At 42.3% G+C, this 233,244-nt stretch overlaps 7 protein-coding genes across 8 annotated transcripts; 2 read left to right on the plus strand and 5 right to left on the minus strand.

The window, feature by feature from the left end:
- Positions 1 to 321: 321 nt before the first annotated feature.
- Positions 322 to 30,122, minus strand: LOC101878396 (ubiquitin carboxyl-terminal hydrolase 12-like). The gene is made up of 9 exons (XM_034064205.1): positions 30,024 to 30,122; positions 17,976 to 18,056; positions 13,657 to 13,870; positions 12,484 to 12,710; positions 11,193 to 11,269; positions 10,221 to 10,304; positions 9,381 to 9,578; positions 7,585 to 7,663; positions 322 to 2,640 (listed from the first exon to the last, which is right to left on the minus strand). Exons 1-9 carry the CDS (start codon positions 30,069 to 30,071, stop codon positions 2,539 to 2,541), a joined length of 1,110 nt encoding a protein of 369 aa, XP_033920096.1. The 5' UTR covers positions 30,072 to 30,122; the 3' UTR covers positions 322 to 2,538.
- A 5,681-nt stretch (positions 30,123 to 35,803) lies between these two features.
- LOC101874855 (ras-like protein family member 11A-like) lies at positions 35,804 to 46,939 on the plus strand. Its single transcript, XM_005144856.3, has 4 exons — positions 35,804 to 36,363; positions 37,738 to 37,794; positions 40,118 to 40,200; positions 44,277 to 46,939. The coding sequence occupies exons 1-4, from the start codon at positions 36,219 to 36,221 to the stop codon at positions 44,742 to 44,744; spliced, it is 753 nt and encodes a 250-aa protein (XP_005144913.1). The 5' UTR covers positions 35,804 to 36,218; the 3' UTR covers positions 44,745 to 46,939.
- Positions 46,940 to 80,971: 34,032 nt separating this feature from the next.
- On the plus strand, positions 80,972 to 109,476 carry LOC101875027 (ligand of Numb protein X 2-like). Its single transcript, XM_005144857.3, has 10 exons — positions 80,972 to 81,151; positions 93,263 to 93,717; positions 96,218 to 96,444; positions 97,818 to 98,014; positions 99,358 to 99,726; positions 102,025 to 102,204; positions 103,273 to 103,447; positions 103,622 to 103,832; positions 106,647 to 106,805; positions 107,652 to 109,476. The coding sequence occupies exons 2-10, from the start codon at positions 93,317 to 93,319 to the stop codon at positions 107,785 to 107,787; spliced, it is 2,055 nt and encodes a 684-aa protein (XP_005144914.3). The 5' UTR covers positions 80,972 to 81,151; positions 93,263 to 93,316; the 3' UTR covers positions 107,788 to 109,476.
- A 454-nt stretch (positions 109,477 to 109,930) lies between these two features.
- Positions 109,931 to 134,695, minus strand: LOC101878560 (pre-mRNA 3'-end-processing factor FIP1-like). The gene is made up of 16 exons (XM_034063867.1): positions 134,315 to 134,695; positions 133,541 to 133,580; positions 130,493 to 130,577; positions 129,745 to 129,851; positions 128,642 to 128,700; positions 127,471 to 127,581; positions 124,812 to 124,942; positions 123,924 to 124,048; positions 122,247 to 122,352; positions 120,707 to 120,905; positions 120,331 to 120,357; positions 117,610 to 117,667; positions 117,041 to 117,096; positions 115,722 to 115,926; positions 113,753 to 113,911; positions 109,931 to 110,941 (listed from the first exon to the last, which is right to left on the minus strand). Exons 1-16 carry the CDS (start codon positions 134,406 to 134,408, stop codon positions 110,809 to 110,811), a joined length of 1,695 nt encoding a protein of 564 aa, XP_033919758.1. The 5' UTR covers positions 134,409 to 134,695; the 3' UTR covers positions 109,931 to 110,808.
- A 3,977-nt stretch (positions 134,696 to 138,672) lies between these two features.
- On the minus strand, positions 138,673 to 160,415 carry CHIC1 (cysteine rich hydrophobic domain 1). 2 transcript variants are annotated; one of them, XM_005144858.3, is made up of 6 exons: positions 160,239 to 160,415; positions 153,495 to 153,549; positions 146,752 to 146,907; positions 143,911 to 143,967; positions 143,623 to 143,682; positions 138,673 to 142,850 (listed from the first exon to the last, which is right to left on the minus strand). In XM_005144858.3, the coding sequence occupies exons 1-6, from the start codon at positions 160,412 to 160,414 to the stop codon at positions 142,800 to 142,802; spliced, it is 555 nt and encodes a 184-aa protein (XP_005144915.1). In that variant the 5' UTR covers position 160,415; the 3' UTR covers positions 138,673 to 142,799. The 2 variants fall into 2 exon arrangements, with proteins under 2 accessions (XP_005144915.1, XP_030901144.1); XM_031045284.2 differs by lacking the exon at positions 153,495 to 153,549 and having other exon boundaries at positions 160,265 to 160,415.
- A 6,831-nt stretch (positions 160,416 to 167,246) lies between these two features.
- LOC101875368 (homeobox protein CDX-4-like) lies at positions 167,247 to 176,009 on the minus strand. The gene is made up of 3 exons (XM_005144859.2): positions 175,493 to 176,009; positions 170,484 to 170,629; positions 167,247 to 167,457 (listed from the first exon to the last, which is right to left on the minus strand). The coding sequence occupies exons 1-3, from the start codon at positions 175,920 to 175,922 to the stop codon at positions 167,251 to 167,253; spliced, it is 783 nt and encodes a 260-aa protein (XP_005144916.2). The 5' UTR covers positions 175,923 to 176,009; the 3' UTR covers positions 167,247 to 167,250.
- Positions 176,010 to 184,469: 8,460 nt separating this feature from the next.
- On the minus strand, positions 184,470 to 198,002 carry LOC117436307 (homeobox protein CDX-1-like). The gene is made up of 3 exons (XM_034064218.1): positions 197,424 to 198,002; positions 187,822 to 187,967; positions 184,470 to 184,721 (listed from the first exon to the last, which is right to left on the minus strand). The coding sequence occupies exons 1-3, from the start codon at positions 197,854 to 197,856 to the stop codon at positions 184,470 to 184,472; spliced, it is 831 nt and encodes a 276-aa protein (XP_033920109.1). The 5' UTR covers positions 197,857 to 198,002.
- Positions 198,003 to 233,244: the final 35,242 nt, after the last annotated feature.

Here is a 233,244-nt window from a genome sequence, read left to right on the forward strand (position 1 = left end):
AGGGATGAAAGAGGGAGAAGGAAAAAGGAAATCCCAGGGAAGGACAATGGCAGAGCTATAGGGGATGAGGAGATGAAGGAATCCCAGCAGTGGGATGTGCCTGGGGTGACCTCTCCTCAGTTTACCTGCACATCAATTATCTACAACACTGAATTAGTAATTTCTCCTGGTTTAAACTAGTTACACACAGGTTATGAGCATGCAAATATAACAGGGTCCACATCTACCAGCCAGCATGGAGGGAGCTGAGAGCCAGCAGCTAACCAAGTACTTTCATTTCTGCCTCGGATGGAAAATGCAAGGAAAAGCCTTTGGGCCATGTGCATTTGATCATATATGATCTTTATTGGAGACAGGTGGGGTCATTTATTATACAGAAGTAACATCGCACCATTCTCTTCCAATTTAATTCCTTTTAAGTCTCCTTATAAATCTGTAGCAAAAGTGCACTTTGTTTTTAATCTATAGTATATATCTTTCAATATTCTCTCTCAGTCAGGTATTTTATCTGTAAAAATGTATCACCAGATATACAAAATACATGTCTAGTGTCCTACATTAAGGTCTGTATTTACCTTTTAGATTCTTTCGCTCAGTGCTCTCTTTTAGTTTCATTTTTTGCAAGACTTGGTGATGAGCCTTCTGGGAGTGGCATCAGGAGAGGACTCACAGCTTGTGAAGGGAGAAGACTCTTGGCCAGGAACTATTGTCACACAATAGGAACAAGATGACAGGGACATTTGCTGTTGGTGAACACATCTCTGACAATGACAGTACTCTGTATCATAAAAAACAATTAAAAAACCCAACATCCATATTCTAACTTCTGGAAGAGATGTGCCGGGAGAATGGAACCTGTACCCAGTTGGAATACACCAGTAATGGTTAATTTGCACTTTGAAGGCAGGAGTTACTTACTAACATTCTGGTCATGGGAAGAAGAAACAAGAAACACAGAACCACCACAAGAACCTGTTTGTGAAATGCTGGTTTCCTGAGGAGTGTTTTGGTAAAGTATTTTCTATCCTGTACAAGCCACAGAATTGCATAAGTTAAATGTCCTCAAGAACAAGCAGCACTGGTACACACCATGAACGGCTGTGCTGGGAACAACCACACGGAAGACAGCTCTTGTCACCTAACAAGATGGAGAAAGGAAAATACTCATTTCCACTGGTAGCTTAGAGCCAGCTGCAACAAGCTTTGGCACAGCAACAGCACTTGTCAAACAAAGGTACGGAAGATTTTCTGAGATTCCTTACAAACTGCCTCAGTCTCTTCTTTCTAGTTATCCTTGAGATTATAATATATACACACGTAACGGATAGTTACTTTTCATTTCAATCTTTAAAAGACTGACAATTTCCCCTGTTAAGCAAGGCCTAGAGAGGTAAAACAATCAGAAGCTTTTTAGGAGAGTGTTGGGATTCCCAGATCAACACAAACATTAACAACAGACGATGAGAACACTTAGCAAGGGAAGCTCTGGGTTGGTTGGTTGGTTTTCCTCCTTACATGTTCATTACCTTGAAGACTAAGAACAAGTGGATTAGTGACATAAATAATGCTTCCCTTGGTTAACCCTTCACAATTAGCGCTGTTTCTGTGTATTAGCATAGATTCAAAATGCTAGTTGCATCAGTTTACTGTGTACTGAAATGTTGAACAGATCCTGTGTTTCAGAATGAGGGCACTTTTGGTTTATGCAATAGCTTCAAGAAATGCTTTAACTTCAAGCTTTCTACAGCAACTGGTTGCCAGGCTTGCTCTTCAAAAGGTAGCTGCTTTTCTGCTCCCCTTAAATCTGCAGCAACGTGGCTTTGAGTCAAAACCTCTGCTTCAAAAGAAAAATGCACAATATGGATAAAGTTCTATACCTTCTGAAGAAGAAACAGAGCAGTAAAAACAATACAAGAAGCAGCAGCGCTGTTAGTGTTATCTAAACCCAACATAATGCATCATGGGGCAGTTTACAATGCTGCGGAGTGAGGTTTTTGTCTGCTTTTTGTATAAAACTTACAGACTTGACATTTCCAATACATCTTAGCTTTGTACTGCTTCTCAAGTCTGAGTCACCAAAAATATCCAGCAACCAGCTGCTGCTCATATCCTAAAATATGCCTTCAGCTGACACTGAATATGGAAATCATTCTGCTAAAATACAGAAAAACGATGGTAGAAACCAAGGTATAGCCTCAGGCCAACGTTACATGGTAAAAATCCTATAATGCTACTTTTAAATCTCTTTTTCAGTTCATGAACAAATAAGCAGCCAGGTTTCAAGTAGAGGTAACACAGATTTTGGAAGATAGCACGTAAAAAAAGCCCAGAAAGAAAACTGGAACAAAAGCTCTTCTTGTTAACGGCAGTCAGCACTAATCCTCCATGAAATGGCAGGGAGACACCTTCAGTCACCCCGCTGGATCTGTCCTGGTCCTACAGCAACAACGAGGAACTGCTTCTGCTGTCACAAATACGTTCCATTTGGACATATCTTGATCCCTTTTTTCTTTTCTTTGTATACAGGTATCTTTTGTCTTAGTCTCTTGACTGGTAGAAGAGAATATAGCCAGATTCCGAGTTTTTGGAAATGTCTGATGTTAACCCATAGAATTCTTCAATGGCCTGGGCATCAATTTTCTGGAAATCAATGAGAGTTAGAATTAGGCTCAGTTAAAACATCACCCGCAGAACCCCCTTCCCAGACAAAGCTTTATTTCCAGTTCTTGGAGGTGATGCTGGAAAGCCACACACTATTAATGCAGCGACATTTCAGTATCATTGAATACAACCAAGACATCTTTTCCATTTAATACCTTACTCACTATTGAAAAAAAGGGAATCAAGATGAAATAATAAACCTCTCTGAAGTGGTGCACTCTTAAGCTGGACTATAAAAAAGGGATCCATGAAAATGTATCCTTAAAAGAGTAAATGACATTTTTATATCTGCTTTCTCCTTTGGACTGGCATTATCCTTCCTGATTCAAGGTTTGTAGTGCAAACAAAAAATGCAGTCACTGATCATCAAAGATTTTTGTACAGTTGGAAGTATGTAAGGACCATCTTGAGCACTTAATATTCACCTAAAGTAACTCCAGATTTTAATGTTCTTGTGATCCTCTTACATAGAGAAGTCCTGAAAGTACCACTGGTAATTATACCACAAAATCTGTGGATCTCATCTGATTGTGATGATCTGGTCATACAAGAACTGTCCTTCCTCAGGATCTGCTGCTACAATGCCTACTGGGTATTACTACAAAGTTTGTGTTTTAAGAGAAATAAATTATTTGCCACATAAATAGAACTAAATGGTGTGTTTAAAGTTGTGAACTATGCACAGAAAAGCACTTTTTCACTTTACACTCCAACCAGCAAGGCCTGTAAATGATGCAAGTCCTACAGTCTTGATCCCACTCCCAAGAACTGGGTTCACATTACTAAATTTGATCCTGCAGTTGGAGGAGAGCAAGCATAGAGACCAAACCACTGAAATAATATACTCCCAATGACCTGTGTTGCTCAGCACTCCACTGTGTATTAGTACTTCAAAATACCTTTAGGATTCTAGATCCACAGAGATGAGGGGCTGAAGTAGCCCAAATTTGTTGTGGAAGACCAAAGGAAGACTAGCCTAAAGTCTCCCTTTATTCCCCAAGGTATAAAGTTGAGGAAGCAACGAAATGCTCAGAGAACAAGAAGCTCTGGGCTGAACACCTGCTTTGATCATGAGAGGGAACAGCAGAGACCAACTTGTGCTTACATCTTAAAAGAAAGGGAGCATGCTATGACTTCACCAAGAAGCCTCCTCAGCTACAGAGTCTATTTGGCAGTGAGCTAAATCATTGCTCACCAGACTTCAGCATCACCAGCAAACACAAAAGCCCTGGTTTCTCTACACAGCATTGCCAAATGTGCAAGTTAGGCCATCATTTCCCCAGCCTTTCTGAAGCACAAGAAAAACAGACTTAAGAAGTTTCCAAAAGGTGCATCTAACTACAGGACAGAGCTGCAGAGATTGTCCCTTGAATGGTTTTAACACCTTCTGCTAAACTAAAACTGGGGGCAAAACCCCCAAACAGATGTTTTGTCTTTCTCTGTCTTCTCAATTCAAGGACTTCAGAGAAGCTGAAGGGTTTTTGCATTTTCACACACTTTATTAACATAACGTCTACTGCAGACTTAGACACACATTTTAACAGAAAAATAGCAAAAGAACATTTTTCAGCCATTGTAATATATTTAGCAGACAACTCAAACATGTTTTATTCTAAGTGCCAACTGACTTGCCATGCAATCAAGCCTATTTCTAGGACTCATTTTGAATGCAACTCAACCATTTGATGTAGATTAATTCATCCCACAGATATTTTTAGCTTGATCACAGCAAAACTGACTTCCTCCTTTATTTTGCTATCCACAAAAAAACCACAGTGGAACAGGAAGAATGTGCATATGCACTTTATCCTTCCCATCCTTAGCTGGCCAGATACATTGTGGACAGCAAATTTTTAACCAGTTTAACCAGCTCTACAGTAACAACCAGTTGATGGTTACTTCTAGGATTCTCTAGCCTTACCTGGAAAGAAGACTATTCTTCCTGTTAACTGAGTTTAAACATCCTTTGCTCATCTTCAGACAACTATTCTGGTTCCCCAAATCAAATCCTTCTTTCCCATATGATTCATAGCATTTAACTGGATGCTGCAGATTTCTGACCAAGTATTTCAGCAAATACATACAATCAATCTCCCTCTTTCCTCAATGTGGAGAGCTCCCTAGATGGACATTTTTCCCTGTTTCAGATAAACATTGTCACTGTGATGTATCACTTAGCTGCTCTAATGACAACATGTCAAATTAGCCAGAGATCATTTACTCGGGTTTCTCAATTAATTTTCTTGGCACAGGATCCCATTTGGACTGATTTGCCTCCTGGATTTGATGCAGCTCCTTTTCACATATGCTGTAGTATGTTTGATTACCATCTATCTTCAATTTAATTGAAAGTTGGCTTTCCAACCAAATCCAAACAGATAAATAAACATGACTTCACTGCTTCTGACATTTACTGGGTAATAAGGATAAACTACTTCCTACTGACAGTTCAGAGCTATTAATTCACATCACTTGCCAAAAATGCAACAAAGCGTTTTAACAGTATTTAAGGGGAAAAAGCTTTCTCATGGGTTCTCTTTCAGTTGCAATATCTTTATATAGGTACAAGGGCTTTGGACTCATCTTCTGAAGTCTGCTACGTAATACCTGGTTTGCTATGGAGCCAGTTCACACCTAGAATGTTAAAGTGTCCAAGGATTTTAAAAAAGGTAAAAGATAACCTTTCAGGTTCTGAAGAGTCTCTGAAGAGTAGATGGCTCCTATGCTTGGCCCCCAAAGCAAAAACCTATGCTGAATTCACGTTTTAGGGGCTTTGGGAGGGTTTTACCACTCCATTTTTGAGGACAACCTCTGTAAGTCATACATAGCAATGTATTTCCCCTAGTGTCACCTTATGACTATCACAAGCAGCCTAAAAGTGGTACTTAGTCAAGTTCAGAATAGCTATTTCAAATATCTAGGCAGCAGATGAAGTGAACAAAAGTAGTTGTGGCTTCAGTTTGCCAGTGCATAGCCTGCAGCACTAGTAAGGAACTAACCCTCAAGAGTTGATGACTAAGTGGGATGAGAGAACAAATGAGTAAAACTGCAGCTACTTCATCCAGCAGCCTGTAGCATCAGGAAGGGAAGAGCAGTTTCTCTTATCCTGTTCTCCTTGCTCACTGAATCACCAGAAACTCAGGTGAGTTCTAGGTGGAGGAAAGAGTGGTATTTCTTTAAGAGAAGGAAGTCAGAGGTAAGCTTCACGCTCATCACACTTAGGAGGCTCTAGCAGCTACAAGGGACAGTCAGTGAAAAGGAAAACCCCAGGAGGAATCCTGGAGCTACACCCTCCAAAGCAAGTCAAGGAGCAGCTTGTTCATCAGAAAGGGACAATGAACTCAACTGAATCGTGCAAAATTCACATGCAATTTTTAATGCCCTCCTCTGGTAGGAAAAACAAAGCCTAAATTCCACAGAAAACAAACATATGCAAACACCAGCCAGGGAGAGAGAATCTTCTAGCAGGAAAAGGGATCTTAAGGTTCTGGATCCCACAGCCAGGGCAGAGGCAGTGCCACAGGACAGAACTTGCTGCTGATCATGATCAAGACAGTGAAGCCACGGAAAGCACAAATGTAGAAGTTTCAGATCAAAGAGCTTTATTTTTACAGCATTTACATAAATTCTGTAAAAGATGAACTTAAAGAAAGCCATGATTAAAGTCAGAAAAGCAACTTAAAGCAAAAAAGAAGGCATCCTCCAGAAGAGAGGAACTACATACTTGTGACAGCTCCTTGAATTTACGGTCCCATAACAGGCAGTGCATATTTAAACGCTATGTTTTGGCACATCTCTAAGTGACAGCAGTGTTTGCAGATAAAAAGAAACTCTGTTTTGACCTAAATACTAAGATACAACATAGATGCGACTGATAGAAAGCAAATATAGAACAATGAGATGGTTATTTTATATCTCCTTTTAAAATGTAAAGTTTATCTCCTGGCTGGAAAAAGACAGTCAATACTTGAATTTAAAATTATTGAGGTGAATGCTGCTTCCAAAATTGGCTGACACAATTACAGACTTTGTTCATGACAGACACAGAGGAAAATAACCCTCAAAGTATAATAAGGGGGGAAAGGCAACTGTTCATAGTCATACAAGCTGTCCAAATTATGAGGAAGTCACCTCTGATGCTCAAAGCTAAAAAGGAGACAAAAAAGGAGAACATACTACATCTTTATTTCAACACAAGCAAAGATTTTGCTGTGCCTATTTAGATCAGGCCTTAACTTTCCCCATGAGATCCAAGAGGCAAACAGTACATTTCTATCTCTACAAAAAGCAGTTCTACTGTGGTTTTGGTTCTACTGTTTGATATTTGCTTAATAATTACGTGAAAGACACAGATCTATAAATAGTTTGGGTATTGGTCTTTACAGTTATGTTAGCAGAAAAGTTGAGGAAAAATCTGCTTGAGCAGACTGTTAAAACATTATTGCTAACAGTAAAATGTCCTGGTATGCTCTCAGGACCTTACTAGTCTCCCACATCTTTTTCTAACTGTTTTTCTACACTTCAATTTCTTGGAGGAAAACTGCCTACAAAAAAAGATCAGAAGTTCTTAGACGCAGCAATGAAATGCAACTATCACACAGCAAGTTAGTGGCAAAAAGGATTCCCAAAGGTGGGTTGAAATTAAAGCATTCTACATCTTGAATAAGACAATTTCAGCCTGACGAGGTGCATACCACCCCATACCTGAGGTGTCAATGCAATCCTTGTGTTTGGTTGCCCTTCTCCATACTAGTTCTACAACAAAGATGCACAAGAATGGCCAAGTTTGCTTTTGAAATTGTCCAGAATTATTCTGTGCACAGGTTTCACTTAAATACTTCCAAAGGTGCAAAAGCTGATCCCAGACATAAAACCAGAGCTGGACATTGATGATAAAAACACTTGTTTTTACTATGTACCTACCTCTACAATGTCATCATCAAACAGCAACCAAAAGCCATGGCTCTTCACAATGGTGATATAATGTCCACGGTTTGGACCACTGCCAGAGAAAAGGATTGAAGACTTATTACTCTTGTGTTTACAAAGGCAGGACCACTGCTCCCACATGACTCCAGCTATTACTGGCAGTTAGATTCCCCAGCTCCTTGTGTTGTCTAACATTACTTGTAACATCACTTAGGTTCTTACACTTTGTCAAATTACTTGAAATAAAGTTTCTGTCTTGCCAAATGCAATACAGCCAAACTACACAATTTGTAAGCATTTCATATAGTCATTCATACATTAAAAAAGCAACGTTAAAGCCAGTTTTTCCATCACTGCTTTGTTACATTCACCACTGCTGAGTACTCTGACCACTTTGAAAATCTGAGCTATCAATCTACTAACCTCAAATTCTGAGAGAACAGCCCAGGGACACAATGGAAATGAATATATATATAATACCCCACCTTCCAGCTTTACTTTTTACTTAGGTTCTACATAAGCCTTTAAAATAACCTATATTCATATCAGCTTCAGGGAGAAGAAAGTACTTCTCTAGTCCTTCCAGAATTGTGTATAACATTACCTGTCACAGAATGAAACTTCTTTGTTTAGAGCAACTAAATGAAAAGTAGAACTATAAGAACAAAATATTTAAAAACAAGTTCTGAGAAGTCAAATATTTAGAAAATATAGTTCCTCTTAAGTCCTTGGTAAGTTCCTAGTGAGAACTGAAGCCTTCACAGGGCTCCTAAAAGATGGGCTTGAGAAGAAAAGGCAAAGCCATTTAATACATCTGAATCATTAATCACCACTGTTAAGATGTGTAAGTGTAGTTACAGGTACTGCAAATTAAGAATCTACAGAAGAAAATGAGCAAGCTGCTCCAGTGGAAGGTGTCCCTGCCCATGGCAGGGGCTGGAACTGGAGGAGCTTTAAGATCCCTTCCAACCCAAACCATTCTATGAAATTGCATAGGATGAAATCTTAAAATGATAAAAATAAATACACCCCAGCACAACTGTACCACAACAGGAATCACCTAGAATGTTATGTAGTTTATTTACACTGAAATCTGGGCAATATTAGCACACTGATTCTGTTGTCTTGCTCCTCACAAGCACAATTCAAAACATCTGGGTGCTGTAATAACTTATTACTTCAAAGCTCCCACTTCCAGAAGGCAGTTATAGTTTTTTTGCCTTCCATGACTGCTTTTTTTTCCTAAAAGTACTTAAAAAATTTTTCTTCTTTGCTTTTAAAAAGCAGAATTAAAGCCACAACAACAAAAGTAATAAATAGAACTAGAGTATTTCAAAACCTCCGCAGTACAGAGCTTATGCCACATGGTGGCACCAGCTGCTAAATAAAAAACCTTCAATGGTTTCCCAAGTAGCACCATGAGAACTATTTTAGTACGCGTTTGTCCAAGATTTGTTCTTATTTCGTTCAGTTTTCCTGGAAAATAGGGTTGGGAATGGTTTTTTTTTCTTATTGTTTTTGGTTTTTTTAAAGCCTGGTCTTACTTGTCTGAATTGCCACTGTATCTGAAAGCTGCTGAAAGAGCAAACCTTAAACTGTGTACTCAGAAGGCAACATTTAAACCAGTAAAAAGACTGAAGCACTGTTGGACAGCTAGCTCTGATGCTGCTCAGCATGCTCCTATACTGTCAGGCACCACACTGATAGTATAAAATGGCATACAGCTGACAGACTCCTTTGAAATTCCAAGGAAATACATTTAAGGTCCAGAAAGCACAAAACCAACGTACCTGCCACAGTGAACAACTACAGCCACGAGGTCATACATTCTGTCAGGATTTGTAGCATCTCCTGAAGTGTTGAAGAGCCGGAGCTCCAAGGGAAAGACTACCCGGTAGGAGAGTTTGGTGTATCGATGCAGCTGGTCCATGTACTTGAACCTTTTTAAGTGCAGAGCTAGAATCATGGGCAACTTTTTCACTCTCATTCTGAACCACAAAAATATGTTAGACAAAGAACAAGGTGTTAGCAGATCACCTAAAACAAAGCTTTGCTCAAAACCAGTTTCAAGATGAAAAAGCTTCTTAGAAGGCTTCTAAAATGTTGATGAAGATTTTCAAAAGGCTGCTTTGCTCATGTATATTCCAGTGAGAAAATGCACTATTTATTCTGAATGATTAACTACACAACTGGCATCTAAATGCAGGACAACTGTCTATGTTGAAAACACCAGGTTTTCATCACATGAGTGGTAAGAAACAGATAAACCTGTCCCGCTGTTCTGGCTGTGACCAAGTAAGAGTGAAAAGTAACATTTTTGTATATAGTATTCATAGTGAAAGCAGATGGGATGGTTTTCAGTGGCTCTAAGCTGATTAATGCTAACTGGGGAAAACACGAATGTCTGGAAGCACCAGATACAAGCTCTCCTGGGAGGAATACAAAATTAATCTCTTCATTTTTCTCTGGTGAGGTTGCCATAAAGTTATTTGGTGTCCCAGCTTTTCCTTACTCCTTTCCCTAACAAACACAGACTTAATGCTTCATTTCACTGAATTCACAAGGTGTATTTTTCCAATAGCTGCCCATTTTAAAGAGCATTTACATTAGCCTGAATATTTGAACCTTACCTCTTCTGTGCTTCCTGTTTACTGCGGCACTGCTCACAATAGTACTTATATTCACTGCAGAGAGTTTCAGTATTACTAAATCCTCTGTGGAAATGAAAGAAAAGTCAGATAAGCAGGGACAGTCACTCAGACCATCCAGTTCTAAGTTACTGCTAATAATGCTGAAAATAACCAAAGTACACACAGAAGATGAAATTCTTCTTCTTCATATCGCTCATACCTCCCAAACACATTTTAGGTGTAGCTGTCCCAGTCTTGGGATGTACTATCAATGTTCAGCTGGAAAAATTACACCCTCAAGTATTAACTGCATGCTTTTTGGGCAGGAATCAAACACAGTACATAGACAGCAATAATGTGATTGTGTGTCGTTTCCAAAGGTAGCCACTCCATGTTTTCCAGACATTAGATGTTAAGACCTATAGCCATTAGCCACTGACTGGACAAACCTGGATTATCTTTCAGCTCCTAGCAATTATACATCCATTATCAGCTATTAAAAAGCCGGATGCTACCAGCAACTTGCAGTATCCAAGCAGCTGATAAGCCTTGGAACTAGCAGTTAAATACATAAGGCAAATTTCTATCAGGAAAAAAAGCGTAAGTTTAACCACAAACATGAGGACCAGGCAACTGAAATGCAGTAACAATGTTAAAATAAACAGCAATTTATTATGAAACCAAACATACAATGTTTAGTTTTGATAAAACCTGATTACATGTAACTAAAATCCCCATAAAAGAAAGTGAAATCAATCTTATGTACCACTAAGAAACCACCATACTCATTAGCTACTAAACACCAGCAGCTTCAGAAACTCAGGATAAAAGTAAAATGAACATGCTTTAACATATGAACACGGTTTAGTGTAAGTCAAAGCATGGAGCTGTCACACAACAGGTCAGCTACACCACCTCTTTCCTTCTGACCAAGGGTAGGTATTTTTTCCATTCCCAAATACTTTCATTTACCTTAGACAGTGTGTAATTGATGTATTTTGTTCCACATCAACCGACAGATCCAGAAAGTCCTCATCTTTGCTACTAACCTTGAAAACAAAAAAGAAGAAATATTTCATAACAGTTTAGAACTGGCAGATTTCTTCTAACCAGCTGTGGAATGGTGCAATGTCCTCGTTGCAGGTAGAGAGCTTCATGATAAAAGTAAATACACACACACAGAGGCCCATACGTGAGGTGAACTAAAACTGAAGAAATAAGCTGTGTTGTTACAATCCAGAGAGGAATATTAAGGGAAAAAAGGAAAAACCAAGAATAAAACCAAAAACACAGGAAAAAAAAAGCCACAAAAAAACCCAAGCCCCAGACCCCTTCTTGGAAAGCATCTCTCCCCCTTGAGATGCCAAGACACATCTGTTTGCTTCACTGGCAAAACCAAGCTTTTAACCACTCAGAGCTGGAGAAGCTTTAAGTGTATCCCACTCCGCTCTGCAGACTGATAGAGCTTCCTGCTGCATTTCAGACTTGAACAGTAAATAGGAAGTGGAAAATCAGGCAGATGGGGTTTCAATTAAATGAGTTAGCAGTCAGGAAAAGCAGCTTTCCATTTGTGGAACAGTCACATTTCGCTTCAAAATTCTTGAGACAATCTTAATATCATTTTTAGAGCTTTTACTCACCACATAGCCCTAACTTAAGACTTTAAATGCCAAGAACAGTCATTTCAGTTGTAATCACTTCTCTCTTTTTTCTCTCCCCATCTGGGTTTTCATTTTTTTTAGAAATATTAAATCAGAGAACATGACTAACTACAATTTCCTGATCTGAAGGTGGTGTGGTTCTTCTAATTCTAGATGCTGCAGCACTTCATCTGCTCTCAAATAGAGTGGTGATGGACCAGCACCAAGAAGCACAGATTTCCAGTTTAAGAAATTCAGTTTAACCCAGAACTAAATAAATAGTGAGCAGCTCTTATGTAGAAACACAACATCAACTATCAATCACTGACACAGGAAATACATGAAGACAAAAAGGCAGCTTGTATCAGTCAGGTGCAGACTGCCTTGATGGAAACAGGGAGGAGGAACAGAAAAAACACTATGCTTTTTCTGAGAAACATACCTTAATGAGTATTGGTTTGAACATAGAGGTGATACAGTCATAAAATAGGCTATGCTCCATATTTTAATAGAGAGAGTGCAATCTCATCTATCCTAATAAATGAAAAAGTGTGCTTAGTATTAGGGAAAATGATCCAGAGCCTGTCAAAAATCTAAGAGGTTTGGGTTTGTTTTAAACGTACAGCCTCACAGTTAAGACATCTGGTTTCATTGGTTAGTGTTCCTTGGAAGATTTCATGGACCCACGTCAGATCAGTCTTGTCTCCTTCTTCACTCTCAATGCTGCCATTCTGCAGTTTGCCATTCTGCTTCTCCTGCTTCTTCTCTTCTTGCAGTAAGTCAGCAATAGTATTAAGTAGGTAGTTTAGGAATTCATGTGCATCTTGCTGCATATAATTATCAAATAATTCTGGAAAGAAAGAGATCAAAAAGAATGAAAATACACAGATACTTCATGATATCAAGTTACTGTGCTTTTAGCTATCAGTGCCTGCCCTTTCCCCTTCTCTACCCTATCATACAACTGTGGGTTACACACTCAAGAGTCTTTGAAGACTTGCACTTTGTTCTTGCAATAGACATGAGGTTACCCCCACCCACTCCTCAGCTGGCAAGAAATAGGTGGATGAAAAATCACAGAGGAAACTGAGTTTGGGCATTTCTTGGAACTGAAGCAAACCACAAGTGGTTTGAGGGGGTTGTTGTTGGGGTTTTTTTCCTCTGGGGAGGGAGAGAACTAAAGACATTCAGATGTGTTGCCTTGGGCTATTAGTTCATTAAGTCCAGTATCAAGGGGCAAAAATCCCCTACTCAGAGTCTATTATCTTTCAAGTTCAAGCAGGGATGATAAATCAACAGACAGAACTCTTCCTCAACAAAGCAGCCCTGGGAAATAACCACTAATTCCCATCATTAGGAATTTATCCCACCCCAAATGTAAGAGAGCAAGCTAAGAGTGGCTGAGTCTCCTTGGAGAGTTCAGCTCTGCCAAACTCCACGACATCTGTATAGCCCATGACAATTTCTAGCAATGGCTGAAGTGTGCTGACTTGCAGCAGACCTCCACAGAGCACCATACCAATGGGGAATACCTGGAGCACCAAGACCTGTGTACATGCTCTGTACTTGGTCTGTGCAAGCAGAGAAACAAAGATATCCAGATAATCCTCTTTGACACAGCACAGTTCTGAAACAATCTCTGTTCCTATGCTACAGAGGTGGTGAAAAATCACACCACAAACAGGAATTCAAAACTCTTCAAGGAATCTGTTAAAACCTGACAATTTGGACTCGTTAAGAAGGAAACTGTTTTTATATCCTAAAATCTACATAAAAAACTTCATTTATTCATTTACCATTTTCTTTCCTCAATCGGGAAATAAATTTCTTGGGTGGGATGACTCCCACCTTCTTCTTTTGCGTAGCAATACTGTTGAAGAGATCAGAGAGGCACGTCAGGAGGCTTTCCTTCTTTCGAGGCTGCACTTTGTATGCCAAAACCTTTTCCCGAAATGGACGACAGAAATAAAGTGCCTGTAAGACCGAGTTGCAGTAGCAGGTATTGCCGAACTGGTTGAAACAGAACAGAAAGGAAAACAAACGTTCTCAGGTTAGGTTTGTTGAACAGTTGTAACAAAAGAGGCTGCTCTTTAAGAAAGCCACATAGTGAAAATGGAAAAGGTGTCTGTCAGAGTTCATTTACTGGTGAAATACTAGGAGGCATGGTGTAAAAGGCTTATCTTTGTATTATCCCAACTGGTAACAGCAAGAAAGGGAAGAGAAGACACAGTCACAGTGATACTGGGTACACAAAAAAGCAGGAAACCAATGACAAAATAAATTCCAATTGAAGGCTCATCACAAAAATCAAAACTTCTGGAGACACAGAATGCTGCTAATGCTGCCTGGGGAGATGCTGCTGATGCTGACACGAGGGGTGCCAATGGCACAGCAGAAGAGAGGGATAAGAGAGAAAGAAGGGACAGCATCAGTCAGCTCAAGTGTGTCTCAACAAGTATTACAGCAACCAGAGGTCAGTGCATGACCTCCTAAGTTAGATTTGCCTGTGTCAGATACACAAAGTACTTTACAGAGACAGTTAGCAAGGTACATGTTAAATATTTCCTGTTTATAAGAAAATATGATGGGGAGTACACGATGCAGGCAAATTCAAAGAGCAGCTGGTTTACATATGCCATATCTGAAGGCAGTGTCATTTCAGAGAAAGGAGGACAGTGATAACTTCCAGAGGCAGTGTTCCACATTGCTCAACAAGAAGAAACACTCAGAGCACGGAGATACGAGTACATCACCCACAAGAAATACACCACGGGTTTTCCAGTTGTTTCGTTGCCATTTATTGTGCAACTGTATTGTACGATGATGCTGCTTTAAACATTGAAACAGATTCTTGGTTTGCCAGTCTGCAGATATTCTGGTGATGAGATTCTGCATCTCTATAGCACTGAGAGCTAAATGCTCTAAATAAACAAATTGATCTTAGAAACCTGACTGCAGAATATAATCTATGTTTTTAAGTGGTGCTCAGAGAATACTGCCACTACTGTCCACCAAAATTCGGGGTATCACTGTAGCCGAGTGATTTCAAGTTAATAATTAGAAACAGGAAATTAACACTTTAATTCATACAGCTAAAAAGGTCACAGCATTATTGTTACATTAATATACACCATAGGAAAAAAGCATGGAACAAGACTTAAAACTGACATGAGGAAAACAAGTATGCAAGCTGAACACATATGTGAATTAGGATAGTACCTAACCCATATGCTTGTTAGAGACTTAGGAAATAAACTAACCCCCAACTACACAAATTAACTAAAACTAAATGATAATTAAACTTGCATACAAGACAAAATAGGCAGGAGTGCTACCACAAGTCAGATCAACTGTTGTTTTCAATGAGGTATCTAATGAATTTATCTATAATAATCACAGGAAATTAAGAGAAGAAACTAGAAATTAGCCTTCTTAAAATACTACTAATAATAGAAAAGAAGGTCACTGTACATCTTAGGTCAAAAAAGTTTACAAAGCAAGCAGCTAATGAGACTTCAGGACTGTATTAATGAAGAAATCATGTCAAAAAGCATGAAGCCAACGGATTATACATGTCATGCTGTGATATCCAAACAGAGCTATTATTAAAACCAAACTAAACAGAAGACCCAAAGCAGATAAAGAATAAAAATTCCAGCCAAACAGCTTTGAAAATTCCTGACAGTAAGATGCAAGATGCTTTGGAGTAAAGGGATAAGGTGAAAATTCACTTCATGGCATGCCTTAGGTTTTACAAACATCCTTCTTTCAATTCTCTTTATTTGCTACTACCCTTACATAAAGTAATGTGGAAGACCTTTTATTCCTGCAATCAGTATCTTGCATCTTAGCATTTTAGCTATTGCACTGCATGCCAAATACTCTACAAAAAGACTGTGATGCATTTTATTTCAGCAATTCTGACTTTTCCTTGTGTTATATCAAAATCCTTCCAACTTTGAGCAATTTAGGGCATTGGGAAACTTCTGAATCTCTTGGTTATTGATCTACACTTCTCACTATTAGAGTTCTCCACACACAAACCGTATTACATAGTGTCATGGCTTTAAACTGCAATCAGTTTGCAATTAGAAGTACAAAGCTGTCAGCTCTTTCCAATCATGATTTTAACTTCAATAGAAATTCAGCCTGGAAAAAAAAGAGGGCTCTAATAACCCCCAAAACCAGCTTGGCAAGGCACTTCTCATAGGCTGATAAGCATTTCCAAACCTGAAGCTATTTGCACAGATCAAATACACAAATAACGTACAAAGTCCTTAAACACAAATGAAATACAGGTACAAACATGAAGGTTTTCAAATCTTTTTCTCATGGTTTCTCTGGTATAAATGTTTTAATTAGATGCCAAAACACAGTGGGCTTTGCTTCAAAGTGACTGTATTTAGAGTCAACATTATCTGACTCTGTGAGAACTTGTAGAATTGCACTCTGTCAATGTGAAAGTAAAGCCTGAAAAGCTTATTTTAAGATAGAAGCCTCTTGAAATGAAAATTGAGATGAAACTTGGGAATGAAACCATTGTTCCTTCCCTCTTGTGCTTCAGTTCACCATCACACATACCTTTTTTAACAGGCTGTCACAGAAGGAACAACCAGACCCTTCTCCCACATTGCAGTGGCTATAACAATAGCTTGACCGCAGGAAAAGCTGGTTCAGCTCACTGATCCAAAGGGACTATAACTGTTAAAGAAGAGAGCCTACGCTGTCCATGGGTTCAACACCTGATTCTATTTGCAGTGCAACCACATGTACTAGTATTGATGCTGAAACCATGACACTGCCCTTTTAAAAGTTGCATTGATTATGAAAGAACTCGAGATAACTTAGGACAACAGCGTGAAAACAGTCATCCTGAAGAAATCAGTTGCAAGGAATAAGGCACAACAGTATTAGTCATATTTTCTTCTTCAAACCAGAGAATGGATGTGGTTATAATAATTTTGGTTATTTTTAGAATGCTATTTTTCCCCTTCACACTATTCATTGCTCTGCTATTTCTGTTACAGTTGGAGATGCCTTCCATTTTTTCTCATTATGGTGCAAACCTCAGCAGCTTTGGAATGGCCATTAACACCATACTTAAAGAACATAACTCAATGTGTTTAGATAACCTGGTGTTTGAGAACACAAAGTGCTAGAAACCCACACAGAAGTCAATTAAATGAGTTGGTAATGAGCTGCAATATGTAACACATTAGTAGCTATGTTAACCTTCTTTGGGGTCAAAAGATAGGTCATCTGCCAGCTCTCAATGCAATGTACCTGGATGACCAGCAAACAGAAGTATACTTCTAGTTTCTAGTGACTTTCCCTGTATTTTCAGACCATAAACACGATGCCACAGAACCACTGTCACTGTTCCTGTTAACTGACTTCCTGCATTCATTGGTAAAAGATGTCACTGCACCAGCTGCTTTTTCCTCCAGAAGCACTGGCAACATCAGCACTCCCTTCTCTCCAGTTAATGTGGGTAGACAACTGCTATTGCCCAACAGATCCCAGTCAGGTCAGATCTATGCAAACCAACAGATACAAAAATATATCTTTTTAGAAGGTTTGTTACACAAGGTTGTCAAAACACACAAACAGGAGTATTACTACATGTAAGGAAATTATTGACCAAGTCCATGTCCTTCATTTCCTGGCTATGTCCTCATATACAGGAATTTCCACTAATCCCAGGAATAACTTGTCTTTAGAAAAGTAACACATTTTCATTTTACAACCTCAAGGCTCCCATACACGGCAGCATCAGTGTAAAATCAAATCTCGCTTCTCTCGAAGAGCCTATGAACAACCTATACACATTTTAATGTCTTTTCCAGCTAAATATTAAAATCCTGTAACTGGAAATGTGCCTGAGTAGGAAGGTTTCTCTCAAAGACTTTAAATACAGTAAAAATAAGTGTATTTATTATAAGATTAAATTGATATCTGGGATAATAAGAAGGCACAGCACCATACTGCAGGATGTGGTGTTCATGCAGTCCCATTTTAAGTTAGAAATACTCACAAAGTTCTAATAGGGAATCTTCTTCAATTCAAAATAAGGACATGAATTTAAAAACATGTCAACTATGGAAAATTCACTTACATTGACCAAGCCAAAATAATGCTCATTCACAGGGAACTGTTCAGGACCAATCTCTTTCTCCAAAGCAGAGGCATTGGCGCCCTACAAAGAAACAGAACATTAATGTCCCATGAAAAAAAAATCCCAACAGAATTCATACTATCCCTATAAACCCAAGGAAACTGAGAAAATAAGGTACCTCCATTAAGAATCAGCATCTCATGTTTCTTACGTTCTTCAACATGAAACTAATATGATGGTTCATTATAAAAGATACCATGGTTCCACTTCAAACCTCAACTTCAGCTGGACTTAGAGCTGTCTGATCTAACAGATGGGGGGTTGCATTTGAATTTATTTGACATTTGACAAGGAATTTGTCCTCACTGAAGACTCCAGGTCAGTCACAGTGACCTAGAATCACCCACTGAAATTCAGCCAAGAATGCACTGTAAAAATGAAAGAGACTAACACACAGAGAACTTCTATACCTAGAGGACAGAAACCATACAGGCGATAAAAGCCATGAAAGAAAAGATGTCTTTTTGTCCTGGGGACTGCACAAAAGCTTTGATGTGGCTGTTTATTACTGGCATCTCATAAAGAATTCTTGAAAAAACCTTGCCTTCACTGACACTTTACATGAGAAATACTGTAATTTTTCTAACTTCATTTCTGGAAAGGTCCATGGACAAATGAAACATTAATTACAAACCCCAGAAGAATTTTGTCAGACATTCCTCAAACTCAGATCACCTACAAGTGCTTTGGCTTTGCTACCCTTAATCTAAGGACTATGTATTAAGCTTAAGAGTATATTTTGATACACCCCTGAATCTCCAGCAGTACAAGGACTGCACTATTTTAGACACAACTGAAACATAGCACTACATATTGATATGGTCTTACCTGTCAAATGAAACAAGAACTAAAGCATAGCAACATTCTAGTTTCAATTTTAACTTTGTCCACTCCAAATTCAAAGCATTTTATGCATCTCTTTCCATTCTTTGCCTTCTTTAAATCTACCAATACCCTATAGCTGAGCTCCCACTTGGGATCTGGTATCTTCCCTCATACCACTCCATCTTGTCCTCTAACATTTATCTTCCAACAGTCCTCAGCTGCATCTGTGCTGTTATCTACGGAGTTACCATCATTCAATATGGAATCCAAGCACTTTGCATTCTTCACTTCTGTTTTAAACATCCAAGCCACTCCACCTATAACCTTCTGCAAACAATAAGCAGAAATCCGTCTGCAGAGGTAAGCCCTCTTAAAACACCTCAGAAAAGCACTAAACAAACACAAAAATCACAGCCCAGCAAAATTCCTCTGTTTCCCTGAAGCTCATAATGGTTTTAATTGCTGAGCAAATATTTTAATCATTTCCCTTAGCATTCTGCTACTGAGATAAACCACAGACAAGCAGAGACTATAGACAGTTCATCTGGATTGCCTTTAAGAAAGAAATAACTAAAAATGTTCTAAGAAACAGGAAAGAAAGCAAGAAATAATTCAGTTTATCCGAAGGAATGGAAACTCTGCAGTTGGGTCTCCCACACTGGCTTTACAGTGCATTGCATATATCAAAACAAGACAGAAAACGAGGATGGTTCAAAATTGGGTACTATAAAAAACACAAAAACATTCACTAGGTGCTGACAGATTTACAAGCAAGACTCTTTGCAAGCAGCAATTACACAGAGATTTTTCGAGGCAGCAGTGCCAGCTCAAGCAGCTCCTCTCATTTGTTTCCCAACAGTTATTCCCTGCTTCCAAGTACCTCTTTTTCTCTCTACTATCTCCCCACAAAAAGAAACCCAAAGCAAATCTAGACATAGGTATAGAGCTATGAGGAAGAACTGCTGATACAGGTCTCTTGACTTACATTGCTCCGAGCAGCACTGACTTTGGCTAACACCACAGCAGGCAACTATAATGTATATGCTTTGTAAAAGCCACAGGTTTTGAAAAGCTTCTGGTCTTGAAATCAGAGCTGAGTGCTACATAAGGTTCCTTTGCTCGGGCATTCCACATGCCTTGAGATTAAGGAAGGGATACATGTAAAATCTGCAGGCTTATGAGGCTCAGATTAAATTTCTCTGGACTCTTCTCACCTCCTCCCAGATATCTGATACTGTATTACAGAAACACCAGGGAAACAGACAGCTAAGGCAGGTACCACAACTTACAGAACCAGTGAAACTAGACAACCCTAATGTTCCATCCTGCAAGGCAACATATGGGATAAATACCTGAACAAACAAATAAAGGCATAAGAGTTTTAGTTTTTAATCAAACTATGATATAAAGAAATTAACAACCTCCCACAAACCAGTGCCATAACTTGGCTAAACCACCAGCCTATATTCCTCATGTATCTACCCATTACCTTCACAGCTTACATGAGTCTTTCTTTCAAGGGCTTCCTTGCATCTACTGCACAGACTTTGTAAATTTGGGAACTTAACTGCAGGGGCAGATAAAAATATGAAGGCTTCTTTTATAGATTAAATGCTAAAGTTAAAGTCAACCTGCCCCAGAAGCTGCATTAATTCAGTTGCAATGGTTCTGAAGTTTCTTGTCAGGAAATGTTTGAAATTAGCATCCCCAGATCATAAAAACCAAAACAAGACTCAAAGTGATTGTGGGAGGAATCAAAGCTCACAAACTACTCGAACAGTTGTGAGGATACAAACTTGCAAAGTAAATAACATATAACATACTGAAGAAGCTCTGGAATATGCACATGCCTGGCATACCATGATAAAGCAACTACACTGCAAACAGTACAGAGTGATTTATCATGGAGTAAACATCCAGGAGAACCACACTACAGCAGGCAACAAGGATGGAAGGGAAAAAAAGGGTGACAGCACAAATGGTTGTGTTTCAGGATGGAAATACACGATGAGCTTGTGAGTAAGGCTGCAGAAGTGGAGTCACATTCAGCTACTCACAACCGACAATCTTTGCACCTAAATTTGCAAATAAGAAGGTAATGTTCTCAAGAAACTGCTTTGCTACTCTGGCTCAGGAAGAGATGGTAGAACTGTCTGTCTGCAGCAATGTGAACAGGAACAAAACACAGATTTATACAGGCAACACAACTACCCATGGAGGAAACATCCCCCTGCTTTAACTACAGTGGTAATACTGGTTTGCTTATATAATTAGACTTGGAGAGATGAGAATTTATCACTTCCATGGTGGTGGAGGAGGTAACAACTCAAGTTTCAGCAACTGGTAATGAGGATTTCTAACCTTCTAGAGATTACTGGGACTTAGAATGTTCTTGTGGAGGTTGTCTGCACTTCCCAAGAGCTTCCCTGTTCCGCTCACACCCCCACCAGCAGAACCGATACTGAATCCAGGGCCAGCATGCTCAGCTCAGTGGGTTTCTGCAGCTCTGGCACTAGGAGTCAGACAAATGGAAAGATGCCTGGCACACCTGAGTTGCCACCAAAAAGACCCCAAAAGACTAACAGTAAAGTATTTGCTGACAGCTCCAGTGATTTTCTTTATGTATCTAGCTAACTAAAAGGGGACCTATCCAAGAATGCTTGTGCGCACCAATTCCCATCAGAAATGACAAAGAAAACCTTATTCAAACAAAAGCACAGGAAACTATCAATACTCAAATTTAAGGTTGGGCCAGATGGTCACTGAAGTCCCCTTCCAAATCCTATGCAGTTTTCCTTCATTTTGCATACCAACTCAGTGAGGTACCAACATTACATACAGGGAAGCTAGGGTAAATACCAGTTTTAATCAATCCTAACACCAACAAAACATCCCTAAGACAAGTTTTGGTGAGTTTGGTAAAGCAAAAAGGGATGCTAAAATAAAAAGGAATGCAAAAAGACCAGTTTCAAACTCCTTCCTGAGGTAGCTGCCTAACCAAGTCATTGCAGATGAAGTGATCCCACAGTACAGCTTAAGTTTTAACTGAGGAACCCATCAAAACCAGGGTTGAGATATATCAAGTCTTCCAACTTGTAAGCTATGAGTCTTTTTTGCTCAGTAGAAAAGCCTTAAAGATTTATTTCCATTTCGATACACTATGCAAGTGGAAAAAACAGCAGTAGACTTCTGTTTCTCAGCCAGATTACACTGCTAATTCATTGTATCACCAGAATGAGATAAATATGCTTCAGCATTATGGGCTCTCACAAATTCAGCAGTTTGTGGCTATTTCTGCAAAGATGATGAGTATTTTCCTGGTCTAAATTTAATTGATTTCAGAAACTGGAAATGTATCAACAGCTTCCAGGGCTCAAATACTTCTATGCCCTTGAAAGCATTTGAATTTGTAATTATTCTCACAGAAAAATAGCTTATAGATTATGTTCACTTATCTGACAAGAGTCATAAGAAGAAATTTTTGTTGGAAAATGAAGCTATCACTTCTCTACTCACTGTACATAAGTAGCTTTACAGATGAAATTCTATTAAAGCTCAGAGCTAAAGAGTTCTTCTGAAGCTGTCGATAAACAGAAGAAGAGCTGGGAGTTATTAATGACAACTACATAGCTCAGAGCACAAACTATGGTCAGCTAATGAGAGCAATCCACACTTCCATTTATAAGGATCACTTTTTGCTGCTACAAATGTAACTTTGCAGATGTTGGAATGGTTTTAAAAGCAATGTCATACTATCTTGATAAGCATGTGAGCAGACCTTATGAGCATGGAGCTGCTACAGCTTCAGTAAGAAAAGGACCAAAATTAGCACGACACTGGGTCAGTATTCTTGCTGTTATTGGGAGCTCTTGTCAAAAAGAATCAGGTCAATGCTGTCCTGCTGCCTGAGCCAACAGGGAGCAGAGGCACTGAAGCTGTAAAATGAGGGGAAAAAAACCCAAACCACAAAGTGGATGATGGGGAAAGGGTTACAAGTGGAAAGATCCCACTGTCCTGTCTGCAACAGCCTCGAAATCTGGTGAGGGGAAGCCAAGTAGTTCATGGCATTTACCACTGGGAAGCTGCAAGTCTCTCGAGGATTAGAGAGCACATGAGGAGGTCACTGGCAGCTGTCCCACACGGTTTGCAGGGTGCTAGTCTCATCTGCTTTCACTGATGGTGGAGTATCTCACATTAGCACAGTCACTACCTGTTAGCAACTGGGTGTACTATCTATGCTGTAAAGGTGGCTGTGTGACAGTTATGGGACAGGCTGGAAGACAAAAAGTAGTACAGTAAGAAAACAAGAAGAAACTACAATGAAAGAAGAGGGATAGTAAGTGAAGAGACAAAATAATATTACCATTAAATTAGTCATTAAAGAAGGCTACAACACAAGCAGCATTTCTGATGTGCTCTCATCACAGTGTTTTTGAAATCCATGCAACAGCAGATTGCCAATGGATTTTTAACCATTCATGACTAGCTCAACTTCATGAGACAAAACACTAGAGACTGGTTTGATTTCTTAGAAGGACATGGAAATTCAGACACACCTAAGCAGACAGTGCACTCCTCAGACAAATGCTACTGAGTTTTTTAAACACCAAGAAGATGAAGCAGTTGCTTGAAGTACACGAAGAGGAAATAACCAGAACCATGAAGCTCTTCTCATCTTTTCAAAATACACAACCACAAATTGGCACTTTCTTTTTTTAATACTAATGTTCCTGACAAAATCTACAAGAAGTCTGAGTAAGTCCTTGCTGTGCTTATTCTGGGATGCTCCAAGACGTGAGATGCTCTATTTACAGTTCATTTGTAGACAGCAGATTTTCAGAAGAGAACACTTAAAATCTGGATGTATATTACTGCTCTAGGAAAAGTCCTCTCTGTTCATTTATAATGTTTAAGCTGTGGTTTCCTATCCTTGTCTATATACTTCAGCTGCTTTACCCTAATCTAAAATACACACAAGACTAATCTCATAAGCAGACTACTCTTAACAAGCTAGAGAGAATCAGTTAACGTAAAACACTCTCCACACAATCCATAGAAATCTGAAGCTACAATAATTTATCCTTGAAGAAAGGCTGGGGGTTTTTTAGCTCAGTGCAAATATTAATTTCCCCATTACACGCTTTTTACACAAGTCTTTTATCCTTCTGCCATTGCAATTAATACCATTCAGTTCAAACACAGTAATTAAAGCATTGCAACTTAGGATCTCTCTCAACTTCCATTACAGCTGCAAGCTCAGAAGCTGCAGAGCATGTTGAGAGAACAGCCTGTTGAAATCAAAATCCCTTATGATATACTAGCTTGGGCTCAACACTAAGTCAGCCTTTGGATTGGAACCAGCTTCTTCTCACTGAGCACACACATGTACCTGCCTGCAAAAGACATTTCCCTTAGAGAAAGGCAAAAAAGGGAAAGATATCTAGGAGATGTATCAGTGCCCAGAACATATTTGGTATATGAAGTCTCTAATTATCCATTCAACTCTTTAACAAATTCAAAAAGGGTAAGATCTAGTGTTCCAAAAAAGCAGGGAAGCAGCTTTTAACTGGCACAGAAAGGCCCCAAAGGACACCATCATGTAGCCTTCAAGATGAGAAGAGCTGGTTAAATATACTGCATAACTGAAAACTGGTATTTAAAGAGTGCGCAAACAAACTAAACCAAAAACACCCAAAAAGGGGGAGGAAAAGAACAAGCTGGCCAAGCTAGAGCTACTTAAAACCTTTCAGGAAAGAGATCTGAATGAGATGATGCATTTCATAAAGTCTGCCTGCACTTACTTTGCTGTATTAACCGTGATAATAGTCCCAGCTTCAGGTCTGTGAAAATCACCATGTGGGGGAGTGCAGAAAGGAGCAGAGCTAGGGTTGTACTTCTGGAAGTACACAGCACATACCGTCGTGGTTTCCTAAACACAGAATTAGATGTTGCTTCCCCGCCTTTGAAAATGCCTTGTTGTGTAGCACTGAAGTGAGATACAGAGCTGGCAGCTCAGCTATCACTCACTATGATTTAGGGTATGAAATCAGCCTTTTCACCAGGCACCCAGCAAGGCTGCCATTCCAGGCATAACAAATTATGGTAAATTGAACTTTGGATTCTAGCACCTCCCATGCTTACGCAGGCAAAACAAACTGATAATCTTGAAAGGAGCAGGTATAACAGTGTCACAGGCTTCTCAAGACTCCACACTTCCAAATCGGAACCTTCTTTATCTGCACAGTCATTCCGTGCACACAGGAAAGGCTGGTGTTGCCTGCTCTGCAACAGGGAGTAAAGCTTACAGAGCACTCCAGCTCCTGGCAGTATCAGGGAGACCACAGGGAAAGTAGGAAATGCAGTATTTCACAGTCAGTTTACTACCATGAAGTGTGTAAAACCTGAAGCCTTAATTAGAGTGGGTTTAAACAAATTAATACAGAATGCTTTGTAAACTGTTTCACTAAATGTTTATTCAATCAGGAGCTGGTCTTGCAAGGTCCACAGGATCTGTGCCTCACAAAGGCAAAGCAGGTCATACACTTGTGAAATCCTGGAATTTTATGCCCTATAAAATTAGATAGTAAAGCTAGGCTCCAGTAAAGAGCACAGACAGAAAAGATGCTAGATTAAGGGAAGTACAGGCACTACCTGCTTTGAGTCTCAACCTTTGTAATGTGGTCCTGTAAGCAACCACTTCTTAGCCACCGTCTCAGAGATCACCAACGTGATCACAGCTGGTTCATCCACCTGAGAAGAGCTCAGCAAGATTTCTCCTGACCTTGGGTTTCTCTCAGGTGACCTAGTAACACACATAAGAGTGGAAGTCTTCCTAGTATAGCTCTCAGGTTATTTTATACAGGTTATCCTGTAAAATATCCAAAATATCCACGATTTTATCCTGAACTTCACACATCAAGTAGTGGAGGAACAACACTGTAAAAAGTGAGGAAGTGGATGCTGTAAAATCCTAAGCATCATTCAAAGGAAACCTGGGCACCCTCCACATGAGGCAGCAGTTAAGTGCAGGCTGGCTGCATTGCCCAGGCTCACATCTCCAAATTGCTACATGTCCAAAATCAGGGTAAGGCATCAGTAACTACCCATCACACACAAGTATTAAACTAGAGCACAAACAGCACATGGAAGAACCTAGCATGAAGTAACCTACTCAACTGTTTGCAAAGGGTTACGCATATTTTTCCCCCCTAAAACAAGGCAGGTTATTCTCTAGCTGGGTTTTAGGTGCAAAGATGAATATTTGTTTCCTTCAGCTTTACAAAACAACCAAGAAACAGAGCTGGAAACAGAAGTCTACTTAGCTAGCTCTACCTTTATCTATCTTTCCACTTCCTCAGTGATATCTTCCCAGCTATAAATACTATTTCTCAACAAAAGCTAAAACAAAGCTCTACAAACACAGGTGAAACAGCAGCAAGCCAAACACCATACCTCCCTGACAGGAAAGCTCTGCTTGGACTCAGCAGTGTAAGTTATTCAAGTGGGAAATGGAAATGTATTACTTACAAACAATTCAGTCATCTCTAGCACTGAAGTTAGTAATTATATCCAGGCCATTCTGATTCAGAGAGGTACAGTAAGACTGCCACCAATTTGTACCCTGGATTTGAGCTCTTTGGGCATGTCTTACTGGTTTAGCAAACAATGAGACATGAATCTAGGGGAAGTGTCCCTAATTAACCTACCAAGGAACACCAATGTTTCTGCTATCAGCTTACTACAGACTTTTCACAAAATAAGCTGTCAGAGAGGAAACAGTCAGATCCATGCTTCACACCTTACTCCATTCTAGTGCTCTGCTTTGCTTCTGCAACCACAAAAAGAAGTTATTGTTACAGCAACAAAAATCCTCTGACTCCTGCCTCAAACCTCAGTTCTACAACCGACTGCCTCAGCAGGCACATCCTGCATTAGATGATACAGTCAGACCATGGAAATTCAGCCCTCCTCACTCCCTCTCCTCAGTCAAGAGAGGATTTGCATCTGTCTGTGACCATGTGTACTCCACAGAACTACAAAGATATCACTTCCATATATTTTTGGAACAGGAGCTATGCATTTTTCATCAAGGGGAACAAAGTGCCTCAAGAGTGGTTTCTGTTTCAGTCCCCCAGTTAATTCTGCAGTTGCTTGCAAAAAGAAAACAAGAAAATCCTGGAGTCCACAATACAGATAAGGCCTGCGAACAAAATTAAGTCAAAGAACAGAGCAAAGAACCAAAGCTCTGGTTGGCAGCTCTTGGCTATGGATGTGTCTTGCCATATGGTGCCAGCAGCCTTACCAAGCAATGAATCACATGCAAGTGCACAAGCATCTTCCTGCGAGTTTCCACCCTTTGCAAGGCTGTAGTTGCCACATGAACGTTACACAATTGCTGAAACAGGATAGTGCTCCCATCAAGGAAACACAACGATCACGAGGCACAGAGAGCTGATCCACCCTATAAAACCCCAGAAGTTACTTCAAGGAGGGGGATGTCATTGAAATTATTATTCCATGACTGTCTAACTAATGAGTTCAGGCAGTGAATTTCATTTCTATAGAGATACCGCAGAAAAGTGGAATGTCAGAAACAGAGAAACACCCATCCCTGATGGTGCTGCTGACTGACTGAAGGGTTTGAGGATGTCAAACCTGTGCTTCTATTTCAGCCTGAGGCATAGATGATTACTTGGATTGCTGGTAAAAACCATGTATTTTACTAAAAAAAAAATTAAAGTGCCCTACAATCACTGCATATTAACATAATCCTGAAGAAAATAGTTTCTCAGAGGGAATTTGTTAATGTAATTTAATGTTTTCATAGAGAAGGTTTAGGTTTTTCATGTTTGCATTATGACAAAGCAAACAGCACTTTGACTTACTGGATATTCACTGAAGTAGATGCAAATAAACTGATTCAATTTTAAACTGTAACACCCAGACCTTAATTCTCCTGAGTTAGCTGAAGAAAATGGTAAGACTGACAGTAATTTTAGCTCTGTTATACATGCACCTAAAACACCAATGCTGAAAAACTCCACAACATTTGATTAAATAGCTATAGAAGAAATTAAGAGGCAAGTTTCCTACAGTTAGTGCAAGCAGAACTCTGTTTCCCTCAGAGAACTGAAGCAGTGAGGTCTCCACTTGGAACAAAACCAGCCAGGAGAGCCTGCTCCCCCAAAGCTGCAGCACTGTGGAAAGACTCCTCTTGAAAAGAACACTGTACTACAGAAGGGACATGAGGAGGGTGCAAGTGTCTGATTAGCTTTCATCTATCACCCCAACCAAAACTAAGGTAAGCACAGGACCAAAACTGAGTCCAAGACTGAGTCCATATAGCTCAGGCTCTAAAACCGTATCACAAGCAGCAGGATGGCTGCACTCAGGTTTGGCTATATGCTCAGAGGAAAATGCATTGCCTTATGTTTGCCCTATTAATCTGAGGCTCAGTCAGCTGATCTCAGGAACGCTTCCAAAATATTATATGTGATGGAGTCAATGACTTGCCTCTGGGGTGCAGAACTCCACAACGAAGTCATGATTCAGCCACCTTCTCATGACCTTAATTTCACCTGTGCTTGTGATGGGCAATGAAAAAATACAGATTATGTTAGGAAAAAAAGAGAAAATCTAGGGAAATTTGTGAAGTGTGGGGTTCTGGGAAGTCATCTGCAACACCAAGAGCTCTAAGATCAGGTGCCTATTGCCACATATTGAAAGATAAAATTAACCTCTCTTGTTAATAGTATTACTGTGAAACTCCAAACACGCAGCTTTGTACAGCACCACAGTGGTTCACTTCAGCTGGACCTCAAGTTAATCAAACCTAAACCAAGTTAATCAAACCCAGTCCCAAATGTGGGATAGAAACAGGAAAACCCTGTGCCCTTTACACACAGTGAAGGCAGTTTCAGCACACTGCTCCTCTGACACTGCAGCCTGCTTTTTGCCTGTTTCAGAGATGTGAAACTGAAGTTTGACCACTTGGAGCAACTGAGATGTGGGACTGTGAAAACCAAACTACTAAAACTGAATTCTATCCTGAATTGACGTTGGATTTCAGCAATTCCAACCCCTCTTACAGCCTGCACTGACTGAACTCCTTATAGTAGGAATCCCTGGGAAATGTTTGGATGGCACATTGTTAACAAGATGCCGTATTTTACTATGAGTCAGTGTTTCAGTGCCAGACAAACCACTCAACAGCCTCTACACAGCAATATACCTTCATTACAGATTCTGCATAATCATGCAATTATCAGTCTCCCTCTCACTAGATTTCCACTGCCAACATGGGCGATACCCTGTTACATGCAACCACACAAGACGATTGCAGAGCTTCTACAGACGCCTATAACCACCTCTAACCAGAGCCTGATCATCACAACTAACCACAGTGAGCTGAGCCAGGAAAAGCGATAATGCTCCACAACTCCCTCAGCTCCTCTCGCCCTGGAGGAAGGCACCCACCTGCCCCAGACACCCTTCTGCATGAGGCGGGCAGCTCACACACTATAAGTGGGCATTTATCCTGCCCGCAGAGCCCTGTGTGCCCCCAGCTGCCCTTCCCCACCGGGACTGGGGCCTCCTGACTGCCAATCCCTCCTCATTCCCAATCCCTCCTCATTCCCAATCCCTCCTCACTCCCAATCCCTCCTCATTCCCAATCCCTCCTGACTCCCAGTCCCTCCTCTCAATCCCTCCTCATTCCCAACCCCTCCTGACTCCCAATCCCTCCTCACTCATAATCCCTCCTCATTCCCAATCCCTCCCGACTCCGAACCCCTCAGCCCCGAGCAGCCGCTCCCTGCTCCAGCTACCACCCAGCACCTCCCTCCCGCTGCCCGGCACAGCCGCGCCGAGGCCGCCCCGTTCCCTTCAGCGGCCCGGCCGCCCCTTCCCGGTGGGGAGCCAGGGTGCTGGCAGCGGGGTTCCCCACCAGCTCCCTCAGCCCCCCGGTCCCGGTCGGGATGCGGTGCCTCCCATAAACCCGCTTTTTAACCACTTTTACGGGCTTTTGCTGCGCCCTGCCGCGCCGGGCCCTCCTCAGCACGGGGCCGGGGCAGCCGCGGCCGGCTGCGGACCCCTCTCCCGCTGTCCCCGGCGCTTCCCCCGTGTCCGGAGCGGCAGCAGCGGCCGTGCGGCCGCGGGGCTCACCATGGTACAGATGGAGGCGAGTCTCCGGACCGTCATCAGTATTTCCATCCGCCCGACGCCGCCGGCGCCATGTTGGGACGCGGCCGCCCAACTGACAGCGGCAGGTGGCGCAACCTCCAAATGGGGCCGGGCGCCGCCCGTGCGGCTCGCGAACGGCCCGGGGGGCGCGCTGCGCCGCGCTACAAGGGTTCCGGGGGTATTTCGGTCCCCCCCGCGTAGTGCTGTGCGTTCCCTGAGTGTCTCTCCTCGGATCCGGGCAGTCGGACCCTGCGAGGGGCACTCGCCCCAGAGGCCTCAGTGGGGATGTGCTGTCAAGGCCTCTCGCAGGGTTATTGCTGCTTTCCAGGACCCTGATCCGTGCAGCTATGGGGATGATGGGACCAGATGTACTCTGATTCGTGCTCCAGTTCCCTTGGCCCATGGAGGAGGGATGGTGCCTTGGTGGGATGGCTGCTGCATGTGAATCTGGAGGAAGGCATCGCCCTCACGGGCATGGAGCTGAGGGACATCACTAAACCATCCAGCAAGGCAAACTATGGCCACCCTGGAGCTCTGAGACACCTCGAAGTGAATGCTGGAGCTCTGCGTGTCCTGAGAGTCTTCTCAGTGGTTGTGAGCACCCACAAAAGGGTTATGATGACACCAAGGGCGATGATGGAGTGGGGCAGTGGTTTGGCACCAAGTAATCCTTTGTTGTTCTGCACCACGGCCCCTGTTTCAGCAGAATCACAAAAAAGGCTCTTTCAGAGCACAGCGCTACAAATGACAATAGCATCTATTGTAAACCCAGAGGAAAAGGGGTAAGAAATGTTGCTGAGTTGCCATATAGCACTTGACACAGTGCATACCAAAACACAGAGCATAGGAAAATATCCCTTGGGAAGCTAGGGATGGGTAGAAATGTTTGTCATCAGGAGGATCAGAGCTACTGAATAGTGTCAAACAGAGGGTTTTCATTTTAACTATAAATGGAGCAGTGCTGATGGAGGTGGCTGGACACCCTCTACTCATGCTGTGCACATGGTCAGCAGCAATGGGACTGTTTCCACATGCTGCTCCTTACTCCAGCCCTGACCTTGTGGGAATATCTGTGGGGAAAGGAGGATAGTTCAGTTTCCAAAGCACAAACTCTTTTTATGAGGCCAAGATGTTTCCATTCTATTTGAGTTGTTCGCCTGCAGCGATGTTCTCTTACACACATTGTACTTTCCACGTCATCTACTACAGGCTCCCGAGGGAGAGGATTCAGCAACCTCAAAAAGAAATCCTTACAGGGTTTCCATGAAGAGCAATGGGACAAAATTAGGGACAGGAAATCCAGAAATAGAGGAATTTGTGCCGAGTTTAACCAAAGTGAACTATGTATTTAAACGGTTGTCTCCCTTATATCCCAAAATAGGATCAAATATGATTTATCGCGGTTGTCGCAATAGCATCTGAGGACACTTCCTTTCCCTTTGGCCTCAGGAGCAGAGGAACTTTGTGCTGGGTACAATTATGGTGCTAAAACAGCAGTCTTGTCCCCAGGCAATATCTTCGGAGGTTGCTGCTGAAGCGTTTTTGACACATTATCCCCATGATGAAGCTCCACACAAGGTGAAATCCCAAGCCCACAGAGAAAAGCTGTCTCCCTGAGCACATCCCATTCCAGTCTGTTCCTTTATCTCCTGGAAAAAATGCTTTATATTTGCATTTCCAACCTACTTAGTTACTGGGAGCAAATGGGTGGTTAAAACACTACTTTTATTTACAAGGAGAGCTGGCCTTTGGGCCCCATGTTTGCAATGAGGAACAAAGATGGTCAGACAAAGCCTCAAAGATCAGTCTGGTGCTGCTGGGAAGATAATCAGGAGCAGGGATGTGTACATGAGCCACCAAGTGTGGGTTTAATCACAGCATCTGCCAAAGCAACCGGTGTTTCCCCAGCACCACATTTAGTGTTTCTGCTCAGAAATGAGCCATAGTGCTCCTGCCATGGCACCACAACCTCACTATGCTCTACAGAAACATCTGAGAGGTACTCAAGGCAAATGTCACTGGTACAAATAGACTTTTAGAGGCAAGATCACTTTTACCAGTGAGAAGGGGGAGTTTTGCCATCACTCTTTCCCCTAGGCAGAAAGGAATCACCATTTCCCAACCCACTGGCATCTCAGCAAGGTTGCTCATCTGTTACTCCTTGTGTAAAGTGGATGGGGAACAATTATATCCAGTTTTAAAGGCAATTTGACGTCCTTATATGAAAAGCACTATGGTAATGGCAAATATGTTTATTTTTAGAAAACTCCATCTCTGAAGATGTGCAGGGCTGCCAACAACAACAAAACCAGCAAATCTTATCAAAGCCATAGCCAAAAGCAACACAGGCCAGTAAAGAAATCTGTGCAAAATTTGGTGTGGAAATAGCATCATCTCTGTGCAACATGCAAAGGGGCAGATCTGTGCATGGAGCAACCCAAGGAGTGGGCAGTGAAATGTCCAGAATCTGCCAAATGTTTTCAGAGTTGCTCAGAGTTTTGCAAACACGGTCCCTCTAATTTAAGCTATTGTTTCTCCAAGAGGATTTGAATTTAAAACATGGGTTTCTTAGCTAAATATAAGTCCATTGTGCACAAACAATAAAAATCTCATCTCAAAACAGCTCTTTCTCTACATGCCAAGGGTTATACAATCTCAAATAGGGTGAATCCTGAGTGGTTTCGCTCAGTGCAAAGCCTGTTTTCACAACCTAGAAAATCAGATAAGGAAAACCTCTGGCTTTGATTCTGTATCTTACTCCAACTCTTTCAGGATTAGAGACTAAAAGTTGTGATTTGGGATGGAAGAGCTTGAGATTTTAAGATTTAAGAGTTTGAGATTTAAGATTTTGGAGAATATGCTGCTTTTTTTAGTGTCACTAAACCCCATTCTTCCTGGACAGAGATTGCTGCTCACAGTAGGAACAAGCTAACCCTGCGTTAGGGCATAAGGAATTTAGATTGAACCATATTAGTAAAAGAACTGGAAATGGATTGGTCTGCATCCAGGCTGCAGTCTAAAACTGCTTTCCCATTTGTTTTAAGCAACCAGAAGCCATCACAGCTGCCAAAAGAAGCAGTTCAACATTTCCTCCACCATTGGTCTTTCATTCCTGCCCCTGTACATCTCCCTTCTTGTGTCAGCACCAGCATCCATCCACACAGGCACATGGTAAACAGCTCCTCCAGCCTCTCCTCATACAGCAGCTGCTCCACAGCCATGACCAGTTTTGGTGCCCTACTTTGCACCTTCACAGCATCCGCCATGGTCCTGAGATGCAGAGAGCTGCAGGCCATGCTATGAGAGTTCATTTAAGCAGCAAAATCCAGCCTACATCTCCTCCATTCACTTCCCAAGGGTACCAAACAGTTTGTTGGCTCTCTCTGCTGCTGTTTCACACAGTGTGAACTGCCAGTGATGACTCTAAGGTCTCTTGCTCACCTGCTGACTTTATGTGCACTCACTCACTTTCGTGAGATCCTTCTGGAGTTCCTCAGCACCGGCACAACATCTGGTGACCCAAAAGGACTTTAACTTCTGTTTCTGTTGATTGTGTTGCTTCTCTTTTGGAGCCAGCCAGCGGATCTGTATTCTTCTAGGAATCATAGGATGGTTTGGGTTGAAGGAACCTTAAAGCTCATCTAGTTCCAACCCCCTGCCACAGGCAGGGACACCTTCCACTAGACCAGGTTGCTCCAAGCCCCTGTGTCCTTGAACACTGCCAGGGATGGGGCAGCCACAGCTTCTCTGGGCACCCTGTGCCAGCACCTCAGAACCCTCACAGGGAAGAGCTTCTTCCTGATGTCTAATCCAAACCTACTCTCTATGTCTTTGCTTATACAGAATATTCTCCATGATTTTGCTTAACTTATCTGGCTTTTTTCCCTGGGCTGAAACTCTTCTGGCCCCCTAGAAGCTGATGGATACTTTCCTGTTTGTTTTTATGGGACGACTATTGTGATGAATGCTTTTATATTACTAACATATGCTTTTAATAGCAAATGGTAACACAGGTTCCAACATCCTACACTGAGGTGGACAGTTACTGCTGCTAGCTAATCCCAAAATTTATGATGTGTCCAGCTCACAAAGTGCCCTGCTAACTGACCGCAAGTTCTTGAGCATTTTCCCATTCCTCCTCTCATTTTGCCTGCTCTTACAAAACTCGTATGAGATTAAAGCATCCTGGTAATGACATTTCCTGGAAAAGGCTTTTCAGTGTTTGGGCGTTTGACAAAATGGGGCAGCAAATTCACACTGGAAGGTTTGAAACCCATTCACATAGAAGCCGTGTCCCCAAAGACACATGATCTGGTGGCTCCCCCCACCAGTACATTGAGCTGCGTTGCCCTCCAGACATTTTGTTCCACCTCTTCATCAGCTGATTGTCATGGTGGTCAAAGTAATGACACTTCTTGCTTACACAGCAACTTCACACAAGTACTGCTTCAGAAGTAGTTCTAGAGGGGAAACAGAGCCTTAGAAAAGTGACATGTCCATAAATCTTCTGACTTTGTGCTTATTTCACTGGGCTGCTGTGCACCAAAGCTGGATTTTCCTAAAGCCAGTTCACACTCAACACATCCTCTGGGATGCTGGCATGGAAATTGAGGCTATTTGAGAGCCTGGCCCCCAGTGCTTTTGGAAGGGGCAGTGATCCAGAAACCTGACCTGGTTTCCCCTCCTCTTGTGCTAGTTCAGAACCATACCCCTGGCTATTAAAACCTGCTGGGGAGAACTCATGTGGATGCTGTGATCAAAAGCAGTAGTGTGAAAGCAGCTGGGCAGAAAAGGCCCTTTTGATGGCTTCAGCCTCTATGCAATGAGCTATGCCTATCTTCTGCCTACTAGACGCACCCAGAAGACAGGAAAACATGCATCCTTGGATCTCTATGTTTTGTGGATGGATTAGCTTGTGGTGCCACTTCCCATTAACACCAGGGCTCCCACACGGCACGACAGAGTCCACGTCTCAGAAGTTGCTGCCTGCTCCACACTTACCTCTTGCCACTGCTGCCTAAAGCTGCTCCTGCCCTTGACAAGCCTCTTGAGAGACATTTGTCAAAGATGAGTGCTCCATCTATATTTTCTGTAGTTGAATTTACATCTGGTTCATATTATTTGCAGTTTTGCTTTATCTGGGTCATTCCCTTCCCACTGCTCTTCCCTTTTTCTTCCCATTATCCTTGAGAACTGAGAGCTGATTTTAGCTAGTGTATGGTTACACACTGTCATCCCAACAGACCTTGCAGCCGCCAGCTGTCTTCAAACAACAAGGAGCTTTCCTATGGAAGTCATTCTTTCTTCATTCCCTCTGTCTGGCTCACCCCTCTGAAGGATACTGAGTCCTTCCTAACACTGTCGCCAGCTCTAAATTCACTTTTCCATGTTTGGAGAAACTGCAATGTCCCAACCCAATGCTAACCCACATTCCAGCAGGCCAGTAAGACCAACAATGTGTATAAACCAGCAGATCAAATGTATCCTGAAGGATACATATGTGAGCTGGTATTCTGGAATAACCCACAGCTGCCTGAAAACTCCGTGTGTGTGAGGGGAGGAAATGTGTTTGTTTTCCTGGAGTGTCCCATCAGCTTCAGCACTCCGAAGGGGCCCAACTTGCAGGACACAATAGGAAAGGGAGAACAACAGAGCACGGAGTTGGAGCCAATTGAAAATGCAAAGAAAGTAGACAGGCAGAACGGGATTATTCAGAGTGGGATTGGAGCAGGGCAGGGGGGGCTGTATCTCGCTGAAAACACCACCGTGGTGCCTGTGAAACACAAGAATCTCGTTTAGCAAAGAGCCAAGGGACAGCAGAGCAAACAGGCAGCGCAGAGAGATAAAGCAGGGAGCAGGGAGGTGGTGGATGGAGGCACACGCTGGTGCCCGGCTGGAGGAATGTCATGGCTTCACTTGTGATTGGCTGGGGAATGGAGGAGTCAGTTTTCACGGGGGCTGATCAAAAAGTTCCCTTTTGCTTTCCCAAGTTGCTGTCTGAGCAGAGGCATCGGGAAGAGGAGCCCAGTCGCGCTCGCATTCCTCAGGAAGGCTGCTTAAATGAAATGAGAAAGCTTCTCTGTCCAAGGATATACAGCCAAGAACAGACGCCGGGAAGCTGTTTTCCTTCTTTCCTCCCCCAAGTCCTGCAGGAGTTGAGCTGCTCTCCTTCCTGGCATGCGTCTCATCTCTCAGGATACTATGTCACAGTATTCTACTAACTTTCTCTTGCTCCCCATACCCGAGTATCCCGTGTTAGACTGCGTGCCCAACAAAATCATCAAGCTCGTGGTGCTGGGCGGCAGTAGCGTTGGCAAGACAGGTAAGTCTACAGGTGTAGCGCTGTGCTTCTCTTGCTGTTGTACTTACAAGCGCATTTGCAGCTCAGAGAGACCCAAGGCTGTGAATTAACTGTTGCAGCTTGAACACTGTAAGTGATTTGGGGTTTTATCTGAGTAACGGGTGAGGCAGATGTGCTGTAGGTCCGTGCGAGCAGCCAACTGCAGTTGGGAATTAGGAGGAGAGAGCACTGTTGGGAGCTCTGTGCTCACAAAGGATCCTACCTGGTCCTGTGCAAATTATTTAGCCATGTCTAAATTTATACACCCCCCAAAAGTGGTCTCTATTCTCCTGTTGTAAATGTTTTATGCTCCACAGACAAATAACAGCATACAAGATGTGTCTCCCTTATTATTCTCCAGAGGAGAAGAGGGTAACATGAGAATTATTGCCTTGGATATATGGTTAATGATTTCAGATGTTATTAAGGCTAATTCTGCTTTACTACATCTGAGGGTCTTCAGGACTAAGTAAAATGTTTGGTTGCTTTGGATTTGAAGCCGCATTTTGAGCTCATGTTTAAGTAGTGTGCTGAAGAGAGCTGCGAAGTCCATTCGATTTAAAGGTACTAAAGAGGTGAGCCGGTATCCACTGTGAGCAAAGTATTATTCTAGATTAAATCTGTAATAGCGTTGTTTGCACAACAACCTCTTTTATTTAGCTATTAACTAAATGGTTTTGCAAATGGTTAGGAATCCGCTGAGATGAAGCACTACAGGAATAAAAGTGACTGTTTCCACAACAGGATCTGAAGTGTTATAAATTGAGCAAGAAAAAGGAAACTCTTCCAATCCAACAGTGCAAGGAGGGTGAATAGGAAGGCCCAGGGCGCTGCAGCACAACCCATGTGTGCAGAGCACATGCAGTTTGTTTGCTGGATGTGATTAGCTTGCGCTAATGGGTTTCATGAGGAGGAGTGAGCAGTTTTAAGGCTGGGAAGAACCATTACATGCATCAGCCTCACTTTATATATGACGCAGAGGTCTCCAGTGCGGTATTTGGATTAGTTTCAGTTTCCTGGCTTGTTACTCTTTTTCCAAATCATGTCAAAACAGAGGTCAGACTTGTACCTGCAGTCACAACAAAGCAGCCTCCCAGCCCTACACTGAACAGTGACACTTAGTCTAAGGAGTCATTTCCAGTACAAGCTGTGAAAAACTGCATTAGGTATCAAAGCCTGGCCCCAAATACTCTTCTGTGAGTGTTGAGAGAAGCATTTGCCGAGTAATATGTGAGAAATGCAAAGATTAATGTGGTTTCATATTATCCTAACTCTTCCAGTAAGTTGTGACACGTGTTCTGCAAAGATTGATTTTGGTTCACATTAAAGACCCATCTTTTCTGCGTTGTTTTACAGCCCTGGTTGTGCGCTTTCTCACAAAGAGATTTATTGGAGACTATGAGGCCAACACTGGTGAGTCTGCTTTGCACTGCAGCACTGAAATCTGCTCTATTGTGTGACTGGTGCATATTACAGGAAAGCCAAGCAGTGTTACATGTCCATAAGATGCATATTTTCAGCTAATAGCCTCAAGCTATGAAAGCAATAAATCAAAGGCTCGTTATTTATGATCCTGTTAGCTGGGCTTTTTCCAGCTTGGTGGAAAAGGATCAGAGTAAAAGGTTTGCTTGGGGACATACCTATACTAAAATGCAGGCTCAAGGAACAACTTGCATAAGGACGAAACCATGGAACCCCAACACAGCTCTGTTTGAAAGCCAAGGAAACCAGAGGAATTCCGAAGTGTGTAAAAGGCACTTCAGATGTTTTCTGTGTACTCTCCTTCTCTTTTGGTGGCTTTTATGAAAAGGGAGACTTCCAAATTGAAGTTTTCTTTCTGTGAGATAAGTAAAACGACCATGCAGACTGATTCACTGCATTTTTTGTTTAATCTGACACCTCAGAGGAGGTGTAAATGTGAACTGTTTAATTCACAGCCTCTCTTCTAAGCCAGTGCCAAGTGTACTGGCCATGTTGTATGTACCCTGTACTCATACCTACTGGCACATTGCACACATACACCACCTCACATTTTTGGGCTTAAGGAGGACAGGAAACAAAGCGGTGATTGCTTCACTTTGGAGATATGTGCTGGACTTAGAATGATGAGTTAGGAAAGGAGATGGCAGTGAAAGATCCCTTTGATCTCTGCCTATCTGATAAAATACAACCTGAAAGCTCCTCCTTCCAGCTCCCTCTCACTGACCCTAGGTAACCTTGATGGTTGGCTGCACTATTGCTCTTTCTTCTCCTTCCTCTCTTCTATGGGAGATTGTACATCAAGTTAGGATTCTGAGCTTTACGATGGATTGCTGCCAGAGACATTGCTGGGAACCACATGCTTTTCTCATTAAGCTACCAGCCCAACAGCCATGCTGTAGAAGAAATAAATATGCCAGAAATAGGAAGCAGGTGGCAGTGTATTTGTGATCATTCAACCATGCTTCTCCTTCACTTGGCTATCAGGCAGAGCACACTCAGTGTCTGGAAGTACCTGCTCTGTTTGCTGCTGTGCATTACAGAGTAGGAATAGTATGTTGTCTGGTCTTGGCTCAGGAGTGCAGCATCTTCCCATAGATCAGTACCATCTTTTCAGCTGAAAATAGGGTTTAAAAATTACACCAGAATGGTTAGATCACCTCACAGAGTCAGTGTCAAACCCTAATGTGGTAATGTTGGATTCAGATGCAGCCATTTAGACTTCCTCATATTGCAAATGTTTCTCTGAGCTCGGACTCCTTTTCACTGGAATAAACCCACCTTTTTCCTTGAGCAAAAGATGATTTTCAGAGGCGATGGCATTATCATCACTAACTGACCTCCCTGTTACTCTGAATTTCCTGCTCTTCAAGAGACAGGATTTCTCTATACATTGTTTTAGATGCACCAGTAGCAATTGCACTTTGACAAGGCTGAAAGGCTGCACACAACAGCTGTGGCTGTAGCATTTCTTCACATATCCATGTGACTTGTATCAAGTTCTAAAGAAAATTGATGCTGACATCAATCTCTGAAGCTGTCCTTATCACAACCACAGATAGTTCATGAAGTTTTCATTGTCACTTAACCCACACTCCAGCAACAAACTAAAGTTCATGCCCAGAATAGTGATGGTTTTATTAGAGCTGGGACAGTCGTGGATGGTTTGAACTTGCACTTGGCTCTGAATATGTGCCATGCAGATTAATGAGATTCAAAGTGTCCAGCCTTTGGGGTTGTTAACCAAACTCTGACTGCTAAGGTTACGTATATCCCAAAAAAGCATCTGGGTGATTTGTATAGAGTCACTTATCCTGTGTCTATAACTAGAATGCTTCCCTGTCTTAAAAGCTTCCTGAAAAATGCACTAGGACACAGCTCACCCCTTTTACAGACAACCCCTGGATGTCTTGGTTTGAGATTAGAAATACAGGAAGTCCAGATTTCAAAAGCTAGCAATGTGGATTGAAAACCTGACTGGGATTTACACACCCACTTTTACTATCTGACTCTACACAAAGTGCCACATTCCCCAGCTGCTCTCCTAGGTATGCATTCAGAGCATCCACACAGCAGATACAAACCCACTTCACATAAGCAAACAGCCACACAACCACTCTGGTGCCATTCGCTTTTCCATAAGCACCTACAAATCATAAGCCTCAAATATGTGTGTTTCAACAGTTCTATTTTGCCTTTATGTATTCTTCCTTCTTTGTTACAGCCACTGACTCTAATGATGTTACTTTTCCACCAGGTGCTTTGTATTCAAGAAAGTTCACCATAGATGGGGAACAGATCTCTCTACAGGTGCAGGATACTCCCTTTGTTTCATTGGAGGTAAAACATCTGCTCAGTGCATTATACTTTACAACACAGTGCTTGTTGCCAGCACTTCCATCTGTAAGTAACTCCATTTAGCAGCAGAAAAATACCAGGGCTGAAACACAAATGAAGAGTAATGGATGAGCCTTAAATGCATCAAAATGAGCCTTGAAGAGTTTTAATCAGGCTTCTTTAAGTAAGTCAAAATTAAACCAAATCTATTTCAAACACATCACTGCATCCCAAGCCTAAAGAGCAGTAAAATCATAACCTGGCTCCCATCTGCCAACTTCTTGGCTGTTTTATTTCCTGTCAAATGGGTTCTAGCCCTGCATGGCAGAAAACTCACCTGCCTAGAGGCCTAGCTAGGGCCAGAACCTCTCTTCTCTAGAAAGGTGTTTCTTCCAAGGGGACAGGCCTTACAGCAGGGTGGCTTTTCAATGCTTTCCTTAGTCTTTCTTAAAAGCATTCCTTATTTTTAAGGTATTAGCATTGACCTACAACCCTCTTTCTATCAGTGTTCTACATATTCTAGATTTAATATTTAACTGGGAATCTCCTTCTAGAAATATTTTTCCAAGCAGGGTTTAAGATGTCTTTTCTGGAAGATTTGCTTCAAATGCAGAGTAAGAGGATGAAAATAGTATCCAAGCAGCAGGAAATAATGAAATCTGGGTTTATGTGAATGGTGGAAATCTCATGAGTAATAATTCTTCTAGAATAGCTGGGATTTCATGATAAAAATAGATACCCCTTGTCACCATCAAACCTAAACTTGCAAGTTTGGCCTTAACCTCAGTCTAAGCTCAGACTTGGCCAAATATATGCCTGAATGAGAACAACACCTTCTCTCAGGTTCTTTCAGGCTAACGCTAGACAACTTTATCTACCCTGTTTTGTCCACACAGACCCATGTGTGGATGGCTTCATTTCTGTGCTCTACAACTGTTCCACCCTGAGTTTACAGAACACGATAAGCAAAGCTCTCACAGCCTCTTTCCATTTCCATCTTCTCTGACGACTGGAAGTAGATTCAAGTGGGAAGCACTAAGAGCAGAGGAGAGGACCCCTCCTTTACTCTGGACACTAAAAGCAAACAAAAGCTGCTATGGAAGTCCTCCAAATATTCAAGTGGGACTTAACAGTACAAAGGCCCTATGCCAGCTTGCTTAGAGAGGACCTGCAAAGAGAAGCTGTGGGTGGTGATTAGGCACAATTGGGACTGCCTGATAAACACTTTGCAAAGGGAATCCCCTCTCTGGTCTATCCCATGGAGAAAGGAGGGAGTGAAAGAATTTAAATCCCTCTTTCACACCAGATACATGTTTATTTTCCTGTTCCAATTAAGACTGTACCCTAGAATTGTGTGACTGCAGCCAGAGCTCCACAATATTTAGTGATGCCAATAGATGAGGTTTCTCAGTCAGAAACACTTTTAGTTTAGTTAGGAAGGAGTTTCATTTTCTTTGTCCCAGTCAAAGGTCTGCACTGTTTCACCAGTTCCCAGACACACTTATCTTAGCCTGTATCTCCATTTGCATCAAATGATGCATCTGAAACATTCTGAAGGGACTGTTCCTGAACAGGGCTCGTTAAAGCTGGGAATAGTTTGGATTTTCTATTAAAATCCTTAAGAGAGTGTCTTGCACTTTGCAGCCTGAACACAGTGTTTTGGGAGGAAGTCATGCGGAATCGCTCAGGATTGTGGCCACACCGGAAATGTTAATGTTGAAGACAGAAACAGAAGCAACCAGATCACTGGTTTTGTTCAGTGAATCATTGCTGCTTGCTCTATACATTGCAAATGACTGTGTGTTTCAAAATTCATTCTGAAGCAGAGATTTCCATTTAAAAAGTAGCCCATTAGCCTTTGATTGTCCTGAATAAAGCATTCCATTTGGGATTATCCATCCATCTCACTCCTGGGTGGGCCTAGCTGGTAACTGAGAATTCCAGCTCATTAGGGCTCTCTGAATGTACACCTTCTCCAAACCTATTTTCCAACGCTTGCCAGAGCAATTAGTTCTTTTTCCCCATGAAAGGGGTTTGCTGGTGAAAAGAGCTTGAAGGATATGGAGGGTGGCTCATTATCCACAGCTTGGATACAGCACAGACACCACCAGTGCAAATTGCCCTTCTTCCCACAGCCTGCCCTGCCCTGGCTTGAGTTCACTGTTAGTAACCTTTTAAACAAGGCTGCTAGTGAGGAGCTCTCTTCACTCCTTGTGCAAACCTGATGGGGTTTGGGACATGAGGGTTTTAGAGGGAGAGAAGTGATAAGAACATCTGTTAAACGATTTACTGCTAACAGGATTTACAGTATAGAGCTACCAGGTAGTGTCTTTACAGGCAATACTAAAATATTTACAAAGGTCAGATAGATAAGGGGGGCATTTACTTAAGGGGGCTCATAAGAAACCTGGGCTTTGGACAAGGGCCTGTAGGGACAGGACAAGGGGAATGGCTTTAACCTGCCAGAGGGGAGACTGAGATGAGCTCTGAGGCAGAAGCTCTTCCCTGTGAGGGTGCTGAGGCGCTGGCACAGGGTGCCCAGAGAAGCTGTGGCTGCCCCATCCCTGGCAGTGCTCAAGGCCAGGTTGGACACAGGGGCTTGGAGCAGCTGTTCCAGTGGAAGGTGTCCCTGCCCCTGGCAGGGGTTGGAACTGGGTGAGCTTTGAGGTCCCTTCCAAGCCAAACCAGTCTGGGATTCTGTGATTCATTCAAATTAGCAGAATGCCTGTTGAAAGCTGTAACTCTAATTTATAATCATAGAATCAGAAGAGCCTTGTCACTAGCCTTTTTTTACAGTTTGATCTACCATAAAAGAACTGATCTGTTTTACTCATTCTTTTCCACCTCTGCTTCCTGAAATCAGGTTTTATAATTCATATTTAGTGCCTAAATAAAAGTAAGCTGTTTTGGGAGGTTGCTGAACACACACAGGTTCTGTTCACAATAATGTGAATCTATAGATAAATGGATGATGGAACTTATGTTCTAATAGTCTTACTGAACTTTATGAAGATTTATTGCATAGAGTTTAGCTGTAATGATAACAGTTTGGGCTCTGTATTCATGATGTTAAACTCCCCCTAAAATACACAAAAGGCTCTAATTCCTAGCAGCTTCATCCAGAGCTGAATATTGAAGATGCTTATTGCCTTGTTGGATATAAAAGAAATGACAAAGTTCCAGAAAGCTGTAATATTGACAGTCAGTTCTCACAAAGCAAGCACACAGGCAATAACTGCAGCAGGGATCTCAGTATCTGCTTGGGTTACATGCCAGCATGGATAACAAAGAGCAAAGGATTAGCTGAAAATAGCTTCATCTTGAAAAGTGAGCTGATCTCTTTGCAAGCCCCAACAGTATTGTGTTCACTTTTATATCCCCAAGGCTGGTGATCGTTATGGCTGTCTGATTAGGAGCGGTGATGGACTGAACAAACATGTGGCCAGCAAAACATAATATAAACCCATTGCTGTTGTGTAAATGAGCAGTGAGGTTTCACAGCATTTACAGTCCCAGCAGCTGGTTATTTGTAACAAATTGCTTTTTAGAAGTAACTTTGTCTTTGAATATCTGGTAGAAAAACCTGTTAGGCCTCATCAGCATCAGTGAGAATCTCTGTCTGTGGGGACATTGAATACAGACTTGGAAAAAGCCCCAAAACCCCCCTTGGGGGACAGCCATTCACTTGCAGTAGTGTTACTGGCCTGCTGAATCTAATAATGCTCTTATTGTGCCCATCACAGTTTTATCCACAAGAAAAATGTGGGTTTCTATCACACTGGTTTAGTGCAATAGAAGAGAGAACAGACTTTTCAATATCAGTGTTTTGGCTGTTCTCTTCTTTCCAACCAATTTTTCTGACACCTCTCCACTGCTTACGTTGTGATGTTACTGGCACAGTGGAAACTTCTCCTGTCCCTGGTATATTCCCTGGCAGTCAGAGAGGTTTCTGCCCATACATTTAGAAACAGCCATGCTTTGAAACACAGCTCTGAGTAGCTATAGCAGTGCTGTAGGACTGATTGCTCTGCTTCCTATTCCCAGTTTCCTAACCTCACACCTCTTGGTTTTGATGGCAGGATGACACTGACAGCATATGTTGCCAAGAGCAGATAAACAGATCAATCTACTGGGCAGATGGCTTCGTTTTTGTTTACTCCATCACAGACTATGACAGCTACAGAGTGATCCGTCCCCTGCACCAGCACATCCGCAAGATCCACCCAAATGCCAACATCCCCCTGCTCCTGATGGCAAACAAAGGAGACCTCCTGCGAGCCAGGCAGGTGTCCTCCAAAGAAGGGCTCCAGCTGGCCAGTGAACTGGGAGGTACTTACTATGAAGTCTCAGCCCGAGAGAACTGTGAGGGAGTGCATGAAGCCTTCCAGCAGCTCTGCCAGGAGGTCAGCAGGATGATTGGGAGCTGCAATGGAGAGAAGCGAAGAGGCCTCCACCTTGTGCGACCCAAGTCACCAAATATGCAGGACTTGAAGAGACGTTTGAAACAGGCTCTGACTTCCAAAGGGAAATCTGCCACTACACTTTGATGTAGCCGACAGGAATTGGTTTCTACAGCCCTGAAAAACAGGCAAGAAAATAAGCTGGTAATAAGGGGCATTGCTGCAATTCAGCAGTCAGGTTGTGTGAAGGGCTCTTCCAGTTTGACTTTACATCTTCTATACAAACCACACACACATTCAGCAAAGGAACTTACAGAATTTGCTCTTTGGGGCAAGAAACTGATTTAAAAACCAGATTGTCCCAAATTATTTCCTTTTTTAAAGGGACACAGTCAAATAGTTTAGGCTTAAAATGTGGATTTTATTAATAGAAACAATTAGATCCTGCTTTTAAGAGAAGTGACTACTCTGGGGGATGGTTGTATTCCCATAGGCAAGAAGCTACAGCAAGGCACGAGGAGAGTGACGTGACCTACACTGAGCAACCAAAATTGACCAGATTTGCTTAAGTCACAAGACTGGAAAATAAAGGCAAAAAGGAAATGAAGAGCATAAATAGTGAAAAGTAGTAACTGAAAGCTTTAAATTGCAGTTTAGGTGTTGTTAGCAAGGTGGGGAGAGGTTTGTGCAGATGCAAGCTTCAGCCTCACAGTGTCTCTTTAAAGGGATATGTTTAAAAATCACTGTGTTTTTCAGATTATTTTTCTTTAAGCACACATTGATTGTTTCTGAAAGGGGTTATATGGGTGAAATACTACTTGTAGCAGCATTTTGTAGTCAGTTTCTCAGTGTTGTACTTGTTTTTCTGTAGGTTTCCTACATGGCAACCAGAGAGGGACAGAGCAGGATGGTTTAACACCAGCAAAAAATGGACTGTATTAATCAAGAGCAAGGAGGTGATCTAAAACTGTTGAACTTTTTCTTTCCAAACTAGGCAGATTTCAAGCTCAAGATGCTGTTTTAGAGAAAGAAAACCTTCAAGTAAAGTATATTTAATTCATTAGATTCTTCCTTTTTGAAGGAAAAGAAGAAAAGGATTCATGATGCTAAAATCTCTGGCTTCAGGAATTCATCATTTTGTTGTTTGCCTTAAGATCAGACTTTACTCAATACCTCGCAGTGCATCCAAATAACTGGTCTATCCGTACATACTTCACTGGCAGCATCCCACTGCATTGTATCTCAGCATGTACAAAGGGATTTCAAGCTGCATCCTGTGAGCTGGCTGGTTTTATGGTAGCAATAACAACAACATGAAACATCCGTCATTCTGTGCTCAATGAGAGTAGAAAGAAACTGGGATGGACCATGTGAAAGTCATGATGCAACAACCTTTGCTTTAAACACACCATATGAGCAATTCACAGGCCTATGAAATGAAGTAAAGCTCCATGATTTACACTCAGGAACAGAGGGAAAACCCTTGTTTGATGGATACAGAAAGATCCTCGCAGCTGCAGTTACAGCTGGCAATACTGAGCTAAATCAACCTTTTACTCATTACAAGCAGTGAAAATGTAAATTGAGTCTGATGAGTATTTACACAGCTCAGGGCTTGAAAACGGGGTTTACATTTTCTTGTCCCTATATTAGACAGCTCTCATCATGATTACCGTCATCACCTGGATTTGCTCTATCTACAGCTCACTTTTGTGGTTTATTTATTGCTTTCTACAGCTAGTCAGCTGGGAATGGCTTGTGTTCTCATTGATGTAAACTGCTTTTCTTCCCACAAAAGGACTGCACCTTTTTTACCAGTTAGTTTCAATTGGTAGTAGGAGGGAAAAAGGAAAGTCAGATCATGCAAAGGAGGACTCAAACATATCAGATGATTTCTACTTTAGCTTAAAGCTATTTACCAGTTCAGTGTTTGAACAGTGCTATTATTCAGTGCAGGCACTGGGGTGGTGTTTATTAGCACTGAATTTCGATATTTGAAATGACTAATAGCAAATATTAAATCTAAAGATTGAGTAACATGAAATAGAGCAGTTTGTGAGCCACACACAAACTGCAAATGGTTTACATTGGAAAAGTGATGCCATATTTTGAATAGCAATTAAAAGTTTTACCGTCCCAGCGTGTGTGTCAAGGGCTAAATTTGCTAACAACATTTGTTCTCATGAGGGCCTAAGACAATTCAGTGCTCTCGCTGTTCAGTTTGGTTGTAGCTTACTCTTGCAGCTCTAATCCTTTCTTATTTGGGGAAAAAGGTTCAACAGATTTCAAACCTTTCAATGTCTCATTTTCAATAGTGATTAATAAAAACATTCAAAGCCTTTCCTGAGAGTGTACAAAATGTCTCACATCTTTAAATGTTCCTTGCTTAAACTACACTAACAATATACTTTTTTCCCTTCTACAATCTTCATGCTCTCTACATGTATTCCTGCATTTGTATTCCTACAGAAGTAAGTATTCCCACATTCCTGTGGCACTGGTGGGGAAAAAAAAAGCCTACATTTTAGCTAAGGCCAAGAAATACTGAAACATTTAAGTCTTCTCCTAACTACTAACATGTGGCAAACATTTCTTCTGCTACAGAAACTTTAGTGTTTCCTTTGTTCATTGACCAGCAATACAAATCCTGTAAGAGCTTTGATACTGGGTTTAAGCCAGGACATGCCATCTACAGAAGACAATAGAGCTCAGGCTTTTTATTAAGAGGCAGTATCCAAACACTAGAACACGTTATTGGGCCACTGGAGCTAGGCAAGGCTGAGGAAGGAGAATGGTAGCATGAAAAGCAGGGAGAAGGCTATAGAATTAAGTGCCTAAAAATAATCATATAAAATATCAAAGATTAGTCATGTAGAACCTGATCCTGAATTAGAATCTTGAGGCTGCCAAGGAAAAAACATGTATTCTACTGCAGGTTTAAAATTAAGCCTCTAGAGAGAAGGTACTTGGCATAAAGTCAAGAGAGGGGAGGAAAAAAAGACTGGAGAGTGGGTTTTTGGGGGGATATCAAGGCAAATTCTCTTCTCTGTTATATTAAGTCCAGATTAACTCCACTGGAAGCAAAACCATCAGCAATAAGCTATAAAACTCACTTTTCTTTTTAGCCCCATCTCTTTTCATTCTCCTGAGCCATTTAAATCTTGTGCACCATCTGGTTTTCAAGATGGTTTACAGCTGGGTTTACTTGGGCACAAAGCACTCCAGTGATTTGCCCCAAGGTTACACAGCTGAGCAAGTGCTTGAGAGGAACTCACAAACTGTGTCCTTTGTAATTAATTCTCAATGCTTCACAACAGCTACCAGACCATACCACCTCCCCCAAGGTATGCACAAAGCACAGTGAGTTGTGTTACAGAAGAATGTAATTAAAAGTTGGGAAAAGTTACTTCAATTATAAGCTGTGTTAGGAACTGCCTGAGCAAAGCATTGCTGACATCCTGGAACTGGGTGCAATTACAGTAATAGCAAGCCTGGCTTTGAGTTATTGAATTTATTTGTAAATGGCTATTTTCTGCAGTATCCCTGTCAGATGCATTTCTCACACGTTTCCAATGGTTCCCAATGGAAATACAGTGTGACTTGGGAAAATCAGGCTCCATTTTTAACTTTTCCTGTGACTTGATGATCTTGGCCAGGTCTCTTTATCAAAGTTGTGTGTCCATAAGGATGAGGAAGGATATTAACACACATTTGCTATGCAATTTAGCATCCACAGGAGAGACTCACCAATGAGAAACAAAGGACTTGCCTGCATTAGCAGTAGGGATGGCTTAATCTTAACATCTGAATTCAGATCTTGATTCTGGACTCCTTAAATTCAGAGTTGTTTGGATCCCATGTTTACACTCAAAACATAGGAACAAATGGAAAATTCAGATCTTGATTTCAAGGAAGAGCTCACACAGAAATATTTGTATCCAGGGTCCCTGTCTACACACAGGATTTATGCAGGTGCACGGATGAAGAGGAAAGAGTCACTTTCTGAGACATCAAAGAAACTCAGGCTGTACCAGAAAATGGTTGTCTGATTGTTTTACAAGGCAAACTGGAAGGTTGCCAGCTCATTGTTCCTGCATCATTTGCCTCTGCCCATTACAGGCTGGAAGACTTTGGGTCAGAATCACACTGACACTGCTGGAGCAGCAGAACATGATGACATAGTTGCCAGGATTCAATGTTTAGTGTATTGTCAGAGTTCTTATGAGCTGAACCCATCTCCTTTGGGGCTAGCACAGGAAAGCCATGCAACTGAAAGTGATAAAGCTCTCCAGTTTCACTCTAAAAGACCCCAAAACAGGAGCAATGGTGCTAGGAAAGATCTATCACCTCTGGAGACAAAGTTAGACTCTTCCTTTGATCATTTTTCACCCCTGTTCTCACTGGCTGTGCCCTTCCTCATCCCTCTCTGTTCATGCCTTTGTTCCCATTTAGCAAGCAAAACCTCCTGCAATTGTTCTTCCTTTGGCTTAGAAATATAATTTTTGCTGTTTAGTTTAAAATATATTTCCAAGTATTTTAACTCCAAACATGGTTCATAGCAAGTGTGTCTACTCAGCCTTTTGACCTTATTTACCTAAAGCATTTTAAAGCACATCTAAATGAAGTCACTCCAGCTGTGTATTTAGACAACCCTTTGAATTCCTGCCATTTCTCCCCAAGTGCTCTCACTGCCTTAGCCCAATATTTCCTTCCCTTGTTTTGTGCTTACAACGTTGAGCTCATTTGTGTTGTGCAGTCACTGCTTACTGCAAAGTTCTGCTGCTCTTCTCTGAAGTCTCTTTGGTTGCATTAAGCAAGTCCTCTTCTCTAAGCAGTGGTGCAAGTTGCACCTGAGCTCAGAGCAGCTGCTGATTTTCTGCTCTGTCAGGTTTTTCCCATTATTGAAGGTTTTGGAATAAACAGGAACACGGAAAATGATGCAGCAAACCCAGTTCTAGTCTCCCTTCATCTGTCAGCCTCCTCTGGTGGCAATCATTTGATCCATCACAAAGTGAGCAAAGTTTATCCTACATAACAGTGTTTCAGCATGGGTTCCTATGGATGGAAAAACACCAAATATGAAGCAGAGTTGGTAGGCTCTGCAAACCCAAGGATCTAATTCATTCAGGAGCTGTCAAACCAATCTTCTTTTCCTTAGAAGATACATTTCTTACATTTTCCTTTTTATCCAAATGGGTTTCAAGACCCAGGCTCTGGATCTCATCACACAGACACTTACTGTCTGCTCTGCAGCAGGACAAGGGGAAGCTGCACACTCTCCAAATGTGATGGGTGAAAGTATGTGAGCCTCATGTTGTTATTATGGATCATTGTGGAGACTGTTCCTAAGGAAAGCAGTTTTCCTGGGTACTAATGCAGAACACAAGCAACCAGTAACTGGTCATTTTGAAAAGGTATTAGCTCTGTTTGCTGAACCTGGAGACACATTGTACCTCGTCCTGGTTAGAAAGCTCCCCAGATAAGCAGGGGTTGGGCTTTTTCTGAGGTAGCCTTTGAATTCTCATGGAAAGAATTGAATTATGTCACTTGCTGACTGAGATCCAGGTTTCCAGATGCTCGCAGGAGCCACCACTCTCACGGTGTTCTGCACTGTATTTCACTTCGAAACTCAGTATTTTCCTATGCCATGATGAAAAAAGGAAACAATTTTGGAATATCACACCACAGTGCAACAGCCTATTCTGTTGCCTGACTGGTTTTGATGAAGATCGTGGGTGTCTGAGCTGCTTTTACATGTGTTGGGAACTGGAGCTCATAGTCATGTTCGACAAGACAAGGTGTTTATCATTTCAAATGAACAAGACTCTTCATTATTTAACCTGCAGGACAAGGTAATTGTCAGACACCTGACCAGTTCTGTGTCCTTATAGAGCAGTGGGATAGAGGAATGAAAGAGAAGCATAAAATCTCAAAATGGTGATCCTGTGTGCATTTGATTTCCAGTAAGAGAGACTGACTCCCCATCAAGCACTGAGGATGTAATGGACTGATGGCAGTGCTGGATATAGAGAAAGCACTGATGGCAATTCTGGTTCGACAGACTTCTCACATCCCTTCATTTGGGATGGTCAACATTTGTGAGAAGAGTGTCACAAGGGCACAAAAGGGTTACTGGGAAACCATGGGCTCTCCAAGGCAGAACCAACATGATGTTTTTGTGGGCTACAGATCTGGAGGTGCTCTGCTGAAATAGAAACCAGAAGGCAGACCTTGGAGACCATCAGTATTTCCCATCTACATCCCTTCAGAGTACTGCTGAAATCACCATGTCTGTCACAGCCCAGCCCATGTGGTTCCATTATGCCTATGTTTAAGTCACTTCTTCTCCTAAGGGAATATAGCAGTACTGTTGATCTCAGTGTAGACCATTCTTATCCACCCTTTTAACTGCCAAGACCACCTATGGAGTCCAGAGTCCAAGAGCTAGTACAAAATACCAAATATATCTGACTAGTGTTCATCAATCTGTGCTGGAGAGCAGTAACTGGCTTTCAGAAGAGCCAGAATCTGCCAAAATTGCAGCTTTTAAAACTCACAATACATATTTGTGTCAGGGCTGTGAAATGATCCATTTCTCTTCTGCTGGCATTATTTATTAGTCAGCTTTAAAGAAAGCAAGAAGTTTTGTTTCTAAATCCTGAGTACTAATCACTGAGATTCCTCTCTTTATCTATTTTTGTGTTCTTAATTTTAGCCATTTGCACTTCTGAACCTCGCACTGGGGAATGAAGAGAAACAAATGGAGCCAAATGTTCATCCCTTATTATATGTTTGGCAATGCACATTTCCCCACACTGCAAATACATCCCAACACTGGAAGAACCAAGAACCACGAAGAGGGCTGAGAGGATACACTCAGTTTGCAAATCCCTCAACCCCTGTGCTGTGGCTACTGGTAAGAGCCACTAGTAAGACATGAATATACCTCTAAAAATCATCAGTGCTGATCACCACCTATTTACACATGGTTTGCAAGGAGCTTCAAACCCAAGGCTTCCCAGGATGAGGGGAGAAGGCTGTCAAGGGGTTAAACATTTCCTGCCTTTAATCTAGAATCACGTAATGTGGAATGAATGTTTCAGCTCAAACTGCTTCCTTGCACTGACATTTGCATGGTGTGAGGTCAAAGTGTGGGAGAGTTGGGGAGAAAAGAGGGGAAGCATGGGGCAGTGAGCTAGTAAACCCAGAGAAACACATAGACATCCAGAGAGATGAAGAGGATGGTTTCTCAAGCAGCTCCAAGCCAGCTGGAATGGCTGTGGTGGAGCCATAGGCAAAGTGTGTATGACTTTAAGGACTTCCTGCTCCAGGCTGCCTCTGCTTCTCCCATGTGTTCGTGCTTCTGCTCTGGGCACAGTTCCCACGCTACATTGCAAAATGTGCCTTGAGTTTCTCACAGTGTCTCTGCCCAGACACAAACTGCAGCTTCAGTCCCTCCTCACCCTGCAAATGCAGGAGGTGGGACTCCTCTGGGGGTACTGCTGGCTATAGTTACCATTCCTGTGCTACCAGATCCCTTGCATACACCAAAGGGCTCCACCCAATATGTCAAACTTCAATGTAAGAACTCATCAGGTTGCAAATTAATGTGTTTTCTTGGACCAAACTGATGTCACATCACTCACACAAAGAGAGACTGGTCTGGTTTGAGCTCATTTTCAGGGCTTCCTACAACGAACCCTAACCCTAAAGCAATCACCTATTCATGACTATCACTGTGGCAAAATATGTTTCTACAGATTAGTTCATCACATATTTGTCTGTTGTCACCTCCTCTTCTGTGGGCAAAAGTTTCCATTTGGGAATTTTTACGTATTTAATGTCTGTCAATTGACATAAACTTCTAATCACTGATACAGGGATTGGGGAAAAGGAAACGTAAATAATTACACAAACATTGAAGTAAGCACATTTCGTTACCCTTCGTGCTTGAGCCAAACACAACAGTGTTGACCTCCCTTGGTTACACTCAGTCCACCCCAATTTCTTGCCTCTCTTTCTAAAACACATCTGAGAAAGGGCATCACATGTTCCTTTGGTGGGCTGATGTTTTGTCATTTAAGGGGGTGTTGTGTGGGTGTGAGAGCTGCTGGTGACAGGCACATGGCACTTCATGGCCATCTCCCCCATGGGTTACCTCTGCAGCCCTAACTGTGTGCTTACACATCAGTGTAGTAAACTCTACAGTTTATGCCCAATACACAACTCCAAGTAGCAAAGTAAAGGACATCCCCCTCCCCAAATGATGTCAGTAACACAAAGAGATTTGGTAGATCAGCCCACTGCTGAGAAGAGTAAATTCTACATCTTCCCACCAAATGATAACAAACGTCTGAAGGGAATCAGCTGACAAATCCTCTTGCTCAACACCACTCACCCCTAAGCTGTATGAAGAAAACAAACTCCTTTCATGGCAGGAAATCCTCAGGCCAGTTTGTCACCAGGGTTCCGAAAGATTTAAATAACAGAGCTGCTAACAGTAGATTCGGAGTGGTGAATGATACAGCCAGCAAAGCGGGTCAGTGAGCATTTCTGTGGGCTGAGGTACAAATCCTGTCTCAAGATGATCAGGCAAACGTGGGTTCTAATGCTTTCAGGATAAAGATGCAGGCTCCTGCAAGGAGGAGGACTCCAGAACTGCTCTTAGGAGTTCAACATGGAAACAATTTATGATTTGGGAAAAGGTCAAACTCCTGCCTGCAGCTCCAAACATTTTATTTCTAAACTAGGCCACAAGAAAATTCCCTAGGTCAGAGCTACTGGTACTCAGCATCCAGTTCCAGCCTTCAAGCTGAGCTGAAAGATCCTAATTTAAGTGTCTTCTTTAATGCTACTATATGTATTTTGGAACATCTTTTGTGGGACACTACCCATTCCTCTAGTCCCATACCTTCTCACTCCCTGTCTCAGGGGCATCTTTTCCTGCTAATGCAAGCCATGGTGTAATCTAAGGGACCAGGAACAGTGCAGGGTGTTGCTCAGGTTGTTCCACCCCTGTGCTTCAGTTCCAATGAAATGAAAATGCTACCTCCTTCCTTTCTAATGCGGTTTGAGCTCTATTGGTCAAAAGCCAGGTGTCACACTACTTTCAATATTCTATTGCTGCTCCCTTGTGTGGAGAAAAGCTGATGGTTTGTTATTAATAGAGCAGGAAGTGGGGATTAAACTTTGCTCTCTAATTACAAACAACAGCTACAAGAGCTCAGTAGCTTCTGGGTAAACCTAGGAATGAACTACTGTTTCTAAGGCAAGTGAATCCCAGAACTAGAAACCCAGATTGATGTCTCACAGGGAGCTGAATTACAGCAAGGTCAAGCTTGGCAGACTGCCTCCTCTTCACCTTGTGAATATTCTCCAAGGGATGGATCTGGAACATAACTGTTTTGACACAGGGCTTCCTGTTGCAAACGCTCTGTGCAGGCTCCACATCGAGCAGCTGGGATGTTTTCTTATATGTACACCAAAGCCACATTTTCAACTGGTGTACATTGCCACAGCACCCTGAGAGTTGTATGGATCAAGGGGAATGCAGCTGCCTGGTTTTATTAGCTGAGGATTCAACCCAGCCTCAAAATCACCCACAGTAAAACCACCTCTGAGCCTAGGAAGGTAGTTTCACACATGCAGACCAAGTAGGACAAGCATCTCTTCAAAGCCCAGCTTACCTCTGCAAGTGCAGAGAAAGCTTTGCAAGAGGTTACCTTTGTGTCTCCCAGTTGCCTCCATTAAGTCACATGGAAAACGTTTGGAGAGCTGTGTAAACAGAAGCTCTGCATGTTTAGCAGCCCTCTGATTTGCTTTAAAATCCTCATGCATATTTTGAATTCACGTTCCAGGAATAGCCCACTGAGATCCATCCTGGCACAGAGCTCCTACCTACCAGGATTGACGTCTCTGGGATATCAAGTACCCTGTTGTGCAGCATCAGACTACCATGATGCATGAGAGAGTGCTGTGGACTATCAGACTATTATAAAACAAGTATCATATTTGCAACAAACAAATTGATTATTTATAGATGCCCCAGTACCTTTGAGCATGGTACAGGAGGTTGTGAGCTATCATTGGCCATGCTGGTACATCCAAACAGCACAGCAATTGCTTCTGCAGGCATGCCAGACCCAGAGCTGAAAGCAGAGTAGCTCTTTTAGCACAAAGCTGCATTCTAGCTCATAATCCCTGCTTAACTGCAAAAATGTAGCCCTAACACAGCCCTACTGCTTCCAGTTTGGGAGCTGGTTTGGTCAGCATTAACTGAGGACTCACTGCCTCACATTCTATTGTGTGATGGGGACATGCCCTTAGTGTTATACAGCTGGGTATTTGTTCTGGAAATGCTTGTATGGCACTGGAACAATGCAGTGTGATGTTCTTCTAAATGGTCATAATGAATAAAGCACAACCCATATAATCATAGCGCACTGCTCAACATCATGAGAGAAATACAGAGAAGAATTACCACCCCGCTGCTCTTGAACAGCACAAGAAAGTAAATAATCTTACCACAAGTATTCAGTGAGCAAAACAAAGCCTAAGTTCATCAGCAGTGTCATCTCCCTGCCTTTAAAGTTCAAGCAGTGTTTAATAAATGCTCTATGGCATGAGCAGCCTTTCCAATTGCTGCACACTTACTGTGCTGTGAATTGGAGATGTGACAGACGTTGTTCTCTAAACATCTAAGCTCACCAAAGCATGTTCATGGATTGTAACATCAATGGTGGCAGTAGCATGTCCAGAACTCCAGGTCTAAGGAAGCTATCACATAAAAATAAACAGGACTCTCTGGTCTGGTTATTTAGCAGGGCATAAAAGCAATTAAAGAGATACTGAGGAAACCAGGCATGGAAAATTGAGGTCATACTTTTTAAATTCAGTTTATGGTTGTGTTCCTTCTTTGGTGTGTTTCCCTCTCTATGCTCTACTGTTGTTTCTAATGATGATGGCAGCTCCACAAGCATCAAGATCTTTGAGTGCTTGCCTGGCCATGCCCAATCTACCTTTCAATGCTCTAGTAAATCCAGTCGTCCCATTCCCAATGTTACCTGTAAAGTCAGGAGCAGGAAATTAAATGAGCTATAAGGAGCTACTCAGCCTAGGCCCATGATGTGAGTCTTATGTAGTCCAAATATTTCAAATACAAACCATCATTTTAACACCAGCATATTTCAAGCAAATATAGAGCAAAAAAAAGGAGCCTTGTCACTGTAAACCTGTTTTTCTGCTACTAACAGTCCTGTGGGCATGAGATATTTCGTTTGATTTCAGAGGAGCAGCTTGTTGAACAACTTTTTTCCTTGAAATTCCAGCCTCTTTTAAGGAAGGTATTTTAATCTCAATGCTAGGAAGCAGGAAAAAGGAGCTTGAACACTGTCTGGTGCTGCAGCTGTGGTTCCCAGATCACACCTCTTGGTTTACAAGGCCATGATAAAAGACCTGCAGTTGCTCTGCAGAACCACACTGCCTTTTCCAACCAAAAAATGCCGGGCAGGTGCATGGCACTGTGCAGGCATTTCCTTATGGATAAGAGCAATTTGCAGCCCTAAAAGTCTGTGAATTGGTATTCCTGATTAGATGAAACATTAAAGGAAGGATAACAGCAAGTTATTTGTGCATTGTATTACAGCAGTTAGTATATTACATACTAAATGATTATTCTCAGTTCTTCATTTGCAGCTCATTTCAACATCCCCCCTATTTACTCTATGGGGGCAGTTATGTGTCATTGACACTTCTGAGTGACAGAAGGGCTGTGTGGAGGGGTATACTTTATACCAGGCTTCAAGGGCAACATTTTCCACTACCGAAGTCCCAAACTATGTGCTTTAGCAGCCCCCACTCAGGCATCCAAATAAGCATCTGGGGATTTAATGAAAGAGGATGGCTCTTCACCAGATGTCTGTGGACATATAATTGAACTATATGGGCATCAGTATAGAATCTGGCAAAATATCAGCTGGAAAATTAGTAGCTAAACCACAGAAAACAATGAATGGCATAAGGATTTTGCATAGACAGAAAACTATTTAAAAGAATGGACCAAAAAGGATCAGGACCAAACACCAGAATTCCTGAGGAATCATACTTGGAGTCAATCTTGTTAAATATTTTTATGAATGACGCTGGCACAAACTGTCGGAACACACGAGTAAAACTTGCTGATGATGGAAAGCTGAGAGGCACCATCAACATATACGAGGGTCAGAGTGCCCTGCAGGAAGAATGGCATTCCTCTGGGGAACTGCATCATAGTAATAGGAGCCGAGAACAAGAATTTCTCTTCTAATTATGTAGAAGCAACACAGGAAGAGGAAGGGGGAAGTATACTACAGTAGCATGTATGGATATCAATGTGCTGCAGCTATCAAAAAGGAAATGTGATATGAGGATGTGTTGGGCTAAATAATTGCAGCAAAGACTGAGCACGAGTGGCTCTGTACATGCCTTCCTGTACCACAGCCTTGGTCACCCGTATTCCTTATAGGACAGGAACAGCCAGAGGAATTACTGAGGGTAGGAAACCTGTCATATCAGGGGAGACTGAAGCCGTAATGATAGTTTTGTATCTCTGACCTCCAAAGATCTTGGAGCAGGCTACAAATGTGGTTTTAGGTCCACAATACAGAGCACATTGCACACAGAAATATTAGCTCAGATGTGATTGAACATTACTTCTTGGAAGGACAAGTTCTAAAGTAAGTGTGAGAAGGGCATACCCTAATCTTCAATGCTGAACTGTTGCATCACATTCATCCCTATAGCATTCTTCACTTCAGTATTAAAGTTTTCTATCCTGGTCAGATTGACTGCAAGGGGTATACAGAAAAGAGGGGCTATTATGGCTAAAAAGAAATGGTTGTAATAAAGATGACTGATCCTAAACAGAGAAAAATTAAACTCAATATGATAGACGGGGGATTAAACATGATTTCCTTCTGCACCACCCTAAAGCTTGAAGCTGGGACAATGTGGAGGCTTCCACAGTGCATGCATCCAAGAAGCATGGCCATGGCCCGGTGCTGGGGCCTCAGTAAATTCCCCCTGTCCGCAAACCTGCAATGACACCTACTGGTAACCGAAGATGTTCCTGCTCACAAGCTGTGAGACTGCTTGCTTCCAAACTTAGAGGTCTAGGTTTTTTCATCATCAAGGCTCCCCACAGTGGTTTTGTACATCCGAGTTTGGGAAGCTGGGCTCTGTTTAGCCTGGCTGATTTGCAAACCACTCGTGTATGACTTTGGTCTTCTGTTCCAAGCTGGATAACCCATGCTGGAATACAGCAGTGTGAGTGCCTGATGTGTGTGGGCATTGGGACCTCTTTACTCCTGTCACTTTGGGCCAGGTCAATCAGGTGTGTATGGCATGGAGCTTTCATGGAGCACTCCGATACTTCCACACTAACAGTTCTGTATTCCTGCACCACAGTTGACCTTAAACCCAGCTCCTAATTACCTGCTCTCTGGAGGCCTTGGAAGGTGACCCTCTTTATCTGTGGTTGTCAGGAGTAACACCCAGATGATCACCTGTGAACTGGTGAAATGAAGCAAGTGTCACTTCAGATCAAATAGTCCCAGTGCAGACAACAGTGGAAACCAACAGTATTTGATAGAAGTCTTGGTTTAGAACCTAACACTGGAAAGTTTCAGAGCCAGTGATTGTACATTTCCTTCTAAACCTTTGTTTCCTTACCTGGAAATGAAGATTTGACAAAATATATCCACAAAATCTGTGGGGTTGATGGTGTGCTAAGCACTTCCCAAAGCAGAGGAAGGCAGGAGACCAAACTGTGAAAAGGCTCAATCCTCAGCTCAGAGTTACCATTAGACGTTCTAGTTTTGGAGAACTAACATGGAAAGAAAGGGAGGAATGGGGAGGGAGAAACCACATATATTATGGGAACTGATAGGGTTTAATATGTATTCTGTCACTGCAGCGTGATGAATGGTTGTACAGGCTGCTATAAATTACAGGAAAATGCAATCAAAGTGATTAGACTCAGGAATCCCACATGAGATTTTTCTGACTGAATTCCTAGGATTTGTCCCAGCTTTTAACTCGTTTCCTTTGTCTTTTTCTAACGTATTGCTGGATGGCACCACAGCCATCATGACAGGTCCCTAAATTATTCCTGAGACTGTAACAACTGAACTCAACTTGTTCATTTACATGAAAGCAAATCTGCAGTGAGAATGTTCTGTATGTGTAAATAGGAGAAGAGTTGGACACACAGATTGTCTGTTGGCATCCCTGAAGAGCACACAGCCTAAATTATCCTCAGTAACTTTGGATATCTACAGAGTGGACATAAATATCTGAGGGCAAGTTTTCCATCTTCTCCCTACAACTAAGAGAAATGAGTACTTGAAGGGCACACTTTGTCTTATCCTAGACATTTGGGGATATCTCTGCCAGGGTGAGATGAATTTGTGCTTCAAAGAACCTATTTTTCCCTTATATGGAGACACCATATTGTATGGAGACATCATATATATATCAACCTTATACAATAAAGACCTTGTTTAAAAGATCCTATAAAGAGAGTCTAGACAAATATCTGGTGTGGCAAATATCTAGTGTGGAGACATGAATTCTTTCCCCTCATGTTAAGAGAAAGACCTTCTTATCTTTTTCTATTGCAAAGGCATAATTGTTAACTCCTTTCGTGAAGGGATTGCAGCTTTGTAATTAAATATTCAACTAAAGTAGGTGTTACATACTGATATCTTGTATCAGATCATCATCGTTAGCCCACATATGTTAAAGGTTATCTTTACCTCTCTAATGGGACAAAGAATACCCTTAACAATGGATGGTCGAAGACTGGGCACCCAAAGACCCAAGCGTCTCTCACACTGGCACAAATCCATTTAATCAAGGGTGTACCAATGAGCCCATTCTCGTTACACCAGATTTGTCTTTCTTTTTCCTCTCAAATCACTTCATGGTTAAGGATTTCTCTTGTTTGGGACATGAGGAGCAAAGTCAACCACAGGTTTAACTTCATACAGCAGATCCTGTGATCTTTCCCTTGCACTGAGCACAGTCCTTTTGGGAGCTATATAACTACAGTCACTGAGGGGTGCAGGAAGCCATCACAGACTGCAGAGCATCATTTGAGCCCTTAATTTGGGCATAAGTATCATTTTGCTCATCCAAAACTTTGTGTGGTAAAATAACATAGAGAGCACAGTATCTTTTTATGTGTCTCCAGGAAGCAGTTTAGCTTTCAAATGGACTAATTTGTCCATGGCTATAACAGGCAGAGAGCTAATACAGTATTTACTTAATCTGGCAAATTTTGAAAGCTTCCTTTAATTAGAGCTAAATACAATCTGTTCTTGAAGTTCCTTTATTTATACCACTCCATGTCCCCACTGATAGGATCAATGAGAACTCTGCTGCAAATATGCTTTTCCTCCTGCATTTAGAGCTCAGGGCATTCCACCACACTTTGAGGCCAAAGTCTGTGACTTAAGAGAACCAGTTCTTTGACTGCAGTCACTTGTTGTGAAAGTGGTTTTGGCCCAGAATGACAAGGCCTGTGCAGTTCCCTATCACTAAAATACCACAAGCTATTCTGGAATGAAAAGGAGTCACGAGACTAAGCCAATGTCCTCTGGATCACTAAAATTCCAAGAGGCTGCTCCAATTTAAGTCTGTCCTAAGAAAAGATGGATTTCTTTGTTCCACAAAATCCTAGTATCATTAGAACTTCTCTAACCACATAAAACAGTAACATCTTGAAGAGTGGGAGAATAACACTGCCTGTTACCTCACGTGCATGAACTGCCAGAATTCAAATGCTTGTTTTCCCAGCAACAGTTAGCATCAAAATGAGCAGTCCATATCCAAACCCACTCCAATCCACAGCATGATTTGATTAGCTGCACATAAGTACTGGATTAGCAGTTGGTGAGCTATTACAACTTGAGCTGCTGCATCCCCACTGTGTGCAGACTCGGGTTTGAATTCCCTTCTCCAATAGCCTGGATGGTACAAACTTAAAGGACTAACGAGTTTGGATTACAGGGCAAGGGTTGGTACTACAGCCAGCTCAGGTACCTGCACAAGCCACCACTGCCAGGGATTGCTGAATAAGTGTGAATGACAAGAGTGTGACAGTGATTTGGCTGTGTCAGGGGGCTGGAAAGAAAGTGGTTTTGGTCCTAATGTCACTTCAGTGAGAGCTGAAGGTCTTGGAAAGGTTTTTCCAGGGATCTACTAGATGTGAACTGAGTATTCTCAGGGTTTAGGAGACATATCTGCTTCACACTAACCTCAGTAGGAACAGTCTTATAAAGGTTTAGGAACCTCGTGATTGCACAGGGTGTCTATGACAGTCTGCATGATTCAGGTATTAAAGTGGTCAGAAATCCTAATGAGATCTTTATGTTCTGGTGTGCTTTGTTCCTAGAGTTTGGTGTATGACACTTCAGACGTATGGTTGGAAGCAGCCTGAGATGGCCTGGCTATGGGACTGCATGGGCTGCTCTATATTGAATCCTACCAAGAAATAGCTTCAGCAGATTGATATATATTGTCCTTGCCCAGTTATACAGAATGGGCAGGGATTAGAAACTAATCATTGATTAGAAGCCTTTTAAGGGTACAAAACTGTTGTGTGATTTTTCCTTGTGAGTATTGTCTTCTGCCAAAATTTTCCCCTTCCCTATCTCCTGTAATTTGTCATGAAATTGTTATCCTAATCTTAGGGACATGGTGATAATTTCCATGACAACACAGAAAGATTCCAGAAACAGAGATTTCTGACTAAATATATGAAGGTTGTCAAAAGCACAAGTGCAATAATTCTGCCTACCCACTGTGAATAACAGGCAGGAAAGTTAAGGTTACATGATCTCATCTTTTGAAACAGAAATTTTCTTAACACCATGTTGATTTACTTCTTGCTGGATTATTTTAAATAGGGTGAATAAGCTTTTCTACAAACAAAAGCAATATGTCCTTAATATGCAGCTTCACAAAGCCACCTATGTGTCATAATCTTAAATTGGTTCTGAATGCACCTAAAAATACAGAGCAAACACCCACAGAGCTGAGGCTTCATGAAAAGGTGGCTGGAAATAATGGAAACATTTCTAAACCACCAGACTGGTACAAATCTGAAACTCTGCTTAGGTCTTAGTCTGCAGTTTAAACCTCTCCATAATAAGCCAAGTCCTAATGCATCACATTTGGAAACGTTCAAAAATAAAAGAGACTTTGACCCTGAGCTGTCATTTCCCATATTGGCTGATCTGTGTTTGAGGGAGTCAAAGACAAGACTTGGACCTGCTCAAGCGAGTCCAGTAGAGGCCATAGATCTCCATGTGAGGGCTGGAGCAGCTCTGCTCTGGAGCCAGGCTGAGAGAGCTGGGCTGGGGCAGCCTGGACAAGAGAAGGATCCTTAAGGTCTCCCCTTCAGGATCCTTAGAGCAGCTCCAGTGCCTAAAGGGCTACAGGAAACCTGGAGGGGGGCTTGGGACAAGGGCCTGCAGGGACAGGACAAGGGGAATGGCTTTAACCTGACAGAGAGGAGAGTGAGATGAGCTCTTAGGCAGAAGCTGTTCCCTGTGAGGGTGCTGAGGCGCTGGCACAGGGTGCCCAGAGAAGCTGTGGCTGCCCCATCCCTGGCAGTGTTCAAGGCCAGGTTGGACACAGGGGCTTGGAGCAACCTGCTCTAGTGGAAGGTGTCCCTGCCCATGGCAGGGGGTTGGAACTGGATGAGTTTTGAGGTCCCTTCCAAGCCAAACCAGTCTGGGATTCTATGAGTACGCAGTTGTCCTTGTGCAAAATGGGGTTTCCCTTATAGTAGGGTTTTTTTTATTTTAATAATCTTCATTATTATATTACACCAACACTGTGCTTGATGTGTCCTGAGGTGGGGACAAACCCTGGCTTCAGTAGCTACCTGCTTAAAAAGAGAACAAGTCCCTGTGCCTGTGCTTTGCCCAGGGTGGTATCATGGTCAATCACATGCAAAGCAGTTGGTATTTGCTCTGTAGCTCAAGTGCTGGGTAGGGAGGTAAGTTTTTAATATAGCTATTTATGGATTTAGGAAAGCTCTCACTGTGAGTGATCTTAGTTCTCTGTCCTGCACCCACACATAGCAGTGACTAACAGCTTCTAATTCATACTAATAGCTTCTTAGAGTAAAATGGAAATGGTTGGCTCTTCATACTGCATTGCTCTTTTATTGTGGTTCCTCTTTATATATATATCAACAAGCAATGCAATTTACCCTGCTGTGCCTTGCTCCTTGGAGAGAACTCTGTTCCTACCTTCCTGCTGCCTTGATAAATGCTCCATTTGCATGGAAAATAATGCAAATCAGTTGCTGAGCTTTTGCCTTATTTAATTGCAAAGCTGGTTCTGTGTAAACAGGCTGATGGTGTTTTGTTTGCTGACAGGAAATAAAAAGAATTGGGACAGTTGATACTTGCAATGTTTATTTTTGGGGGGTGGCTTCTGGTCTAATCCTGGTGGAGACATTTGGGGTTTATTGTGTGCTTGAAAATAAAAAGACTTTAGAAATAACCCCCTGAATCTTCTTGGTGCGAAGGGTTTGATTCAGCTCTGGTCCCCTGACTCTTCTTCTGTTATATTAGTAAAACCTGAAGTAGCAAATGAAAACAGATTAATTGTATATTGGCATCCAGCAGCTTTGAGTCTCTGTTTTCCACAATTCTCTGCTGCTACTTAGCATCACTAAAAGGCTGTAAATGCTGCGGTGCTGGATTGATGAAGTTCCATTTGTTTCACCTTTCTTTATAGAGGTATAAATCATTATGAAAGGTGGAGGAAAAGGCACTTTTGCATGTTAGGTTTTTCTGTGTCCAGTCTTGCACCCTGAGGAAGTCCAGAAACTGCTTATGTATGGCAGCATCCAGGGACACCACCCTTCTGTCTACAACAAAGCAGAAGAATAATGCTCAGGCTTGGGGCCTGAGGGGAAGAAATGCCTGGAAAGGGTTGAAGGCATGTGCTGCACTCTCTGCTTTGCCAAATAAAGTCCAGTTTTCCTGAATCAGTTCCAGGCCTTCCCTTGTTTGTTTCCATCGTGTGCCTCAGGATGAATTGCTGTATTACCTCTAATAAGACTTGTCACATAGTTTCTTTGGAGGTGTCTACCACATTCCAGGGCATTGTGCAATAAGAAACATCTTTGTTTTCCATGCAGCCTTTGTGTATGTGTAGGAATGTTGGTACCATGTGTCAATCCATGAGATTAGTATCTCCTGGTTATCCCAGTTATGATCAAGGATGGTAGCTGGACATTCCTCTGCTTAGGTGCTTCAGGAACTGATCCAGACACAAACACCTCTACAGCAGCTTTATAAAGAACTCATTTTTTTCCCTCGTCCAGGTGCTTTTACTCTTTGACAGCATTTATATGAAAACCATCTGAATGGCATCTAACATAGATTTGTAACAACAGGGGAAACCCTTACTACATACACAAAGGGATGGGAAAGCTGATTTTAGCAGAGAAGAGAAAGATGCTTTCTCCTCTATTGCTGTCGTATCAAGTTTGCAGAGGTGTCCAAGGCATCTGGCAAGTATAGAAGAAAGATCTTCTAGAAGGCAGAGACCTGTTGTTCCAGGCTCTATTCTAGGCCATATATGCTGCCCTGCTAGCTCTAAAGAGCCAAATGCAGGAGGATTCATCAAAGGGGAGTTTTCTCAAGGAGGGTGATTCCCCTGTATGAAGGAACCACGGGGACATGCAACTTCCAAAGCAGAGGGATTTGGGCAGGTTTTCAGGGGGTCATTTTGAGCTGCCAGGTCTACTACTACTGCTACTCCACAAATAAAGCAAGCTCCAGAAGTCAGAGCTGAAGACAACCTTTGCCTTCAGTAGACCTATGGGCTGTGAGAACCAAAAGATTGATCACAGTAAGGTTAAAGCCCAGACACTAAAGAATCGCTTTCTAACACGTCAATCCCACTGCCTTTCCCAGTTACCTGCACTCACTGACTAGAATGCTAAAGAATGCAAAATCTCTGCTACTTTCCATTTAGGGCATAACTAAATGACCTACAAACAAAAATAGCACTTTTTCTGTGCAGCTGTCTGGAACACAGAAATATCCAAGACAATTCCTCTAAACAGGACTGATATTGTTTACAATTTTTAAGTGGAAAACAAATGAGGGATAATGAAACTTAGAAAAATGGCCAGAATGGTTTTTTCTTTCTTTTTTTCTTTTTCCACCTTTTACTGGTTGCATTTAGCCAGAGCACATCTTTGTGTTGTATGCATTGGAACGCTATGCGAAGGGAAGTGGTGGAAGCATCATGCCTCAAGGTATTAAAGAGACAGTAGCTGTGGTACTTAGGAGCATGGTTTAATGGTTGGACTCAATCTTAAGGGTCTTTTCCAACCTAAATGATTCAATAATTCTATGTCTGAGCTGTGTTTAGTGCAGTTCTTGCAAAACCCATAAGAAGACTCGATTAATAAGATCATAGATAAAGAAAAGCTCTTAGCAATGAATTGAAAATATTTTGTTGTTGTTTTTTTCTAATATTGATATCCAAAACTGCAACTACATCAAGAATTTGGAGTTTCAACATTTGTTTTTCCTCCCTAATTTCTAATCAGCAAAATCACGTCTTTAATTCATAATATAAAAGATTATTCACATTAAGAGAGTTGACGAAGTGGGATGGTCCTAAAATAAGCCATAAAACATCCCGAGTGCTTTAGTTTTGCCTTTCCACACCATTTAGTGTCCAAGCAGCAATTTCGACCGTTTACCAGTAGAGGACAGACGCTGACAATAATTTGAGGCTGAAGCCCTAAAGCCACGGCAAGATTTTGGTTAATTAAAGTGCTAAAGCTGAGAAAAGGAGTAGGATGCAACATAAATCCATCACTTACTAATGTGTAAGTCTGCTAAAAGCTCTCCAAATGGCAATCATTGCAGCTGACATAAAAGGAAGCTCACTACTGAGGGACAAAACCTCCTGCTTGAAAAACAAACTAATTCCCTTGTGTTCTTCCTGTTGGACAGTAACTAATTTCAGTCCAATTATTTATTTCAAAAGAATAAAGAAACTTCCACGTCTGAAAACCACACAGAAAAGTGGTTCAACACAAAACATCCTAGTCCTGGTAATGGTGCCAGCTCCAAAGAAGCTGCACCGTTGGGGTTAGGGCAGCTTTGAAGATTCGAATGTCTGGTTAAAGGCCTGCACAGAAGGACCAGGGAAAGACAAACAAGCCTCAAAGGCACAATACCCCCTCCCCAGACCTGATAGCATCCTTTAGCCACTTCAAAAGAGCGCAGGTCTGTTTGATATTCACTTTTCCTCCTTGAATTTGGAAACATGTAAACAGAGCGCTGGGCCAGCAGCCTTGAGCTGAAAGCAGGATCCAAGGAGGGAAGTAGGAGGGGTCCATGGCACAGCTGGCCAGGCCTGGCTGTTGTCAAACGGGAAGGTCTATCTGGTGTTGGCCCCTGCAGATCAAACACAAGATACAGCCCCTTTGAGAGTATAGGACCAGATACATTTGGGAACTGGCACAAGGTTACTATATAGGGTTTCATGGCAGACCTACTGTACTTGATTGCAGTTTTTGAGAGCTGTCCAGCTTCTCTGAATGACCCCACTCCTGGGATTTGCTGTGCATGTGTACAGTCCTCAGCCTTCAGAATAAGGAATAGATGTTTAACAGTCAAAGAAGAAACCCCAAAACCTGCAACCCTAAAGGATGCAAATCCAGGAAGAAAGCAAAAATAACACAGTGTTTATTATTTTTAGGTTAGTGAGAATTTTATGAACCATCTCATACTTGGGTGACTGACTCATGATACTTTAAAGCCTGAGGATGTCAAACCTATAATTATTTACTACTGGAAAATCAAAGAGAAACACCAATTTTCATAAACCTCAAGCTTCAGAACAGAAGCCAATCTCTGCTTGCACCATGGGCCTCTTTTTGAAGTAGGCTATTTTAGAAAGGCTCTTTATGACAAGTCCTCTGAAACAGCCTGTCCTGCTGTCTGCTGGAGATGTCAAACAAGAGTGAATGAGCCACTGATCAGATGGATTAGCAGTTTCTTCAGCAGTGAGGTTCCTGCTGACCAAAATATGTGGTCAGCAAAGCATGTGAGTAATTCCTCCACAGGCTCCCTGTCAATCCTGTGGTGTCACCACTTTTGTGGCTACTCTGTTAGAAAATACAGGTTGGGGAAAACACTGTGCTTGAGCTTCTGGGAGTTAGTATTCCCCCCCAGAGCCCTTCACCAGCCTACCTTGCAAGTACCTTTGTACAGGTCCCACACAACTTTGTTTGTTTGTCCCAGACAAACTCCTGTTGCCCTCCTGCCCTTGCTCTGCTCTCCAATCAGATCCCAGTTCCTGCCTTCTTAAAACTGGGGTCACTTTGCCCATTTCCCAATACTGACATTGCAGAGGGGTGTTTGTAAATCCCATCACTGCTACCAAAATGACTCCAAAAAGAAAAGGAGAAGGGATCTTTGGTTTGTGATTTTCCCTTCAGAAATTCAGGTGGGATGAGCTGCCAGGCTCATTTCTGAATGCAGCACTTGTGCAAACAGGGCTCTACTGGAAGGCAAAGAAGGATAGAAACAAGAGATCTAAAGGCTCCAGTCTGTATGCGCTCAGGCTCCTTCTCTTTGCTCTATCGGGGTGCCTTGCATTAAAAGGAACCTCATGGTTTAAAGGTCACATCAGTCTGCAGCTGGCTATGAAAGCCTCACCATGAAAATGCTTCACCAGTGAGTGAGTGGCTGGGTGGAGATGGCCTATGCACAGCCCCTGCTCTGCTATTGTCTGGCAGTTTGTCTGAATGGGTTTGGAAGCCTCTTCCATGAAGAGCTGATCTTTTCTCCTCCTCTGCTACTTACTTCTCCCACTTTCATGTTTTGTACTTCAGAGCCATGCTGCTTTTCTAGCCAGGGTCAGCACAAGGTCATGACTTGTGACATGAGGTTAATGTAGTTGTTAAGTAACAACATGAGTCTTTTCAGTAGCATGAATATTCCACCCCACCCTCTCCCAGACACACACACGCTTTCTGTCTCTCAGCTGAAGCCTTCGTTGAATATAAAGAGGATCATGAGAGGCTCTTGGGCAATATCCAGAGCAGTTACACATATTTCAATTAACGGCAGCAAAATAAGCTATTGAATACATAGCACTGAAAGGTTTTTAATCACTTTAAAAAGATGGGCAAATAGTGGGACTGCCTTTTGATAGCTGGAAATGAATGATAAATACTGATGTAGTGTTGACACTGCATTGTGCACAAGAACAGAAAAGAGCAGGTTGATCCAAAGCTCTACATGTGCTGAGCAGCTGCAGTCTTTACTGTAAGGGTGGCTGCAGATGCTGAGGAAGCAGTTCAGGTGATCTGGATGAGAGTTTTGGAGATGGAAATGGGAAAATGATGGAATTGTATTTCAAGTTTGCAAATCTTTGCAGTCAGGCACTTTGAAGTGAGGGCTGTCTTTGGGAGGATGGGAAGGAAGAGGGAGATGAAAGAAGGTTCTAAAAAGTGTCAAGCCAAGATGCACCAAATTTTCTTCCTACCCTCTCCTGACAAACCACTAACAAAGGCATTACTGGACCAATATCTTAACAGACATTTCCCATGTCTATTTTCCATACTTCACATGAATATACTCCATGTAGTCTGCAATTGTCCAACATAAATGACAGCAGGATACTGGGTCAAATATTAGCATCATAATGTGGTACAAGGCCCCTGTTTGATAACCACATGCAAGTGTGAAAGGGGCCGTAGTTAGGGCTGGAGAAGAGAAATCCTACCAACTGTCTGCTTTGCTAATGACACAGCTTTGTCTGTGTCTCTGAATTCTGAGGGGGTCTCAGAATAGCTATTTACCTACCTCACTTAATCTGATGGCAACCTTTTGATCTCAGCTGGATCTGACCACTCAGTTTACAAAGCACAATTAAAGACAGATAAAACCTCTTGAAAACAAATCTTTCAAATCAGAAGACCCTAGCAAAGAAGCCCAATGATCTTAAAGTCAAAACTCTGCAACTTCAATGACTAAGAGTTTGAATCTAAGATTGCTCCTGAAAGAAGAAAGGGGCTGAGGCTAGCTATGCAGCATGGCTGTAAGTATGAATAAGAGAAGCAAGGCAAAGCAAACCAACAGTACAGGTTCCTTTCAAGAAAGAGAAACAAAAATCCAAATATCTTAATTTAACAGATTTTATCTGCAGTAACCACACAGCTTCAGACTTGCAAACTCTCATTGCTCTGTCTGATTTGTAAACCACCAGGTATTTCACATCTACTTTTCAGTTTGACATTGCTATCAGGAAAAGAAAGCAGATCTCATTTCTCCAGAGAAGAAGATGTCAAAGCATTTTGAAATGGTTATTATCATCAGAATTGGGAATACAATGCAGTTTTGGGCTGCGATATAAACTGCAAAACGATGGTTTCATGTTCATAGGAAACACCACACAGCAGAAGCACAGACATGGCACAAGTCCCTCTGGAGGGTGCTGTACTCAAGAACTGCTGCTTCATAAGGTGTCACATCTAACGAGGGCCATATTAGTTACCAGAGATTCCCTAGGTGTCAAGGACAGGAAAAGAAATCAAGCTGTTGTCTTTCTCTTCAGTTCAGTTGTCACCCAACTGGTGGGTGCAGTGGTGAAGCTATGGAATGAGTTGCAAAGGACCAGCACCTACCAGGCACCGCCTTCTTTTTGTTTCAGAACTCTAAAAGACTATTTGAAACACAGAAAATAAATGCATTCATTTACTCTTTTGTGTACAGCACAGAGTGTTATTTCAGGATCTCTGCTGTGTTGCTTGCTCAGTGATAGCTTTATTGTTCTAGATGTGTGCGATGTTTCACAGAAACCAGAGGTACCAGACTTTGCTTTAGGCATTTGTCACTAAAGTAGCTTTAAAAGCAACTGTCATGGTTTATATGTGTGTTTCTATGGACTTACAACAGCTGTCCAGTTATAAAGCAGCCTACAAAACATCTGTGAGAGGCCCCAGAGGGGGCAGCTGGTTCCTATATGCCAGAGATGCATAGACAGCAGGAGTTAAATAGGGCAGGACAGTTAGGGCTAGAGGGAACTTGGGCTCTTCTTTCATAAAGACGTAGTGAACTGTTTATGAGATGGAATGGTCAGAACCAGATATGGGGCAAACTGCAGCCAGCACCATCTCTGCTTCCTCTCTTGCCCTGCAGGGGATTTCTAATCTTGACTGACAGCTACTCCTTGCTTCCAGCCATGCTATCTTGCCATTGTATTAAAGAGTCACCAAAGGGCTCAGATCCCATGGTCTCCCTTCTGAATTCCAGCTAAGAGTGGCTGAATAGGGCCTGCATCCACCAGCCAAATAGTACCTCCAGCCCACGAGAAGTTTTTCTTCCAGTCTTTTCACCAGAACGTTTCTTTTTTGCTATTTACTTCCTTGGTAGAAAATAAGACAATGATGACAGAGCCCCTTCTATTTCTGTTGCCAGATTCCTCCTCAAGGCTCCCACCACTCATCTGTGATCCCTGCAGACTGTCAGCATCACATATAACATGCATCAAAGTGTATCAGCACTTACAACCAAGTGATAACATGTTTAGTCTAAATGCTGATTGTTGGGGAAAACATTTATGTCAAGGATCTAAAGACCAAGCAGGGAAAGAAATTACTTACAATGACCTGTGTGTGTCACACTGTGATGGAAAAAATGCATATTTAGAATAGTAAAACTTAAGTAAATTTCAAATAGTGAAACTTACTAAAGTACAGAACTGCCTCTGATGGAATACCTACCCCTAACAGTGTTCTGCTGGTATTTTGAATGGCATCTTTCCTAATGTAGTAAGGCACCCCAAGACTTTGAACTAATGCAATAAAATACCTTATAAATATCTAATGAGGAGAAATGAAGAAAGAAAATAGATTTTAATCACGAATACTTTAAATAAAGACAAAATTTTGTTACTTAAATGAATCCCCAAAATTAATATGTGGGGATAAGGGCAAGTGGGTCATGTGCTGTGCATTGATACAGCCACACTGGAGAGTTAGAAGACAGAGCCTGCTACAGAAACATGCCAGCAGAGGGTACTCATACTTTGAACATCCCAGCGCTGGGGTGCACTGCAATGCTCTTGAGGGCCAGAGGACAGTAGGGGACCTTCAGGAGTAAGCAAAGTACCAAAGTGAATGAAAAAATGTCCCTAGCTGCTCACCACTCACCTCTCACTAAAGACTTCATAGGAGCAGCTGTGAGTAATGTAGCAAGAAATAGAACATAAATCAAACTTTGAAACTGTTGCTGAAGACAATGATTTATAGGTATTTTCCAGAAGCTGAGAAGCAGAAGGTCAGAACTATTACAAAACAGCTAGATGGATGAAACTATCATAAACGTATTTGTCACACCTTTGCAGGTAAAATGTTATATTTAAGGGAGTACAACTGCAAATGTAAGTAATATTATCAGTATGTACATGCTCATACTAATACAGGATTGGAAAATAACAGAACAAAAGCATGTTTTACCTCTTAAACCCCCCCCACAAATCTCTTTGCTGAAGCAGTGACACCACTACAAAACCTGGGTTTGAGCAGGGCTCATTCTCCACAAGACCCTACCTCCTACCACATGGGCAGATGAAGAGCTAGGAGTAGGCAGGATATTCAGCAAATAACTCCAAAAGGCAGCTATTCCAGAGGGAAAAGGGAAATTAAGCTCTGCAATTTTTTTGTTATAAAGACAAAGTTTATGTTTCAACTATCACATATTCTGTGTCTTTAAGACCACCTTGGACTTTAGGTGCCATATTTAGAGTAACCTCATCTTAATTTGTTGTAGTCTGACCACACATTGTAAGAGCTCAGGGGCTCTTCTAATTTAGCTTGGTGTCATATAAGGACAGGTATCTAACCTGCTCCTTAACTTGCTGCACAGACTGACTTGCAATGTTATTTTAGTCAGGCAGAGAACACACCTGTTGCAGAAGTACTGCTGTACTGAACGATTTGGCAAATTCTAATTCTGGAGTAGCAGAACTGGAAAGTAGTAGCACTGGAAAGAAGAGCAGGGAAGTATGTTAGTATCAGCATTTTGGTTTGTGCATGCATCAATAAGCATGATTAATACAGCTGTCCCTTTTTTGATCTTATTGTTACCTTATTTAAACCACAATACTACTTGGATTCCTCCTCCCCACCTTTGTTTCTGCTTTGGATTGCTTTATGCTAAGTTACACAGAAGAAACATCTGGACACCAATAACTCCTAGAAAAAAGGAGTTTCCTTATGATGCATTTACGAGGTAGCCTTTCAAGAACTGAAATGTCATAACCAGTACTTAATAACACAAAATTACCAAATACCAAGTTGCCTTTTACCTGATTTTGAGCCCTAAGTACCAAATTAACTGCTACTGTAACATCACTACTGCAACTTAGAGCCATATCAGAGATAAATATAGCATGTCTCAGTTTGACTTGGGGCCTTATCCGGCAAACCCTTCAAAAACTTCCACCCAGAAGCCTTCCTCTCCCCAGCAGCAAATGAAAGGATTTGGGAAGTTCTCTTTTCTGTAGAAAGCAAGCCAACTGCTGGACCAGGTTTCACAACTATCAGAAGTATAAAGGTACAAGCTGATGTAAGTAAAAACAAGAGCAGCCTCTTGAGTTCTATCAAACACAGACTTGCTTTGTAGTGCTGTAGTGACTAAACTTCTGCGTGCCTCAGTTTCTAAATCTGTACCATGAGTTGTAAACTGGGAGACTGCCAGGAGGCAAATCTGCAAATTAATATCTGCAAACTGCTTTTTGATGATTAGGTAAAAAGAAATTAAGAAGGGCTGAGTGTTACAAGTAAAGAAGGTGAGCTTGCAAGTGGACTCAGCAGAGGGGAACTGCCATGGAAGATGAAGAATGTGGTTAGACCAGAAATCAAAAGATGCTATGCAAGATGCAAAACTGAGAGAAAAGCATCTTCAACTGCAGGAGGGGATCTGTGGGGTGGAGCAGACAGCTCAAAATACTGTTTCTGGTAATTCATGTTTTGAGATATATTTCAGTCCTACAGTTGAAGAAATTCTTCTTAACTAGCTAAACACTAATGTACAGATAAATAATTTACATAGAATGAGGTTTGGGTTGGAAAGGACCATAAGACCATCCAGTTCCAGCCCCCTGCCACAGGCAGGGACACCTTCCACCAGACCAGGTTGCTCAAAGCCCCCTCCAACCTGGCCTTCAACACTGCCAGGGATGGAGCAGCTGCAGCTTCTCTGGGCCAGTGCCTCAGCACCCTCACAGGGAAGGATTTCTTCCTTACAGCCAACCTAAATCTCTCCTGTTTAAATTTGAACCCATTAGCCCTTGTCACATCACTACAGTTCCTGATGAAGAGTCCCTCGCTCAAGCAGGGATGCAGCATTTATGGTTTGATTGGTTTGTTTTTAATGTAAAGATTATTACTCTGACCATTAAATTTTCTGGGAAAAAAAGTAGAAATAAAAGTTCTAGACGTGAGTGCCGATTTCTGGTCATGAGAGTTGAATAGATTTAATATCAATTTCCTTTATGTCAGAAAACACACTAGGATATATATGAGATTATATTCTCAGAGCAGGCAGTTCTTAATTACATCTTCTCTGAGAAGGACCAACAGTGCAGCTATTGCATTTCTTCTGAATTCAGAGCAGAGCTTCCTATTTCAAACAAAAGAAAATATTAAAATGACTATGACCAAAAAGATCCATTTCAATTAGAGTGCAAGATATGTACTTGAATGAATATTATATAATAAGTATGTGTTCCATTTCACCTGATATCTCCTGAGTTTTATTAAAAATATAATTAAAGGTACTTGTTGAATAGAAGCAGCAAGTTTTGTCTGTCTGTATGCACTAACAAATCTAATTCAGAAGAGAAGGACTGGCATCATCCACTGGCATGGAGTAGCTTCATATCAGAGTCAGATTCTTTCACTTTTCTGGTAGAATTATTTCTACTTCTTTCAGTATTCTGAAGCTCATGCAAGTACGGATGTCTGAGCTGGAGGGAGTCATGCCTTACCTACAACTCCTTTACTATGTTCACACTCATAGGTAGTCATGCCTTACCTACAACTCCTTTACTATGTTCACACTCCAGAGTCTTAGTAACTTAAGCCAATTCTTTGTAGTTTAAACTCCCTTAGTAATGCTTTTGCTAATGTTTTGTGGAAGACATGTGTTCTGTTATGTTAACTCACCACTGGAATGTGTTTAACAAGGTCCTTCTTCCTAAGTCATGCATAGCTTAAATTCAAGGCAGGCTGCTAAAACTGGTCAGAACAGTCTCTCAGGGCTGCTTACATTGTTTGACAAGACCAGCCTATAAATACAGGTAAATATTTTTGTGTAGAGAAACACAAAATGTTGGGGTTTATAGACAATGTGACTTGAGTGTTCAGGAAGAGAACTGGCTGGAAGAGAATGAGTTTTGCAATGTTCTGTGTTGAATGGAGGTACCTTTGTTTAACTGAACTTAGCACCATCTCCTGTATCAGAATTCAGCTTAAGGATGAAGCACAACAGAGGATTTTAATTACTGCCAACTATGGTCAAGAAACTCATTTACTAGTCCATTAAAACTCTCCAAAAATCTGAGGCATCTGGTCCAGAATTTAAGGTGACAACTCTTCAGAATTATATATCTCTAGAAAAGAGCCTAGAGATGTTACACAAACACACAGGACTGAATGCCTGTGTCTGCCAAAAAACAGCCTGCTAACAGTTCCAAGTTGTGTCAGGATTCTATTTAAAATTAAAGTATTCCCAGGAAAGATTTATTCTTTGTTCATAGCTGTATTATTGTTGTGACACTTTGGGTTTCTATTCTAGAGTTTACCTAAAGAAGTAATCTACAAGTACTGAAATGGGATGTGCTGACTGTAAGCTCTCCTCACATCTTCAGTGGCACTGCAACATGCAGAAGGAAACAGCAAGATCTGCAGGTCCCCTGGGATAAGCTGCAGAGTTCCTAACTGTCAGCTAAACAAATGTAACCTCATGATTTGGATATGGAGAAGCTTGGTCTAGGAATGTGAGAAATAACTCATACCAGATGCCACAATGGCATTTCCAGAGAAGTCACTTTAATGGTATAATCACACTTTAAAAAGCAGCTTTATTGCTTATTTCCCTGATCTCTTTCTCAGTGCTGTGGCAGAATGACTTTTTGCGGATTAATTTGTTAATAGGTAATCCCACTTAATGGGTATCTTTGCTGCAGGGCAGTCTTGGCTTCCCACCCGTTCACTTTGGAATGTTTATATTCAGCTATTTACTGGAAACACAGCTCCAGCTGCAGAACACAGCAATTACTTTGGATGGGTCTTGTTTTTCCTCAGGACGTGCCTTTTTCTTGGTGTAGACTGAACAGTCTTACTAGAAATATGTCAGTCACTTTGCCTGAAGAGAGTTTTGAAGGATAAGTATGTTTAACTAGTATGGGTCCAGATCTGTGTTAGATCTTGACGAGACTTGCAGCCATCCCATGTTGTTCTTTTAAACCCCTATGGGTGCATATTGATGTTATTAAAAATTGATTATTGTAAATATCAAAGGTATTCCAGGGCAATTTTAGTAACTAAAAGCTCCAGGGAGAAAAGATTCCAAGGTGTCTCAGTACATTCTGCCTTTCTAACATCCTGATGTTGAGATGCTTCTTCACTGTCTTTTAGGTTGGTGCTCTATACCATAGATGGACACTGAGTCTCATCTTCCATTCCAGTGGGTTCAGATCAGGCAACAACACAGTAATCCCTATGGAGATATTTTCTCCATATGTATTTCAATGGCTTTGACCCCTGCTGTGCTGAATGGCTTCCAGCAAGCTGTTGGTAGAGAACTGATGGATGGAACCTGCCTGTTTTTATGATCTTTATGAGGCTTATGATCTTCAGTTTTCCTCTTTAACATACTTTGCTCAGCTATCACAGTGCATCATCCCACTGATGATGGCTAGTTTGCCACCTAGGATTTGATGCAGTATTTTTTATGATCTAGGTGTAGGTTACATGTGTATAGCTGGATGAAATACAACTAAATATAGATGCTTCAGAAGATACTGCTCAGGCAAAATACTTGAAAGATGTTGTGGTGGCATAAACCAAAAAGATCGCTGGTTTGATTTTCCAAATGTAGATGTCTTCCTAGCAAAGAACATTGTATGACCAAGCAGAATACAAACAGCCTCTGTCCTAGAAGCAACCTTGCTGAAGCAGGCAGCGCACATCCCAAGACTGGAAGGCACCTGGCCCTGTGGTTTTCCAAAGAGTGCCCACTAACAAACAATTGAAAATGAAAGTTGGTTAAAATCCTCAAGCTTGTATCTACTGAGAATTTTACACTTATGCTGGAGAAATAAAAGTGCTCTGCCTGTAAGCTTGGAATAATGAACAAAACCTGAATGTACTCCAGAAATGGCACACTATGCTCTATAGTCCATAACCCAGACATACTCATTGCTGCTGCTACTAAACCCTTGTGACAGGGAGTTTATGTACACTAAGAGTAGTGCTGCAGACTTCCTGTGACTCCTGCTTCTCCAGGAAAACCATAGCAAGCTGTTGCAGTCTCACTTGGGACATCAAGGGGAAGAGTTTCCTGTTAGGGACAGGATAATACCCCCCAACATACGCAGCCTTTTCCTCTCACCCAAGTGTCCAAGAAGCAGAGCTCACAAACACAGACAGCAGAAAGTCAGCATTTGGTTTACAAAAGTTAACAGAACAAAAGTGGCTACAGGTCAAATTCTAAATCCTGCAGAAACAAGTTACCTAGTTAATACTTTGTATCAGAGAGCAGCAGTACCTCCCAGGCACAAAATTATACAGATAGTGTTCCTGAATTGGATCAAGTCTACTTATTATCTGTTATCAGTCCTAACTAAGAGAACAGTGTTGCAATTAGGTTCTATCAAGTAAATTGAACATCAGACTTGCTTTATAAAGATAATTGCTAGAAACTTGATGGTACCTTATCTCCTTTCTTCAAAAGGTTAACGTGGGAGGGGAGTCAAGGCATTTGTGCTGAGCGTTACAAAGATGAAATCCAACCCTGTAAAATAATAATGGAAAATTCAGTGGGACCTAAAATTGGCCTGATAAAATGTTGTTTTATCTATTGCTACAATATCTTTCTTGTAGGTGTTGTGTTTCTGAAGCCACATTTAAAATCCTGCAACAGAAGCAATGTGATAAAAAGAAATCTGTTTTGGTTACAAAGCAGCTGCAACGTTTCAACAGCATCATTTAAAAGTTATGAAATAGCCACTGATACTATTTGCAACAGCAAATCAGGGAAGCGATTTGCTTCATGTACCTTAATTTCTTTTCCTCGTTTTATCATATCTGCTCCAGTGCAGAAAGCCAGATGGGTTATTCCCCTCCTAAGAAAAGCCAGATGCCCTCTTTATATCTGCCAACACAAGCTTTGCCATAAGCATAAAATAAATGTGTTTACTGCTAATGAAAACATTCAACAGATCCACCAAATAAAGTACTCCAACACCATTAATAACTTACCACTGTTAATAAAACACGCCAAGGAAAGATAATATAAAATAATCCTAAGCTATTAATAACATGCACAAGATTCTTGTCCTGTATTTCTTAATGTTCTGTTTTCATTTATAAATGTCAAACACTGGGACTCTGACTACTTCTTATATATATACAGTATGAACCCATATGTAGCAATAATTTACAGCAAACATATCAAAATACTGCAAAAGAAACACCCAAATGTGCTGCAGAACCTGGCAGGATGAACCCAAACCATGTGCTTAGGGCCTTGGATTTACCAAGGCCTCTATACATGCAAACATCCATTGCTCTGCTTTCCTCAAAAGGGAGATTCCAGGCCATTTAATCATGAATTCCTGTGATGACTCTCTCTCCCTGTTTGTGGGATTTGTTTTTTAATTGTGTTTACATTCTTGTGTGTGGGTTGGGAATTTAGGTTTGTTTGTGATGAAACATCAAAGTTGAGTCCCAAATTAATACTGTGCACTTGTGTATTCTTCGCACCTTCTCACAAGAAACACACGTGGTGACCAAGCTTTATGCAACATTAATGGCATTCAACTAACCTGTAAACCTTTGTGTGATGTGATTTTTGTTTCCCCATTCAATTTTCCTACTGTTATTTTCCCTATTGCTTTCCTATCTTCTTTTTCAGATTTCACCAAAAAAGCTCTCTAAATCTTCATGTGAAAAAAAAACACCTTCAATGATTAATATTCTGTGAACATGCAAACAGGCTTAGTTGATATATCTAATTCTGTTTGTCAGAAAGTGGCATTTTAATCCTGACACATGCATTGCACAGGTATGTGACCCATAATCTTTCTCCACATAGCATCACAGTGGTGACTGTACAAATTACACCATCACACATGGGGAATTATCAGCAGCTAGAGCAGAGAAAAGCTCAAATTGAGGTTGCTGTATTTATTCATAAGAGTCTTCTCAGTTACCAAAAGTTACACAAGTAATTTAGAACTACAAAATAAGAAGTCCTCAAGTTCTGCAGAGCTTTGGTGTTTCAAAATCAATAGAGTGAAGACCAGATTGTGGGGGTTGTAGAGGTGCCAGTGAGCAGCTGAACAGAGTGAGATTCTCAGCACAAGGTTAACCAAAGTTATAATTTGAGTGTTACCAAAGAAACTATTTCTCTTCCAAATACCAGGATGTTTTTCAGGCAAAATGTTTACATCTGAAGCAGCAGAAGCTGCCATTCAGATTTACACAATGCATTAACTGCTAGCACAACAATCCAGTGGAGTAATCCATTTATGCTTTCAGACTGAATGTTCAGCTGTGGTTTGGGATCCTTCTTCACCAGGATCAGCTTCATATTTAGCCACTTTGCTCTTTTAACTGCTTGCTTCTGTACTAGTATGGAAGAATGCAATCCACACATAACCTCTGAATAACAAACTAGATCCAGGAACTCATCCATCTGTCTTAAAAAATGTATGCATTATTTTAAATATGGTCATATGTTTTTAATAAAATGTATTTATGGAGATTTTCACCTGGTTTATTTTTTCAGATGGCTCAGCATCCTGACCTGGTTCACAGTCCAGCCACACAAAGAGCTGCAGACATAGCTAAGGGTTGGTGTGCTGTGTTGCAAGCTCAGGAACAAGGTGCAGGTAGGAACCAGTAGTACAGCAAAGGCTTCATATCATCAAGCCACAGCCTTATTTACAATGTGGCTGCTTTTGCCTGGACTAGGATAGAAATTAATTTCAGTTCCTTACATTTGTGTTAGCTCTGCAGAAGAGACCTGTATCCTCCATGAGTCCATTTAATAACCATGACTCAGTGGGATCCCTTTATTGCAAAGCCAAACCAAAATTCCAGCACACTTATACAATAAACTTTCACCATATCTTAATTACATATGGGCACACTGTCCACTCAGAAAACAGGTCATCGTGCACGATAAAAATCTCCAGCGAGTGCTAACTAGACAGAATTCCTAATTTTAATGATTAGCATCCATTTGAAATTTCCCTGGGGTTTGTCTTCCTAATACCCCAAGTTCACCCACACATTTCCTGTCCTCACCGACTGAGCTGCAGGCTGCACGAAAGAGAGAGACTGGTTCTACGCTAAGGCTTAAACCTCTCCCTCAAGAGTGCTCCAGAGCTTAGCTTAAGCCTTTGCTTGTAAGTTCTGGCTCAATGAGTACAAGCTCTGGCGTGAGGCTGGCTGACAGCACAGGTACTGCCTGATATCTCTGCACCAAGGTCTAGTGCTTGTGTCTGAGCTCATTTCCAGCCATCACATAGCTCCAGCCTGTCACTGGTTGGACTTCATAATCCCCAAGGTCTTTTCCAACCTAGCTGATCCTGTGATTCTATAACTGTTCTTCGTTTCCCAAGCAAGAGCTTAATTGCACAGACTGAGACCAGTCAAACACTTTATTGCCAAAGTATTTAGTCCAGAGGGGTCTGAGGATGTGATGCCATCCATTCTTCCAACTGTCTCAGCCTTAGTGCTTCACAGGAAATCCTCTCAAACACGTATGGGACACATCCAAATGGTCAAATGTCAGGCACATGCTAGTTCCACCTGCACTGCATATTACCTACATTAATGTACAAACGTTTCCTTCCTAACGAATCCTTCTCTAAAATGATGGTTTAATGTTCTTTTTCTTAATAATTGGCAGAAATGTCCCCTTCTTTACTACTTCACAAGTCCCTTGCCTGCAGGAAGAGTATTTAGGGAGCTTGAACTAGACAACTTTTGAAGGTCCCTTCCAACCCCAACTATCCTATGACTCTACTTCCAAGGCTGGATAATGAATAAGAGAAGGGAATTATAACACAGAAAGTACTGTTGTTGGGGTCTGGGGGGGGGGGGGGGGGGGGGGGGGGGGGTGTTTGTTGGCCTGAAACAGTTCTAGTTCACTGCATGTACCCAAATGTGATCTGGCACAAAGAAAGGCATGATATGCATCACGATTTGACAGTTTGCTGGTTTCAAGCATGAGTGTTACAGGGAGCTGCCTCAATAGGAGCACTGGAAGCTGGACCTATTTACAGCTCCCAGTAACTGCACACAAATTAGCACCTCGATGCCTCCGGTGCCACCCCTTCTCTGGCTCATAGCGGGCACAAAGCAGTGTGAAGCGGCCCATTGCCACACAGCACCAGGGCACAGCATGGCGATGGGCTCCCCAGTTCCCTACACTTTGACAATTTGCCAACAAATTCAGCTCAAGCACAAGCTGAATACATCCAAACTGTTGCTGTTTCTGTTATCGCATGGAAGAGCAGCCAGAATATAAATGTGAAATGTAATTTACCTTCAAATTCTGGGTTTTTCTCAGCCAGGTGAACTACGCTTTGCTCTTTGCACTCAGAACAGCATCAGGTTTGGGGTTTTGTTCTATTTTACAAGGGGTTTTGGTCAGGCAGAAGTCTAAGGACACTGGTAGGCCAGGAATCACCCCCGGGGTGAGCAGAATCACCTCAGAGAGCAAACAGAGACGTCCCTAAAGGAGAGGAGCCACTGTTCCCCCACAGAACCAAGTTACCTGGGCTGACCAGCTGGGTCCTTCCCAGAGGGGACCCCCCAGCTCCCCTCCTCCGCGGCTCCCTCCCCTCACACCGCTGAGGTGACCGCGGGGGCTCGGCCGGGCCCTGAGGCGAGCGGGGAGCTCAGGGCGTGAACGTGCCCCTGGACACCGCGGCGCCCCCTAGCGGGCCGGGAGCCGCGCTCCGCGGTGTGGGCGGCCCGAGGAGGAGGAGGAGGAGGAGGAGGTGGAGGAGGGGAGCGCGGTGAGGGCAGGGCCGAGCCGAGCCGGGCCGGGCCCGGCGACACCTGAGCGGCTGCGCTGCCTCCTCCTCTCACGCAGGTTTCGACTTTCTTCCCCGCCCGGAAACTCGGTGGAAGGGAGCCGCGCTCGCCGCCGTCGCAGGCCGAGTTGGCGCTGGGCTTCCCTCGCCTCCTCCTTCCCCTCCCCGGGGGCCGGCAGGTGAGCGGGTGGTGTGAGGGGCCGCGGAGCGCTGAGGAGGCGGCTGAGGGCTGCAGCTGAGGGTTCCTCGGCTGTGACCGCTTGGGGCCGGGGAGCAAACGGACGTGTTGTGTGGTTGTACGGGGCAGTAAGAGCCGGGCAGCGCAGGGGGAGGCTGCCCGCCTGCGCCTGGCCTTTAACTCCTCAGGGGTCGGTCGTGGCCGGGCCTGCGCAGGGCACCCCGAGCTCGGTGGTTTGGCCGCGGAGAGAAGCTGTAGGGCAAAAGTGTGCTGTGAGGTGCGAAGTTGTCGAGTTTCTGGTGCCGTGCCGGTGATTAATGCAGGAGAGACCGTGTAAATGGAAGCTGAGATGACAGGCAAGGCAGAGGAATGCGACGATGTGGATGTTGTGGAAATGCCTTAAAGGTAAGAAAGACAGGTGATGTTAAACGTGAAGAGATCTGTAAGAGGCTCGGGAAGAGATGTTTAAGGGATACGATACAACTGGAATGCTCTCTGTTGAATGCAGAAGTTGTTCATAAGGGGTTTACAGCGGGTTGAGGTTGTGTGCAGCCTAGAGAACGATCCCACCCCGCTCTGCTGCTTAGTTGTGTGCACTTGACATCCCTCTGCTCCACACATTGGCCTCGCTCTCTGGTGGAAAGTGAACAGATCAGGCAGCAGCCAGATGATGCCAGCGCAGGAGGTGGCAGGGAGAGCCGGACAGCCCCTTTCGGTGGCAGTACAGGCTTACTTTGCTCTAAGCCATGCTTGAAAAGGCGGTTTTCAATTCCTTGAGCTATTTGTTTAGTCCTACTTTACCTTGGTAAGGTACGGAAAGGGAAGTGAGTATTCCCCTGTCGCTTACCGAACAAAAGAGTTATATTTTCAGCTTCTGCTCCAGATTCTTAGCCAAGGGGAAAGGACCAGAACTGTATAAATGCCCCATAGGAAACATTATTCCAGCTCAAGTGCAGGTAAGTGTTAGGAGGGATCTGTGCTGTGCAAAGGGTATGCTGGGCAGGGTCACACCAGACAAGCTCATGGAGATAACAGGCAGCCCAGGGAAGTATCTGTCACTGTCACACGACCCCAGTCTAATCCTTTAGGCTCTGGAGAGTCCGGAGCAGCCCAAGGTTTGGGTGGTGTGGGGTAGCTTAAAGAGCTGTAGTTATCCTCCTGCAGCATTGCCAGTTGTGTGCTGTGCCTTTGGGGGATGGCGCTGACGTTTGTCCTTGATGCTTGAAGGCCAGAGCTCTTTTGGCAGTTCTCCAGCAAAGAGAATGCAGATTGTGCACATGGCTCCTTCAAAACAAATCTTCCTCTTAAGTTACATACTCAAACTCTTTTACAACATAACTAAGCAGATGTAGCCTGTCTGTTGCTGAGAGGAGCTAAGGCAGTGGTAATGTTTATTCCCTCCCCCAAAGGGATTTGCTCCCTGAACCAGCTCATGAAATCAGAACAGCACCAGTGCTTGTGCAGGGGAAAACAAAGAGGTTGTATGGCTGAGGATGGAGCAGAGAAATGATAAACAGGAGGCCAGCCTTTCATGGGGTTTGCTAGCTGTTGGAAAACTCAGCTCTGCTTCATTCACCTCATTTATGTGTCTGCTCTAGTATGCAAGCTTGAAGCATATGCAACTAATTTAAATAACGGAGATGCACTAGCAAAAAACCCCAATGGAATGAAATGGAGAGAAGGAGCTGTGGTGAGCAGTAAGGAGGAACCTTATCTACTGAAAGGCAAGTTTCTGTTAAAGTTTATAACCAAATGAATAGTGAGGGAAGTGAGCAAGGGTTAAGAAACAAACCCAACCATAGGGGACCTGGCAGCTAAATGACCTCCAGAAAACCCCATGAAGTTCAAAGATATCTGATAAACAGGTTGAGGATTATTCTGGGGAACATTAGTGCTACCTGGATGGCGATTCCAGTAATTGCAGTTAGAAATTGTAATGAATGGTTTTGTAAACCATAGTCATGCTGTACTTCCCGAAGTATGGCTAATAGATGAATTCAAACACGTTTATGAGATCTTGGACTTAATAGGATAGTAAGAATAAACTTAAAAGTATAACTGCAGAATAAAATATCTGTTGTTTGCAAAGCATCTCCCTGCTGTAATTTCTTTTCCTTGCTCATTGCCATATATTTCTTATTTTCTGCATTAAACTGCAATATTGATTTAACATTGAAAATGAAGCTGCATCATTTCATTCTGCTCGTGTGTATCTTGCCAGAGTAGTCACAGCTGTTGTCTTACTCACAGGCCTGAGTATGTTTTGCTGGTTTAATACAAAACCCTCTTGTTTGGCTTTTCCTTCTCAGCTTACTTCAGTGGCGCTGTTCATACAGTTGTTAGGAATTGCATTTGACAGTCCTGTCCCTTATCGGTTTATGTTCCCTGATTTATAACACATAAAATGTTGCTCTTAGCATAGAAATGTCTCAACACAAATTGAATTTGAAAATATGGAAATATCTGGCAATTTCTTCTGATGTTTTGGGTAAGAAGTTGCCTGTGAGCCAGTGTCTCACAGACCATTTGAAGTGTTAGAGGGGATTTAGATGAACATGAGTAATAGGAATTACTATGCTGGTCCAGGAAAAAACACTTAAGGCTAGAAGGGGGGAAATGGAATAAAGCTGGAGGAATTTGAAGAGACAATCAGCATCTTACAGGCAAAGGCTGCTTTTACGTACATATAGTGGTCCCCTGAGTCTAGAGGGTCTGTGCAAATCTTGTTTGAAGACTGTAGTCTTCCTTATTTGGAATATTCTGGAAGGGAAACACTGGAAGGGATTATGGATTTAAAAAAACGTGTTGCCTGGCTTTGTCTATTCTGCCTGGGCCTTAACTTGTGCAAGTTTTGTAGGCAGCTGAGCAGATTCTCTTTAAAAGCTGATCTTCTGACAGTTAAAAAGGGGTTGAGATAAAACTTGACCTGCTCCTGTGAGAGTTTAAAGGGCTCCCCTGTGACATCAGTTGTACTGTGGTTGTTGAAATTCCAGTAAATCATGAACAGCCCTGTTTGTAAAGCTCCTGAACTTATTAACCTCCCACCCCTAGACTCAATAAATGACCGATTCTCACCCAGTAAGCACTATTGCAGGTCTCTGAACAGAAAAGAAATAAATAATTAGCACAGTTCCTGCCCTGGGAAACTTAGATCTGAGGATATCCTCTTTGACATGATCTCAATTGGTAGTGAACAAAAATTGCCCTATGATTATTTCGAGTAGGATACCTAAAAATAACCATAATGGGACTTTTGGGCCTTTTTGTACTTGGGATAAAAACGAGTTCCCTGTGAGGTTAACACCTGGGGCTACTTTACTCATAACCTCAGCAGGCTGAAAACTGAACAGAGAAAGGAGATTGCTTCCCCATTCCTGCTGAAACCAGGACCTATCACGGGTGGCTGAGGAAGAATGTGGTTGCTGCATTGATTTGTGGCTAGTGGAAGGACTTTGGTCAGTTGTTCCAGCTCTTTTAACTGGTGAGGCAGCCATACCCGTTTTAAGGTTATTTTTAGAACAAGAGAAAATATTAACTATCAATTTACACATACTGTAAATATGTGCCTAATAAGGTAAGATAACAATGGTTGTTAAAGACCTGTTTCTGACACCTGCTTGGACACAGGTTTAAATCAGGGTAAGGTTTGGTTTGGAAAGAAAAACACCAACCCACAAAACAAATAAGGAATGCCTCTTGCAGTTTTGTTCTCCCTTAGTTGTGAGAGTTCAGTCTAAAGTCAACAAGATACACCCAGAGAAACGGTATGATGAAAAGGTATCTTAAATTACATGTGCAACTGTTCTTAAGCCTATAAACCAGTAATACAGATGTCTTTAGCAGCAAAACGTGTCTCAGCTCTCTTAAAAATGAGCCATGTTACTGTTCTGTAAATGTCTGGGGGAATGTAATTCTTAATCCAGAGATTTTTTTGTTTTCTTTTAACTGCTTCTATAGTAGTCACAAGCTGCTCTCTGTGGTGAAGGGTATTTCAGCTACTGGTTGCAGCAGCTCTGCCTGCCCACAGGCACTGGTGGGAGTTTTAAGCTGACTTCAAACTTAGCTGCATGCCACCCTCAGGAGCTGCATAACGTAATTATATGAGAAGACGTGGGCTAAGGGATTAAGTGTTGGGTTTTTTTGTTTAAATAGAGGTAACTTGTTTTCTTTCCCCTTTACCATGATCTGATGGCAAGATGGAATGTAAAGGGGAATTACAGACTTAATTATCTTTTAATTGAGCTTTTTAGTTAGTGGGAACAAGCTTGGGCTGGAAAGTGCTCTGCCCTGGTTTTGATATAATGCCCTCTTACCTGTGAAAGGAAGTCTGGGGTGTTGTATCCTGAGCAGGGTGATAGGTCCTGCTCCTGCTGATGGCATGAAGCATGGGCTGGGGCTGTCTGGAGCCATTGGGAAAACAGGTTCAGGACTGGGGGAAATCTGATGGTCCCTCTAGGTTAACACTGAGCTGTGCTGCATTTTTGTCACTGACCACTGGTTTTATTTTGCAGAGTTTAGATCCAAGTGCCTATTGATATAAAGGGATGCTGACATAGATTGTGCTAAACTCAAACCAGACCACCGTTACAAAACATAGTGCTATTGTAACTGAGACCAGAATTTGCCTTGGTGTGGGTAATGAACAGTTCTGTGCTACTTTATCCAGCAGCAAAGCTCTGATCTGATGTTTCTGATGTTAGCAACTGTAAGTATCTGACTGTTGATAGGAAAGATTTCATCACCAGGTGCAAAACTCTGCTTTCATGCTGCTGGATTGCTTATGGTAAAGTTATGTAGAAAACAGTATTTGTAAAGGTGGTGTTTGTTTTGTCTTTTTTAAACTAACCTGGAAGATTAATTATTTCATGCTTAAGGTTGAGAATAGCCAAGGTTAGTTTCTTTAAACTGAAATTAGCTTTAATTTATCACACTCCATCAAGTGTTACTTTAAATTTGAGGGTAAAGCTTTGTAGAACTTTCTCACAAGAGAGGCAAGGCTTAGGGGATATAAATACCATATGTCTACCGAAAGCAGCAGTCTTTCTCTTCCCTTCTTCCCCCTTTCTCACATTAACATATATATGATGATGACTGCCTTGGTAAGGATATTCCAACAATGACTTTTAAAACCATACAGTCTGCTTCTTCCCTTGTGTGCTTCAGAAATTCTTTTATAAGAAAGAATCTGATTTATATTACAAATACAACACCCAGATCACAACAATGATTTACAGCTTTGCTTTCATCAGGCTACTGCAGGAGTAACAGCTATCAGGGCTGAGTAGTTATGGGGGCTTTTGCCCCAGACAAGCCTCTGCACATGCTTATTTCAGATTCTGTATATTGTGGTGCTACTTTTGTTGTAAAGAAAGAATTTGCAGCTAGACACAGACCATGATGTGCTAAGAGCGTCTAGTATTCGTGTATAGCCAGTGGACACATGATCTTTATCTCCTGTCCTCAAAAGCAAACCAGACTCTTTGGAAAGTAAGAGTGTTACCAGATATGTAGATGAACCTAGATCTGAACATCAAATCTCTTAATCCCTTTTTTCTTGTTTTTTAGCTTTTTGCTTTAATTGCAAGAGAAGCTTTTGTTAATTAGAGATTAGGTCATTTATCCTTAAATTATAGTATTGGATTCCTTCCTTCTTTGTCTGTAGAACACTTCTCCCACAAACATCAAACTGACTTTTAGGGGTGGAATTGCAGATAGTTGCCAAATTCAAGATGTAGGTGAGCCGAGGTGAGGGTGGAGGTGGGGGTATTTAATTTCCTAGAGAGAGATGATTAGACACAATAGAAAAATATAAGGAACACACAAAGAAAGTCAATGTGTGCTGCCAGGGGTGAACTTCTGTAGGAGTCTTTGAGTCAAAAATTGATTTGAGTAGTACAACAGAAGAATTCCTGTGAGCATTAAGTGGAGCAACTTGCACATTTGTGTGAAGACAGGGTGTGGAAAGGATGTAGCAGAAGTACCTAGCAAAGGTGAGAAAGCAGGGAGAAATATCAATAAACCAGCTTCTTCTGCAGCACTTTCTTCACTTCTATTTGATAGCACTTAATGCATCTGTTTTCAGAGCAGCATGTTAAAATACAGCCAATGCTTAATTCCCTTGGGAGAGAAGTGGAGGTGGAAAACATTTTACACCACTACTTAATTCCTTACAAAGGAGGGAGGAGAGAAGAAATTTATTGGTTCTTGTTAGCCTGATAATATTAATGGAAGGATAACACCAGAATCTCCTACTATGTGGAAAGAATTGGGATTAATGGTTGGAATTACATTTGTGTTGTCCTGCTACTTTAGCATGCTGGGTCCCTGGTGAGAGAGTTACTGTTCTGTGGTGTCATTAACAGAGATGAGAAGCAAATGCTCTGAGCATAGGGTAGGGAGAGAAATTAATTTTAAGTGCCAGCTTCTTAATTTTTCAAGTCAGCTCCTAAAATTAGGAGTATGTTTGCATTTTATCTGCTTTTATACTGACCTTTCAAATATACCACCAAAACAGGTTTCTTAAAGAACAAATCTATCTTGAAGTCTGTTCTGCTACACACAGAATGCAGGTATCATGCTGGAGAGCTGGTGTTGTAAGGGTTGCTCAGGAGAGGACTCCTTAGGCTAGTGTTGGTCAACTAAGCCTTTTAGCACATCTCTCAGCATAGGGATTTCTAGAATGATAAGTCTTTTCTAGTAGAACAGGAAAATGGTCCTGATTATAATGAACAAGAATATAAGTAGTTTTTCTGTTTTCTGCTTGAGAAAACAGATGTTTGCCCAGGAGTTCAAGCAGATCAAACACAAAACGGTCCAACGAGCACAGAAACACCAGGGAGTTAGAATAAAACTTATTTTCAGATATATAGTTAAAGAATGGGCATAAATAATAGGGATAATATAAAGTTATGGAATTTACATTCTTCCTTTATACTGAATACAGGAAAGCAGCTTTGATTTAGAGTTTCTCAATCAGTGTTCATCTAAGTACTGAGCAGTTACTCTTGGAGGTGGCTTATTAGAAACCCTTTGGCTTGTAGGCAAAGTAAATCAGGGGAAAGATTACTTCTTAATTTAGATATATAAATTTACCAGTTACAGAAGCTTTTATATTCAGTGGCCTGATCTTCAGTATCAGAAGATGAGAAAGATAATGGTACTACCTGAAATTCTCCTTCTATCACCACCTGAAACTGCTCGTGGGTTTGGTATCGTGGCTTTTGTAAAAGCTGACCTACTTGAAGATGCTTTTAGGCATCTTCTAATATTTCAACAATATTTTCTGTGCCACTGCTGTAAACTAAGGACAGGTTACTCGTGGTTGTGAAACACTGCAGTAGTAGTGCATTTGATTGGAACCCTGTCCCATTTCATGGGCTTGAAGCCCTCATTCAAAATAGCAATAAGACTCTGCAAAAAACCTGTTATGGAACACTTTCACAATGTACTTCTCTAGGATGATAAAATAATGCTATTCTGTGAAACATGAAACTTCTTAACTCAGTGAAAACTGTTTGAAGGCAGCTTAGCAGAAGTCCTGCCACTTCTTATGGTTTATTGTTAAAGCACTGGGTTTGCTGCATTAGAATCCATCTTCACCTTGTTTTTATGTAAGCAGATGGGGTTTGGGTTAATGCACTGCTGGTGTGTGCCCTTCGTCATCTTAATCCAGAATGGGCTGGCTTTGTCCACCCCAAAAAAAATGGAGGGATTGTTTAGCCTTTAGTTGGAATGTTGCGTTTCCAGTCTCCCAGCAAAATGCAGTTATAAATATAATAGCTGGCATAATTATTGCAGTGAACTATTACATAGCAGTAGATGTGGGGCACGCGCCCTGCTCCCAAAGCCAACTTTTCCAGTGGGGTTTTCAATAACATGGTGTATCAACATGCAAGTGTTAACCTACAGGTGCATAAAAGCATCAACCAGTTGTATTTCCAAAACATTTTCTGGGGTACAAGTAGCTTGTTAATATTAAGAAGTAGTTATTTGACAGATTTCTCCTTCTTTTAAATGATTTGTTTTAACTGAAGCAGTATGAGACACTCCTCTAGTCATCCTAACCTGTTGTGTTTTGTATCCGTACTGCAGACTGGCTGCATGTTTCTTTATTTGCAGTGTGGAATGTGCTCTGGATCACTCACCACACTTGTGGTTTTAGAAGTCAGTTGGTGAATAGAAACAGTCTTGGTTTTAATTTTTATCCCCAGGAGCTTCCTATGTGATCTTGAGTCACTTGAGATCGTATTTGAAGACATACTAAAGTATTCAATTCTCATGAATTGATGCCTCTGTGGGTCTGTATTTTAGCCTCTGGTGATGTTATTTCTGTCTTTAAATGGGAATAGCATCAATGTTAGAGCTCAAAGAGGTGTCATTAAGGTAAACATGCTCATGATTGAAGGTGATTCGTAACCAATACTGGCTTTGTATGAGCAGACAGGCATGGACTGAGGTGTGTTGTAATCTGTGCTCTCTACTAACAATGGCAGAGTGAAATGCCTTACAAAATGAGCAAGGGATGCTCCTTTCTTACAAGCAGCAAGAGGAATGCCAAGACTTCAAATGGTAAGTTTGAAACAGGGATGCTGCTCATAGGGTAGCCAGGCACCACAGTGTCTTCTAAGCCACTGTGGAGCACACAGAAGCACAATGTTGAAAAGATTTCTTAGATATTGATGCTATTTTAAAGGGAATTTTACAAATAGCTGTAGAAGTAATTAATTAGTTCCATTTATAAGGGTGCTCTGGAGAATGGGACAGAATTTGCCTGTCAGGAATGGTGCTGAAAGGCTTGCTGTCAGTGTGATTCTCAGCATGCCCCTTACTAGAGCTATTAACAGTGGTGTGGATGTGCAGAGGGGGTGTATATCTGAGGCTCTGTGCCCTACCAGAATTAAAACTAGAATAGGCAATGTGCTAATACTGTCAGGAATAGTCTTGCTTTGGCAGGAGAGTAGATTAGATAGCCTAGTAAGTCTTACTTTAAACAAAATGTTAAAGCCTTTTCTTGTTGCAGTATAAGGAATCCTACTTTAAAAAAGAAAAGCCAACAGTCTTTAATTTAAATACAGTAATGATAAAGGTGATCCCAAAGAAATGTTTCCTCCAGCCCACACAGGGTAAGAAGTAGGCAATTCTGCTGGTTTATTTCCTCCAATTCTTTGCCATGTGTAGGAATGGGGTGTGTTACTTTCTAAGTAATTCAGACTTCTTGCATTATGCTTTACAACATCAGAGTCCATTAAAGCAGTAACATACGTCTATGTCAGGCTTTAATGTTTTCATGTAGTAACTAAGGACCAAGGTAGATCTTGATGCTATGATTCTCTGGTAATATGTGTAGAAGCTGAAACATGTATGAGGCCTTGGGGGAGATCCCAATAGTATGGAGAAAGGCAGGAGCAGGGAATGTGCACTCGGGGTGGCATTGCTTGAAGGAAGCTGGAGAGGGGGAATGATGTGACAAGAAGAGCAACACAAAAGCATTAGTGGTTAAAACAAGTAATTGAAAACTGATGGAAACTGCATAAGATCAAGTATATATCAAACTTCCCCTTCAAAGCTAGAATCCCAAGGACTTTACATTGGTCTGCTTAAGCTGAGGGTGAACCATGCCTGTTAGGTTTAAACAATACATTTTTCTAGGCACTTCAGATCTCCCTTGTGCTGAAGTAGTCATCTTTGCTGAATAAGATGTTAGCAATTTTCCTCTTACAGAACATCTGCTTTCTGACTGAATCACCCAGCAAGCGGCAGGCTTGTTGGAGCCTGCTGCCTTCCCCAGTGCTCCCCAGCTCCTGCCTTGCCGAAGGGTGTGGGCTGGGTTTCATCACAGAGCTGCTGGGCTGAGGTTCCCTGGTGTCTGCAGGAGTGTCTGTCTTAGCAAAAGGACAAGGGTGGCGAAGTAAAATATACCTTGGTGCTTTGGAATGGCATCTTCACCCCTTGGTTTTGATGATGTAGAAGAGAGAGGGTAGAACAGCTTAGGGTTACAGGGAAGAAAAAAGCAACAAGATTGCGGTGATACTTTTATCTTCCATGGGGTTTGAAATGAGTCCTAAATGGGATTCATCTTGTATAACCTTTCAACACAGAGAGCAGAGAATGAATTTGGTAAATAATCTGAGAAAACCCCATATAAAAGTAGTTTATCAGCAAAATTACCGTGGGGTTTGTTTTTGCTGAGAAAGTGGATTTGTTTCATCCCCTGCCAAAGTTTTATGCAAATAACTACAACCCGAAGCACCAGTATTTCATACTGGGAGATGTTTGCCTTGGAAGCACCATGATTCCTTAACTGCTGGTGTTGAGCTGATTGATTAGAATTGGTAGGTGATATCACTCACTGTCTGATGTTGAAATTATTCCTTTTCACTGGTGAGAGAATTCAAGATCAAATGGAGACTTTTTATAAGGCAGACAGTAGGGATGCCTGTTTCAGGTGTGGAGCTAAGGACCAAGGAACAGGGCTATACCCCTGCATTGATTTGCTTGTGTGCTGGCTGTGAGCTGTGCTTTCTCTTTTGGGGAGCACCGGTCACTCATGCAAGAGTTATAGAGTAAGTGCAAACAGGAGAACTGGATATGTACATCCAGCCCAAGTGCTTTCCTGAAGGGGAAGATGCTTTCTGGCACTGCAGTAGCAGGAGGTGAAACAAACAACTCATGCCCTGTACCCACCTGGAACTGTGACAGTACTTTTGAAGTGAATAAGTTTCCATGGCTGGGTAAAACTTCGCCTGTAAATGGCTTGATTCTGTTGGTGATACGTTATCCCTTTAATTAAATAGCTGACTTGTGCTTGATGATTAATTGGAGTGATGTATGACTTTTATTAGAGACCCATGACTAATTTTTTCTTGCTGTTCTCGCTATCTTATTGTTCTTGCCTACCCTCCTCCGAAGGTGCTGCTGCCGTGTGCCAGCCATGTCCTCCAGGCACTGGTGCAGACCAGTGTTCACTCTTGCTTGGGCTTTACCTGTTCCAGATAAAGCAATTGTTTTCAGGTATTTTCCATGTCTGTCAGAAATTTTCCATTTCATCACCGTTCTGCAATTCTTTTCTGTTTTAAAAGACTCCAGGGCTATTTACATCGACTTAAACAATACCACCCCCAATTCCCCCCCCAAACCTCCCAACTGCTGGAATACAGAGCACTATCTAGTAGCAGATTTCCTACATCATTAAAATAACTGCTTGCTTAAAAACATCCTTCCTGCAGTAGTCTCTGTGCCTGTAGCAAACTCAAGTGAATTCTGTATTTAATTACAATAAGTGCGATTCAAAATGGATGTGACTGGACACGTATCTATTAGTTTTAATAGAGCAGCAGCTGTAAAGAACTTAGATATTGTTCTCCGTATCTATAAGAAGCTGAAACCTTCCTCTAATGTTACTGCAACAAGCCGATGTGGACAGTTCTTTGTGGTTTTTCCACTTAGGAAGCTTTAGTCTTTTTATAGGAAATTTGTTTCCATGAGTGAACTTAGGCATGGATGAGTGGGGAACAATGGATTGTTTGTTAAAATTAACTTGTTTGAAGGGAGTGGGCTTGAAAGGAAGGAAATGTGCTTTAGATTCAAGTTTCTTTTGAAATTTCTTCCCCTTCTTTTTCCTCATCCCTCCCCAAACCATGAAACAGAAACCCAACAACCAGAACTCCCCAGACTGATGTTTCACCATACATAGCTTGAAAATAATCACTATGATCTGGAAAGCCAGAGAGAGAAGCTGTCAGTTTAAAAACCACTGCCTGGGTTATCTTTTCTTTCCCTTCCCTTCTCTCCCTGGGCTGTTCTCCATCAAGAACATGCAGCTTTAGTCTCAGGTTTCTAGTTCGTACATTTGGCAGGGTTTTATACAGCCTGTGTCACTGGTCTGTGTAAAGTAATTTAAGCTTCAATTTATCCATGCGCTGAAGCATTTTACTGAATGATGTCCTCACGTTCTCAGATGCCTGGGTTGATCATTCACAGGGCTGCTCTGGAAGGAAGAACCTTAAGGGCATGAAGATACCAGGGGGAAGTTAAGGCAGGAATACAATTTAATGTTTAATTGGCTCTATGCAGAGAGGACAGTTGCTGGAACTCTTTCTCTCCCTTTCATTAGCTCCTCTGTCAGTGACTACGAGTCAAGTGTCCTTGCTGCTGGGCCCAGTGCCTCATGCTGGCTGTCATGGCTGATCCCACAGCAGAAGAACAAGTGTCCCAAGTCACTGAACTCTGCTGCGAATGTGGTCAGTGCCACCTCTTGCTGGACAATCACCTCTACAACTTCCAGGATGAAGTGGATGATGAACTCATCTGCCACATCTGCCTTCAGCCTCTGCTCCAGCCTATGGACACCCCCTGTGGACATACGTACTGTTTCAAGTGCCTTGAGAACTTCATGCAGGAGTATAACTTTTGTCCTATGGATCGGAAGAAGCTCTCCTTCCAGCAGTGCCACAAGTCCAGCCTTCTAGTACGAAACCTATTGGATAAGCTGATTGTCTTCTGCCCTTTCAAGGCTGAGTGTCAGCAAACAATGCAGCGGTGTGAACTAGAAGCTCATCTGCAAAACAGGTGTGTTCCCAATCACATTATCTTATCGCTTCTTGTATAATGCCAGCTGTCTGTTGTGCTCCTGACCAGACAGAGCCATTCACAGAACAGTTCTTAAACTGGGGCAAGGTGGGACACCAGAGATGACAGAGGGTGAGGCCAGAGAAGTGGGTGGGTGAAGACAGTGTAATTGTGCATGTGTGTGCTAGGGAGGCAAGCTCAAATGCACCACAGAGCAAAGGGCAAGGTTCTGGCCTCCAAGCTGTCCACAGACACAAACCCCATCAACTGGATATCCATTTGTGTGTCCTGATCTGGGGCACTTAACTCTAAAATTATTACAAACATGCTTCTTCTTGTTTCACTTGCACAGAGCAGAAAGACAGGCACAAAATCAACACTTTGGGAGCAGGGATCGTGCAGTGGTGCCAGTTTAATTGGGCCAATTAAGATGTGCAATACATAACTCTTTGATCCAAATAATGTAAGTCCCTCCAAGCTGCACATTATGCAGCTGCTGAATCACCTACTTACAATTCCATTATCTCCTCTTTTCCTGAGAAAGAGAAGCAAATGAAAAACACTATTTCTTTCTCCCTTGTGCAGGACACATCTTTCTTATAGCTTGCTGTTGGCAGCAGGGATGTGCTTTGGTGCTTCCACTGCTGGTTGGGCTGTTGGCAGGCAGAATATTGTTGCTTTAAAACAAGTGCAGGTGACAAAGAGCCCTTGCCATGGCGCTTGAAGAGCACTTGTTCCCACCTAGTTAATGATTGCAGAGAGGGAGCTAAGTACAAGCTGCACTGCAGGTGGAAGCAGACCTTCCTTGGCAGTGTGTATGTTGTCAGTGGGCAACCAGAAATGCAATGGGCTTGTTCCCCTTCAGCAACATCACAGCTTTTTGTGGCAACCACTGTGCAGGGAAGTTGCACATAGGATACCTTTGCAGTTCCAGCCAAGGATATAGCCTTGTGGTTCTTGCTTGTCTTCAGTACCTACAATATGAGAGCTTGTGTTAGAGCAAGGGGAAATGGCAGGAGATCACAGAATGGTTTGGGTTGGAAGGGACCTTAAAACTCATCCAGTTCCAACCCCCTACCAGGGACAGGGACACCTTCCACTAGAGCAGCTTGCTCAGAGATGCTCGTGTGCATCTGTGAGATCTGATAATCTCCTTTTTCTAGAACCATCTCTTGGCACTGCTGGCTTGTTATCAGTCAGGGCTGAATGCTCCAGGGACAGGGCTGCTCGGTTGTGTAGCTGGGGCCGTGACCCACACCAGGGCTGGGCCTTCCTCTCTGCTCTGTAAATCTCCCCTGCTATCAGTAAACTTCTGTCACTTGTTAATCCCTCTGGCACAGGAGTTAAAACACAGAAAAGGGAGGCACCTTTAAATGTTTATGTTAGAGACTTGTCTGGAAACTCTGTCATTCTCTTATACATTTCATGATTCTTAGTATCTTCCTCAGGGAGATACCTAAAAATCACCTCAGCTGTGGGCATAGTTGGACTGAAACATGGGGGAAATGAGAATATAGTTACAATGGGATTCTGGTGTTCCTGGATTTTAAGTGAGATTAACAAGTAACAGGAAATTTAAAGGAATAAGGAGCATTTAGAAACTTGTTTTCTTGGGAGATTTCTCTGCTCTTTGCAAAATGAATTTCTTTCTTGACATCTTCGAAGGGATGTGCCCAAGTGGATCAGTCAGATTCTGGCTTTAAGTTTCAGGGTCATCTTACTGCTTGGAGAATGAATGACTAGGAATAAGGCAGAGGAAGTAATACTGGGATGAGACTTGTTTAGCCAGAATGTAAATAGTTGGTTTTAATTTGAAAAGTGACTCTGGTTAACACCCAACACTACTCATGTCTCTGAAAGTGATGCTTTTGCATTCATCACCCTCCTCACCTTTTTTATATGTAAATACTCTTGATAAAGGGCTTGTTTTTGCTGAGCTACAACACAGCCAGACTGAGCACAGTTTGTTGAATGTAGAATTACTTCTTGGAGTAGTTAGTGGGATTGTAGCTCTAAATTGCTCCTGGTCAAGTAGAGCCATCACCTGGGTGGACAGGAGGTGGAGTGCCATCTGAGAGAACAAGCTTTGCTGCTCTTGCATGTTACTGGTTTGTTAAAAACAAAGCCTAATTCAAGGCTGAGCTTGAAACCTGAGCCACTTCCTTTGCATAAAGATACAATTCATAGGCATCTTTAAAAGGTCAGAGCTAAGTATTTGCTTGCATTTTGACAGGTGTTGCTTTCTTTGGTGAGTGTTTGCCAGGTAAATATTTAGTAGGGGAGACTCCCATTCCTACTACATTCTCCTTCTACAAATGATTTGCTTAATAGTTTTGGAAGTAGCAAAATACCAAACCCTCTGAAGCTGGTACAGGTGATACAAGCCTTGCAGCTGGTGAGATCTTGAACACACTTCTTCAAACCTTTGTCAGTCAGAGCTCACATGTGCAGGGTGAACCTCGCAGGCACAGACTCACTGTCACTGACAATCTCTCTCCAGGTGTCCTGGTTTCAAGAAATACAAATCTGAGCTACAGCGGAAAAAGAATCCCATTTCCAAAGGGAAGGAAGATCCTCCTGCCAGGGTGGAGACAAACACGCCCAAGGACCCAGAGGTACCAAGTGCAGCATCCTCACTTGTGGCAGAGAGCTCTGCAGCGGCTGTGGTATCACTGGGGACTGTGGAGCCTGGGCTGGTTAATCCAGCTTTTGAGGAGACTGAAGAAGGTGAGAGTTTGATACAGAAATGTAATGATATAATTACATTTTTTAACATAAAAATGAGGTAATTATTCAGATTTTAAAGTGTCCTCAGTGTACTTGGAGAGCCTCAGTGCTACTCAGCCATTGCTAGCCATCAGAGTATTCCCTTTCCTCAGCTTGTCCTTGAGCAGAGGGGAGATGTACTGGTGTGCATGAGGTGTGGCAGGATCTGCTCACAAGCACAGAGCTGCCTGTGCAAAACAGTTCAGAGAATCTCTGTTAGACTGCAGTGAATACTCGCAGTGTTCTTCACAGAAACAAAGGCAGTCCCTGTCAATGTGAACACGGAGCACTTAAAGCACTTGCAGAAGCCAGATAATAATTAGGAAAAGTTCCAGCTTCTTCTTAATCTTGTGAAGGAGGTCAAGAATACAGTCAGTGTCCTGGAGTGCTCAGTACCTCGCTGATGGTGTGCAGCAAGTGGGGGTTTTAAAGCACAGCTTAGTTTTGGGGGATTAATAGCCTTACAGATAAAAGTAACCATCTCCAGCAGAGAACTGCTTGTCCCAACCCCTGTTAGAAGGCAGCAGCATGGAAATCTCTGTGCCTTATCTCAAAGTTAGTCTGGGTTTCCAAGTGTGCAGATGCTGGAGCTGGCAACCTGTGCCAGGGTTAATACAGGGGTCAGTTGACTTCTCAGCTGGCTTTTTCCCCAAGTAAACCTGCGGCAGGTTTTGCATCTCCCATGTGACAATTGCACTTCACCTTGACAGGCTTCATTAGTGTTGGGCCACTAATGTTCCAGTGCTGGTAGATTTAATATAACTTGCTAACAACAACTTTCATCTTCAAAGTGGCTCAGAAGCATTGCCTAACCTTCAGTATGCTGTGAAATAGGTAAACATTGCTCCTGTTTGACAAGGGGGATGGGAAAAGAAGAGGAAAGGAAATTAGAGGAGGGAAGTTGCAGTGAGCTGCCTGTGGTAAAGTCACTGCAGTGGCAGAGCAGTAATTACAGCCCAGTAGTCTCCTTTGCTAATGGGCATCGTGGAAACTGGCGTTTGTCATGTGTATGCCTGTAGTAGGTCAGCTGTCACCACAGCAAAGTAAATCTCTCAATAGTAAATGAAACATAGTGAATGCCCTTTAATAAAACCCAAGAGTTAATAATGGAAGAGTTGCACTTCACTGTAAGCTAGGAGAAGGTGGAGAACATTCTAGAGAAGCTGTAAAGAAACAGAGGCCTTTTAAGCTTTGAATCTGACCTATTCTTTCTTCTCCCTGTAGCTGCTTTCCCTCCATCAGCTGCTTTGAACACACTGCTGCAAATCTCATGGTGCTACGTGAAGGGAAATTCTGTTAATGTGTTGTTTTTCCTCTTCAATTTCCCCAATCAGACCTTCCTCAGAGAACCAGTCTTGTGGCTGAAACAACCACAGTCGAAATTCACCGAGAAGACCCTGAAGAAGAGCTGGGGATGAGGATAGTTGGGGGTAAGGACACCCCACTAGGGAACATTGTTGTTCAGGAAGTCCTCCGGGATTCTGTCATCGCTGCAGATGGAAGAATAGCACCTGGAGACCACATATTGGAGGTCTGTAAAACCACACTGGTAGTCCCATTGCTTCTCTTGACTTAAGTGCTGGAGGAGCAGAGTTTCCTGGAAAAACGGGAATCTCTACAGCTGAGGGTTTTAGAGCACTGACAGACTTTATGTCAGCAGCATTGTGTACCCAGTGGGGGTGAGGAGCAGACCTTTGGAGGTTCCTTCCAGCCATACTCGCAGTTACCTTGCGTATGTGATAGCTTTCTGAAATCTAGAGCATTGTGAATAAACAAGATTTCTATCTGATCTATTTCACCCAGTAGCACCATTTCCCTTCAGAGCACTCTGCTCCAGTTAGGAAGCATTGTAATTGTTTGCTCTGCTGTGTTGCTTAAGCTGCATATTCTCAATGGGCAGGTCCAAAGTTTAAGACCTTACGATTTGAAGTAAGCATCAGATATATACTGTGAGTAATAAAGAGCACCAACCCCGTATGGTGCTGACCCAGGGTCAGGTTTAGTTTCCAGATTCATAATGCTACATGGCAGTGGGCTAAGCAAGGGGACAGAAGCTTGTGTGCAGCAGCAAAGCCTACACAGTGAGAACTGTTACCACCTCCTGGCTATGGCTATGGCTGCCCCATCATTTGACAAGCCATAAAGATCTAATTACCCTCCTGGGCTGTGGACTTCAGTGAGGATGGGCAGCCCCACGTGCACAAGAGGCCGATACACTCTCTGGTTTCTTACAATCTATGGTTTCTTACATAGACCAAGAGTAACTTCTCTTTTATCCAGTTGAATTGTACATGCCAAAGTCTTGTTTGGGCTGTAAACAGGGCAGGCCCCTACACTTAGTAGCCCAGTTAATATCCTGACAGAGAACTGCACAGTTTTCTCTGACAACAGACAAAGCAAAAAGTATCTTCTCAGAGTTACCTTGGTAAAAGCATGATTAAACTGATGATTCCATAAAACTGTACACTATGGATCACTCTTCAACTTTAAAGTGAGGATGGGTAGTCTCCAATTGGAGTCTTGCCTCCAAGTATGTATAGGAGGCTGGAAGTTAAGGGAAAGCAGTTCTGCATTGCCATGGGATGGTTGTAGTGGTTTAATGTTTTGCAATTTCAGATTCAATGGTTGAGTTGGCCTGTCTTGTCCCTCTCCTCAGCTATTCACCATCATTTATGGTCTCATTTCATCTGCTTTCTTCTGCATCCTGTTTTAGACAGCCCTGCTCAGTAAGGTGCACCAGAAGCAGCCGCTTCAGTCGCAGCATTGCACAGGGACTTGCGCATCCTGTCTCCAACTTTGTGATGTTCCCCACTGAGGACAGTGCCTAAATTAGGTAGGTTCTGATTAGTGACTCTGATTTGTTTGTCTTTCTAGGTGAATGGCGTCAACATCAGCAGCGTGACTCACTGCCAAGCTGTCTCCTTCCTGCGCCACCCAGGTCCTGTTCTCCACCTCATGGTCCTGCAGGAGAAGGGTTTTTCCAATAGGACTGCACAGCAGGATTCCTCTTCTACTGCAAACCGGGAAGTGATCCATGTGACCTTAATAAAGAGAGACCGATCCGAACCCTTGGGAATCAAACTGATCAGGAAGACAGATGAGCCAGGGATTTTTATTCTAGACTTGTTAGAGGGAGGTTTGGCAGCCAAAAATGGAAAGCTGAGTCGGAATGACAGAGTCCTGTCAATAAATGGCCAGGATTTGAGGCAAGGAACACCTGAGGCTGCTGCACAGATAATCCAGGTAATTTATTACATGGTAAGGCTGTATGGCTAATGACTGCAGCTGCCTGCGTTGATGGCAGGGCTCCTGTTCTGACCCAGGGGCTAACAGAAAGCACTAGAGCAAACTGCATTCCCTGAAATATCTCTTTGGGAAAGTGACCTCCCTGCGGATGTGTGGGAAGCGCCGCTTCCAAACGAAGATAAACATGGAGAGTGGGAATCCATCGTGAGTCACCTCTGACTCTGAAGCCAGGTAGTTGCCTGTGGCACCGCAGTTCAGCTGAGGCAATGGGATCTCCTCTGTGGGGTGGTGTTTGGAGCTGCTCTTGCGGAGTGGGTATTTGTATGCACTGTGTGGATGATGCATGCAGCAGAGACAGAATGGTTAGAACAGCTTCTCCTCTTCAAACAGTCAAACTGAAGGTGGTGTTGGGAGGTGTCATAGGCTGGCAGCACAGAGCAGAACCTTTCAACTGATTTGAAGCCCTCTCCCTATTTGCCCTGTATTTGGGAATGGAGTCTTGAAATAAGGCACCCCAGGCTAAAAACCTTCTAAAATACTAAATGGGTAGAAGAGAGGTGGTCTTTCCACAGGAATGTGCTCCTGCTCCAGCATGCCAAGTGTTTTGGTGAAAGGAGTGGGCAAGGAATTTTGGTTAAGGATTAAGGGTTGCTACGTGTGCAGCCGATATCATGTAGATCAGTTTAAATTCTTTATCTCCCTAGGCAGTGACCTCCAGTTTCTGTTTTTATCTAAAGAACCTGACACAATACATCTCATCACATACTGTTTATATCCCGGAAAGGATCTGAGGTCAGCAGCGAGGGAGAGCCAGTTCTCTTCCTGGTAATTAGCAGAGGAGTGCAGTGATATAGGAGAAAAGAGCAGAGTTTTAGTACTGAGATCCTTTTTTATGTTACACATGTGATTTCATTCTATGGAATTTTGTTTGCATCCCCCGAGTGCTGCTGTATTTCTTTTGTAATGTGCAGAGGCAACTCCCATATGAGGAATTCCTCCTTCATCCCACTGAAATTAGTAACCAGTCTCAGAATTGGCTTCAATGGGTTTGGGGATCGAACTCCTTTTGGAGTGTAAAACTTGTGACAGCCCTTCCAAGATCATCTGTTCCTCTGAGGGCTGATTCAAATTCTTGGTTAAGTGTGATTTTAACTTTGGTTGCAAACCATTTGCAGAAGAGAGTCCTTCTTCCTCTCTTGTAAAGTACCATTTACAGCTATATATATCTGCACAGCCATAAGCACTGTATGTAGTCTGGTACTCCTGGTTGAAAGGGAGGGCAAATCCCCATCGTAGGATGTGATGTTTACAGTATATGTTATGAAGACATGGATGTGTGCCAGCTTCTCTGGAAAAGATTTACTCTATCTGAAGTGATTTTGGAGGCAAGAGGCTTTCAAGTTCTGTTTCAGAAAACAAAACTCTACTAGATTTCAGAGGAAGAAAACCCAAACAGTTGATGTGGTCCCTTTTCCAAAGCCAGGGGATTCGCTGCTGCCAGGATGCTGTAGCACCAGGGAAACAGGGTCCTGTGTCAAGAAGAGAACGTGGCAACTGGGCTTCTCCCATCCATTGCAGGAAATGCCCCAAGCAAGCACACACACCTTACCCCAGTGGAGCCCTTCACAAAGAGGTTTTGTCTGATTATCTGAAAGAACAACCCAAATGAGAAGAGCAGTAACAATAGCAACTACTTTCCCTGCAGTTCAGCCAAGGCCAGACATGCAGCTGGTTAAGTGTTTAACTGGCAGCAATCATAGACAAAAGGTCATGTCTGCAGGTAATCTGGGAAAAAAATGGGTGGGAGATGTGGAACAATGGCTGTGGTACATAAACTGGGAGGTAAAGAGCTTTAACGAGGTTCTTTGTAATGAAAGAAAAAGCATCCTGTACTCACATCACATCATGGTCATCCATTGTGGGTCCAGTCAGCGTCCTGGCTCTGCTTGTTCTGCATTACACCACATGTGCTGGTTTGGTTATTTGTACTCAAGTGGAGGAATTACTCACCCCATTCCACTTTCTCTTGGTTGGCATTCGTGGGGGAGGGAGGCAGGAGCAAAGCCTCTGCTCCTGTTCCTTCTAACATCTGCTAATGCCTTTCTTCTTTTCACCACAGGATTCTGTGCCTCTTCACAGCAAGCACCGCATCACATCACATAGCCCCATTTCAGACCCTCCATAGAAACCATTGCCAACCCTCCTCTCTCCCCGAGAACACAACAGGAGCCATCCCTAATTTCTAACGTGTTTGTCATCCTAGTTTATTCACCCTCTCTTCGTTTCTCCTGGCAGAGCACTGAGTCAAGAGTGAACTTTGTGATCCTGAGGCAGGCAGGCATCCAGCTGCCAGAGCAGGTAGAAGATGGCAGCACATCAAACAGCAGCAGCAGCAGCAGCAATGGGGGAAGCCCCGTGCACCATCGGAGGCGAGTAGACCAGAATCACTACAGACGGAAATCCACCTACCAGAAGGTGAGGTTTGTAAGTAACAGCAAAAGCACTGGTCATTCTTGGTCTGACAGACCTATCGTGTTTGATCTGTGATGGCCATTTATCATAGAAGACTGATCAGTAGCTCCAGTTCTTCTTCAGCTATTAAAAAGCAGCAGGTTCGTGGCTTTTGGTACTGGAGAGCTGTGAATTTGTCACCTACTAGGAAACAGGGTCAAAATTTCTTCAAATGTCTCTGATGCCGATGCAGAACTGGTGTTTAATCCTTTCTTGTCTGGGAAGACAACAGGAATTTACCATCCATGAGAGGCTTGGGACTTGCTTCACAACATCCATCCAGTACACAACATTCAGGGTGTTGCATGATGACACTGAGTTACATGCTTCTGGTTTGGAGCTTCAGAGTGCAGAGATAGAAACTACACAAATTACACTGTGGTGCTTCTGTAACCTCAGTGTTATGTCTCCATCCCTTATTAAAAGGGATGGCATATTAAAAGAAACAGTATGAGCAAGAGGAGAATCATCAGTCTGTGGTACCAAGAGAGATTTGCTCTACAGCCTCCATTTGAGCAAGAAAACTCGCTTATAACTGCTTAGACTTCTGTGTTTAAATGTGTCTGAGCTTAGTAAGCAGCTGTCATAAATGGTTGGAATGTGGCTCTTTGAGATCCTACAATATCATATACATATTGCTTGTACAGCACATGCTAACGTGTTGCTTTCACAGCAACCTAAACGTTTAGTAGTAGTCATAGAGAGGTTGATTGCTTGAGGATGAATGGCCTCGAAATGAGTTCATAGCCTGTTCTTCAGTGCAAAATTGTTCTCAGAGGGAACATCTCTACTGCAAATGAATGTGGGATCATCAGGAGAGCAGTGCCTCAGTTGTGGTGGTGTCACTTTGGAAACACAGGGTAGCATTTCCACCCAGAGCAAGTACATGAGAAGCTGGCTTTGCAATCCAGCAGCACTGCTGGAATGTTCTGAATTAAAGACACACAATGGTCTGTTATTTTCTTCCAGATCCAGGCTTCTCATGTTAATTGTGTTAATGAAGCTGCATTTTGTACTGTCATTGCTTTGTAGGATTTACCTCAGGGATATGCAAGTCATGAAAAGACAGTTGCAATAAAGAAGGAACCAAAGGAATCTTTAGGAATAACAATTGGAGGTGGAAGGGATAACAAAAACAAGCTCCCTATATATGTGACGAGTGTGCAGCCCATTGGGTGCCTCTTCAGGGATGGCAGAATCAAGCGAGGTAAGGAGGTTCCTGGACCCTTTATCCTTTGGGAACTGGTTTGTTTGGGTTTTTTCAGTAAAGGTTGGACTTGGACACTAAAGCGAGGCTGGGAACAGGATTCCACATAAGCCTTGAGGGAGAAATGTGCTTCACAACCAAAGGTATGTAATAATCCTATCATTTAATCAACAGGAGATGTACTTCTGAGCATAAATGGCATTGATTTGACTCATCTGAACTACTATGAAGCTGTCTCAGCACTGAAATCTAACGCAGCTTCCCACTCAGTGGTACTGAAAGCCTTGGAAATCATTCCACTGAATGCACCAGAGCCCTCTCTGGACATCAAGGAGCAAGGATTCAGCTGGTCTCCCCTCTGGATCATGTGGCTGGGGTTGCCTAGGTATGTGGTTTTGGTGACTGTACAGAGACCTGTTCAGCCGCAGAGCTGACTTTCACCCAAACACTAGAAACTAATTGCTTTGTTGGTTGTCTTGGAAGCATTGCTGGTGTTCTCATTGAGCTCTAAGGCAGTGGAAAGCTTTCTTTGTTAATGAGATCACTGTATAATGGGATGCTTAAGAAACTTCTGGTGCCTTTCATGGTGTGACACGTCATTCCCTCACTTCTGTTGGGCAGGAATTGTACTTCAGAAGTTCCTGAAAACCATTTTTTCCTATGAGAGCACACAAAACATGAGAAGATTTTGGCATCTGTGGCACTGGGTTGATGTACAGTCAGTGTAGATACGGCTCCTGCTAAAATATCATTAACCAGAATTGCTCTGTGGCTCTTTCTCGACCACACAACAGAAGCCAGCAGATACCTGTACTAGTTTATAGTTTCTAATGTGATCAACTCCATTAGGGCAGGCATTCTTTCAGTCCCATTCTTTCTGGCTATCATAACTGTGTCACCTTGAGCATGAAGCAGAAATGATTCTGCATAGGTGAGTTTTCCTGCTGCTAAGCTTCGGACCACAGACTGAGCACAGATTTGACTAGCAATATGGACAGTTCCAGATGCAGGGCTGGGGCTTTGAAAGCTTGGATTTCTGTCTCCTTCCTGAGAGGTGAACCTCTGGTTTGCTCACTGCTGCAGTTTCATTAATACACATTCAGCTGTGAGAGGTAGAGCCTGTGTCATTCCAGCTGACTGGAGGAGGATCATGGAGATGCACGTGGAACAGTAAAGCCAAACCCTCCTGTGGGATACCTGGATTATTTACAGCTTTGTTTCTTGAGGCACCTGAAAGAAGAAACACTGACAAAGCCTCTCTTATGTGACTCCTGTGTTACGTAGCAGCCTGTAAATGCTAAACCAGCCCAAGGAAGGTCGATTTTTGTCTCGAGTGACTGTAACTTGGCTTGAACTCGGCACCCTCCTACCAGGCTCTCCCAGGGAAGCAGCCTGTCTGTTCTGTGAGGGCCTGGTACAAACCAGCCCTGAGTTGCACCGGGGCAGCCCAAACCAGAGTGTGAGCCCTCAGACTCTGGCTGGTGTTTGATCACTGATCACTGCCTTCATGTCAAGAGTATAGTGACATTATGTGCCATTTAATACACTGCTTGAAACACCTTTGCTGCTGGTATTAATGCTGCCCCCTTCATTTGGCTCTAGAAAAGGACAGTGTGTAGGAGTAATTTTCCATCTAACCTCAGGCAACTGGTACTGAACCAAGTGGCTAGTATCTTTCTTGCATTTTCTGGCTTGTAACGAACCTTTGGGTAGCTCTGCTGTCCTTGTAACTTACTCCTTCCCCATTCTTTGCTATGAATTGGTGGTGGTGAGTGTTGCAAGTTAATTGTATGCTATTGCTTATTGCTACTGAATGTTTGTCATCACTGTCTGTGGCACAGAAGACAGCACAGGAACTTTGATTTCTTCATAGGATTACATTAAATCAATACCAGCTACTGGTAGTATAACAAGATCTCAAAGTGCTGGTTTGGAAGAGAGGGGTTGTCCCAGTTCATTGCACACCAAGTCCTACAGGTACTAGAAATACCAAGTTTAGAGATGGACTTATCCTTTCTCTTTAAAAGCATTGACTTTTGAAGTGGTAACTGTGCACAGTGTGGCTGAGACTGTGTCTAATGGCTTTAGTTGTGTCCCGTGCTGACACAGCACTTACCACTTGTGATCTCTGGGCTATTTATGTGCACTACCTGCTACACACACCTCTCATAGCTGTGTTCTTACCCTTGTGTTGGTACCAGCAGAAGAAAACCATGGAGGCATCAGCAAGGTAGAGCTGGGTCTTGCAGCGTTCATGTGTGCAGAGCTCCCACAGGAGTAAATTACAGTTTGAAAGCAGATAATTGTATCTTTCTCCTACTGAGAAGTAACTGAGGCTGCTTTGAAATCTGAAACTCATCTGCAAACAGCTCAGGCAAAGCCCTGGAGGCCAAAACGTTTATTAGGAGAAGTTCAGTTGCTGGAACACCTCTATGGGGTGAGCAGCAGCAGTTTCACACAGCGGCAGCTCCTGGGTGCCAGAACACAACCTGACTGTGTGCCAGAGAACACGGGATGCCTGCCCAGGCTCCTGCCACACCTTTCCAGACGCCTCACAAGGGCTCTGTGTGTCTCTGTGCTCCAAGCTCAAGGACCAAGTGCTGTTGGCACTTACATACTGCATTCTCCAGGGTAGCCCCAGTGCTGCAGCAGCCCCAGGCTTGCTGAGAACATTCCTCAGTGGCTGGGGTTCAGAAGGTGGCCTGGGAGGTGTCCAGTGCCTGAACACTGCTGTGTGAGATCCTGCAGGGAAGACCTCTCCTATCCTGGTGTGGTAGTTAGAAGGAAAGCTACCATACCTCACCTTTGCTTTCCATCAGCAATGCATTGCTGCTGTGTGCCTTCACAGATAGAGTCCAGAATTGCATGGGTGTAACTGCTGTACATGATTCATTTGGTTTTGTCTCTACTACTGTGCATGTTCATCAGTAGAATTCATCAGTCTTCCAGGTCACAAACACCTTCAGAGGATGGCAATTTTCTGTTAACTCTTAAACCAGCACTGACAATACTGAGAGAGGATTTCCAAAGGACTGGCATCCTCAGGTTTGAAACATATCACTGCAAAGGGGTTGCCTTAAATCCTTAAAGCAATGAAATGGCCATGAGGCTGTTACACAGCTGTGCTTTCCACAAGGGAAAACCTACATACGCGGCCAGGCAGTTCTTGACACACACTTGTGCCTGTCTTTCTTTGCAGCTACCTTCACTGCTGTCAGGATATCGTCCTTAGCAAGGGTAACCTGGAGAGCTGGGGCTTCAGCATCGTTGGGGGCTTTGAGGAAAGCAAAGGAAACAAACCATTCTTCATCAAAACCATAGTGCCTGGGACGCCTGCCTTCCGAGATAGGAAGCTCAAGTACGTATGTCTGCATCAGAGATGCTGCTGCTTAGGTCAGTGCTTTACTGAGGGGCTAAAGGTTGATGACTTGTGACTCTTAGACACTCATCTGTGCAGTCAATGCTGTCACCAGCGTTGTACCAGAGTCCTAGCACCGTATTAATGACTTGGTTTCTTTATAAAGGTGCAACTAAAAGGAATGAACAGTTATATTTCAAATGTAATGGTTTTAACCACATAGTTGGATAGAAGTAGAAAGGGGATATTTGAGACAAGTGCAGCACTATAAAAACAGAAGCGAGGCTGCTGTCATCCAGGGGATGCGGTGTAGGGATGGGCTTTGCTCACCTGAATATGGTGTTGAAGACCAGAGCAGGGTTGGATCCTTGCTGGGAGGACTGAGGGCAGCTGGGTTCCTGTCCCCACTGGACACCAGGCAGGCAGTGGGCTGCCTTCAGCCCCTCACACCATCACAGCTGAGCAGTTGTACTGGGAGCCTGGTGCACCACAGAGGTGTGCAGAGCAAGCAGGATGCCAAAACCTCTGTGTATAGAGTTAGAGCCTCATGAGCACTTCACCTGAGTGACTGCACTCGTAGCTGTAGGAGGGACCTTGGCCATGAGTGTGTTTGTCAGCACTAACTTGTTTTCTACAACATCTTCCTCTGCTGAGCAGGGACAGTCACTTCTGTCCCTCAAGCAGCAGCAGTGTCCTTGTCCCTCACCCTCTCACTCAGAAGTGACAAGCTGCTCCTGCAAGGAGCTGATGATCTTGGCTGAGGGTGGGCTCGATGACCCTGGTGGTCCTTGGGCACAGTGTTAGCAATAACTAAGTCCTGACAAGCATTTTCCTGTCTCTCACTAGGTGTGGAGATGAAATCGTGGCAGTAAATGGGGTGCCTGCGATCGGAATGAGCAACTCGGAACTCATCCCCATGCTGAAGGAGCAAAGGAACAAAGTCACACTCACTGTGGTGTCCTGGCCAGGCAGCCTCGTGTGAAAGCTCAGCCACCCCACACCCCAGTTCCAGGTATCAGCTGCTGGCACACAAAGCTAAACACGACCCCAGGAAATGCTGAACTCTTGCTATTGCCATGGAAGACTTTTCAGCTTCCTCCTTGCAGGAAACATTTCTTTACTGTGCTGAGGTTATCTACGGATCTGGCTGTTGGATTCAAAGTCAAGGCCAGTCTGAACACAGTTGTAGCTCTTTAGGATTGGTGCAGAGGAAGCTCATTTTCCAGCATTTCTCTACAAATCACTTTGAGGTGTTTTCCTCAGTTTTAGAGCTCTGTTTCCCATTTACTATTTTGAACAGGTTTAGACAGGCACCACTGTCCCATTTCCCTGCTAGTTCAGTTCTGCTGCCTGATCTCGCTGCCATTCTTGAACATGAGTCATTTTCTACGTGTTTTTAAAGCCACAACTAAAGCTACGAGGATGGGGACCGAACTGAGCAGTTCCTGCAGCCCCCCCAGCCTTGATGGTTTTAGGTTACTGAAACCCAATGAATGTGTTTGTACATTAAAACCCCAATGGTAACGCATAGCTGAGGAGCTGCTAGGTCAGGGTGATGGAGCTGTCTGAAGGTCCTATTGCCAGGCAGCTGCTGTGAATACTGATGGTGAATCCTCCCTCCAGGCCAGTGTGCCTGCAGTGGATGCAATCCCATCCAGAATGCAGGCATGGAAGCCAAGGCAGGTTGGCTTGACCTGCACCCCCTGCCACATTCCTACCTGCAGACTCCAATGAAGCAATTCCCTTCTTTTTTAGAAGGCTGTTAATCACAAGTGACAGATCCTTCTCAAACCAGGTTGCACTGAGACATCTCTCACACACTTCCTGCTGTGACTTTCACAGGGCCAGCTCAGACCATAAGAATCAAAAGAGCTTTTCCCTCCCCTGCAAAAATGCTACCTAGGATGAATGTGTAATTCCTTGTAGTAAACTGACTGCAGGGAAGTGCCTGTCATTGTCTAAAGCAAGGTTTTTCTTAGGGCTGGCTACTGTGTAATTAGCAATTACTACAGAGTGGAACTGTTCCTCACTAGGTGACTGAGTTGTTTACACACAGGGTGACTTCACTTCCTTCAGCTCTTAGCTCAAGGCAGTGTATAGCAGCTCCTGTTATCAGAGCCCATTAGCCAGAAATAGCTCAGGATCCAGTCCTCAGAAGCATCCCCAGCACACAGCGTGGCCTCTTTGCTTGATAAATACCTCTGCAGCCTGACAGCAGAAGCATTGCTGGGCTCTGCAGCCTTTTGTGCCTGTTCTACTGAATGCTGACAGCAGAACAGTTCCAAACTCGGAAAGGTGCCTGTGGAAAACCAACCCTCAATCCTCACCTGCCACAGAGAAGAACCTGAAGTGATTTGTGTCTTTCCAGTCACCATGCAGAGCCTGTGCCTGGCATGGAACACTAAACACTGATGTAGATTCCTTCTGCATAACACCAAACCTCAGCTGTATGAAGCACAGCAGGAGGAAGCCGTGCAGCAGTCAGACAGTGTGAGGGAGGAGGATGCTGCAGAAGGCAGCACCGTTGTGACTCTGCTCCATCTCGTTTCAAGATGCCTTCAACATCACCAAACCATCCTGGTAATTTAAGTGGTGTTTCCAAAATCAGTTCATTGTTAATGGATGTTGAATTTGTTTTGATGCCTTTATAAATTATTGTAATATTACTGAACTACATGTATGATGGGTGGTTTTTTAACCTTTCTTTCCAGTGTATCACTGCTGCCCCCAGACCAGCTCACTCAACAACAGCCATGACACTGACCCTGGGAGGCAGTAAACTGTGGCACTGGCCTCTGCTTCTCCCAGTGAAGGAGCTGGACTCTCCTAAACTACACTGTAACTGAACAAAAGCACATCCCATCTCTTCTGCCACAACCCTTTAGTGCCTCCAGGGCCCAGCATTGCCTGGCATGAAAAGCAAACCCAGGGGGTAAATGAAGCTCTATTTAACAAGGCTAAGCTCCTGATTCAGCCTGCTGGGGCAGCTGCTGCTCCCTGTGTCCTGTCACACCAACAGCAGTGCAGGATGTACCAAAACTCCCCACCATCATCTCCCCACTTCCTCCCACCCAGACCCTCTCTGCTGCTGCTCCCTAAACCCAATACTAAGTGCAAACAAACTCTGGAATGTGAATTTATTTGGCAGTCCAGGGACAGGAATGTGTTGCACAGGAGTGTTGGGGATAACCAAAGAGAAGCCCTTGGGGGCAAACTGCAAGGTGGCACTTCAGTCACTCCATTATTCAGCTCAACTCCATAAAAACAAAAGTAGTGAAGTCAAAGCTAATTAAAAGAACCTCATGCTCTTTGTATGGGCCTTCTGTTGCTTTCCCACTTGTAGGTGTAAGACATGACCAACAGACCTATTTTTGCAATGGACAACAAAAAGCAACTGTGGGTTTGAAGTCTTTGCACATTGTGAGCACCACACAACTTGTTGAAGCCCTGGTCAGAGCAGATGGGGCCTCCTGCTCCACCAGGACACGTGGTTCACACAGAGAAACCAGGAGGTACTTTCGTAGCTATAAAGAGATTTATTTGGGGGTGGGACTCTGCACTACTCGAAGCCAGGCTCTAAGCTGGCTCTCGGGATCTAGGGCACACTCTTCTTTGGACAATAAAGTTCAAGTCGCACTCACTGTCCTATTCAAAAAGGAATGATGATGATGATGACAAAAGAACCACTATTACCTAAATGCGTTAGTTTCAGCTGAAGCCATCTTCCATCAGAAACCATAGGATCTGATACACCACAGTCCTCCCCAGGGATGGTCAGGAGTAGCTCAGTGCTCTATACTGGAACTGCAGGGTTTTGTTTTGTATCAAAAAAGCAGAACAAAAAGAAGAAAGCTGAGCTGCAGCTCTCACCTGCTGCAGCAGCAGCTCCGCTCGCCCAGAGTCTGCCTCTCCCCTTGGGAAACATGGAATATAAAATGAACCCCCAGCCCCACACATCCCAGTGCCACACTGGTTCAGAGATGTTCCTCCTGAGGGCTGGGGGTCACTCCTTGGTGTCCTGCTCCTCTCCCTCCTGGGCCCCATCCTCGCTAGTCTCCTTCTCCTCTTTGCTGCGCTTGTTCTTTTTGTGCTTGTGGCGCCGGTGACTCTCCCCCTCCTCGCTCTCGTGTTGCTTCCTGGGGGGGGAAGAAAGGGGAGAAGGAGGTCACAGCAGAGCCTGCATTGGCCACAGACACACATGCTGACTGCTGCTGTAGAACTGGAGACACAAGAAGTACCCAGGGCACTGTGGTGCCACTGCAGGGGTTGGGCAGCACAGACAAGTTGCTGCCAGGATTCAGTCTGTGGTAGTTTTTATAAGGAGCTTCTGTGTCTTTCCAGCTCCTGAGGGAGCTCAGACAGCTCTAGCACATCTAAAGCTTCAAGGTGAAGCACTGAGGCTGCTGAGAGCAAGAAGAGTCTTGAATCTGAGGTCTTTGAAACTTCTGCTGCTCTGAACATCCTATGGAATCCCAACCGGTTTGTATTGGAAGGGACCTTAAAACTCCCCCAGTTCCAACCCCTGCCACAGGCAGGGACACCTTCCACTGGAGCAGCTGCTCCAAGCCCCTGTGTCCAACCTGGCCTTGAACACTGCCAGGGATGGGGCAGCCACAGCTTCTCTGGGCACCCTGTGCCAGCGCCTCAGCACCCTCACAGGGAAGAGCTTCTGCCTAAGAGCTCATCTCAGTCTCCCCTCTGTCAGGTTCAAGCCATTCCCCTTGGCCTGTCCCTACAGGCCCTTGTCCCAAGCCCCTCTCCAGGTTTCCTGCAGCCCCTTTAGGCACTGGAGCTGCTTTCAGGTCTCCCCTTCAGGAGCCTTCTCTTGTCCAGGCTGACCCAGCCCAGCTCTCTCAGCCTGGCTCCAGAGCAGAGCTGCTCCAGCCCCCGCAGCACCTCCATGGCCTCCTCTGGAATCACTAAATCCCTGAACTAGAGGTAAGAGAGGGGTCAATGCAGGTAAACAGAGGTGTTTCCTAATGAAGTAGATCCTGTTCCTACCTCTACTTACTCATAAATGACCTGGCACTTCACTACCTTCATGCTTTAGAACTCCTCTGTCCCTCACCCAGACCTGCTGCCTGACAACACCCCCACAGTGAGATCAGCCTCCAGCTCCCATCAGGAAGCAGGAAGTGGGAGCTCTGGTTTTGCTCACTCTGGTTCTTGGCACCTCCTGAGAGGAGTTTTTCCTCTGTGTGCATCTCACAGATGCTTTGTTTCTCCTCAGAGCCTGCAAACCACATGAGCTCTCTGGAGCTGACCATGATGTGGAAGGGCAGAAGGAAAACACAGCACAGAGTACAGGAGAAAGAGATGAATGTATCACAGGATAAGTGACCACAGGACCGACAGTGCTGCACGAGTGGGGACACCATCAGGTGTAGACCAACTCTTGCCACAGCTGGAATACCAGTTCAGCAACTGGTGGAGCCACTGCAGCCCTGCCTGGAAAGCTCCTGCCTGAAGTGATTTTCTGCCTTGTTTAATAAATGGCTTCAGAGTCATTAAAGGGAAGAAGAAAGTTAACACAAAAGGCCCGTGCCTCTCCCCAGCACATCCTCAGCCACGGGTGGACAGTGGTTTAGGACTGAGCAATGCAACTGTCCTTTAATACTGGAACAAGTGATTTCCTTCAGCCAAACTGCAACAAAACCCTTTCATCTTCCTGCCAGTGCCTTCCCCAGGCTCAGATCTCAAAGCACTTCAAGCAGGGATCCAATACACACTCCGAGTGGCCAGAAACAACCATTCCTCCATTTGCTGTAGCTACAAACGCTTCCCATCCTACCCCTTTGAACAAGACAGGGAGCATCTGTGGTCTGAGGAGCCGAGGAAGTTGCCTTGCTCCCACCTTAGGCAGTGGCCCAGTCCTGTGAACGTAGCTCTCAAGCAGATTCTGACCCCTCTTTGTGAGCTCCATCCTGCTCATGCAGTCAGGTACCTAAGCTCAACTTCAGTTCTGAGTGGAGGAAGGGGAGAAATAACCCTTCAAACTATTGGCTTATTAGTCTGGTATCAGCTCAGCTTCCACTTGTTTTCTATTCAACTTTGATCATGGGCCTGGCCTTTCTTCCCACCCCTTTGTTTCCAGCCCTTCAGCAATCAATCCTTTCTTGAAATCTTATTCATCTCCTTTAGGGTGAGAGCAGCCTTTTACCTCCAGCCATTATGTAGGAGTTCTTCTGATACCCATTTCAAAACAAGGGTAATTACCTACAGAGCTGACAGAATTTCATCTAGAAGGAAGTAAGTTGAAGCACCAAAAACCAAGGAGCAAGTCAGCTCAAGTCATCACCAGGATGTAAACTGAGAGAGCAGCAGCATCGCCCTAGGCCAGGGGCCAGGCCTGTTACTTTGCTAGAACAACACTCACAGGAAGAGCACCTGGAGCAAATACATTCACTCAAGGAAAGCTGGGATTTTAGGACATCCTGCTCTGCTCCAAGTGAGGTTTGTCCAGATCATCACAATTGGAAGCACTGGGCACAGAGCTCTGAGAGCACAGCCCTCAGCCTCCTGCTCCAAGAGGACACTTCAGATTCCAGGCTGACAAAGGCTCTTCTTTTCTGGACAAGAACACGTATGACCTACAGCTGATGCTTCTGTTATGGTTTTACTTTTACTTTGTGTGTATTCTCTTAGCAGCGGGCCCCATGCTGCTCTGATGTGATGCTCAGCACAGGTTAACCTCTCCTCTGTCCACCAGTGCTGCAGTTTTGCACCTGCCAGCTGCCTTACTGAGAACACTGAAGCACCAAGAACCCCTCTGCCTGTACAGACAGCCCTATCACCTGCCTCAGAGCCCTTCCTCCTACCCGGGCACCATGTCTCAGGAACCCAGCAAGACCCAGGGTAACAGATCACCCAGGATGCCCAAGCTTCCTGCCTGCAGCCCCAGTGTGCTCCTGTGAGCAGCACGGTCCAACCCTAAGCCACGTTCTTACCGTCTTGAGGACTTATGCTTGCTGCTCTCGTCCTTGTCGCGGTGCCGGCGCTCCCGGTGCCGGTCCTCCCGCTCCCTGCTGCGGTCCCGGCTCCGGCGGTAGTCGCGCTCGAAGTCGTAGCTGCGCTCACGGCTGTAGTAGCGGTACCGCTCGTCGTCACTGGGGAGAGAGGGGAGAAGTGAGGTGGGAACACAGCCCTTGTGCAGCTGAGTGCTAGGAGCCGAGGCCCCAGCACTGCAGAACCCATCACCAACAGTCTGTCGCCATTCACTGTTACTCCATCAAGAGGCTGAGGTGTTTGTGATGCTCCTGGGACAATGGTCTGCTGCTGCTGATCAAATCCAAGCTGCAACCCATGCCCTGCCTCTAACCACAGTGAAGTAACATTCTCCATCTGCCTATTACACAGCTCTTAAGCCCCAACAATGATTATTATCACAGCTTTCTCCCAGCCTCTCAAGGCAAAGGGTTTACAAAATCTCTTCTCTGGGTTTGCCAAGAGGGTACCTCAGCAGCACCTGGCCAATCCCTCAGGCATTCTGCCCTCACAATCCTTCTGGAATATGACCAAGACCTCCAAGCCAACAGCAAGATGCTCTTCTTGACATCCTGCCTCCCCTGGTGCTGGATATTACTTCACAACACTGCTGTCCCAGATAATCTGCAGCACTTTTATGTGAATCTAAGGGACAATTTTCTTCCCCATGAGCTCAAAAACTCCAATTGTAAGTGTAGCTAACATGATCTTTCTGCCTGTGTCTGTTCACGGCACCTCACTCATTCAATCCATGTACACAGGGGCACGATGTACCATAAACTCAGGTACATCCCTCACTATACCTCACAGTCTCTATTCAGCTTCTGAAAGCCAAAATCTAAAGGGTTAAATCCCACTACAGGAAACAACATTCAGACTCTGCGAGAAAGGAAGCAGACTTCCTAATGCTCCTGGAAACAAAGAAATTCCAGTATCATCATCCCAGAGTGCTCCAAAGGACTCTGTGGAGGATGGCTGCTCACCCTGCCCTGGCAGGCATGAGCTGAGAGGTCAGCGTGCTGGAAACCACCCAGCAATGCTAACAATGTGCTCAGGGGTGCTCATCACAGGGGGAGCCTGTGCAGGAAGTGTGGGGCTCTGAGAAATTCAAACTGCAGCAGGTTTGTCTCCTGTCTTGTTCTGTCCTCCCCCTTCCACCCACAAGCTTGTGAGTTAAAACAAAAGGGGTTTAGGTAAAGGGTGTCCTATTTGCTCACCCCCAGGGCTGAGAAGCTCCAGGCAGGCAGCACCCCTCTGCTAGGAATGCACATTCTGATCATGTTTTGAATGACTACAGGTACTCCTGAGCCTGAAGCCTGCAAAACACTGACGCTGCCTGTGACAGAACAGGGAAGTGATGGGTTTAGAAAGCATCTTTGCAGGGTAACCTTCACTTCAGCTTCTCCAGATCAACACTGGGAGGCTGAAAGCCAGCAGGGTGGCTGTCTCAAACACTGCTTGCAGAAAGGCCTGGGTAAGGATATAGGTTTCATGGCTCACTCCTAGTGGATAGCACCCTTTGCCCTGAAAGCCTCTCTAGGCGAGCCCAGCAAAGCCTGATTGCTTTGTCCCTTCATTGACAGGTACACTTAGAACACAAGAAGCAGCAGTTTCTATGGCTGATGGTTCACACTGAGCTGTGAAATACCCAGTGCCCAGAGAAGGGCTATTTCATCTACTGGCCTCACATTACAGCTGGGGGAGCAAGTGTAACTGGTTCTGCTGGCTTCAAACGCAAACAGCCACAGGAAATCAGCCAGGGACACACAGGCTCCCAGTTTGTCCTGTGGTTATTGATCCAACGTATCACTTCCCGACTTGAACTGCTACAACTGTAACGCCATCCCTTGACCAAGCACCTTGTGCTCCAGGGCAAGGCCAGAGCTCCCTGCTGGGAGCTGTGGGGAGAAGCTGCTGGATTACAGCACTCACTTGTTGTATTCACTCGTGGTCGGGGTGCGGTCTCGGTCTCTCTCCCGTTCCCGTTCCCTTTCCCGTTCTCGCTCCCGCTCCCTCTCGCGCCTTGAGCCTGAGTATTCCCAATGGCTGCTGCTGGAACTGCTTGTGCCCTTGTCCACCGTCGTCACCCAGGGTGTGTGGGATGTGGAGATGGGTGGGTAGCTGATGAAACCTGAATCTGCAGCGAGAGCAGAATCCTTATTCCAGCATCCTCCCCTTCCCTCCCGTTCCAGAGACACCCTCTGAAGATACAGCTGAATCCAAGGAGACAGCAACAACCCAGCTCCCTCTTGTCCTCACTCCTCCTTTTGACTTCCAGCAGTTTGCTCTGGATGTGCAAACACCCATTCCCTGAGGAAGATACAAGCAAGACCTGCACAACCTCCTCAGCCCCTTACCCTGCACATTCCTACAAGGGCTGTGCACTCCCCTTGCTCCTGTCTAACACACATCCTGCTACAGAGGACACACTATAAGGTCTCCATGGAGAAGAGCTTAAATCCAGCCCTTCCAGACATCCTGGCTTGGCAGCAGAGGAGCCTCTCCCGCTGCTGAGCCATCACCCTTGGCTCTTGGCCATCCTTGCAAGGCCTCACTTCTCACCAGGCACCTTCTCACCTGAGGGGGCACCTGGAGAGGGCTGGGACACAGAGGGTGAAGCCTGATGGGCCCAGAGCCACCAGCATGGGTGCAAAGGAGACAGCTTGGTGCTGCCTGGGACTCCTCAGCACAGCAAGGAGGTGCTGCTCCAAGCGGTGGTCACTAAGGAAGTGGGAGAGAGCATGGGCATTCCCGACAGGGCTGCAACAGGGGAGGAAATGTGCTGGAATTCTGGCACTGCCTCTTCCATTACAAAAGGTGACAGATGCCTGCCTGTGCCTGCAGGCAAGGAAGAGGATACAGAGGGGGAGGAGGGCATTCAAAGCTCAGAGAGGAGATGCAAAGCTGACAGCTGTGCTTGTGGTGAGGGAAGAGGCAGAGTGTGAACAAGTACCTGTGCAAACAAGCACAAGAGCACATTGCTGAGGCACATGGGGAAGCTCCTCTTGTATCTACAGTGAGGAGTGATCCGAGGCTCAGCACTCAACCACAAAACTGCATTCAGCATTGCTGCAGAACATGCAGCCAACCAAACACTTCACACTGTGGTCACACTCAGGGTGTGCTTCTGGTGAGTGGGATAGTCTGGGGCACAAGCAAGACCCTAAGGTTAAAGCATCCACGATGTCCATCAGCTTAGGAAAAGCCTGAACTACCAAACACCAGAGAACAGAGGTATTTCCAGTGCTCACCTGCAGAGTTGTAGCCAAACGGAGGTGGCTGCCTGTTGTTGTAGCTGGCTGGCTGGCTTTGGAGAGAGAAAAGGATGTGAGTAACTGACACAGCAGGTATGTCTGTGCTGCAAGTGTAGCCCATGTTTTCCTGAAGGTCTGTGGGACATCCTCATGGGAAACCCACAGTGTCACTTTGCACTGCAACCATTAGAAATGCAGAGGTGCAGCTGCTTTGCCACAGCTTCTAACTCAATTGCTTGATGGGCTTTACCCATCCCTTGTCAATCAGGCAGCCCTCCGGCAAATAACAGTGCTTTATAAAGTACCTAAGGAATCCTCAGGGAAAACATCTACCAACTACTCTGTATTAGACCTAAGCTCACACCTAGATTTTATTGCTTCCTTTCTATGCCAAGAACATGACAAATGAAGGTGAACACACAGAGGATTCCCTATGGACTCTACTCTCACCCCTGCTCCAATCCAAGGCCCAACTGAGAATTCCCAGGCTTTATTTTCGATCTGCCCACCTCCCTTTCTCCCTACACAGGAGCTGTGCCCATGGTTTAGCCCAGGTGTGGTCTTACCCATCCAAGGTTGGGATGAGGAGAGCTGGTGGTGGTGCCAGAGGAGGTGGGAACAACCCTAGACAGAGAAGCAGAAGTCATCACAGAGATCTCCCAGCTTGCCATGAGGAACAAGATCTCATTGCTAGTTACAGTTAAAAGCAGTTTAAAGCATCCTTTTACTCTAAATAAGGCTGTTTGAAGTGCAATAGTCTTCCTTCAGAGTTGTATCTCCTACCAACATTAAAACCCTACAGCTATGTTGGCTCTGTGGGGGTAAGGAGAGAAAAAGAAAAGAACTACCCTCTGTTTTGGCTTACACATTTTAAGTGTAAGATTCATGAAAGAGTGAAGATTAACCCTGACAGCCCTGTGCAACACAGAGACTTCTGGTTCTTGGGATGGAGACACTGCATCTACAGCAGTTTTATTGCTCCATTGGTTAAAATGGGTACCTTTGTCCCTCACACAGCACGTAACAGAGTACACCTGGCTTGGGTTGGTTTTGAAGAAAGCCGGTTTTCTGAACACATACACACTCAGAAACCCTGAGAAGACACAGCCCCAGTGATGCAGAGCTGTCTGCAAGGGCTGACACTTTAAAATGGGCCCAATGTCACACACAGGAAGAGCTGTTCATCACAAGGCAGTATCTTCAACAAAGCAGAAGCTTATGAAGGCCACTTCCAGAAGCAGCTTAAGCCTTGGAAGCCAAAGTCCTCAACCTTGGACAGTCTGGAAGTGAGAAGCATGTGCTGACGGCTCCTAAGTTTCTAAAACTTGTACCTGTCACTATAAGCAACCATCAGGTCTATAGGCAGTTACCAATGCCAGCAAGAACAGACCAACCACCCCCTGGCCTGGCTTTGAATAAGAATTCCTCTGTTTATTATTAAACAAGAAAAGAAGAGGAAATTGTATTGCTGCAAAGGACAGAAGCCATTTACTGACTGCAGTCACCGAAGCCAGAAGCTCCAGGTTCTTCTTCAATTCAAAGGAGCCTGGGCCAGCACTGACAATGAAACCATGTCAATGAAATTCATCACCTCTTAGTGTGAACACTAAAATGGGACAGGAGAACCCCTTCCTACAAGGGTTCCACTGCAAAAAGAAGTGACCTCTAGCCCAGCTAGAGCTGGAAACAAGGTGGGGGCCACGTCTCACTCTTAGATGCTTCAGTTTTCCCCCTCCTTTTCCCAAGATCTTCCGATAAAATGCAATGCCTGAAGCATTTCCAACCCATCTGCTCACCACACATAAGCACTTCAAAGTGCTACTGTTAGAACACCTAATTCTAATGGAGGTGGATCATCCTCATAACCATAATTAGCAGGTATCCTCCCTCAACTCCCTTTCCAAGCCCTCACCTCAAGAGGAAGTTCCCTGACACAGCCTGGTCATTCTGTCCACCTCACCCCTCCCAAACAACTTTAAATGCACTTGACTAGCAACACCTAGACCAGTTTGCATCCAGTTTCACTACAATACAGTTCCTCTAAATCTAGTCTTACTATGAGCAAGTTCCTTCTAATACAGCACTGAAAACCAGCTTTGCAATGTTACTGTACACTGAGAGGCGTCTGGAAAGTGATGTTTTAACAAACAGGAATTTTCTGAGGGACAGCCCAGCCAGTGTAGGTTTTCCACATCTGGGAAGCCCAGGGCAGAACACGAATACAAAAGCATGGACACAAAAGCTGTGAATCAAGTCCAACATGTCTGACACACAGTGAGGACAAGCACAGCAGGTCCAAGGTGCTTTGGGTGCAGACCTTTTGCAAATACATGAATCAAGTAAGAGGGGAGACTGAGATGAGCTCTTAGGCAGAAGCTCTTCCCTGTGAGAGTGCTGAGGCGCTGGCACAGGGTGCCCAGAGAAGCTGTGGCTGCCCCATCCCTGGCAGTGTTCAAGGCCAGGTTGGACACAGGGGCTTGGAGCAGCTGCTCCAGTGGAAGGTGTCCCTGCCTGTGGCAGGGCTTGGAACTGGATGAACTTTAAGGTCCCTTCCAGCACAAACCATCCTCTGGTTCTACGATAAGTACACAGTACACCAAGGCAGTGCCTGACAGCACATCCAACAGTCACCATCAGCCTTGGATTTTCAGATCTGTAACATCTGCTCAGAACCATCACTTCAAAAGTGTGCTACACAAACAGCTAAATTTGTTTTCCTGGGATTAGGCAAAACCTCCATCTGAAAGAAATTACAGCCAGAGGAAACTCAGTTTCACAGCAGCTCTGAATTAGTGCAGACCTCATGCACAAGATTGGCTGTTACATTTCTTTATTAGTATTCACCATCTCTGCTGCACAGCAGGGAGCAAAGGCTTTGATGGAAATAACATTTATTCTGCTCAGTCTCACGCTCCAAATTCCTCCACAAAAGCACCAATCTGTCACTCAAACTTTTGCTGTGCAAATGTCATAACAAGAACTAAACCATTTCAGATCTCAGTAAGCGGCTTCAATGCCATCTGAAGTTCTCCATTTCACTTTCTAGATTGGTCTTCAGAGACACACTAAGCAAGTCTTCAGAAGTCCTACAGAACATTATTCAGTTCCAGAATACAAAATAAGCTGCTCAAGCTCAATTCTGCACTGGATTTTCTTAGCCTTAAACTAATTGTGCTCTAAAATGAGTCTTGGTGCCATCCCAGCTCATGTTTCTTAATCTAATGCTCTGACAGAGCCATCTGGGTGCTCAACATCACTGCTGTTATCAAGAACAAATCAGCACCTACCTGGAATAGGCCCGGGCGGTGGAAGACCTATGGAAACAAAGAAGCAGAACCAGTGAGGACAGTAGGTACAGCACCTCATTGCTCTCCCTCAAACTAAACTTAAAAGCACTCTTAAATTCACATATCTGAGCAAACAGAAAAAATGGTGCTATTAAGTGGTAATTAGCCATTAGCTGTCACTTCTTAAGTATTTAAGGGCAAATGTTAAAATAGGCTGACAGAGACACTGAACAAAGACTGGCCAGCTCTAAGGACCTGTTACTTGACTGCTCAACTGTCCTATAGCATTTAACAATTAACCCTTTGCTTTGCTCCAAGCCTGGGATGCCCTAACTCACAGCCTCAGACTACTGTATACTGCTGTGTGAACACATACCTGGAGGATGCAGGGGAGGTGGAACAGAAGTAACTGGTGGAGGAGGGTGGAGGAAGTGTGGTGGAGGTGGCCCAGCCAGTGGAGGAGGTGGTGGGCCTGCTGGTGGTGCAAACGGCTGCTGCTGAGGCGGTTGTTGGGGCTGTGATGGCTGCTGGGGCTGCTGGGGGGGTTGTGGCTTACTCCCGTGGTCTCCAAGCACCTGAGAAGGCAAAGGAATGAGAAGAGAGCGCTTAATCTTGCTCCTAAGTAGGACCTTGCTGTGCTGGCATAGAGTGTATCACCAAAACTGGCAGCTGTGTGATACCTGGGAAGACCAGGCTGTGCTATACCCAGCAGATAACATCTTTGGGGAGGAAGAAAGGTTGATCAAGGCAATCAACATGCTTAGCAAAGGATTTTCTACACAGAACAGCAGAGACTAGAGTCTAGCTGAATACACAACTGTGCAAAAGACAGCTGACAGGTATGAATGCCTTTCATTCACCTGAACTGCCACTGGTACAGGCTTCGAATTGAGAGCTGCCATATTTGAGGGGTTTATCCCAATTTACTTCTCTTGAGGGCAGTAAGAACCATTGAATCATAGAATGGTTTGGGTTAAGCCAAATTCTGCTCTACACTGGAAGTCAGTGGAAGACTGGATTCACATCTGTCTGACAAAAGGTCACACATGGAATGATCAATACACAGAGATACCAGAATGACCTGGAAGCAACAGGTATCCATGCTTGTAAGTGGCAACAACAACAACCTTTTCCCAGCAAATTCTCTCGGGCAAACTCTTTTTAGAGCCATTGCTGGCAAGATTCAGAAAAAACAAACTGACCACAAACCCACTGTAAAAACAAAACCAGGAATCGTGTCTAGACAGGGGAGAAGTTCGTATGTGGGACTTTTGGGGAGTTAGGAGTGGTTGGCAGGAGGAAAGTGGTTAAGAGTTCTCAATACATGGTCCTCAAATAATATACATAGCATCTTCCTACCTAGAAGCCAACCAGAACATTCTGGCCATATACAGGACATGCAAGCTTTAAATCCCAGGTTTTTATTTCTTACAAAGGACAATATCCAGTAACACAGGCTCACCCTAAATCTGAAGCATGGGTTGCAACTAATGATGCTCAGTTTTAACCCAAATGTTACTTCAAAGTCAAAAGAAACACAAGCCCCAAGCAGAAGTTGTACATTGCAGAACTGGAGATTCCAACCCAACAGTGAAAGAGAGTAATCCATGTAAGAGCCTCCCAGCTATGCACCCCAAGAAATAATTTGGGAGAGCTGATGGGAAAAGGAATTACTCTGGCATTACCATTCAGACTGGCAGGTGAGTCTTAAAGGACAATCCCTAGCTCCTAGTAAGATAAAGCTTTTAACACGGGAGTTAATTCAACCTGCAGAAGGGAATGATGCATGCATATGCCATGATATGGTTCATATACTACCTTCTGCTTTGCAGATGGCAACTGCAACAAGGGAGGTCAGGAATACACAGGCATTTGCTCAGTGTACATTAGAAGTGCAATAAAGCCAAGACATTTACCTGGATTGGGTTCTCCTCAGAGGCATGTTTATCACGGCGCCTTCCTTCTACTCTCCTGATTGTGCCAGCCTGGCCACCGATCACATCAATCGTCCCACCCAGCTTCCTGGTACAAAGCAGATGCATCTTTTTAGGCTCAAAGACATTAGAAAGAGCAATTTTCCCTACTATTGGATAGATTCATCTCCTACACTCTTTTCCACCAGGGAAGAACATGCAGAAGGAGCATTCAAATTGCACAAGTCCTTGTTCTCTCTTAGGGGAAGAACATTTTTGTAGGAGCTCGTTGCAAGGTCATTACAAGAAAAAGTTTGTGAGAGAGAGAAGCAACTGCACCTTAAGTTTAAATATCCTTAATCCTATATTTATGCAACAATTGATTTGTTCAAGTACAGCCTTAAGGCATTTTCCTGCAGTCAGGATAGAAAAATATCAGCACTTTTCCAAGTTAGACAGCAGACTTTTCTGTGTCACTAGGAAATTCAGCCAAAGTGGATATAAAAGTGCTGGCTGGTTGGAGAAAAGAGTTTTCTTACTGAAATCTACTCACTCTAAGGGAAAAAACCCAAGCCAACCAACTCATTGCTAAGCACATGGTTCTGGTTCTGCTGTGGTTTACAAAGATACTTGACCTTATCCTGACCAAAAGCTCTGCCGCAGGAGCAGAATCTTGTGTGTCAGTACTTTTAAAACCAGACTGCAAGCTAAAATGACAGAAACATTGTACAGTTACAACAGCAACAGCTTGTTCTGCAGTGGTCATTTCCAAAACCTCATGATATATATGTAACAGCTATAAAGAAATCTAACTGATTTTATGGCACTGTGAAGGGGGAAGAAATGCCAAAGTGCTTAGATGCAGAGACTAAGTACAGATTTAAAGCTTATACTTGAAACATAGAGTTGTTTCTCTTCTCTTCTCAAATTGGGACTTTGGAATACAAAATCATTTCTGCCAGACAGGTGTGCAAAACATATAATGTGAATAAAGCAACAGATGTAATGAAAATAAAGCAACAGCAACACCCAGATCTACTAAAGCTTTGCCTCTTCTGGTTTCACACAGCTTTGTTTTAACGAAGCTATGGATAAAACCCTACCAACCTCACCAGGTCAAAGAGGCTTCCCAGCAGAGGCTGACAGTCAAGTGACTCAATTGTTTTGTTTTGTCCAGCCTTGTGGCTCCTCTCTCTCATTGGAGAACATAATTAATCAGCATGCACCAAGCAGCATAGCACACAGGTTAGAAACCAATAGCTTCTCTCAGCAGCTGCCAAACACGTAATCCACTTCCACTTAAGGAAGCAAAGATTAACATCGTGGGAGTAAGAATAAGCCAAGTAAGCACAAACAGCAGCAACGTGAGCCCTCAAAGCTGAGGGATTTCCCTTGGCTTTTTGACTCCCAGAGATGTCCCTTCAGATGGGAAACAGGTTTCCCTCCCTGTGCAGCAGTACACTGAGAATATCATCAAGGAGAAGTAAATGGGAAGGTAGTTGTACAACCGTCAGGAGAGCACTGCTCAAGACCACAGTTCAGGAGTGACCACCATAGCTTCCTGTAGAATTTAAAAGCTTGTTTCAGGCTTGAAGAGATTCAGATATGGCCCAGGTAGATCCCAGCTACCTCTATGAAGAACACAGTGCACCCAGGCTTTAGGTCTGTACCATCTCTTACCTATTAGGAGGAGGCCCAGCCTTCATGCGTCCTCCCACCAGAGCCAAGAAGTCTGTTTTGAATTCTGTTTTGATGATGTTGTTTTCCACTTCTTTTTCAGCATTTCCTGTTCTTCCTTGCTGAACCTATGGAAGGCAACATGTAACACAGGTTTAATGTCCCTACTTTCAACTGAATGTAGCATCAGAGATTAATCTACAGCAAAGGAAAAGGGCTCCCCCAAGGAATAATTACAGGGCTCTTGAGAACAAGCAGCCCATTCTGCAGCCAAGGTTGCAGATACTGCTGTAACCTGGCTGGCTACTCCAGCCTCAGCCTGCTGTCCACTGTCTCCCATTTTAAGTCCAAAAGTTTAATAAGCTCACAGCCCCTTCCATTTAGTCCTTAATTCAAAATTGGAAACAGTAATATTCACTGTATGGAACAGCAAGTATGAACTCCTTGGCTGAAGTTCTGATTAACAGATGGCCACCTGATGGACTTCTGAAACGTTGATGGCCAAAGCAGTCCTGAAACACAAAAGGCAGTCACACAACTGCGACAAGTAAAACAGCCATGGATGCCCAGCATCCCTCTCTACGCTTCCCACACCTACGTCTGTCTTCCAACCAGACACCCCTATAGCAGGGTAGCCTCAAAGTCAACTGGAAATTCACTCAAGTCTTGCTCCTGCAGTGGTTCAAACCTGCCAAGCAGATGGAACTGTTTGTTCCATAAAGAGAAGACTTTTAGCAGAGAGATTTCAACTTTAAAGATACATTTGTGTACTTCTCATCAATGAAAAGGAACACAGAACACTTCAGGCATTTTCTGTTCCTACACTCTGTGATTACAATAAAAAAGACCCAGTTTTATTGCAGCCATATGCAGGAGTAACATGGCACCTACCGTGATCTTGTTTTCAGTGCTGATGGGAGGAGCAGGATCCAGTCCAAGCTGAAGCCGTCGTTGCTTTTCACAATATGCTTTCCATGTTTCTTCATTGAATCCATAATTAAAGTAATCAGAAAGATCAGCACCTGGCAAAGGGAGCAGAGGTTAACACAGGGATTTCAGTAGAGCTACATTGTCAAATTGTCCTTCAACTGCTTAAATTAAGCATTAAGAAAACAGAAATCTAGAGAGAAGAGCTTATTCTCTGCTTCATCCTGTTAGAAAGCTTCTGTGTGCCACAGTGGAGATGGCTGCATCTGTCAGTGGGAGGGGGAACACAGCCTGAACAGCAGCAGGACCATTTGGGACACAGAACACAGCACCTCTACACACTAGTAACAGCGACAACACTTGAAATAACTTATCCACCAACTGGATTTTTTAAGATTGGTTTCTTGCAATTGTCTGGATAGTTGAGTGCTGGGGAGAGCACGGGAATGATGGCTCCAGCCATCACCAGCAAAATGGGATGGTGCCACAGAACCTTTTATTGGTAGAGCTAAGTCAACAAATTCTGCTCCTGACTGTCACTGCCTGTGCTACTTTGACAAGAGGTTCTGGGACTCACCCATGCCATGACACAGGGCTGAAGTGGAAATTTGTTATGGATACCTGGCAGAGTATAGAACTATAGAACAGTCAGGATCCTGCCTCCAGCATTCCAACACTGTTATCTCACTCCTTCTAAGATTATTGTCTTTCCTTGACAGTCCTCTGTGAAATGTGCCAATTCAGCAGGAGCAATTCTGAGTAAGAGAGGTGGCCACAGACTGCTTGCCAGGAAAACATTGATGCAGAGGAAAACACATAGCTGCAGCTCCCCCTGTAAGGCACATCTCACAACAAGCAGCATTACAAAGCATCTAACTCTGCTCAGGTGTCCCTCAAACATCCCCTTCACAGAGGTATTCCCAGACAGACCAATCCTAAACCAAGGAGCTGTTAGGTAAGGGCTAAGCAAAACACTGCCCACACTGAACTTGGATCTGTACACAGAGGTTGAAGTTTATTTTCTAGGCAGGCCACTTGTTCCGTTGTACCACCCAAACATGCAAATTGCACGAACACAGACTCAGCAATGTGACATTTACATATCTATTTTAACACCCTATATTTCAACGCTGTATCATTTCTTCCACCCTTTTTCCTTTCCTCACTTTAAAGAGATACCAACTTACTGAACAATTAACTATGAAGGATATAAACCTGAAAGGCTGTTGAGTAACAAGCTACTTATCATCAAAAGTAAACTTACAAGCCACACACCTCTACAGACATCTTCCCTCTATTTGGACTTACATTGTTTTAAGGCTAGCTGCCTTCAGTTTGGTCCAAGGATGTCAGCATGACCATAATGATTTCCTTGCTTCATCTCTGAAGTTCCTGTCATTATTTTCCCTCTAACTTACTTTTTTCCTAGCCCCTTCTTTCTCACTTCATTCTCCATGGGAAATCCCCTGCAGAAGAAAGGCTACATTTCCTGTTATGTCTGTAGTCGCTACTAATCACCAGAGTGCTTCAGTGCTGGTCTGATACCATGATATGTCAATGCAGTTATTAGGACTGTTTCACACTCCAATGCCCTTCATTTCAGGTAGTCGAGAGATACCAAAACCACACCACAGCCTTACAAAAGCACTACTTAGTTAGCATAGCAGTATTTCTAAATGACAAAGTACAGGGGCTGGTTAGAAGACTTATTTTTGCAAAGGGGCAAGTGGAATTTTAGTTTCAGTTCACATTTCATCATAGCACGTTTTAGGAGAGTAGCACTGCAAAAATCTGCATCTCTTTGGTTCCTTCATTTACTTTTGTACCAAATTCAAATGAAAAGCAGGAGTTTACTTGTAGCACCCTACAGCTGTCATGCAACAGTCACTTCTGAGTAGGTATTTCCCTAACACAAATCAGGAAGACAAAAGAGACCCTGTACATATTAAAACCCACTGTGCAAAGCACTATTTGTCTGGACACAGTCTAAATAATACTGTCCAGAGGAAGCAAGTGAGAACTGCTCACTCACTCCTATGCACCTGGTGGCAGAATCTGGGAAGAATTAGGCAATGCTGGTTTTCCAAAAGAAAAATCCTAGCCTTTCATGTCAGAGCAGCATTTCCCTTCCTTTATTCAACTGTTTGCAGCAGAAGAATTCAGAACAGACAGCTTTCCTATCATGACGTGCTCACTGCGCTTGGCCACAGTGACACAGAACAACCAAGGTACTGCACATGAAAGGGAGACCACACATCATCAACAGCCAAATCCTGATCCCACTCGATTGACTTTCAGGCCCAACAAAAGTTATCCTATCGCTATCAGTGCAACATTTGCTGGAAGTAGGGAATTAATAAAACAGAACATTATAAAAAACAGTTCTTCCCTTTAGGGAAGTTAAATTAATAGAGCAAATAAACCAATTTTCAGTAGAAACACGGCTGGCTCAGCCAGCAAATGTCACTGACAGCCTTGACAGGCATCAGAGGCTAAGCAATGGCCACTGCTCCAATTTCTTTATTCCCTGGCAACAATAAATGGACAACAATTACATGTGAAATTCAACAGAGACCACTAAAACTGTAGAAAATATTTACCAACAGAAACTGTGAAGCCCCACCTGGTTTTCTCCATGGTTTGTCTTCAAATGAATCTAAATCCACTTCGATAACAGGCAATCCATTTATGTTCCCTGCAGCATCTAAGTCAATACCTTTGGGCTGCAACTTGGCTTTGGAGAGAGAGAGAAACTGTTACTGTTTTTAATGCAATGTCTTTAATCCACTCATTTGTTGAGCAAATTATTCCAGTCAAAAATAAAGCACTACTGTGAATTCATTGCTGGCTTCATAGCACGGAGGTAACCACAAGCAACTCTTTAATAACAATTACTTCAGTCACTTCATAAATAAAGAGCCAGGGTGTACAGCACTTGCAGCTGAGCAGCTGGGAAATAATTCAACCCAAATTGGTCCTACAGATGAATGCAGTGAATTATTAGAGCATCAAATGCACCAAATTTATCCCAAATGAGAATTAATTATTTTTGTCTCCAAGCAAAATATTTTTCTCTTCCCAAGATTTTCTCCTAACAACAGAATTTTTCAGGATCAGTCTGAAATGGATCCTGTACTAACTGGAGTCAGCAGAAATCTCTTAGGTACACAATCTTCAAGGGGAATTTGTTCTTATTTTCTCCATCAGACAGTAAGGTATTTGCATGAAGAAATTAATGGAAGGCAGTATGTGAAGCCCATGGAAGGCCAGTCTCACATGAGGAAGGATGGAACGCAAGTCTTGATATACAGTATAAACTTGACTGAATGGTGGGGATGATTTCATTTGCAGGGTTACATAGAGCTGATACTGAAGGCCAGAATCTGTTTCTTTTAGTATCTTACACTCACGTAGCTTCACACACTGACCACAATGACCAGGCCATTTAGAATGTTTGGCTCCAGTGCAACAATATAGCTCAGAAACACTCTGTCTTTCTACTACAAAAGTAATAATCAATGTATTTTTTCCTAGTTTAAATAGAATTCCAATCAGCCTGTTCAGTGATTAAATCACTGTAATTAAGGTAATTAAATCATTCCAGTGCTCCCTGCACCCTCAGACTGTCCCAGAAGTGCTTATCTCTAGGAAAAGCACTTACTATTGCTAATTTAAATAAGATGCACTAATTCTATACCCTTCCAAACAGAGATCAAGACTTGCAGCTGCTCCAGCTGTCAGTGCCAGGTAAGTAAAACATTGGAAGAGGTGAAGGATAAAAACAAGAGCAATACCTGAAGCAGATGCTCCATAGCCTCTACCCGTTTTTAAGTTTAGATTCATAGGAGTTCCCCTATATGGAAAAGAATCACTACATTGGTATTTGAATAAATTACTTGCTTGTTTTCATGCAAAGTATATGTGAGCCCTGACAACTTTTAGAAGACTCTTAGTACTAAATGCATGATAAACCCAAGTGAATAAGTCTCAACATGTTAAAAGTGAAATTCATTTTCCACGTAAGTTTCTCTAAGCCTACAGAAACCAGCAAATACTTTTACTAACGGACCAGAAAACATAAGAGGATTGTCTTGAACATGAAGTGAAAGGTTATTTCTAAGAGTTGCAGTTTCCATTCTGTCCAGGAATGTACTTAGTGTTTAAGTGAACAGCATGGAAATCACAGCTGCACACAGATCACAGAATGAGGAGAGAAAGATAGAAGCAGCAGATTTCAAAAGGGATGTCTGCAAAATCTAGTGAGCTGCTGAGATGGAGCACTGCTACTGAGAGCAACCTATCAGGCTGAAACCACTGCTCCAAGAGAAGGAAATTATCAATAAAGTGGAAAAGTCAGAATATGCTGCAAAGCACACGTATGCCATTTCCTTGAGAGGAAGGCTGCTAGCAGCAAGCAAAAGTGCTGTCCTATTATTTTTATTCAATGCAAGTGAGGCAGTTTTAAGTCAGTGACATCATTTCCTGGTTCACAAATCCAGCCTCACCATTTCTGAAGCATGAAAAACCAGACAGCTGAAAACCAGAAACTTCACAGCTTATGCAAATTGTTATCAAGGCAGATTTAGGTTCTTGACCTTTTCACAGAGGAGAAGTTAACTGCAGCATCCCACTTTTGATTTCGCCCAACAAAGCACAGTAATTTTTCAGTTAATTCTCCAACAGCAGACCCATGAATTATCATTCCTATTTTACAGCTGGATTCTCCAGCCAGCAGTTGCAGGACAGAGCTGGCCATCAGCTTCTAACCCCATGATGGTGTCTTAGCAGTTACATATCTCCCAGGAGACAGATCAGTTCTCATCCCCACTTTCAATCCCAATCAATGCACTAGAGCTACCTCAGATCAAACCCCAACACCATTATCAGCCACACGTACATGTATGATGGTGCTCCCGTTTTAATATTGCCAATAGTAACCTTCACGTCATCATCATCACTGTCACTATCGCTGTCATCTTCTTCATCTTCACCACTTGGAAGGGCCTAGCAACAATGAAATCATACAGGAGCTCATCAAAACACAATACTGATCAATTCCCTGGGACAGTAAGACAAATCTTGCAAAGCTCTTATAATGAAGGTCCCTTAGAAAGAATGATTCTGATATAAAGATATAAATTTCTATTGCACTCTCAGGTTATACAAAGTTGTCTCTGGAGGGAAAAACCAGAGAAAGAGGCAGTGGAAGAGCAAGCCTCTTCCTATCCTTTCAACTCAGAGCCACTAGAATGCATTTTGAAAGGTCTGAGCCTGAATCAAAACTGATTCCCAGCACTTTGGCCTTTCTATCCCAGTGTTTCCCATATTTACTGACCCTCAAGAAGTTATATTGAATATTGAGCTGAAGGTAAAATCATGTTCTGCTCCTGCCAGCCTGCAGCACCTAATCTGCCTCTTCAGTGGACACAAGCAATACCTGGATGAGAGTTCACTGCCCACTACATAAAGTAGGCTGAGAAGAGAAGCCTGGTGCTGTAGTTAGCATTGGGAACTATCAGTACACTCCTACAGTACAAATGTAACGTATTAGGCAGTACCAGCATCTTTACACTTACATCATTCTATCCATGGGCATTGAGAAGCACAAAAATAACTGTGTCTACCACTTGCAGTGGAACACTTACATGTTGTGAGATCTCTCGGTCTTCATTGCTGACAGGCCGGTTCTCCTGAGGAGCATCTTGCAATGGATGGGAAGACTCTGTGTGTCTGGTAAACGTGACAGATAGGAGAAAGTGGGTAAGACCAATCTAGAGGTTCACCTACAAACCTTTCTAAAGCATTCGTCCAGGTGACTTTCATATAATGGCTTTATTCATGTAGTGTGTTGATTCTGCTGGCAGCAGCTCAACTATATGACAAAAAGTTAATCATCCTTGCTTGGCTTTGCATTTTGTTGAAAAGAATCAGTTTAGTGCTTCCCAAAAGCCTGACAAACAGCGTGGGCTGCCTAGCCAAACACCACTCAGTGGCTAATACAGAAGGAGCAGCTGGAATAGCTTTCAGGTTTGGTTTGGTTTGGCACAATCATAGAATCGTTTGGGTTGGAAGAGACCTTGAAGCTCATCTAGTTCAACCTCCTTGCCATGGGCAGGGACACCCTCCACTAGATCACATTGCTCCAAGCCCCATCCAGTCTGGCCTTGGGAACATAATAAGCAAAACTTCACCTTGTCCTTAATGATGCTAATAATTGTACATATATTTACTAAGCAGCAAAGGCATCTGTCCAGTAGAAATTAAGGAAAAAGTGGTTTTAGTGTTCTACAAAGAGCTTACATTAATGAGTAGTTACATTTCAAAGAAGACAGGCAATTATCCACCCAATCTTCCCACTCCTTACAAATTAGTCCTAATGCAACAATGGTCAGGTTGAGATTTACCTCCAATTAAAGTCTGTATAAATGTTAACACTGTTTATTGCATTAGCCAAGCAAGAAAGTCAAACTGGTATTCCAGAAACGAGCATGCCATGTTACAACACTGAAACACAAAGAGACATCATTTTTCTCTAATGTCATAAGAAAAACCTAGCAGAACTTCAAAACAATTCCAGCTTTTTCAAAGAGACCATTAGAACAGCCCACACCCAGGAAACCCAATACCCCACCAGCACTTTCTGGAGACATTGCTATTGATTTAAAACCCCATGTTGCCTACAAAACATACAGAAGATTATCTTCAAAAAGAAATGTATGTAAGTCCTAACAGAATCTGAACACTGTTCAGATTTAAGCCATTTCAGAGGTGGCAGGGAAGGAGACCCCAAACAAGTAAGCTGAAAGATCGCATTAGTGCAACTCAGAAAGCAGTTACTGAGCATAAAAAGAACCAATGTGAGCAGTTACTGAAGCTCCCCTATTAGAAAAGCCCCATATATAAAGAAATTCAACAATTAAGCAAGGATCAGAAAGAATGGGTGAAGGTTGGGCAGCTAACTAAGGAAGCACAGGTCCCATCGTCCCCAAGTTCCTGAGGTGACACCTGAAGATATACTAAGTTATTAAAAGTAGCCAAGATGTCTAAGGGAAAACCATCCTCTAAGGGTATTCCAAAGCTGCAGACATAAGCTATTACACAGGGGTCAAAAGATGTAGCACTGCAGAAAACTTCACAGGTGGCTCCAAAACCCTTTGCATTTTGTTTGCCAAATCCAAGCAACTCATAACATTGACCTCCTCAACCCCAGGAATTTTCTTTAGAACCCCAGATGACTGAATCAAGGCAGAGCAACAAGAATTACCTTCAAGTCACATGAAGCATCTGTGGGTGTACATTAAAATGTATGAACTGGAGTTCAAATAAACATTTGCTAAGTCTTTCCCTAACCTGTTTGCTTCCCAGGAATGAGCAATCTGACACATCCACAGCCATCAGCTGCATGCAAAAGAAATGTCACAGCTATTTCATTTCCCCAGAACATCAACTTAACCCTGTGCACTGCTGACATAACAGCACCCTGCACAGGCTACTGGTATTTAATGCATCCTTTAGGCTAAGGAATGTCAATGGATAGAGACAAATACTCCAGGCAAGCCAGCAATGTATCCCTGGAGCTGCAGCCATGGACAATATAGCAAACAAAGAGTCATTTTTCTTAGAACACCCCACAGCTCTTCATTTAGGAAGATTCACGTGCAACAAAGAAGGGGAAAAAAAGAGAGAGGGAAAGAAAAAGAGCACTGGCACAAGCACTAACAGTTTTCCTCCACACATCTTGCAGTTACTGAGACAGTTACTGGAAATTCAATTTTTAATCCTGCTGATAAAGTAAAATTACATTCAGATAAAAGTGACAGCAATAGATTTATGCAAGCTAGCAGTAAATTTCTATCTAAGCTAAAACTTGTTCCTTCTCACAAAGCCCATTTGACATTTTAGGTACCAATTTACCATGGTTTTCGGTTTAGATACTTACACCAGAAGTAGGACATTATCCGTTACAACCTCAGAAATTCCAGATACTGAATTCAAAATGACCTTAAATGACAACAAACAAACTGAACTTTTGAAGGTGCTGAGCACACAGAGATCCAGTGAAGACCATGTCCTCTGAAAGCCATGTCACATTTCAAAATTGGAAACATTGTATTTCTGCTGGGATAAAACTCTACTGATGCAAACCACACAGTTACAACTATAGGGGAGTCCTGATCAAGGACAGACAGCACTTCCCGTATACAGAAAGCAAAATGGATCACTGAGTTCCCAACACCTTGATCTGAAAGCCTGACCCAAACCACATAATTCACAGATCCCATGTGATGATTTGGTTGTGACACGATTTTAACCTGGCTGAAGGATTTTAGCTTTGCCAGGCTAAAGCACAAGCCATAGTTTTACCAATGCCAGGCCAGCACAAAGGCCAAACCTCAAGGCACCATTTTTCCCAGAGAATTCAACTGGAAATCAGATTTAAAACTAACAGGGGAGAGGGAGAAAAGGGGGTTAAAAGTCAGTTTTAAGTCAAATCCAGTTCACCTTCTAAACCCATAAATGCTGTGCCAGCCCGAGCATGGCAGCTGGGGGTGACCCCATGGGATAAGAAACGAAGAGGCTGCAGCTTCTGGCAACAGCATCAGTGTAAAGCATTCCCGAAGCTATGCTTAAATATGGCTTGATCTTCTCTGCAGCATGGATCATTATAATGCATAAACAGCCTCCAGACTCACCCAGAAATTGGTCCATCTTCTTGCTTACCAGTGGTATCATCTGCAAAAACAATAATAAAAAATAAACTTATTCAAGTGGGAAAAAAGCCAATTTTAAGCACTAAATGCATCACAGCAACACAAATACCTAGTAGTGCCAAGGTACTATAGCCCCAATGCTCTCTTTTCAACGAAGTTCAACTAGAAACGGAGCAACTAAAAAGCCACAACAAAACCAACAACCAGAACCTATTGCAGTAAGGGAAGTATCACACCGCTACACATCGAAATCCCAAAATACACATCCACAGTCTCAGAGCAGAAGGAATAAAGGCAAACATCACACAAGGGACATCTGGGAAGGTCTTTATATAGACATTTAACATGCCAGGGAAGAAGAAACGTCAAAGCAACCAGTTGGAAAGTCTATGAGGGGACAAAGACGTGTAAATAAAGCCCTACGCTTCTCCCTAGACACACATACACGAGCCCAGGGTAGCCCGGGGCTTCACCTGCATCAACCGGGCTAACAGCGTTAGGGTGATGAGGAAACCGCGCTTGTAACAAAGCGCCGCATCAACCCCTTTGCATCGCACTGTTGTTAAAAGGACAATACCCCTCCCTCCCCCTCCAAAACCGCAGCCTACCACCCGGGGTAGCTCCGGCCCCACACACGGGCCAGGTGGGGCCGAGGCGGCTCCCGAGGCGGGGCCGGGCCCTTCGCGTTACCCCCCACCCCCCCCGGGCCGGGCCGGGGCGCGGCCTGGCTGCGCGGCCGGGGGCGGCAGTACCTACCGCCGTAGAGCCAGTGCTCCTCGTCCTCCTCCGCCTCCAGCGGCGCCGCGCCCGGCACGGCGCCAGCCGCCGGCGGCTCCAGCTCGGTGGCCATGGCTGCGGGGCTGAGGGGAGCGGGGCGCCCGCAGCAGGAGGAGGAGGAGGAGGAGAAGCGGCGGCGACCGCCGGGGCCCCGCTAGGCTCCCGCCGGGGCCTGAGGCGAGGCGCGCATCCGCTGCGGGGAGGTCCGCAGGCACCGGGCCGGCCGAGGACTGGGCTAGCGCTCCGCCATTGCTCCTCCTTCGGTCCTGAGGGAGGCAGGGAGGCCTCAGCGCCACCCGCTCCGCCGCTACAAAGGCCGCCGAGCACCGGGCCCTGGGCGACGGCCCCGGCGCAGGCGGCGGCGCATGCGCAGGTGTAAGGCGCATGCGCCGAGGGGAGGGCGGGAACGCGGCTCCCCTCAGCAAGGAGCCGGCCCGGGGAGCATCAAGCGGAGGGGGAACGCTGTCGGTTCCCCATGGCCGGTTCCCCATGGCCGGTTCCCCATGGCCGGTTCCCCATGGCCGGTTCCCCATGGCCGCACCAGCGCTGCCCGGCTGAAGAGGCAGGTTTACATCTCCCGATCAAACTGAACCTTGCCCCTAGAGCCCAGCCAGCCGCACGGCGGAGTGGGGTTCACCGTCACCACCAGCTGATGGGTACATCTCTCATCCTTACCTCATAAATCCGACAAGATGTGCAGCCGCAGCCCGTACAGGACTAGACACACACCTCAGGCTCGAACAAGAGCCTGCTTCCTGCAGAGCCAAGCCCCTGCACTTCACAACATCACCATCGGGCAGTGTGGATGTCACGTTTAGACTTCACAAGGAAGCTGGCACCACTGAGACTCCAGAGAGTTTCACCTACTGAAATCGGCCCAATGCGGAGAGCAGAGGAGCACAAAGAGCCATTGTAGCTCATGGACATATCCTGGTAGGTGCTCCCTGAAAGGCACAAGGAACCCAGCACAATTCCCAGAGATTTTAGGAAGTGCCTGTAGGCAAATACTGCTGTTTGTGTTCATTTCACAAGTTCTAACAGCTGCTCTGTCAATGCAACAGTATTCACAAAAGAGCTAGTGACACTACCAGAATTCAGTACTTTTTTTCTCTTTTTTTTGGGGGGGGTGGGATTTACACATCCCATTTCCGTCTTTCCAGCTCCAAAATGAATTTCACACTTTACACTGAAGATGTAGCACCTTAACTCTGCAACTCAAAGCCATCTGGTAGCTTCTGCTTTAGAGCAGCTGTACCAGTGACTGTTACCCTCTCAAAGCGATTAATGCCATCAGTAGTAAATGGAAACTTGGAGCAATGTGACTTTCAGCACTACTCCATGCTACAAAGAACCATAAAGCAAGTTACCTTTTCAATGCACTCAAAACACACTGTATCAGTTACCTCAGAAACATCACTCCTCTCTGCGGTTCAAGTGTGGCTGTGATCCATTCCTCCTCAGTGCCCTCTGCTTTCTGCTCCAGGGGGAAAGAAGCACTGAACAAATGCTCACTGAAGCAATTGGAACAGGAACTGGACAGCTGAGATCCCCAGGTTATACACTACTGATGATTTTAGATTAATTTAAGAAGAGGTGGAAAACTGCACTCATATGAAGAGCCTCAGCAGTGGCAAACAACAGGTTTTACAACGGTTGCTGGGGTTTTGTGCTACACGGTCCCAGACCAGCACATGAACCTTACAAACACTTGAGAATTATCTAGAAAAAAGTGAAACCCAATAGGAATTAAATTAGGTTTGAAAGGAATTCAATTGCACTTAGCTCAAAACAGCAGTCAAGACAATTAGCTTCTTAAGTTTTCAATGTACAGCTTTGGACTTCATCTCAGATTAAGACGTGCACAGTCCCTCTATGGCCATGGATTTCGCTATCTAATAGAATGTCATTTTAAGGTGAAAATAAATTAGTCTTTGATAAAGGATTAAACGTGTTGTAATATAATGAACACATACATATCTAATTCAGGTATGTAGGAAACTAGTGTGGAATTCAGCTCATGAGTTGCCCTGTGCTACCGAGCTGTACCATATCCCTGTGGTTCTCCCAGCCATTGCCATTATTATCTGGGCACTCTGAGCCATTTTATACACCCAGCCTTAGGGGCTCTTTTTACAGAAAATCCTAATAGCCCATATTCTGCAAGTCAAAGCATCTCAGATCAAGCACCCATCGCAACCAGTAGGCATGTTACTGCACTGTCTACAATCCTGCCAAAAGGAAAACTACTTTTGTTGCCTTATTCAGACACTTCATTGTCATCAGCATCCAAGGATATCCTTGTAGATATTGTCTGGAGAACAAGTAATTTTCAGTTACACACATAATTTATACCAAAGATCAGTCATTACTTTTTGTTTAATATATGCCTTTTAAAATTCTTTTTAGTCTGAGAGCTACTGCAACTCCTCCTCCCAACTTTATTACAAAGTTAGATATCCCATGTGATCCAGAGTGTTCTCAAAAGGACAGGCTTTTTTTTTCTAGCACAAATCTCATTTGTTATCAGTAAACTCAAGATATTTTCTGTCTCTTGCAGAAATTCTAATTTACTGTTTAGAAAGAAGGCTACTACAGGTCATACAGTTTATATAAAGAATGTGAAATTAAATGTAAGTGTATTAAAAGTATAATTCTCTAAACAGATCCAGTGATTACAAAAAATTCAGTCATTTACCCAAAACCCAAATTAACAGAGTCTAAATGGGTTCCATCCACCAGATAAACTACAAGGAAATTACTAGTTCAGTTGGATGGAGAAATAGAAACAATTATATGAGCTAAGGGACTAAGTAGAAGGGCTTAAAGTAGAAGCAGAATTCAGGCATCAATCTTGGAACTAATCATTTAGTAAAAGTATTTTTGTAAACTCTGCAAACTGAATCAGTTAGTGACAAAGGTTTATTTTACAGGAGGAATGGGAACACATGTACAAGGAGCTGGAGGACAGGGAGGGCCGCTATAATGGAAGTACTGAGACATTCTACAGTACAAAGTCAAATGGTGAGTCTGGACGGATGGGACCAGTTATGAGTGTTGGGAGCTCATACAAACTAGATATGACTGAAAAGTCCCCAGCTTATCACTGAAAGACTATGAATCAGAAATGCAATACAGCCATTGAGGAGACAGATGTGATCCTTTAAATTTAATGGATCATACTATTTTCACCAAAAAGCAGGAAATACCTGGTGCATTTGCCATGAGCCATCATCTGGAATATCCAATTGTTTCTGGTCAATCCTATTCAAGGAAAATTCATTCAAACTGGAATAAGTGCAAGTAAATGCATGTAGGATGATCAGAAATAGAGAACTTTGCTTTTGAGAGGTGACTGACGTTTCATTTTGTCTAACGGGTTTATGTCTCAAAGATGAATTAAAAAATTCAACTTAGCTGGAACATTTCAACTCTTTAAGCTGTAGAACAATAGTGACAAGACAGACAAAGCATTATAAATACATTGGCACAGACATAAGTAGCTTCACTACCAAACAGTTCTAAAAGTGCTTTCCAATAGTGTAAGCCAGAGCCAAATCCCAAATATTCTTATACTGGCCCTTTGCTAGTAGTCTAGACAATTACAGCTCATAAACCCTACAGGGCATTAACTTCATGACTCAGCCCAATGTTCCCTATGGCTCAACAGCACAGTAACATTCTCTGAATGTTTCTAACAATGCTCAATAACAGTTAAATGCTTTAACAGCACAGTCCACCCAGATGCTCCTGTGTTTGTCCAAAGCAACTGAGCACACCAACTCTCAACAAAAACATTGCACGTGCCCATTTTGGGAATGCAGTTATGTTTCCCCCAGGGATGAGCTAAAGGCTTTCATTTTAAGACCTGCTGTCACAGCCACAAAGCCAGCTCGTTAACACACACAAAAAGGCCACATTGTCTGACCTTCACAATCACCTATAAAAGCCTATAAAATTATTTATTTCACTCACACATGAGCCACACTCAGGTTAGGCTGCCTTTGAGGTACAACAGGGTTGGAGAAAACCCTCTGCTTATCAGAGAGAAGACTCCTAGGAGAAGACCTTGCGACACCAGGTCTGTAACCCAGCCAAATGATCTGCAAGGTTAGATATGATGATCACTTTGCAGTTTCCCTTCTGGAAAGCCTTCCTCAGCTTTCCAAGTGTTGTTCTTTAAACCAGCCAATTCCTTAAGAGTCCCAACACAAACACTTGACCTGGTCCTGTCGGGGATGTGTCTCACTGAAAGAGAGCCCAATCCTATTGCCATTCCAGTCGCAGCTAAAAGGAGAGACGCAGAAGATAACTTTTTTTCCATAAACACATTGCACTGCTCCAAGGTTTTCATCTTGAAATTTAATTAAAGAAAAACATCTCAAAGTGATTAAGCACATCTGACTTCCAGCTTCTTGTAATGGCACAAGCCAGTGCAGTGAGTTGTAGAAAGCGAGCTCAGAGTTTTATTTTAATTTTAAAAAAGGGAAGAAAAGAAAATGAGAAAATTCTCAAGATGTGGTCCGAGTGTGAGGTCCTATTACAAAAGTGGCTGTTTACTTGTAAACAAGATTAAAATGTAGTGAACAAAGTTTCATACAGCTTAAACAAAACCACTTTTTTGAAGCAGTACAAGTCATGTTTCAAGACCGTAAGAACACCAAAAGCAGAACACAAAAAAGGCAGAAGAATCACATAACATTGCTTACTAAAATGATAAGTAATTTACATTGAATAGTAATAACTTGACATTTTTATTGCTCCAATGGTAGCATTTTAACAAGTAAATGTAGTGAACTGTCATAGTGAGACAATCATAAACATACTTATGGGTTTGCATGTGGAGTTTTGTACCTGTCAAGGAAAGCATAGAAACTTTAATTTATCAAGACCACATCAGTAAAAGTGTTCTGTTTTAAAGCCACCCATCTGAACCCACTTCCTAGACCTGTCTCTCTACGTCCTGGGACACTTTTTTTCCCTCCTATGGTAAAACAAGTTCACAGATGTAGGTGGGCAATCAGCAGGTAGCACCTTTGATGCTCTGCCAGTGTTCTTAAATACTTCAGTACTCTTTAGATACAAAACTTACTAGATACAAACCCAAATATTTCCTAGATAAAATCCAGAAAGGAAAGTTAGTGTCTGAATGTTGATATGAAAAACTGAACATTGATTTGGTAGACAGTGACTGCTTTTAAAAATCCACTGCAAACTCACACTACTGATAGTTACACTAGTTCCCTTTTCTCCTTACTCCCTGCACATTGTGTTCTCTTTTGCTGGAACCAGTCAAGGCACTTTCTTTATCATTTCCATTACACTTTACTAATACTGATATCTTAACGTTGCCACAGATTCTTTCCCCAATGAAAAAGCATCCTTCATAAAGACATTTACCAATTCATGCTGACTTCTTATGGTCAACAATGAGCTTTTCTGTCTTGTCAGACAGAATTACCTGCTGATTTTTCAAAGCTGAGGATAGCCCAGGCAAAAAGGACCCTGTAGGCAGAGCAGAAGTGCAGAGTTCACAGCAGTACTTACAACTGCCTTCCTTTTTAAATGAGCTATGGAACGTGTGTCTTTCAGATGCAAATATAATACTGTGTGCTGAATTTGCATTTTAATGCAAATTTATCTGCTTACTAAAACATGGAGCTTACTGTAAATGGCAGTTTCAGCTCTCATATTCTTTACCAGCTGCTTTATGGCCACATATTTACATGTCTATTAAAACATAAAGAAGAGACCCTTTCATTGTTTGAAGACTATGCAGTTAACAATTAAGAATAAAATACAACATACAGAATTTACATACTTGAAATGTAAACTTTAAAAACTAACATTCTGTGCTTAAGCACCTTGTGGTGCCCTGGAGAGACCCAATGACAGACAACCTGCTGTGGACAGAGCAGTACATGGCTGGGCCCACTGGACAGGGACAAAGGGATGCAGGTGGGGAAGCTGAGCCATCACCTTGTCCTGCCTTGGGTCTCTAGTCATATCACAGCATTGGGTAGCCAGGGCAGAGCCCAGAGGGACCAGGGGCTCCTGTAGCTCAGGGTATTCCCTCAGCTTGGCACAACACTTCACAGAAACAAGACAAATCAGGCTGAGTAGTTCTGAATATGGTGAAGTCAGCACCGACTGAAGGGGATTCTGTTAGCAGCAAGACTGAAGACCACTCAGCATTCACCACTGGCAATTATTAGAGCTCTTATTCTGCTTGCCTGGTCTCTCAGTTGGAAAAGAACATTTTGAAACAGAGTTACATAAAGAACCTCCTGAGAATTCTTGAGTTTCTTACACACAAAAGGCAAATAACAAAGTTCTGGCATAATAGTAAGAAACTTCCACTGTTCAGCTAATGAAGCTAAGCTCCCATCACTTACTCCAGAAACTTTTGTAAGGGAAATACACAGAACTGGGTGTGCTGTTTCAGTTTTGGTTTATATGGCATTCTCCTGACATTTAGCTTCCAGTTAACAACTCATCCTAAAAAAAAAGAAATTGGAGAGAACGTTGCTTGGTTCTGAGATAGGAATCTGAGTTGTGAGGTGTAGCTAACAGTAAATTCAAACACCAGCTTTTCATTCATTATGTTACAAATGCAATTACACAGCTGTCACCAACCTGCCAGTCAAATGAAACTGCTGCAGCAAGTGTACAAATTGCAGAATCTGAACCATCAGTCTGTGACTGGAAGCTACTGCAAGTGCTGGAGCCTGACACTCCTCAGCTGCACATAAGAACAGCACAGGATTTGATATGAAGTAACAACTTGCATAAAACTGGCCTCTTGTAAACACTGTGTACAAGAAGTCTGCCCTATGACAGTCATTAGAATGCAAAGTTCTTACAAATACTGTATTTTAATACAGTATTGCATACTGGAAAAGTTGCAAATACATTCAGAGGAAATCCCAAGTAACCCTGAAACTAAAAAGCAGTTTGGGATGATATGGTGAGGAGTCAAGCTGCTGCAAAGAAATGCCTGGACTATTGTGAAGATACTCATCACAATGTGCAGATACTCATCTGCTGGGTTTTGTTGGATTTCTTATTTCAATTTAGGAAAGGGAGGGAACTTGCATCAATTTTCATTTCCTTACTATTACCAAGTGGTCTTGCTTAGGCCAACCATTACAGGAAGCTTCTCTACAATTACTTCCCTGCCTGAGATCAGGCAAACAGGGAAGAATCCAAAAATATTTATGAATTCCACAAGGCACTTGTGGCTCTTCAAACTGTGCCTGAATACGAAAACATATGCATGAACCCTCCCAACTGATCCACTTCCTTCCATCAGTATATTTGATGGGCAGCTACTCATTTAGATAAGATCTATTTCCACTGAAAAGGAAGCCATGTCACTCAAGTGCTGAAGCACTATCAGAGCTACGAAAACACCAAAAGTGTTACTTCAGCTTTGATTTGGCTGTTCCAAATGTTTTTCCTTAGCAATGAAGATCTCCAATTATGAAACTTCGTTTTTTCCTCACTTCTAAACAAAACAGAACAAAACTTGACATTCATATATTTCTAAATTAAAGGGGCTTTAGGATATTTAGCAGCCACCATCTACCCCACAAATGCAGCTCTTCCAAAGGTGAACAATATTCAAGCTTCCTGTTTCAGGTGCTACAAACACCACCTGAAATCCTTTAAAACATGAAATAAAAGACAGAAATGCTATGCATTTTTCATCCATTTACTAAACAAAGTGCAACTGAGCCCTACACATCTGATAATATGTACAAACTCCTTATGGCTTTACCATAAAAAAAAGCACGTGAGTGGGTCTATACAACCAGAGGGATACGAGCAAGAGTAATGAGTAAAACTACACTGGACTGTTGGCAATAGAATAAGAGCTATATTACATTCTGTAAACCTTGGGATACCACACTTTACATTATGCAAAGAGTAACTATTTACAAATCCATAGTGGGTAAAAGAATTAACCCCCTAATGTAGATGATGATTTTGCAAAGTGCAGGACAAAACCAGTGCTGTTGATTGCGAGTCCTATGCAAGCAGGTTATACTAAAATCATTACTACTGGGTGCTTACCTGGACATTTCTACTGAGGGTTTCTAGGATTGCAACATTCAGAATGAAAGAAGATTATGACACAGCATTAGGATGCATGTTTGAGGACAGCAAATACAGAAATTATAAGGCAGCATGCTCAGAACAAGTTTAAGCAGCACTGATGTTAGACCCCTAGTGGCAACTCTATTATTGGTAATGTTAAAAATTCAGAGTGCAACATAGAAGCCTCGTTTAACATAAAAAAAGTGCAAATTTTTATCTTCTTAACAAAAGAAAGTAACATAGCGAGGAAGATACTCTACTGAAGAATATTAAGTCACAGCAAAGTAGACCATCTTCTTTCCAAAATCATCTACAAGGCACTAAGGGTAGAAAATGACAGGTAACATGAAAGATCAAATGATGTTCCTCAGTCAGGTCGAAATATGGGATATTTTGGTAAGAACTCTATTAATATTACCTGTTGAAGAAGGGAAAAAGACAAAAACAGAACACAGTAACCAAAATGTTCAAACCTTCAACACAATTTCCATGCAACATCAGCTAGTACGTAAGATGAAATGTATCTAAGATGCTCTATAAAGAGGGGATGTTGTCCAAAGGAACAAAGCAGAGATGTCAGTCTGTTTGACATACATGGCTTCTGGACACCTGACTTTTTTAGGGTGACTATCTCTGTTCTTCAAGCCTACAGTCTTCATGGCTATACATGAAAGTGAATGGGGGAGAAGTAATCACTGAAATACTTCAAATGCTACTTTCCTAAATGGACTGTCCCGGTTAAAGCTTTATGGGATTCAGAGCTGGCAAAAAAAGGGAAAAATCCAGACAAAAAAACACAGAGATGCAACATCTCTGCACAAATAATTTGCATAATAATTTTGTATACCAGGGGAAAATGTGGGTAAGCATTAAAGAACCATGGAGTGGTGTGGGAGTCACACCAATGCAGAGTCCCAGCTGATCTCTGTCATCACAAATTACAGCCCAAACCCAAGTGCAAGCATACAGTTGTTATGAGGAGAAAACATGTTTAGTGGTGACAAGTTCTAAGTCTCGAGATCTGCTACGGCTGCTCCTGTCAAAAGGGGACATCATGGGTGTACATCAAACACAACTGCAAGCTTTTCTGAGGTACTATTTCAGAGAAGGTGACATTGTATTAAGTTAAGGATCTTCCTTTTCAAATCAGTTATGCTGAACACCAAGCAAGCAGCAGAAGTAACACTTACATATTCCATCATGTTGCTGGTTTCACATTTCCTTTTACTCAGCTTCCAGTGCAAACCCAGCTGAGAAAATAAATATCAAAGGATTAATGCATTAGCACAGCTCCAGTTTGATAAGTAATGTAACATGCATTGCCAATACCAGAGTGTGAGGATCTGTAACACTTCAGACACAGGTTTAAGATCAGTAGAAAGTAAGGAATTACAACAAGACTAAAATTCCTACAACATGCCAATTATGAAATTTACTGTTCTTAAAGCTGAAGCCTCAAACACTCTGACTTTTCTTACCTTATGATATAGTCTGTTATTTTCCCATTCTAATAACTTCTGAATTGATCTTCTAGTCTAAAAAAATAAGTTAAAATTGTATTATAGATGGTTCAGAAGCCAGCTTCATCCAGAAGAATCTTCCTATTGCATTGCTGTTTTAAGATTAAAGTAAGTTAGTTTTACAAAAGTAGACCGAAGCAAAAGAGAAACTATAAATGGAAGTCCAATCACTTCAACTCCCCATTCCTCAACATCACATCTTCAGGAGAAAAAGAACATCCAGTTTTTGTGTTAAGACTCAACTTTCCCAGAATTCATTTACTTCATAAAAGATCCTTTTGAATTGGTATTCCTGCCTACCATAGCCAAGGCAATAGAACAGAATCTCCCACATCCTCTTGGCCAAATTCTGTACCCATTACAGTCTACTGACAACACAATTTACGTACACGTGATTCCCAAATTTTGCTTATGTAATTGTTATCTGAATTCTGAGCAAATCTCACTACCACAGACCTCCATCTCGCAACAAATACTGCCCGTATCTTCAGCTCCTGGATACTAAAGCGCATATTCTATGCTTTCCCACAGTTGTGGGAAAGGAGATGATTTTTGGAGTTTCAGTCATTTTTAAGGTAAAAAAAGAAAGACCACTGTGATGATGTACTCTGATTCCTGCACAGTATGCCATAGAATTCCATTCATAGAATCATAGAATAGTTCGGGTTGGAAAGGACCTTCAGATCATCCAGTTCCAAGCCCCCTGCCATGGGCAGGAACACTTCACACTAAACCATATCACCCAAGGCTTCATCCAACCTGGCCTTGAACACTGCCAGGGATGGAGCATTCACAACCTCCCTGGGCAACCCATTCCAGTACCTCATCTATCTCTTTGCTAAAGCTAATCATAGTAGCTGAGCTACAGCATCTAATTTAAAGAAAGTCACAAAGACTTAGCAATGGAGAACCCACAGCTTCTTTGTAATTTTTTCCAGTGCCAAAGCTATCCTTGGCATTAAGTACCTGTTGTTTCCTGTGGTGACTGTCTTAAGTTTCCTATTGCAGCCTTTGGATCTCAGAAGCGCCTTTCATTGCGAAGTAACTGTACAAAGACTGGCTGGGCTGGAGTTAATTTTCTTCACAGCAGCTGTATGGTGCTGTGGTTTAGATTTAGGACTAAACCAGTGCTGATACAAGATCAGTGTTTTAGCTATTGCTGCACAGCACTGACCAAAGGGATATTCTATGCCATGTAATGTCATGCTAACAATATGGGCTAGTCTTTCCAAAGTAGTTCACTGCACAGAGACAGGTGTCAAGTGATCTGGGTTTTCTCCTTCACTTACTAAACTGTCTTCATCTCCATACATTAGCTTTTCTTACTTTTGCTTCTCTGATTCTCTCCCCAGTCCTGCCTTGGGGGATGAAGGTGAGTAATTGAGGGGCTGGTGGGTGTTTAGTTGCTTGCTGGGTCCAACTCACCACAACAGAAGATTAAGAACTATCTTATTCTTGTGACAGTGATCAAATCATCCCACAGAAGTAACATGATCTTCCCTACTCCTACCTGGTACATATTATTTGCAGACTTGAGAATAAACACTACAACATCACATGGGCATTTATTTATATTTTCAGTAGCACAAGAACATTAAATATGGCTTTAAAACTGCAAATATTCCATCTGTATCTCTCAAGCATCTTCCTCTGCAGTAAATGTTTATAAAGGCAGTAAAATGAGCTAAAGTCTTGTAACCTTTTAGTGCTACAGGCTTCAGCAAGTAGCAGTTTCACAAGTTATTGTATTCTGCCCTTTGTGTATTTAATTTCCATTGGTTTTCATAGCCAAACCTCAATGCCAGTCAATGCAACTGTTAGTTCCTTGAGCATGATGGAAAGCTGGACAAAATACTTTGTTTTCTCTGAAAAGCAATGCCCAGTCATCAGTTTTGCTTTGTTTTATCAAAGCCAGATTACTTTTTAACAGATTTTTACTTAAGATCTTTTCCTACAATTGAATTGACAAGTGTGAGAATTTATTTACCCAGTGCACCTACATACTATTTATATTTGTGGATAATAGGATTTTATGGCTATGAGACTTACAAACTATGTAGCTGCCAAGAACAGCATTACACTATACCTCTTATGTATCTCTTAAACCTTTACTGCTGTGATAAATCAATTCTAGATGTAAACCATAGAGATTACTGAGATCACATTTACTTCATAGTGCTTAAACACTTTTCAGAACTATTCCTTTGGACCTCATCACAAGAGTTACCAACTTTCTGTTGGGGAAAAAAGATAAATACAGAAATGAAAAGGGAAGGATTTAAACATGACAAACAGAAAATGAACTTGTATTTATTCTTTATAGAAACAGCAGAGTAAAGTATGTCAAATAAAGAATAGCTCTGGAATGTTCTGGTATCTACTACATGTGAAAAAGGTGATTTTTAATTTAAAAACTATATTTATTCTGGGCTGTGGCTCTGTATGTGTGGGAAGAGGAAAAGTAACTTGCACTCCAGTCTGTGAGGGCCTGTGCCCAGTTCTGCACTCATTTAATGCAATTCTTACAACACCTTTAGATATCCTGGGAAATGAGAGTATCACATACTCTATCCTGTTCTTCACACTGAGATGGAATTAGCTATTCCTAAAATTATTAATGGTAACTTGGCATCATTTACTTCATTAACAAACATAGTTTTTCTATTTTCTAAGGAATGGAAAACAAAATCACCTTTTGAATGTGAGACAAAAAAGGGTTTGCAATGGAGATGACAATATTAAATGTTATTTAATGTTATCAGCAACTGCAAAATAAATAGAATAAGAATAAACACTTACTCTTTTGTTAAGACAAACTACAGGCCACAGGCTACAGCCCAGTGTGCAGCAGCAGCACAGACAGCCACAGAGCAGCCATTTTACATTGATGGGGAGATTCTTTCTTAAACATGCATTCACACAACTGATGCTGGTCTTGAATTCTTCTGGGGCAACCTGCAACAGAAACGCTAAACCTCAGTGAGAAGCCATTACACTTATGTATGCTCAATCATTGCCTCTACAGGATAAGTAAAACATAATGCCATGATACAATATGACCCCATCCTCTAAAGCCCTGGTCACCAGTGAGCAGGAAAAGTCACTTTTCTTAAAACAACTTCATTTATGGTGCATGCTTTGCAAAAATCTGTGTTAAAACATTGCTTAGATGAACAGCCTCATCCTCACTTACTGCACCACTCATAAATCAATTTGCCTGCTAACAGTGGTCCCAAACAAAACCAGGAGCAGGACACAGCTTTGTAGTAAAAACACATCACATAGAAAAAAAGGATTATATTGTCCAAATTAATTTCACAGCAATGGAAGCTACACTGTGCCTGAATGAGGGTGGACTTCTGTTCATAAGTGAGCTCCTGAAGTGGTTTATACTGACACAAGGCCACAACTTCACTTGTGGCTGCTTCCTAAACAGGGAAGCCTAGAAAAACATATTCTGGGTTATATTCAAGGCAAAGAAATGCATCTTGTGCAGGGTTATGAGTGAAGCCTAGCTGTTAAAAACAGCTTCTTTAAATTAAGAAATATTCAGCAGAGCTCACTCAAAATATTTTCTATGTATTGCCACTGCAGGGTCACAGCAGAAACCTGCATTTTCTATCAGAAATAAGCTCTTTTCTCACAGCAGCATGTTACTTACAAAGGAGTGAGAGCACTCACCTATTTACACACCCCAAATCCCTCACCTCTTCACAGAATCTAAATAACTTCTGACAAGTCCAATATGGATTTGTGGTATTGGTTCCACGGCACTCTTAGTTGTAACACAATCCAGTGCTTGAATGCACAAAGGCAGAATAATCAGATCCAGCTTCAGTATACTTCACCAGCCAGACACAACTCCAGAAATAAAGATTCTTCCCTAAATACCTGCCATGTTAAAGAACAGACCTCTGGAATTGGTGTCTATACAAAGCTGTGCAACTACTACATAATCCCTCCAACCAAGCAAGCTCAATTCTGTGTATTTGGTTCTGCAAACAAGGGCAACAACGACCACAAACAGCATTAATTCAATGACAAAGACTCCTTTCACCAAAGGAGCAAAACTATGCAACAGGAAATGGAGAGGACCTGATCCTGCTACTTATTCACAAATTACATTCATTAAAACACTGCAGGAAAGGGAGTAAATAAATACAACATCTGTTTCCTGGCCATTCAGCTCACCATGCATATAGAGTCAGAGGTCACCTGCATCTGTACACAAGCCAGGCCTAGAGTTAGCTATATAACATTAGAATTTAACATTGTGATTATTTTATAGCAGGAATAAGCACACAGCAAGAATTTCTTCCCCTCCCATACTAATGAGACTGTCTTGTAAGTTTTTTATCATATACAAATGGAGCAAGTGAAGGTTTTCTTTAGACTGACTGGGATATCAACTTTTAAATGTATTTTACAACTGACATATTAGTTTAAAAAAGCAAGCAAAAAAGCAAATGGTGAAAAGAAACAGAGCTCCCATGTACTGGGCCTTTTACAGTGAACAGGGTGAAACAAAATCACATTGTAATGTGGGAAGCTAGCCTGTACTTCAGGTATCTGAAAGAGTTTTACAGATCTCTTTCCAGTGCCAGCTCCTGTATTTAGGGTGTAACAAATACCAGATGCATGTGAGCAAGAACCATTTCAGTGTGGGAGAGTGGTCTGTAGTAACATACAAGTGGGTTGGTTGTGCACAATACAAGTGCACATTGAGATTACACACATGAACAAATGGGCATCCTCATCTCTCCAGGCAGTTTACATGTCAAAGAAATGCCATTTGTACATATCTAAGTGTCAGGAACAAGTCTTTCGGAATTTGCACATGTATCATTCTGTTTATTTCAAAGATAAAATAAGAAGCTTTTTGTTTTGACCTCATTAGTATTTTTGCAGTGAATCCCACTAAGGCAATGTTTCCTTTTCTGTTAGACACAAAGCTTACTGGACCTTGACAGTAACACACCCCAACCCCAAAACAGACCTAACAAAGACAATGGGATTGCAAAGTCTAGAGTTTAATATGAAGAACTCTTATCAATGATAACATCCAACGTGAAAAGACATCACACAGGGCTAATAAAGCCCTGGAAAGGTGAGATTCCCTGTTTCTGTGCTACTTTTAAGGGAGTCACTGGTCACATCAAGCAAACAGTTTGATGCTGCTTTACAAGAATAACACTGAAGTGCTCTCCTCTTTATAGAGTACAGCACTGGAAATGGCTACATTAGAAACCAACTTTGGATGCCACCAAGAAATAGAGAAAAACTATTTCAGAACCTTTGGGATGATGCTTGCCTTAATTCAGTAATATGAAATCCCTGCCTCTACCTGCTAATGCAAAATTCAAACAAACAGGAAGTTTAGGTTAGATACACGAAGTTCTTCACTGTGAGGGTGGTGAGGCACTGGCACAGGTTGCCCAAAGGGGCTGTGAATGCTCCATCCCTGGCAGCGTTTGAAGCCAGGCTGGATGAGTCTTGAGTGACATGGTTTAGTGTGTGGTGTCCCTGCCCATGGCAGGAGGTTGGAACTGAATGATCTGAAGGTCCTTTCCAACCCTAACTATTCTATGATTCTAATGCACCAAATACTATCATGTAAAGGTGAATCTCTTAGCTGCAACATAAGGTGAAATTTCTCAAGATGGTTTTGGCTAACTCAAGCTACTGGATGTGTTTCTCCCTTTATGAAATGTAATCACAACCAATACTGCAATAACACCTCTTCATTTGAAACTAAACGAGCTAGTGATCAAGTTAAGCCTCATTCTGTGATGAACAGAAGCAAAACACAGTTTTGTTGCTCTCAGTTTATAGCTCAGTAGCAATTAAGTATTGTTACAAGTGACAAACAAACTATCTGTAAAAAAAAATAACTGTTCTAATTTAATAATAACTGAAACAGCCATCAAAGAATTCTGGTGGTCTTCTGACATGATTCTAAACCTTGCCATTCTTGTGGTTACAGATACTGAAAAGGTAATGAAGTGACTAACGTATTTCAGAGAATTAACAGCACCTCATGCACAAAGAAAGCTCCCTCAAAGTCTAGTTTTGAGTCATTTTGGAAAGTCTCTTGGAGAGTTTCTGTCTGGGTCTTGAAAAGAAGGAGATAAGTACATAGCTCCTGGCTGTGCAGTACACCTTGTAAAGAGACATTAGGTCCTTTCAGGTCTTTAAGGGAAAGGGAAAAAAGAAAGCCAACCCAAAAACATAAAAGGAAAGGAGGGGGTGTAATAATATTTTACAACAGGATGCGAGAGAATCTACAAACACAGGAAGAGAGCAAGCAAAGCCCAGCAGGCCTGAGCCCTCTCCTGCAATCATGGTGATCACAAACCCTATCAATCACATGCTGCAATGGGATCACAATACCAAGAGCACATTTTATGGCCAGTGTTTCCCTGCACTGCACAGTAATTGCTGTGTGGGACCCTCAGTGTTTGAAGAGCAGGGCAGGAAACTCCACTTTCTTCCTTAAGGTTCACCACCTCCTGCATTTTCTTGTCACCTGGAGCAGTGTGTGCTATTGTGTCACGTATCATGAAGAGTATTTGCTGAAAGCATTTAAATGCTTGCTCTAAAAGAATTAATGATCCTATAAAACTGTAGCACACACAAGTTAAATTTAGGCCTAAGTTCAATCACATTATTAAAAGTTCAATATTGCCTCTGCATTAAATGCAGGCACATCTTTTCTTTCATTATTCAGTTGGAAAGAATGCTCTATTTGAAAGCCAAGCTCAGCGTTCATCAACTAGCTGCAGCTTGTTCTCATCCTGCAAGATAAATATTAAGTCAATCCAGCTGAATTAGAGGCCCAACATCTGACCTACCTGATATTGCCCTTTATTATCTATTTTATCCTCAAATATACCAATTCACCTCTCCCCCAAAAAAGCCACAAACATGTTTCAGTTAAACATGTAAGATATAATTATGTGCATCTGGACTTGAGGCTGATTTACAGTAACTATCCAGGCTCTGTAAAATTTGGGAGAGGAGGAGGAAGGGGAAAGAGATGAGCAAAAATGGAAAGCTTGTAGATTTAAAAGAAGAAAACCAGCAGGTTTACTGTCATCGTTATGTAGGTGGGCAAACTGAGGGTCAGGAAGCTTAACTAAATTCCTATAGCTACATAGTGGCATAAATCAAGAAAGTCAGTGATTTTGGGATGAAAGTGTAGCCAGACAGTTTTATCTATTTAGGATTTTTATTGTGCATTGGATAGGTCTCCATCTCGTGTTTAAAACTCCAGATCTTCATCTGTATTTATTTTAAAAGAAAAAGCATAGCATAGAGAACTCTATCAATCCCACCTAATGGCTTCATCTTTTACACTACATTAGCAGGTGGCTTATATTATTAATGTCCATTCACAGCAGACAACAAAGCCATTAAACTTAATGTTACCCAGCCACTGAATAAAGTATGGCATTGTTTTATACTAGCTAAGCTCATAGTGAACATTTTCATCACAAACTATTAACAGAAATGGCCACTATGCTATTCAAAAGCTAAAGTTTGTATTTTATGAACAGTATAAGATGTTAAAGTGGTGTTTCAACTGACTACAGTGCTTGGTATTAAGGGTATTTGAAGAAAACCTCCTAACTAGAAACACTGACTGAGTTTTCATTTCCAATAGGGTAGAGGTAATTCACTACCACAATCAGAGGAAGCAGCAGATTATTTCTTGCAATTCAGGAAAGTATTAAAACCCAGAAAACCCACAACTGTGGTTTTTAATGTAATTCATGGCAGCATGTAGGAGGCAACAAGAAAAGTGTGTTTACTGCCTCATTTGATTGGCATTTTCCCCTGACAAAAGGGAACTAATTTATTTCCAAGGTCTCCTTAGGAAGCTCCTCAAATCCAATATGAGAAAAAGATAAGGGGATATCAAGAGTCTCAACAGAAGCAGAATACCTATACACAGAAAATCCCTGCTTATGTGATTCATGTTGCCACTGATTATAGAACAAGAAGGGTAAATGCCAAGAACTTCCTCTTTTCTCTCTCTGCCAAATGAAGTCCAAGCAGTCAACTGAGCTATAAATTAAACGTTTGTTCACTGTCTATTTAACAAAGAGGAGGACAATCAAGTGGAAAATGTGACAGGCATTGATGTTCCTATTAAAAAGTGTAGGTTTGGGGGCTGGGTTTGTTTTGGGTTTTTAATACACATCAACATGTTTTAGAGAGACAGAAAGAGATGATATAATCAGATTAAGTTTAAACATTTCCAGACAGGCTTATTTATAATGAACTACAAATTGACTAAAACCATAAAAATTGCTATTTCCAGAATGTCTTCTGTGGGTTTTCAATGATCAGAAAGAGCTTTGAAGGAAAGAATCAAACTCTGACATGCAAGGTAGGAAAATGCAATCAGTGTTATCACCAGCCCTCACATTAGATGCTATGGAATCAGTATGATTTTTCCTTTTGAGCTCAGTGAGATTCTGAAGCAAGGCCAGAGTTCTCTTACCAACAGCACCTGCTTTGAGTGTCCTGATATCAAAAAAGCTGGACAAATTGAACCCAAGGATTTTATTAATTATACTCTGGGGTGAAAGGAAGGCAAATAACCCCAGATGGGTCTGGAAGAACCAGGAGACACCATCAAGCTGTATTTTACTCTACTGTTACCATGACTCAACAGCTCCTGCAAGAGGCAGCAGAGGCAGTAGCTCTATGGTGTGACACAGAGAAATCAAAGAGCCAAATAAACTCGTTCCTCACAATTTCTGGAAAAGATATACAAGATAGAAAACAGCAAAAGAAAAGCACTGGAGTGAACAAGCAGAAAGAAAAACCCTAGAGAAAAAGAATTCAAAATTTAAGGCTAAAAAAACCCAAACACAATTATGAAATTAATGTAAATACCATGGTCAAGAACTTGGTTAAAACAATCCATTAGTAGCTACAAATTAATACCTATTAAACTTGCATTTATGACAGGACTCTAGGGAGAGCAAGAGACTTGTCACCACCCCTCTTCAGAGCTAAACTACTGTATTCCTGAAAAGGTACCAAAACCCCTACATTGTTTGTAGATTTAACACTAGGTTTTGTTCCTTAAAGCTTCGATAAGGATTCTCTTCCAGAGATCTGTCCAAATACAAACTCCAGGCTTGACAGACATGTTAAGAAGCTAGTCTGGTATTTGGAATAATTTAATTCACAGAGGAAGCAGCACAAACTCCAGATATCCATAAAGCAAGGTGAGATGAGCCTTGCTTGCATGTTGATTGCCTGCATGAAACCAGCATGACGCTGTGTTGAGCTTTGCTGTGTTTAGAATAACAATGACAGCAATCCCTGCAAAATCATTTTCCTTGTTTCAAAGCACACTACGGGCACTGGGCATCAACAAGGGGGTTCATACAGGGCAGTTCATTCAGTCTTCAGAGCTGTGCTGCACTGCGCTGCACTGCACAGCCAGGAGCATGTATCTGCAACACACAAACCACTGAATGTACTGGATCTTCCCATTGAAAAGAACAGTTTAATCTCACACTTACCTTCCCTGTCAGAACAGAAGGAAATTCTGTATCAAACTTGTTGCTCAAGCCAAACCTTGAAAACAAAAGAGACAAACAAAATATATTCCACCTAACATACTTTGTTTCCCTTAATATAAAAAAGTCATAGATTTTGTACTTAAAAAAAGTCTATTAATTTATTTTGCCATTAAATTTACACTATTTCATGAGCTTTCAATCTAAGTTTGTATAAGGTCTTGCATATCATTCATAAGGTCATTTACAAGACAGAGAAATGCAGCTCATTGCCTTACTTCAATACCTTCAGGTCACTGAAAGTGAAAAAATTCTTTTACAATTGGATAGCAGCAAGTTCCAATCTTCAAGAAAAACTCCTCCATCTATTAAATTCCAGTTTTACAGGGTTCAGTAGTCCTTTTCCTGCTTTTTTTTTTGTACTCATGCAATTTATTCACATGCAGCAGATAAAGCCAGTTATAAGGAACCCATCTGTCACCAACTTGGAGATTTATAAACATATAGTTGTAGAAAATCACCTTGGGCTGAGTTAAACCATCTCATGCAAAACGTGTAATAGCCCACACAGAGAACAGTCTTAAAACAACTATGAGCTTCAAGGAAATTAAGTCTTGGGTATCACTGTGACTATTTTCCATTGAAGTATTCATAGTTACGAGCAAGAGCTTCATTACAAACAGTGCAACCTGCAGGGAGCTACACTCGCTTGTAAACCTGTGTCACCACCAGCTCCCAAACTACTGAATCAACAGCAGTTTGCAAAGCCAGTGTGGTGGATCAGCAGGACACCAACAGTGCAGGTGACAGGCTTTATTTTCTTTAAAGAATGTAAGTAGGCAGGAAGTTACCCAAGAGAGTTAACTGCTACTAAACCTGCCAGCTGCTGCAGGACACAAACTGATCTTGCATCCCCGCTGCTAACTGCAATCCTAAACCTTTGCAACTCAGCTGTTTAATACAACAGCAGCAGCTCACCTCTCAGCTACAACCTTTACATCTGAACAGAGCTTCACGTTTGTAAAGTTAAATATATTGTACATGAAGTTCACCAACAGCTCTGCTGAACCCTCTCCTGACTGTATCTGTTCAAAAAAAGTCCCAAGAGGATCCCAGACCAAAAGGGGAGCACAAATACAGGTGGGTTTGTAATACTTATTGTAGAAGCAAACCTTCTGGAGAGAGAGTATTTGCTTTGAGCAAACTGACACCTACATATTCCTTCCGGCTCACCTGTACATATACTGGTGTTGCTGACATGCCACCAGTCCCCTATCACTATGCAATACATACAAACAGCGTAGTAAGTCAGATATCCAAACTTGGCAATGAACTTCTTTGGAAATACACAAAAATGTAAAATAAACCTCAGAAAGGAGCATATTAACTTGTGCTGTCTTCTGAAATCCAGTGAGCAAATTGGAATGTTGATTATCAATACTTGTGAAGTGCAGTCAAGCTCTTCAATGGCTAATTAAAGAAGAGCCTTGGAGCACCAGTCATGTAATACATTAAAAAATACCCAAGAGTAGATCTTAACTGAAGTGTTTCCCAACCTTTATCTTTTATGTTACTCTAAGCACTGTAACCAACTGCCACCTATTTGCACTTATTTCATTCAACACATTTTCATGGAGAAGTTTCTAGAAGTGATTGAGTGACTGGAACATCAGCGCAGCGTGGGCTGCTGTGTGTTCCAGTGCACTGCAAAGCCAGCAGGTTAAATTGGTGCTACAAAAACCAGCAAAACCAGCGAGGTTTTAGGCAAACACCAAGGTTACTAATACAAGCACACGCTGCAGAGGTTACATTCTCTGCAAATGTAACCTGGCAAATCAGCCTCCACTTTTTGTGACTTTCATTTTTAAGCTGAAATCTTCCAAGTTTTGCTATACTTTATATTTCTAAGAAAAGCTTCAAGACCAATGAGGTAGCCTTTTCAGTCTTTCAAAAATCCAGAGAAGACTGATGATGTGAAACATATACACGAGCTTATTCTCAGGAATATGGACTTTCTGTCTAATGGCAATGATCACAAAGTTGTAGCAATTAGACAACATAATGAATGAACTACTAGGACATTCAGGCAATACTGCAGAATTACTTACTCTACTCATATAACAGACTAATTCCACTTAAGTCATTCCAAAGGTCCACCTAGCCCAGAACAGACTCTTAGAGTGTCCAGTAGCAGATGCCCAGGAAACAGCAAAAGGAAAATAGAGAAATAGAAAGGCAAATGTGTACAGGCATTTCCCCAGAACGCTCTTCTGACCATCAACAATTCGTAGTTCAGAAACTTCCAAAGCCACAGGTTGTGTCTTTTATCTCACTAGTCACATATACTCGTTGAAATTCTCATTGCATCACCAATTCCCGTAAAGAAGAACTGAAATCACTGCTTTCTGATTTAGATCTATTAAGAATACAAGACCACAACATATTTTATCACATTAAATTTGAAGGCTGTTAATGTCATGAAACATATTTAAAATCCAAAACTTTTATCAATTGTCAAGACATCCTAGTTGGTTATAACACATCCAAGGGACCTCAGTTACAGAAATGCCTCTTTTACACTGCCCTGCAAATGGCTAAGAGCATATAAAAGGACCATGCTACATTATAATACTACACGCTGTCAGCATCACTGATGGCTTTAGCACAGTTTTATTATGGTATCTCTAGAAGTTTGACAGACTCTCCTTGTGATTATCACCCAGATCAGGAGCATTTAATTTCTCTTAGGGCACAGGGAGCAATTCAAGCACCAAATAAAAAGATTTATTTAGTTCTTTTTAGCAATGTTAAAGCAGAAAGTTCTGTAGTTTTCCAACTTTGAAAAACTCTATACAAGTGCTGAAGTATTAGAATATTTAATGTAAAAAAGTTTAAGTCCTAAAGTCTTGATTAAGAGATAAGTAGCTTTGCGATACTTTGGTTGCAGTTTTCTTGCTGGATGACAATTATCTCCAAAAGCCAGGCACTGGTTCCAGTAGGCAACAAAATTACTAGGAAGATCCCACTTTCTAGTTCTGTCTCTCCTTCCCCGTTTTACTGTATGGCATCAGCAAGTCACACCATCTCACTTTCCCCCATTAGTGAAGTGAGGAAAATGCAACTTCTCATAGGAGTTGTAATAATCAACAATCCATCTTCAAATCGAAGACTGAAATGAACACCCTGAACCCCTGCAGACCCCACATGCAACAGGTATCACCCTGTAAACTGAAGTTTCATAAAGCCAAGGAAATAAGGTTTCCTCTCCCCAGAACTCAAAAGGGAAGGCTTTATAAAATACTTTCTATCTAGCACATACAGGTGCTTTACCTTCTCTTTTTTTGACTTAAGTAGCACTTCATTCTCATCTATCCCACTACTGTATCTATAGATAGTAGTCACTCTTCCTAGCCTACACAAGCTAAACCTGTTCAGTCACCTCTCATACAATAGGCTCTCCAACCTCCACTCAGCACAGCTCCTTTCCCGGCACCTCATTCATGTTATGTTTAACAGATGAGCTCAGATCCTACAGAAGTCTTTGTGAGGTATCATCTAAGCTTTGCCCAACATTTGAGAATAAAGAAGACACTCATCAAGAGCCCTGAGCTGCAATATCCTTGCAAACTTCCCTGCCTAGGACCTTTTCCTATGAAGAGTCAGTAGAACAACTGATGAGCATCCTTACATATGGGTGATGCTTTGGAAAACTAAGGTTTTGGTAACTAGCAGAAGGCTGAGGTAATTTGCTATTTTAAATATGTGGAATTTTAAATACAGGGAAGATGGAGTGATATCAGACAATAATCAAATACCACCTTATCACAACTGAGAGCACCTGGCTCTTCCCCCGCCTCCCCTCATTGTTGACAATCGTTTCATAGCACCTGGATTGTGGATCCCTGGGGGGCACTCCTACAGAAAATACAGTAACAAAAATTCACTTGTATCCAAAACAAGGAGATCTGCAGACTTAAGCAGGAACAACAACCTCCATAATTAAGAGCAAAAATATGCTTAATGGTTATTTCACTGCCTCATTACTATCCATCCACATGGACTTAATGATATGGGAAAAATTCATCAGCTAAGTAAAAACTTACAACCAAGTTAGAGTCTGTTTACTGCTCTGGCTTTGAATGAAAGTTATTGCCGTTGCTTTGGTGGGCATATGACTCAGTCCTCACTAAAACTGTTTATGTTGAGATATTTGGATACACCAACCAGTCATACTGACTATGCAAGAAAGAGCAAACAGTGAGTTTATAATTCCTTAAACCAGAATCTCAGAAGCAAATAAAAGGCATTTACTAAGTCTAGCGGTTTCTCTGTGCTAAAATACAAAAGCTTTTGGAAAATAACGACTGTTAGTTGACTTTTTCACAGTGAGGATTTCCCATTGTATTGAACAAGATGAGCATAGATTTTAGTAACTGCTTTCATATCCTCCATCTGTGAGTAAAATAAAACAAGTACACTTTGTATGATCACTCTCACCATGCACAGGGTTAGCTAAACAGTCAGTGCACAAAGCAAGATCCTGCTAAAATCCCTAGGAAGATTCTTGGAACTTGTATTTAGTACTGTTGGATACTGCAGAACTCAGGCTCAGCTCACTGATCAGGTTGTAAGACTGAAAACTCTCATGAAAGAAGCTAACATATAGTTTGAACCTACTAACTTGAGAGTTTTACAAAAGGATCATACATGACAAGCTGGACCAGAAGATAACCCTGGAATTAGAATCCTTTCTTTATACACCAGAAGCATCCAAGAAAGCCACTGTCAGATGAGGAACAGAAGGCATTGGAAACAAAAATCCAAGGAAAACAATGGCTTTTAAAAAACAAGTTTTTCTTCCTTATTTATTTTCTCCTTTTTTCTTAATAGTGTCTGACTCATTAGGACAGAAATTTTTATCAGACAGGTTCAGAAAACAAACACAAGTTTTACTCAATGATGTATCTTATTTCAGTAACTAGAGCAGGCTCCTTCAGATACTAACTGATTTCAAAATCAGCAGCATCTGTGTGTTCAAGACGTAACAATTTCAGGGCTGATACAAACTACAAACTCTTTAGGAAGCAAAATATTTCCCATTTAACAACGAGGTTAGGATTACATATTGTGATGTCCAGGGTTTATTTGCACTTTACTGTTAACATCCATTAACTGTTTTCCTTCATATAAAGAGATTTAAGAATACATCATGAAGCTGCTTTCTACCATTGAGGCAGGTATACTTGTTACAGGAGGAAGGCAGGGAAGAATGGAAGAAAGGGAAAACAAGGTGGATGGAAGTTCAATTCAGGTAGTTACAAGGACATGTATACTAGCTCCTGGTTTCCTCACCACTTACAAGTACCATTTTCTTTTGATGCAGACATCACTAATTGACAGAATTCTTAGAGATGCTTCTTCCCATTCCCAAAACATGCTGGAGCCAAGAAGGATCTTTGAAGAACATCACTAATACACAAAAAGCATCACAGCAAAGGAAATGAGTATGTAACATTTTTTCCACTTTAATACTTAAAACCAGTTAACTAATAAAAAGGGTATGTGGTGTCCTGATCATTCTGCTCGTGTTACACCCATCCTTTAGTCAGGCTACATGCTATTTGGGGTCAGGGCAGAAGGAAATTCCATCAACACAAGCAAATACACTGCGGAGCAGCAGAGCAACTACCCACTGACAACTGCTCAAGGCAAACCTGGCTCAGAGTTACAGGATGGACACAGTATCAAATCCAACATTAGCTCTTTAGGATGAGAGCCTTCCCCACCTAAAGCTTTTGCTGCAGACAGCTAGATCACACTGCACCTATTTACAGAGAGAAATACGGTTTATGCAGTCCAAAGACCCAAAGCAACACAAGCTTGATGGATGCCTGCAATACAATAACTTCAGTACCTCCCTCCCTGCTTGAAAATGAAGGTTAACAACCAACAACTTGCTATGGAGGTGCTTTGGTATATTAATTCCTCTACTTGCAAGGGTAAGATTACTAAGAGAATCCCTATGTGTAAACATTATACATAAGGTCACACAGTTTGCTCATATTGCATCTCAACTGTTTAACCAAGCAGCATTCTCCCTCACGTTGTGTTCTGATGACAAGAACACTCCACCTAAACCAAACTCATCACCAAGTTTGGAGCAGGTCAACTCCCCATAGCCATGTGCATCTGCTGCAGCGCAGTGCAGAGGCTCCGTGGCTCTGCTCAAGCAGAGGAGGATCACAGGGAAATTTCCTCACAGGCTGCTCACCCTTATAGGCTGCTCGTCCTCAACCTCACAGGCTGCTCATCCTCACATCATGTGGCCGTTAGTTTTTATCTAACCGGTTATCTGGAAAGAGAAGCACATCCAGCACTGCCAAGGCTCATTAGCTGCTGCTTTTGCACTCACCAGCTAACCAAACTTCGGTTGTTCATTCCTGACTCTGGGTTACCTCGAGCTACTATGGAAAACAGTTAGTCTCCCGTTTTAACACGTTGAAAGCAAACTCCCCTCACACAGCAGGTGACGGGAGCGGGCAGGGAGCACGGCTATAGCTCACGGCACCGCGGGCAGCCCCCGGCCACGGGGGAAGGGAGGCTCGGGGCAAACAGGGACGTGTCCTTCCCCCCTCCCGACACCGCCCGCAGGCAGCCGGACCCCGGTAGCTCAGGGCTCCCTCACAACAGCACAGCACACCGGCCTGTCACGCTGCCCCGTGCCCGCCGCCAGCCCCCGCTCCTTACACGGTGATGTGCCCGGCGCCCCGTACCGCTACGGGATCCGGCGCATCGCGGGGCCGGGGCAGCTCCTGGCTCCGCACCACCGGCTCGGACTCCTCCTGCTCCTCTTCTTCCTCTTCCTCCTCCTCCAGCTCATAGATAGTGTCAAAGTCCGCCATGTTGGGCAGTAGTACGCTCATCTCAAACCCTCCCCCCGCGCGGGCTGAGCCGCGCGCCTGCGCACTGCGCGCTGGGGGTGGAGCCAAACGCGCCGGCGGTGGCAGCGGGAGCCTGGACGCGCAAGCGCAGTAGAGTGCGAAGAGGCGTGTGCGCTGAGGGGAGCGCGTTCGACGGGGCGGTTATGACGGCTCCTCACCTCTGTTCTGAGTCGGGGCCGAGCACCGGGCAGCCCTCAGGGCCGGTAGTATCCCCTGCACCGGCCGCGGTGTCCCGGGACACGTTGTCCGCCTCGGTGGGCCGTCGAGTTGCGGTGGGTCCCGTTGATAGGAGGCCGTCGTCGTGCGTCAGGTGCGCGCTCCCTTCCCGCCTCTCCGCATGTGGTGGCGAGGTCACGTGGGAGCTGCTGAGGGAAGACGATGGCGGTGGCTGCGCAGTTGGCTGTGGGCACGGTGGGCGATGCTCCTCCTGGTGTAAGCCCCTTCACAGGTGTATTAATGAGGCGGGTTTAATAAAAACAGACGGTAGATGCTTTTCACTGCCTGGTTGTAGAGTTTCTGCTGTCAGCATGGCCGAGGTGAAGGTGAGCGAAAAGGGCATGGTTTTCGTGTCGAGGCACATTGAGTTTCCCCTAATTTTTGAGACTGTTAGTCGGGGTTTGTTGGTCTCTTTGGGACTTGGGTTCTGTGCAGGGTAATGGAGTGATGAGAGGGAAGAAATTCTACATAGGAATACCAAATTGGGGAAGAAAAGTGCCTTGGAATAGTTGAGAGTGGAGGAATGTCCCTAGCACACAGGTGTGAATTATTACTGAGGTAAAATTAGTCAGATTAGTACTTCGTTAGTCACGTGCTGCAAGTGGAAAGTAAGCCGTGAAAGTGTTGGTGTTTGTAGTTGCATTGTAGGAATCAGAAATGAGATTTAGAGAGGGTTTGTGGGTTCTTTGGGTTTTTAAATGTAGCTACCATAAAGTAATGGGTTTGGGTTGCAGCCAGATCTGAATTCCTGACCCACAGCTACCACAAGGAAGGACTCTCATCTCATCCTAAAAGAAGGAGAATGGGTCTACATCCATTTCTGCTGGTTTTAGGAGAAGACTTCCCTCGTAAAACATCTTTGCTGTTTTTCAGAACTATTTAGACTGTAGCAAGGTACAGGTTACTCGATTGGGAAAAATCCTGCTGCTTCTGAAAGCAAAATTGCATTGATTACAGTTTTATCAGTGTCATGCACTCTTACTTCAGCACATTATCCATCTTATGTGAAGTTGTAGGTAAATCACAGTCTCATGACTTGCTGCACAGAGAGAGTTAAACCTATTTCAGTTTATGCATATTGCTCTGTTTAACACTCAGATGCATAAGGGAGAAAGGTAAACTGGGAATGGACAGTTGGCAGGGGCTGAGGAGCATTCCACAGCCTACTCTGGTGAATAAAGAGAAGGAAAGAGGCAGCCTGTGATGTAGTCTGGCATTCCATACAGTCATGGTGCTGTGCGCTAGTGGTGTGATCCAGCTGTCACTGGGATAAGCGGTTCAGCAGTGACTTGGGATGTGGATAAAGCCCTTTAAGAAGAATTGGGCTAGATTTTTTTTATGGTGCTTAGGACCCTGTCTTGGAGTCTGTAAAGCCAAGCTCAATTCCTGTGCCTTGCATGGGTTCTGTTTTCTTCAAATGCATAACTGCTGAGAATTCTAGAAGGATAAAACAAAAGGAGAGACAAGCAATATGTATATTGTGAAGTGAAATAAAACCACAGCTACTTGTCTGCAGGGCTTTGCAGCTTTAATGTTGATATGTAAATCATGAGGTGCAGGTGGTAGAGGAAGGTGTGGTGAGCAGATCCAGCATTGGTCATGCATGTTAAATTGCAAAGCCTACATTGTAATGCATCTGGTGCTCTAATTTAATGAATAACCTAATGCTATGGGCGCTTGGATGTCTGTTGAGGCAGAAGTGAGCAGTTGGTAGAGTTAAGCTGTGAAGTCTCGGTGCTGAAACATGTAGCAAAATAACTCTCTGAACTGAAGCATCAAAAGAGGCAGTGTGGTTTTGGCATAATCTACTGTGTGACCTCTTTATAATGAGTGTCTGAGGTATTAGCAAACCCAGAAAGGAAGTCTGTGTAATTGAAGAGGTACTTTGCTATCCTAGTTTCATATTTAACAGCTTATGCTTTTTAATTAATAGGTTGAAGTCAAGGTTCAGCTGAAGTTTAAATAGACTTTTTTCTTCTATTTTTTTGGAGTACTCTCTCCTAACAGGAATGATGATTGGGTAAAAATAGGACATTTTAGAAAAATAGCTTTCGTAGCCCATATCTGTATTTGAAGAATACTGCTTAGTGTTGAGTTTGATGTAAATCCTGTACGCAATTCTTCAGTATGATATATCAAACTTTGTGGCTTCACAGGAAGAAAATATTTATATGCCTCAGATTTAATATTTGTTTTAGGTTGTTGTTTATTAGATAAAATTATTATGTCATAAAACCAGAATGATTTGTGGAGAGATGATGGTCTCTGGCAATGTTTATCCACCCTAATCACTTCCTTTATTGAATAAAAAATGTTCTTACAGAGAGCATGAAATACCAAGAGTTCAGGAAAGACAGGAATTAAAACAAAGCACAGTATTAAGTACAACCATGTTGCAAGAACATGGAAAAGTGGCTGCTAATGTAGACCTGACAGATACCAATGCTTCTTTCAGTATATTTTTTCCTTCTTTGTTCCGCATCAGTTGCCACCACACTGTCATTATTCAGAAGGAAGAATATGCAGCAAGAGATGTCATGTTGGCTGTCGTAATTCACTATTCAGACATTTAATGTTTCAGTGAAGGAAGGTATTGTATAATAGGAATATACTTTTTAAGTCTGGACAGTGTTATTTCAAGGCTGGTGGGCAAACTGTTGTGTTTCTTGATCAATACTGGCTCAAGAAGTTTTTCGTGGTTAGCTCTTTTCTTTAGTTCCTAATGGGAAAAGTTCTGGGAAGATTGAGAGAAACTCGTAGAACAAATCAACTGTTCAGGTGTAGTGGTTAATAATGAGGTGTTTCTTGGTATGTGTTATTTCCACTGATGTAAAATCATTCTACGATGTAAAAAGAGCATTTTTCCTAAGAACTGTTCCCACCTGTGTGACTCATGAGCCGCTTTGGAGAACTTACCTCAGTTGGAATCAGGATTAACTTGACACAGAAGCAAGTTAAGCTGTGGTGATGTCAGAACATCTGTGTTTATGCTTAGAAGTGTTTTGGTGAACAAGCACTTTCAGTGCTGCTTTCAAACCTGTTCAGTTAAGCTTTATTTTCTTGGCTGCTCTGCATGTGTGAGGCTGCTGGAGACTTACATTGCCTTCCAAGTTGATTTTTGCACTTTCTTCTCTTCCAAGAGAAGCAGATGCAGTAAGTGATCCTTCCTGAGCACAGAACTCATGTCACATCTGGAGAATTTGCCATGGCACTAGGCATAACTCTGTAGCAGAATGCATACAGAACTGCATGAAGGCAAAGCTCGAAAATCATAGAATCATAGAATAGTTAGGGTTGGAAAGGACCTTAAGATCATCCAGTTCCAACCCCCCTGCCATGGGCAGGGACACCTCACGCTAAACCAGAGCACCCAAGGCTTCATCCAACCTGGTCTTGAACACTTCCAGGGATGGAGCATTCACAACCTCCCTGGGCAACCCATTCCAGTACCTCACCACCCTAATAGTAAAGAATTTCTTCCTTATATATCCAATCTAAACTTCCCCTGTTTCAGTTTGAACCCATTACCCCTTGTCCTATCACTACAGTCCCTAATGAAAAATCCCTCCCCAGAATCCCTGCAAGTGTATTAAATAATATAAAATGTTCAGGATAGCTGTGCTGCAGCCATCTCTCTGGTATGAGGGGCTGGACAGGGCTTTTACACATGACTGAACATAAAGGTGTGTTTTGTGTTGGATGTAGATGATGAACCAGATGTCAAGATGACTGTTTGATAAGTACCTGAGGCTTTTTTTTAATCACTCCCAAAATGTTGGCATTACCTACTGGTTTCCTCTTTGGGAAATAAAAGCATAACTTTTGACTGGGGGCTGTAACCAATTTATAGGTGGTCCTGCTTAATCTTGTGGAATTTATTATGAGAAAAAGACCCTGGTAATTTCTGTGGGTAGTAGAGTTATTTTTCCTTTTCTGTGTGCATCCAGCATCTCATTGTATTCTTTCATTTAGAAATAGAAATGTGTAACTCATTAGGCAAATTTGGCTAGGTTCATTTGTTAAAGTAAGGAAAGTCACAGGTGATGTGAGAAGTTTAGTGAAACTGTTTTTGTGATACAAGTAATTTGCAGTGGCTGGAAGGTTTTTGGCTGTGCAGGAGTCTGCAGCTCTCTGCTGCTTTTACTGACAGTGCCTTATGTGGAGGCAGGCAGATTCTCAAAATCAATCTTAGTTTCAAGAGGTTGTCAAGTTTCTGATCAAGGTTTTTATTTGACTCTTATTACTGCTACAAGCAGCCAGTTGGGTTTGTTATGCTCTCTTCTCTGTATATCATGAGTTTTAAAAAGATCTTATAATAAGATCCATTCCCATTTCTAGTCTATCTTGTCATTTCTGTAACACACAAATCTATATTTTTTTCTTCCACAGCTTAATACTTAGGAGTTAGCACAGTGATTTGGCTTTATTAACTGCTGCATTAAGTGTCACCATGAACAGTTTGTAGTAAAATGTTCCTTCTTGATTAAGTATTTATAAACATTGGGCCTGAGAAAGGCAATTGTTCCCAAAGCTTTGGCATTTCTGCAAGATTCTCATAAGAATAAAGATGATTCAAATAAATGTCAGAAGGGATTTGCTGGCATTAGGCAGTTGTGTGATGCACAGTTTTCTTTTGATATCAGCATGGTGTTGAAGTGGCTCATTACTTTGCAAACTTGAAATACCAATGAAACAGCTGAGTTTAAACAGTGAGATGGTTTTCTATTTACATAAAGTGGAAAAGGCAGGAAATGGAGAGCCTGGGGAAGATACCCACTGGGTGAGAAGGATTGTGTTTGATTCATTATTATTTTAGTAGGTGCTAAAGGAGAGTGTAGCTAAAATCCTGGAGAAGTCTTCAAAGGATGAAAGATAAATACTGGAAATGTTACTTATAGCCTTTAGTGTTTCTTCTCACCCACCTAAATACAAAAATTAAATACAAGGGCTGGATCAGATCTTCTGAAGCTCTTCTTTTACATAAGCAATGTAGGAGAGTCAAACACAGCTGCCCAGAAAATAATAGCCATGGAGGGACTTGGTAATGGTTGAGTTGCCTCCACCCAGCGCATATCCTGTTCTTTGGGCTCCCATGCTAATCTTGGCAGAACATGAATGTAGGATGGACTCTGTCAGGCTGTTGTGTAGTCTTTAAAGGGCATTGAAATGTGCCAGTGTGTTGTTCTGAACTGTGTTTTGATTTGGGATGACATTTTCTGGCAGACATGTAACCATGTAGGCTACAATCGCATAGAGTGTCCAAACCTGTCAGAGACATAGTGAGGATTTTTGTCCTTCAGCTGCTCACCTCTTTCCCTTCTTTATGGCTTACCCTCCTCCTGATGTGGTGATATGACTGCATGTTTAATAGCTCTGTAATCAAGTTTAATAAAAATTATCCTGGTTAGTCTAAAAGAATTTAATAATTGGGATTATTAAATTGGATTATTTTTAGAAACAGTTATGCCACTGCCCTTACATTTAAAGGGATATTGTGATCTTGATGTGGGGTAGTTATGCATGGTACAAAATAGGGGGAACACCTTTTTATCTGACTTGGCAGTAGCCAGAGAAGATAATCTGATAGCTTTTAGGCTTAGAGATCATTACTTAGTGCATGAAAGAGACTGTCTCCTCCAAATATTTATTAATACATACTTTGAATACATTTAAGATAGACTGATGGATAAAATCCAGGGTGAAGATAATAAAAAAGAGAAGCACTTTTATTGGCAACACAGATTTTAAACATATCATAGGAGGTGCTTTGTATCCCATCTGACACCTGAAATAGTCTCATTTAAAATGTTTTCTTTATGAACTGTGGTGGTTTTGAAGTAGTCAGTGTCTTCAGTGCGTCAGAACAGCATGGTGTTTCCTACCAGCCTGGCAGGTAAAGAAAACAGACTGCAGCTTGCTTAGACACTGCAAGGTGGTAATACTAAGTGTGTTGAATGGAAACCTGATAAATAATCATATAAGCTTTTTATTTCAATTTTGGCATAAATTAGAAGAGAAATTTTAAGTTAAGTCATGCATTTCTAGTGTACAAATCTAATGAATAAGGTGTTGTATGTTACAGCTCTTCACTTGCCATTCTTCTGTGTTGATTTGTTTAATTTCATTAAATGCAAAGTGTAGGTAGAACAACACTGTTGTGTTTAAAATGTTTGTTGTTTTCAAAAGTAGCATTTTCTCAGTACACGTAAGTGTGAATATTAATCAACGTCTACAGTTTAATTACATAGCATGTAACAAACCACATACACCCAGCATCTTATATCTTATGCAGTAGTACTCTATTTTATAATCAGTTCACTTAGTTTTCTGTTTATATGTGATCAGAGGAGAACTACGTTTACTTGAATCTTCAGTTGTATCATCTTTGGGTCAGTGTCTGAAGCAAATTCCCTCCTCCTCAAGGATTTTGAGTGGTGAATCTTAGCAGCACAAGTTCCCTGAGATTTCTGCAATAATTAAAACATGTTGATAGTAGTCCCAGGTCCTGTACTTAGAAATCAGCATTCTGAAGACAGTTATATGAGAATAGCCTCTTGCAAAGCTGAGTGTTTGGGTGGGGGTTGATGGGAGAATCCTTCTGTTCATTCTGAAACTATGACCTGGTGAATGCCATTAGGCTGTAATCCATTTATTCCATGTGGTGGTGGGAACAGAGAACTGGATATTTCATTTGGACTGAGTGACCCAGAGTCACTCTGAGCTGAGCCCCCGCTGCCATCAAACTGAGAGATTTTCTTCTTGATCAGTTTTCTTTCTTTGGCTCTGCGGTTCTGGAACCAGATTTTCACCTGTGTTGTTACAAATGATACTCAATTAGTTCAAAGCAGTGGCCAACTTTTTATAGTAATAATAGCAGTGAAAATATAGATATGTTAAAATTACAAAAGCAGGAAAGAAAGCCCAAGAAAACCAAACAAAGAAAACAGCAAAACCCACAAAGAACCCCCACAAAACCCCATAAACCCCAAACGAAACTAAACCAAACCCCCAAACCCAAAAAGCCACCAAACAAAATGCTGGATTTGTGCAGCAAAATATTTTTTTGGTTACTCCCTGTGAATTTTCTGCATCATAATCAATAGAAAATGACTTTTTTTCTTAGTGTAAAGTGATTTTCTTAGACCTGGTGTAAAGTGAGCTTACTGTGTTATGTTTGGGAATGTAGGAATCAACTTAGACTCACATTTACCACTTTGGGCAACCTGCTGCAGTGCCTCACCACCCTCACAGTAAAGAACTTCTTTCTTATATCCAACCTAAACTTCCCCTGTTTAAGTTTAAACACATCACCCCTTGTCCTGCCGCTGCAGTCCCTGATGAGACAACCGTATCCTGGGCTGCATCAACAGGAGCGTGCCCAGCAGGTCAAAGGAGGTGATCCTGCCCCTCTACTCTGCTCTGGTGAGACCTCACTTGGAGCATTGTGTGCAGTTCTGGTGTCCTCAACATAAAAAGGACATGGAACTGTTGGAACAAGTCCAGAGGAGGCCACGAGGATGATCAGGGACTGGAGCACCTCCTGTATGAAGACAGGCTGAGAAAGTTGGGGCTGTTCAGCCTGGAGAAGAGAAGGCTGCGTGGAGACCTCATAGCAGCCTTCCAGTATCTGAAGGGGGCCTACAGGGATGCTGGGGAGGGACTTTTCATTAGGGACTGTAGTGATAGGACAAGGGGTAATGGGTTGAAACTGAAACAGCAGAGGTTTAGACTGGATATAAGGAAGAAATTCTTTCCTGTGAGGGTGGTGAGGCACTGGAATGGGTTGCCCAGGGAGGTTGTGAATGCTCCATCCCTGGCAGTGTTCAAGACCAGGTTGGATGAAGCCTTGGGTGATACGGTTTAGCGTGAGGTGTCCCTGCCCATGGCAGGGGGTTGGAACTGGATGATCTTAAGGTCCTTTCCAACCTGAACTATTCTATGATTCTATGAAGAGTTTAAACTTTTCTCTTTGTTCAAGCATTTGGTTTAGGTATCTCTATTTTCTTTCCTTATGTAAAAGTGTGAATGGGTAGAAATACTGCTTGTGTTTTCCTCATCATCATTTTTTGTGTTACTTTACAATTTTTGTTGCATTCTCTAAGATGCACTGAATACAATATGATGCAGAAGGTTGTAGCATTAGCTTTGTATTAAAAATCTCATGGTTATTTTCTAGATACTGTTTTATTAACTTACTGATAATGACAGTAATAAACATTTAGCTTGGTCATGAGTCTTGTAGAAATGCAGCCAGATCATCTATTTTGTCTGCATTATACTTGAAGGGAATTTGCAGTCAGAAATTGGATGGCTTTAAGAGCAACAACTATGTGAAAGGAAGGTGCTGATTTTATGCAGTATCACTGGCACCTCCAGGAGTGCCTGTGTTCGAAGTCAGTCAGCTCCTGTAGAGGTTTGGAATCTTTCATAACTGCAGTTCTCTGAGAATTTTCCAATGCAGCTCTATTGTAATGTGTAACAAACTGCAGTCCATCACCAGCAGACTTGTTCTCCATAGTTACTTTCTGGGGCCACTTACAGTCTGTGGAATATAATCTATATACTATTCAGGTCTGGGATTAACCATCATTGCACTACAATGTTGATAAGAATCCAGTGCTTCATTGCTTATCTATGCATCCTTACACTTCCAGCCTCAATTGGTCCCTTTCTGTTCCATGCTCTTGCACAGACTGAATGCAGAAGTTGAGGCCACTGGAAAAGATAATATTTTAGAGAACTGAATATATTTATATATATATGTTCAGTATATTCAGAAAGAGTAGAAGTTTGTAAAATTCTAAACAGAAAAATCTCTTCTTTAGATTTACCTGGGGGCAATAAATGTGGTTGCTAAGGTGGGAGATGCCTTATTCAGTATTGGAAATCTTCCCTTATTCTCTAGCTGTAGCAAAACCATTGCACTTCTGTTGCATAAGAAAGGTTGAATTCACCAGTAACTATCTTTGCAGACTACAAAGCTGTTCTTCCTGTGGGCTCTCAAACACAGTGCTTTTAGGAAATACTTTATCCTGAATCCCTCTAGTATTTGTATAGCTAAAACACCTGGGCTCCTGCTCAGAAGGCTGTGTTAAGGATAGAGCTTAAATATGTACTTGATGTGAATGAATGCAGAGCTGCTGTCCAAAGAAGCAATAGATGCACTTGGAAATGTCCTGAGTGCGTAGTGCTGGCTACATGTATGTGTACAATAAACATAAATATTTGGTACCAAATTTTATAGACTAAAGCATCCTGCATATGTGGTGGTTGTGAGCTACTACTATAGGTGAAGACCATATGAACATAATAGCAAAGTAGACATCCTGACTTGAGTATCAAAGGTTGCAAAAACTCCTTAAAATGTGCTTAAGTCTGCCTGACTGAGGAGGAATGTGGAAATGATTTTGATAAATTTGTGACAGAAATTACAGAGATATCTTGTTTGATTGCTCTTTGAATGCTGAGTTTACATTTTCCTGGCTTACAGCTGAAATACATCCCATGCTTTGGGGTTTTTTTCTGGCCACCATTTTGTGTGAGTGCAAGAAGTGAATGTTATAACTATTCTAGCTGTGTAGCAAGCTGCTGTGCACATAAGTACTACTTCTAGTACAAACGAACTCCTAATCTTTAGTTACCCATAATTGGAGGTTTCTGTCAAATCAACCTATTTGTTAGTCTGTCTTTGTGTAGTGTGTTCTCTGTGTCTCCAGTGTACTCAGAATATATCCTGGTTGCCTTCGCACTGCTTTTGGATCCAGAATGGGAATGCTGCTCCAGTCCCTCGCAGCAGCAATGTTTGGGGAATGGGTGCACACGAGTTTCTGTGTACCTGTCTTTCAGATAGTCCCAGATTTGCTGCCAGTTCTGACTTTCTCCTTATCGTAATATATCTGTTGCAGTGAAATTCCTTCTCTAATTCTAGTCTCTGATGATCTGTGTAAACAACTCGGTACTTTTCTTTTGTTCTTGTTTTACCTGTTTAGGAAAGAAATATTATTAATATGTTGAATTGGATTTTTTCTGTAGCAATTTCTTTCAAACATCTCAAACATTTTGCGGACTATGGAGTTCTTGCATGGGATTGTTTTCTGTGTTACAGAGGTAAAACATAAGGTTCAGGGTGAATGAGTGAATATTGGTTATTGTAACTGTCTTTCCCTCTTTGTCTTGCTCTTTCTGTAAATATACATTTAAATGTAAAGCTCAAGTGAAACACACCCTGAAGCATCTTCAATAATTCATAGCAGTATATAATTGGTGCTGGCTATATTTGATCTCAGAGGGGTTTAATTTCAGTGCTCATTGAAGTGACTTTGTGTATAGGCAGGCATAAGCACAGGATGTCAAAACTGAAGTACAGTCACAATTTCTTTAGTTCTACTGTGTCCTGATTCTTTCTTTGAGTTTTTAAAGATCACCTCTCTAGCACAAAGAAGGGTCCGACTAGAAATGCCTTTTGCTTTCTTGTGTGGCCACAGGGCATGCTTAGAAGTCTAATAATTGGAATTTATTTCTTTGGAAAGGTTGAGTCTTGCAGGATGCTGAGTGCCTGTGGAGGTGTGACTGGGCTGCTCTGTGTCCTGAGCTTCCCCTGAGAGTCGTAGGCACTCGGCAATTTGTAAGATGAGGCAATAAAATCCTTGTAAAAGGATTTCAGTATCGTCCCCTCTCTAATGTGTAAAAGAAATATTCTTACATGTACTGGATAAATAGTGTTAAGAGAAACATTAGTAGATGTTTAGAAGGTATCTCTCATTCCATTGACTTTGTTAAACAGTTCTTTGTGTAATAATACAGAGAGATGCTTTTCAACTTATTTGTTCTCCTTTGCACTTTCAGCAGCCAAATAGAAAATTTTCCTTTTTCTTCTGATCTTCCCGGGTTTTTTTTGATGTGAGTTTTCTGGGACAAACTGTAGGACAAAGACTCCTTTAAAGTGGTTCCCTAAAATCCATTGAGGTGTTAAGATGAAGCACACGCCACACAAAGGAGCAACAAGGAGATCTTATCAAAAACCCCTTTCACATTCAGAAACACAAGCCAATTGGCTTGGAATTTACAAGCCCTAAACAAATGTCAGACTCTTTCATCTTAGCAGAGGAAAAAAGGACAGAAATAGATGAAGGAATATTTTTTCCTCAGTTCCCATATTTTGGACCAACACTGAGGATAGGCTGGGATATTTTTAGCTGAAGTCTAGAGGTAGACACAGCTTAAGATGTTTTGAAATACACATAAAGATGTTTTCCCAGATCCTCTGTCACTTTGACTTCTAGTGTACAAAGTTTTCCTGCTTAAATTCACAGGACTAAACCAATCATCAAACTAAGTTTATTTTCTTTTTTCAAGATACAAACTGCTGGCTTTGAAATATTTGCTCAAAGTGATAGTTCTAATGTTAACAATAGTAGAGATATTCAGGTTCCTTGTAAACTGAATGCTGAGGAGGGAAGCTTTGAAAACAAGTTAAAATTCAACAGGGTTATTCCGGCTTCAGTATAATCAGCAAATATAACCATGATTCGAGGGGGTGGAGAAAAGGAGTAGTTTTCCCCATTCCCCTTGGTCATAAAATTCACAGAGCATTTCTTCTGAAGACAGTAAAGCTGGGAGAAGGCCTCTTTATTTGCTGTGAAAATCATCACCCTTTCCGGCAATATAACTCCTGAAGAAAAGAGGGAGAAGGAAGAGACAAGACTGCATATCAAAGCAAAGAGAAGTGTTAAAAGGGTCTGTTGCCTCAATATGACAGATAGGCCTCAAAACCTCAGACAATGTAGGCCAGTGGAAAAGAGATGTCACAACTAGTTTACAAAGCAAAATAAATTAGCATTAGAGCAGAGGCCTGGCCTTTTTCCCTGCTTTTCTATTTTGCTTTCTGGCTCTGCTTCTGCTATGATGTAATCTGCAGTACATGTACATGACTGCTTGTTTAAGCAACAACACAAAATATGCTGGCTATAGTTGAATATAAAAATTACATTGTCCTTTTGTTTAGTCCCCTCCAAGTCCATTCCCGTCCTGAGAAGGGTCACTCTCAAGTGAAGTTTCATGTGAAATTGTAAAAGATATAAAATCTGTTTTCTAGGTCCTTGTTTAGGTACCTTCTGTTCAGTAAGTTTCATGCTTTGAAGGCTCACTTGCTCTCATGAAATACATGTTTTGCACTGTTGATTACATGGGGTTAAGAAATGAATTGGTCTGAAGTTCTGCTCTTACATAAGTTGATAGGGTATATGTCATTGATTTTTATGAAAACCAGGATCAGACTGTAAGGAATTCTGTGGAAGTTCTTTGTCCCATTTTGAGAGCCTGTCTGGGAAGGTACCTTTATCAAGCCCACTTTTGATGTTTGTGTTTTAAAATTTCTTGTTGCATTATCTGTTTGCAGTGTCTGTGTATTTGAAATTATAAAAGCTTTGGTTCTGAATATACAGCTACAGTCCTTTAGTAAAAGGATTTATAGTTCCAAATCACATTTTATCTGTTGGGAGGACGTAGTACTTCTGTGTTTTTGATGTTGTTTCATCCTAGAAATTGACTGGGTCAGGTAAATTTCCAGTTCACTTTTTCTGCAATTTAATTTTTTGTATAAAATGCTAAATGTGAATATTGAGTAAGAATGTGGCATATTTAATAGAGTCTAACTAGACGGAGGAAATTCTCCTTTAACATCTTCTCCCCCAAATAATCCCCATGGTCTTTAGAACAGTATTTTTTTAATGTATTTGGATTTCTGTTATTCCATGCTGCTTAAATACATTTATGGGAGTACATGCCACTAGTGAAGTTAAAGACATACACAGATCTATTACTATAAATATACTGTAAAGTTTAGGGTGGTAATTCTGGAATTTTGGAGTAATGACTGTATTAAGCAGCCAGCAGCCACTTGGATATCATGAATAGTGTATGGAAATAGGGAAAACCAAAGCAAGTCTGTTTCAAAGAGCAGCTATAATGTCAGCAAGTCGTTGTTCTTAACATTATCTTCTAAAGAAGCATCGATAAGTTAATATGTAGCTGTTGCATGCAGAATTCTAGCCTTGTTAGTTTTTAATTTCCTTTCATTTTTAATAACTTTTTGTGTGTCTGTGTTAAAATTTCCCATTTTTTTGTGCTGAACATTAAAACACCAATAAAAAGTGAAATCTGTGATTTTCTTGCTTTGCAAAATGCCACCTTCGTGCTTTACTCCCCCAAACCCTTTTTTCTAAGCTGGGTTGATGCCTTGAGCCCTGTTCTGTGAAGTCCTGAGGTGGTTTTAACACTTCAAAGAACAGGCTGTAGGAATGTACAGCCTCAGGACATGGATCTATTGACAGGCAATTTCACCTGTGCTGTGTTGTCCATAAAGTATTTTGGCATGTTTGTAAGTGCTGTGTAAATGCTTTTGAGACTGCAGAGATGAATTTCAGCACATAACAGCTTTTCTAAACTGCAGATGTATTTTATGAAGTTGAACAAGTGTGTGAGAAACTTTTTGGGGTTTTCCGTATCTGTGCAGTAAGTGTAAAACTAGGATTTGAATTTTGAAGTCTGTGTTATTCTTCAAGAATGTTAAGCCATAGAAAATGCAGTGACAGTATGACTCATTGACATTCACTAGTCTTAATTGAATTTGGTCTAAGCTCAAGTCTTGCATCACTTCTACACCTGGAAATCTCCAATGATGTTAATGACGTAACTGCTGATTTACATGAATATACATAAGGGGGGGAAAAACAGACTATAAATCTACCTGACTTTGAAGACCTTTGTAGAGGCTTGGAGTGGAAGGATGACATTGTGATACCTTAACCTTCACTAGGCATTTTCTGTATAATAACAGTGGGAAAACAGGGTGGAACTGTAAGAAACAATTCCTCAGTTTGATTTTGCTATGGAGCAATAACCACTTGTCTCAAGCAGCAGAGCTGATTTTCTGTCTCCTAAGATTGCTCCAATTGTAATTGTTCTTCTTTCTTTAGAGCCTTTTCTTTGATGCTCTCTAACACACACTTATGACTTTTAACCTTAACAATAGATGTAGCAATCCTTGCTACACCCAATTTACACCTTGGGAATATACATGGAAAGGTTTGTCTGGCAGGCAGCTTGTGACAAAATCAGGCGCTTCAGTGAGTGACACTTGCAAGAAAGTGATTTTTAATTGTGGAATTTTGGCAAACTGCAACATTCTGCTACATGAGAAAAATACATTCAAACCGATTTGTAACTAAATGCAAAGGAAGTTTAACTGATGAGATATGTAGTCTGCAAACAGAATAGTCTATGCTGATCATTCAAGTCTGATTACTGCTCTAGGAATATTTCTTCCTACCTAATAAATTAAGGTAGAAAGATAAGACGCAGGAAAAATAGCAGAAAACTGCATAATCACTACAGTTGGATCAGAGCACATAATTTCCTTTAAAAGATTGAAAAGTATGTAAAGATTTAAGCAGATCAACCTGATTGTATATTGAGATTTACCTTGTGGCCCAAATCATTACATAGTATTTTTGTGTGTAACTGTCCAGTGTTGCTGCATTCACTATTTTGTAACAGTCTCAAAACCATGCTTTTCTTCCAAAAAGCTTTACAGAAAGTTATGACAAAGATATATATGAGGGAGGTGCTGCTCTATCTAAACACAAGAGCCATTCCACAGCAGTAACCGTGTGAAGCCTTTTATAGGATGAAAGTGAAACTAGCGCAAATTTAGTTAAAACTGCATTAAACAGCAGGAGGTTAAATAACTGTCATAAATGAGCCTATGTGCTCTGAGTAAAGTTAATTATTCATAAGATCAGTGATAGCAGAAGATGCTTTCTCAGGTTGAGAGTATGCACTTACCAGTAGTATTAGTTTGCACTGTTTTCCTCATCCATTCATAAGAGCTGTGCCTTTGGCTGTTGGGAGAGATTTGCTGTGTATTAATTGTATCTACAGGAGGTAAACCCCCAGATCCAGCAGGATGGAGGGAGCTGTAATCAGCAGAAGTGTAGGAGACCTGTCCAGGAGATGAGCTGTTGATCTGAGCAGCAGCAACCGTGCTGGAAGGTCCTGGGCCGTAAGAGTTCCAGTCCTCCCTCTGCGGGCCGTAGTGGGATCCCCAGGTTCCCGCAGGCTGGCCGTGGGTGTCCAGAGCTGGCACATGATGATATCCCATGTAATCTGAATAGGATGGAGTGGACACAAAGTTTTGCACTGGCAGGTTGTTGTTACTCCTTGCAGATCCTGGATACATGCTGTTCTCCTTATCCAAGAGAGAGCTCACATACATGGTTGTCACAGGTCATAAATACGCTGTCACAACATTTTGTTCCTATGTGTTTTCTTTTGCTGCTTCAATAGAATTGTGTTTGGTTTTCTTTAATAATGCCACTCGCTTGGAATCTTCTACTTCATCCTCTTTTATTATCAACTGTGTTACCAGGTGCTGGTGGTAATGGTTTACCAAGATCTTGCCTGACGTCAGCCTAACTGCCTGCCTCATAATTACATTTACATGCAAATGAAGGGCTGCCCAACCCCACCTTTCTGCTAGTTCTGGTGCGTTCTCTTTTAGAGAACTTTTATCTGTCCTGTTACCCTTTCCTGATATTCAACAGCAATTCCAGTACAGTAGGATGATGCAACAGTTGCTTGTACTAGTAACATAGAAAATAGACCCTTTTTAAGTAACTATGATGGCAATGTTTGGTGTTCAAATGATTCTTGGCTGAAACCTTTGTGTTGTGTTACTGATCAGTGAGTAAATCTGTTACTCACTTTATTTCTTAGATATTAAAAGAACCCCCAGTTTTTACTTAAAGGACACAGGCAATTTGAATAATTATAAGTCAGTAACTTCAGAATACAGAGCATCTTGTAAACAGCATGCCTAGAGTATAACTGCCTCCAAAATTTCCCCCTCATTTTTGGTGTTTGTAAGTGGGAGAAATTAAGGCTTTAACTGTAATGCACATGTTTACACATAGAAAGTGATTTAAAGAGATCCCTTCATCTGGTGGCTGTTGCAAACTGACAGATTTTAAAAAGCAGACAATAAGTCTTCCTAACAGAGATGGTTCCATAAGTACAAAGAAAATTACTGTAAAGAGTAGTGAAAAACAACTTTGATTAGGCCCAGTAGTATTGCTGGCTTCTGTTTCAAAAGGATCTGCTTGAGAGGCTGGGTTCCTTCCTCGAGCTGTTGTATCGTTGTCTGCTATAGTGGTGGCAGCTCAGGTAGGTGAAATCAGCACGGGGAAATGTCTGGGTTACCAACTTAGTGGCTCAGAACTGCCTCGATGCTTCTTCATAACATGCCTGGCGCATGGGTACTGTGTAGGTCAGTGCAAGTGTTTCCACTGGGAAGAATCGTTCTGAAGCTGCATTTATATGTTGTTATGAGGAGATGGGTATTACCATGGGAGAACTAAACCATGGTTATTGCTTGAGAATTGTCTCTATATATGGTTGTCTAGCTGCAATTTGTAGAGTGAATTTGTTATACTGGATGGATTTCTTTGCAATGAGCTATTTGTCAAGGGGTATGCTTGCAAAAGAGGTGCAAATTACAATGAGTTGTTTCCCTTTACAAAGGTGTGGGTTTTCATTCAGTATACTTTGTGTTCTGACACTACTCATATTCACACATCCCTTCTAATTCCAGCACTAAAGGATTCTAAGTGTGTACTTAAAGACGGGAAGGATATTTCTGTTGTGGGTTTGGAGGCTTTTTGAGGAAAGAAATTTTACTGAGAAGTAAAATAGCAAAATCTTCATAATTCATTTTGCCATATTTACAAATTTATTAATCCTTGTGATCCTGAGACTGTTGAGGAAAGCTGCATCATGGGACAGGACCTTAGTTCTATGATTGATGTACCCTTATGAAAATAGACATTAAAAAAAATCAGAAGAGACTCTTCTTCCTTTAATCTTGAAAGAAAAGGAATTGTAATACACCTTGGAATTTCTGTCTATTCATGAGCGTTATGCCAGCAGTTAAATTCTAATGTTTCATTATCAGGTATGCAGAGCTGTCAGTCACAGGCACATCCGTAAGAGGGTAAAGTTTTGTCTCCATTGGCTGTATCTGCAATCCATTGGCACAGTACAGATGAACATTGGTTGCTCATGGATTTCAGATTGGACATGTTTGACAGCTAAGCACATGGTTTTCACATCTCACTGAATTACACTGAATGTCATAGGATGCATCAGATGATGGAAACATTTTCAGTCCCTGACCTTCCTTAGTGCCTCAGTGTGTACCCCCCCCAATTTCAGTATCATCTAATCCTATTTTTTGTATCTCAGAGCTTTATCTATTATTCTCTTTTCTTCTTTTATCTTCTGTTTATGCTCCTCCTTTCCCTTTCTTGTTTTGCCTGTTCCATTATCTGAATTTTCTTTAGATCTATTTCGATTCTTTCCAGAATGTAATTAGATCAAGATATGCCGATGGCGAATTGCTACACAGATTTGATACCAGCTAACAATAGTAAGCTCTGAGTAAGGCTTTTTTGTTTAAAAAGATTTACATAGCAGGATAAGATTACTGGGTAGGACTGCAGATTTTTAACACCAGAGTGACAATAAGATAACTGAAATGGAATAACATTCAAATTATCTGCATCATGACTCTTAGGCCTCCTGTATTGTGTAACAGAACCATGTGGGTATATCAAAAAGGAACAATACCTTCTTGTGTAGTATAGTAGCTTGAGGCTACCAAAATTTTGGGGTTGATGTTTTTTGAGAGTTTACTGCTGGTTCATCTAAATCTGCCTTCCAAAGAATCATTTCTTGGCCATGCTTATGTCCTTTCATCCCCCATGTTAGTAGCTTCAGAGCTACCAAACCACTGCATCTTCAGTGTATAGAGCTAACTTACACTGTAATTCAAGGAACACTTTGAGTAGCCATTGCTGTTGGTGGGGTAAAAGGTAGCAGGGCTAGACATCCCAAAATCTCATCCATTTGGGGGTTTGTACTTATACCACTTTCTGCAGTGGTGATAAAGATAGGACAGGAAAGATCTGCGTGGTATCAGCAGCAAGAGTGCTGTGCTCTTTGGCATATTTCAGAGATTGCCAAAATAACTGAACTCCAAGGTTATAATTTGTTGATGTGAAGTTGTTTGTGTGTAAAATTAAATGTAGTTTTGGGGAAGAAAATGTCTCATTTTCTAACAGTGTTTGGTGAAAAACTAGCAATAATAAGAAGCCTGGTGATAGCCAGTATTGAAGTTTTGCTTGTACAGGCAGTGTAGATGGTGCACTATGTACATGTGCTGATCTAAAGAGTATTTCCAAACTGGGTAATAATGATGGAATCACAACATGCAATGAAATGTTTTAATGACAGCTATTACAACTGCTATTTCAGGGATTACTAGTAGATTAGAACTGGCCTCTACAACAGGAACTTATATTAAAGGTGTCAAACCTGTGATAGTTTTTATTAGGAACCCTTACTCATAAAGTTACTCTTGCTTTTATATGGAGATAAGAAGAAATAAATCTGTCCCATCTTTGAAGCTCGAAAATGATATGAAATCTGTCTGGGCTTCTGTCTGTGAGGTGAAAAGGCAGATGAGCTTAGTGTGTCCCATTCTGACTAAGGTGATAGGAATAGGTGTTTTCCCGCTCCAGATGACCACTCTAATTACACATCAGTAGCATCAGGTTTAGGAATGCTTCTTGCCCATACCTTTAGAACTGCATGCTTGGAATTTCAATGGAACAGCTAGCTAAGGACTTTGTTAGTGAGCTGGGTATTGCTGGTTGTTTGCAGTATCTTGGATATGTTATTGAGTCTTTTTCAAGCTGGGCTTTCTGTGCCTACCCATTCCTCATAAAATTCCTAGTCAGCTGTATAAATCTTGAGGAAGGGGCAGTCAGTATGTAGCATGCTGTCAGCTGAGGTCAGTTCTGCTGGAAGTAAAATCCAGCTAGTCATGAAGGCAGGAAGATGAGGTTAACATTTGAAATGCCCAGCTAAAGAGACAGCTCTTCTACAGGCATACAGCTTCCAAAAATTGCATTTACCCTCTTTTAATGAGGCTGGTTTAATATGCAGCACCCTGGTGTTGCAGACACCTGAGTTAGGTCTCATTTTCAGGGCTTGAAATGCAAGTACGTGCTAAAAGGTATCTGTACTGACAGATGTGGCACAGCCCAGAGAGCTCAGTGAGTGATGCTGCTGAAACATTCTCATTTGCTAGACTGAACTCTTCTGGGGAAAAGGAGAAAGGGAAATATCACAAGTTTCAGTTTGTCACCATGTATTTCATCCCAAATGTGTTATTTGTTTTTCATAAGAGATAAACAGTAGAAGTAAAAATGTCAGTTGTAAGGGAAGCTTTCCTGAGTGCTTTCATTTTAGTTTTGTGCTCTGAAATGTTGGCTATTAAATCCTTTTGAAAATTGATAAAAAGTGATTTGTTGGAAGTATGAGGTTTGAATTTACCCTTCTGTCTGTTCCTCTACTGGTTTTCTAACTGCTGCTAACAATGACAAACTGTTCATTTCTTAATGGTAACTTTTGCATTTTATTAAACATAGCAAAAATATATTTCATGTGTAATCTGCACTAGTGTTGCATTTGCCAGGAAATAATGGTCTGGAGCTAAAGAAGGGTCTTACTATTCTGAAATCTAAATAATGTAGTCTGTTACAAAATCAGTACAAAATAAGAGTACATCTTACCGCTGAAGCAGCAGAGCTATTAGAATCACAGAGCCTGCATGTGAACTCCAGGTTAAATCGATTATTCTCAGCAGCATCAGGAAAATGAGCAGCAAATCCTCTATTGACAGTTGTTTGGTTTCCTTCCCGAGTCATGTAGCACAGGACTTCCACTAACTGAGCTCTTGCTGAGCAGAGTCTGGCTAGATGGCATTATGGGGTGCTCAGTGTGAGTCTGAGGTGTTCTTTGCTGAGGTCTTTCTTTCATGAGGCAACAAAAGAATTGATTGCCTTTACTGTTTGCCATCCTTGCCATAGGCATGGGTTATATTCCTGGTAGACTGGCATTTCTGTTGTACATATTTAACTCTTTGTTCATACTCCCAGATGAGAGATTATTGTCTGTGTATGTTCTGCCTTAAAGTGACTGTAATTTACTGGGACTTAGAAGACAAGAACATGCAGGGTGTATCTCAATGAAGCCTCTCTATTTATTGTGATACCTCTTAGAACAGTTTGTTACAAAATGCACAAGAAAGTGTTTGTGCTCTTTGAGAATGAAAACAGCTTGCAAACATTTTCATCCTAAGCCTGTGGCTATTCCTGTCTAGTGAGGTTTGCACAATATAGTGTCCAACTTGTATCATCCAGGGCCAGTCCAAAATGTGACAGGCTGTGTAAGTCGTTTGCAGGGATATGTCAGCTTGTGTTGGAGTAATCCTGTTACTGCACCAGCAGCCTCAGTAAGGGTGCTAAAGTAGGAGTATGCTCTTTAATTTTTATGGTAACATCCAGAATGAATCTCTTTGAATCAGCTCCTGGGAAAAAGGTAGCACATACCTGATGCTCTCTCATGTATATTAATGATTGCACAACCCCATAGCAATTGCAGTTGCTGTGTGTTTGAATTTTTTTGTTTCAAAAATGTAATTTTGAATTGTGACTCTCAGTTGCATTAAGTTTTTATAGAAGGTCCAATTTGCTGTGCCCTTCTTGATCTTTTTTTTACCATATAGATCACAATTCTTGCTGGGTAGTGGGGTTTAAAGGTTAGTGAACTCCTCTGAAAATTGGGTATACCTTGATCATTCTTCTAATCACAATTAGGATTAAGGGCTTAGATACTCTTGTGATGTTGTCTAAGGTATGCTTTTCTTCTTCAAGGCACTTTGCTAACAACCAATCAATCTCCACAGCAACTCTGCTTTAGTGTCCCTAGGTTTTAGATGTGATCAAAAGTGATAGGTTATATGATATACCCAAAGTCAGGAGGAAAGTAAGGACCAGCACCAGTATTTCCTGACTCACAATATTAGACCAAACTAACATCAGTTGATATGGCTCCAATTTTATATCTCATTTTTAATTATACACAATAAATATTTGGGTTTCATGATCAACTCTTTGAAGCATCAAAACACATTGAACATATTTAGTTGAACAGATTGCTGGTAAGTTAAAAAAGAAATAAAATGAACACCTTAAAACAGCCACTGGTGTAACTAGAAGGTTAATAATCTCTAAGGTATTGCCCTGGTTTATAGATACTGCTTTTGGAGCAATAAATTTTAACCTTTGAACATGTGCTTCTGCAAATAAAATCCAGCCTTATTTTGTGTACTTAACAACTTTTGATTGGAAACACATAGCAACCTACAGCCAGCGTGCTCTCAGCAAACTGGAGCAGAAATGAGGCACGTCTTCAAAGTGGTCACTTATCTTCCTCAATAACTCTTCTACATGTAAACAAGATAAACCAGGTCATTTTGCCAGATCCCCCTCTCTTTGAATGATGTTTGAATAATTTTAAAGAGAAAGAAGTTGGATTCCTTAAAGTTCTTTCTTGAAGGACCCTTTTCTTTTTAAAATTCTAATACAAATTTAAACTGTGTCATGAAAATGTGATTAAAATAGGTAGCTGTGAACTTGATCCTGTGCATCCCTGTGGCCATGATTCTGTGCATTTAGCTAAAACTAGGTCCTGAATTACTGTGTATCAGTACAAAAGACAAGTTTCCTTCTGTATTCTTACCTTCTGAAAATCTAAATGTGGGCATTGTTACTTATTTTTCTGTAGTTTGCAAGCAGAATTCTGTGTTAAGTGGCCAATGCGAGGATGCATTAAGTTAAATGTATGTGTGTATAGACTGCAGGTAAAATATCTAGCATTTCTCTCTGTAGACAGAGCGGCTGTTCTGGGTATTTCCAGTGGATTCCTCTTTTGGACATATGCAATGGATCTGTCTTTTGGGAGACCAGTGTTTTGCTTTGGTTGCCATGCTCATCAGCACGGGTGGTAAATCGCTGTTCCCCCTTGCTCTCTGTCATGTTCTGCTTTTTGTAACATGTGAAAATGAGTAGGAACCTTTTCTGTTGCTGAACTTTGGAGTTTCTCATTTGAACTACCTGTGCCAACCTTCAGACTGCTCTTGCCAGCAAGCAGAGCAGCATTGTGAAAGTGGGGATTTTACAATGTAGGGATGTGTCTATTCAAAGTTGAAGTGTGGTCCTTCTCACAACCACAAGATGCTAAATAAAATGAAGAAGTAGTGAAAACTGCCAACTCCTGGAACCATCCTGGTCTTGCTATTCTCCTCTACTTCTTGCAAGCTTTTTTACCATCACTCTGCTTTTAAATTTGATACTAAAATTCACTAACAGACTCCTGGGGAAAATCTGCATGTTCACTTGCTACGTAGCTGATACCACACTGGAAAATGATTACGAAAAAGTCATTTATTTAAATGTTCTTTATATACAAAGTAATTTGACATTACCAATATTTTGATGCTCTAAATAGTACTATTTGTTATAATTAAGGAAATAAAAAAGAATGTAGTGCCTAAAGGACTTAACGCTCCTAAGTCTTATTTGCAACAGTGGCGGAGATTCAGGAGGACACCCTGATGAAAATCAGCAAGGATGGGCTTCCTAAATATCTGAACCGTTTTTGACAATGAGGGTATCAATTCCCAAATCATTTTTGTGCTCTGAAAATACTCCCTTTGCAGACAAGTAATGCATATGCAATTGGTAGTCGTCTTAGGAAGTAAGTATCCAGATTATGCTTAAGTACTGGTTATCTATGAAATTCTGCTTAGTGTGGAAGGGATCAGCCCTTTGGAATTGAGACCCACTTAAAATCTGCTGAGAGCTTATATTTGAAGTATTTTTGTGCTTGATCTTCCATTAATTTGGCTTCTCAGACATTTTTAGTGCCACAATAGCTCTGAATGTAAAACCAGTTGAATGTAATTATTGTATCTTTATCCATGGGCTGTGCTGCCCCGTGAAATGCTGTTACTTCTTACAATACCTTCACTTCTTAACAGGATTCCACCCCCTTCCCCCTCCCTTCCTTCTTTCCTGTAGGGATACAGAATGAGTCTGATACAATCTTTCTTCCACCAAAACCAAATTTGGGGCCAAAAGTCAGAATTCCAGAATGCTTTTGGAACATTTGTGGTAAGATTGAGGAGTGCATGTGTATACCAGTGTATGGAGCATTGGAAATCATACCTGTCAAACCCAGAAAATTCCAAAACGCTCATCCCTGACCTTTGCCCTTAACATGTAGTGAGTGCAACCACCACAACCCCAGCTTTCTATCAAGTGGGACAGAACGTATATGCCAGGTTTTCATTTATCAAGATCCATGTGTAAAGTCCATGGAAGCGAGTACATGGAACCTGTGTGGAGATCAAAGGAGAAGGAATACACTCTGCCTGTGGCGAAGGACAGACAGAGCACCCCCTTACACACCCCTTACAGCTGCCCTGTAAGGGGCTGGATTGCCTGGGGCCTGTTCTGTGCTTTTTCATCTGCAGTGTCCTATAACAAGTGGCTGTAGCTGGTCCTGGCTCTCCTCCCTCCCTGTGCCCTGGGGCGCAGGCTGGGCATGGCTTTCCCTTGCAGAGGTACCCTGCAGCAAGGGCTCCTGGCACACAGCAGTTCCATTGTCCTTGGGAACTCGAGCTAGCCGGCAGATCTGGCAAGGAGCTCTTGGCTTACTGTCCTGGAAGCTTATGTGCACAAATCCATGTCATGCTGGGGACTCCTGCAAAACAGCTACAGCTGTCCTCTCTCATACTGTAGTGCTCCATGTACTGGTAGTTTATAGTGTTCATTCTATAGCAGCTCTTCCAGCAGCCTTACTGAGAGGCCACTACCTGCTGCAGATTCCCGTTGTGCTGCAAACCATTCATAGGAAGTGGAGGAGGAGGAGGAGGTGGGAATAAAGAACTGGGCATTTCTGAATGAGTCTGTTGGTCAGGAACTGGCATTGGGCTCACTGAGCCAGAGTCACTCTGCATAGACCCAAGGCTGCTGCCATCAAAATGAGTCATTTTCTTCTTCATTAATTTTCGTTCTTTGGCTCTGCGATTCTGGAACCAGATTTTCACCTGCAAAGGAGCAAAGGAAATTCTTTTCAGTTGCTTATAGAATGCAGTGTGGCCCTTTAGATATGTAGGGGTCATAAAAACAATTGCAAGAGCACCAGTTGAGAAAGGCAGTGTCAAACTGGGATGCCAGGGCTGCTTGCTTGTTTTGCATACACGCAATCTGTCCTATCTGGTAATAAAATATTTATGTCTTGATAAAAAGCTTTCAGTGTTAATTTTATTTTCAAGACAATATTTCTTTATGGACTAAGCTTTGGATTTTTGTTTTTATTTTTTTTTACACAATCTAACAGAACAATTTCATCTGTCATAGTGATGGCCAAAAGAATACGAGAGTATATCAAAAGCTACATACGCAGGTTAAAACCAGTTTCTGGCCTATAAACTGAGGCACGAGAGCTTCGCTGTTTGGATGCTGCATATTAATTGCTTAGCTCCAATATGTAAGCCAATGGAAATATACTTCTGAGCAGAATTTCACCAGTGTGCTGCTCTTGGTACACAACGTTACTTCAAAACACTGTCCAAGTGGTGCCTTAATAGCCAAGTGCCTCTTACTGCATTTCTAGATGGAGCCAGAATCTGCTTGTGCTTCCCACACTGTGCAGTGCTTTACACTGCAGTCATTGCTCTATCACAGTTGTCTTTGGGAGGGATGAAGCAACTGTTGAAGAGTGTATGGGGTTTGATTAGGACAGGACAAATGAGAATGTGAGATGAGGTTGATGAGTAATGGTCAGTTGAAAATACAGCAGAATTTGTTGAGATGTGAGAGGGTGAATGTTCTGTGACAACTGAAATGGCTTTGGATGTGAATAGCAGTCCATGCCAGCTATTTATCCTTCAAAGTGGGTCTGTATTGTATCTAGTCAGTGTAATAAGTCAAGCTACTTCATTCAGCCATATTGTATTTTCTTGTTGGTGTTTGGGTGGCAAAGGAAACACTTCTGTCACCGTTTTCTAGAACCCAAAGAGAAATCAGTGGTTTGCTGAGAAATACTGATTTGTAGCTTTTGCTAGAAGCTAGAAAGGGGGAGAGATTGATGCTCAGAGGGGAGGTAAAACAGTAAGAGGTGTTAATGTCTGTGGCTACTAAATTGTGCTTTAGAGAAAACCACTGGTGAAGTCCCACAGAACATCTTAAGGAGTCTCTGTGCACTTATCCTCAAGGCATTATTATTCCCATTTTAGAGCTAAGGAATTTGGATACACACAAAGCTTGTGGAAATTTGAACTAGGTCTCTTTCAGTCCCAGGCTATCGTCTGAGACATTTGGGAGTTAATTTTGTGCTCTTAGTTTCTGGAATCTCATTTCAGTACTAAATTATGTTCCATTAAAACAGTCTCAAGTACTGTCAGCTCTCCTGCATTCTGTTTGTGCTGAGGTAACCTGGTTTCACCCATGCGTTTGCCATGTGTGCTTTAGTGTTCTCACCTGCCTTTGAATCTAGGTTTTAGTTCTGTTTTGCTATGAAACCAGGGATGAAGATCTGCAACAGTGATCCAGAGAGAGCTGTAGTAGGCACTTCAGAGTTGTATGGCAGTTATCAAAGAACTACAAGTAAATACAACTCTGTAATGCTAGACTAAAAGCTAACACGGTCAGGTGTAGCTGCCCAACTTGTTCCTTTCCTGTTGCCTTCCTTCCTTTTGGTGTTCGGTTGTGTGAGTAATTCTTCCCCTCAAGTCCAATTTTCTTCTTTCTAGTCCTCATCTCCTTTATTTCTGTATCCCTGCTATAGTAGCAATGCTTGGGTTTGCCTTTTCCTTCATTAGATACTGCATCTTTACTTCCTTGTTCAGTTGTCCTTTTGTCTTGAGATAATACTCATTCTAGTGTCTTGGATGTGAGTTTCTTCCTGTCACAAGCAGGAAAAAAGCTTTTCCAGAAAATAATCTCAGCTTTTAGGCTGAATGCAGTGGAACTTGGGATAGGACAGTGTGAGTTCAGCCTTATTCATATGATAGAGTTGTTCAGTTTGTATGAAAGGGTAGTAGTGGGACTATAGATCTGGTATTAATCTTACATTTTCAATAGTGACTTCAGAGACTGGAATTAATTTCATTCATGACACACTGATGATGATGAAGAGCAAATATTGCAAACACTGTTGCCATGTTTCCCAATATATGTACCAATATTGCAATAATTTGAATTTTCAATAATGAAATATTCCTATTCAACAGTAGATTGAGAAATACTTGCAAAATGAGTATTTACTTCTGTGTTTCTGTGAGCTCTTTCAATGTGTGCTGTGTCAGATGAGTTCAAATTGGATGAACAGTACTACAACTGTGGGTGGATTTTGTACTGTCCTCAGTAGAGCCCATACATCAGTGGGAGATCAGGCATCATCTTCAGTGAATGATCCTGAATAGTATCTGACTGGGAAACCAGTGGTGTGATGCTTTGCAGCTAGCAAAGACACCACATGAGCGCATTGCGTCTTGAAATCTGTTCAGGGGTTCCTTCAGTAAAGCTTTTAATGATCTGTTTTGCAGCTTGTTTCAATGTGCTGCATCAGGGAACTCCCCATTAAAATGGGACTGAACGTATGCTCAAAACGCAGCACTGAGCGGTTTCAGAACAAATGATATGTATCCCTTGATGAGAAACAATTGTGTTTTGATTTACCTTGTGGGAGTAGAAAGGGAATTTGGAAGGGATGGAGGAAAGAGGGGCAGGAGAAAAGAGTAGCGAGTATGTAGGAAATCTTTAACAAAAAGTAAAAGGCAGCCAATGAAATGAATACCTTCAAGTGTCCTGAACATATGTGAGCTCACTGCCATTCTCTGCTAAGACTGACGTTGTCAGGATCGGTTACAGAACTCCCATTGGCTTCAGCAGGACCAGGATTTCTGCTTTAGAAATTCCAGTGAAACCTTCTCCCTGCTGCAGCTACCCCAGAAAACCAGAGAGAAATTGGGGCAGGATTCTGTTGTGTTGTTGCACAGCTCTCTGGTGAGAGCTGGAAGGTATTTAGGACTGAGTGTAACCAAGGCTGCCAGCACATTTTGGTGTTCTTAACCAGTAAGTTGGTTATCCTCCTCAGCAATCATAAATGCAAAGGAAATCCTGAATGGGTGATCCATACTCTACCTGTCTCTCGGAAAGTCTTAGGTTTGCAGCAAGTTCAGACTTCCTCCTGATTGTAATGTATCTGTTGTAATGAAATTCCTTCTCTAATTCTAATCTCTGATGATCTGTGTAAACCACTCGGTACTTCTCTCTTGTTCTTGTTTTACCTGTTTTGAAAGAAGAACACATTGCTTCAAGCTAGAATGTTTTTAACTTTTGTAACACAAAATATCTGGTTTTACATTGAAAAATATGTTTGTGGGTATTTTAGGCCTGATTCTCTATGCACTTACCCAGAGTAACTCCATTCAGTCTCAATTTACAACACAGGAGGTTCATACCATTAGAGTTAGGGTTTGCCCCTTAGTAAACAGATGATAAACTGCTTCTCATATTCTTTATCAGTCTTCTTATCATCTGGGAAGAGGGAAGGTGTTCTGGCTAAGAACAAGGAGCCAGGAAACCTGGGTTCTGTTCCCAGCTCTGGTGCAAGCTTCCTGCCTGGTGTTGCGTTGCTCTGGTTTCTCTGTCCCTACAGCTGATACACCCATACCTGCTTGAAAGGGAAACTGTGAAGGACATTTTACTGTATAGGAAATACTGAGAACTTCCAGAATTCCTCCTTTCTTGTTTCCAGAAAAATTAATGTGATACTGTGATTGTTACTGCAATTTGGAGGTTGTATTTTTCCTTCAAGCCTGGCATGGTCTAACCACAACTTGATAATAGCACAGGAGATAGTAACATAGATTTCCAGATGACAGTTAATAGAAAAGAGAAAAAGAAAGCAATAAATGCCTTACAAAGGACACTGAACAATGATAAAGCTACAGCATCTGTTCTTCTGCAAGCATTCTGCTGCATCCTTTCAGCTGTGGGTACAGCTGAGTGACTTGGACATGGCTCAGCAGTACCCAGGTCATTAAAGGAAATGGCAAATGACATGAGCCAGTGAACACAGATGCAAGAAGCTGAAATTTTATGGGTTCCATACACAGTAATTTCTGAGAACAGAATGTGTTGGGAGCTGTGAAAGAGAATTGAGATGGGAAAGGCTGCGGGTGCTTCCTCTCTCCCCCCTTTCCCTGGTTGTTAATGTTCCTATTAGGCAATCAATACACCAGAGCTCACCACCTGCTTAAAGCCAAGGCCCCAGAGCCTAGCCTAAGGGTTTCCTACATTGCTGAAAGATTGGATCATTGCTGTGTTAAGACCAGTGTTACCATCTCAGCTAACCACGGTTTTGCCCTTTTTTGTGCTTTTGTCTGTCTGTATTTGCATGGACATCTCTGCAGATGTGTGTGATCAGACTATAAATTGGCTGGGACAGGGAATGCGTTTTCATTTGGTATATTTTGCAGCATGTGCCACTGTGGTAGTGGAGGTTGTGAATGTTTGTGTCCTTAGTGGTTGCTACAGTAGAACAGCCCTCTTAGATTCAGGTTCTCTCCAACGATGCATAAAACCCGAGGCATATTGTGGCTTGCTGCCTAAGCATTCTGCTGCAGCTGCAGCTGAACTTCATACAGCAGCTCATGTTTGCATGCAAGTTTGAGGAACCAGGTTTTTTGAGATATAATAGTTGTGCTCCTCATAAGAGCAGTTAATTTTGAATAGAGAGAACTGGAATGGATTTTCAGGCACTGAGTTAGTAAAATTTCAGTCTCTGAGTAGATGACCACAGCACAGCTCTGCAGAGCAACCACGTTCCCCTCCAGGAGAGAAAAGCTGGAGGTTTCATGTATCAGTGCTGGCAAAAGCCTGATTTCTCCCTAGCCCCTCCTCCAAACTCCCCTTGCTTTTGAAGTTTGACATCAGAAAAGATCAGAATTCAATGTACAGAACTATAACAGAATCTTAAAGTACTTTATCATGGTTTGGTTTTATAGGCTAATGTTTTCCCCCCATCTGTGGAGGAAGATGTGATGTCTCTTTGTTCAATAGCTGAACATATTTAAAGCTAACATTGCCTTCCACTTGCTGGTAGTGGCTTGAGCCACATTGCTTTTTTTCTCTTACAGCATTTGACAGTACTTTGCTACTTAGAAGAATTCTTAGCTCTCCAAAGTATTACTTGCATTAGAAGCTTCTTCAGGCTCTGATCCTTTTGAATTGTTTGTGCAGATCCTAAGTACAGACTTGTTTAGCACTGGAAGTCTTGGTCAGTGTGATGCTGTAAGCAAATACTGTGACACCTCTGGTTGTGGGTGACAACTGTTTCACCCTGTAGGACTTTTCCCAGGGCTGTAGAAAAAGGTCTGTATCAGAACTCTATCCTTCAGCTTCTATGCTCCATGGTGTTCATCCCTGGGAAAGCACTGTGCATTAATAAGGCCTTTACAATGCTGTGGGCTTGAGGGAATCCAATGGGGAAAACAGGTGTGTGCATGTTTGTGTGTGTTCCTCGCACTGGGGTTTCTGCTCAGCCGATGCAAGCAAAACCACTGTGCCTTCCCCAGGAAGGTTCTGCTGCTTGGCTGAGATAGGTAATGTGTAGTACATTCTCATTTCAGTGGCATTTCTGTCACTGCAAAACTGCAGTGAAAGCAGAATGAGCCTCATTATGTTTACACTGATAATCAAGTGAAAAGTGCTGCTAATTTTACAACATTATGGGAAGAATTTGAGAGTCTCTGAAGAAGAGCAGTTACTCAGTTCAGTCCACATAAGTACCAGGACGTTTGTTTTCATCAATTCGAAGTGTAAATTGTTTGTTTAACATATGGTCACCCGTGGTGCTTTAATGCCTCACTTGGTATTTTTGATCTCTAGCCGGGTGGTTTAGTTGTGCTTTTTTTCCCCTCTTTAAATGAGAATTTGGGGTCATTTTATGGGTTAAAGTGTTTAAAATGTTTCCTTAGTCTCCTTTGTGGTGTTAAACTGGAGTATACAAAAGAGCAACAAGGTGATCTTATCTTGAACTCTGTTCTCATTCAGAAGCCAGAGACAAATATAGAATGTTCTTCTATTGCCAAAACAAGACAGTAAATTTCAGGCTAAGCCTTCCTGTTTCTGGTTTGAAATGCTTTAACGTTGTCTGAACAGGAGAGGGCTGGGCTTTTTGGTTTTTAAACTGAAGAAGGAATTAGATGTATGTAGCAAACTGAGCTTTCTCCCATCAAATCCTTTGTTTGTGTGTGAGTAGCTTTCAGTTTATTTTTAGTAAAAAATATATCTGGTTTCTTTTTGAAGGAAGATTGGGAGCTTTCACATCTACTGTCTTTAAAGTAAGTTAAGAGAACAATTCAGAAAGCAGAAAGGCAAAACGAGAACATTTCCTTTCTGAAAGTCAACGAGGATTTGAGAAAATTCTCTGATTTTTCAAATCCTGTCTTTAATAGTTTGATTTCTTTTGTGTAGGGAGCCAACAGCCAGTGGGAACTGAGACCTGACAGGGTCTTCCAGAGGGTGCTTTTATTCTGGCAGAGACCTGTTTTAGACTGTTAGGCCTTCACCCAAACCCTCATTGATGGCAGTGAGAGTCTTCCTAATGCCTTTGTTGGATGCTGGGTTGGAATTAGGCTGCATATGGCATTTCCTTTCAAAGGCAAAGTACACTTTTATTTGCCAAAGTTAACAAACAGAAGCAACAAAAGCTATCTCTAAACAGTTTAGGCCTTTAGCCTCTAAATTCCATCTGTAGGATGGAATAGATGCACTCTGCTGCCTTCTGAGACAAATCTACTGGTCTTATTTACAGTGATGCATTTTATTTCGAGGAGAAGTATTACCTGAACAAAATTTGAGGTAGGACTAGTGGGTTCATCAGAGGCAGCAGAAGGATGTTTTTCACTTCCTGGACTTCTTTAGGAGGTAATGGCAGAATTTAATGATGTAATGATAAAAGTTAGTATCTTAATCCAATTGTTTAGTCAAATCCTACTCACTTGGGTGAGTGAAACCACCAAGGTGTAACATTATTTTAATCAGCAATATAATGTCAGCTTTATTGGAAATGTGTTCTGTCAGGAGCAGATACTATGGAATTGCAAGTGGCTGGAGAGGTTAATAGTATTTAGGTGGAAGAAAAATGAAACAAAAGAGCTTTGAAGCAGCACCTTTGCCTTCGTGTTGGGGGAGTGGATTTCCTGGGTTTGATGAGGTGCTTGAGAACAGTGAGTTTGTCAGAACTCTTATTTTACAGTGACTGTTGAAGACTATTGACTGTTGCCTCTGAAGGGACAAGAAATGAGACATTTCAGACTTAGGAAACTTGTCGTGAGCTATAGTTTAACAATCCTGTTCTATCACACCCACTCCGGCAATTTTTGTGACTGGCCAAGTTTTGAGCTGGGGGAAGGGAACAGCTTTCCCATTGGTCATAAAATTCACAGAGCATTTCTTCTGAAGACAATAAAGCTGGGAGAAGGCCTCTTTATTTGCTGTGAAAATCATCACCCTTTCCGGCAATATAACCCCTGAAGAAAAGAGGGAGAAGGAAGAGACAAGACTGCATATCAAAGCAAAGCGAAGTGTTAAAAGGGTCTGTTGCCTCAATATGACAGATAGGCCTCAAAACCTCAGACAATGTAGCCAGGAAAGGGGAAAAAAAACCAACTCCACCATCGGACCTCACAACTAGTTTACAAAGCAAAATAAATTAGCATCAGAACTGGCCCTGGTCTCTTTCTAGTGCCTCCACTCTTAGCTTTTCAGGAATATTCTTCATCTACCTCATAAAATCCAGAAGCTCTACCTACTTTATACAGAAGATGTCCTGGTGTACAATATATCAGATGATGTTGGATTATTTACAAAGGAATGTAATCTGGATTCTGTGGTTTAATGTTTCAGAGGAAGTTAATGTCTGTACTTGAGGGCTGGAAGCTCACTTAAGTCAGCTCAAAGCATGAATCAGCTGCCTGGCCTGAAGATGTGCTCAGTTCACATCTGCATCTTGATGCTCGTTACGAGATTGGTGTTAAATTTTTGAGCTTATAAAGATATGGATTTATAAGGTTATGGGAATCAGGCCCCAGAGTTATGTTTTGGGAATCTCTCTAGATATTTAAGCCCTCTGGAAGTGTAGGAAGAGAAAAGGGCAAATTCTCCCTAGTGTAATTTCACTGGTTTATGTGAAGTTGTGAAGCAACAGTAATTTTAAATAAGTCTTGAAGATGGATATTGTGCTGCATGTGATGTTCTGTAAAGTTACATCAGATAAAACCTCAACCAAACCACACCAGGCTGCCCTTGTGTGAACTTGGTCCAACCTGTGTAACATGAGTGACAGTATTCCTGCCAGGAGTCTTGGTGCCCTGAGTAGGACTGATATTATTACAGAATTAGGTGCATAAAGGTTTGTGAAACATGGTGAAATTCTCTTTGTATTTCCTACATTTGTTCCTGTTACACATGTCCAGAGAACCCAAGCTGAAAAGAACAGAATAGGATCATAGAATTGGGAGCTTGCCACAGACTTGAAGAATTTTCCCTTCCCTTCTGTTGACTTCTATTCAAAATGCTAATGCTTACAATTTTGACTGTGTTCTACTATTCTGTACTAAAGCTCATTGGCCAAATTCTGTCTTTCACTTTGCTAGTGTAAGTTTTTGTATTCATCATGCAGAAATAGCTGACTCTAAAGCAGAGTCGTTTTTCTCACCTTTAAACAAGGATTGGACAGATCTCCCTGTATGGATTTTGTTTGGCAGGTGGATTTCCAAGTGACAAGATGGGAGAAATCCCATTGCCAAGGACTGTATAGACTAAAAAGCAAGTGAATAACTGAATGTTTTTTGAAGTGTTGTATATTCTTTAGGCATTCATCATTTTGCAGGAGAGGCCTCTTAAGAGACTTGTTTCTCCTCTGTAGGTTTGAGGGAATATAACTTCTTTCTTCAAAGACTAGATGCTGTATGTTTGCAGCTCATTTGGTGCTGATGCTACAGCACTTACCATCATCATCAGAAAAACTGTCTTGTGCTTCCAGAGCTATTTTCATGGAACCACAAAGATAGGAGAGCTGTCACCTGTGGGAAAAGCCTCTGTTCATAATCACTTCACCTCTGTTTCAAAACTTGTTCCCTCCCTATTTTATGGTCACAGAAGTGCAGTTCTTAAGGTGTACTTTCAGTTTTGTGAGCAGCTTCTCATTGCTGCTGGAACTGCCTGGTACTTAACTGCTCCAGCTGATTGTTTTGGGCACTGGTTTATCACAGATGTATGTTGTTTTCTCTCAAAGGCAAAAAGTAAAGTTTGCTCCTGTGTGAGTGATTGCTGACCTCCATAAATACATTGAAATCAGCAGGAAGAGATTTGTAACTTGTTCTAAGGTGATTTTATTCTATTCTCCATCAAAGAATTTCCCTGTAATTATGCTTTGTGTGTGTGGAATTGCCACCTCAAATGTGTAGTTGCTGTGTCTTTGTTCTGTTTTGTTACAGTGACTAGTTGTCTTGGCTTTGCTTGCTCTATCAAACTGGGGCTTTAGGAGAAGGGACAGGAGCAGTGTAAGGGTTAGAGAAGGGTCTTTTCCCACCTGTGTTCTTGGCTGAAAACAGTAAGTAGTCAGTGTTTCCTCCTTCATATGTTTGGAGTCAAAACACATTTGCTTTCTCCTTTATCCTTAGCACCCTCAAGAATGCAGTGACTAAGCATTGGATCCTACCTGCACTGTGTTTAGGATCAAGTCCCAGTCCCTCCAGTTCCAAAGTTACAGGGAGAAACACTCAGACATTCTTCAACCAGAGGGAGTGATGGATGAAAACCTCAGTAGATCTTTTCTGTGGGAAATGTATTCCTGTAACGCTAAACCAGGATGATAGTCTGACATTAAATACTGAGATCTTCCAGTTTCAAGTAGCATAACCTCAAAAGCTTCACTGAATACCAGTTGAAGACATGGTTTTACGTTAGATATGCTATTTAAAGTTACAGAGTAAGACTTGAAACCATTTTTAGTTTTGTTCCAGATTAGGTGTAGGTAACAGAGTATTGAAAGACCTGGAGGGCAGTGGCAGCAATTTCAATCAAGTGCTTTGTTTGTCATCTGTCAGGTCCTGAGGCCACAAAGCACGGATAGGAGAAGATAAATCATGAAATCTGTGGAGATGGAAACATCACTGGTTCTGGGTCTTATTTCTGTAGCTGCTACGAGTCAGACTACTCAATGTAAGTAAAACTTTGGAAAGAATCCCTACTGATCTTAAAGGGGTGAGAGTACAGGAACATCTCTAGCACACTTCCAAGATACCTTGTAGAGATCACTTGCCTTAATAATTGTTGTTTCCATAATGAGATAATATTATTATTGATAGTATTTTGCAACAGGTAATGAGCAAATAATAAAATCAATGTGTCTAATTTCTGTTCTGATCACTTCAGGTAAGTCTGAGCCTCAGTTCTTCCATCCTTAAGAATAGTGGCTCAAATCTATTTACAGGGAATAACAGGAAATAACAGAAGCTAATAACAATAGGTGTGATTCCTTCACTCTTGCCTATACAAGACCTTTACTGACATTCCTAGAGGTTTGCAAAGGGACAGAAGGGTAGTGCCCAGTGAGTGCATACAGCCTTAGGGAGTAGAAAATACCACCCAAGAAAATGCTGAGGGGTTTGATCATAATCCAGTAAAAGGAACAGACTCCAGTGAAACAGATCTATTGGCACTGAGCATTCCTAGCCTAGCAAATCACAAGAGGAGGGGAAGAAGCAGCAGAAGAATTCCTTATCTGGGATTTTCCCTAAAGCATGACCCAGTAGCCATTAAATGAATGATAGGCTCCCACTAACTTCAGAGGGCCTTATGCTGGCCTTTGGGCATTTGGGAGTGTACGCTACTATGACATGCTGATTTCTTCAGCTTTTCCTGAAATTAAGATGCACAATGTCTTGTTGGCCCATTCCAGAATAGAGTCCCAACACTTCCTGTGAATGCTCTGCCCTGTGCAGGCTTGAAATTTGGAAGATTAGAAAGCCCTAAGCATGTTTCTTGAGCAGACAGCAGGCAGCTAGAATGTGGTATTGTCTATTTTCAGTAGATTTATATATACATATGTATATATAAAAATCTATCTCACAGTGTGTCCATCCTGCTAGAAAAGAGACAGCACAGACAGGTAAAATAAGTCCTTTCTCTGAAAGACTGCAGTTCAAATCCACAGGAACAAAAGGCAGGTGGGGAAAGAAGAGACAAGAGGCTGGGGGGTTTTGAGCAAGTGTTCTGCCATCTGTAAATCACAGTCTGTGAGCAGTTCCGTTGCTCTTGTAAGGGCTACTCAGAAGTAAGCTGGTTTTACAAGACCAACCTCTTTTGTCTTTGCTCAGAGAGTATTCAGTGAAGAACAAATCTGGTTTTAAAATACCTACTGCTTCAGCCACCCCAAAATTCTATTTACCCAGAGTAACAACCTATTCTGATTGTCCTGTTCACTTCTATGGATGCTCTGAACTGAAGTGTGCAGCAGGGTTGAGGACAATTCTGTTCATAGAAATTAGATGCATTGTTTTAATGCAGACAATTTTTCTATACAGTTGCTTTAGTTTTTCTAAAGTCTGCTCTAAGCAATTGCTTTTCCATCAGAGATTGAGTCAGTTCTTGCTTTGAAAACTATTATTGACAGGCATGTGTGGAACAGAGCTGGGTGAGAGGAAGGCTGAAAGGAAAGGAGCCTTCCTGAGATGTAACACTGGAATCCTGTGAGCATCTCTTTAGGGGAGGCATTGAGCAGCCTTAATTTCTACTGATCTCAGTGCATGGCAGAATTGCTCAGCACCTCAGAGGATCAAATACTGTTATATAGTGGATTGGGCCTCTGTTCTTTTCAGGCAGTTTTCCCTCTTTTCTTTCTCCCCTGTCTTGTTTCTTTTTTTTCCCTATTCATACAAGTTAAGGTTTTTGGTTTAGGGATGCTCTATGTTTCTCTTTTTTCTATTGTTCCTCATGACAAACATAACCTTTTCCTCTTGCTTTATGACTTACTTTTACTGCTTAAGTGAAATTGAAGAATTACACATTGGAGACTGAGCTGTGGCTATATTAACTGATTGTGTTACCAGGGATCTCTATTCTTGCATATCCTGAGAGTTACTACTACTGAGTGAACCAGAGTTTTCCTTATCACTCCTGGGTTTAGCGCATTGACTCATTGTTTGGTCTTGCAGATCTCATTTCAGTGTTCTTAGGTTTAGAGAAGTTGTTTCGAATATGAAGCCTTACTTCCAGCCCCCTACTATATATATTTTACTTGAACTTTTCATATACATTTCTAAAACTTGAGGAAAATAAGCAAAGTATGGTGTAAAATACAATACTTTCATCATGATTTCTTTCTGCAGGCATGCTGCTACATTCCAAGCGATAGGATTCCTATTTAAAGCAGTTATTTGATATCAGATTTTTTTAACATCTCTGAAGTGAAAATACTTCTCTGTCAAAGGACTCTGCATTTGCCTCAGCATTAAAGGTCAAGCAAGAAATATAAGTAGTCAGCAGATCAAACCCATTATCCAATAACTGAACCAACATTTAACTGCTAGCAAAAGAATCTTTCAGAACAATTAGGATCTATCTTTGTTACACTGGACACTTCCCTCTAAACGGGGAACCTGGCAAAAACACCCAAACAATGCAAAAGCAGCAAAATCTCTCCTCAGCATAAAACTTCAGTGCCCTCCTACCTGTGGAAGTGGATTGCACCGTTTTCCTCATCCATTCATAAGAGCTGTGCCTTTGGCTGTTGGGAGAGATTTGCTGTGTATTAATTGTATCTACAGGAGGTAAACCCCCAGATCCAGCGGGATGGAGGGAGCTGTAATCAGCAGAAGTGTAGGAGACCTGTCCAGGAGATGAGCTGTTGATCTGAGCAGCAGCAACCGTGCTGGAAGGTCCTGGGCCATAAGCATTCCAGTCCTCCCTCTGCGGGCCATAGTGGGATCCCCAGGTTCCCGCAGGCTGGCCGTGGGTGTCCAGAGCTGGCACATGATGATATCCCATGTAATCTGGATAAGACGGAGTAGACACAAAGTTTTGCACTGGCAGGTTGTTGCTGCTGCACCTTGCAGATCCTGGATACATGCTGGTTTCTTTATCCAAAAGGTAACTCACATACATGATGCTCACAGCCTGGCTTTGTCTTGCTGGGACATCCTGCTCCTCACAGTGTGTGTTTGATCTCTCTTCCCCTCCTCTTTCTTTCTCTCTTTTCTAGCCCTGACTGGCTCTATAAATGACTCATGCTAGCCCTGATGTCCCTTTACTACACATGATTAACAATGGTTTTACCAGGTGCTGGTGGTAACAGTTTACTAAGGTCCTGCCTGATGTCACAGATAACTGCCTGCCCCAAAATTACATTTGCATTCAAATGAAGGGCTGACCATGCAGGCAACCCCACCTTGCTGCTAGGTCTAGTGCTTCCTTTCTCACAGATCCTTTATGTATCACCATCCTGGTTCTGTACTTTTGAATGTAGTTTGAAATCTCATGGTCTTCAAGCAGAGTTGTGTGTGTAGTTAACCAATAACTATTCAGACAGAAGAAGTAGTATTCTTTCCTGAGGAATACATGTCAGAAAGTAACTTCAGGCCCTAGGTTATAGTGAGTTAAAGTCTGTATCTGCTGGGCTGGTAGCTCTTTTTTACAAGGTGCTGTATTATTTTAAACTGGAAAACTAAGGACCAGTTCAGTCTTTTAACTGCAGCTCTCACACAGTTTCTCACATGAGCACTCTTCTTCAGCTCTTAGTCTGTGTGGGAGAGCACTTGGAAACTGCAGTAATCCTGCTGATTTTACCATTACAAAGGATATACAAGAAGTCTCATAGTCATTTTGAGCATTTGTTCATAGGAATAGTCTTGTTGATGTTAGCAAGCCTATTCATGAGCTGGCTGCTTGCCACAGTGATTGAAGTGTCTCTGCTCGACCTTCCAATGTTAACAGAAAGAGAATCTGTTATTGGGAGAATGCAGAATTTGTCACTTTCTCTGTGTCTTGTGTCTTGTTTGTGATATTGAAATGAATGGTAGTTTTCCCTAAAGGTTGTTCTCATTGCTGTGTCTGTTCACAATAAGTAGCACCTTTTCCTAGAAATATGGGAACACATCCTAGCTTTTTAGCTCAGAACAAGCTGGTCCTCCCATTCAGGAGCAACCGCATGTTTGTAAGGAACAAATTGCTGTGAGATTATAAGCCAGAGCCAGGAGAGAAAGTGTTGATTCTGTTTTTTTCAAGAGGTAGATCCCTCAGCATTGTCTCTTAATGAGATTTTCCTGTTTTCATTCCTGTTCCTTTAATGATGTGATACTTAATTGCACCTTTATTAATGAACCAACTTGTTACAAGGGTTTTTTGTCTTAAACAGGTGCAAAGTATAATGAGGTTTTTCTTTGTTCAGATGTGTATTTTGTCTTTCAGAGTCTTTTGCACTTTAGCACCATTTAAACTTACAGGTTCCTCCTGGTTCTCAGGAGGAAAAAGTCACTTCTCACACCTGACAACACCTTTAGTGAGAGAAAGCTTTGGCTGTGCTCACAGGATGGGTTGTGACTGTGGTTGTGGAAACCGTTTCTCTGCCTGTTCATTTCAAGGCTAAGTGGGGCAGCATGGGCTGCCTCCTTTGAGTGTTTTAAGTTTTTCCTGCTGGGTAAAATTTGTGCTCTTTTACTTCTTGTAGCTTTTGGGGATGATGTTTTGCCAGCAGCATTGTTGAAAGGTATTTTAGAAAGCACTAGGTGGAGGAAGTTGGCAGAAACTGTTCCTTCTTGCATATGTGAACTTATTCAGTTGCAGTTTACACATCTGTGACAGCTGGCCATTCACAGTGACTTAGCATAGCTACTGGAACAGACCCTTCCAATCTGGGGGAGTCGTTAATCAGCACCTCATGTATCTGAACAGCTTAATTCAACTTCATTCTTCTAGATCAGAAAATAAATCATATTGGTCTAATTCCAAACTAGCTGTCTCTACACAGCCTGTGTCTGTAGCTAACCGAAGAAATGGGATTTAAATGCCACATAATCCATAGATTCTTTTGCTTTTAAACTGGAGTGTTTCATTCCCTTTCTCAGTCATTCAGAGCAATGTGGTTGCTTGCTAGCTCTCAACTTCAGACTGTTGCAATAGTTAAGATTCATTACAGCTTTTTGTTGTAATTTGATTTCTATTTCCTTTCTTCCTCTTTAAAACTGTTGGGAACTTGTCCTTTTAAGCATTTCTGTATCTCCTCTGAATGCAGGTGTACCAATAAATCAGACAGAAGAAGAAGAACCAGCGATCGCTCCTTCATGGTGACAGTAGTTGTAGCCCTCCAGCTGCCTGGAAAATAGTCTAATCACCTGCATTGAACTAAACTTTTCCTGCTGCCTAGTCTACTCCCAGCACACACTTGCAGACAAACTGGGTCTGGTGGCATAGCCTGCATCCTGATCCACATTTCTTCAGCGTTCAGGAATGTTGGGTAGACCAGGCCATAGGCATGTGTTCATTCTCTGTGTTGCTGCAGCATTGTTACATGGGAAACACTGATCAGTTTTTCACAGTGGTGGTATAATTTGGTTCCTGAAGCTACTGGAAGTAGTAAAATAGTTTATTCAGGATTATTAGAAAAAAATAGTAATTATGACCTTTTGATGCTTTCACTCAATCTGTGTATGTATTGGCATGGAAGAAGACTATTTTCCTTGTTTCATACTGCTAAAAGAAAGAACTTTACAATACATGTTTTTTAAACTGACAATACTGTACTCCTCTGGCCACATGCTGTGAACTCAAAGCAGGAAACTGCTTCCATGGGATTCTCAAGTACCATGAGTTGGGCTGATTTCAACAAGTAATTTGCTTTCAGTTAGTCCAAGGGTTTTAATTTATATAATTGTTGAACCACAGTCTAGACTTAAAAGTTTTCTAACTGCTGGGGTATGTGAACAATCACATGCTGGTAGAATTCATTTAAACTACATCTTTTCATAGGTTCTCTAACACAAAGTATATAGGGATTTGGATTTGAGTTGCTTTTCATACTTTATAGCAGGACTATATGTTAGTAAGAGGTGTCATCTTGGAAAGAGCAGTCTGTAGGTATACCCAATCCTTTATAAATGTGCCATTCTTCAGTCAGAGCTTCTGAGAAAACAGTTCAGAAGCTTCTCCAGTTGTTTGTTGTATGTGTAAAGTGTTTGTATGCAGTACTATAGGTGTGCAGTATTTGGTGCTGCTGCTTTTGGTGAATACATCTTAAAGTCAGTGCACTAATACAGCACATTCACAGGTGAAAAACTCAGTTCCTTCACACAGGCCTTCAGCAGGTAGCTGGTGACACATTGGATGCTCAAGAGTTCCATGTACCTTGATACCACAAACAGCAAAGTTCAGAATTTGGAGCTAAAACTGAAACTGAGTTTTGGTTCAGGATTGTAGCCCGTTTTAAAAGAAATTGTCAATATATTTTGAATTCTAAACTCTTCCTCTCCAACTTGGTGAAATTTAAAAACTCATTTTACTTCTTGTATTATTTTACCAATGATCCTGCACTGAGAACTCTGAATTGCATTTTGTGGTTCTGAATAAAGCTCTTTACAAACATTTTGGTTTAGTGCATTATGCTTTTACATGCAGGAGTGATGGTGGCTGAGCAGGAGAGAGTTTCCACCTGAGCAGAAGCCTGGAGTAACAAAGCAGGAGCCTGTCTCTCTTTCCTGAGTGTGTTTTCCTGTAACTATGTTTTGAAGGATATAGTAATGTCAAGCTTTCCTACCCTTTTAATCTTTGCTTGCTGTAATGTAGCAATGAAAAGGGTAGGTGATGGTCTGTATAGCTGACTTGAGTGACAACAGCCCTTGGATGATGTATTAGCAGCTTCACTGGAGCAATGTGCTTCAGGCCTGGCACATTAGAAATGACATTGCCTTGTCTTTGATTTTTATGAGCAAATATTACAGAGCAGATAATGGGTCTGATTTTACAAAGGCTGAACAAAAAGCAATAAATAGCATCCAAATTCAAACACTCTTCTCAAGCATATATTTTCATATGTCTTCCATCATTCTTTTGTGAGTAGCAGGATTAAGGCTACAAAAGCTGTTAAGGTGGAATTAATGGCCTTGTAAAATATTATTCTGCTTTCTCAATAGCTTCTATTATGTGATGATAAATCCCATGCATTATCAATATGAAATGAGATTTCTCCAAGTTGGTTTGTGAAGAGACCAAATCCAAAATCTTGTAGATCTAACAAATACAGCGACAGTTCTGTGTTCTGGGCTCATACTGAGATGCCAAAAGGTGAATGGAAATGAGAAACTGTCCTTAATTCTCAAGAGAGGAAAGAACTTTATGGGTTTGAAATAAGCATAAAGCACCTTCCCCCTATGGCCTCTCTGGGATACATGTTTCTAGTTATAAATTGAATAGTTTCTATATTCAGAGGTTAGGAAGTAGCATCCACCATATACTGGTTGGGAAAACATCTCCTAAGGTGGCATTATCTTAGATAGTGCAGGTGATGATGTGCAGCTGTGGCCAGGGACCAGACAGGAACATTGGAATGCTCTAGTCCACTTTGATTATTCCTGTTCTGCTCCCTGAGTCTCCAGGGCTTTCCTTTGCCATGGCATAGAGCCATAGATTTGCTAAGATTGCATCCTAAGCAAATTCTCCTACACATCCGTTTCCTTACCTACAGCCTTACAGAACTGTAGTAGCTCCTTCTAAGTTTTCTGAGCTTTCATTGCTTTTTGTCCCCTAAGAAAGAGTAGGAGCACTCGTTTTTGGATGTGTGCTTGCTCCCGTTCCAACCCTGGTCTTTTACTCCTGTGAAGCAATGGGGACAGCTAGTGGTCAGCAGGATGAATGGCAAGGTGATGTTTCAAATACATCTTCCGGTGACTATGAATGACCTTACTCAGATTTCAAAGCTTTAGGGCAGTTCCATACGGAACAGGAGCACCTGAAGTGACGTGAATCGCATCTTGTGTGTATACCCGTGCTGGTGAAGGGTCCTGGCTTAGTATTTTGGTTATGTTGCAGGGATTTTTGCTCTTTAATTAACTATAACATTTCTTTTTTGAAACCTGAAGTAAAGTAATGCTGTTATGGAGTATGCCAGATGCCTTAAAGTGAGATTTACAAGGAATTCTGTTTAACAGAGTGCTCAAAGGTCTAAAATGTGCTGTGATAAGAGTCACATTATTGAGCTGCCACATAGGGGTGGGTTACTGAGTGCACAGGGCTGCTCTGTCACTGATCCACTGCCCCTCATGTAATCCAGTCATACTGCTGGTATGGTCAAGACAGTGAGGAAGGAAGAGTAGAGCTGTGGTATTTTAGTCCTGTATTCTTTAAGGAGTAGCTGTGTTTCTTTGTTAATAGAATCATAGAATAGTTAAGAGTTGGAAAGGACCTTAAGATCATCCAGTTCCAACCCCCTGCCATGGGCAGGGACACCTCACACTAAACCATATCACCCAAGGCTTCATCCAACCTGGTCTTGAACACTGCCAGGGATGGAGCATTCACAACCTCCCTGGGCAACCCATTCCAGTACCTCACCACCCTCACAGTAAAGAATTTCTTCCTTATATCCAGTCTAAACTTCTGCTGTTTAAGTTTGAACCCGTTACCCCTTGTCCTATCACTACAGTCCCTAATGAATAGTCCCTCCCCAGCATCCCTGTAGGCCCCCTTCAGATACTGGAAGCTGCTATGAGGTCTCCACGCAGCCTTCTCTTCTCCAGGCTGAACAGCCCGAACTTTCTCAGCCTGTCTTCATACAGGAGGTGCTCTAGTCCCCTGATCATCCTCGTGGCCCTAATAGGTCTGTGCTAGCTGCAGGATGGCACTGCTTAGCTCTCTGTCCTGTAAGGGCACAACTGACTTCTCTGAATAGATAATAAAATGAAGAATGAACACTTGAGAGAGGTGATTCTCCGTGCCACTGTTTTGTTCACTTACCTCAGGCTAGACAGATAACGTGTGTTCCATATTCATCTGTAGAATAGAAGTAACACTCATAACCTCGTGTGATATGATAGAATTTAATAGATGCTACAAAAAAGATCCTGCATGAGGAGTGCAAAACATGAATTCTTTCTTTCATCATCTGTGAAATGTGTTAGCCAAGATAGGCTGATATATTTATTTTTAGCCTTTAGGATGGCTAAAGTAAATGGCTGCTTCATAAGAACATAGTTCTCGTAGTTCTGAAGAAGAGCATCTCTTTTCCTACCATTTGTTTTCAGGATGCTCTGTGCTTTGAATTGTTAACACCTTGCACTGTGCTGGATCTCCTTAGGCTGTGTGAGTCATGCCACTGGCACAGTGCGATTGAAAGAGGTGGAACTCCTGGAGCAGAACCTGGTAATTCACTACCAAACAGGAAGAAACCAAAGCTCAGTAAGCTTGGCTGCCCCCAGGAATAGAAGGGAAAACTTGACTCATAGCCAAGAAGCCTACTTCGGTCAGGTCATACCTGATGTAGCAGCAGACCTGATGCATAACAGAAGGTCTCAGTCCCTGCAAACCTCCCCCAGACTGTGATGAGTAAGAACTGGGTGGCCAGCTGAGCTACATAGAATGTGATCTGGTGTTCCAGTACTCTGGGTTTGTGTGTGTCTATATGTATATGTTTAACACTCTTCTGCTGCTGGAAACGCACATGTCTGCAGGTCTTCCACATTTAGACTAAAACTGAGTTATTTTTTAATATATGGCACAACTAAATGAGGCTGTAAATCTTGACTAGTGAAACTTTATCTTTTGGGTTTTTATCCTCCTGTAGTATAGAAGATATCCCTGGAAATGCCAGTGTCTCAGTATAGGTGAGTGCTCCACAGCTCCATTTCATCCAGCTGGACTGTCACTTCTGAATGAAGTCACAGAAATAGCCTCTTGTTCAAGAGGTATTTCCCACTAGGTGGCAGTTTCAATACGCAGCACAGACAAAGCCCCCGTGGCTGACTAAAGACTCCTATTAACTGCGATGCAGATTTGTAGTCAGTAATTGACCAAGCTAAAAAAGGCTCAATGTAGTGCTGCCTGCAGCAGCTTTCACAGCTCCTTTAATACTAACATTGATTAAATACCCACCCCCAACTCGCTGTAATTAGCTCAGATATTATTCCCTCTCCAAGTCCCTGCATTCAGCCTCTTCCACTGTCCCATACCTCCTACCAGTAACCTGACTAACCTTGTCTCTCCATGGAAATTACATGTGATAGCATTGTTTAAAAGAACAAGTTTTATTTTGATTTGCCAGGTACAACCCAATTGAAATACTGTTGTATTTCCCCACTGCTAGTAAACACGGGGATACAGGAGTTCTTCCCCTGTTTGTTTGGAGGTGAGTTGTAACCTTTTCAGGGTGGAATAGAGGCAAGACCTAAGAAGGAGAAGATCCTCAGTGAAGTTGCATGATGTTCACTGACCAGATGGAAACAGAGTGGGGAATGAATAGGGCTTTAAACATACATGTCCATGATGGAGTCATGTTGACTGGTATGGGCTATGGTCACTACATGTCTATTTACTACCAGTAAATGCACTAACTCACTGCTGTTGCTCCTATTTATTATCCTAAATGTTTGAGTGTACAGCTATTTGGTGAGAGCAGAAGTGATAAAAATCCAACCAGCAGCTGAGGAAACCTAAATTCGATTTTCAGCTCAGATCACCAAGCTCAGTTTTGCTGAACTTGGCACAGTATTTAACTGATGGCAGTACAATGAATCTTGGACTGTTCAGGGGTACAATGCCAAAATGCTGTTCTTCACCATGAATTATAAACAGAGGAGCTCAAGTCACTGAGAGAACTGACCCGAGTTGTGTTTTTCCAATGGCTCTTTTTAAGGACACAAGTACATGCTCAGCAGCTGAGACATGTGAGTGTTTTTGGGTATTAAGCTTGCATATGGCTGAGTGGCTTATAGGGCTCAAAATTATTCAGTAAACTCAAAAAGAGCCTGTAAGCTATTTATGTTGACTGTGCCCTTTTGAGCAAAGCTACTCTAAGTAGTAGGCTTGCAATTGGCAGCGTTAAAAATTCATTACAAACCAGATGAGCTGATTTAAAAATAAATCAAACACTTTTGCTTCACTTGCACTGGTTTGCTGAGTGTGTTTCTGCAAATCCCAGTATAAACTCAGGAGCTGGAAACGCTCGAGTTTGGTGTTAAAGGCAAAACTTCCACCCTGAAGGAAGCTCTGAAGTCTCTCATGTGGTGGGTGTAGTGATGTGTTTAAAACCAGAAATGTGTGGGCACTGAATGTGTTGATTTGGGAAGCTGCCATTCCTGCCATTGCCCCCAGAGTGACCTGATTGTAGCCCTAATGTGGTAGAGAATCTGTAGCAGGGAGGCTGCTACTCAGATCTGTTACTGTTAACCTGAGTTAGAAGCAGATAGGGTGGCAAATGATTTCTAAAAGGGAGAATGCTTCAATGTTCCTCTGCCTTTCTTCAGAAGGTGCCAGGTGGGAGTGGCTCTGGTTTCTATACAAGGACCAATGGCATGTGCAAGTCACTGCTGCAAGATACTATTCAGAACAAAGAGCTGAGAAAGGTTTGGATAAAGATGTTGTAATTGTGATGTGGGTCAGAGGAACCGTAATCTTTAAAGATTCTCAATCCTTGTGCTTCAAGGTTCACATTGTCAAGGTGGTTTTCCACAGCTGTGCAGTGTGTGGTTTACTGAAGTGTTCTCTAAACTGAGTTCTGGTTATTTGAAAGACAGTATATATGAATAAATCCATGCTTGCATTTGCTTTGCATAATAGTCCTTGTTTCTACTATTACAGCTGTATAATAATATTTTGTACAATTTACAGAGCCCAATACTCATGAAGATCACAGTATTTGCAGCTATTTTCTATGTTTATATTTCTAGCAGCCAGATAAGTATTTTTGCTCAAGTCTAATCTATTACACTGCAACTTCTGTGGCTGCTAAGCTGAGCGTGAGATAGTCTGGGGGCAGATGATTATCTGCACAGATACCTCTGTCAACTATTTATACATCACTTGGCATAACTATATGGAATAAGGGCACTTTGAGAATAGTCATGGCTAATAGTGTTTGTTTGCATGTTTGCTGAGCTTAATGACCTCCATACGCTTTTCCTGAATATCTAGTTATTTACAGAGCCACCAGTAGTGGAACATAGGATCATCTCATGATTAAGTAGGTTAACCTCATAATACTAGGTGTAGGTACTAAAATAATGCTTTCTATAGATTGGGAAATGAGGCAGGGTATTCATCTGGCAAGAAGTCAACAGCACAGCAAGAACTTTTAAGTACCACTAGAATGTAACTCTTAAAGCACAATCCAGTGTCTTACAGATGATGCCGTTTCTTCTTTATGCTTTTTAAATTGTCACTGAGCATATGACCTTGTGTGCATGATGTGCTGAAGCACAGAAACTGGTGATGAACTCAGTGACAATGTCAGAACTGGAAGGGGAAAAACAAAAGCTGTGTCAGAACTCTTCCTTTGTATCCTGACTTATTTTTGCACATAAACCTTTTGAAGAGAGACAGGCACTCAGTTCTAGGATATGGATTCTGGCAAAATAACTGAAGAATATCTTTAATTACTCCTTGGGTTGCACAAATGGTGTCTCCAAAAGGTACAGGCAGTAAAATCAGAAGCAAATCTAAAGTGTTGTGTATCTTCCTCTGGGCCTGTTCATGTCTTCCAGCACTGAAAGGCAGAGCTCTGGAGATGAAGGCAGCATTTGTCTGCTTCACTGGCCTGGACTTGAAAGTTGATGAGAGTCTCAGCTGGCACAATTCACACAGAGAAATGCTAAATGAAGGTGAAAATTGCATCAGTTTATTCTCTTATTTCAATCTGCAGCTATTAACTGACACCTGAGTTTAGGGTTTGGAAGATGCTGCTCATGTATTAATGAGGCAGTGTAAAATAACTCTGTAGTAGGTTCTTTCTTTTCTGGTTTATCTGAAGTAACTCTTCCGTACCTCAAAAGGCTTTACAATGAAACATCACAACTATGGTCAGGCAAGGTCCTGTGCTGGGCAAGGCAAAGATGCCTTTCAGTTTGGAAAGCAGCACAAGAGGATTATTGCCAGTGTGGCAGGAGATCAGAAGGTACTGGGTGACTAAGCAGTGCTCTAGGTTACTACAGCAGGTGTTTCTCCATGGCCATCAGTCATACAGAGGCAATCTCTCAAATGCAGAGTAAACAGGATTATTGTACCAGCACTGTTAGTTCTGCACAGCAGAAACATGTAAGTCTAATATGACATGTTAGCTTCATTTTTCATACAGGAAAATGGGGGGCTCAGATTCGCCTGTAGACACACAGGGACTCTGGAACAGAACCAGGAACTCCTCAGCAGTTCTGACTCTGCTCTATGGACTGATTGACTGTAGTTTTTCCCGTAGCATTCCCCTTCAGCCATTTTTCAGCTTTACTTGATGCTTGAACATTCCCCATCTTTCTCTGAGTTATGTCCTGCTTGGTCAGAGTTGCTCAGGACCCAGCTGTGAATATCCCCCAGTGATCTTATTTGGCATTTCTCAAAAAAACTGGTGTTTTATAGCTAGAATAGCTATGTATGATATGTCAAAATGTCATTCTCATTCTTGCAGCAGTACTCTGAATCTTCACAGCTGGTCAGAGTGGACTAAGGAGCCACTTAGGGCTTGTTTATGACTCTGGATAGATTGACCCTGCAGCATGGGTCATGCTTACAAAGTTGTCTTTCCTTTAAAAATAACCATGGAGTTTGTGATTTTCTTTGTATCTCAGAGTACAGGCAATAAAGAATGGCAGTGTCAATGTTATCCTGTTCTCGTCCTTTGCAAGCAATCTGTGTGTTTTCAGACACTGTGAAGATTTCATGGGTGAATTCTGGGGTGTTTTTCCTATGGGGATGAAAATTTATTCTAGTCTTACATTAAGCTCTTCCACAAAGTGGTTGCTCAGAAGAACATTAGAACAAATGGATAATGATTATCCCAGCTTTGTGCTAAAATTCAGCTGGTTTAAATGTCTTGCTTTAAATGTCTTTGGCTTTAAATGTCTCTGATTTAAAAGTCTTGGTTTTGAATTGGCAAAATTAAAAAAGCTCTTTCATTAACATCAAGGGTTCTGTCTTACAGCCTTAACTCCCACAGCCTGATGTACTGGGTGTTCTTGAACCTTTAAACTGCAAAACTAATACAACTCCAGCAACTTTTTAAAAAGAATGAGATATTAAAGTGCAGTCTTAGCAATTATAACACATTGATTTAATTAAATATAATATTAGAAGCTCCAGTTCATAGAATTCTATAATAATGTTGATTATTTCAATGACAGTTCTTATCTTTTCTTTGTGATGTATCCCTTTCCTAACTGTCATGTTCCCTTTCTGACTTCAAGCTTTGGATGCAGAGATTGCCCCCTATGTTACATGGGTTTACTTGGCACCTAGTATCTGTGGACTCCTAAATCTGCCCAGGAACTTGGGACAGTGTTGTAATGTAATTTCCATTCTGAAAAATGGAGATAACTTCTGATAGCTGGGTCCTGATGAGCCCCCATAAGCAGACTGATGAAGACTCTTAAGATTTCCTAACTGACTTAGTGAGAGAACCCTCTGTTCTGCTCCTGCTAAAGAACGAGTCTAGTCCATGGATGGGGCTCATGTGTTCCTGTAAAGTGCTTTACTCAAGTTTACTCTGTTGAAAGGGGGTTTATACACAGTTTGTAGGAACTTTAATGAAAAAATAACCATTTATATAATCATAATTACTTCTATGCTATTTATTCCTCAATTATTGCTCAGACTGTAACTCGCAAATGTTTTTTCCTGCCGTATTTCCTTTTCTGACCAGAACTATTTCTTTACTTCTCTGAAGGCACAGGAAGGAGTACTCGAGGTCTCGGGCTCAGTATGTTCGTTCTTTTTTTCTCAAAGCCTTCCAACAGGATATCCCATTTTCAAAATAAATCCAGCATTTTGGGTTTGGAAAACAGGAAGGGCAGGCCACGGAGTGGATGGCAATAAAGATTGCTGCTGAGATTTCCAAACTTGGACTTCACATCTCAGCAGAAGGTGCACAGGACAAAACCACAAACCTTCCCTTTTAAAGGCTTTTAAGGAAAAGAAATCCTAGCAGGAACTGTGAGATGGAATCTGTTTGCAGTCTTCTGTCTAAAGATATATCTTATCTGCAAACAGTGCCAATTTACATAGAGACCAGCTTGTAAACATGAGGAGAATTCTTTTGTAAACTAGGTTTAGATATTAAGTCTGCTCATCAGTGCATGACTAAACACTGAAAAAAGCTTCTCATTCCTGTTGGTGCTGGGGGTTGTTTTTTGGTTTTGGGGATTTTTTTTCCCCTTCTACTACAGTCATGGCACAAAAAATTAATGAGCCATCTGCTGAAACACAGTTTTGCTCAGCAAAGCAACAGGGAAAAATAGCAGCTTCTTTCCTCAGAAGAGCCATTCCTTCAAACTGTTCATAGTGATATCTTCCCATTATAGTGACAAACCTTTTCTAAACTCCTCTTAGATTCGTAGACCCTGAGAAGCAGCTTTTGAATGATGAGTGTTCTTTACAGATGAAACTGCTGAGCATCCTGGTACCCAGACAGATTACACTTTAGTCCTGCCTGTGAGAAACCTGCCAGGATGAGGTACCTGGTAGCTCCCATGCAAACACCCAGTGCTCTGTTCATTGCTCAGAGGAGGGGTGTGGAAGTGGAGGTGCTCGGTAGATAACATTATGCTTATGCCATACCTGCAGACTGAGTTGGAAACATTCTTCTGTTGCAGTCTGCCAAGAAATAGATCTCCGTGCAGATATATGGATCTTGCTGTATCATCAGTGGCATACATTTGGGTGTTTTCATGCCTTGCAGTAATGACAGTTTTTATCATTAGCCTTGGTTCTCAGGAATTTATGATGAGGATGATGCTGCTTATCAGACTGCTCCATTTGGGTTACCCCTTGTAATCCCAAATCTCATCTGGCATGTAAACATTTTTAAGCATTTATTACAATTAGGACATTCTTTTATCTCATCCACAAAGTCTTGGTTTATAAAATCTGGGCTTAGATGTTTCCTGTCCTGACTGATCCACTATAGAAAAAGAACCCCCACAAACCACATAAACAGGGTCTGGTATAAAAATATCTCTATTTCTAGAGAACCAGACAGGATTCAGCACAAGTACAGTATGGAGAGGTCTTCCTTGCTCCAAAAATGGTTGGGAAGGGAACAATAACAATGCTTTGGTAGGTTAAAGTAGTTTTAAGAAAGACTCATGAGTATTGCAAATTAGATTACTAGTATTAGTGTTGTAAACAAGGAAAGAGTTGCATCCTCCTCCTGTTCATAGCTGCTACTGATTTATGAACATGTTAGCTATAGGGGGTGTAATTTGGTTTCAAGACATGTCAAAGTGATATTCCATGTCCACTGAATGCATCTGATTTTGCCTAATGAATAAGCGGCAACAGAAAGTGCTCCAGCTGGTGCTCAGAGCTGCTTTTGCAGCAAATGGCCCTGTTGCTATGAGACAACAGGGAATCTCAGCTCACTGCAGTGCCTGGTCTGACCCATACCCAGTACAGAAGGTCTGTTCCTGCCAGATGATGCAGCCTGAGTGAGTCTCAGTATTTTACAGGACCTGCTGAAGACTTATTAAAATGATATTGGGATGTCACCAGAAAGAGAAAGAATCAGACTTATTTGGGATGTAGATTTACAAGGACTGATGGCAAATTAAGGATTCCCTTTAAACCAAGAAGATTACAGATAGGAGAGGACCCCATCTGTAGGTTTTGCAAATCTTGCATTCCCTCATGGATCAGGGAAGAGAAACTCAGGCACAAAGACCTGCAGGTCTGCCCAAAGATCTAGTGACACATCAAAGGGAGAGGCTTTTATTTATAAATCGTTCTGTAAAATGTCAATACACAAAAGGAAGAGATAAGGGAGACACTCTGTTTGCCTCCATTCATAGGCATCAGGCCAGAGAATACTGTAAGAGGTCTGGGAGGCTTTGAGCCCAGTGACTCTTTGAATCTCTGCTTAACACTACATTCTTTGAAGCTAATTATAAACCCACCATGTATATATCAAGCCACGATGTCTTAAAATGAGGAAGTTTGGAATTTGTTGTAGTTTTGGAATTAGAGTATTTTTTCTTGCTCTTTCCAGTTCCATCAGTTGAAGGTCTAAGCAAACACTGGTTTGTGATAGGGGCTTTAGGCCTAGAATGTGGAATTACTGTTGCATCTTTTATTCCAGAGTAATCAGTGTGAGCTGCTTCACATGTTTCTTTGGCCATGGCTTTGTCTGCTGAAATCACAAAACAGTGTTGTGTATAGATGTGATGAGAGAAGGATTCTGCACAAACAGTAACAGGGTGGTATTCCTGTCAAATGAAGAGATTTTGTAGCTTTGAAACACAACCTGAGTGCACAGCTCACGAAATGGCTCCCTTGTGTATCTCTGTGGTCACACTGAAATCCAGGGAGAGCAAAGCTCGACAGATTTAATAGAACACCTTGATTGTTTTCAGCCTATGCAGCTATAGGTTTTCCAATCCCAACACAAATGCTGTCATGAATAAGCAAGTGCGTGACAAGGAGAGCCTTAAAAAATGATGTGACTGTTGTTTTCTCTCTAGTGTCTGTAGCCCAAAGTCATCTGCACAGTGCAACTGCTCACAAACAGGCTTGGAGAGGGGGGAGAGAGCTAATACAAGATGTTCCTTTCTTATTTCAGCTAATACAAAATGTGCTCAGGATGTGTTCTCTTTCCATTCTGTCCTTTTTTTTTCCTTCCCTTTGAGGCATGCTGTAAATATTAGCAAAGAAAAACCTGACACATTCCTTTGAACTGATCTTCGTGTGTCAATAATGAACATCTTGAGCAAACTCTAACACCCTTTTGGGAAAAAACCCTTTCCCTTCTGTGTGATCGGAGGAGCTCAATAGTCAGAGGACAGAACTGCTTTCCATGCACATTTGCTATATCTTAGAGGAGATGGGAGCTATTTTTGCTCCCTTCTGGTGATACTGTAAAGAAACTAACAGAAGCAGAGAGGCTCTTGCAGGTCCCATATTACAACACAGTATATAGCAAGCAATGCTTCTAGCTCAGAGCTTAGGAATCCTTAGGTTTGTCAGGGTAGCTGTAGTCTACTCCAAGCTACCAGTAGCCTAATGGAAATGCAGCTTATAGAAGAGTCACTCTCCTGACAATTCGATAGTTCAGAAAAGAATGAAGTGTGAGTCTAAGTCCCAGCTTCCTCAGAGGTTCTTGGTGCAGCTCCCATTGGACTGCTGTTGGGATCAGGTGCTGGATTGGAGCCCCGTGTTGTGGCAGGAGGGAGCATGGTCATGTCACATTATTGCTTTGCAGTAGCAGGGTGAGCAGTGAGAAATGTGTGCGAGGAGATCTGGTCAGAGGAAGGCTTGTTAGCTGGTTGGAGTCATGACATCTTCCAAGCTCATAGCAAGGGCTAGAGTTAGAGCAGTGCTTGAGAAAACACCATTTAAAGGCATAGCCAGCAAAGGCCAATAAGTAGGGTTGAGGGCTGGTGTTATCTGCAACAAATACTTGCCAAAGCAAGCTCCTTAGCTTGTATTTTCACATAAAACCATAATCAGACTGTTCTAAGCTCAGCAGGATACAGCTTCAGCTGAGCTACTGCTGCTCTCAACTGAGTCACCTCCACGTCCACCCCCTCCTTTTGCTGCAAGCAGAGGGCAGATGGCTGTTGCTGGAATTAAGCAGGCACTGTACCACCTGCTACCAGCTTCTCTGTTCCTCATCTTTCACAAATGAGGAGGAGGAAGGGCCAAGACTTCCTTCATGCTGTATGGCACTACGTAGTATCTCTGAGGAGTGGGATTCCCTGTCCTGGGCTCAGCAGGCACCTGCTTGCTCTACTGAAGAATGCACCAGAAAGCAAACAACAGTGTGAGAACAGGGAGCCTTTAACCCTGGACTGGAACAGGAGGAACAGAATTCCACACAGCATCAATTTAGTGTTCCAGAGTACCAGGCATTGCTGTGACCCAGGTCCCTTGGCAGTGTCACCTCTGTTCCTGCCCAGGTGGAGCTAACACTCATGGGCAGTGTTACGGGGCTTATTGCTCCCCTATGTGGGAGCAGGGTCTCCCATTCTGTCGTTGTCAAGGGTACCCAGCAGGAATCCTGCTTGTCATCCCAGAGACAGAAGGGGCAGCAGCACTTGCCTAACATTGGGAAGTTTTATGCTTGGATAATGCCGTGGCATTTGACTTGCAGTAGTTTCTAGGCACTTGTTTGTAGAGCACATGTAATGGTTTGTGGCTCTAGAATTACGAATTACATGGCTTAAGCTGCTGTAGAGTGCTGAGAAGTGTTTGTCCCTTTAGTTATGTGCAGCAGAGGTTCTGCTGAACATTCATCATGTAATTATGGAGGTAACAGGCTCCAATGATTCAAGTGATGTTTCTCACTTGTACCTTTTTGTCGCCCTTAGCCTTTACACAGAGGAACCAGCTCCTCTCAGTGCTCAGCCCTTACAGTGTGGGGTAAACAAATTTGCAGTTTCAAGTGTGTTCACTGTTAATTCAGAGGGGATTTAATAGTATTTGATTGATTAAAGTGGAATTCAAAGCTGGGGCAAGTTTGGGAATCCCTGAGTTCATTTTTTTCCTGCTTTATAATGAATTGATCTTTACCTTTGATGTAACTATCACAAGCATTTCTTCTTTGTATCTCAGAGTGCTGTTCACTGCACAGGCAGATGGTGACTTTGATTCCTTTTGCCAAATAGCTTACAGTCTAATAGAAAATGCAGCCAAAAGGTGGGAGGAAAAAAGAGAGGAGAGAACATTATTTACCAGGATAGCAGCAGAGCTGGAGCAGAAGCATCACCTCAGAGCTGGGTGGGAAGGACTTCACCAGCTTAAGGGTGCGCAGAGAATGTGCCAGCCCAGGGCAGAACTCAGGAGTCAGAGGTTCCCAATTAAATCCTCTTACATCTCCAAAGAAAATCAAAGGCAAACCAGTCATTTGTTTAAGGTTTGGGATACTCAACATTTTCAACAGCAAATGCAATCTAAGGAGACTCCCTTTGGAACAACATGAATTTCTGACCTCTTGTGGTCAGCTGTGACATTGTGGCATTTTATTCGATGAGTGGAGCTTGTTACCTGTCTTCAATGTGAAGCCCTGGCCTAAATTCAAGAGTAGATAAGATAGGCTTTTATATACCTATATTCAACCTCAAGAGAGAAGGTTATTCCTGAGTGGTTATTGAGTGCTGTGAGCTGCATTATGTGGCTTCCTTCCTCTGTTGCCTCTCTGTGCTATAAACCTTGTAAACCATAATTGAGCCTGAAGGTCTGCCTAGGTGTTTTTGAATGTTACTTGATTTGGATGCCGTTACAGTTGAGGTTATCTGTAACAAAGGAACAATGATTAAGCAAAGTCCACTACTTATTTTACTGAGTAACTTTCTCTAGAGCAAGATGCTTTCTTCTCACACACTGTAACACCCTCCCACTTTGCATCTGTTATTCTTAACACCAGTGCTGTTTATATATATAAAAGTAAAAATAATCAGAAGAGTAAAAAAAAACTTCAATTTTCAGACTCGAATTAAAAAATCATATTATAAATCTTTAAGTATTTGAGTAAATTGCTATTAAAAATTCATGAAAAACAATTTTTCATGCAAAATTGTTCTGATCAATTTTGAGTCTTCAGGACAGAAAATGAAGTTGTGAAGTAGATGCTTTGTGTTTGTTACCTCTTGGCACCATTTCCCAAGTGAACATCTGATGTCATTCCCCCGAATCATCTTCTCTTGTACATCTCCTCTTAGAAAGCTCTGCAGAGACCAGTGAGAAAGAGTGTAGTAGAGCTCTGTGATATCTACTCAGTGTAGAGACTATCCATTGTACAGATCTGTTCAGCTGAACTCACAGAATCCCAGGCTGGTTTGGGTTGGAAGGGACCATAAAGCTCATCCAGTTCCAACCCCTGCCACAGGCAGAGACACCTTCCACTAGAACAGCTTGCTCAAGACCCCATCTTGTGCTAAACTTGGGAATGAAGCTCCAAATCAGGCATTCCATAGGAACAGCAGAGGCAAACGTGGGAGCTAGCCTTAAATTGAAGCTTGATTGACTTGCTAACAGGATTATACACAGGGGACTGCACTCAGTGAACCAATGATGTCCTTTTCAATCCTGTGTCCCCAAATCATGGAGCATGTGTCACCAGTAATTGCCAAGTGCTTAAAGAGGGCAAGAACTGCTTGTAAAAATAAACTTGTGATGGCACCCAGATTATGTAATGACAGTGTCCATGTCAGGGGCTGTAAAGACCTGTGTCACTCATGACTCTGCTGCTTCAAAGTCAGATGTCACAGCAGTCTCACAGCACTTGGAGAGGCTCTGGGAGAGAACTGCCAAGAGCATTGTGCCTGAGGAATTCAGTGTGTATCTTCACACAGTTTGACAAGGCCAAGATTCCCCTTTTGGGGGGTTTCCCCAGTGAGCTGCTCTTCTTCTCCCTTGTGTAGTATTGGATGAGGACCTGACCTCCCACAGCTACTTGCCACATTCACAAGGCATTTCAAGTCTAGGAAGATGTTTTGAGAGGAGTGAATGGGGGAATTCTGGCAGTGGAGCTGACCAGATGAGGCAGCAAAGCTGCTGAAAGGCTCCCAGGAGGAATGCTGTGGCTGGAAGAGCATCACAGTGGGTGTATGTCAGATTGAGATCTTCAGACTGCAGGGGACATGCCAATGGCACATTATACCCAGAAGAACGCATTAGAGGTTTTCCTGCCTGATTTGTTCCCCAGCACTACAATAGTGCAGAGGATCATTGACATTGAGAGCATATGAAATAGTCTCTTGGTGCATCTGTGACTTACTGCAGATGTCATTTTCCAGATACAGGTATAGCTCCAGGATAAAGGATAAACCATAAACTCAGTGCTCATCAGTCCTAATAGACTGCTCAATAGAAAAGCTTGGTTCAGAGAGTGATATTTAGTGAATTTTGATACGTGTGAAAGGAAACAAAGGTAAAGTCCTACAACAAGGACCAGGCCTTCTGAGTGCATGTACTGTCAGTGCTACAGAAGTGCCAGGGGCTTTCCAGGACTGGCATACTGTATTGCCTCATCCTCTCAAAGCAATATGTAAATGCTAAAGCTGTTAAAAGCCCACTTGACTCACAGCTCCTCCTCCACTTGACATTTACATTGAAGATCAAGATTAGGAGAAGCAAATCAACATACCTGTATTTAAAATCAGGTGACACTACTGGTGCCACTTACAGATGGCTGAGGAGCTGTCAGCAGAGTAGAGGAGAAGGCTGACCATCAACATCTGGTTTTGGCAGAGGCACAGAGAGGTACCGTCAGTCAGCCTTTACTTACAGTCGTATTCACAGTGGATCTGTGTGATATTACTATGAGTTATGAATGTTGACTGAGTTCTGTGACAGGAGGAATTCCAATAGCTCTGTGGGAGAAACTTTACTACTTCCATGGCAAAAAATCCCATCACAAACCCAGCTAATCTGGGAACATGAAAGCACAGCAGAGTACATGCTGGGTGAATTTTAGCTAGATGTTAAGGAACAGGGAGCAAATGAGTTACAGATTTTCCAAATGACATGATTTTCATTGTTCACCTCATGGCTTGGTTCATTTTCTGGTGTTTGTGGAGGGAGAGAGAAAATTGCAATCCTAGAACAGGTGCATTTGGCAGATTCTGTCTCTGAAGCACATGCACAGCCCAAGAAGACAAGCACACAGGAAACATCACTGATGTTTTGGTTTGAACCCTTATCAGTAAGCAGTGCAGTAATTCAATTACAGGGAAGATTAATGGTACTTTCACTAGTGTTTTGGTTTGTTGTCCTGTATAAGTGCATGTCAGCTGGCAGGTTCCAGTGTAGACTCCAGTTGTCTTCCCCTATCCCCTGATTGTCCAATCCATCTTCCCAGCATAATTTTGTTCCACGTAATCTTCTTCTCATGCTTTTCTCTGCAGAACTCCTGAGTTGTGTTCTTTCTAAAGGCTTCTACTGACTAACTCTAAGCCATCTTGGCCAACAAGCCTTTGTGCTTCTCCCAGTCTGCAGTGCAGGTCCCACTAAAGGCAACCACAACTCTGAAAGTCACAATGAAACAAAGAAAGGTGTTTTATTTCAGCATGTTTGATATACTTTCTAAAGCAAACACCAGATTTCATCTCATGTCGCATGTAACACCGGGTACATCCTTATTGTGGGACTAAAACAGACAACTTGGATCTGGAGAAGTTTCTCTTATGCTGACCAACAGTCCAGTTTTAGTCCAGTCTCACCTGCCTGTTTCCCTGAGCTGATTGTATCTGCTAGCTGATAATCACTGTATGAGAAACAGCACATCTGCTCTGGGAAGTACAGGGCAAAACCATTGCTACATGTGTCTGTACAAAAGAACAAGAACTCCAAGCTAGTTGATTTTCCAGGGTTAGCTTGCTCCTAGTAAAATGAGTTGTTTAAGCTCATTCTGAACTAGGTCTAGGCAAATGCTGACCCTGCCTGCATTTTGAAGCTAATTTTGGTCACTAATTTATGCATCTCTAACATGATGATGTATACATAACGTCTCTTGGAGAAACATTTGTTAAGGCTGACAATAGTAACTGCCAGATATGTTGTAGGTGGAGTTGTTTCTAGGGAAAAGAGTTCTGTACTTCAGCTTGAAATCCTCTGTCATTCCTTTCAGGCTGAATGAGGAGTGAAGCTGAACCAAGAGGACTGTTGACAAATAGAAAATGAAGGGTGTGGAGGCAAAGCTTATCTGACTCTCCAATGTAGCATGTAGGTAAAACGCATCCACACGTGTGACCAAATGATGTTAACTTGAACTAAATATAGTGCTTCAGGAGCTGGCCTGGGGTGGTGCTGGGTGAACAAAGGAAAAGGCTGTACTATCTCTCAGTGTTATCTAAACTGCTGTGTCTAATTTTGCCTCTCTGGGTTTCTGGAGGTTGCTGTTAGCACAAGGCAGCCAGCAGTGGTGGATGGAGCAGTTCCCTGCTCTGCAGCTCAGCCCCACAAGCCTGCAGCAGGGTGCATGCTCCTCTGCACCTCCAGGGCTGCAGGTGAGCCAGCTGGATGCCAGGCAGGAGGAAATTCCTGCAGCCCTTGCTGGAGACAACCTTCAAATAACTTCCCCTTTAGATGAAGTGAGGACAAATCCTACTAATCCCGAGGAGTCTCCAGGTGCCATTTGGAGCTCTCTCAGCAATCTCGGCACCAGATGACCTGTAACTTGCACAGTGCTGTGCTCTTGCTGAGTACAGGAGAGGAGGGAAGCTTCAGCTATCCCGAGTCAGGCCCTGCAAGGGAAATGTGAAACATTGAGTCTGCTTAGCCCTAAGAAGTTCATCTCTGTCCTATCATTATATTCTCTCCTAGTTAGTGGAGGCAGGGAAAATGGGTGGCTGAGCAAAGGAAGGATTGTTAGAGCTGAAGGGATAAGTATCCCCTCAATCCTCTCTGGGTGCCTGCACTTGAGCAGATTGCTTTTGTCCTCTCATTTCTCCCCTGAATCCAGACTCATAGAGTACAATTCAGAGGCTTGAACAATCATCCTTGCCTATCAGCTTAGCAACATGAAGCACAAAGCACCCCAAAGATGTTTTCATAGCCCAGCATGACTCAGTGCGCTGCTGAAGTCTCTACTACGTCAGAGCCTCACCTAACCCATGGAAAACAAGCTATATCTTAAAAGGAGGCTCATTTCAGGAGCTGATGGAGTCTGGGAGCATTCCAGAATTGGTTTTAGTTTGCCTCTGGGAAGGCTTGAATGCCACTAGCTAGGGAACAATTCAGTGACAGCAACAGCTTGTTTCTCAAAGATTTAACTCTGTGTTTGTGGTGCTTGCAGGGATAAGGAAATAGCTTCTCCTGATCACTTTGAATAAATGTTTCATGAGCACATAAATAGCTAATGTAAAAGGAATTTCAATGTGTTATCCAGAAACAATTCACTCTTGCTGAGTTTGAAATTGTAAGCAAAAAGGCAACAAAGCCATTCTGTAGTTAGTACTGCAAGCAACGATGTGCCTCTCTGCACAGAAGATGCTACATGTGGTTGTACTGACCAAGCACAAACACCCCTGTATAAACCTCTTGTGCCAGGACCTCGTACTGGTAAATCCAAGTCAAGTCACCTTTTGAATTTGCACCCTTAACATCAGACCTCTGATTTCTTCTTCTCTATTCATATTAATTCGCCTCAGATAAAGGATCCCCCTTATGAATCAGGCCTCTTCTCTCCAGGATTCTAAATGCCAACCTGCTAAAGCCAGTAAATGCACTAATAAATACACTGCTAATCTCTTAGTACATGAAGGCTGGGGCCTTTTGAGGAGGCATTTACAACTTAAGCCTCAGCATTGGATAAGCAGGTGAAATAACCACTGCTGTTTGCTGACTCCAAGAAGGAATTTGATCTGTTATCTGGCACTGCATCTTCCAGTGGGGACCTTTATCATATTCAGTGGAGAAAAGGACCTTAGGACCTTTTTGATGCTTATTGAATTATACCTTCTATGCAGCATTTAGTTAATCTTGAACTATGTGGTGGGGTCAGGACCCCTTTGCACTTACAAAGGACGGTCACTACTCTGAAGTGCTGATAAATAAAAGGATATGTGGAAAGGAGCAGTCACAAAATTAACAGTACAGGTAAGTGGTGCTGATCAGGTCAATTAATTTAAGTATTCTAGAAATTGATGCCCCTGTTATAAGACCATTCTTTCTTTGTGGATATAACCAAGAAGAGAACAGTACCTGCAGACAGTGCATAATAACTGCTTTTGCACCTTGCTAAATCTGAAGTAAAAGTGATCCAGAGGAAGAACTGGTGGGATGTTAAATCTGCCAGGTCACTTAAAACATACATCTCTCTAACTGGGGCAGTAATTCAGATCATTAAGGGGAGTGATAGTAAAAAACCTCCAGAAAAAGCAGCTTTTCTCAGGAACACATTTATCTTGAACTAGGGAAGCTGTAGAATTAGGTGAATTAATATCATTCACAAAGACCCTGAGCTCAGTGCCTGGAAACATTCCGGATTTATGTGTGACCTGGTTTGATTTCAGCTGCCTCATCAGTCCCCTAGTACTGGAGTTGTCCTGATGAGCAGCATGGCAATGGGAGCAGCTGGAAGTGCTGCTGAACTCACTGCATACCAGGGAGCTTCTTTCCAACAGCAGTATTTGCATTTGAAGGAGGAAGTGCAGGAGTGCTCCCGAAGAACAGACACAGCATTAATCACTGGAAACACCAGAGACTACCTAATTGTACAGCCACATCTGGAATATTCACCTGTAAGAGACATCTTGGATTGAACTGTAATGGGGAGGGACGCAAAGGGAAGGGGCTGAGGTGGCACCTCTCCATTTCCCATCACTTAAAGTAGGTGCCCTTAATGCTAAGTCCACGTTCTCCAAGAGGTTTAAAGACTCTTTTTCTAATGGCTTGTGGTAGTTCATACAGACCTTATCTTTGAAGCGCATCAAATCTGGGATCTGCTATGGAAGAAGTAGTAGACTCGGTGCTAAAATAGCACCTGCCATGTGGATGCTGCAGGTGCACTGAGTGTAAGGTTTGGATGGAATTACAGCATGTGGCTCATTCAGCATGTCTGGAGGAACACGGGCTAGGAACTGCAGCCTTCAAATCCAAACCAGAGGAAACCATTTAGCAGCAGCTTCCAGGTATTCAATGGGCCTTCATATAACTGACCATTCCAGAAAAGATGGGAAAACCTGATTGTTCACAGAAGTAATTTAACACATCTTAGACTGCATTGGCTTGTTCCAGAGATGAACTTACTTCAGTAAGTCACCCCAGCAGATAGCTTTACCACTCTAGGCCAGGAATGGGTGAGGATACAATACACATTGTCCTCTCTAGATGGAGGAAGTTCATTTCCAGCCTCTGAGGCCCATTACAGCTCAAAATTCCAGATGGCCTTTATTTATCGGAGTCAATTTCAGTTTCTCTGCTTTACTCAAAGTCTATTTTAAGTCATTCCATCTTTGAGGAAAAAAAATCCTCTGGAGTTTCACAGAGATCAGACCCAATGAGCCTCTGCTAGAACAGCTCTACCTGTTGCATGAGTGGATTTTAAAATCTTGCAACTTATTACAGGGCATTTTATAAGCACTTTCTAATAGCTTCTGGCAGCAAACAGACCCCAAACAGAAAGATCTTCTGAACTGAAATATTATTTCCTACAAGGTCAAACCCTGTCTTCCTCTCTGCCCCTCCTTAGGGAAGTTCTAGAGGTTAACAGAAGTTCAGGGATGATGCCTTCTCCACAGTAACATAAGCACCTGCAACCTTGAAGAAGGACATTTAGTCATAGAGAGGATGGAGAGGATCTATTTAAGTTATTGGCCTGGGTAATACAAGGTGTTGTTATGCTTGGAGCATTACACCCACATGCCTGGTGTGTGGCAGACAGGCAGAGGAAGCAGACTGGGTAACCTTTTGTGCTTCTTGTCTTTCTCTGATTTCTCACCTTTTTTCCTTTGCTGATTTTCAACATCTGTCTATCAGGAAGGGCTATCATCTGTCAGCTTGCTTTTTTGAACTGCCAGACACCAGTCTTGAGTCTGGAGCACTCTGACTCATGAAGAGAGATACAGTTATCACCTTTGAGTCACTTGATTGAGCAGTGACCCAGTGGAATAGGAATAGGACTGTAAAAGGGGGCTGGAGTGCCAGGTGTTAAGATGTGGGGGGATGCAAAGAGCAGAAGCTAATCAAAGGATGCAAATCTCATGGCAATATTTGGACAGTAGTTACTTCATCATTCCAGTGGGTACCAGACATCAAGGCTGAGCAAAGCACCTTATGGAAGTCTGTTCTCAAAACTGCTCCTGTGCTTTTCATGTTGCTTTTCCGGCCCGCAGGATGCGCCCATAGACTGCAGCACTTCCCGGTACTGTCTTTGCCATCTCAGAAGAGCAAAGCGAATCCTGTGCTCTGAAGCTCTCGTTTGTCTTCAGTGCGAGCTCTGCAGGGAGGCACCAGTACTTCAGTGCTTTCACCGTTAGATGTCTCTGAGCGATCATCGTTACCGCAGGCAGCGCTGCGTCAGACCCGCACAGCAGCTGCCAGCTTGGGAAGGTGCTGCCCATGACAAAGGGGTTGCTGATGCCCTTCCCTGCTCTGCAGGAGCAGTTCAGGAAAGCACCAGACCCGTTTGCCAGCCCCAGATGTTACCTGGGTGTATAGCATGTGGTCTTCTGTTTAAAGATGCTTCTGTGCCTAATGCTAATACCTGTCTACTTAATGCCCTGAACATAGGAAGTGTGGTTGTTTTTATAATAGTACCTAACTGCCTTTTGACCATGAGTTTGAGTGTGCTGGGATTAATTTTACTGCATATAGTGATTGCCCTGAGTGCAGGAAGAACACAACTTGCTTATCAGGGAGAAAAACAGAAGGGTTCTGGGCAGGATTACAGATTGTATTTTGCAGACATTTCTTTGTTACCTAGAGAAGGGAGCTAATGTGGGGCTCATGCCTCTGGGGCAGACTGTGATGTTGGATGAGGAGGCCTCTGGTTATCCCTGCTGTTTGCTACCTGAAGGCTGCTGGATGCCATCCTGGATGACTGTACATTCAAAGGACTTTTGAGCAAAGGAGATACTCTCTTTACACATGCAATCACACAAACATTTACCTCTCACTGTTGAGACTGTGGTTTGTCAAAATGACTTAAACCCTTATAGCATCCTGTCAGGTAAATCCTGTTACCACAGTGGCAGATTTTGGAATACATCTCGCATCTCTGAATGGCATCCATGGTCTTCTCACTGAAGCAAACCAGGTTTAACTGGTTCTATGTATGTAGGAATCTGTCTGCATTGGTTTGTGTGAGGCTCTGAGCTGCTCAGTGCTGTACATGTTAACAACAAGCCCTTGGTTCCAGGTCAGTCATTTTCCAAGGGCCAGCTGGGAGTGACAATTCCATGAGCAAACACAGAGAACAAATTTAACTTCTTCAATGAGAGAAAACGGAAGGTAATATCTCTTATAAAGAGTTAACACATCCTGAATGCTGCCGTTATGGTAATGTTGCTGTTTGCCTTTGTAATCAGTAACTATTTTTATATAACCCACTTCAGGGTTTTTTTTTGCTCTTTGGTTTTTCAAATATTGGTCTCACTGTTTAAATTTGTATGTATGAGACCATGTCTATGGCTACGTACACAGTCATGCAGAACAGAGGATAGACAGATTTGCTGTGCAGCAGATAAGAGATTTGGTATTCAGCTGTTAAAATAGGATGAGAAAATGGTCCTAAAGAAGGCAAATCCATTTTATTCCGTATGCCTTTGTGTGGTTCACCTTGGGGAGAAGGAAGTAGAATGCTCTTGTGAGTATAAAAATAGCAGAGGTGGGATTACCAGGGCAGAACTTAATCTTAGGCCACTGTAACTTGAACCTATTCTTTTCCTTTTTCATCTAATATTTCTACTTGACAGTCCAAGTTAGCTCTAAATACTTGGAATTGTTCATCAGTGAAGTCATCTCCAGAACCACCTCCTGGAATTAGTTCCTAATGGGATTATTAGGCCAGTGTTTGTTTTGTGGGCTCTGAATAGCTGACATAAACTTGGACATTGTTATTTTGCTGTCAAGATTGTATCTGAAGCTCTTTTGCTTTCCCAAGACTTTAAATCTAATACAGCAGAGCTCCCAGAAAGTAAGAGCAGTGTTTGTGTTGTGCACTGGGGAGAAATGATCTTGACCAAGTTGCCAACTGCAGGCTTTATACTAACCAGGCAAATCAAATACAACACAGAAACCAGAAAGAGAAGTTGGGTTTCTCTTTTTTGATGCGTTTTCATAGACTCTTGTTCTAAAAGTGCTGATTTTACCCAAAAGACTAACTTCAGCAATGAGGTGAAGTCTTGCATGGATGAGCAGGGTTGTGCATGGGGATGATGGTGATGATAAAGTGGAGCACAGTAGTGTTTGACAAAGTGGCTGACACTGTTCAGCAGTTTAGATGAGGAACTGATGAAAGAGTCTGTCTCTGTGTAAAATCACAAGGGAGATTTTGCAAAAGCAATGTATAATTGTGCAAATAGCAGCTCCCAGTGGCATTCTCTTTGCTACATTTGGCTTGGCTATGGGTATTTTCAAATGCAGTTGATCAGAACACTATTGAGTGTGAATCCCGAACGTTCTGTACTCTCAGTGCTGTGTTATATGACACTAGGACATTGCAGGTGGGGTGGAGCATAGGAATTGCCATGGTGTGGGAGACCTCTGGGTCTCGCTGCCATTGAAGTCTCTGACAGACCAGAACTAGATACCTCCAAAAACCATACAAGAAATCCTGGGATCCACAGAACTGACCAAGGGGGTAATTTTATCAATGATGATTATTTATTTATGATTATGATTATGTTCTTGATATTCAATGTTTAGTTCTCTCTTATCTGTACCCCCGCTAATAAAGTAGCTCCTGATTCCTAATGAAGGCTGGTCCTCAATATTGCTGGGACACATGGAGTTCTGTCAGCCCCTGTATGAAGCTATCATCTTTTTCCAGAGCTACATTTGCCTTATGCTGCTCCACTGGAAGTGCAAGTAAATATTGATACTAGTTCTCTTACACACTTCCTTCCCTGTTCCTGTCTCAGGCACCTCCTTAAACCATGCAGTGTACCTTAATAAAATGTAAGTAACCATCCTGCAGCATTTCCTGTGCTAATTTCTGGATCATGCTGTTCCAGAAGTATTTTAGTTCCTATCAGCACAGTTATGTGTGCTGGGTCATAGCAGATGTTTGGAGTCATCCCTACACCCAGGCTGAGCTTTAACCAGGACTGATTTGATCCATTAGGTGTTAATTTGTTTTGCAGAGCATCTCCTTGGTCAGATGTCTCTGCAGGTCTCACTCCCATGCAGGACAAGCAGAGACTTTTGCCTAACCAAGAATTCCTTGGTTATTTTATTCTGGTTTGAGGTATGAAAGCTCTTTGAACTTGAACTCTTCAAACCTGAAACCTGACCCTTGTTTTCAAAGGCATGTTCACCCTACCATCATTGGATTTGTACCGTTTTGGGTTATTGTTTCCTTTAAGAATGAATTTGGGAATAATGATTGCCTTTCAGCATGCAGTTCCCCAGTAGCCTTTTTTCTCCAAAAGAAGCATTTAATTTAATTGTTGTGAGATGAATAGGCAGGAAAAGGAGATACAATGAGAGATAATGTGTTCATACTTCTAATACCTTTAGACAAGCTCGAGTGAGTTCTTTAATTAACCGCAGGAAGACTGTATGGCTGCTGAATGAATTAGTAGAGAAAATACAACCTGGATTGCCCAAACCCAGGTAATGTGCTGTTGGTCTGGCACAAATGGTCAGGAGAACCTAAAATGAAGCTCTGATTCCTTTTTTGTTGTGTGAGCATCACACCAACTTGAGTTACACCCCAAACATACAATTCTGTAATGAAGGCAATAGGAGAAGCTTTGGGGGACTGATGTACCATACCCTGTGTGCTCTGTTAACAGACCACTCTCTGGTAAGCACCCATGTTCACAATTGTGGCACTGAGATTTGTTAAGTGACATCCATTGGCCCCTTCCTCAGAATGCTGTGTACAAGACATTATAGACACGTTAATTCCCCTAATGGCTTCCTGTCCCTGGGAAAACTTAGACCTAAAAACCCATCAGGAAGATGATTTAGTGCAGCTCCTGAGCATCAGTGCATTGCAGTTACATCAGTTTCTGCATCAGGTGTTCTGGAAAGCTGCCAGAATGAATGGTCAGCTTCTCAGAAGAACTAAGAAAATGGCTGCAATGGTCAAATGTCTCAGGAGATGGGCACCTTTGCTGGCCTTTGGATGTCAAAACAGCTTTTCCTAGGCCAATCCCTCTTGAGGAAACCCCAGCTTGTAGGAGAGGCAGGGAGGTATTGCAAGAGCAGGGCTGGCTGCATTGCCTACCTGTGTTTTGAGAGCAATTCTGAGCTCTGCACTAAAGAAATACTCCTGATTTGGAGCCAGGCCCTAGAAATGCCACAGAGTAGATGATGCTAAAATGGTTTGGTGAAGCTGAGCCTTTCCCTGTGTAGATGAGACTTTCTCATCACAGTGCAGCTCTTCCATTTGTATGCTTCATTTCAGCAGAAGGGAAGAAAGAAGTGAATCATCAAAATATACTCTCCTTAGAGGTGGGAACATGTCATCAAGGATGTATATCATCATACCCTGTGCTCTACTTTTTCCATCATCAAAAAGGTGGCCTCCAGTTTTAAGACCTGTTACTGAAATGACTTGGCTTAAGGAATTGTGTCTGTCTCTGAGTGGTAACAGGGAAAATGGAGGGCACAGTGCTGGGCTTCTGAAACACACTTCCAGTGTTACAGATCAGTGGGACTGGGAAGGTGTCTGCATTATTACAACCTTTATGGGTACTTCCAGATACTCTACAGAGTGGAACACTCACAGTTGCTTCTGAGAAAGTTATTTCTTCACAATCAGTATGCACAGATGATGAACTCTCAGTTCTTATTTCACAACGAATCACTTGTTACATGAGAACACAGGGTGCCATCTCATACCTGGCTGCTGCTACATGTAGTATCTGGCATTTTGTAGTACCAGAGCTTTCAGAGGAAGGTACATTTCCATCCTCAAAGAGAGTGAAAATGTAATAACAACTTTAGGGGAAGATTCTCTCATGTATTCTGACTTTGTATCCCAAGGGGTTTCTGTTTCTACTTTAATACTGTATTTCTTTGACCCCTTCTAAATGTGAACGTTCTAATTATCCACAGAAATGTTCAGTTCTCTTTTAGCTCTTGCTGAATTCCTGCAGGTCACCAGCTCTGGCTCATAATTTCATGAGTCACTGCTGAATATACACAAATGGTAGTTAGGACAGTCTGACCCTCACCTTCTGGCACAACAATGTTCCATTAACAGATAACTTCTAAGAAACCTTTTCTGTTGCATATCCTGTGTGGTTTTGTCATTATTTGAAATTAGGGATGTATTTATCTTTCAAACATGGCTGGGGGAGGCAGTGGGGTTACTCCTGCAGCAATGGAGATGCAGTTTTCCATTCCCCAGAGTGTCTCCTGTAAAGCTGAGGTGTAGCTGATGCAGTCGTTCCCTGTCATAGGAGCTGTGAAAAGGAGGGGTTGGCTTGAAAGGACTGTTCAGGCATGAACAGACTGTTCTGGAAGAATGTTCCTCTCAGGTACATAGTAAAAGTATTAATCTGTATTAGTATTAAGGATATTAGTGATGGAACAGTAACAAGCTCATGTTTCTGTCCTGTAGGGCTATAGATAGGGGATGTAAACCTTGCTGAATGATAGTTACACTTTCATCTTTCAGAGCTTCCACTCGAAGCTTCTCATTTAAAACATGTAAAATTGATGAAGAAATGCTCTTGTTTATTTAGGGACAGGGAGTGTTTTTGGACAGGTTTGGATCCTGTGCCCTGGTAAAGGACTGTCTGACCTCAGCCTGTTTAATTTCTCTTTCTTTTGTTTATGACAACCAGTTCCCAAAGGCAAAGCTATTGCTGGTATTATTTTGCTGAGTAGTTCTAGCAGACACGTAATCAAGCTGATCTACCAGAAGTAGCTGCATATATTTAGCATATTGCAGTAAGGTTTCAGACAAAGGGATTCACTCGCTGAGCAGCAATTCAAAGTGTTTCTGACCTGTGATCTCGCAGGTATTAAAAGTATGTGAAATGAAGGTGACAGCAAAGCAGGTATTGTCCTTCAAGAGTAGTTTCAAATAAGTCTTTGAAAACAAGGTATTTTCCAGTGCTTTTCAGACTGAATTACTCTTCTCTACAAAATTGCTTATAGGAAAAATGGGTAATTTGGCCTGCTCTGGAATGCAGCCTCTTCTAGAAGGCAGCTTGCCTTGAATCATTACATGGCACTTGTTGGTGGAGAGCAGGTGAAGGAAATGGTTTTAACTAGAAATACAGGAGGAGGGGAGGGAAATCATCATAGAATCCTAGAATCATAGAATGGTTAGGGTTGGAAAGGGCCTTAAAATCCCTGATAACTTAATCCTTCAAGGTGCAAAAGGAAGTTGTTTGAAGTCACTCAAGGCTTATTTGCTTATGCATAGATCTACAAGGCCAGGAGGGGCCATTAGATCATGTAGACTGACCTGGTGTATCATAGCCCCTAGAATACACCAGTGTAGTGATGGAGTTAACTGGACAAGGGGGCTTCAGCCAAGCAATGGCCCAAGGTGAATTATGGTGCTCACATAAGGAGTGTGCAAAACAACAGCCCAAGGCACATTCTGCCACTGCTGTTCCTCAGCAGAGGTTTTGCAGTGTGAAGCTGGCTACACACCTTGTCCCAGTCAGCACCAGTGGAGCTTGCTGGGAGCACAGTGCCAGTCTCTGCAGTCCCTGTGGATCAGGCTTAATCAAATGCTATCCGGGTATTGACAGTTTGGGGCTGGGAATGGAGTTGGGAGTGCTGTTTGAAGTATAGTGGAGGGCTCATTTTACTCCATGTTTTATGAGCATATAACCTTAGCAAATCTGTAGGAGCCATTTACTGTCAGAGGAGGTAAAATTACCATTCCTAGACTTAATATTTCAAAAAAGTGCTTTTTTTGGTCCCTTTTGCTACCATTTTATAGCTCATAAAGAATGATTTGGTTTTCCTCCTTTGTTTCTGTTGTAGTTTATGGACCTGCTAGCTAATAAAATTTCAGGAAAATCTAATTCTATTGAAAAGTTCAATTCAGGGTTCTTTTAATAGGAATTTTATTTGAACACCCTTGTTTTACCATAGCTGCCAGCAACAAGAGGCTTTGCTGGAGAACACATTTCATTGCTCAGTCGAAAGATGTGCTGGATTTTAATAATTTCCAAGGGCAGGAGTTGCTACTAAAATGACAGACTGCTGTTGCCTGCACAAAAGCCTCCAGGCACCCGAACAAAAGCATTGCCAGCAAAAAGATTGCAAGCAAGGACATTGTGCTTTTGGGTCTCAGTACTGTGGGATGGAAGGGAAATAATGGAATTGAGTTGAACCCTTACACCTATTCTTGCTCAGTCCACACCAGCCTTCTGTTGCACAAGGACCCTTCTAAAAGCCAGCAGTCTCAACATCTAACATCACTTTGGGTGCAGGGAGAAAGGCCAGGATGGTTTCCATGTTGCATGCTGGCCACCGGGGTGAAAATTGGCTATTGGCCTCTGTGTTCGGGGTGAAGTTCCACCAGCCCTAAGGCTGCCAACTCCCAAGTGAATCAGAGCTGTTGTCTGAATTGATGGACAGTGCATAGGTGGGTTACAGCTCTTTTGCCTTCTCTCTCCCCCCTTGTAACCGTGATCATGCACTAATGGGGCTTCTTGTCAGAGTTTTCCAGAGAATACTCAGCTGAACATTCTAGAAACTATTTTTGGGTTGATATTTCTGGGCTGTGGGTGGTATCCTCAGACACCTGGAGGAGGATGCACCTTTCAACAGAAGAGCAGCAACGATGACATGATTAACTTCACAATATTAATTTAAAATACTGCAGATTTTCATTCAAGTTCCTCCCACTTCCAAATGCTTAAAAGAAATGAATAGTTTTAAGATACTTCATACTTCTAGAATGTATCTCGTCTCATCTGCAGTCTAATCAGGGGTTTGTTCACTCTTGTACCCGAGTACAGTCTTGCCTCCAGTTTCTTCTACACACCCCTTTTGGCTCTCTAGAGTAGTCTCAACTTGCTTGCCAGGTTGATTGCTTAGTGCTTTGAGGGCAAGTAACAGAATCCCACACTGGGTTAGGTTGGAAGGGACCTTAAGGCTCATCCAGTTCCAACCCCCTGCCATGGGCAGGGACACCTTCCACTAGAGCAGCTTGCTCCAAGCCCTGTCCAACCTGGCCTTGAGCACTGAGGGAAGGGGCAGAGTTTGCATTTTGCATAGAACTTGTTGTTGTTGCCATTGGTCAGTAACAGAATTTGCCTTGTCCAGTGTTTGATGGAAAAATCAACATAGACCAAATGCTGTTGTCACCCAGGATTCCTGCAGCACCAGTGTGAGACGTAAGGAGTGTGCTTTCTTCCTGGACACTGTGGAGTTGGGATGTGTAGGTTCTGTATGGAAAGCATATGGAAAAGGTTAATTTTTTTATTAACCTTTGCCTTAGGAATAAAGCACAGACAAATGGTGCTTTTTCTAATATTGAGTGAAAGAAGAGTTCCTTGTACCCTAAGTAGAGACTATCCCCAGAGTCCTGTCTGGTGCATGTGTTCACTCTTGTCTTAAGCTGTGTCTGAGCTGTGTTGTTTGTGCTCACAGTTGCTGTTTCTCTGCCTGGGATCATGCATGTTGCTGCTTTCAGGGGTGTAGTTCCTCAGATGTACCTACCAACTGGTGTCATGAGCTGTTCTATGCAGTGCCCTGTGCACATCAAGTAGTAAATGGAAATCTCTTGTTTCTCTTTTTGCATCCTGATCACTCTTTTCCACCTCATAAATCATGGAGATTGTCAGCAGTCACTTCTGTATTGACTCCTGGCACAGTGTGTGTTCCACAGTTGGCTGTGTCACCTTCTAGTTTCCTTGGCAGTGGTGCTGGATGCACAGACATCAATTTTTGGGGCTTCTTGGAGGGAGACTGAAATGAGCCTCAGCACTGACTGGGCTCTATCCTGGAGGGTGTTGCAGCATCTTAATGTAGAGTCAATGATAAGCTGCTTCTCAGCCATTTCTGCCAATACTTTCACATATGGGATCAGGGAATTAAGAGCTGTCAGTGAACCATGAGTCTATGGTATCTGCCAGGATCCTTGTTCTTTGCAGTCCCATTTAAGGCTGAAGTTGTGCTTTCTAGGCAGCAGTCTGCTGCGCTGTCTTCCAGTCTTAAACACTATTTAACACCCTCTAAATAAATCTCCCTGAAAGCTTTGGGTCAGCTCCTTCTTTGTGCTCTATGTCACTCGTGTTCACAGTGGAAGTTCCTACTCTTGATAGGTCAGAGATTACTGGAAGCTCCTTAAATTAAAGCCCTAAACTTTCCTGAGCCATTATCGCCTGTGCTTGTTCAAAGGGGATATAGTGTAACCCTGGTCAAACTTCCAGCATCTTGTTTTAATAGTGTCAAAACCAGGAATAATTTGTTGAAAGGTATTTTTTTTTCTTTGGCTTTTGCATGTTGTAGATAGGGGATGAATTTTGGTATATATCATTATGGACTTAAGACAGTGATGTTGAGAACAATGATGTTGTGTTTCACAGAATCACAGCATCACAGACTGGTTTGGGTTGGAAGGCATCTTAAAGCTCAACCAGTCATGGGCAGGGACACCTTCCACTAGACTAGGTTGCTCCAAGCCCTGTCCAAACTGGCCTTGAACATGGCTAAAACTACAATGACACGTAGTTCTTCACTATAATCAATACAAAAGCACTGTAATCAGGGTATTATGGTGATGGTTTAGTGGGGTTTTGAGGTACACTTTTACACTCTAGTTAGTTAGCTCTTGGATTCACCTTTGGCATGGCCTTGTTGCAGAGAAGATCGGTCAGCAGTAAGTGTTTATAAGTGACCAAAACCTGTTCAAATACTAGATCTGAAGAAAATCTGTTTTAAGGAAGGAATGGAGGCATGTGCTGGATAAATAACACTATATAGAGCATTAAGGGGATTCACCCCAGTCTGAATTGACTTTTTTAGCTGCAACTCTGAATCCAGGGAATAACTGTCAGCATCTGTAGCAGAAGCTCTGGAGAAGACAACTAACACAAGATCACAGGGTTCTTTAGTGCCTAAATCATGACATTACCACTTAAATGAGTCTAACAGAAGGGGAATTGTATTTCAGCATTTCTCATACTTTACATCTCTGGTAGTATCATTTCTCAGCTGTTTTAAATGAAGTGGTCCAAGCTATTGTGTGGCAGACATTTGAGTCTGGCTTTTCAGAAAGCAGATAGTCCAACCAAAGTGTATACAAAGGGATTATCTTTCCCTTTAGCTGTGTGTTGAAGTGGTGGAGATGAAACCTTACACATACTCCAAAAAAAGGGGGGGGGGAAGTCAGTGATTCAGTTCTCTTTATGGATTTTCGATCCTTAAGACTTCAAGATTTTAATGTCTTGTTCTCAAAAGACTCAGTACATATTTATGTGCCTTCTGCAAGTCTCTTTTAAAGGACTTTTTCTCTTACAGACATCAACTAACACAGCTAAACCCAATCTAAAATGTCTTAGCAATTGAATAAACCCATAGCAAACAAAAATGTTGAGATGTGAAGTGTCATTATTGTGTTCTCCATCTTTCTGTGGGCAAATTCTGTTCACCAGGAAATGTCAGTATTGCAGATGTGTGTCTATCTTTGCAATCCCTTTCGTCCCCCATTAAATCAGAGCCCTGATGAGCATCTTTGCAGGCACTTGTGACAAACTGCTTTAGTTGCCTGGGAAATGTTTTTGTTTC

Source organism: Melopsittacus undulatus, chromosome 6 (assembly GCF_012275295.1).
Source record: "Melopsittacus undulatus isolate bMelUnd1 chromosome 6, bMelUnd1.mat.Z, whole genome shotgun sequence".
NCBI classification, from domain to species: domain Eukaryota; kingdom Metazoa; phylum Chordata; class Aves; order Psittaciformes; family Psittaculidae; genus Melopsittacus; species Melopsittacus undulatus.

Coding starts and splice junctions, on each gene's coding strand:
- LOC101878396 (XM_034064205.1), bottom strand. CDS start 30,071: ATGGAAATACTGATGACGGTCCGGAGACTCGCCTCCATCTGTACCATG. Junction 13,871..17,975: donor ATTATTTTGGCTTGGTCAAT/GTAAGTGAATTT, acceptor TGTTTCAACCAG/TTCGGCAATACCTGCTACTG. Junction 2,641..7,584: donor TTGATGATGACATTGTAGAG/GTAGGTACATAG, acceptor ATTGATTTCCAG/AAAATTGATGCCCAGGCCAT.
- LOC101874855 (XM_005144856.3), top strand. CDS start 36,219: ATGCGTCTCATCTCTCAGGATACTATGTCACAGTATTCTACTAACTTT. Junction 36,364..37,737: donor CAGTAGCGTTGGCAAGACAG/GTAAGTCTACAG, acceptor GTTGTTTTACAG/CCCTGGTTGTGCGCTTTCTC. Junction 40,201..44,276: donor CTCCCTTTGTTTCATTGGAG/GTAAAACATCTG, acceptor TTTTGATGGCAG/GATGACACTGACAGCATATG.
- LOC101875027 (XM_005144857.3), top strand. CDS start 93,317: ATGCTGGCTGTCATGGCTGATCCCACAGCAGAAGAACAAGTGTCCCAA. Junction 96,445..97,817: donor TTTTGAGGAGACTGAAGAAG/GTGAGAGTTTGA, acceptor TTCCCCAATCAG/ACCTTCCTCAGAGAACCAGT. Junction 102,205..103,272: donor GGAAATCCACCTACCAGAAG/GTGAGGTTTGTA, acceptor ATTGCTTTGTAG/GATTTACCTCAGGGATATGC.
- LOC101878560 (XM_034063867.1), bottom strand. CDS start 134,408: ATGGCCACCGAGCTGGAGCCGCCGGCGGCTGGCGCCGTGCCGGGCGCG. Junction 120,906..122,246: donor CTGAGGAGAACCCAATCCAG/GTAAATGTCTTG, acceptor TTGCCTTCTCAG/GTGCTTGGAGACCACGGGAG. Junction 117,097..117,609: donor CTCATCCCAACCTTGGATGG/GTAAGACCACAC, acceptor CTCTCTCCAAAG/CCAGCCAGCCAGCTACAACA.
- CHIC1 (XM_005144858.3), bottom strand. CDS start 160,414: ATGAGCGTACTACTGCCCAACATGGCGGACTTTGACACTATCTATGAG. Junction 146,908..153,494: donor CTTCTGTTCTGACAGGGAAG/GTAAGTGTGAGA, acceptor TTTCTGTTGCAG/GTTGCCCCAGAAGAATTCAA. Junction 142,851..143,622: donor CCAGCAACATGATGGAATAT/GTAAGTGTTACT, acceptor CTTCTTCAACAG/GTAATATTAATAGAGTTCTT.
- LOC101875368 (XM_005144859.2), bottom strand. CDS start 175,922: ATGTATGTGAGCTCTCTCTTGGATAAGGAGAACAGCATGTATCCAGGA. Junction 170,630..175,492: donor AGTGCAAACTAATACTACTG/GTAAGTGCATAC, acceptor TTTCCTAAACAG/GTAAAACAAGAACAAAAGAA. Junction 167,458..170,483: donor TGGGACTATCTGAAAGACAG/GTACACAGAAAC, acceptor GTAACAACACAG/GTGAAAATCTGGTTCCAGAA.
- LOC117436307 (XM_034064218.1), bottom strand. CDS start 197,856: ATGTATGTGAGTTACCTTTTGGATAAAGAAACCAGCATGTATCCAGGA. Junction 187,968..197,423: donor GGTGCAATCCACTTCCACAG/GTAGGAGGGCAC, acceptor CTTTCAAAACAG/GTAAAACAAGAACAAGAGAG. Junction 184,722..187,821: donor TAAGACTTTCCGAGAGACAG/GTAGAGTATGGA, acceptor GCTCCTTTGCAG/GTGAAAATCTGGTTCCAGAA.